This window comes from Apodemus sylvaticus, chromosome 9 (assembly GCF_947179515.1).
Source record: "Apodemus sylvaticus chromosome 9, mApoSyl1.1, whole genome shotgun sequence".
In the NCBI taxonomy this organism is placed as follows: Eukaryota; Metazoa; Chordata; class Mammalia; order Rodentia; family Muridae; genus Apodemus; species Apodemus sylvaticus.
Genome location: NC_067480.1, coordinates 84,869,402 through 85,157,759, shown reverse-complemented (window position 1 = coordinate 85,157,759; position 288,358 = coordinate 84,869,402). Strand labels below are relative to the sequence as shown.

General features: G+C 38.8%; 1 protein-coding gene across 2 annotated transcripts; it reads left to right on the top strand.

Annotated features, from left to right (window-relative positions):
- The first annotated feature begins 55,154 nt into the window (after positions 1 to 55,154).
- On the top strand, positions 55,155 to 262,212 carry Ptchd4 (patched domain containing 4). 2 transcript variants are annotated; one of them, XM_052193210.1, is made up of 3 exons: positions 55,155 to 55,580; positions 116,121 to 116,601; positions 260,579 to 262,212. In XM_052193210.1, exons 1-3 carry the CDS (start codon positions 55,155 to 55,157, stop codon positions 262,210 to 262,212), a joined length of 2,541 nt encoding a protein of 846 aa, XP_052049170.1. The 2 variants fall into 2 exon arrangements, with proteins under 2 accessions (XP_052049170.1, XP_052049169.1); XM_052193209.1 differs by having other exon boundaries at positions 55,155 to 55,754.
- Positions 262,213 to 288,358: the final 26,146 nt, after the last annotated feature.

The window sequence follows — 288,358 nt, the reverse complement described above, 5'->3', positions numbered from 1 at the left end:
TAAAAGTGAACCAGAAGTGACAGGAGAACAGGATGTAACACTTTTACTGAAATAAAAAACAAACAAAAACAATAGTGCTTAGCATACCTTAAGGTACACCGTGATATTTAAGATATAAAGGCAAAAATGGAAACAATAGAAAAATTAATATGAACTTGAAAACATCGGCCTCTTGAGAAATCAGAAGCAAAAACTAAAAGTTAGCTTCTTAAAAGTCCTAATTATAGCTTATCAGGATTGCAATGCAGGAATCTGGGGGCAATCCAAGCACTGAGATGATAACAAGCATGTAGTGGAGAAATATTATGAACTGAAAGAATATCCTGAGGCCAGGAAGATACCCCCAATTGTATGGTAAAGTGCTTTGCATAAGCGTGAAGATCTGAATTCAAATCCCAGCTCTCATGTGAAAGCCAGGAAGAATGCTTAGAATCCAAGAACCTGGGATGGGAGGCAGGTGCGAGAGGCTCTCTGGGGCATGCTGACGAGCTAGCTTATTTAATTGTTGAGCTCTAGGTTCTGTGAGAGACACTGTCCCCCCCCCCAAAAAAAAACCAAGGTGAAAAGTTATTGAAAAAGATATCTTAGTGTCAACCTAAGGCCTACACACACGTGAATGAGTGTGTGCAGGCACCCACATCTATACCCCACCCTACTCTGTCAACATGTACATGTATACAGATGCATACACACACAGTGGATATGTTATTTGTTCTTTATGCACATTTTCAAATGATACCCTTGCAAAAGACATTGCCTGTTGGGCATCTATTACAATACTCATATATATTTTGGTAAGGTTACAGTATAACAAAAAGACCATTTATAGTATATGCCTGGTGGCCACACTGTCCAGAAAAGCAGGGAGGTAATTTTCAGACCTTCATTCTCTCTCCTTTCCTCCATATTGTATCCTCTAGTCTCATCCTGGGGGTTCTCTTCCCTTCCCCTCTGTCCCCGTACAGATCGTCGTCTATAGCCTCTATCACCACTCTATCTTTGAGTCACCGAATTCACACAGGCACTCCTTGGGAACATGCCAGACACACCGGTCAGGGAAAGAGACAGTCAGTCTTCAGATCTTAATTCTCTTTCTGCTCCTCCAGAACTGATCCATCTCCTAGTCTTATCCATAGCTCTATAGCAGTCTACCATCTGTGACCTCCCCACCAGCTCTGTCCCAATTCAGAAGTGCTGGAGTTAAAATGAGTAAGTTACGTAGATCTTGGTGGCATACCCTGATCTCCTCCTGTAGAACTCCTCCGTGCCTCACTTTCTAGCTCATTTTCATCCCTTAAGTATCAGTATCTAATACCAAGAAAGACATTCATTAGAAGCCCACAGAGGCCACCACTGCAGGAACTCAGAAGCGTTCCAGAATACAAAACCACCACACTTTTCTAAGAACCAGAAAAAGCAACATAAACTAAGGAACCATACACGTACCCAACAAAACAAGACCAGAGGTCACCACTTATGACTACAATAATCCCAAACTGACATGACTAAATATCAGCATAAAAATACAAACAAAGCCAGCCAGGAAAATATGTCTCCACTAAAGCCAAGAACTACTATAGCAGACCCTAAGAAATGCAATAGAGCTGAAAAACGACAAGGACTTCAAAATAGGCTCATCAAGGTGTTAGAGGTCCTAAAGAGGAAACAAATAATTTTTTAAGAAATATATGAAAACAAAAATTGGTGAAAGAAATGAAAATAGTTCAAGACTTGAGTGTGGAAGTGAAATCAACAAAGAAAACTGAGAGAAAGCTGGAAATGAAAATTTTAGGAAGTTGAACAGGAATCTCACAGGCAAGATTCACCAACAAAATACAATAGGTAAAAAGGAGGAATATCAGGGATTAAAGACAAGACAGAGAAATACATATTATGGTCAAAACAAACAAGCAAACAAATAAATCTAAAAAATTCAGGCACAGACATCAAAGAAACTGCTATGAAAAGACCAAATCTATGAATAATTAGAAAAGAGGAAGAAAAAAACAGGTCAAAGAAACAGAAAATAATTTCAATAAATCATAGAAGAAAATGTCCCCAATCTAAGGAAGAAAGCACCTATCAATTACAAAAAATAAAAAACCATGCAGAACAAAGGAAGAGGAACAGAGAAGAAATTTCTCATGTCAAATAATAATCAAAGCAAGAAGCATACAGAACAAAGACAGTTTATTAAAAGTGGTAAGGGGAGAAGACCAAATGACATATAAAAGCAGACTATCATTAAGAACAAAACAAACAAACAAACAAATGAAACTACATTTCCAGTGGAGACTTTAAAAGGACCTGGGTAGATGTTCTATAAACTCTAAGAGACCACAGATGCCAGTCCAGATTATTATACCCATCAAAACTTTGAATCACAATGAATCCCTGATTAAATCAAATTTAATGAGAATTTATCCACAAATACAGCCCTATAGAAGGTTCTAGAAGGAAAGCTTAACATGAAGAGGTTAACTACAACCAAGAAAACACAGAATGAATATTGATACATCAGAGAACCAAAAGAGAGAAGGAAGGACCAACACCAAAATAATGGAAATCAATAACCACTGTTCATTAATAAGCCACAATGGCAATAGCTTCAATTCCTGAAAACAAAACAATATAACAGAATAACCGAATGGGTTTGGCTAGAATATCCCTCCTTCTGCTGCACCCAAGAAACACACATTAAAATAAAGGATATATATCACTTCAGGGTAAAAGAATGGAAAAGATATTTCAAGCAAATGAAGCTAGGAAGGAAGCTGGTGTAGCTCCTTATTATTATCTGTCAAAATATACTTTAAACCAAAATGAATCAGAAGGGACAGAGGAGGACACTACATACTCATCAAAGAAAAAAGTTCGCCAAGAGAGTATTGCAGTTTTTAATATCTATGTACCAAACACAAGGACACAAAATTTCATAAAAGAAATACTACCATAGCTGGAAACACATATTGACTCCCACATGCTGATATTCCGTGACTTCAATAACACACTCTTTTTTTTTTTGAAACAGCATTTTTTTATTATCTTTGATACACTTGCTTTATATGGTGAGCTCATTTCTTTTTATTAAATTAATTTATTTTTACACTCTATATTTTAACCCCCCCTACTATTCACCCTCCAACTGTTCCACATACTATACCTCCTTCCTACCCCATCTCCACCTGGATGTCCTCACTTCCCCACCCCACCTGCCCTTTAAACTCCCTGGGGCCTCCAGTCTCTTGAGGATTAGGTGCATCATTTCTGAATGAACACAGACCCAGCAGTCCTCTGCTGTATGTGTGTTGGAGGCCTCATATCAGCTGGTGTATACTGCCTGGTTGGTGATCCAGGGTTTACGAGATCTCAGAAGGCCAGATTAATTGAGATTGCTGGTCCTCCTGCAGGGTCACCCTCCTCCTCATCATCATCTTCTTTCAGTCTTTCCCTAATTCAACCCCAGGGGTCAGCAGCTTCTATCCATTAATTGGGTAAAAATATCTGCATCTGACTCTGTCAGCTGCTTGTTGAGTCTTCCAGAGTGCAGTCATGCTAGGTCCCTTTTTGTGAGTGCTCCATAGCCTTAGTAATACTGTCAGGTTTTCGGACCTCCCCTTGAGCTGGATCCCACTTTGGGCCTGTCACTGGACCTTCTTTTCCTCAGGCTCCTCTCCATTTCCATTCCTGTAGTTATTTCAGACAGGAACAATTATGGGTCAGAGTTTTGACTATAGGATGAACCCCTCTTCATTTGATGCCCTGTCTTCCTGCTGGAGGTGGGCTCTATAAGTTCCCTCTCCCTACTGTCTGGAATTTCATCTAAGTTATCTCCCTTTGAGTCCTGAAGGTCTTTCACTTCCCAGGTCTCTGGTGCATTCTGGAGGGTCCCCCCAACTTCATGTCAATATACGTGTCATCCAGAAACAATTAACCCTCTGATGCTGGAGCTACATGAAACCATAAACCATATGAACCAAATAAGTATTTATAGTACATTTCTCCCAAGCACTAAGGAATACATGTTCTTTTCAGCACCTTATGGAGCTTTCCCCCAAACTGACAAGATAGTTGAACACAGTATGACTTTCAATAGATTCAAGGAAAGTGAATACCCTTCATTCTGTCTAACTTGCACATATTAAAGCTGGACATCAACAACCAAAACGTAAAAACCTTAAAAATTCACAGAAACTGGAAACTCTCTAATGATTTAAAAAGTGGGTCAAGAAAGAAATTTAAACTTTCTAAAATTGAATGAAAATGAAGGTACAACATACCTAAGTTTATGTGGCAAAATGAAGATTGTTCTAAGAGTCACATTCATAACACTAATTATGTATAGATAATAGATAACAGAGATAGATAGGTAGATAGATAGATAGATAGATAGATAGATAGATAGATAGATAGATAGATACAAAGATTAAATATATTAGATAGTTCTAGATATAGATGATATTGGTATAACCATAGACAGTCATAGACATAAACATGGACATAGACACAGAGATAGAGATAGGTAGATATAGATACAGATATATGGAGAAATCTCATACTGGTAACTTAACAGTACACTTGATAGATATGAAACAAAAAGTTGTTGACCAAAAAAATCAAACTCAGAGCTCAAATCAATAAATCAGAAACAACCAAAAACCAGTACTAAGAATCAATGACAGTGAGTTCTTTAAGAAAATCAAGACAACTGATAAACCCTTAGCCAAATTAACTTGAAGACAAAGGGAGAAGATCCAACTTAAGGAAATTAGAAACAAAAAGGTGTAACAACAGACACAAAGGAAATCCAGAGAATCATAAGGGCATACTTCAAAAGCCTGTACTCTGCAAAATTGGAAAATCTAAAGGGAATTGTACAGAGCCATATTGGTGTATCATGCCACTTGGTAGAAACTCGACATTGATCAAGGTGAACTTCCTCTCCCAGCCTTTGTTGAGCAGGAATTCCTGTGCTATTCAGGATCCTGCTTCACCTAGGGTGGAGCACTCAGAGTGAAGGTGAAGTTCACTGTTCCTCCAGGTCTATGAATTCCTGGATTAAGCAGGTGACCTGCCCAGCTGCCTGAGCAGTGGAGCCAAAGAACCACCAGACGACTTCCCTGGAACTGAGCCAGGAGTCTGGGGGGAGGAGCTCACCCACAATCTTAAATTGTCAGACTTCCATTAAACTTGGGGCCTTGATCAGCAATTGGGCTGTCCAGTCCCCAGTAGCTGCAGGCAGCAACAGGGAATGGATAATTGCCTCGATATATACCATGAGTCAAACATAAATGAGGATGAGATAAGCAATTTAAACACGCTGCAGCCCCAGTGAAATGGAAACAATAATTAAAACTCTTCCAACCAAAGATTAAAGCCCAGGGCCAAATGGTTTTAGTGCAGAATTCTACCAGACTTTCAAACAAGGGTTAACCCCAATATACCTCAAATTATGTAAAAAAGAAAAAAAAAGAAAAAAAAAGAAATGGAAGTAGAAGGAACGTTGTCCAGTACATTTTATAAGGCTACCCTGAACCACAAACCACATTAAGACCCAGCAAAGAAAGAAAACTACAGATTCTTTCTCTCGTGAACATGCTTGCAACAATTTCTCTATAAAGTCCTTGCAAACAGAATCCAATAACATATCAAGAAGCTCATCTACTACTACTAAGTAGGCTTTATTTTACCAGTGCAAGGATAGTTCAACATGCATAGATTGTCAAAGTAACCCATCATATAAACAAACTGGAAGAAAGGAAAACCTGTGATCATCTCATCAGATGCAGAGTGACTTTGACACAATCTAATACAGATCATAAAAAAGGTCCTGAAAAGTATGACTACAAAGGACTCCACTTGATCTAAAAGCAAGATCAAGACAAGGTTGTCCATTTTCTCCGTATCTATTCAATATAGCATTTAAGCAAAAAAAAAAAAAATTAGTTTATCTTTTAAAAAATTTTAGTGTGTATAGGTGTGAGTGTGTGAGCATGTGTGCATCTCTCTGTTTGTCTCTGCTTCTCTCTCTCTCTCTCTCTCTCTCTCTCTGTGTGTGTATATGTGTGTGTGTGTGTGTGTGTATGTATGTGCACTGTGTACACTGTTTGCACTGTGTGCATGCAGGTGTCTTCAGAGGCTGAAGAAGATATGATACCCTGTAATTGGACTTACAGGCAGTTGTGATTCATTGGAATTCCAGAAACTGAATCTATTTCTCTTGAAGTCCAGAAAATGCTCTCAACCATTACGCCATCTCTCTAGCACCCAAGCATACTCTTTCTTGCTGTCTTGTGCTAGCTACACAGGTCTCTACACAATCTGGGACTGGACTTCCTGGCTCTGTTGTTATAAATTGCAACCTCTACTTACAGTTTTCTTTTCACAGTATCAATTCAACAGTTCAAGCAATGCCTTGTCACATGTTAATAATCCCTCTTTTTGTTTTGCTTCACTAAAATGCAAATCTCAGAGAACTAGCTATGTAATATTTTTTTTCTTTTTCTATCCTGTGAGATAATGGAAAATTATCAGATTCCATATCAAATATTTTTATTATTTGCAAATAAAATGCTATTGTAAATAAATCATCTAGTAAAAACATTGGGTAGAGTACCAGTAATTAATCTTCATGATATAGAAAGTTACAAAATTAAGAAAAATAAATGTGCCATTTGTCGATAGTAATTTTATCACCCATAATAGTCATGTTTCCACATCACTATCTAGGCTAGTGAAAGTGAAAGTGGCAGAACTGTATCTCTTTAACATGTTCAACACCATGTTACCTATTTTGATCATTAGTTTGTAAGTCACTGTGTAACAGTAACTGAAGGATTTTCATGCATGAGATTTTGAGCTATAGGCTCAATGTTTTTTAGTGTTGCAACTGACCAGATGGTGTTGCCATGGTACCCTTTCTGTCTGAGATGTAGTCAGAGAGTGCATTACATAACACGGGACTGATGTCCCAGTACTCTTAGGTTGGCAGAGGCTACCTAGGATGTTTCAAGAGTTTGTTTTCTGATAAAGCTCTTTTTAGCTGCCTGAATTGTTCAAGAATACATTATACATTTAAGCAATCTTATTATTATGTGCTATTGGTTTAAATATGTAAAAATGACATTAAAATAAAACATGATAAATAGTCATTATGGATAAATGATACTTATATGGATATAACAAACCTTTAAAAATGAACATGTCCTTGCATCTGGAGAGATAGCTCAGCCATTAAGAGTAACGGTTCTCTGAGTTTCTTTTCCAACATTCATATGAAGTGATTCAACACCCCTATAATGCTCTGGTTCCAGAGGATCTACACCCTATTCTAGCCTCCTTGAGCATCAGGACACATACATCGTATATGTCCCATACATACTCATAAACATAGAAAAAAATAAACTCATAAAATCACCCATACATACTCATAAACATAGAAAAAAATCAGTAAATGATAGAAGATATCCATTGTGGAATTGTGTGTATGTGCATAATATACATGTAATATAAATACAAAATAAATATAATAATATATTATATAAAATACATTATTATCATTCATATATTACATAGATACTAATATATCATATACAAGATACAAGCAGTATGCAAAATATATTGCTTCACTTTATTAATAAATGTATTATATTTCACAATTTTTGTATCATTAGTGGTTCTTTCAAAAATATATGAATGAGACAAAAGGATCCTACAAGGAATACAAAGCACTTAGGTATTAACAATTCAAGAACTCAATTACTATAGGTAAGGTTGAAGACAAAGGTAGAGAATGGTTTTAATACTAGAACCCAGTACAAACGTGGCTAAAGGACATTTTCCCAGACCTACCTAGCAGAAGCCTGGACATAGACAGACACAGCAACTTCCAGTGGCATTGTAGCAAGTAATAACAGAGTATAGATACTAGAAATAAATGCCATTCTACAGGTCTGTTAGGATTTTCATAGACTAATTAAAACTGAAATCCAAAGGGAGGGGGATGATATATCTTAGCAGTCATAACTAGACAGGGCACAAATATAGATGGGTGATCACAGATGCATGAACTTTGTGTATTTCGAAGGATCATCATCATTAATAATACCTACCATAGGCTAGGCCAAGAGCGTTCAACAGTTAATGAAATAAACACTCTACCTCCCTAAAACTTATAGCTCTATAGTGGAGGCAAAGCAAGCTAACATTGACAAGATACCTGTTAAATGCTAGGTATTGTGCACAGTGTTTGTATATATTAGTAAACAATTGGATAGCACTAACATTTTTTCATTTTTCTTTTTGTTTATTCTTCTCTCATACAATCCATCCTGACCACATCCTCCCCTCCCTCCAGTCTTTCCAGTCCACCTTGCCTCCACCTTCCCTTTCCCACAGATTGACTTCTCTTCCATTTCCTTTCAGAAAACAGCAGCCCTCTCAGAAATATCAACCAAACACAGCATAAAAAGATGGAAGAAGACTAGACACAACCCTCATATCAAGGCAAACCAAGGCAACCTTGTAGGAGGAACAGGATCCTGAGATCGTCAAAAGGGTCAGAGACACCCCCACTGCTACTGATAAGAGTCCTACAAAACTCCAAGTTTAAAAAAAAAAAAACAACACAGCATACATGCAGAGGTCCTACTACAGACCCATACAGGTTCCATGATTGTTCTCTCTGAGGTCCTATGAACCCTGTTTAGTTGATTCTGTTAGTGGTGTTGTCCTTCTGTCTTTGACCTCTCTGGCTTTTAACCATTCCTGAATGACCAAAATGGGGCAGGAATAAAGGAAAGCAGACTGCAGCATCAAGATGAATATATAAGAGGACAGCGTGCAGAGGAAGACAGGAAATTCTGCTTCACCTGGCCTTCATCTGATGAACTAAGTGTTACAGCAGCACTCAAGGCCCATTAGGGAAAAACAGTTGTGTCTTAGCCAAAATAATGGAATGTACCTCTAAGTCCAGCCAAAGGAATGGAATGTACTTCTGAACAGTGATGTCCCATTGTCTACTTTTGCAAGTTAGCCCAAGGAACCACCTTGATAATGTCAGGTCCACTTTAAGTTGTAATAAAGAAGTAGGTGGGGGATAATTAGTGTTTAACAGATACTGTGTTTTTCCAAACCAGGATTCCACTAAACTCTTCCTCCCCATCCTATCGCTGCCTGCCATCTTGTGTCATTGCCCACCATTCTGTTTCAATTCAAGTGGCATGTTTTTTTTCTTTCTTGTGTTCTCTATTTGCCCCTAGGAAGCTTCTGAGATTGTCAATAAACCTGCCCTGTGGTGCATCTACTAAACTCCAGTAAAGTTGTCTGTCACCTTCCCTTGGAGTCCATTCTTAAATTCTTTTATTGTTCAATTTAATGATCCCAAGAGAGGAACCCAGCTTCCCTGGTATCAAGATTATGTATGAGAAAAGCCTGCAATACATACATGTAGTCAGGATGGTTCTGTGAAAAGTTATTAGGAAGGACCATAGCCTCATGCCCCATTAGCTCTGGGAACTCTGTTCTCTCAGATCACTAGCTCATGCCTACTCTCAGGAGTGCCTTCTGTCTCTTAAGAAACTGTCAATATTTCTATTTGTATGTTTATGCCTTTTTCTTCTCTATCATTTTTAGATACCAATCAAAAGCCTAAGCATGATTTCCTTGACACTCTTGGAGTTCTCATGGCTTCTAAATGGTTCCCATGTTCCTTATCCTAGAGGCAGCCATGACTTCTTTCCTCAATTATTTTTTTATTTATTTTAATGAATGTATTTATGCACTTTATATCTTGGTTGCTGCCCCCTCTCAGCCTCCTCTCACACAATCCTCTCCTGTACCTCCACTGCTTCTCCTCTGAGAGGACAGAGGTCTCCAGGGGTATTCCCAAACCCTAGCACACCAAATATCTAAGGAGGTAAGCATATCCTCTGAGGCCAGACAATGCAGCCCAGTCAGGGGAGCATAGTCCACAGAGAGACAACAGCTTTATAATAGTCCCAGCTCCCATTGTTGTCAGATCTAAAAGAAGACTAAGATGCACATCTGCTACATACCTGCAGTATACTTAGGTCCAGTCTGTGTATGTTTAGCAGTGGTGATATGGAGTCTGAGAAGGCTACCTCCAGTAGCCAGGTAGAAACCCCAGTGGAGGGATAGGAACACTGACACACCCACAAAACTTTCAAAATTTATCCTGTCTACACAAAAAGCAAGGAAGAGGGATGGAGTAGAGACTGATGGCCAAAGACTGGCCCAATTTGAGACACATCCCATGGGCATGCACCAATCCCTGATACTATTAGTGATATTATGTTATGCTTGAAGTCAGTGGTCTAGAATGACTGTCCTCTGAGAGGCTCCACCCAGCAGCTGAAGAAAACAGATGCAGATACCCACAGTCAAACATTGGATGGAGATCGGCAAGACTCTTATGGAAGAGTTGGGGGAAGAATTGAGGGGCCTGAAGGGGAAAGGAACTCCACAAGCTCCCATGACTGCTATTTTATCCACCATTCTTAAATTAGAATAACTCAAAGGAAAATCTCAAATTTTCCTGAGAGCATAAAATTAATTTTGCCCCATTCTTGGATGCTACCAACAATATCAAAATAAAAATTCTTGGGCATCCTTTGTGCAAAGAAATAAGCCTTTATGAACATGAAATGAATGACTAAAGAAGGCATTGCATTGATGTTAACAGAGTCCATTCAAATGAACAATATAGCATCACAGTCCCCAAGGAAACTTTCAGTCTTTCCATACCCCTACAATAACTGCTCTAATCATGGTTTCCCAATAACCAAAGAAAAAATCAACACACACAGTTTTAATTGTTTTTTTCTAATTATTCATGAGCTCATCATTTACAACCACTAGGAACTAACTAGCTGAATTTTCTCTTCAACTATCCATAAGACCACTACTAGTATAACCTAACCTAAGTTTGGCTTGCTGTACTTGAACTAAACAGGATGATGTTTGTCTTGCCTATGAACATGATAATAAAGACATGATTATAGTCAAGTGAATGAAGAACTTCATCATCTGACATAGCCTGTGGAAAGAATGTTGAAGCTCTATTATCTCGAGAAATGTCTATTATGTGTTTCAATTTCGTGAATTACAGTCATGCTATACAGTAATTTATTGTTCCTGCAGATGTATAGTCTGTTTTTCACCAATATGTCCTTCTCTCATGTGACTCTTTCATTTCCTCTGCTTAAGTGACTACTGTTGTATTTCTGTGTATTTAAAAAGGAAATTCACAAACACTGAGATCATACAGTGCTTTTCTTTCAGTGCTCATCTACTCCAGTTGTCATAATGTCTAGTAGTTTAACCAGTGCAATTATGAATGTCAGAAAGTCTCTCTTGTTAAGGGCTAAATTGCATGCTACATTTTCATGACTTATTCATCAGTGATAATTGGATTGAGTCCACAGGGAGACTTAGATCATACAGTAGTCATATTTTTAATTTTTTAGAAACTTGCATACTATTTAGCATCATAGGTGTTCCAGTTTATATTGCCCACAGAGTGTAATAGATCTATATATACTATATAAGATATAATATATAAGAAAGGCATAAGATATAAAATAATATCATAGATATAATGTATAATAGGTATAATAGATATATATTGCCAACTCTTGACTGAGTATTCTCTCTCTTTCTTGCAGATAGATAGATAGATAGATAGATAGATAGATAGATAGATAGATAGATAGATAGACAGATAGATTATACTACCCCATGGTTTATATGTCTATTCTCTGATGGTTAGTGATATAGAGCAGGATCCAATCCAAGAGAAGGAGCAAAGGAGTGAAGCAACTAGGAGACAAAAGAAATGAAGCTATCATATGCCATTACCTACAGCATTACCAGTGAGAGAAAGAAAAAGATTCTGCCCCAAATCAGGTGTGAATTTGATAGTAACTTAAGAGTTAACTGTATTAGCTGCACTGGATCTGCTTGGTAAATTAATATAAATAGGAATTATCCATTCATGACAAACCCAATTTATCCTAGCAGAGTAAAGTAGAAGAAATCGCTCCACTGAACATCTGTGAAGGATGACAAAAGGTCTATCCTATGGATCCTGTTTGTGCACTGTTAGATACACTTGGTCTGAAAGCTTCTGGGAAGGCACCCTGGCATTTCCTGTTACCATGATGTCTTCATCTGTTTGTCCCCATGTAATTCATTGGGTTTTCTTTGTGAGCTTTAAACTGATGCCACCAGAAGAATAATGGTTCCCGACTGTTGCTTGTAGCAAAACGAGCTTTGTGTTTGTGCCACACTGAAATGGGCCTCTCTACAAAATATCTTTTACGTTGTATACTATTTTGTTAGTATTGCCTCAACTGTGGTTTTTCCTTTTTAATTAGCATACATTGATTACATGAAAGAGTACTTACCTTAAAAATAAATTTGTCTAGCATTTTCGATTTGTACTTTTTTTATTATATTCTTTTTATTTGCTTATTTGTATGCATTCATGCATGGCATGTGTGTGGAGGTCATAGGATAATCTGTAGTAACAACTCTTTTCTTCCAATATGTGGATTGAAATAAAGTCATGGGGCTTGGAGGAAATCATGCAGACTCAGTGAGCCATCCTGAAGGCTCCCACTGGTATTTTAAAATTAGTGTCTAATTACTAAGGACGTGTCCCTTGAAAACAGAATTTATGCATTATTTGTGTTAGTTATCTTTATTCTTGTTTTCTCTCTTTTGAATTTTTTAGGCCTTTGTATATCTTTTCTATTTTTCAAAATATTTTATTTATCTATTGTTGCAATGAGTTTGATCTAATGAGCTAGAATACTAAATTACTTTAGGCAATAGACGTGTCATTTACTCTTTTTTTTTTTTTTTTTTTTTTTTTATTTTTAAACATTCGTGTTTGTCTTTACTCTGCAACCCTGTATTTCCTTAAAATGTGGTATTCGTACATATCCTTCCAAGAAAAAACTGTACAGTGCATTCTCTGTGGAAGATACACACTTAGACATACACGCAACTCCAAAGCACATAGTGTTACAACGTGTGGTTTAGGAAAACAAGATAATTTCAAAAAATGAGGGTTTTCTTCTTGTCCAGATTAAGTATTTCTTTTTTTTTTTTTTTTTTTTAATTCGATATAATTTATTTACATTTCAAATGATTTCCCCTTTTCTAGCCCCCCCACTCCCCGAAAGTCCCGCAAGCCCCCTTCTCTTCCCCTGTCCTCCCACCCACCCCTTCCCACTTCCCCGTTCTGGTTTTGCTGAATACTGTTTCACTGAGTCTTTCCAGAACCAGGGGCCACTCCTCCTTTCTTCTTGTACCTCATTTGATGTGTGGATTATGTTTTGGGTATTCCAGTTTTCTAGGTTAATATCCACTTATTAGTGAGTGCATACCATGATTCACCTTTTGAGTCTGGGTTACCTCACTTAGTATGATATTCTCTAGCTCCATCCATTTGCCTAAGAATTTCATGAATTCATTGTTTCTAATGGCTGAATAGTACTCCATTGTGTAGATATACCACATTTTTTGCATCCACTCTTCTGTTGAGGGATACCTGGGTTCTTTCCAGCATCTGGCAATTACAAATAGGGCTGCTATGAACATAGTAGAACATGTATCCTTATTACATGGTGGGGAGTCTTCTGGGTATATGCCCAGGAGTGGTATAGCAGGATCTTCTGGAAGTAAGGTGCCCAGTTTTCGGAGGAACCGCCAGACTGATTTCCAGAGTGGTTGTACCAATTTGCAACCCCACCAGCAGTGGAGGAGTGTTCCTCTTTCTCCACACCCTCTCCAACACCTGCTGTCTCCTGAATTTTTAATCTTAGCCATTCTGACTGGTGTAAGATGAAATCTTAGGGTTGTTTTGATTTGCATTTCCCTAATGACTAATGAAGTTGAGCATTTTTTAAGATGCTTCTCCGCCATCCGAAGTTCTTCAGGTGAGAATTCTTTGTTTAACTCTGTACCCCATTTTTTAATAGGGTTGTTTGGTTTTCTGGAGTCTAACTTCTTGAGTTCTTTATATATATTGGATATTAGCCCTCTATCTGATGTAGGATTGGTGAAGATCTTTTCCCAATTTGTTGGTTGCCGATTTGTCCTCTTGATGGTGTCCTTTGCCTTACAGAAACTTTGTAATTTTATGAGGTCCCATTTGTCAATTCTTGCTCTTAGAGCATACGCTATTGGTGTTCTGTTCAGAAACTTTCTCCCTGTACCGATGTCCTCAAGGGTCTTCCCCAGTTTCTTTTCTATTAGCTTCAGAGTGTCTGGCTTTATGTGGAGGTCCTTGATCCATTTGGATTTGAGCTTAGTACAAGGAGACAAGGATGGATCAATTCGCATTCTTCTGCATGCTGACCTCCAGTTGAACCAGCACCATTTGTTGAAAAGGCTATCTTTTTTCCATTGGATGTTTTCAGCCTCTTTGTCGAGGATCAAGTGGCCATAGGTGTGTGGGTTCATTTCTGGATCTTCAATCCTGTTCCATTGATCCTCCTGTCTGTCACTGTACCAATACCATGCAGTTTTTAACACTATTGCTCTGTAGTATTGCTTGAGGTCAGGGATACTGATTCCCCCAGATTTCCTTTTGTTGCTGAGAATAGTTTTAGCTATCCTGGGTTTTTTGTTGTTCCAGATGAATTTGATAATTGCTCTTTCTAGCTCTGTGAAGAATTGAGTTGGGATTTTGATGGGTATTGCATTGAATCTGTATAGTGCTTTAGGCAAAATGGCCATTTTAACTATATTGATTCTGCCGATCCATGAGCATGGGAGGTTTTCCCATTTTTTGAGGTCTTCTTCCATTTCCTTCTTCAGAGTCTTGAAGTTCTTGTCATACAGATCTTTCACATGTTTGGTAAGAGTCACCCCAAGATACTTTATACTGTTTGTGGCTATTGTGAAGGGGGTCATTTCCCTAATTTCTTTCTCAGCCTGCTTATCCTTTGAGTATAGGAAGGCCACTGATTTGCTTGAGTTGACTTTATAACCTGCCACTTTGCTGAAGTTGTTTATCAGCTGTAGGAGCTCTCTAGTGGAGTTCTTTGGGTCACTTAGGTAGACGATCATGTCGTCTGCAAATAATGATAGTTTGACTTCTTCCTTTCCAATTTGTATCCCTTTGACCTCCTTATGTTGTCGAATTGCCCGAGCTAGTACCTCAAGTACAATATTGAAAAGATAAGGAGAAAGGGGGCAGCCTTGTCTGGTCCCTGATTTCAGTGGGATTGCTTCAAGTTTCTCTCCATTTAGTTTGATGCTGGCTACCGGTTTGCTGTATATTGCTTTTACTATGTTTAGGTATGGGCCTTGAATTCCTGTTCTCTCCAAGACTTTAAGCATGAAGGGATGCTGAATTTTGTCAAATGCTTTTTCAGCATCCAATGAAATGACCATGTGGTTTTGTTCTTTGAGTTTGTTTATGTAGTGGATTGTATTGATGGATTTCCGTATATTGAACCAACCCTGCATTCCTGGGATAAAGCCTACTTGATCATGGTGGATGATCGTTCTGATGTGTTCTTGGATTCGGTTGGCAAGAATTTTATTGAGTATTTTTGCATCGATGTTCATAAGGGAAATTGGTCTGAAGTTCTCTTTCTTTGTTGGATCTTTGTGTGGCTTTGGTATCAGCGTAATTGTGGCTTCGTAGAAGGAATTGGGTAGTGTTCCTTCTGTTTCTATTTTGTGGAATAGTTTGAAGAGTATTGGTGTTAACTCTTCTTTGAAGGTCTGGTAGAATTCTGCACTGAAGCCATCTGGTCCTGTGCTTTTTTTGGTTGGAAGACTTTCTATGACTCCTTCTATTTCTTTAGGCATTATGGGACTGTTTAGATGGTCTAGTTGGTCCTGATTTAATTTTGGTATTTGGTATCTGTCAAGGAAATTGTCCATTTCCTCCAGATTCTCCAGTTGTGTTGAGTATAGGCTCTTGTAGTAGGATCTGATGATTTTTTGGATTTCCTCAGTTTCCGTTGTTATATCTCCCTTTTCATTTCTAAGTTTGTTAATTTGGATACTTTCTCTGTGCCCTTTGGTCATTCTGGCTAAGGGTTTATCTATCTTGTTGATTTTCTCAAAGAACCAGCTCCTGGTATTGTTGATTTTTTGTATGGTTCTCTTTGTTTCTACTTGATTGATTTCGGCCCTGAGTTTGATGATTTCCTGCCTTCTACTCCTCCTGGGCGAAATAGCTTCTTTTTGTTCCAGGGCTTTCAGGTGTGTCATTAAGCTGGTAATGTATGCTCTCTCCATTTTCTTTTTGGAGGCACTCAGGGCTATGAGTTTTCCTCTTAGCACTGCTTTCATTGTGTCCCATAGATTTGGGTATGTTGTGTTTTCATTTTCATTGTGTTCTAAAAAGTCTTTAATTTCTTTCTTTATTTCTTCCTTGACCAAGGTATCATTGAGTAGAGTATTGTTCAGTTTCCACGTGTATGTGGGCTTTCTGTTGTTTCTGTTGCTATTGAAGACCACTTTTACTCCATAGTGATCAGATAGGAGGCATGGGATTAGTTCGATCTTCTTATATTTGTTGAGGTCTGTCTTGTGACCAATTATATGGTCGATTTTGGAGAAGGTACCATGAGGTGCTGAGAAAAAGGTATATTCTTTTGTTTTAGGATAGAATGTTCTATATATATCTGTTAAATCTAATTGGTCCAAAGCTTCAATTAGTTTCATTGTGTCCCTGTTTAGTTTCTGTTTTCCTGATCGGTCCATTGAGGAAAGTGCAGTGTTGAAGTCACCCACAATTATTGTGTTAGGTGCAATGTGTGCTTTTAGTTTTAATAAAGTTTCTTTTACAAAAGAGGGTGCCCTTACATTTGGGGCATAGATGTTCAGGATTGTCAGTTCTTCTTTTTGTATTTTTCCTTTGACCAGCAAGAAGTGTCCCTCAGGGTCTCTTTTGATGACTTTGGGTTGAAAGTCAATTTTATCTGATATTAAAATGGCTACTCCAGCTTGTTTCCTGAGACCATTTGCTTGTAAAATTGTCTTCCAGCCTTTTACTCTAAGGTAGTGTTTGTCTTTGACCCTGAGGTGTGTTTCCTGTAAGCAGCAAAATGTAGGGTCCTGTTTACGTATCCATTCAGTTAGTCTGTGTCTTTTTATTGGGGCATTAAGTCCATTGATGTTAAGAGATATTAAGGAATAGTGATTGTTACTTCCTATCATTTTTGACGTTATTTTTTAAATTTGAATGCTTAACTTCTTTTGGGTTTGATGAAAGGTTACTATCTTGCTTTTTCCAGGGTGAAGTTTCCCTCCTTGTATTGGTGTTGTCCTCCTATTATCCTTTTTAGGGCCGGGTTTGTGGATAGATATTGGGTAAACTTGGTTTTGTCATGAAATATCTTAGTTTCTCCATCTATGGTGATTGAGAGTTTTGCTGGATATAGTAGTTTTGGTTGGCATTTGTGTTCTCTTAGAGTCTGCATGAGATCTGCCCAGGACCTTCTAGCCTTCATAGTCTCAGGTGAAAAGTCTGCTGTGATTCTGATAGGTCTTCCTTTATATGTTACTTGGCCTTTTTCTCTTACTGCCTTTAGTATTCTTTCTTTGTTTAGAACATTTGGTGTTTTGATTATTATGTGACGGGAAGTATTTCTGTTCTGGTCCAGTCTGTTTGGAGTTCTGTAGGCTTCTTGTATATTCATGGGCATCTCTCTCTTTAGGTTAGGGAAGTTTTCTTCCATAATTTTATTGAAGATATTTGCTGGCCCTTTAAGTTGTAAATCTTCACTCTCCTCTATGCCTATAATCCTTAGGTTTGGTCTTCTCATTGTGTCCTGGATTTCCTGGATATTTTGGGTTACAAGCTTTTTGCATTTTGCATTTTCTTTAACTGTTGAGTCCATGGTTTCTATGGAATCTTCAGCATCTGAGATTCTTTCTTCTATCTCTTGTATTCTGTTGTTGATATTTGTATCTCTGTCCCCTGATTTCTTCCCAAGGCTTTCTATCTCCAAAGTTGTCTCCCTTTGAGTTTTCTTAGTTGTTTCTACTTCTGATTTTAGATCCTGGATGGTTTTGCTTAGTTCCTTCACTTGCATGTTTGTGTTTTCCTGTAATTCTTTAAGAGATTTTTGTGTTTTCTCATACATGAGCTCAGCCTGTTGACCAAAGTTCTCCTGTATTTCTTTAAGAGATTTTTGTGTTTCGTCTTTCATGACCTCAGCCTGTTGAGCAAAGTTCTCCTGTATTTCTTTAAGTGTTTTTTGCATTTCCTCCTTGTTGGCTTTTGTATTCTCCTGGATTTCTTTCAATGATTTTTGTGTTTCCCTTGCAAGGGCTTCTACCTTTTGATCCATTGTCTCCTGAATTTCTTTACGTATGACCTTCATGTGTTCCTGTACCAGCATCATGACCAGTGATTTTAAATCCAAATCTTGTTTTACTGGTGTGATGGGGTATCCAGGACATGTTGGTAGAGGAGAATTGGGTTCAGGTGTTGCCATATTGCCTTGATTTCTGTTAGTGACGTTCCTGCGTTTGCCTTTTGCCATCTAGATCTCACTGGTGTTAGTTTATCTTGTCAGTGCTGGACTCACCAGTGCAAGCTGCCCCTTCCCAGTTGGCCTCTGGTGCACAGCTTACCTCCTGCACTGCTTGTAGACAGTGTGCTGCTGCCCAGGCTGTTCAGATCCCAAAGCAGGCACCCGAAGGCTCCCGCTGGGGCCCGCTGGATTCACTGGAGCACACTGACTTCTCCCAGCTGGCCGCCCGGAAGCCCAGCTAGCCACTTGCAGGACTTGGAGATGTAATGCTGCCGCCCAGACTGATCTGGATCCGGAAGCGGAGAGAGTAGAGCTAAGGCCTTCTGCCTGAGGCCTTGCCCCAGATTGTGTCTGTGGAGCAGATGGAGCCCGTGTGCACTCCCAGGGAGTGCCGACGGTGTATGCTACTGTGACCTCCCCTGAGTTCCGCTCACTCCGCTCACTCCGCTGGGCAGCCGATCTGCCAACCGGGCTATCGCACACAAGGTTAGCCTGGCCGCCCAGTCCCTGAGTCCAGGCAAAAGCCTGGGAGGCCAAGGTCCGAGCAAAGTTCCCCTACGGCTTTGACTGTTAATTGGGTTTGCCAGGTGACTAGGATGGCGGGCGTGTGCGCCCGCGCTCCCTGGAAGCGCCGGGAGAGTCTGCTTTGCTAACAATCACCTGGGCGGGTTGACTCACAGATGGCCCACCAAGCCGCCCAGTTCTTGGGGTCAGTCCTGTGCCTTTTGGGGCCTGGACCCCCGCTTTGTTAGCCTTAGGCTATGCCTGTTACAGGTCTGCCCGCCTGAGCTCTCTGTGGGCCTGCAGGCAAAATGGCGGCGGCGCGCTCGCAGGCCTGGGCAAAAAACCTCCTGGTTGGGTTGGCACCCCGATGGCCCCCCGACCCGCCCAGGGCCTGGGTGCAGGCCAGCGCCCGTCGGGCTCAGACCACCGCGGTGTTGGCCTCGGATTATGTTTGTGTACCTCAGTCTGTCCGATTCCTGGAGTACGGAACCAAGATGGATCCTCCTCTCCTGACTGGTGGGAGGCCGAGTTCTGAAGTGGCCTCCGTGCAGGAAAGGCGCCGCACAACTGCAGCTGCTTGCTGTCCGGCTGGTCAGCGAAGGTCAGTGGTCGTGGGCGCAGGGCCTAACTGGTCCCTGTGACGCCTTGGTTCCACTGCTGATGGCCCTTCAGCTGGAGCAGCCACTGCTGCCGCTGCTGCCGCCGCCGCCGCCGCCGCCCCAGATTCGTCATTTACTCTTGACATTCTGCTCATAGACTTTAAATCGGGATTCTCTATTTTTAAGTGAGATATTCACTTAAATTCAAAATATTAGAAAAACATGTGCACATGTTTGTAACTGGTCTGCTGCCAGGAAACAGAACAATGAGAGAAGCACACATGGCATTAGCATTGGCAGAATGTCAGAGCTTAACCAATGGCAAGGAAACTACCTTCTGTCACCAAGCTTAGCTCATTCCCTGCGAAATTATTTTTTCTAACTTTTGCGAATTTTGTCTACTGATGGATTTAGGTTCGTAGTCTTTTGACTACCAATTTTAAGGCGAATCACAGAGACCTTTCCATCTCTCATGGTAATATGATGTGGCAGAAAATAATTCACTTGTCTCTAATTTTGAACATCTTAGGTCAGCAATTGTCTCTTGGAAATTATACTCTTCCCTATTAATAGATAAAGAAGCAAAGCACTCACATGGCTACCATACCTCACTATTTGGGGTCAGATCAATTTCCTTTATGGATTAGGCACTTTAACTTTTAAAACTTATGAAAGAGACACTGAAAGGAAGCTAGTCAGAGTTGGCTTCTGGCAGGAGTTGGGGGGAAGGAAGGACTAAAGTTTCTTTAAGGGGCAGGCCACTAGGAGTTTGACCATGGGCCAGTGAAGCAATACAATTTGGATAATTTCTTCCTCTTCCTCTTCCTTTTCCTCTTCCTCTTCCTTTTCCTCTTCCTCTTCCTCTTCCTCTTCTTCTTCTTCTTCCTCTTCCTCTTTCTCTCCCCTCTTCCTCTCTCCTCTCCCTCTTCCTCTCTCCTCTTCCTCTTCCCCTCCTCTTTCTCCTCATTCTCTTCTTTTTCTTCCTCTTCTTCTCCTCCTTCTCCTCCTCCTTTTCCTTCTCCTCCTCCTCCTCCTCCTCCTCCTTCTTCTTCTTCTCCTTCTTCTCCTTCTCCACCTCTTCCTCCTCCTCCTCTTCCTCCTACTCATCCTCCTCCCCATCGTCCTTCTTCTCCTCCTTCTTCTTGTTTTAGGGTAGGTCAAAATTTTGGGCTGTGGATCTGGGAGGACTGAGAAGTGGATGTAGTCAAGGTATGGTATGTTACATTTCTGAATAGCCAATAAAAATATTATTTTTAAAAGATTAGTAACTTGATAATATATGCACATCGACATTTGCTCATAAGCCATTGTAAGCCAGAGACAAATGCCCCAGAAGTCTCAGCTGTTTTACTTTCCCTCCTCCACATTATTACTTCAGGGTGAATGTTGCAGCTTTTTTCTGATCACATCTAATAATGTTGGTTTTGATTATGTTCTTCTTGGTGTATTTATTTCCAAAAACAGAAATTTTATCTGGATTTAGCTCACTATTGAAAAGCATTTACCTACCCCATACTGTTGAGCCTCATTAACTATGCTAGAGGCAAATATTGCTTGTAGAGGATTCTAATGAGGTTAGGGGTAAAAGATCTACTTATAGTAGGCATTTGTTTGCATACAAAGCATGTTCTTAAATACTCTGGGGTATATGAAGTCTATCTATAATGAACTACATTTTACATTCCAGAGTCTGTAATTACAGCATGGCCTAGAAATTCAAAGAGGCCAAAGATTTTGCTTCAGATATGCTGTGAGATACTGAATGGCTTAGATACAGAGACTCTGTCCTTAGCCTAACATTAAAATTATTTTCCTTAGCTGTAAACCTATAAACACATTGTTATAAGCAGAAAACATGGCTGAACATGAGTTGTTGTTTGGTGCTCTGGGATGGCTAGGACTGTCCTGATGATTTATTCCTACATTTCTACCCCACTGGTTTTCCTTCTTGGTAAGCCTGCTTCTCATATAGACTTCAAGTTATAGTTATCCTGTAGAATGGATACATAGATTGATGTTTCTGTAGAATTGATATCCTGAACACAGGGCATGGATTACAGAAGCAAGCAGCTTCGAGTTACCCCCATGACACAAGAAATACAATCATTTTACCAATTCCAGAAAAATTAGAGATTTTGGAAGTGTGAAGAAGTTCTACAGCATACAGAGTTCCCTTAAATGGCCAGCTTAGCTAACAACTAATCGCATAGAAAGCAGGGATCCCTTTAAGGACTGAAATCCTGTAAGCTGGCAACTACTTACTAAGACCCTGCAGCTCTGAGAGCCCTCTCTAAAGGCAGCCTGGAAATCTGGATCAGGGTTATGTTTGTGGTGCCAACCTCATTACTACCAGGAAGCAAGAAGCTTCTCAAACAAAGGAAGAGAATAAGATTCATACCAATTACAGAAGAAGGAGAAAATAAAATTTTAAAAGCTGTGATGCTTTTTAATAACAAGCAAATTACTTCGGCTCTTGAAATTTTACTCTTTTAAGTCTGAGAGTTTAAAGACTCAGCTTACTCTGATTTGAACCTTCAAAACAGCACAAAGTACAACATCCTATTCTACCGAGAAATTTCAATGGCTCTGTTTTTGTATTAGTTTTTCACTACAATAAGGATAATGTCTAGAGTTAACAAAAATTAGAAACGATTATGTTGGAAAGAACACTTTTTACAGGAGCTAGCAAGCAATATTAGTGCAACCATAGTTTAATTACTCTGTTATAAATATTAATTTCATAATCATGAAACTCCAGTAGTTGCTTACATCCATCTGGCTTCTGTTTTCAGTGAAGCTAATGTGACTCCTGCTACTATGTTCCCAGCCATACTTGGTGTTGGAAAATGTGAAGTTTGTGCTACTTGAAGATATTTTCAGAGGTTGTCCCATATTTGAGGCTGTCATCTTAAATGATCATGGCTACCACAAATAGGGCTTTTGATCATCCTCACTGCTGCTATTAGACCTGATAGATTCAATATAGGATCTCAATGACTAAAGTGACTAAACTAGTCTTTGACTCTTTCTTTTTTTCTATCTTCTTCTGAAGAACAGATTGAAAGATACTTCATCATATTCCTGCTATTGGCTTGTCTATTCTGTTTCTTAGATATCCAGAAACATGATCCATTAGTATTCACAGATAGAATAACTTAACTTGTATAATATAAAACCTTGCTGAGTTTTCCCTATCACAACTAGACTACATCAAGTCCCTTTATTTCTAACAGCTAGCTTCTAATGTCTTCCTCCTAGAGGACCCCTAGAGGGTTATGTCCTATTCTCTGCCAAATGCTTGACATAAAGATGTCAGCAGTAAGTGAAACTTGCTTGAACAAAGCAAGAGAGAGGCCATAGTTAAAGTAGGTTGGAGAGCACCTGTTATGTAACAGTTTTCTCTGAGACTGAAACATTCCATCCTGTAGGGAGGGAAACTCCTAAGAAAAAAACTAAAAATATCTTCAGGAAGTTCCTGAAACTGAGCAGATTCACTATGCCTTTTCCTCCTGGGAGTGAACAACAAGACAAGCTGCAAAATGGATTCTCAGATGAACTTGGTTGCAAAAAAAATGCTGAAATCAAAGCAGGTTTCTAAAAAATGCAAAAAAAACCCAAAACAAAACAAAACAAATGGAATGTCTGGAAGATGCTTAGGCTAATGGAATCACTTGGAAAGCTGACTATAGACTGTGCACTGTGCTAAAAGTTTCAGCTTTTATTTTCTGTTACCCATGCTGGGGAAGGGGTACTTTGATTATCTGGCTGCCTCATAGTAATTTCTGATCCTATAAGTAACCTACACACACACACACACACACACACACACCCTGTAAATAACCACAGTAAAACTCATTAGTTCACCAGTTCTTTAATCTGTAGTGACCTATGTATCTGGCTTGAGTAGATATGTGTTATGTCTCCCCAGGAACAGTCTTGTCACACACAACACCACCTTAAAATATTTCTACTCTTTTATTAGTCTTTTCCCTAATTATTTATTCACTGTAAAGAAGTGAGCCTGATATTTTAATTTTGGTGGAATTTATTTCTATTTTTCATATCTACCACTTATATCTATATAAATGAAGTATATTTAAGATGGACTAATGCTAACTTTTATAGAAGATATCTGTAAGAATTATACTAAAATCATGAAAACATGTTAAGAATTATATTTGTCATCTATTACAGGAACTTCTACCATATTACTAATAAAATTTAGTTTTTAGATCTTAAGTTATCATAAACGAATACTTTTTATAGTTTTCTTAAATATTTAGTTCTTAAAAGTATTCAAGCAACATGGTTTTAATGGAAGCTTTCAATTGTGAAATTGAGTCATTTTCATGATCACAGAGCTCCAAGCAAAATCCTTTTAAATGATCCAGAATTAAAATGTAAATTAGTTTCTAGCTGAAACAAATTGACAGGTGAACATAGAGGGATGCTCTCCATTCCTTTCCTGCCACTGGTGAGGATCAATGAAGACAATCCCTGGTTTTCTAGGATTCTCTGAAACAGCAGATATTTTTAAAATGCAGCAGATATTTACGTTTTTTGCAGTTCTAATTGACAGTAGAAACTGGGAGAAAGGAGCATAACAGTGCACAAACTAAAGTGTCTAAAAACAGGAAACTTTATTCAGAGAATCAGATGATTTGCAGCCCAAGGATTAAGAAGGTCATATGATGAGAGAGCATATGCATTTAACACATATATAATCACAAGGACAAGCAAAATCATGATTTTGCATAGACATATAAACAAATAACAATAGCCGGTTGTGATGAATAATCTAAAGTAATCTTAATCTTTTTCCATTATACCCAATGAATATAGATTTTGTGAGATGCACAAAAGCGTATTCCAAGAACAATTCCATGTTTTTGAAGAAACTTGGGTCACAAAACTCTTGTCTTGTTTTCTTAAAGTATTCTCACAAGCACTCAGAATTCCCCTGGCACAACTTCTTCATTGGACAATGTTCTAACACTAGGTCTCTAGTTTTTTTTTTTTTTATAATTCTGAAGATAAAGACATCTATTTGCCACTTTATTAATTTCAGGGCTTTGGCAAAAGTCAGGTATCTTGATATCCAATTCAATTCTGATTAGCATAGAACCATATGTGTCCAGTATGAAAAATCAGCTGCTTATACACTTTTAAGTTATTTTACATGTATTTAAAAATAATCATCATATCTGATTTTAGAGTATCTACTATATATCAAGTCTATGCTATATATGTTATAATTTTTGTTTTATCAAAACCTCACAAGATCTTACAATTTGAATTATATTAGTATTCCCATTGGACAACAAAGAAATTATTGGAATCAAATAAATCACTTAAAGTTATCATCCTGCAACTCTCATGACTCATGTTAAACTCAGTATATCCTCATATGAACATCCAGGCTGGAACAACACCAACCCAGGAAATTGTGTGGATATGTTGGCTATCTCGGTAGTCTTTGAAAATTTCAAGGTTAATTAAAATTACCATCTGGCTTCATTCGGGGAAAAAACACTTTTTGCATATCAAGGTTTCTATACTATAACTGATCCCCAACTGGAATTTGGCTTCTTTTAGTTTCATTTACTTGTGACCAATTATGATAATTTATGATATTAGATAAAAATAATCTAGATATAATAACTGATTAAATTAGAAACTTCAAAGACTATAATCAAATCTCATTGTTTCATTCCCTCTTGCCCAAGAAATAAATCATTTCCTATTCCAGTGTACCAATATTTTATACGATACCTGCCTTTTAGTCATTATTAGCTATCTGAGTCATATATATTTACAATATTGTAGTTACTACAATATCATGCTTTTGTGCTAATAGGGTTAATGAAAACAAGCCTACTATCTTTAGTAATGAATTCCAAACTTAGAAGCAGGTATTTTGAAAAAAATTTATTACAGTGTTTTGTTATTATTGTTCTATTAATTATTAGTTTATTTTTAGTTTCATAGTTGCCTCACTTAAAATCTTATTATAGGTATTTATGGGTGGATGAATAGTTGGATAATATCAATGTCCCATTTAGGGATGCTTATCCAGAAATTCCTTATTCTCAGCAGTATGACAGGTTGGTGAACCTCTGATCTGACCATTATCCACTGCCAAAAGAAGCTTCTCTACCTAAGGCTGATAGCTATAAGTTGATGTGCCTAATCTAAGTCTTAAGAAGCATATTAAATACAACCAGTTAGGAAAACATCAGTGAGTCTTCCATAGGCCTGAGATTTCCTTACCCATAGACTTTTGACAAGGGTTACAGAACCAGGCATGTTTTCCCTTCCATTGAATGAACTTAAGATCCAATTGTAAGTGGTTGGTTGCTCCTGAAACACTCATGCCACTATTGCATCAGATGGTGAATCTTGTCTGATAAGTCAATACTGTTGAATATTGATACATTTTATCCCCAAGCAGACTGTGTAACACCTCCAACACTGTAAATGTTAGTTGCCCAGATGCTTCCAGCTCTAAGTTTTATTTCTCTGTGCCTTATATTCAAAGAGGGCATTGCAATCAGCAATAAGTTATGCTACACAACAAAGGTAGTAACCACAACTTTCGCTGTTTGGAAATTCTAGGGCAGGTCTCTGTCAAATACGTCATATATTTATTTTCTGATCCATGGTAATATATAAGAAAACTTTTATATTAAGTAAAATATGTAACTGTTAGGTAAATACTTACTGTAAATTTACCTAGATTTATATTGAAAAATCATTTAATAGAGAATAGTATTATGAACTCAATTCTACTTTGGTATCATTTTTAGTTGTATCACTGCAATTTTATTGATTTTAAAAAACAGATATTTTTATTAAAGTAAAGGTTAAAATAGTGGTTTCCAGAGCCTAGAAAGTATGTGGAGGAGGAAAAGAGGGACACAAAATATTTAATAATATAGGGATGCTATTAGATATGAGTTCTATGGTCTCAGACATAGTAAAACAATTATAAAGGAGAACAATTAGGAGAAAAGGAGAATGTATATCTCAGGATAGCTAGTAAAAATGTTTTTAATATTCACAATACAAAGAAATGATAAATATCTGAGATGATCGATAGATCAATTATTTTTCTGATTATTAGTAACCTATTCATATATCAAAATATCACATTGTATGTTATAAATATATTCAGTTATTATCAATCAAAAACAAAAAAATTTAAAATGTCAACCATTTAATGGATCTCTTTTATATTAATTATTAATTATGTATTAGCTTTTACTAAACTGGTATAATATATATCCATGCTAGTTTTACATTCATTATATACTTTATATAAGTAAAGTCCTTATACATCAATTATGTCTAGGTTCCAAAGGTATTCCTATATTGGTATGCTAAAGAGCTTTATATCAAGTTGACACAGATGTAGAAAATTTTGGAAGAGGGAATCCCAATTAAAAAAGTGCCCCCACTAGATTAACCTATAAGCAGGACTATGTGGTCCCTTTTAAAAAAAAAATAGAGGGTAGGTATGGGAAGGCCCAGCTCACTGGAGATGGTGCCTCTGCTGGGCTGGTGGTTCAAGGTACCAAAAGAAAGTGGGTTGAGAAAGTTATAAAAGCAAGTCACTAAACATCAAATCTCCATGGCCTCTGCTTTCATCCTAACTCCAAGTTCCTGTATTGAGTTCCTGCCTTGATTTCCATAGTGACGGAGTGTGACCTGACATTTGTAATGTGGAACAAACCCCCTCCTTTCCTAAGTGTATATTTTGCAGCATAGCAACAGAAACTATCATTCAAACTGACTTCAGATTTATTTCCCTATATTTTGCCTCTCCTCTGAGCAAAATAAGTTTCATGGCACATCCCATACACTGTGTTCTTTTTTTTGCTTGTCTTCTGTACAATTCTTCATTAGTCAACCTCTATCCTCTTGTCACTGTTAAAATACTTCTTTTTCAAGAACCAATGGAAATGCCATCTCTTTGGTCCTCAGATGAGCTCCTCCCCTCTGTTCTCTATCTTATTCTTTTCATGGTACTCTTGTCAGATTCCAGTTATCTCTTATTGATTTGCTTGTCTTCCTCCATATGTATCAATCTATCATCTATCTCAAGCTTCCAGGGAGAAGAGACCGTATCCTATTTACCTTTGAATCCTCAAAACCTTGTACAGTATAAACAAAAGATACTGTAAATATTTTTAGTGACTTCATCTTTTCTAGTATGTGAAATGTAACATATTTTTATTACCATATTGTGGTGAATATGAATTCTAATTCCATGATCAGATATTTAGCATGAACAGATGCATAGCCTTTTCTATTGGACCAATGAACTCTACGCTTCATTGAATTGGAACAGTTATATTTTTGGTAGCCATCATTACAATTTATTTTATCTGTTTGGCATTAAGAAGAGAGACCTATTTTGGAGAGTCAGACATTCTCAAGTGCTATCCAAAGATGCATTTGTCAAAACTAATACATATTTTGCATGCCGTAGATTTAATACTACACATGCTGCCTTCTTTTAAAATCTGTTTCACTGTGGACTATGGTGTGTGTGTGTGTGTGTGTGAGAGAGAGAGAGAGGGGGGGGAGAGGGAGGGAGGGAGGGAAGGAAAGAGGGAAATATTTGGTAAGTTTTAACATTTGTACATGTCAGCAACACATCACGATTTAGTGCAAAGGAAGATTGTTTTGCAATCTTTAGTTTGCTTTTCTACAATTGGCTTTTCTACAGTTTTATATATGTGTTTTCTTTTGAAAGTTGAGGCTTTTGCCTTTGACTCCTTCACTCAGTACAGAATGAAGCAATTATGGATACAACCATGCTATTATGTATCTCACTAAGACTCTCTAAAGTCGCTTCTTGCTACACGCTACTGTGATGTCTAGGAAAGGTCATGTTTACCTTTTATATTTAAGGTTGCTCATAGGATTCTCTATTTACATTTGTGTTATTTTCCTAATAGAGTCTCAGCCTATAAATCAGAATTCTTTCCCTTTGCTGTCTTTTGAAATCTAAACTTCTAGATTTAGTCTTACCTCTTGGGAAGAAATGACTTGAAAAGATAAAACCTGAAATATGTAGAGAAAGAAAGCCGATTTCTGATTGCTCAGTTCCTAACGTGTTCTGATGTTCTGCCCTCGCTGTTCTTACTTGATTACATTCCACAGTACACAGTGAGGTATTTGTCAAGCTTCCTGTCTTCTATTTGATCTCAATACCTCTACATTTTTGGCTGTAATATAACCTCATTTCCCTTTTCTTCTCGTAATTCATCAGCCAGGGAGAAAATTGCTGCAGTCTTCTAAATAAGTTCCCTCAAGCAGATCCTTCCCTTGTTGCTAGCCATGACTCATTCCTTCATTTCCTTGCATTAGGTCTTTATAGGAACCATAACACTGCCACTTAAACATGGAACAAAGAAACTGTGTGATGATTCAGGTAAAACAAATTTTATTTAGGGATGTTCCTTCCCTTTCAACCCATTTTTGTCAAAACCTTTCTTTTTCCCAGATTCCATTTGAATTATTTTCCTTACCTTCTCCAGCCATAGCTTTATAACTTTGAGTTAATATCTTTTTATGTGTGCTCTCACATCAATTCTTGTTGGCCCTATCATTATATAGTATTATTCTATTATTCATACAGTATACAATATATATTGTATAAAATATATACAATAATAAATAGTATATTCAATACATTTTATAAAATATATTCAATATAATAACATATATCATGATACATTCATTAAATTTGTGGTAAAGTATTCTAGGCAAAAGATACTCTTCTGTGGCTTATAAGGACTCAAGTGTTTGAAGATACCTCTAACCTATAAGATGGTCAATTAATTGCATTTCAACATCAGTGCTGCTCTTCCTTTTTATTCAAGGTAGATGTGAAGCTTCCATGGTGAGCTGTCCATCATATAGTCAGAGACTGACAATTTCTTCATTGCCAGTTTCCAACATCTCTCAAAATTTTTAATCCCCAAAACTGACAGATAACAAAGGTATATATGATGAGACTGGATTTAATATTTTAAATTAGAGGAACAGTTATGAGATTACTTGTAAAGGAATCGTGTCTTTATTTCTTCCATGACTTGAAACTAAACAGCAGAGCTGGAGAGATGGCTCAGCGGTTAAGAGCACTGACTGCTCTTCCAGAAGTCCTGAGTTCAATTCCCAGCAAACACATGATGACTCACAACCATCTGTAATGAGCTCTGATGCCCTTTTCTGGTGTGTCTGAAGAGAATGGCATTGTCTTCACATACATCAAATAAATAAATAAATCTTGAATGAAAGAAAGAAAGAAAGAAAGAAAGAGAGAGAGAGAGAAAGAAAGAAAGAAAGTAAGTAAGTAAACAGCATTTGTACTAGGTACTTTTCTGTTACTGTGATAAACCCCAAGACCAAAAACAATTAAAGAAAGAAAGGGTTTATGACTCCAGAGAGGAAGAGTCCACAATGGTGGGGGAGGTATAGCATGGCAATAGGAGGAGGAAACTGGCTGATTTTCATCTATACAAAAAAAAAAAAAAAAGCAGAGAGGGATAATAGAAAGTAGCATGAGGCTATCCATCCTCAAAGCGGCCACCAAGGCCATACTTCCCTGAGCCAGGCTCCACCTCTTGTAGTCTCCACAGCATCCCCAAACAGAGCCAACAACTGGACATCAAGTATGCAAATACAGGAAAAAGTAGGATACATTATTTTATTCAAGCCATAAAAATATCCAACCTTATTGTACCGTTACTTAAAAAAAAATTATTGACATGCCAATTTACAAACTTATTTCTACATGTTACCTCCAAGCATTTATTCAACCTCAAAAAAAAAAAATAATTCATGACTACCCAAGTTAAGGATGACATGAGTAGATTGACAATGCATTTATCCTGCAGGAGAACCTTATACCATTTTGGAGGATTCCATCTGGCCAATGAGTTGGACTACCATTTCACTAAGAATGATTAATTATGCATACCTCCTGTTTTCTAACTAAACCTACATCATATCCCAGTGTCCTAAAGATGGGCTTTGGATCATTGAACTTTTATTTCTGTTAAAAATGTTACCAAATGGATAAAATTCTCTTCTTGGGGGGGTGGGGGAAAGCAAAAATTAACATTTTATATTTACAGCAATTAAAACATAAATCGGTAGCTTAGAATGATTAATCTGACCCAAACTTACACTCCTAAAAAAGTACACTGCTTGAACAAGTCACTTCTCCTTCAAGATTTCAATTTTTCATCCGAGAAAAGAAGGGATTTGAAGCAGATGATGGTTGAAGTTTCTTTTATCTCCAAGACTCCATGAATCTGTGACTTTATAAAATGTGCCTTGCAGGATTTCTGAAAAAAAAATAATGATTTTGAAATAATTTAAGACCTAAGGATGAAAGGTTTTATGCTCATGCCAAAAACTATTTTTATTAAATGAAGCATGCCAGGGAAATCTGTTTTGCCCAGGGACAGCTGCTGTCAGTGGCATTCCCCAGCATAGCCGTGTCCAACACAGTTCCAGAAACAGAGGAACAAGAATACCACCAGGAGGCCAGAAGCCACAGCGAGGGAAGAGCAAAAGCTTTCCTGAGATTCAAGTCCGAGGGCTTACATGTGCACATATACAAACTTGCCCTGGTGTCTGATTAATACCCTTTTACATGCCAGAGTTAAGAAGACACTTATAGCCACGTGCAGTTATGAACTCTTTGCATACCTTCCTGCCTCAGCAAAGAAAACCTATTTGATGCTCCAATTTCAAGTACTTATTTAAACAAAGTGATTGCCTAGCCACTAATTTTTATTTCAAGACTACTTATACATTATTAATCCAATTTTTCTGATATTGCCTCTGTTAATAGCCAATCAAAAAATCACAGTCAATGCATAATTAGCTTGTGACTAAACAGCAAGTCTGTGATTCATAGCCAGTGGTTTTTCAGCCACAGTTTATTGTTTTAATTTTATTTTTACATTATTACCTCTCATTATTTGCTGAATATTTTGAATCATGTAGCTGTTTATTTGACACAAGACCTCAATGTTTTCATTCTAAATGTTAAATGAAGGTTATAACCTAATATATATGTATTAAGATATTATCTGACAATACTGCAAGAGTAGGAATAACTTGTACCTCACCATGATTTTTAGAAGACTTTTACATTTTACATATTTTGTGTGGTTGTGTGTGTGTGTGTATGTGTGTGTGTGTGTGTGTGTGTGTGCACATGTGTGCATGAGAGTGCAGTACACAAGGAGGCCAGATGAGGATACTATATCACCTATAGCTGAAGTTATGGGTGGTTGTATGCAGGCAGATATGAGTGTTGGGAACAGACCTCAAGTCCTCTGGAATAGTATGCATTCTTAACTGTTGCCTTGTCTCACAAGCTCCCTGTTTTTCATTATGTATTGATAATAAAAGAATTATGGTGAGTTAAGTTAAACTTAACTGCAAGCTGGGCGGTGGTGGTGCACGCCTATAATCCCAGCACTCTGGGAGGCAGAGGCAGGCGGATTTCTGAGTTCGAGGCCAGCCTGGTCTACAGAGTGAGTTCCAGGACAGCCAGGGCTACACAAAGAACCCCTGTCTCAAAAAAACCAAATTCAAAAAACAAAAAACAAAAACAAAATACTTAACTGCAGACATTGTTAAGTTTAAGTTTTGAGTATCATGACTGTATTCTATAATCTTGCTTTTATGTCTCATGGTGAAAATAATGCTGCTTTTGGTTTGAGTTTATGGGCCTAAAATTTGTAAAATATATACATATATTTTTATATTAATATATATATTAAAGTTTGAAACACATTCATAAAATAGACAAAAAAATAAATGTTTGGATTTAATAACATGGTTCTTCAAACCTAACCTAAATGATGATAATTTTGCTGGATTTCATCTTGGCATTACAGAGCATCCTCCCAGAAGGAAATGAACAGTTTGTTCTCCTAATATAAACGCTGTCCCAAACTCCCATTTCAGAATTTAAGACAAATAGAAAAAAATGGTTATGTTAGAAATTGATTAGTGTGCGTGGAAACTTTTGAATAAATTAAAATTGTGAAAATGGCCATATTTACATATAGTGAGTACTTTGTCACTGAAAGGACGACTGAACATACTTTTATGACTTTACTTCTGGTACAAGAGAAGCCATCAAAGTCAACACTTAAGCAAGAAACAGATGAAGAGTACAAATAATTCCTTTAAATGATTTTATGGGTTTTCATCCAACCCTTGTACCAGTGCTCATTCTATATTAATGTTATCGTTCATATTTTTGAGTGATTGTTCCCCATGCACTGTGATAACAAGGAATTCTATGTCTATTAGCAACCTTATTTTATCATGGAGTAGATATTTTCCCCTATGGGAATACTTTTCTTGTTAGTAAAGAGAAGTTATAAGCTTTGAAAGAGATAGATTTCAGTTTGGGCACAGGTACTATTTATTAGAACAACAGTGCTGAAAAAAAGACATCAAAAATATTTTCCAAGGGGAGAGATTATGTTATGTGGGGAAGAAAAGGAAAAAGAAAGAATAATGGGATTGTTTATTGTGGAAATAGGAGGACTTTCAGGGCAGAATAGAGGAGGACAGGAAATGGTGAAGCGGTGATGGGGTTTATAAAGCAGTATATTAAGTTACCCATTGCTCGAGGCACATCTGCAGCAGAGGACAGTCATGTTAGACACCAAAAGGGCCAGGAGGAGAGGCCCTTGGTCCTGGAAAGACTTGATGCCATAGTGTAGAGGAATACCAGGACAGGGAAGCAGGGGAAGGTTGATTGGGGAAGGGGAGATAGCTTAGGGGATTTTCTGGGGAGGGGGAACCAGGAAAGGGGACAACATTTGAAATGTAAATAAAAAATATACCTAATTGAAAAAAAAGGAAAAAAAGAAATGTGTGAAAAAGCTGTAACAAAGCACACTACTTTGTATGGTAACTTGAACAATATCAAGGAGATCTACTGGGAAGGGTGCCATCTCACAGAATGAGCAAATCAAGGTGGTATTTTAAAGGGAAGGTGTCTCACAGACAGGAGCTTCCCTGGGAATGACTTGTCCACCAGATAAATACCCACTAATCACTTAAAAATAACAGTTGTCAACTTGTAAATATTAACCTAAAAGATGATAGACAGGGAGACAGAAGGAATTAAGCACATTTCTGAACAAATTTCATATTTTTCCACATTTAAGTTTATTTCTCTTTTTTATTCGATATATTCTTTATTTACATTTAAAGTAATTTTCCCTTTCCTGGATCCCCCCTTCCCGAAAGTCCCATGAAGGCATAAGATGGGGCATAGTATAGACATAAAATTTCAATGTAAGATACTGCAAGTCAGGGTTCCCAAGGTTACTGATTATGGCGACATGTGCTACTACAGCAAGAGTTTTTCCCTGTGTGACAAGAGAACAGAGGGGATGATACGGAAGCAGAGAAAAGAGACAAGAAATGTGGGAAAGAGGGCATGGAAGGAGGTGGGTCTGAGAGCTGAATAAAGAACAAAGAATGCTTGAGAATCTCATAACATGTTACCTTCTAAATGAGATACCGTTGTCCGCACGTCCTCCTGCTCACATGCACAGCCAGTGGGAAGGAGTGATAGTCAGACACTGTCTCCTGGACATGGCCTGGCTCTTGCCCTCATGATAATGCAGCAACTGAAGTGCAGCTGCAGAAGATCAAGTCAGTCACAATCCCAGCAGAGATGGGGAATGGCCCTACTCCTACCTGAAGAGCTATTGGCAGGCAATGGACTCATAGACAGTTTTCTTTAGAGTGTGGTTACAGTAGATCAAGCGTGCTTTAGGGAATGACTCACACCCATTCACATACAACACATGCAGGCAGCACTAAGTAACCATTGTTGTTTTACACATACACACACACACACACACACACACACACACACATACACACAAAGTTGGGAGGAAGGTGAGTTGGGAAAATATGGCAGAAGTTGGAGAAGAGGGAGTGCTGTGGGTATGATCATAATACATTGCAGCATGCAGAAGAATGCGAATTGATCCATTCTTATCTCCTTGTACTAAGCTCAACTCCAAGTGTATCAAGGACCTCCACATAAAACCGGACACACTGAAACTAATAGAAAAGAAACTGGGGAAGACCCTTGAGGACATGGGCACAGGGGAAAAGTTCCTGAACATATAACTTATGCTCTAAGATCAAGAATTGACAAATGGGACCTCATAAAATTACAAAGTTTCTGTAAGGCAAAGGGCACTGTCAAAAGGACAAAGGCAACCAACAGATTGGGAAAAGATCTTCACCAACCCTAAATCCGACAGAGGGCTAATATCCAATATATACAAAGAACTCAAGAAGTTAGACCCCAGACAACCAAAAGAAAAAAATGGGGTACAGAGCTAAAAAAAAAGAATTTTCACCTGAAGAATTTTGGATGACTGAGAAACACCTTAGGAAATATTAAACATCATTAATAATTAGGGAAATACAAATCAAAACAACCCTGAGATTTCACCTCACACCAGTCAGAATGGCTAAGGTTAAAAAGTCAGAAGACAGCAGGTGTTGGCGAGGATGTGGAGAAAGAGGAACACTCCTCCACTGCTGGTGGGATTGTAAGATGGTACAACCACTTTGGAAATCAGTCTGGCGGTTCCTCAGAAAACTGGACATGACACTTCCGGAGGACCCTGTTATACCACCCCTGGGCATATATCCAGAAGACTCCCCAGCATGCAATTAGGACACATACTCCACTATGTTCATAGCAGCCTTATTTATAATAGCCAGAAGCTGGAAAGAACCCAGATGTCCCTCAATGGAGGAATGGATAAAGAAAATGTGGTATTTTACACAATGGAATACTACTCAGCAAATAAAAACAATGAATTCCTGAAATTTTTAGGCAAATGGTTGGAACTGGAAAATATCATCCTAAGTGAGGTAGTCCAATCACAAAAGAATACACATCGAATTCAATCACTGATAAGAGGATATTAATTAGCCCAGAAGCTCTGAATTCTCAAAACACAGTTAGCATATTAAGTGATACCCAAGAAGAGAGAAAGAGAGGGCCCTGGTTCTGAAAAGACTTAATCCAGCTTTGTAGGGGAATACCAGGACAGGGAAATGGGAGGGGTTGATTAGGAAATGGGCAGAGGGAAGAGGGCTTATGAGACTGATGGGGAGGGGGAACCAGAAAAGGGGAAAGCATTCAGAATGTAAACAAAGAATATAGAAAATAAAAAAATACAATGATTACATGTTTTAAATTAACAAAGAAAAATAAATTCCATACGGTTATGTATTATTTTGTTTGCCAACTTGAAAAAAATTCAGAAATATTTTTATCAACTTTTTGTATATCTAATCTTTAAGTGATTGATATTTATGAACAAAATTACATTAAAGAACAAAATCCTATGTAACAGGAATATTCATCAATGGGCTTTGTTAATGAATGGGCAACTTAAGCATTAAGTTGCATGCTAGTTCTCAAAAGACTAATCGTGGAACTGCAATCACATCTATCATGAACATCATTATCAGGTGGTTTTTAAATGACCATACGATTAAATACATTAAAACATGCTGATGCTTTTAGTTCTAATCATTAGACCCTATTAAAACAATTTTAATAATTGTATATGGGCATGGTCAGAGATGGCTCTGTGGCAAATGGAGACAGTCTGACAGCTTTTATCCTATGCTAATTAGTGGTATTCTAGTCTACCACTTAATTAGTGGCCCAAACTTCCTGAAACCTCAAGAGCTAATATTATGCAAATTATGAAATCAACAATATTCAGTGTGTCCTTAAAGCCACGTCTGTGTTCAAAGAAGGTTGCTGTTGGTGGTTCTGCTGCCACGGTATTTAATTACTGCTAGTGTTTGGGGATTTCTGGTGTTGTTGCTGTTAATTTTGCTACACTGTGGCATTGTACCCTTGCATCCTCAATGCCAGCAAGCTTGTGTCACTGTGCCCATCATTCCTATTTCTTTAAACCAGAGATTTGGGCAAAGCATCTGTATTGGGAGAAATGATAAGTAATTTCATCTTTGTGAGATCCCCATTGATCTAAAAGTACAATCTTTTAGTCCCTTGAACATTAAGTGGCATTCTTGGAGGATATACTGGATTTTACAGGTATTTCAGAGCACAGCTTTTAAATGACAAATCACCTTCAATAACTTTGCCTTCACATAAATAAAGCCACTCAAATGTAAGAGTGTTCATTTCATATGCTGACTGTGTTTCATCTTTTCCCCAGCCATGCTTAGCACCAAAGAATAATATTGATCAAACAAATAACAAAACGTCCATTTTTATGAAAGCAAGAAGCATCCCAAATTGCAAGACACATTTATTTCAGACTTTGGGATTTCCATAAAATGTGTTAATTCAAAATTACCATATATTTTTGAGCAACCAAATGTGCTTAGAGATGAAAATTACTCAGTACATCACAGAGGCTCCACCTGCCTAATAGGACACCAGATATGTGACCTCTAAAACTGATAGTTTTCTTTTATATTTTATCAGATCTATGATTATTTCCCTTGTTGGTGATGCTATAATGTAATATGTCCACTCCAAAATTTGACTTTAAAATAAAATGCAATTGTTGGCTGGAATTCCATTTAGGCAGTTAATCAGGCTGTATATGATAAAATGAAGTTTATAGTATGACTGAGAAGTAATCGGTTTATCATGTAAATGGGATGCATGTATTGTATTCCTTATCTGAAATTTAGCTGCTCAAGTTTTAGCATATAGCCATTCTAGTGAGAATGTAGATACATGTATGTAATAATTGACCTTGTCTTGATTGGCTAACACGTAACACCTGGGTTCTGAAATAAACTGTAGTTACCATTATCACTAACAATTCCTTTTGGATAGTGACAGATTTTTCATTTGTCTCATTGGTTTGTGGATTTGGGAATGACATACATCTGAATTCAGATCCAGGCTCTGCCATCTAGTGGCTGTAAGACCTTAAGGAAGTCATTTTTTCAAGCCTCTAGTCATTGCCTAAAAACTTAATGCTAGTTAATAATATTGTGCACCCAGGAATTTTGTAACTATTAAATTAAATATGCTAGTGTATATGGGGTTCTTGGCTCTTAAGATGGCCCCCATAAGCAGTCATTAGTGTGACCAACATCATTAACATTGTTATTGTTTTACTAACATGTGGTCTTATAGACAACTTGATTTATCAAACATATTTTTAATTACTAAGAAATATAGTGTTACTGGTTTGAACATAGGCCAGAGGGTTGTTTTTAAAATAGGAAAAACAAAATATCAGATTCTTGGTGTTTGTATTGCTTAAGGTATTGAATAACCCCAAAAAATAAATAATGAGAGAAGGTCATAAGAGTTAGACTTTAGCTAGTCTCAGGTTAGTCCTATCCTGAACCAATATTGTACGGCACTGTGATGCAAGAAACAGGCACAGGGAGAGGAACAGGAGAGGGTGTTTAATGGAAGAGTTGGCAGATGTTCCATGTCTGCCATTTCAGTGTTGTAAATGTCTTCCTGTGACATAGTCCACTTTGAACAAATGGTGCTATAACATTTAATTTCAGCAATGTAATTTCACCAGTATAGTAGCTAGAGACTTATAATGCAGAAGGAAAACTTCATATTTTTATCTTTTAGCAAACAAGAATTAAACCAGATGTAGAGGCATGTACGTGGGTCGGTGGTCTCACAGGCTCAGGCCAGAGGATCCCTTGAGTCCAAAAGTTCAAAGCAAGCGTAGGTAACAGAGGAAGGCCCTGACTCAGAGACAAACAACTTGATACAAGGGACAAAACAATCTCAGGGCAACAAAAGTTTAAGTCAAATTTTAATGTTTGTGAAAAAAACAAAACCCCAAACCCCTAGACTGTATATAAATACATAAAATTAAGTATGTATATATGATATAATAATACGTGCAAAACTGTCAAGGGCAATCAAAGAGTACGAATGGGGGAAGGGAGACAAAAGCAATATGAGAACAAAGTCTTCTCATAATGCATGATGTACATAAATACATAAATGCTCCACTGAAAGCCCCTACAACATACAGTGAATATACGCCAATAAGAAAGAACAGTGACATTTTTTAAAGCCACAAGGAATGTATGGTGGAAATGATTTATTTCCTTTTACAGGTGTTATATGTTCTCCACAGATGTTCTCTTACCTTATTAGTCTGAAGCTCACTCAAGATTGAAATAAGAAAAGGTAATGGGAAAAACACAAATGCCACTTTTCATTTACATAATCTTGCTGTTCTCTGCTCATAGCAGACACGGAACTTAGTTCATTTGTGTCGGTCTAGAAGATGTCTACATGCCCTTTCCTTTGCACATCCAAATGCACATTCTGCCACGCCATTTCCCACTAAAGAATATAAGGAAAAAAACACTAAATTGGAAAAAATGAGCCGTGTAATTTTATGTAACGTAGAAATAAACCTTCAGCATAGAACCTGCAGAGTAAATTCAGCCACCTAGTTTTGTATAAATTATGAATTAAGGATAAATTTCCTCTTTGTAAGCTGATGAAGGAAAAAAATTACATTATGACATGTGAAAATTGGTGTGAAATTTGAATGTAAATATACATAACAAGATTTATTGGAGCACAAGTATACTAGTGTTTTGCACACTGACCGTAGCTATTAGGGGTCGTGGCGCAGTTGAGAAGTTGTGGCACTGCCCATACTTGGCACTCCTGTTGCTTGGCATCGGTATGTACGTCACAGCAAAGCACCTAAAACAGATATATTACTTTATACGACATCAAACACTGCCACAGCATCTCCCCTGCAACACACAGCTCTGCAACATAGGTTCCATTGTCTGGGCTCGTAACAACCAGAAAGAAGTAAAAGTTGACTACATACCATTATGTTAGGTACAACATGTGGATTAATTCACTGTCAACTTTGAAGGCTAAGTAACTTTTAAAATCAGTGGTACAGAACTGATATTAAAAGAATAAAATGCCAACAGTTCCAAGTTAAGCTACATCACATCTCTGAAAGACAATGATGAGTCTGATCAGGACTGTTGAGGGGACTGTCTCTTCCCAACAGATCCTCAAGGAAATAAAAGGCAGAAATGAGGCCTCAGGGGAACTCCTCAACAGTTCACTCTGTAGCCAACTGAGGTAATCTGCTCCCTGTGTTGACTTGTGAATCACTATGATTATGGCAGTTGAAAACACAAACAGAGGGAGTAATTAAAATTATTAACTTCTAAAATTACTTCTTTTGTTTTCTGAGATTATAATTATATTGCTTCCCCCTTGGCTTTACTCCCTCCAAATACTCCCATATACATTATCTTCTCTTTAAATTCATGGTCTCTTGCTTTCTTTCATTAAATATGTTTTATATTATATATCATATTGTATATTATATATTTATTATATAGTATATAGTGAATAGTACATAGTATAGAATAGAGCATATAGTATAATACATATTTATTACATATAGTATAGAGTATAGAGTATAGAGCATATAGCATATAGTATATAGTTACAATATACAGTATACAGTATGATGTAGTATATTGTATATAGTATATAGCATATAGTATATAGTATACAGTATACAGTATAAAGTATGTAGTATATTGTATTTAGCATATAGTATATAATACAGTACATTGTAATTGTATATTATATTTTTATTATATATTACTTTATATCATATAGCATAAAGTATATTGTATATTATATATTTACTATATAGTATATAGCACATTGTATATTGTATATTATAAATTATATATATCAAACAGGTTGTATTTAGGAAGATATATTAATATCTATATAGCACCTGTGAATTATAAATTGCATATATGTTTTTAATGCTGACCATTTGGTATTGGAAAACCAATTTTAAGAGCTGGAAGATCAGGAGGGGTTGCTGTGAGACTATGTCTCCTAGAAATAGTTAACACTACACAAGTAGTCTCACCAACATTAGTGCCTGAACACGAGCTGAACAAGGATTAGAACAATAGATATGCACACTGGGGGAAAGACAGTGAAGCCTCAACCCTACACAAGGAACATATGCAATGAAGGAGAGTGTGGGTGAGTGGGAGAAATAGTTTTCTCCGGGAAGGAGTACACCAATAATTTTTAACTTCTTGGCTAGAGTAATTTCTCAAAGTGTTGAAAGGAATGGAAGTAGTCACAGTAGTCAGTTTAACAGTGAGAGAAATCACTATGGTGATTTTCCTAGGCTCTTGTGAAGTAAGATGTGACTCACATCAATTTGTTATTTATTGCTTGAGAAGTTTAAGGGACAGTTTGACATGACTGAACCATGGACACTTATCAACGTCTGTGCACAAACCAAAGTAAGTGAGGATGTTTTCAAGAGCAGCTGAGAAAGTCCTAATCCAATACTGCCCAATGAATCATCTAATAGGGAAGTGAAATTATGTTTGCAATGCCAGAGGCTTTGCTGTTTATAAAGTTTACAAAGTTTACAGAGATGTAAGTTGTTTAAAACAGGAATTGTTTGCCCTATTAGTCATCAGCAGTAACTTGGCAGAAAATATGTGAATGTCTGCTGGGTCAGTAATGAGATAATAATGCTGACGGTAAGGTTGAGTCAGTAATGCAGATAGTAAAAAGAATTACGGGCTTAACCATTGGGTGAGGTTGAGACCAGCTCCCAGTCTAAATGGTCTCTCAACACTTATTCTCAACATTTAAAAAACACTAAAAACTTTTGATACTGAGTTTCTGTTATTTTCCTTTTAGATTCAGCATTACTCCTTAATGAGTAGTAAGAAAGACTAATACTTATTTTGAAATATATTTTTGTAATTACTCCCACGAAAAATAACTTTTGCTTTAATCATGGCATAGAAAATGTTATAAATGCCTTGCGCTATCAAAAGTTAAAACAATTATCCAGTCTTCATTTTCATACAAGTTGAAAATGGCTTAAACTAATGTTCTGAATTTCAGCAGAAATGTCTTTGCTGAAATAATGAAATGATGAAAGTGTCTAGGAATTACTGAGTTTCATAATCCAGTTACCCATACAACCAAAATACTTTCACATAAACTTCTATTTAAAATGACTAATATGCATGTTATTTCATGCTCCGAGTCAAATGTCAACACAGTTATCAAATAGACTGTCTTCCAAAAGGCCAATGTGTTGAACAAACTCATATGCTTTACACACTGAGTTTAAACAGTGTGTAAAAGAATATTTCCTAGGTGAGTTAGACAAAACCTAATTCAAGATAAACACTGATGAGCATTTGCTATCAAGTTTGTAATACAGAACACTAAATCTGAGCCTGGGGATATTTTTTAAAGGATCACTGTAACAAATTAGCACAAGCTTGACTATTTTACAGTGTCTTCTTTGAAGACAGTGCGAAATTATGATAGATCATCTAAATATATATGTCAAAGATAAATAATTAAAGGTTTTTGAATGGAGAGTATAAGATGAATAAGAGTCCATGGGAGACAGAAAACATGATCTATAAGACATATAAACAGGAGGGAGGGTACTGGGCCGAGGAAGAATGGTTTAGAGAAGGGAAGGGGGAAATAGGCAAAGAGTGGGGAAAGATAGTCAAGAAAAGCAAAGTATGTATCTAAATACCATGAGACCCATTACTTAATATGATAAAGCCGTGCATGAAGAACTTTGTTTTTTCTGCTACTTAAAAACATATAATACCCTCAGTTTTACCCAGTACACATACTATCTGTGCTCTACACACCAAGATTCTACAAGAAAAACATCTTTATGAAGAAATTCTGAAAGGACACTCAACTATATATTCCAAAAGCTGAAAAATCTGAAAACATGCCCAAGAATACATTGCTTTTTTTTTTTTAACTTTTCTAGGATTCTATGTGTGTGTTTACATTTAGTAACAGTGTTTGTCCATTCTGCAACATTAACAGCAGCAGAAATGTAAAACTAAGCCAAATAGATAATAAGGCCATAGTTGAATGAATGAAAGAAATCCATTTGGCATAAAATTATAAAAGAAAAATGTAAATGATAACTATTTCTAGCATTATTGGTTGTTCACTTGATTATTTCACCATGCATAAATATTATATTGAGACAAGAAATACAATTAAAATTGGTTTTAAAATTGATTGCATTCTGTGGGGACAGTAAAGAAACAATAAAAAGTAATGATAAGTAATGATAGAAACTATGAATAGAGCTCTAGAAACATTGTTCAGAAATGAGAAGCAGTCTTCACACACAAAGGAAGCCCAAATTCTTTAACTTTACCTCACCTTTACAATGTTCATCCTTCAGAAGTAGAAAGCTTTTCATTTGTTGAGGAAAATTATAATTGTTCAATAACTCTTTGAGAACTGTGCTGGATGAACTTGGCCTCCAACCTCTTCATAGTCTCGTACTGACGCATTGCTTCAGAATCTTCCTTTGTTAAGCCTTACCTTGAATTTACATGACAGAGATAATGAATTTTGGTTGGATATCAAAAATCACCAAGAAAGGAACCAGTTACGAGAAGTATATAGGAATGATAAGTCATTACTACAACAAGGGTTACAGCTGGTGAAGAAGGAGGAGGGAGCTGCAAACAGAGTGGAGAACACACGTGTGAACACAGACTGGGACAGGGACCATATCATGGACCACACAGACTAAACATTCAAAGTAAAAGGACTATGTACTTCTGTCATGTTTCTTAGATTTGTCTAGTTGTATGTTCTTAGAGGAGACCGAATGTTATGTTATGTTATTGTATCTTACTCTTACCTGACATTTTACCCAGATCTGAAGATTTATTTTGAGTAGGCATTGGCTTCATTAAGCCCAACCCAATGTGCTATGTGGGTCCTTACTGCCTATCACCATGGAGGCTATGAGCAGAGATAGGAACTGAATCTTTATGTGCCACTTGACACTTAGAGGGATAACAATCTAAGAAGAGAAGATATCAAGCTAATGCCTTAAAAACTATCTCCCATCTCATCTGCAGCCAAATAATTACATAGAGAGAAGGCAGAGGGGAAAAGGCAGACAACCACTTTGGAGCTTAGATTTAGTCCTGCGTTTCTGGTTAGGTGGTCCACAGTGTTTCTGAGAGTGGTGATGTCTGTGTCTCTCTTGTTATCGCCTTTGCACTAATCCATCATTGAGTGATGTGTGGTCTTACGCACTTCTTGAAGTCTTGAGTCTATTTACATTCACCTGGTGTCAACCTTGTACCACTGCAAGGGCATCTGTATTGGGTAGTAGTGAACTCAAGACAAGTGAACTATTAACAGCATGTGTGGTGAGGAGTCAATAACATATAACATATGTGTAGGTGTGTGTGCAGATTTCTTTTTTTCAATATAGAGTACAAATGTGTTTGATAAAATATAATCCCTCCTTTTTCCTGTCTTATGTGGAGAGTAGGCATATATTACTTTTGTACAATAAAGACTGTACAATAACAATATGTAGTAGAATCAAATGGAAAGGTACTCAGAAAACAGTCACAAGTTTTCAGGGCTATGATATTTCATGCAGAAAGATGGTTGAACTGCAGGAGTACTATGTATGGGCTTAAGTAATAATATCACTAGTTATAGGAAACAAAATAAATAATAAAATGGTGAAAAATCTGTTTAAATTAGTACAACAAATTTTAAGTCAGTTCAGCAAAAAAGAGATCCTTTCCCAAAGATGACTTTGACAGAAAGAAATTTCATTACAATCTTTGTATGTGAGTATTGATTGTATTCATGTCAACAAAATAACTAAATATCCTTTCTTAGCTTATGAATTTTCTGGGTTTTGTATACTTACATATGAACAGTTATGTGAAGTTCATTAAAAAAAATGTTTCCACTTGAGTATGAATTGACACTGCCTGCATTGCATTTCCTAACTGAAAGAGTAGCTCTCTTCCAAAGGTCAACACCGAATTCCTCTGTTTGATTGGCAGGCTGAAGGCCAAATGTTTGAATGTCAAACTTTGTGTGAGTTTGTCTGTTGTCTAAAATAATTTAATTTACACTATTTCTGAAGAGATCCCTTTTCTCCAGTAAGAAAACTCTATCTGAAGCAAAGACACAGATTTTGTACAGGATTGCTTGAACCAGGAATCAAAGTTTTCCATTTCTTCTATTTCTGTGTTCTAAAACGGAAAAAAATCATCAAAAATGGCAGGGTAAAAATCAGATTGGGCAGTGGAAAGTTTGTTGTATTGAATAGTGTTTGCCCTGTTTCCCGAAGACCCAAGTTTGAATTTGAGAACTCACATAGGGCAGCTCATAGCCACCTCAAACTACAGCTCTAGGGAATCTCATGCCCTCATCTGACCATCATAGAGTGCTGCACAACATGGCAGCAAATGGGCACACACACACAAACACACACACACACAAATGCACAAACTACATATACACATACGTATACACACAAAATATTTCAAATTAATTATATTAAAAACCAGTTTAGAGGAGTTGGAAGGAAAATAGGGAGAGAGAAATTACATAATCAAATATGCATATATAACAAGATATTTATGCATGTATACCAAGGTATTTATGCATATGTAATTTTTAAAATCTGAACCTGAAACTGGTTCTTTCATCATTAATAGTGAATTTCATCCTTTTAACAATATGTAGTAAAATCAAATGGAAAGGTACTCAGAAAACAGTCACAAGTTTTCAGGGCTATGATATTTCATGCATAAAGAGGGTTGAACTGCAGGAGTACTATGTATGGGCTTAAGTAACAATATCATTAGTTATAGGGAACAAAATAAATAATAAAATGGTGAAAAATCTGAACTGTTTTCATAATAATTGCATGCTTTTATTTCAGTAGTATCAGTGTTCAAATGCTCTTCCCCACTGAATTAGAGTCATCTATCTATGCCACCTCCTCTCCTCAAGTCCCCCTTTCAATGTTTATACCTCTCCTTCTTTCCTTCCGAATGAAGGAACTTATAGCCAATGTTCTCCTACTGCCTGTCTCTTCACAGTGATATGAATATGAATGTTGATATTTGATAAGGTACTAATGGAATTTGTACATGAAGATTCACAAGAAACTCATCTAGAAGGAGGAAATATCTCTCTGGACATGGTGAGCACCACTAATAGCCTAGTTTGCTATAAACAGTATAACTTTATCTACATATTAGTTTAAGTTTATGAAAAACTATGTATAATTTTGTTGGCAGTATGTCAAAAATGTACCCATGATTTCATCTAGTAAAATAAAATATATTATAGGGTAATTTGAATAGAATTCTATTAGACAGAATTCCAAGGAAGGAAAATGAGTTCTATCATAAAGTTAGAAAGGAGAGGAAGGGAGAAAAATATTGAAAATAAATTATTTTGAGTCTGAAGTCAAATGACTTGTATTTCACTAGGATTTAACAATGTAAAATAAAAATAAGTTCAAGATACATTTTAGTATGGGACCACCTCCTTCCTAACTTAAAAACTGCCTATTTAAGTAGCTGAAAACCTATTGTGGAGGCAGTAGCATGGAACCTTTGTGGGTTGATCCAGGAAGCCTCCACACTGTAATGTAATTTGGCAGGGAGAATTTAATCTTCAGCCTAGCTATTCTTCTGAGTCTATATTTCAGGTATTTTTCCAGCCTTTATCAATTTTCAGAGCAATGTCAAAGTTTGTATTCTGCAATCTAGGATGCCCTCAGCCCTTGCTATCATACAAATGCACAAGTCACCAGGAAGGAAAAAAGGTAGGCTGAGATTTAAGTGGGACCAACAGTTACAGTTTGTTAACATCTGGGAAATTAACAAATTAGTGCAATAACTCAAACTCCAATGTGTCATGAAGTCAAAGCTAGAGGAAAGTTTACGAGCACCTAGCTCAAGCCCATTGCTTTACCCTAGTTTACAGATATGAGACTGGAGTCTACTTACATGGAGTGGTTGAGCCAAAGTGATGCAGCCGTGACACAGGTCTGGATGCTGATCCTTAAGGTAAAACTACATTTTCATTGACTTGTATCTTTTACAGAACGTTATTCACTTTCTACCTTAGGAAAATAGTAGTTTAGGGGACAAGAAGATGAGTCAATATAGTAAGAGTTGGTTGCGGCATGTGTGATAACCTGAGTTCTAAATACCAGTTACCCTACCAGAGAGAGACAGAGAGACAGAGAGACAAAGAGAAAAAGAGACAGAGAGACAAAGAGAGACAGAGTGAGACAAACAGGGAGAGAAGAAAAGGGGTACAAAGGGGAGAAGGGGAGGGGAAGAGAGTGGAAGAGAGAGAGGGAGAGGGAGGCCCCAGAAGCTCACTGCTCATTCAGTCTATCCCAGTCAGGTTCAGTAAGAGATTGTGTCTCAAAAAATTAGGGTAATGGCCAGCTAAAGAACGCATTAGGCACTGACTTCTAGACTGCACACACACACACACACACACACACACACACACACAGTTTTGTAAAAATATTTATGCTCATAACTCCTGAGTCAGCTTCTTATTTCCTCCTTTTAAAATATCTAGTTAATCAGGGCGGTGGTGGCACACGCCTGTAATCCCAGCACTTACCAGGCAGAGGCAGGCGGATTTCTGAGTTCGAGACCAGCCTGGTCTACAGAGTGAGTTCCAGGACAGCCAGGGCTACACAGAGAAACCCTGTCTCAAAAAAACCACACAAAAATCTAGTTGAATAGTTGATATTAGAATGAAGATGATGTTTTCCAGTTTCACCCATTTGCCTAAGAATTTCATGAATTCACTGTTTTTAATAGCTAAGTAGTATTCCATTGTGTAAATAAACCACATTTTCTTTATCCATTAATCCACTGAGGAGCATCTGGGTTCTTTCCAACTTCTGGCTATTATAAGTAGGGCTGCTATGAACATAGTGGAGCATGTGACATTATTACATGCTGGAGAATCCTCTAGGTATATGCCCAGGAGTGGTAGAGCAGGGTCCTCTGGTAATATTATGTCCAATTTTCTGAGGAACTGCCAAACTGATTTCTAGAGTTGTACCAGCTTGCAATCCCACCAGCAGTGGAGAAGTGTTCCTCTTTCTCCACATCCTCACCAGCACCTGCTGTCTCCTGAGTTTTTGATCTTAGCCATTCTGACTGGTATGAGATATCATCCTGAGTGAGGAAACCCAATCACATAAGAACACACATGGTATGCACTTACTGATAAGTGGATATTAGCCCAGAAGCTTGGAATACCCAAGGTGCAATTCACAGATCAAGTGAAGCTCAAGAAGGAAGACTACAGTATGGAGACTCTGGTCCTTCTTAGAAGGGGGAGCAAAATACCCTCAGAAAAAGATGCAGAGACAAAGTGTGGAGCAGAGTCTGAGGGAAAGACCATCCAGAAACTGCCCCTCCTAGGGATCCATCCCATATACAGTTACAAAACCCAGATACTGTTGTGGATGCCCACAAGTGCTTGCTGACTGGAGCTTGATAAAGCTGTTACCTGGGAGGCTCTGCTAGTGCATGACAAATATAGAGGGGGAAATCTCAGGCAGACATTGAACTGAGCACAGGGTCCCCAATGTGGGAGCTAGAGAAAGGACCCAAGGAGCTGAAAGGGTTTGCAGCACCATAGGAGGAACAAGAAGATGAGCCACCCAGTACTCCCAGACCTCCCAGGGACAAAACCATCAACCAAAGAGTACACATGGAGTTACCCATGACTGCAGACACATAGGCAGAAGAAAATGGCCTTGGTGGACATCAAAGGGAGGAGAGGCCCTTGGTCCTGGGAAGGCTCAATGCCGCAGTATAGAGGAATACCAGGACAGGGAAGTGAGATTGAGGAACATGGGGAGGGGAGATGGGCTATGGGATTTTCAGAGGGAAAACCAGGAAAGGGGACAACATTTGAAATGTAAATAAAGAATATATTTAATAAAATTTTTAAAAAAAGAGTGAAGATGATGTTTAGTTCAGATGTTAAGAATATACATGATCTCCCAGGATCTGCCTGTATTCAGAAACCCCATCTCTGGTATTACAGACATTTGTAGCCATACTCATATTTTGTGCGAGAAGTGTTCATTTGAACTCAGGTCTACAGCTTATGTTCTTACCCACTGAGCTTTCTTCCCAGCTTCAAATCCTATCCAAATTTCAATAAAGACAAGATATTTGCAGAGACTCCTTCTATCAAAAAGTTATATCTCACATGTTTTCCAAGAGAATAATGTTTTATATCATTTATATCATTTAAATACATAGACTTTCTATCCTATTATAAAACTTTGCAAAAATGACAGAAAGGAAATTCAAATGAATCAATCCTTCCATTTTATTCAACTTGGAAAACAGGATGCCCTAAAACAAATATGCTTTTTGCAGAAAAAATCTGCTCAGAGTTTACTGTTAGATGCTAAATACCCAAACATTCACATCATGCCATGCTTCTTCCTAGAGAAATATTGTTCTAAAGCAAAACACACCCAAGATAAACTTCATGTGTGACAGCAAGCTAAGGGATGGAGCTGGCCCCATTCCCAGCCCTGTAAGAGTCCAGGTTGGCCTAAGCCAATTACAGTGCCATCATTTCTTACCAGTGATTCATTTAGACATCGGTGTGGGAAATAAGGCTTGCGAGGAAGTCCACTGGGAGTCTTCTGGGAAAATCTTCTTTACTCTGTGAAGAGCTGTACAGGCTGAAGCAGTTTCTCCTTCCTCTGAATCTTGTTTTGTCTGCATGTCTTGCTGGTAAGCAAACACTAGCTCAAGATGCCAGCTCAGAATGAGCAAGAGGATCTGGATTCCTAACAGTGCCTTTGAATTATCGAAGCAACTAATTCTGTAACTGCCATTCTTTATGAGCCCTTGTAATCAGCCATCTCCTTGTGTATGTGAGATGAGAGATGTCCTTATTAATTGAGCCAGCTGCAGCTAGAGACATCCGAAATGCTGAAGATCAGAATTGTCTCATAGATCTAGATATAGATAGATATAGATAATCATATATCACATATATGTCCCTTACATGTGTCATATATATGTTGCAGAGGTTTGGGGGTGTGGGTGTGGTTGTGGGTGTGGCTGTGTGTGTGGTGTAGGTCTCTCGGATATAACAAACCCCAACAGTGGGTGATAATAATCTTAGAAACAGACATTCCTTGGAACCACCACCAAAGACTAGAATTCATGAAGCTCACAGCCAGCTGGATGCTGGTTAAACAATTCCTGGGTGAAAATGTTATAAAGGGGTCAAGTGCTAGTCGAAGTACACAGCAGGGGAGTTGGGGAGGACAAAGCAAGAGAACATAGAAAGATGTTAAGAGACTTTGCTACCTGGCCCTTATATTCATTGCCTGTTTTGGGATCCATAGCTACACTGTATCAGAAAATCTCCCAGAGGAGATGAAGTGCTAGTCTGAGCAATGTACCAAAAGAGATACTTCCCACTCTACCCAAGTCATCACACCTCCCTGATGTGCTCCTCCTGGTTTATATCCCTTTCATCTGCTTGGCTATGAAATGACCTTGAACATCACTAGTTGAGAGTAAACATAGAAGCACACAGCCAACCAAAAATATCCGCAGCAAATATTAACTTCCAGCACCATATAAATCTCTGCTTTGTAACTGAGGAGGTTTGGAGGCTTCTTCTAATTGCTACTGTTACAGGATTAGCTCAGCAGACCTGCAGCATTCTGGTGAGTGTTCATCCTGAGTAACTGGGTTAATGGGATTCAGGTTTACAAAGAAGGAAAAGTGAGCATCTGAGAATCAGAGTATCTCACCTAGAACAACCAGGAAGTGGGTTTAGGAAATATTCTGTGTCCCCTGGCGGCCTTTCCACAAAGAAACCACCACATAGATTTCAAATTGGCTCTAAGTCTTGAAAACTGATATTGACCAACACATTAAAAAATGAAAGCTGTGTGAATTAAACATTATTGATTGTTGTTTTGTTACTAATATGGCCCTAAATACAATTGCTTTTAGCTTCTTCCTAAGACTAATTTTTAAGCCATGCTTGTAAGAATTATCATGTGACTGACATCCACTGATGTTTTGGTGAAGATCAGCTTTGTATAGGTTGATCATTTGTGACATTCTTCTGTCTTAGCATACAATTTGTCTTTCTAATAAGTCCCTAGTAGTTTTTAATGTTAAGTTCTCAAAAGTATCAAAATTAGGAAAAACTAGGCTCTTTCTTCTTGTAAACATTTTTTACTAGTAAGAATTGATACATTTTATCATATTTTTTAAAGAGCAGTTTGAAAATCACCTCAAAAGCCAGGCTTTTTTTTTTACTGTGTAATTCAGGTCACAAATTAGCAAGAAACACAACTTCAGTGGTCTGTTTGGCACTATATTTTGGCAGGACGCATCAATGTAAACCCTTTTATGTTAATATAAATGATTAATTTAACATAGTAACAAAGAACATGTGTGTACGATGTGTATATACATATATCCAGCTCTGTCTACTGAGAGAGGCTAAAAAGAATGATCATCCGAAAGCAAACAGCCAAACCTTTGTTTCTGATATGATTCTTAAGACAACAGAAGCAAAAACAAAAACCATCAAGACCTCTAGAAAAGGTTGCTAATTTTAGGACCAGTTATGAAAAGACATAAGGTTAGGCTGGAACACCTTGTGAAATTATGAATGCTTTTCTGAAAGAGAGAAAAAGGGTCCCCATATGAATAAGGTATGTCAAGTGGATATGGGAGCAAAGGGGGCATCTCAAAGTGTGGTCAAGAGCCAACCTCAGAATAATTGAACTAATCAAACTGTTTACAATTGTAATGCAAAGTATAAAGAAATATCTATGGGTTTATATTGAGGCAAATAGAAGAGTAATATAAAATAGACCTGTATCCTACACAGAATTTCAAAGGATTTGCAGACCCAATTCCAAGGCAGAAGGAAGCAGAACTAGCTCTCTAGTCCTCTAATGTAGATGCATGTAGGAATTCCCTTCTTAAAAATATAGTATGGAATATGATTAGTTTCACAATGAAGAAAGCTAATAAACATTGCTTCAGGTCAGGCAAGCAGTTGGGTTCACATTAAGAGTCACGTTGGCAGAGCACACCCTTGACATGATGCGAAACTGGCATTTCACCACTATGTTCTTCTTTCATTAAACTCCAACTCTTCTTGAGAAAAACACCTCTTAATTCCCATTAGGGAAAATTTCTAGAAGGACCCCATAAATTCTCCTCAAAACTTTCCAAGACATCAATCAAAAGCAAGACACCATTACAACTGAAAGAGGCCAAGGGATACATCACCACTAAACACAGTGTGAATTTGCAGGCAGGATCCTGGGACAGAAGAGAAACATGAGCTAGAAATTGAGGAGATCTGAATAAGTGCTTATTCAATTAATAGTGAATCGAAGTTGGTTCAGTAACTATATCAAATATGCTGTACTAATATATTAATCATGGAAGAAGTCATACAATGGTTAGATTCAATGTCCTGTACTTTCTAGAACTTTCTACAAAGTGTCTAAAATTGAGCCATTTTAGTTTTGTCACTCTCAGTCTGATCATCAAATTATAAATAGAGTTATTTTAATGCCACTTTTATCTTTCATCTGTGCATGTGCCTTTTCAGGTGACTTCACACTGGATGTAATTTTCACTTAACAGTGGGGGACTGTATGCCCATGAATTATAATTCGATATGATGTGTATCTATAAGTCATTCATTTTAGCAAACCAATATACTTTATATTTTTAGTCAGTTATATACTGTAACCTTTTCCACCCTGATTATGATAGATCTATTAGGCACAGAAATTAAGGAAGTGCAAAGAGAAATCTGGGATGAAATAATTGTGGCACACTTGTGTATTGTGAGGTGTGACATGGATGTCTACTGCTGAGAACAGTATGCTTCACCAAAACATAAAATACCCAGATACCAGTCCCAGCCTTCGTGATTATTCTCCGAGTCACCTGGAAATCCCCTAATCTCCTTACTCTCTTGGGTCCTTGTCTACAAAATGGAATAGGGAACTTATTCAACAGAGCCCATTTCCAAATCTTACTATGGTACTTTTAAGACAGTTTCTTAGAAAATTTCATACAAAGAATATGACCAAGTATATTTAATATAATAAAGCTACTGAAGAAAATTGTTGATATTTAATACATATTATTTAAGATGTGTTTCTGAGTGAATATGCCTGTGTGTTTATTCATGCGTGTGCACCTGGTACCTGTGGAGGTCGGAAGAGGGTAATGGCTTCTATGGAACCAGAATTAAGGATGGTTGCGAGCCACCAGATGGGTGCTGGAAACCAAACCCAGGTCTTCTGCAATGTCAATTTCTCTTAGCCCCTGAGCTATCTCTCCAACCCTGCTATAAGGCCCAAAGTATTGGATCCTGCGGCACCAAAGGAACACATTTTAAATATTATAATCTGATAGTTGAAAACCAAAAAAGGCTTCCCACTGAAGGAGAAAATGTGTGCGCAAGCACATGGAATTCAGCTGAACACAGGTGGCGGTCTAACAGTAGAATGACCTTCCTAGAAAGTTAGAAAGGCCTTAGATGTAAAGAAGGTCATAGCTTGGACTGCCTGCTGAGCCACCAAGGATAATTCAGAAGCTATTTCCCTATAGAGATATCAAGATAATCTTTAGTTTTATAAAACTGGAATCTTTATGTAATCTTTTTTTACACAATCCTATAGATCCTGGTCCATAAATGGTATCTTTACTCCTTAACTAGGCATTTTTTTTTATTTGCTGCCTTAGCTGAGAGATCACTCCTAATAAAGAAAAATAAATGAATAAATAAAGTATCTCCTTAGAAGATGAGCCTGTTAGCTGTTTGTGTGCTGGGATGTGCACCCCTCTAAGCATCTAATGGAAAATGGGTCCCTGGTTGTTACTAAAAAAAAAATGAGCACAACGCATCCATTGAGACTCTGTCTTCTTTATGGAAGTCATTCTGAACTGGGAAAATCAGTTCACAATCTAATTGCACAATTTGTTCTCAGGATTTCTTCGTCTTCTTTGTGTTTACTTTGTTGTGTATTTTTCCCACACAGGAAATTATGAATACCCCAGCAAGTTTAAAATTACACATGCATGTTTGAAATTGATCTGGTCTGCTGGTGGGAGGTCCTGGCCTGCACACTTCAGGGCATGTGGGAGTTTTCTTTCTCTATGATGGACACTGAATTGGTTTTTCTGCAAGATCTGCAGGATGTTGCCCCCTTCCCACCTACCCCCCCCCCTTTCTTTAGGTGAAACTGTCCACTGAGTCTGGCAGACACTTCAGGACATATAGTTTAGGCTAATTTTCTTCTGTCAGACAGGGATGGGGAAGGAGTTGTGCAGGGAGGGGGGAAGAGAGCAGGAAGGTAGGGGAAGATACAGAGAGAGGAGGCAGAAGCCAGTGTTAGGTCCTGATTCCTCAGAGAACACGTGTGTAACACTTAGGAAGTAGCCACACTTCCTGGCACACATGCGAACACACACTCACACACACACACACACACACACACACACACCAAATGTTTCCTTCCCAAAGTCCAGAGCAAGAAAGGGATCTGGAGAGCCCCAGCAGCCAGCATAGCCTGGGGTCTCTGTCAGGCCTCACCTCAGGGGACCAGTGGGTGGCCAGACAGCCTGGAAAGTGTTGCAAGGAAAGCCCTTGCATGCTTTGTGGAGTGTTAAAAGTGCAGCATCATCCTCTCTGCTCCTTTTTCTTTGGCCAAAAAACAGATTTCGAGGGCATGGGGCATTAAGAGGAGCTTGAAATCTGCCCCCTGGAGGAGGCGTGGAGCCACTCCCTCCTAGGTTCTCATGGCCCCTGCTCCAATGGGCCAGCAGCACCTTCACCCTTTTACGTCTCCCATTCATTCCAGCCGGGAGGACAAGGAAAACAAAACTCTAAAAATAACTGTCAGCATCTTAAAAAGAGAAAAGCTTCGCTGCCACCACCACCACCACCCCCCCTTCTTCCACTCCCGCCCTCTCTCCGCGCCACGGGGCACATGTCTGCTTCTTACAACACCGCGAGGCACATGGTCCCAGTTAGACACCGAACCCCATCGAGACCGAGAGGAAATCCACATCTGTGGGACGCTCCACACAGAGCCGTCACCTCCAGCGAGGGAGGCCGGGGGACTGCAGCAGCGACATGAAAAAGGGCTAGAGCGAGGGGACGCGGCTCATGCGGTGAGAGGCAGCGCGTGGCCAGCTAGGGCGCGGGGAGGCCGGGGACGCCGGGGGAGGAGGGTGGCCCGCCACTCCCCGCAGCGCCCGCCGTCCGGCCCCCACGCGCGCTCCCGAGACTTGCCGGCCTTGCTGCAACTTGCTGCAGTGTTTGAAAGAGTAGTAAGAGCGCATGGAGGTGGGGCCCGGGGAAGACCGGGCGGAGCGGTTGCGGGGTGTGCGCGGGGAGGGGGCGGGGAGGAGGCGGCGGCAGAGGGGGGGGGACGGAAGGGGGGTTGATCCCTGGAGGGAATGGGATGGGGGAGAGAGGGGTAGCCCCAGCGCTTACACATGTCACATGTGCTTTTTAAGACGGCCGGGAGCGCCTGCGAGCTGGATCTGGTGGAGGATGCTGCGGCAGGTGCTTCGCAGAGGGCTCCAGTCATTCTGCCACAGGCTGGGCTTATGCGTGAGCCGGCACCCGGTCTTTTTCCTCACCGTGCCGGCAGTCCTGACCATCACCTTCGGCCTCAGCGCGCTCAACCGCTTCCAGACCGAGGGCGACCTGGAGCGCCTGGTTGCTCCCAGCCACAGCCTGGCCAAGATCGAGCGCAGCCTAGCCAGCAGCCTTTTCCCCCTGGACCAGTCCAAAAGCCAGCTCTATTCGGACTTACACACCCCTGGGAGGTATGGCAGGGTGATCCTCCTCTCCCCACCCGGGGACAATATTTTGCTCCAGGCTGAGGGGATTCTGCAGACCCACCGAGCCGTGATGGAAATGAAGGTGAACCACAAGGGCTATAATTATACTTTTTCCCATCTGTGTGTGTTGAGAAATCAGGATAAGAAATGCGTGCTGGATGATATTATTTCAGTGCTAGAGGATCTCAGGCAGGCTGCCGTCTCCAATAAGACAACAGCCAGGGTGCAAGTAAGGTATCCCAACACTAAATTAAAGGTATGCTCCTCCTGCATGCTTCAGCCACTTAAAAGAGGCGGCACTTCATTTCTTGCCCTAAACAAGCAAAGAAAATGCAGAGGTCTCATCCTTAAGACTCAGAAGCTAAGGCTTCTTTCATTTCGGGAGGGGTGGAATGGAAATGATGGGAAACCGAGCAAAGAAAATGGGCAATGAATAGTATAACTAGATAAGAAGAAATTCAAAGGCAAATCAAATGCCAAAAACAAAAGAAAAAGAAAAACAAAAGTTTCTGAGACCCTGCAGTTACATCTTTGTTCAGGGTTAATAAATCAGTGGATGGAAGGGGGAGGGGGTTCTGAACAACTGGGGTATTTCTTTTCATAACGGGGTTCAATGTATTTCTTATTACTGATTACACATCCACTTGGTATCATCTCCACCTTTTTGCATCTTCAGCCTGGTTTGATTCTTGACTGGGATGGTCATGGAATTTTGCTGCTCTATGGTTATGCCTGTGGGATATGAATGTGTCAGGGATTCCAGGAACTCGGTGTGTGTGTGTGTGTGTGTGTGTGTGTGTGTGTGTGTGTGTGTGTGTGTGTGATGTTTGCATAGCAAAGGTAGTGGGGGTTTTCTATGAATCCAAACAGGGATATGTGTTTAATGGATACTTGACTTAACTTAGTACGCCCTTCCTTTCCCATAAAATATCCCAAACCCAAAGAAGATTGGTTATAGCTGCCAAGTAACCAAAAGGAAGGGGGAAAGTCCACAATCAGCAGAAAGTACAAGGCATTTCAACAGTACATGGAGTTTGCTGTTTGGACTCTCAAGTAAAAATGTGACACTCAGTGAGATTCCTAAACTCATTCTACACTGCCAGGTCTGAAATGGTGCAGCCAGTGAGGCATGCAGTCTGCAGGTGACTGAAGTCTCAGGAACAAACGTGACTTCCAAAAGACACACTGCACCATTTGTGCACTTGACGCTGTGTGTGCTCAGAAGCTATGCCTCCGAGAACTCTCCAGACAGGTGTTTCTCAAGAAGTAAATTTTGTGTGTCCTCCCTTAGAACAGAACAAGAAAGGCCACCATAGAATATCAAAATGCACATTTATTGATTTAACAGCTCACCAGTATATAAAAGTCCAAATAACTTCTTCAGGACTTTTAAGAGACATATCTCATTTCCTGACATAAGTGACAATATTTGAGTTTGGTACTTTGGTTACAGTGATTCAGGTGTTGGCCTTGTTCTTAGCCAGTGAGCTGCCCTCTGAGGTTTAGGGAAAGCAGACAGATGCGTCATTAGCTTGACCTGAGTGGGGGGCTTGCCTGCTGTGTATGCACTGATGAAGCGTGTTGGGTATCTGTGGTTGGGCAGCATGTTTTCCATCTTCCCAGTCCTTTGCCATCACCATTACCGCTTGCTAAGGAAAGGGTGTGGTGGAGAGGTGGTCTTTTCTCCCCTGAAGTTCTAACCCAGTTCTTCCCGGGGTCAATCACGTACAGAAAGATTTGCAGCTGTGTGGTACTCAGTTTGTTTTACCAAGTGAGTCAAGGTTGCAGGTCATTAATGTGCATCATTATAGTCAGATCTCAATAGCTTTTATTCAGCTGTACTCTCCAAGAGGAAGAGCACCCTCCAATCAGCAACTATGGACATTTTGTTTGTGGGGCAATATCATCTTGACATTCGTAATACAAATCTCTGTGGTATACTCCTTTGATTGACCTAATAGTTATTAGCTGTGCCCGTATGATGTGCTGGGTAGTCTTCCAGGCATGAAGGACTCAACATCAGGATAAATGCTCTTACAGTCAGTTTCAAGGTAGGAGATGTCAGCATTTTCATTCACCAAGACAAGGGTAATCAATCTATGTGCAGGAGCCCCACAACTCCTGTACATGTTGAGTGCATGCTTGAACTGACACCATGCTGGCCCCTAACACATCTTCCACCTACACCTCCTGACTGACTGGTTGGTTGATGGACAATTAGGCAGGACTCTGAGTAATCATAAGGAATGACGTAATTCAACGCAAAGTTTGCTGAGTAATAGAATTAGTCTGCTACCCATAGAAGGAACAGAGCTGTTACATATGGACTGACGTTCTTATTTATCAATATTCCATCATGAGTTTTTCCTCAAATGTGCTGGTTTGGATCTAACTTCACGGTTTCAGTGGTGGTGGGTCTTTAAGCCATATTGGGGTTTCTGTGAACAACAAACCCTCTCAGAGCTAGACATAATCTCGCAGGTGCTCGTGCAGTATAAAATACAATTTTAAAAGTACCACAGAAACCTAGAATTCTGCCACAGAGACTCTGGGCATCTCAGGTACAGAACTTTCTCGCAAATAACAAAATGAGATGGACTTCTCTTTTGTTTGGGTGTTGTTTTCAAATAACTTTAGTTCATGCATGGCAATGTCTGTCAGAGTATATCTCTGTAATGTTGGTACTCAAATTTTTTATCAAGATTGTTGTTAAAGATGAGAGGGGAAATTTCATACGTAGATTTTAGCTCTTTAATTAATTTTATTCTGCTCTATTTAACCAGTATCCCCACTTCTGTCCAATATGAAAAACTTCTGTACTGGGACAGTCCAACCGAGGAGAATCACAAGTTAAAGATAATAGCAAAATAGATAGCATTACTGAACAGTGTGAATTGGGACTGTCAATGACTTAGCTTGAGAGGAGCACTATGTGGGCCTGAGAGACGCATGATGTCAGGGAGAAGTGTTTAAAGACCCCAGTTAGGGTGGTCAAGGTACTAAAACAGCTGGCTCGTCCTGAACCCAGCATGGCTTAGATCTGGTCAACATAATAATCCCGATGATGTGATCCAGACAAACTGGGGTCACATAAAATTGGCTAAAATGGAAAAATCCACCTAGGAGATTAAACATACCCAATGTGAGAAAAGTACGGCTTGGCCCAGAATGCTACTGAGGTAATCACATTGATTCAGGCTTTTTCAAAACCTATGCATACAAAGTTGCAAAGTCGGAAACACACTCTGCCTTTTTATTATACATTTTATAATCTTTACTTTGTATTGATCTTTATGGAATAATCTCAAAAGATTACAAGGGTCGTCTTATTTCTTTCATGCAATCCTTTTCTCTTCTCCCAATGTTGATACATCTATAAAGGCAATATTTACCACAAATAACTATTGGCTATTTTCCTAAACAACTGATGCATTCATTCAATGTCACAAAATTACTATTAATCTTTGTAGCATATCTTCAAAATATCTATTTTGAAGATATCTACTTTTTAAATATTTCTCTAAAGTGCTTTTACCTCAATAGTTGAAATACTCTTATCTTTAAAAGTCTCTCTCTCTCTCTCTCTCTCTCTCTCTCTCTCTCTCTCTCTCACACACACACACACACACACACACACACATGTATATATGAGCAGATGCAACAGCTAATCTATTACATTAGGTAATGTAGAACAATGTGGCCAGACTGAGTTTTTAAGTAAAATTCTTACATATTTTAAAACCATTCTGTTTTTTTTTAAATGAAATGGATACTCACAATCTGTATTTAAGAGCTGTTTTAGATTTTAATAAATGTTTCAGTTATCGTGTAGGTACCTTGGGTGGCTACAGATAATGTTTCCCTGCTTCTCGGATAAGTCATTATAATTTCACTTTTTAACCTGTGGAAGTGGCAATTCTCACATAGCACAAATTCCTGACCATAGAAGCAGATGCAGTACAGACAAAGCAGGTAAAGTGGTCGTCAAACCCAGCTACTTCCCCACACTTAGAAAGGAGTCACACAGGTTGGATGTCTCTGAAGCACACCTTTCCCTTTATGTTACACTAACTTCCACACATCTGGACACATTTTAAAACCAGCATTACATCTGTATATCACATTTATAAATAGCAGCAAGATAGGCACACTTGATCGTTAACAGAAGACAGAGCTTCTTAAGTACAATGTCCATTTTTGGAAGATATTATAATTAATTGTATCATTCTGATCACTGTGGAAGAGGAACTACTGGAAAAGCTGTGGTCAGCATTTTTGAATTCTACCCTTAATTCATTCTCAGGTCATATATACATGTATGTATATATATATATATATATATATATATTCATAAATTTTCATATATTCTGATTTAAGTTTACCTTTCTAATTCTGTCTTTCAATGGTAGAAAAATTGCAACCATATTAAACATTATGTTTGTCTGGGAAAGGTTTCCAGTTGTTATCTTCACAGCGTATCATTTACTTTATATGCATTTATAAATGGCACTCCCATTTCACAGGGAAAGACAAAGCTGCTCCAATGATTTCTTCTAGCTCTTCAAACTAGTATATATGTTCAGGGTCAGAATTATACCTTAGTCTGGCTGGCTGGCTCCAAAGCCTAAATACAACATGTTATTGGTCTTCCCATCCTCTGTTCTCGTATTGTACTCTAGAATAATTAATATTGGCTGTTCTTACAAAAGAAGGAGCAGGAGCAGGAGGACCAAGAGGAGGAGGACCAGGAGGAGGAGGACCAGTAGGAGGAGGACCAGGAGGAGGAGAAGTGGCAGACTTTTAGAGTCATTTTTATACCATGTCCCTTGCAGGCTAGGAATGGCTGGCACATAAAAAGATGGTAGAGTGAGACTCCAGTCAGGGCAAACACCTGCTATCTACCTAACATGGCAGCTGCCACAAGTTTAGCAAATTCCTCATTGGCACATGACTTCGACTTTGCTATCCTTTTCTCTCAGTGCAGAACAAAGAGAGTTTGGCTCTAGGATCAGCTAAAAGTGAGAAAGCTGAAAGCAAGGTTTGGGGCCCAGGTCTTAGGTGTCAAGGAAGCTTCGGCTTGCCCTGCCACTAAGGGTGTGAGGGAGAAGTACTGGTGAGAGAGCATGTCCTACTTCAATGCATTTCAAACAGAAATATTTCAGGAGAGGCCTGGGTTCCGGTGTCAATTCTTTAAAAGACCAGTTAGGGACTGACTGATCTCACCATCCATTTAGGTGTCAGCACTTTTTATATGGGAAATTGAGAGAGCCAGGTCAAGAAATGGCAGGAATTCTTGTCAGCCAGCAAAGTTCTCTTATTGGTGTCAAGCAACATTCCTACGCATAGCGCATAGCGTGTGTTATCTCAATGGATTTACAGTAGATTTGAATGATGCTATTGAAAAACACTGACCCTGGGTCCCTGACCAAATTACTGTGCATGAATCCTAGCTACCATACCAAAAATGTATTTGTTCACTAATCCATGCATACACAGATTATGCTCAAAGTATTGGAGCCCGCCTCTTGCTCATTGGCTGCACTAAAGACCTACTTTAAATCAAATTAAATTATGCTTCTACATACTTCTTCATGCTGCTGTTTTTAATCCATTGTGCTTTTTCAGGAATAAGTTTAATAAGCATGCAAAATATTAGATTTCATTATTGCATTTCGAGAAAAATTGGTTTACTTAGATGTTTCTCTCTGCTTTGCTCCCCTGTGCCCCATTTACCCACTTGTGCTCTTACACCACAAGCAGTCGCCTTCCTACTCTGCCACACATGCCTGCTGTACTCCTCTCCCTCAAGGACCGCTCTCAGTCCCCTGTCTAGTTTCATAGTCTGTAATAATATATTTGCACCCTCTTATAAAATTGTCATGTAAGAGGAATACAATTCCTGTCTTTCTGAGTCTGAGTCACATTGCTTAATACAGTATTTTAAAGGAAGATTATTTAACAAGCAGTTGCTCTTCTACAACCTTTTCTGCATTTTCTTACTTTCAACTGGTCTGAAGAGGCATTCCTTGAGGTTTCAGGGCACCAAAGGCTAGTAATAGAAGTGAGGTTGGAAGTCAGGGTGATCTGAAGGATGTGTATGAAGAGATGTGCCTCTCATTCCCTTAAGAAGCCTCCCTTCCCCTTTCTACTACTTTAAGGCATATGATAATGTGCTTCCTTTCATCATTTCAACTTTAAAAGTTTTTATTACAGCTAGTCTTTAAAATACATTTGAGTAGCATCTGGCATTTTTAACCCTCTGGCTACTGCATCAGGTTAGGACACATTGCATTTATTTCCATTTTAGAATTGATCAGCATATGATGAGGACTATTGTAGTTGTGTTCAGACATTTATGGGTGTGTTCAATATTAACATTTTTGAAGATGACATCTGAAAATGGTAAATGTCTAGGTCCCCCCACCCCTACCCCAAATCATGAATTACACTTCCATTTCTTTTCTGTATGTACTTTGAAATTGGAGATCTTAGACCCAAGGTGGGCCTCAATAGTTCTAATTCACAACTGTCAAGTATTTATTTCAGAAAAATATTATTAACAAAAAATAAGGTAGTGGAGGAAAACATCAAGGAAACATGTGGCAGGTTATTGGGTAACTGTTCTATCTTGAAAAACCCTCGCCTCCATTGGGTGTGCTTGGGCCAGTCACTTGATGAAGTGTGAAGCTGATGACCGTCATTCAGCCACCCCTGAAAACGCTGGAATTAGATTTAACCCTTTTCAGAAGGAGCGTTTTGCAAGCTCGTTTGCAGCTGAATGCTGAGCTCCTGTCTGCTTTGTACATTAGCAGCATCAGAGACCGCCACCCAAGGGAACCGAAAAGCGATACATAAAATCACAGCAGAATGTGCTGTTAATGGGGTATGGTAATCTGTGAGCTTTCAGGTGGGATTATTATGAGTTCCTCAACAAAATCAAGACTCATTTTTCTGATGTGCTGAGAAATCCAGGACCCTGAAAGGTTCTTAATGAGCAGAACTCAAAAAAAAGAAGTGCTTAGATAAAGGATATGGATTGGAACAGCCAGGTCTCCTCTCAGGAGCTCCCTGCACAGGAAGAGGTCTCACCTATGATCCTCTGACTCGTCCCTGCTGCCACAAAAGCTGCAGGCAGAGTGAGCTCTCTGAGTTCAGAAGTTGTAGATTTACCCAAGCACTGATGGAGAACCATCGGGTGTAACCCTACTTACTACACACTGGCAGGCTTTTACTTTCACTATTCCCTAAACCACGTGGGTTATCTATTTATGTAGCACCTACACTGTGTTAGCTATTTAAGTATTCTAGAGATTATCTAAAGCATATAAATAAAAAGGACGGATAAGAAAATACTCAGGAAGATGTGGGTATGTTCTGTAAATACAGAGTGCCATTTTACACAAGGAACTTGAGAAAACGGATTTCTGCAATGGCCAGGGATTCTGTGTTTATTTAAGGCTTTCGGTCCTGGAAAGCCAGAAATGTGTTTCAAACATTCTCAAAGTTTCAGAACGCCCCTGATGAAGATCTGGGTATTTTGGGCAGGTGTTTAGAATTAGAATTAGTCCTTAGATGTTTAGAATTTAGCATCAAACTTTATGCTAACCTTCGAGTAACAGGATCTTTCAATGGCTTAGAGAATAATCTCGCTTGATTCTGATAGTTCGTACTAAACACACTGATGTGGGTGAGCTATGTATTATATCATGTGGATAAAATCCAAAGCTATTCAAATATACGTTCACTCAGGTAAATACTGTGTCTGCCCAGTGTCGGGCACTGGGTTGCCCACTGTGAGTTTAGCAGGAAGTCAACCAGATGTGGTCTTAGCTGCCTGAGAGAGACAGCATTACACATATAGTTCATAATTACAGATTACCATGGGTGAAAAATACATGACACTGTAAACGTAGGTATCAAGTCCTGTGGCGTTAAAAACTGCTTTCTGAAGAAATGGCTGCGAGCTAAACTGCGAACTGTAACGGAGTTCACATGAAAAGGGTAGCGTAGATGGTAGAGACAAATACTTGATTGGGAAATCATAGCACTCTACAAACACTGAATAAAAACCACCTCCATGGCTGGAAGTTACAAAGTAACAACTAAGATGGTGTTAGGGACATATTTATAATTTCTTGAGATGGGTTTGTGGACCCCAAGAGTATCTAGGTATACGTCCCAATTCTACCTTCATTAAAATTATGACTTGAGGTCCATTTTAGCCTGTTTATAACATAGCAGTTATAAACTCAGTTTCCACATACTAACCCATGCGTCTTGGTATTAAATATATAAACTGAGTTGGGAGTACCTTTATGAGTGTCTCAGAAAGTATAGATGTCACCTGGGGCTATTGTAAAAGATGTATCTTCTGCATCAGAGATCGGGAACAAGTTGAGATTGCATGTTTAGCAAGTTCCCAGAGATGCTAATGCTTCTCTTCTAAGAAGCACAATTCAGAGAAGAAGAGGCATAGTGGACTTCCAGAGGAAAGTTCTGGGTCCACTGTAAACTCTTAGCAAGCACCATCCTTATCCTGAAGGCAGGTAGAGTTTGCTAACTGACTTTCTCAGGAAGCAATTTTCAAAAGAAATAACCCTCTTGGTTTCTTCTCTAAAAGTTTACAGTAGCTCTCTCTGACTGTAGGCCTCGCTATTGCCCTAGGAAGTGAAGGGTGACAGAGCGTTCCTGTGCCTTTCGCTCTGCAGATCTGGAGCTCATCATTCTGAATGTGACCTTTGACTGAGAATGAGAAAGCTAGGAAAGGAGCATGTCAGACCTAAGCTGTTGTGGGCACCTAGGTCTGAAAACACCTTGGGGCACCATTCTTAGGACATTTCAGCAGAGCTAGCCTCAGCCACACTGCCAGTTTCTGTCTCCTGCAATATTATGGCTCTTTGCACCATAAAGCCTCATTTTGCTGTATAGTTTTCATATTATGATTTTTGCTACGTTCTCTTTCATTCTTCTTTTGGTATTCTCATCCATCCAAAGAGCTGCTGTAGTCATTCATACGTGTGACTTTTATCATGGTCTTGTCATTTTGCCACTTACCCAAACTCTGACTTTGATGAAACTCTGAAGCTGAGGCTCAAACCCTAAAAGTATCAGGATATTTTTTTACAGCTTATAAAAGTACTGTGTATTGGCCTTATCTCCCGAGGTAATGGGCTATTCACCCAGGAGTGTCCAGGACACTGTGGCCTTAAAACTCTCCTCTAGAGTCTATATGAGATCACCAAGGTTGCGGACCAACATCTCCTTCTCAAGCTTCTTTTCCTCTTCATATTCATGGCCGCCACCTTTGCTCTTCATTGCCTTTTGACTGTTGTACTTCTGTCTCAGCTTTTATGTTCCTGACTTCACAGACAATCTAGCCTGTGTAACGTGGTTCTATGCCACTCAAAAAAATGTATTTTCACTTAAGCAACACACAAGAGAGTCTGCTATAAAAGAAACTACCATCTCCTGGCTATGCCTACTGAGAACTCTCTGTAGTGACACTTCCAGCCTCACTTGTAGTATCATATCATATTGAATCATACGGCAGCAAGAAAGCAAAGCGATCCAACTTCTCTGTTTTTCTTACTTCACTCAAACTGTTTCTTTTGACTGGACTGTCTTACTTTCACAGGGTTAAAATTCTACATGCCTCTGAAATGCTAAGTCCCTTGCCATCTACCCGCCCCCACCCCCTCCCATGGACCATTGCTAGGATATTTAGATGCATAAAGCACGTTTATGTACTTTTGGGAGTTCTCATCTCTGTCTAATTTGCATTATGGCTTTAAAGTGACTCTGTATGTGCCTAGTGCACTAATAGGGTTAGGAAACCTCTTTATATAAATTAATTTGCCTGGAAGGATCTAGTGAAATGGAAGTTCCCACGGTAAGCCCTGAGGGAAGGTTATACTAAAACAGGAAGAAAGCTCATTCCAGTCAAGCTAACATCCTGCAGCTATGAGCAAGTTCTAAAGAGAAAAGATTCTACCTAAAGATCATTGAAAATGACCTTCTTGAGTGATTGCAAGATACACAAAGAGCAAACAGCATAGTTTTAGATTTAGGAAAGCGAAGAGTGTGTGTGTGTGTGTGTGTGTGAGAGAGAGAGAGAGAGAGAGAGAGAGAGAGAGAGAGAGAGAGAGACTTTCTCATCCACCTATGTGGCTTCAACTCCAGAAAGACTGGAAAGAATAATACATGGATATAACATTAGATAGAGTTTCCAAATTTAGCAAATAAAAACGCACAAAGATGTATTAAATTTTAGAGAAAAACCTAATAGACACTTAGGGTAAGTGCCATGCTGGTTGAATTTGTAGAACCATGTTTGGGGTACTGGGTTGCCAGGACCAACTCTTTCTTCAGCAGGAGCTGAAGTTCCTGTTATGAAAACAGAAGCAGGCCCTGCTTTTCTTTATTCCTGGCATTGTAAGAGAGTAGGCCACTCTGAACCTTCCCATTGGTTCAGATAAAGAACTGATTTATCTTCTCCTTTTCTTTTCTTTGTTTGTGTTTTGTTTTTGTTTTTTTGCCAGCCCCATTTTTATTGGTGATCACCATCCAGGGAACTAGAAAGGAAAATGTAGCTGGAAATAAATGAAAAATATTCCAAAAAACTCCAGAAATGCACATAGAAAACTCTGAAAAGACCAAAGTCCTATTCAGTTGGAAAGTGAGCAATCGAATTTTAAGTCACTTTTAATATGGCCTCAGAAAACCCATTACATTTATTATTCTACTAATTCTCAGAGATTCTACTGAGTGAAAATCCCACTTAGCCAAAATACCTCTTTATCACATGTTTTAACTATGAGAAGATGAAAATGATTTAAAAGAAAGATTGGCTAGTGGGAAATATATGACAGGCATATAGAGAGAGAATCTGGAGGCTAGAAATATTCAGTGCCCACAAGCCTACATTTTAACTAGAGGCTGGGTACCCAGCCTATGAATGAAACCTTTTACCAAAACAACGATGATTCATGCTCTGAGCATCTTAACATTAGTAATAAGTACATGTACCATTTAAAATGAGTCTTCCTTTCCTTGGGACTGAAAATGTCTTAAGGTTAGAAGTCATATCTTGCTCATATGTGTAGCTTCTACGCATTATTGAAAGACAGTCTTACATGTATATAAGAAATATTTCATACAATAAAGTAAAAAGGAGATTCTCGTTGACTATGGATTTGGATCCCTGGAACTGTTTAATAGTCTTTATCATCCTTTGCAGTACTATCCTAACATTCAATGCACAGCCTCTCAGGCACTCATTGCTCATGGCAAAAGCCCAGCTTCTCATTTCTCTCCCACCAGGACTTGCCTTCCCATACAATGAGAATGTATGTAAATGCATGAAAACTATATAAATGTACAGTATGATCTTCATAGCCCACGGGCTTGGATAGATGAAGCACAGACTGCATAACAGGTCACAAGGACAGAGGCTATAGGAACCGTAAGAAGGTAACAAGGACAGAGGAAGTAGCCTTGGGGACAGACACCTTGTTAGAGCTCCCTGGGCGCCGGAGAAAAGGTCAGCATCTGAACTAGTTTCATGACCCCCTTTCATAGATAGTACACCCTCTCTCAGGGAGTGGCACAAAAAGCTAAAATTAGCAACCTGACACTTGTTTTCATCTCATTCTTTCAACCACTTTTTATTATTTTAAAGGGTATTTTCTAAGGAAGTGGATTTCTTCTAGGTTGTGAAACTAGACACCACATTCTCTAAAAAATATCTTGTCAGAGTGTCTTGTTTCTAAATGATATTTAAGTTTTATACTCTCAGAGCTAGTTTCCTTTCTGCATTGATGTTATTTTTCTATCAGGCAAGCCCCTGGTAGAATAGTTTAGTAATTAATAGCTACTCTGTTAGGTGATAATCACTTCCTAACTTTTCCTGGGCTCAGTACCTTGACTGTTTACTGAAGGCCTTAAAGTTGTTAGAATTCCTTAGTAATCTAACAATGTACTTTAAAGAAGCAATTGCTTTTATTGAGCCAAGCCTTTGTCTTCACCAATTAAAATAGGGAACCAATTAAAAATTGAATCCTTCTCCTAAATTTTTTTGTTTGCTTGTTTGTGTGAATTGGAGTCTTATAGTCCAGCCTAGCCTGCAACTGATTATGGTATAGAGAATGGCCTTGAACTTTCAATTTTCCTCTTTCCATGAGTGTAGTAACCATTGTCATGCACCACCACACCCACACTCCCAGAGTAGTATCTAAAATACTGAAGGAAAAAAAAATCAAGCAAAGTTAGGTTCGATTCCATCTTTAACATTGTGTACATTTGAATGTGTTACTCAACATCTTTGTCCTTCCTTCCTTCTGTGTAAAAAACAAAATTAATCTTCACTAATACCCACCCTTCTGTTGAACTCCTAACACCTAGCACTTTCTTCATCAGCTTTAACATTTTTAATTAATTATTTTATTTATTTACATCGCAAAGGTTGCCTCCCTCCTGGTCCCCACTCCTAAGAGTTCTTCACTCCATCTTCCCTAAGCCACCAACCAAAGAGTATCACTGGCTAATCTGAGGCCTCCTCTGGCACATATATGGCAGAGGACATCTTTAATGTTTTATTAACATAAACTTGAAATGACAATATCACGGGAATGTAAGGGAGCCAAATGAAAAGCCATTCACCATCCCATTCGCCATCCCATTCACCAAGCCAATTTCTAAAAATCGAGTTTTAGCAATACAATATAGTTGTTATAATGTGGACACCTGTTTGATCCTATTTATTTCCATAGTTATGTAAAGGTATTTGTACTATTGTCTTATTAATTGCGCAAATGTTCAGTTGGCAGTACTAATACTCGCTGTAGAACACGTCTGTGTCTCTCTCTCTTTTTTTTTTCATCCTTAACAGGCATAAGAAAGAAAGCAACACATTCTGGCTCATTGTTAGGAGCCCCAGATATAGATCACTTTCTATATGACTTAGAAAGCTGCTTTTGTAAGTGTAACTTTTGTGAACGTGAAATATAAATATAGGTCAATGGACTCTAGGGTAGCATTATCTCAGAAGAAACCTTTGATGGAAATTTGGAGGACCTAAGTTATTCATAAGCCAGCTTGAAATGCTATACAGTCTTAAGGACCACATCCATGATTAAGCCTCTAAGAGGACCTTGTGGTCCTCTTATCAAACCAAGAGTTAGTTTTCACTACCTGGGTGAAACTCAATAATTCTCCAGAGAAACACTTCAGACACTCTTCAGTAACCCAATGCCTATAGCCTTTCCCTGGGTCCATTAAGTAAGAATCTATGGAGAAAGGGCTGACACTGGTTTTCTCATAAATACTGAAATGATTCTAGCAGACAACCAGATTGGGAAACTTAGACCTAACCAAGACTCTGACGTTTTGTCCAGCTCCTTAGCAGACAAAGTGAGAGAACAAGAAGCATTAGTGAGCTGGGCAGTGGTGATGCACACCATTATACTCAGCACTCGGGGTGGGGGTGGGGTCGGGGAAGCAAGCAGACCTCTGTGAGCTTGAGGCCAGCCTGATGAACAAGAGTACCCAGACAGCCTGAAGACAGCCTCAAGAAATTCTGTCTTGAAAAGCTAAAAGTAGGGTGAAGGGGAAGAAGCATTAGTGAGGGTCCGTGATACTCCTGCAGAAACTAAGCTTTATGTCAATCTTGGGGTTTCAAAAAGGGGAATGAATTCCCTGAACATAGTGGTACCCCTTCGCTTCTAGGTAAGCTGCCTGCAGAGGATCTGTGTGTCTAATGGAGGTGACTTTATCCTCTTCTGTACTTACCTAATCTGAAAGTGCCTGAAAAACACAGGACATCTTAATCAAATCTCTTATGCACCAAAGATGTCCTGACTTGCTTATCGCCGGGAAATTAGATCATTTGTACTATTAAAGACATGCTTACTTAATAGATTTATACAAGGAGATTAAATTTTTTCAATTGGTAAGAAATATTTATTTTTTCACATTTTTATTAAATATATTATTTATTTACATTTCAAATGTTGTTCCCTTTCCTGGTTCTCCCCTCCCCCAAAAATCCCATAAGCCATCTCTCCTTCCCCAATCAACCCTCTCCCTGCTTCCCTGTCCTGGTATTCCTCTACACTATGGCATCAAGTCTTTCCAGGACCAAGGGTCTCTCCTCCCTTTGGTGTCTAACAAGGCCATCCTCTGATGCCTATGCATCTGGAGACATGGGTAACACAATGTAGAATATCTGGTTGAAGATTTTGTCCCTCGGAGCTCTGGGAGTACTGCGTGGCTCATATCGTTGTTCCTCCTATGGGGCTGCAAATCCCTTCGGTTCCTTGGGTCCTTTCTCTAACTCCTCCATTGGGGACCCTGTCCTCAGTTCAATGGCTGGTTGAGAGTGTCCACCTCTGTGTTTCTCATGCAGTAGCAGAGCCAAGGAGATTAATTTTTAAAAACTGTGGTTATATGGTAAATATGTACTACCATGGTGGTATATGCAAGTATGATAACTCTTGAAGTTCATGGCAATAATAATACCATAACTTGAAGCAAACCTTTGGCTTTTATTTAATTGCTATTAGCTCCCCAACTTAAATCAAGATCATCTAAGCCATACAGAGCCTGAGGTGACTAGGGTCTGCCACTTAGAAACAAATCTACAAATACTGTCCGCTCTCAACCAGTGCTTTCGCCACTATGATAGGAGATAAAGAACTATCTGTCCAGTGAAAGGTTAGATGAATTGTCTCTTAGCATTTTTAATTTCCACTTTGAGTACAGGACGCTTCATAGTACGAATTTAAATGGGACAAGAGTGAAGCTCAGTTGGGAACACACTTAGCTAATAAGCACAAAGTCCTGGGGATCATCCCCAGCACCACACAAGCATGCTTGTGTGTGTCTATAACTCTAGCACTTGGGAGTAAGGGTGGGAGGAGCAGAAATTCAAAGTCACCCTATATACATAGCAAGGAATAGTGATGCATGTATGTACTTTACAAGCTCCAACAATGCATGTATGTGCATAGCGAACCTGGAGTATATGAGACCCTGTTTCAAAGTAGAAGAAAAAAAAAGAAGTGGCTCCAATTTCTATTTAAACAGGATTTAGTAGAAAATCTTCAACAAATTTACACATCTTTCCTTTTCCCTCCTTACCTGTGACAATAATCATAGAATTCTTACCTCAGTGCCCTTCTGGTTTGAAATGTGTAGCAAATGCATGAATGTGTCCTGGCTTCTCCAGGAGGCGTCACCGGAAGGCTCGTGGTTGCACGTCAACCCATCTTAAAACAGCATCACCAGGATACCTAATTAAAGAAGAAGTATGTTCATTAAACTGTAATGAATATTTAAAGTACTTCCACTACATAGCAATCTAAGTGCTTTCTTTGAGTCACTACAAAGCCTTTCCATTAGCTTTCCAAAGGACTCACAAATCACAACCTCCCTCCCTTATTATTTTTAAATGAGAGTTCTAAATCACTTGATACAGGAGGGATCGGATGCTTAGCCAGAAAAGCTGAGCAGTGTGGGGTGCAAGGCAGGTGTTGGGCATGGCAGACCTTAACGTTAAAGTACCTTATTTTTGACAAAAATGACAAAACTCACTTAATGAATCTGGATCCAAATCCATACTATATTTTGTAGAAATATACATATCCTTTTCTCTGGGCTACACTTTCAGAATATTAAGTAGCTAGGATTGCTTGAAAAAACATTGGCATCATAGTTTTTCAACTATGTGTAAAAGTCCTTCACTATTGTCTCACTAGCATGTATCTCTCTACGAGGAAATTATTCATCATATTTATTTAAAGCAAGGATTTCTAATTATTCTTTCTCCAGTAGAGAGAAGGACCGTGATCATAACCATATTGTTTTCCTAGAATAATGGCTTTATTGTTTGATGATATGCACCCCCATACTGTCCTCTCTCATTCTACAGTCTCTCCCTTTTCTCACCTCCATATAGTTAATAAGGAGTTTTTATTCCTACTGTCCTTTGTCTAAACTCCACATATGAGCGAAAGCATGTGATGCTTGTCTTTGCGAGTTTGGTTTACATCCCATGATGAAATGGTCTCTGGAGAGATCTGCTTTTCTGCAAACGATGCATTTCTTTCTTGAACGATCTTCTACTTGTTGGAACTTGTGATTGTATTTTCTCATCACTCTCCTGTGTGCCGGGAGATTCTATTACACGGGGTCCTCAGCCTTAGCCTCTTGCTCACCTTAATTTCGGCACTTCAAGGAGGAAGCTTTTAAGTTCGGCACAATGCTGAGTCGACTAAGGCTTAAACGCGTGTGGTATTTTGTCCTTATAAGGCAATCAGATATTTCCCCCTGCTCTGAACTTTCCTGCCACTGCGTTTGTTTCAATGAATAGCCTTTCTGACTAGAGATTTATTCTATGCTTACACTGTTAGACATTCTGTATTCCATGCTAGAGTCTGGCTATAACTGTAAGTTATAGGCTTTTTTCCAGAAATACACAGTCTAGTCAGGAAAATGCTAAATGGGAGTTTAGCAACTCAGCTCAGGAGCTCCAGTGTAAGAGCCTAATCCAGAATGATCTGGAATGCTGAGTAAAACAGGTCCGAGGTTAATCCAGAATAATCCAGAACTCTGAGAAACATAGAGCTGATGCATCTTGAATTTCAACTTCCTCAAGAGCTTTATAGTCAAATTGGTTTTTATGAAAGGGTATAGCTGGTGGGAATAATCACTCTGAGAGGCTTTTTTTCCATTGGAAATTAATGTTTTCCTTTCAAAAATGCATTCATTAAAATTGAGGTCAGTGGAAATCTGTTCCCTGTAAACAAGAAAATATTTTGCTGTCATCAGTCTCTCTGGTTATGAAGTCAGCATAAAAATCTCAATAATTTTAAAGATATAAAGATGAATACAAAATAGAAAGTTCTTAGGGATATACGAAGATGAAAAGCACAAAGGATATTAGTCATGCACGGGACATGGCTAGAAGATTGTTTCTGAAGCTGTCTGTGAGCTCCCCCAAATCACCCAAACTTTGCACTTTCTCCCACATTATGGGGAAATCCCTTAACTCTCTAAATTGAAACATGGATGCAATATGTCTTTCATAAATTATGAAGCATTTGTGATGGGGGTAGAGAAACCACAAAGCTTCAAGTTTGAGCATTTTTAAAAAGGACGGAGCATAAGGCATATATTTTTAGCATAATACCTGGTTCCAAAACCATTTCCAAATGTCCACTTGAATGGTAAAATCATCATTTTATCCCCACTCAAAAAAAAAAGAATCATTTCCATACTTTTAATAAAAGGTCACTTTAAGCCTTTTTAAAAAAATATGGCTAATAATTTTCTACCAAAAATATCACATCTTACTAACTGAAAGTATTTGCAATGTATTTTTCAGAGAATTAATGTTTACAAATCATAAGGCTCTGTGCATCTGTATTAAAAACACAAATGAAAACAAATGTGCAGATGCTCATATAGATTGCTTGTATGCAATGTTCTGAGTACTCCATTAAATAACCAGTCATCACAGGTAGGAAACACAGACATTCTTACTTGACTGTGATATGACTCAGTTCTATTTTTAACAAGTCTCTGGAATTCAGTTCACTGTTACAGATAAATACTTGCATGCTTTAATGCAAGCACAGTGAGACTATAGGTAGTGAGTCTCTTTCATTGAATACTTTAAAGGCAGAAATATCCATTAAGTCATGTATGATGCAGGCCCACATTACACCTTTACTGTGGAATGGCAGTATATGGTCCTGTGGGCCAAATACTCTATGTTATTTGTTTCATGCCCTCTTCTAGATAAGTACGCAACTTAGTTTTCTCTAATCACCATATTCTTATTTTTAATAATGGGAAACTATGGCACAAAGAGTTAAGTAATTTATCAAGGTCTATTCAAAGTGGATGGAGCCAGGAATGTTATTTACTCTTGTCATTTCTAGACTTGGGTCAGGATATCAGTCTCTCAGTTTTTCTATGGGCTGCTCGCACCAACTCTAGATATCTCGAATGGTTTTGTAGGAAACTCAAATTAGAAACTGAAAAGTATTCACCAGATCATTAAACTCTCTCACCCCTAGAACTAATAAAACTATGTTCCCTATAGCCCCTTTTCCAGAAGTAATTTAATCAGTTTTATTAAGTGAAATTTATGTGCACCCTATTTAATTGATCGAATTTCCATCACTTTACTTGGAATACTCGTCCACAGAACTAATAAACCTGACTAATAACAGGGCACTTCATTATTATAAAACCATTTCTCTTTATTATGATATTTTATTGTTCCTCTTTCCATTAACAATATAGAAAGACCTTAAATAATTCTTTTTTATTCTAACAAGTCAGGCTGATGTCTCACTCTATGAAAGCCAGAAATCAGAGTCCACCGTGACTTTGTAGTATTAAAAATTAGCCATTAAAAACAAGAGTGTATTTGATGTAGCTTTGTGAACACTTCTTTGTGTCACTCAGAGATATTGGAAACCACATCTGGAGGTGTCCATCATTTTTGAAGGTATGCTGACTAACAGTTATGGAGTTTTTCCTTTGTGCAGGGTAATAATGGGTTGTGTGCTGCTAAGCCAATATGACACCCAAACAGCAAGGAATTTACAGTCTAATTTACCCATCTGTCACATAGATACAATGGCTCTAAAATACAATAATTGCCCAATGAGGGAAGCAGACATTGCTGTACTATCTATAGTGTCTACTGCTATAGAGAGGTTAGTGGGCAAGGATCATTTTACTATTCCCGAAGGCCTTTAGGATGAAGGGGGATTTGAACTGGTTCCAAAATCAAGAGAGAAAAGTCAAAGGAAACCATGTTGGTCGGGGAGCAATCCTTACAGCATCCTTTGGGGCGGGGGTAAGGCAGTGTTTTCATCTTTGGTAGACACAACAGGAGGCTGATTTTATTTTGTGAAACTATGGTCAGTGAATGAGCGAACCATAGAAAGCTTTCAAGTAGATGTTTGCCTCAAGAACTTCAGGTGTGCCTCTATTTAAGTCATCTCTAATACTGTGTGAACTCTTTATTCAGGTTAGGGTTGCCTAGCCTTTATTGATTTTTAGAACCAGAAAAGTCTCCCTCTGAGGGAAATCTAGCAGGGTCTCTGGTTCTTCCCATTAGATGCTGATAGTATTTCCTTTCTGCCCCAACTTGGAACAAGCTAAAACCAATCAGAAGAGTCTGCCAAATGTTCTCTGAGGTGTGAAATAGCCCCCTGCTGAGCCCTTCCATTCTCATCCTTTGAACTCTGAGGGAATCCATTCCCACAGATCCTGCTCCTTCCACAAAACAGACCATCAGGAAAGTGTTTCTGGTCCCTAATTTAAATCTCTCATTTTCCCTGTATGGTCAGTCATCTTTGTCAGTGGTCTCAGAGGGTATTGCCTACCAGGAGGCCAGACACCAATCTCTGCAGAATTTCTAGCATGTCCAGTGAAAATAATGGAAAAATACTCAAGTATGTCTTTTTCACTGAGAAAACCTCTCTAGGTTTGACCACTTGTCAACATTGTACTCCTGTTGAGATTGAAAACTGATTTCAATTGTAAATCCTGCTGGTTGTGGGAGGCTCAGCACCAGGAAGGCAGCAAAGGCTTCCTGGATGGTAAATAATTCATCTTGCTTACTTTGGAGAGTCAGAAACACTGACTCTTGATGCTAAATCCACAAGGTAATATTGTAAACCTGGACACCGGCAGTAAGAATGGAAAGGTGTACTAAATCACAGAGGCCTTCCCACAGCCTAGAAGAAGCCATAAAAAGAACACTATTTACCAACTTGATTTTCCCCAGTTTGGTAGCATGGACAAGGCAGGTGGTCCTGGAGAGTCTCATAAAAGCCAGCTAAGCAGAAGACATCCTTCATACACGTTTTAGATGTTGTCAGACTTGTGTCACTTGTGCATGCGGTTCATTTTTTTTTCAAATGAAATATTTTGACCTCTCTAAAAACCACTTTTCCCCGGGAACCAGAAGGTGAGCATGGAAGAGGCAACAACCATCTGTCCAAGTGTAGTCTGTAGGAAACACAACATTTGATTGGCTGCTTGATGACAGATATTTCTCCTTGGAGTTTCTGTTTTAACATTTGGCTTTTTATTGCATAATCCATCTCAGTCCAAATCATCTTTCTATCTCTTTCAAGCTTGTCTAGGTTATCATGTGATTCTGTAAACTCCAGTTTCACTGACAGCTTGCTTTTGATGTTCATTATCAGATTTTTAGGTAACTAGTAATCTTAGACTATCTATTTTTACACATTGAAAAGAGGTTCTGTTGTCATCAGAATGGCCATTTTCCCTAATGAGTTATCTCCTCCACACATGACAAGATCCTTATGTCCTTATGTGTACTGATATATGTATACTCCTGTCTCAGTCTCCTAGGGGTTCTATAATAAAGTCAGAAGAGAGTCAGAAGAGGGAGAGAGAGTGGTTTAAATAAGCACAATTTATCTCATACAATTCTGGGCATTGACAAGTCCAAGATCAAGGTAATGTGAGATGCTTGTCTCTTGATGACCCATTTTTTGTTTCACTCTGTCTTTCTGTCTCTGTCTCTGTGTCTATCTCCCTCTGTATCTCCTTCTCTCTCTCTCTCTCTCTCTCTCTCTCTCTCTCTCTCTTTCTCTCTCTCTGTTTCTCTCTCTCTCTCTCTCTCCCTCTCTCTCTCCTTACATAGTGGAAGGGGTAAAAATCCACCCAATGTGATCTAATCCCCTCCCAGGGAGCCACCTCTACAAACATCACATGGTTATTAGAATGTCAATATAGTCTTGGGGAGAGCAAAACATTTAGTCTACTGTAGCTCAGTCTAAGCAAGGTCCACTGCTTGTCTGTTGCTAGTGGCAACCTTCCATCCTAAGTAAGCTTAGAAAACACGTATATTTTGTGGCCAACGTATTTGAACAGGTTATTCTATATGATACAACAACCAAGCAAACATTTCTGTTAGCCAGGCTTTTCATGTTTGTGTTTAGCTCTACTGGGAATAAATGTAGAAAACAAAGCACAACTCTATACGATCAAGTCAATCTGCTATCAAGGCAATTCAAGCTCTATGTGATAATTAAGTTTTTTACCTGGTGGATTTTTGCCCCTTCTCTGAACATCTATGTGGATACATCTACAAAAAAATCTAAATTCTCACTTGAAAACTATCTAGGTGTAGTTTATACAAATACAGTCTGTCAGAAATAAAAATAAAATAGAATTAAAGGCACTGTAGTCAGAAAGAGGGAGCATTCAAGCAAACAAAATCTTCAATTTCAGTTCAATTGTTAAACTCTTTTTTCAATTAGAAGAACAAAGAATGAAAAGAATCCCGGTTATGGGACCCATGAGCCATGCAGCTCAATATTCAGGCTCTGATAATGAATCCCTGACACTGCAAGCAATCTTCAGCTTCTGGTATTGGTGCTCCGGGGGGTTTATGAGGATCCACACAATTCTCTCCTTTAGAAGTCAGGGATATAATCTGAGGAGGTATATATTCTCAAATACACAGCTGTCTCAAGCACACCCCAAAGAAGAACATTTAATCAAGTTTATTATGCTTCCTCTGGAAACATCTTTGAATTTTATTTCATTTGAAAATTTGACAGGTTGTATCATCGTACACCAGATATTGCCTTGCATATGTTATGTGTAACTGATAAGTTCTAGGACTTTCAAATGTCAGAACAATTGAGAAATGTATGATAAATTTAGAAATACACAATGGAATAAAAATAGAAATTTCTGGAGAAGACTGAAATAAATGTCCCTAGAGAAAATGTAGTCACAACAGTTAAACATACAACAATATTGAGCATTACAGCTAAAAAATAAAAGGTTAAAAGAATCACCCATGCTATTAATTGCATATATGTTTGATTGATTTCAAGTGAAATCAAGAGTTCAGAAAATATTTAACACTTTTTTAAGCTTTTACTTTTTATTGGATATTTTCTTTTCTTTTATTATTAGATATTTTCTTTACTTATATTTCAAATGTTATCTCCTTTCCTGGTTTCCCCTCTAAAAACCACCTATTCCATTCATCCTCCCACTGCTCACCAACCCACCCACTCCAACTTTCTTGTCCTGGCAATCCCCTATACCAGGGCATCAAACCTTCTCAGGACCAAGGGCCTCTCTTCCCTTTGATGTCCAACAAGGCTATCCTCTGCTACATATGCAACTGGAGACATGGGTCCCTTCATGTGTACTCTTTGGTTGGTAGTTTATTCCCTAGGAGCTCTGAGGGGTCTGGTTGGTTCATGTTGTTCCTCCTATGGGGCTGCAAACCCCTTTAGCTCTTTGTGTTTTTCTCTAGCTCCTCCATTGGGGACCCTGTGTTCAGTCCATTGGTTGGCTGAGAGCATCCACTTCTTATTGGTCAAACACTGGCAGAGTCTCTCAGGAGACAAAATTCAGGTCAAAGGAGACTGGGAGCACAACCCCAATTTTGTAGGAATGAAGCTTCCAAACAAAGTTCTTCTCACCTTGAGAAAATTTGTTCTGTAAAGAAGGGCTGCAGAGATAGTACCATGACCTAGAGCAATGGCTGCTCTTCTAGAGAACCCATGTTCAGTTCCTAGCACTCACACAGAAGCTCATAACTGTGTAACTTCAATTACATGGAGTTCAGTGCCTTCTGCTGACCTCTAGGAGCACTGTACCCACAGGGTGCACAGACACATATGCAGGTAAAACACTCTCACACAGAAGATAGATAAATAAATAAATAAATAAATAAATAAATAAATAGTCTGCAGAGAATCCGCTCCAAAAGAAAACATGAGGGAATTAAGATTTAAAACCAGATAAATATCTGGGAGGTAGTGACTCAAGAAGACAAAATGAAAAGTGCATCATCAGAAAGAAAAGATAGCTTATGGAATTCTAAAATAAGCTAGTTCAAAGAAGGTCGACTTTAGGATTGTTTTCTGATTTATTTTTTCTAGTAATAGATTTGTTTCAGAAAACTTTTTTAAGTTGGAAAGTGACTACACACTATTTTTTAAATGTATTATTCAAACAAATTGTGAGTTCATGAAACTCAATCAGAAGATATCAACCAGTAAGGATATAGATTGTTGTTGTTGTTGTTGTTGTTGTCATTGTTGTTTGAAATGAGGTCTTACTATGTAGTCTTGGACTATCTGGTATTTACTCACTATCTAATAGACTAGCTTCAAACTTGAAGCATGTGCTACAATAGCAAGCATACACTAATATGCCTAACTCTACAGATAACACCATTGTCTAGACTTTAAACATCTTAGTAAAGATGTTTAAGACATTCATCCAATATACACTGTAAATGTGCTTTTTTAATGAGATTTCAGTCCACTATGATAAACACTGTGGCCAAAATTAACTTATGGAACAAAGGATTTGTTTTATTTTAGAGTCTACAGCACATCATGAAAACAAGTCAGGGCAGGAACTCAAGGTAGAAACACAGAAGCAGGAGCCAAGCAGAGACTGCTCTTAATGGCTTGAAGCCCCTGGCTTATTCAGCCTGATTTTCTAGACAGCCCAGCTATACTGATCCAAACATAGTACTCACTATCCACAGTGGGCTGAGCCCTCCCACACTCCCACATCATGATTAATCAATGTAATACCTCATGGCCTTGCATACAGGCAATCAATCTGGTGAGTGCATTCTCTTTGGTGAGTCTCCCTCCTTCCATGTGACTCTGGCAAAAATCTAACCAACACAAACCCTGAAGAAAACTAAAACGCAGTTGATCAAACCTCCACTCTTCAAGCTTCAGTAATTAATGGGCAAAATGTTCATCTGTGGAATCACACTCACCAAAGATTGCATTTTGACCTTTTGATGGGGGCTAAAATACCAAGAAACTAGATCCATCCTTGAAGAGTGTATCCCCAGTGACCTACTACTGAAAACCCACTGATGCTTTAGAATTAATTCAACTTAAATATTTAAATGGGGTCACTTCTTCTGGGTAAGAGGGGGGAATGAATTCAAAGTGGTAAGGTAATGGCCTAAAGAAAACTGTTGTTAGTAAAATTTACCACCCCTCAAAAAAGGCATTTTTAGAAATATAACAAACACCTGTCTCCTCTAGATGATTTGGATGCAGGGCTGACTAGAGCCAGGGAGTGAAATCTTTGGAATCTTCCTCTTCTTATATGATGGATACAGGGATAGTATGCAGAGCTGACAACTTATAACAACTAGTAACACAGTGGCTAAGATGGTAAGGACATATTAAAAGGTCAAGGGAAATGCAGTCCATCTATTAGACATAGCATATATCCTGTAATGTGTGGAGTTGTGTAGTTTTTTAAAGATTTAACGTGGGAACATGAAGATACAAAATTTGTTCGCAAACTGTTTAAAGCCACAACTTTTTCTTCTTGCAATACTATTGCTCCGAAGCCCATTGACATGTTAGGTAACACAATTTCATTTGAGCAGATATTGTAGGTATATCACAAAGTTTGTAGTACATACAAAGGAATCTGTAAGCAAATAAGCAAGGCTGTGTCCTGGTAAGTCTTTAATTTTATAAATGGAGGTGGGGCTGATTTTATAGATAGGCTATAATTTGTTGACACTTGCTTTATATTTTTAAAAGAAGAAAATAAGTAGGGTTTTTGAAATGTTGACTGATTCTTTTTAAAAAAAAAAACAAGAGTATAAAATTTCTATTGCTTCTGATGAATAATTCTTAAATACTTCTACTGGGTGTCATATATCACCATCCATAAATTTGGTTTCTGTGTCTATCTAGGTTTTCTTCCTATTCTCAGAATGCACACTCTATAACTAAACCTCAGCAAAGGTTTAAAATCCCGACAGAAACCCAACCTTCGTAGGGCTGATCACTTTGTATTGGCTAATAAGCCATCATGTGTAGGTGAGCTATGGTTGCTCATTCCTGGGAGAAGCTAATTCTCCCATTCTCAGCAGCCAAGCTGGTGACAATACTAATCAAATGACAAGAAGTTAATAATTTGAAAAAAAGGAAGGGCATAGGATGAGGCTGGAGAGAAAAATGTGAATTAGGAAGGTGATGTAACTATATTTTATTTACAAATGTAAAAAAAAATAATTTTAAAAGAAAATCTATATTCTACAAAAATGACAAATTCAGGCTGTAATTCCATATATGTGTCCAGTTGAGAAATCATTTGTGCACCATAATAGGTTAGTATGAAGAGGAACACTTCATAATGACATGAAAATACCCTCATGGTGATGTGTTGAAACTTTGTGGAAGAAAATGTCAACTTTTTCCTTCTTTGTATATAAAAGGTTTTTTTCTTTCAACTGTGTAGGGATATAAGCACCAAAATTAAGACATAAAATTTTATAAAATACTAGCATTCAGCTATCATGGGGAAAATAATGTACAAGAGTTTTACTGGTCGGTGAAGAAAAACAGGGACTCTACACGATTCCCTTCACAAACCCCTTCTGCTTTACACCACACATCTTGTTTGTTGAAGCCAGTTTTACTGTGGATTTTTTTATCTAGTGTGTAAGCCTAAGAAGTTTGTTCCTGCCTTTGGGTCAAGTGGCCTATCTCCCTTAGAACTTATTGAGTCCTATAAAGCTACTACTCTCCCCATAAGCTTCATTCCCAACAACCCCCTAATAGAAGACAGACAGACTCAACTTTATAAATAGTCAACATCTGTAAGCATGTTTTTATTTATGAATATTGTTATGAGCTAGGCATCTATCTCGGGTGACATTTCTTAGAGTCCCTGTCCATGGAACAACAATCACATGTGTTTGAACTAAGAGTGGTGATATTCTTAGATTTGAGATCTTCTCCCCATCTTGCTATTCAGATGAACACCTTGTGGCAAGCCCATAGTGTAAGCTGCTCCATTAACGACATAAACTATGACTAAGGACATACATATACAGAGAGGGTGTGCGTGAGTTGTTGCTTGGGAATCAGATGAGTGAGAAAGTAGACTGTTAATGCTCCAAGTCCTCATCTTGAGTGTGGAAGCTAAACAGTGCCATCTGTCATAGTAAAATGAAAAATTAAATAGTTGTATGTAGCAAGGGTGATATTTATTGTATGGGTTTTCCTCTCAGGTCAGCATTAAGACACTGATAATATCGTGACTGTAAAAAAATAAAAATAAAAAAAAAAGAACTGTTCACTCCAGGAAATTTAAATTTAGCATAAGTACTATGGGAAGCTATAGTATGAACACAGAGAAGTTTGGAAGAGCCTCTGTGTCCATCTGTGTTAAAGCTCCATTCATACCTTCCTAGCAATGGATATCTTCAATATCCATTGATCTCTGGATGATTTCTAGTAAGACTGTGTTTCTCTCACCCTACTTCAGTATTTGCTTCCCTGTAGTATCAACTTAGTCACTGACTTAGAGTTTATATAACAGTGATAAAACATATAACCTGTGGCAGGAAGGGTGTGTTTCATCTTACCACTTATCATTCAGAGAAGTTAGGGCAGGAATTCAAGATAGAATCCTGGAAACAAGAACTAAAGCAGAAGCCATGGAGGGATGCTGCTAATTGCCTTGCTCTTTCATGGTTTGCTCGACCTGCTTTCATATAGCACCCAGGACAACCAGCCCATGGATGGCACTACACACACACACACACACACACACACACACACACACACACACATGGGGATCTGGGCTCTCCCATATCAATCAAACAATCATCAATTAAGAAAATCTACTACAGGCTTGCCTATAGGCTTCCCAAAATATAAAGGAGACATTTTCTCAGGAGAGCCTTCATCTTCTGAAATGACTCTAACTTGCATCAAGTTGATGTAAAACTAGCCAAGACACCTTCTGCCCTGTATAATGTAGAAAACCAAAAACGTGTTTGGCATGCCTGCTGAGGAGCTATACCCACAACCACTGATCCATTATTCTAGCCTTCTGCGTGGCTCTACTTCTTTCTGGCTACTGATTTAAGGTTAAAAAAAAAAGCCAATGAGAAAAGTCAGGCATCTGATTGAAGTGATGAATTTTCTTGTCAGTTGTTTCTAATTAAGCACTTTGTTGATGGATATATTTATTAAGTTCCCACAGTATCAGCTGTCACCCAATGTTTTGAATTAAGTAAGACCTAGAAAATACAGAATATGTTTGTATGTCAGCAAAGGAGGAAACTGAAGTGCAGTTTCTGGATAGAATGTCTCCAAAGATCAGTCCAGCAAGCACCCTCTAGTAAAACAAATTGGGTCACAGAATTGGTTAGAAAGGGCAGGGGCGTGACTGTGGTTCATTTCTCTGTCCAGGGTGCTGAGATGTTATTCTGTAGCATCTTTCAGCCTGTCTAATGGGCTCACTTTAGGAGAGTTGAGGGTGGGGATACCAATTTCTAACCACAAGCTTGATTTTACATTTCTGTTCATTTTGCACAGAAGGTACACTGTACTATTCTGTACTCTGTCGCATACATCCTATTGCTGTAGTATCATTTGGAAGTAACAACGATTTCAGAGAGTTGTTTCTCAAAAGGCACAAAACAAGGAAGGAGGAAATTAGCATAACTTTGACTCCCTATTTATGAACTACTCCCTTGTGGACTCTGCATGGTGAAGGTATAATGGAGACATTGCTATTCTCATGTAGACATCCACTATTTGGAGTTCATGATTCATACTTCAATTTCAAATTCAGATATCTTTTCTGGATACTTCATAAGATTAAGAAAAGCACAAGCTTTTCATTAGAAATAAGTTCTTCTCCCATCACAGAATCACAAATGATTGATATGATGATCAAAAATGCTAAGGACATTTTAAAGCACAGAGGTAAATTATATGCAGCTTCGGCTGTCATTAGTCTATGATAAAGATGAAGAGAGTATCAGTAAAACAACTTAATAGCGAGTGTTCTGAGAGCAGTAAGCTGATGTGGATACTTGTATAGATCTCTTATGTTTAAATCTGTGCTGGAGAGAGATTTTAGCATATCTAAAGTGGGTGTGCAGCATATCCTTTGATAGCCTTACCACAGTTTTCTTATTTAGCTGACACTTGGAAAGACTTAGATTTCAAGATGTTTGAAGTGAATTCTCTAATAAAACCTAAGAGTTAATGTCCTATACTGCTGATAGGTGTATTGGTCACATTTCTTGTTTCTGTGACAAAATAGCAGACTTTAGGAAGGAGTCACTGCAACTTCTGGGAGGAAGTGGGCTATTATGCTCATAGGTTGGGAGCACAGTCTATCATGGTAAATCATGTGGGCAGCAAGAGTTGAGGCCGCTGTATCTACAGCCAGCAAGCAGGGAAAGGTGCCCAGCTTGCTTTCTCCCTTTACTCAATCTGGGATCCAGCTGATGGAAATGGTGCTGCTCACATTCAAAGCGAGTCCTCTCTGCCCTGGTAATGCTTTCTTGAAACATCCTCACGTTCACATACAGAAGTTTATTGTCATAGCGATTTTAACTCTAGCCAAGATGACAAGAAAATTAATGACTCATCAAGGAAGAGCTTACTCAATCTCACAGTCAGTCGTTCAGAAAAATCCAAGCAGGAACACAGGTAGGACACTAGAGATAGCTTGCTCCTCATGGTTAGCTCAGCCTACTTTCTCACAGTATCCAGAAACACCAGCCAAGGGGTGGCAAGGCTTGCAGTAGGTTGAGGTCTCCCATATTACTTATAAATCAAGAAAATGCTTAGTAGGCATTTATACATAATATATATGTATGTATGTATGTGTATGTATGTGTATATATATGTATATATATATACATATATATGTATATATATATTATATACCACAAAACATCAACAATACCTTCTTGGTATATAAATTTGATATTATCTGTAAATATCAGGTTTTCTGAGAATCTGCATGCTCAATGTTTTTGTGCCGCCTAGTTTTATGTCAACTGGGAATAAACTAGATTCACTTGGGAAGAGAGAATGTCAACTGAGAAAATGGATGTCCTCTATAAATCAGCCTTTCCAAAAAGAACCCCAGTTCCCCAGAAAGTATAAGCAACAATCATTAAGCTGGACTTCATGAAGTTGCGAAGCTTCTATGCGATGAAAGAAATATTTAGATGACTGAAAAGGCAGCCTACAGAATGGGGGTAAAAAAAATCTTTACCAGCTAGCTATTCACCTAACAGGGGATTAGTGTCTGGAATATACAAAATATTCAAAAAAATAAATGCCAAGAAAACAAACACCCAAACTGATAAGTGGGTTAAGTAACTTAACTGAGAATTCTCAGGAGAAGAAATACAAATGGCTAACACATACTTTTGAAGAAGTTCGGCATCCTTAACCATGAGAAAATGTAAATTAAAAATACCTTCAGATTTAATCTGCCATAGTCAGAATGGCTAAGATTAAGAAATCAAAGGGCAATAAATGCTGGTAAGGATGTGGGGGAAAGGGCACACTCATGTACTGTGGGTAAGAGTGCAAACAGCCACTATGGAAATCAATGTGAAACTTCCTCCAAAAACTAGAAATACATCTATCATATGCCTCAACTCTATCAGTCCTAGGAATACACCCAAGAACTCTACATTCTACTACAGAAACACAAGCTCACCCACATTAATAGCTACTCTGTTCACAATACCTAGAGTATGAAAATAGCCTAAATGTCCATTAACTTGTGGGCAGGTAATAAAAATATGGTACAATAGAATTTTATTCAGCTATAAAGAAAATTAAATATGAAATCTGCAGTTAAATAGATGGAACTGAAAAACATTATAGTGACTAAGAAAACCCAGACCAGAAAGCCAAATACCCCATGTTCTCAATCATATATGGGTCCTAATGTTAAATCCTTAGGTTTTGGTGTTTAATATGGAGTGCTTATAAAATGTAGAGAATTAGAAAGGAACAACTGGGGTAGAGAGGGAGACACATATAACGGGAAGAAGTAAAATATGAGTGATGGAAAGGGGGAAAGTGAGCATGAAGGAGACCTTAGACATAGGGCAGGAATAACTAACACTAAGGGTGTGGTAAATGATAGGGGCAGAAGGTACAGGCAAAATGTCCCAATGACTGTTTTTGCTCCCTTGCATTGGAAATATGATTACAAAATGCCTTTTCAAAGTAATTTTTAAAGCAGAGAGAGGGAAAGAGAGAGACAGAGAGAAACAAAGACAGAGAGAGACCCCTGTAAACACCAAGCCACACCAGTAGCTCAGCATCCATCTGCATTTGTCACACTGTGACACATTTCCTTCTTTCCTTTTTTAAGCTATACTTTTTTCTTTCTTTTATATTCGATATATTCTTTATTTACATTTCAAATGCTGTCCCCTTTCCTTGATCCCCCCTCCCTGAAAGTCCCATAAGCCCTCTTCCCTCACTCTGTTCCCCCATCCACCCCTTCCCACTTCCCTGTTCTGGTATTGCCCTATACTGCTGCACTGAGCCTTTCCAGAACCAGGGGCCACTCCTTCCTTCTTCTTGGACATCATTTGATATGTGGATTTTGTCTTGGGTATTCGAAGCTTCTAGGCTAATATCTGCTTATCAATGAGTAAATAACTTGAGTGTTCTTTTGAGACTGGGTTACCTCACTTAGTATGATGTTTTCCAGCTCCATCCATTTGTCTAATTTCATGAATTCATTGTTTCTAATGGCTGAATAGTACTCCATTGTGTATATATACCACATTTTTTGTATTCATTCCTCCGTTGAAGGACATCTGGGTTCTTTCCAGCTTCTGGCTGTTATAAATAGGGCTGCTATGAACATAGTGGATCATGTATCCTTACTACATGCTGGGGAATCTTCTGGGTATATGCCCAGGAATGGTATAGCAGAGTCCTCTGGAAGTGTTATGCCCAGTTTTCTGAGGAACCGCCAGACTGATTTCCAGAGTGGTTCTACCAGCTTGCAATCCTACCAGCAGTGGAGGAATGTTCCTCTTTTTCCACATCCTCACCAGTGCCTGTTTTCTCCTGAATTTTTGATCTTAGCCATTCTGACTGGTGTGAGGTGAAATCTCAGAGTTGTTTTGATTTGTATTCCCCTGATGACTAATGATGTTGAACATTTCTTAAGGTGCTTCTCTGCCATCTGAAGTTCTTCAGGTGAAAATTCTTTGTTTAGCTCTGTACCCCATTTTTTAATAGGGTTACTTGGTTTTCTGTGGTCTAACTTCTTGAGTTCTTTGTATATATTGGATATTAGCCCTCTGTCAGATGTAGGGTTGGTGGAGATCTTTTCCCAATTTGTTGGTTGCCGTTTTGTCCTTTTGACAGTGTCCTTTCCTTCTTTCTAATAGTGATAATGAACTATGCCTGGCATGATAATCTTTCTCTTGTTTTCCTTTATGCCTTTTTCCTACTAATCATATATCTCTAAATAATATGATCGCATCCATGCATTCTTGATCAATTGCATAAATGGGGCTCTATGATAATTCCCCCTGGCTGTGTCAGTGACTCAACTATGTGTTTGAGTCTACTGTGTCTTTTTGTTTAACTTGAACTGACACTTCTTCTTTGCTACAGTACTTTTGGCATTGAGTTATAACTTTACAACTTATTCTTTCTAATGTTTATTAGAAAGAATAAGTTGTAAAGTTATAACTCATGTTCTTTATTCTTTGGATATTTATCTCATCCCTCCTCACTGCACCCCCTCTGCTTGTGTGTGCTTGAGAGTGTGTCTGTCTGTTTTTGTTTCTATATCTTCTACCTAACTTTCTTATGCTGTATAACAGAGGAGAACCTGTCTAAGGGTAGCATTAGTAGTAACCTGTGCCTTTCTACATCAATTACCAACAAAGACCATGCCCCCAGCATGCCTGTAGGACAATCTGATCTGGCCACTTTTTTAAGTTCCTTCTTCCCAGGTGACTGAAGGCTATATCAACTTGATAATAAAAAACAACCAGGACAGTTGGTTTCCCAGGTTATGTTCTTGTGTGAAGAATGAAAGCTCTGTCACTCTCCTTAAGAGCCTTTTTTTAGGTGTGGCTTGAAGAAGCCCAGACATGCTTGGCTCTCCATAATTCTATTGCATATCAACTTTCTCATTTAAAAGGAAAGCAAAGTAAAAATCACAACTCATTTATGTTTATTTCTCACTTTAAGTTATTAAACAACCTTTCCCTGATACTCCAAAGTCAAAATGTAATCAAATCTTTATAGACCTATGTAAGAAACTCATTTTTATTTTTTTTTATAATGCTGAAAATATACCTTATTATCTCCAAGATTCTGATATGCTGTTCATTCTCTGTGGGGTCATTAATATCACTCTGGATAAGTCAGTGTTTCTTCAGGGTCTTTTAGATTATGTATGGGCAATTAATCCAGATTAGAATATGTCTATAATTTGCCGGGCGGTGGTGGCACATGCCTGTAATCCCAACACTCTGGGAGGCAGAGGCAGGCAAATCTCCAAGTCCAAGGCCAGCCTGGTCTACAGAGTGAGTTCCAGGACAGCCAGGGCTACACAGAGAAACCCTGTCTCGAAAAAAAAAAACCAAACAAACAAACAAACAAACAAATAAATAAATAAATAAAATAAGAAGGTCTGCGTGTCTTTAAAAAAAAAGAATATGTCTATAATTTAAAGTCACTGTTTAGCAATGATTTTATCACCTTCTGATCTATTTCCGCTTCAGTTCATATATTCTTCACCTGTCATAGTGTTTATGTGTTCATGCATATATGGGAGTGCATAAATGTGCTTACTTGTGTGTGAACATGTGTGTTGAGGCCAGAGGTCAACCTCAGGTATCATCATTAAGAACTATTCATCGTATTTCTTGAGACAGGTTCTCCCATTATCCTAGAATTTGCCAGGTAAGCTGGGGTAGCTGGGCAATGAGCTCAGATATCTGCTGTTTCTTTTTCCTCAGCTCTTGGACCATAAATATGTGCCATCAGACCTGTCCTTTTATATGTGTTCTGGGTAGGGGGATCATTGAATGTAGGTCCTCATGCTTACATGGTAAGAACACTACAAGCTGAACTACTCTCTGTCCTCACATCTTTATCATTATTGCAAGAGGGAAGAGATAAAAGACCTAAACCACACTCGTCATCTCTAGTTTTGCATTTGCTCAGTCACCAGGAGTTATACTGCTAGTCAAACAACTGAGATAATTGCATCTCTAATTTGATCCAAGCAAGGAATAAACAACACACACAAAAAAAAAAAATCTGAGCAACAAAGAGCAATTTATAATACTTTCAGCACAAGGCCGTTTGTTTAAAGCTTAGCCTTTGAGCATTATTCTCATAGATCCATACTTTTCTTTAAATGTCTGTTGTTTTGTCCTTTGGATTTTTGCTGTTGTTGTTGTTAAGTGTCAAGATCACTGAAGACTCTGTGGGCCAACAGGTTCTAAGGTTATCCTGCTCTCTCTCCCTCAGTGGAACTGCTTGTGTTTGCACAGTGTGAACAATGTTCTCAGGACATTTCTAAACTTTGGCCTTCTGTTTTCGGTCATACAATTTCATGACAACATGTTCTTTTTAAATGTCCTAAATTTTCCTTCCTAATGTCACAGTGTCTTGTCTAAGCCCAAGCTTGAAGAAAATGAGTTTTGTTTTGTTTTGTTTTGTTTTAAAAAAAACAGGTGAAGACAGCTATCTGTATACACTTTGTTTATGAATGAAAAGAACCCTGGCTTCTGGAGTCTTGCTCTGTATTTAAGAGGCCCCCAGATTCATTCACTACCTATTTTCACCCACCTGGCTGTCATACGTCCATTTCCTTTTGCTCTGTCAAAATGCCCTGACGAAGTTGCTTAGAGGAGTATGGATTTACTTTGTATCAAAATTCCAGGTAACAGTCTAACTGCAAGAAAGGCAAGGTAAGAATCTGAACCAACTAATCACATCCAGGGGCAAGAGGAGAGAGAAATGAATCCAGTCACATCTATTCATCAATTCACGTCCTCTACTCTTTCCATAGTCCTGGACCCAATCCCAAATATTGTTTATAATGGACTGGATCTTCTGACCTTAATTAATGTAATCAAGACAATCCCCTACAGGAATGATCACGGGCTAACCTGATCTAAACCATCTCTCCATAAATGTTCTTCAGGATGTCAAGCTGACAATTCCACCTTGTGTCAAGTTGACAGTTAAAACCATCATGCTGCCATAACCCTCAGTGTCTTTAGGTAATCTCTTCCTCCTTCCATTTGTGTTGTTTTCATTACCTTGCCTTAGCCATCTCTTTCATCACATGTGAAGTTTTAATGTCTCAGGAGCCAAAAACCAATTATTGTGTCATGTTTTTTGTATCAATTTTGACCTTTTAGCATTAAGATGACATTGCAAGAATTGGAGAGAGATATCCTAGGGCAGTGATCCTCAGACTCAAATGTGCATCTGCTAATGACACAATTATTCAGTAACACTGCTGAAGAATGCTAAGGCAGACTGTTTCAGGCAGCATGCTATGAACAGGTACTGGGACACTAGCTAGTGCAATGGTGAACAATAATGGAAGAAAGATTGAAATCAATTCCAAGTATTACATAGAAAATTGAGATTTTAAAAGCCAAGGGGTAAGAGAAAAGATTTTTGGATAAAAATCACACATAGGGAATGTCAGGCCTAACTACACTGATCTGGTCAGATTCTTGACTATCAGACATCACCAAAATAGAAGGTGGAGAATGGGAAGCCCAGCTAGATATTCAGGATGATCATATGTTGAGAAGAGGGCATTCTGGATCCATTGACTTTAACATATTCTTCAAAATTTGCATACAGGACATGTGCAAAACTCTAACAATTGTATGTATTAGCACAGATGACCAAAAATCACTGTCTGCTTTTACCAGTTTCTCAGATCAGAAATTGGAATACAGTTTTGCCCAGGAGAGGATCTCTGCCACCTCAAACTCATCTGACAGGGTAATAAATCAGTTCTCACTGAATTTCATCCCCTTAATTTCTATTCAGAGAATTGAAAGTTAGTGAATTTAATATTGTATTAGGTTCCCAGGTCATATTAAAGCTGTTAATCCAGTGAACACACTTTGTTATGCAGTGTATTAAGTACAGGATTTTGATCATGCTAGACAAGCCTTCTGCCACTGAGCTATACTCTATCCTAAAGGGTACTGTCTAAAGACCACTACATTAGAAATATCTGCATTGTATGAAATATTCACATTCCCAGTTCATAGTGAGTCCATCCTCAAACATTTCTATTGTAAATGAAGGAGTTTAAACTTTTGCTGTGGATTTGTATAGCATCATCATGCAAGCAAAAGTTTTTATGGCCTACGTATAAACCATAATAACTGAATGCATTTCTCTGTAACACGATGAAGATTTTATTCATCTACCACAGAGATAAGATAGGAAAACAATGTGACATAAGGGAGAACATCAAATAGTTTACATTTTGTACTTGAAATGCATGTAGGGTCATAGAACATTCTGGTGAAAGAGTTAGAATTTCATAAGAAATCCATCTCCTTTTTTTTCCAACTGATCTATAAATGCAAATTCCTTGTAAAACCAAAGGGTCCTGAAGAGAACAGTGCTTGGTTTTTCCTCTTAAGGAAGCTCACTCTCATATACCAGATACCATCAACCAGAATTCTATTATTATGCACTATTCAAGACATTTCATCTCTTAATCATCATGTGAAGAGTGAGGTAGTTAAGAAATAAATGCAACACTTTCATCAACTGTAAAGAGAATTGGTTCTGATGAGGGATGTTGCCTGTGACAATCAGGCCTGAAGTAATGGAGATGTTGACAGATGCAGAAAAGTTGCAGTGTGATTCAGGCATAGATGAACAAAACTGTACAAAAAGAGAAAGGCTGTAACTCTGAGAACACCAGTGCTCCTACTTCAACGCTCTCTCTGTTGTATTTCTGAAATGTTTCTGTGTAAGACTTCCAAGTTGTATTTAAATATTAATACTCTAAATCCACAGGATTCTAAAACACAAGAGTATTTCAATATTTCCCTACCAATCATCTGTGTTTCATGGCAGTATTAAGCAAATTGTTCTTATATAACCTTCGCTTGTCCATAGAAAGAAGCATGCAGTAGTAATCTGTTGTGTGTAGTTTTACTCTACTGCCTTTTGCTTCGGGAGGTGACCCAGCTTCCCTTAATTCTGCTTATAGAAGACACACACACACACTCAGTTTGTTCCTTTACAACTTGTCTTCTTGGCACAATTGCTGGGCATTATCATCTTGTGCCTGGAAAAGCATGCCCTTACTAATTTATTATCTCCATCTCTCCACCCACTCTAACCTTCAGTGTCTAGTCCCACCTAGCCCCTGCCAAACATCCATGGCCACCCACCTGTAGCAGCCAGGACCAGACATCACATGGTTGCTGTATTCTTCTTCCTCTAAAGCAAGGCAGAGAACTCCGCCCTCCTTCTTTGTGCCTCCTTTTCCTCCTGGGACCCAGAAGTCCAGCCTGTACCTTCTGCACAGCAATTGGCCCCTGGCTTTCTTTACTGACAAATCAAGAACCAGTTGGGGAACAGGACCTTAGCATCAGAACCGCCCCCCCCTTCAGTAATCTTTATTAATCTTTACATCTAGGCTCTCATTTTGATCTGTCATGATAAAATCCCATATCCCAGCTTTGACAACCACCATGTAGTTACCTGGCAAAGACTATCCTTACTCATCTCTCTTTATCTACACTTACCATCATTTTGTGCGCCAGTTTGTATGAAATAAATACACACCAGTCATGTAATTGAAATGGCAAATAACACAGCTACTTTTAGTCATAACTACAACATTCTCAAATGCTTTCAGCATTTCCTTAAAATGTTAGTACCTGTTATGCTTCAAAGCACACATCATGTCTGACTTTTCAAAACCTGTCTATTTAATGGGTAGCCACTTCCAATAAAATAGAGTCTCCTGTAGGCAATCTTAATCATGGGGAAGATGCATTATTCAAGCTAATCATTCATGTCCAGCGATATTGTTAACAGTGATCTCTCAGGGGATATTGTTAACACACTTGTTAAAATTTTCAGAACATCATCCTAAGTGAGGTAACCCAGTCTCAAAAGAACACTCATGGTATTCATTCACTGATAAGCAGATATTAGCCTAGAAGCTTGGAATACCCAAGACACAATCCACATATCAAATGATGTCCAAGAAGAAGGAAGGAGTGGCCCCTGGTTCTGGAAAGGCTCAGTGCAGCAGTGTAGAGGAATACCAGAACAGGGAAGTGGGAAAGGGTGGATGGGGGAACAGGCGGAGGAAAGAGGGCTTATGGGACTTTTGTGGAGGGGGGATCCAGGAAAGGTGAAATCATTTGAAATATAAATAAAGAATATATCAAATAAAAAAATTTTCAGGGACAAGTAAGAAATGAAGGCAAAACTACAGCTGTCAGTACAACGATGTACTTCAGAGAAGGCATGTAAATATGTGTGAAGTCATTCTAATTATCAGTTTGATTTAAAATATTAATTACATGGACTCCATCTGTCTTCTGGAAACCTTCATTGATGCAATCTGTAAACAAGCGCAGGTCTGGGAGGTACATTGTGGTGGGCAGTAGGAGTCCACACCACCCACAGTAAATCCAAAGAAAATGATGGAAGCCTGCACCATTTGATAAAGAGGAATGGCCTGTGTGGTGTTCCTGGAGACATTTGTTGCTTTGATTGGATGGAGGCAGATACTCACATAGCTGATCTTGAAAGTCGGGAATACAAGACAGCACTGTGCTGCAAAGATGACCACACAGGGTAGAAAGAACACAAAATATTGCATTCCTACTCCCCAAAGACCCTAGTGCTGCCCCAGCTTTCTCAGATATCTCCACACTAAAGATAGCGGATCCCCTGGATGATAGCATTCTAGACCCACCAGTTCAGGTTTGTGGGATTTGCATAAAAATGGAAGTTTTTGTAATGTGCCTTCTGAGACAGACTTTACAGCAGATTTCAAACATTGAAATTCCATACGCTAATTGGAAAGCTAACTCACTTCTTTATGGACTGGACACGTACCTTTTCTACTCAGAAATCATACAACACACAAAGAAAATACTTTCAGCCAATGAGTCATCTCTGTTTAATAGATAACTCTTGATGGAATATTCTATGGTAAACAATTATTTAAAATACAATATCAATCCTTTATTCTGCTTTCAGAGCCTTCCCAGTAAAGAGAGAGACAAAAATCTTCAAAATGGCATATAATAAATAGAAATGACACAGAAACAGCCTGAAACTTCAGAGGATGCATTTCTTTCAGTTCAAGTTTGCAAAAACTGTAGGTTATTTCTAACTTTTTTGACTATCCCCACACAGGAAATTCTCTTGCAAAAAAAGCAAAAGAAATGACTTATATCATTGTGTTTTGTAAAAGTGCGAGAGCATTAATGCTCATATTGATCCAACTTGATAATCTGTTTTATTCTCATCAGCAAATGTATTAAGTTGTCAAATCTTTCTCCACACAATATGCTATTGTTTTGTAAACAGGAGCTCATTTTTTTTACATTAGTTCCTTAGACTTAATTTTACTTCTGTTTATTCAAATTGTTTTCATGTCATGAAGTTCAGATTTTGGAAGTATTCCCTCTCACCACAAACACACATGCACACATGTACACACATGGTGAAAGATCCAGAGACAGAGAGATTTCTGATTCTCATTGGAAATCTACCAAAGACGCAAAATGGCCCTGAATAAACAAGCTGCCCATTTGCAAGGAATTCTTACACATTCTACACCTAATCTAACACCATTCTTTTTTCAACAATAGCTCCATCTTTCGAGATTCATTACCATGAAAAAAATCTGTGAAATCACTTCTACCAATATTCTTTATATTGTGCAGAGGAGAATATGCTATTTTGGAATATTCATTTCCTTTTAACTACTTTTTACTATCTAATATAACCTTTTCAGTATCTGTTGTTACTATATACTGAGCACGGGACTGTGAGAAGCCCTTTCTTCTGTAAAGAATAGTCCAGTTAAGGACAGAAATACATCCTTCTAATGAAATGTAAATTTCTCATTAAAAGGCAACTCCTTTCTCTCAAAAGGTTGTACAGGTTACAACTTAAACTTGACTGGTGGAAATTCCTTTTGAAGAGCCCTGAAAGAATGTTCCAATTGGAGACAATGTAGGATCCAAGTTATTTTCATTTTAATGAATTAGAAAATGTGAGTGCATTTTCTAGATCAGAGCCAAGAAAATATTATTCTGAGATACCTCATCACATGTCAGTCAATGAGCTAACATCAATATCCATTTCCTCTTTGTTTAATCTCTTTCCCCATCCTTTGCTTAGTATATTTATGGATGAAATAGTTCACTAATGGAGACTCTCTATGAGCCAATGCTAAGTTGCAACGTTATTTTGTTATGAATTTTCTCAGTATTATGTGCCTTATTCATGTGGATTAGAGTCTTCTCACAGTACCCTTGGATAAATACACTTTCAGATTCTGATATGTCCTTAGTTTTTACTTTTAAAAAAATTCACTTAGGGCAGGTACAGTGATGAATGCTAGTAAGGCTAAGACTCAGGAGGCTGTGGAAAGAGGAACCCAAATTTAAGCTCATGTGAGCTACACTGTGAGACTTACCTCAGGAGCAAAGTAAAATGTTGGGCTTGGGATGTAGCTCAGTGACAGTGTACCTGTCAACCATATGTGAGGGGTTAAATACCAAACATTTATAAAAATAAAATAATTATTCATAATGCCTATTAAAGACAGAAAGACACATTTAAGGGGTCTGTTACAATAGGCATAAGGACCACTGCAATGGCATTTTGTAGTGATGAAGGGAGGTTAAATTAGCTATACATAGGATGAAGAAAATGTGGGTTTATGTCTCTAATCAGGATGCAGGTAGGTGGGTGGGTGAAAGATTATTAGGAGAAAAATTAGGGAGTCATGGGTATTATGCCTTAACCAAACTAACAGCATATATGCTGACAAGACAGTGATCAGACATTCCCCAGGGATGATGCCGGATGAAGAACCCAATCACATTCTGAGAGTCGGGTGTTCTAGTTAATCTTGCTAAAATAGAATGTATAAGGAAATGTACAGAAGGCCCCAAAAGAAGATCCAAGATGGGAATAAAGTATGTTAAAGACAAGAATTTGTGTTAGTTTCCACCCTTTCTAATTTACTTACTTTTTGTTTTTAAGGACCAAATGACTCATCAGCCAACTCAAAGATAAAAAACGCAAAAGCCCACTGTTCTGAATGTCCGAGTCCAGAGGTGGTTAGTTGAGATATGGAGATTCTCAGCTTGAAGCACTGTGAGCATATTGAGCAAGAAGAACTAGTGATGTGTCTTAGCTAATTTTTAATTGCTGTATAGAGACACCATGACCAAGGCAACTTGCTGATTTAAAAAAAAAAATCCTTTAATTGAGGATTTGCTTTGCAGTTTCAGAGTTTGAGTCTATAACCACAGTGATGAGCATGCTAGCAGTAGGGCAGGCATGGTGCTGGAACAATTTACAAGTTGAGACAACAATCATGAGTCAGACACACACACACACAAACACACACACACAGAGAGAGAGAGAGAGAAAGAGAGAGAGAGACAGAGACAGAGACAGAGACAGAGAGAGAGATGGGGGGAGACTGGGACTGGCATGGGTTTTCAAAACCTCCAAACCCATCCCCACTGACACACCTCAACCAACAAGGCCACACTTCCTAATCCTTCCCAAACAGTTCCACCAACCTTGGACCAAGCATTCAAATACATAAACTTATATGGCTGTTGTCATTCAAATACACCACACAGGGATAACCTGAGACATTCTCTGGTTTGTAGTTTGATGATGTCATTGGTCATTCTGGTAAATGTCTTTCACATACCATACAGCAGCAGATGTGAAAGCTATCTGTACATGACTTTTTATGATAGTGCACTTGGTTTTGATATCAAGTCGCCCAATTTCAGCTTGTGGGACTTCAAAACTGGGAAGTTCTAAGTTTGTTGTTTTTAGCCCCAAGTTAAGAATATGTTAGAAAAATGGAAACTTTTTAAAAAATTATATCAAGATAGGAAACTAGAATTTAAACTTGCTCCAGAAATGGGTGAGCAAAACCTTAAGGAGCGAAATGAACAGTACTATGATTATTTACTGACAAGAATCTGCTATAATTTATTACTGAAGCCACCAGATTAACTTGGTCATTCAGGCTTATACTTCCAGGTGCTTAGAAGACTGAGGCTTGAGGGATAACAGAGCCCAGGATGCTTAGGAGGCTACAGGCAAAGTCCAAAGCCTGAGAAGGCAAACAAGTGATATTCTGTCTCAAAAGGCAAAACACAAGAAAGTAGGGGGAGTAAAGAAAGACAGAAAGAAAGTAGTGCTGGGGGAACAGACAGAAGAGGAGTATAGGGAGAACAAAGACAGACAGACAAGAGTGAAACTCTGGAAAGTTGACCCTAGTTCTTTCAATTGTCTGGTCAGTTCTGATTTTGAACTTTGATTTTCAAATATGGCATTTTATTAAAGCCTTGGCTAATATAAACAGTTTCCAATTGTCTTCTGTTAGAAGAATATGTAATTATTTAATTAATGAATAGCTATCTTTCTATGAAAGCAAAAGCACCCACATGGAGCTTCCTAATTCTGTAGGGACCAGGTTTTAACTTTATTCACAAATATATTCTTAACCAAATGGTCTTGACCAAATTATACAAAAGTTAAGGACAAAAAAAAGGTTGTTTTGGGTTGGTTGGGTTCCTGTGTGCATCTGTGTTTGTTTGTTTGTTTCCTAGAATGTAAAGCATCCAAGAAACAGCCACCCCTCAAGCAATGTAGGTGCCCAAGCTTTAATCCACATGGTCAGGAAGGATTAACTGTTACGCTTGAATCTCAGCAAACATGTTTATGAATCCCTCAGTTATTCTTGTATTGCTGGTAATTCTAACAAGTCTGCTCATTTTACAGTTCTGAGATCCTTCCTTTTCAGATTACATGTCAGAGTATTTCCCATGAGTCTCTTATGGCTCAGAGTTCTTGCCAGGGCATCCGGAGCAGAAACAAACAAACAAACAACACTCTGTAGGCAGAGACTTAAAATGGTGGAGAACAGAGCGCATATAAGTAAGACATTTATTTATTTACGTGGAATGCAATGTCGGAAATAATAGCTAGAAATATAATTGATTAAACGATACAGACTATATCAAATTTCCATCCCCTGAGTAACTACCGGGTTTCCGAGAAATAGATGCGAGACCGTTCAACTTCTTCTTTTTTTGTAGGATACTAAGAGTTGAAGCGGGTGCTCACACATCCTAAGCAAGGGCTCTACCTACTGAGCTACATTTCAGCCCTGTTTTATTTGTCCCTCTTGTTTCTCACACATTCAATTAGCCACCAAATTCTATCCATTGGACTTCTTAAATATCCCTTTACTAACTCATTTTCTCATTTGCCTCTTGGTATTTGCCTAAGTTGGGGCTTACCTCTCAAGTAGGATATCTACTATGAGAAACTCATCCGTTTTCTTATTATTACTATTACTGCAAAAATCTCAACATGTTCTTATGGAGACATCTATATGTACATTGCAGACCGCTGTTCATGCTGCTTCTGAGAGAACTTCTTACACATATATCTCATTAGACGAGTAAAAATTTTCAGTGGCAGACATTACTTAGTATGGTGCAAGAAGCACCAGTGGCTGATGAAAGGCATGAAGGATCTCACTGCTGGTCAATATCAAGAGACCTGCATGCCATTCCGTCCTTTAGGAGCCACACTTAGTGTTCCAATGTAAGCAGGTCTGATGAGATCCAGGCAGCTGCCAGCTCCAGTTCTGGGGGAGTGTTGTTTGGGGTACATGCTATCACTGGTATTTTTAACAATGCATTGACACAGCAATAAGAATTCAAAAGGCCTCCCCCTAAATACCTGCTTATGTAACTAATTACAGTGGCTTCAACTAGGCCTGAGCTTTCAGTCAAAGCAAACACCCACTTACAGAGTGAAAGTACCCCTGTGTAAATGAAGAATGTTAGACTGTTTTCTTTATATAATCCCTCTGAAGAGGAAAGCCTCTCACTCTATTCCTAAGGGTGACATTGTCACCTTGAATTGTCTGAGTTCTTGCAATATCTAAGGGAATTACTTACCCTGTACTCAGAGTAACAGATAATGTTTAGGAACGATGGGCCACACCACACCTTTGCCTGTCAAAGAGCTTTGCTGTAGCACCTGCTTTGAAAAAGCACTTCTTCATCTGATGTGTTGAGAAAAAAAGTCTTTTGTATTTGCAGTTCTAACAGTGTATTTTCCGGCACGCCCACTGTACTCTAGGCATGTCATTCCAGTTAGTATATCTACTAATAATGGACATGAGGCCGCACATTGAATTCATACAATGCAGTGCACACTCTGTTCTTGGCATTCAAATACTCAGTGTCTGTATCATGTCACAGAATATAAGAGAAAGCATTTAATATATACAGCAATGAAATCTTATGCTGAAACATGTTAAAGTTTGCTGCGAAGTATCGTGATGAAATGTATTCTTCTGAATAATCCAGTACAGTTCAAATCATGGAGTTTCAATGACAAGGTGAAACATTCTGATTACTTCTTGACTTTAGCATACTGTGCCTTATATATAAAATTAAAAGTAAGTAATTTTTTGAGATAGGAGCGCTCAACATCAGTGGTTCTCAACCTGTGGGTCACAACCCTTTTATGAGTTGAATGTCCCTTTCACAGGAATCACATATCAGATATCCTGCATATAAGATACTTAGATTGTGATTTGTTACAGTAGCAAAATTACAGTTATGGAGTAACAACAAAAATAATGTTATGGTTGGGGATTACCACAACATGAGGAACTGTATTAAAGGGTTACAGCATTAAGAAGGCTGAGAACCGCTGTTCTTATATAGTCCTGGATGCTCTAGAACTTACTATGCAGACCAGGCCAGCCTTGAATTCACTATGATACCCTGCCTCAATTAAAATCCCCTGCTTTGATTAAAAGTGTGTGCCTTACCATGCCTGGCAAGGTAGATAGGTAGGTAGATGATAGATAGATAGATAGATAGATAGATAGATAGAAAATGATAGATAATAAATAGATGAGAGAGAGAGAGAGAGAGAGAGAGAGAGAGAGAGAGAGAGAGAGAGAGAGAGATGAAATCATGAGAAGCTCCTTTGTGCCTCAGCTAATGCTTTTAGTTAGAGGACTGTTTGTTACAGGACCCTCCAGTAGGGGAGGCTTTTAGTTACAGGACCCTCCAGTAGGAAGACTTACCTATAGAATCCTGTAGTGGTGAGAAGGGGAACTTTAAATTACAGGACCCTCTGGTGGGGGGACTTTTTTATAACTGTGGAGTCAGGTTTGGATTTTTCCATCCTGCCCTCTGGCTTCCAGAGCCTACCTCAGACCGCAGACACTGCCTCCCTGTGGAACTTGTCACACCCTGAAGTCCCATCTGCTTAGCACCTGGAAGAAAGCAGATGGCCACCCTGACAGGTAGATCTGAAGTTAAGTCCCAAGAGATCCTGGGAAGGAGGGGAAACTCCTCAGCTCTCGGAGCTCAGTCACATCGGCTCAGATAAGAAATAGTCTTCCAGGTTTGAGAAAGCCCCTGTCAAGGTGGTCACCCAAAGTACATTACAGGGACATTTGAGCTGCCTTCTTTGTGTTTCTCTTTTAAAAAAAAATATCTGAAGCATACTGTCTGTCCCACAAACTTATACTAACCTAGAAGCAAGCTCTGTGTGGTATGAAAACGACATCTCCAGGACAACATCAGGAAAGGCCTGAATTTTTTATACCCCCTTTGGCTGAATAGACTCTCCTTAAAGAACCCTGGGAACATTTATTGTTTATATTACAAGTTGGAGCTGATGGAAGGATTTTGGTGTCAAGGGCCAAGGTCTGTTTTAATTTATTTTATTAAGACCAGTAAATCATTCAACCACCAGTTTCTAGTTAGGCAGTAACTGTTGATAGAGCTTTTATAAAATAACACACAGGTTGCCAGCCCTCTTCAAATATCATACGTGACTATGATAAGGAACCTTGTGAACCCTATAACCAGCTTACAGATGAGGAAGTACCAGTGCATGGGAATGAAGTTGGAAAAGCCAGAGGAGGAAGAAAGCTTGGGCAAATGAGGATTTTAGACAATGCTCAGATTTTAATGAATTTTAAAACCTATCACTATTTCTGGTGACTGCCTGGAAGACCAAAGTGGCCAGCCTTCACCATTACAAGCAGGTCTGGGTACCTCTATGATATGCAGTGGTGCCCTCCTTCTGAGGAACAGGGAAGAGAGCTTTATCCATTTCATATCCACTTTATAAAAGCAGGTTTGGAAGAATTTTTTCATTAGTTAATTTATTTATTTATTCACTTTACATCCCAGTCACAGCCCCTTTTCTTCCCTGCCCTCGCCATACACATGATCTGTCCTTCCATTCCCCTTCCTCTTCACCTTTGACAATGAGGAAATACCCCTTGGATACCAACCTAAACTAGCACCTCAAGTTAATGCAGGACTAAATATGCCATCAAGAACTTTTTTTTTCCATCAAGAACTCTTTATGCTCAAGTTTTGTCCTTCAAAAAAGAACAGTGATGATTTGTGAAAGAGAAGTATTGATTGTCAAATTATGAGAATTTAAGCCATTGGAACTTAAAGCAAACAGAGAGAGGCTTCACTGATCAAAGTATTGGTGCCATCCCCTGAGTGTTGGGGTTTTTCATCAGGAAGACACATTGAGGAGGGATATTTTTGTGCACCTAGAAAGAAAAGTAGTGCAGGTGTGTGTAGTGAGGCCAATAAAACCCCCAGAGCTACAGTGCAAGTTGGGCTGCTCAATATCTGTCTTGTTTTGGTTATTACTTTCACAAGACCTGATTTCACTTTGATGCAACTGCCTAGCTTAGTATTTCCACATATTACATAGAAATCTAAATAAATTCAGTATTAAAGCTTTAGGGTTATCCAACCGCTTATGCTTCTCTCCATCTGTTACAAACACTTGAATTTTTAAACCTAAAATATTTTCTAAGTAACTGCCTAGATATATAATCAATAGAAACGATATAATTTGTGAATATTATTAAGGATATAAAGCAAAGCAAAAAGGAGGGAATGTTTCATGAACTTTTTTCATTTGAACATGAAACTTTATCATTCCTCACTAAAGCTAGTAAGCTGTATAATTTAATGTATTTCTGACCTAGCTCCCAATGTCCAAAACACTTAGCTTGGTTTACTACATCAGATAAGTGACTACTAATTTTAGTGTTAACCACAAATAAAAACATCCAGAAAGACATTTGATTTACCTGGGAGGAAATAAAACAGAGTACTTCTTTCTTAACTCTTTAATAAGTTTTGGTTAATCTTTTGCAATGAAGCAAAATATCATTTTTTTAAACGCACATGCTCTTCACTTTAGTGGTTTTGCCTTTTTAAATATTTTGATGTTTTCTTTGTAATGTTTACTTTCCTAAGGCATCAAGACATTCCTCTTTTGGATAACATTTAAGACTGCTTTCAAAATATACCTCACCAACCCACGAAATGTTAACACAGTTGCAAAGCTAAGCCATTACAGTCTCATTCCCTGTGCTGAGAAAAATATTATTTAGCTCCCACATGGAGCTGCAAGATAAGAGAATACTTTCCTCCTTGCCTTTATCAAATGACATTCAATTATTTTCATAATTGAGGCAGGAAATGTTGGTCATAGTAATGATCAATTGTAAGGATTTCATTAGGATGCGTATCACAGACTAAATTTTCAAAGCATGCCTGTCCTCTGGGGGATTACAAAGAAAAGGTAACTCTGTGGGAATAAATTGGACTTGAGCAAGTGTTGTGCCCTTTCACACCCTTTCTCTAGCATTTTGCTGACAGAGCTCAATAATTATCCCTCATTGTGTATCTAAGGGAGCTGACTTTCAGATAGTAGAAGAATATATTCAAAGGGGAAGGTAAGAACACAGGGAGGAAGGTTCTGAGCTAGTTACAGAGAGAGGACAAAGAGAGGGAGGAAAAGGAGAAAAGATAAGTAAGTGACAAGCAGAGGAAGAGATAAGAAGTGCGCTGAGGGAAAAACAATAGAACACTGAGGTCTGAATCGCATCGGTGAAGACCCAGGAGTGGTAGTCAACCACAGCCGTGAGGAAGGCTGTACTTTTTGACTCCAAGTTCTCTTACACATTGTTTATTACTTTGACCTAAGGAAAGGTACAGTCTGTACTCCCTATTTCCATTAAACTCAGACTTAAACTTTAGTAGAGATATATATTAAGTATCCAAAAAGGTCTCATTGGGTGTATATTTGACACATTTGAAAATGAAGTGGAAATGAAACTTAGAAATCTGCATTGTCTTTCCAAAATGCTAACGTTGCTTCTAGATTACATAAACCTATGTCATATTGGATAGTAATCTTATTTAATTTCATAATTCTGGAGTCTTATAACTATTGAGATAATCCGAGAATATATATATATATGCCATATTTCATTTCACAGCATGCTTTATATGTAGGAACTGCTCAAAAGATAAGTATCATTAGACCAAAGGAATAAAAAATAAAAGTGAAGAGCCTCGGAGGATCATAACTCAAACTCATTATAAAGGTGACATTGAGCCATCAAATTCATGAGAGTTTTCTTTGTTGAGAAAACACTCTTTAGCCAAGAGCAAGGGCAGTTCAGGTCAGAAATTAAGTTTATTAAGATTTGCTATACCCTTAATACTAGGAGTCTATGATATTTACTTGTAGCTTTAAACAGCTTGCATTACTAAGACCTCAGTAGGCATACTCACATAGCCCATAGAAGAAGCTCATGTATCCCGGTGAATTCATTGCTTATAACTTGGTCCTAAGGATGAGGGAGTACTGAGGTTCAGTCATCCCATCTCCTCCTCTCCCATTGTCTTCTACATGAAACTTGATGTGTCCCACACACTTTATCCTTCTCAATCCAGTCTACCCCTTGGCTCTGCTTCAATGACTCATTTGTCTCTGTTACTTTTATGGATGACTTGAGAGGGGTTACGAATGAAATAAAAGTGACCTGGAAATCTGTACCACTTGGTACAGCCAGTGCTTCTCTTTAGAATGCTGATATGTGTGTGCACACTTTAAATGAGTCCTACTGAATGTTTGTGATTTTGCAGCAGTCATACTTACTTGGGTTCTTTAACTCTCTTTTCTGTACTGCAATGTTCCTTATGTTTTATTGTTTTGTGATCATATTTAAGGGCTCTATGCATTTTACAACGGTGTGAACACTTCTAAGAAAGAAAATGCATTTTCCTTCTATTTGTCTTTATCTTGGTTTTATACCCAATAATCTACCTTCTGAGACACTTAATACAGACAATTAATATGTTTAATGTGTTATAGTGGAGGGAAATCTATATAATTTCCAACAACTCCTACACCTCTAAGTGGCAAAAATTTTCTAAAACGCCCTTAACACTCCATAAGGGGTTCTTTGGAAAAAACACAGGTGTGGAGACATTTATTTTCAGAATACTGTGTATTCCAGAAGATGTTTAAAAATATCTTTCCAAGGCTCACAAATGTTAGGTAATGTGCTTTAGAGGAAGCTGTGAGGAAGATAAAATGTGCATATATACAGATGCATGGTATGTATGCCATCTTTCCTTCCCAATACACAACCCATCTCTGAGGTACTCCAGAAGTTCAGGCTTTTTATATTACAATCAAAGAAAGCTTTGGAGGGAAGAACTGCCTTATTCACTATCAATTCCAATCTCAATGTTACCTCAGCCCCCCCCCCCCCATTGCAAATTGCAGTCATTCTGGAAGTTCCAGAAATACAATGTACTTACACTCCTGTGCAGGCCTTATGCACGCTGTTGCTCTCTGTGTGCAAAAGCCAGGAAGAATCTCATTGTTACTCGGGCTTCACAGTTTTGCTCAAATGCCACCTTCTCTGAAAAGCCTACTACCTCATAAACCATGTGATTCTCTCTTAACATTCCCTAAGCACTTTATGTTAACTGATATCATAGGTAGGTAGAGAGATGATTGATGATGGATTGTATAGATAAATAGACAGATGATAGATAAAGGCATACATGATAAATAGATGATGATGATGATAGATAGATAGATAGATAGATAGATAGATAGATAGATACCCCTACCTACTTATCACACCTACCTCATTCTTCTATTCCAGCACATAACCACAGTATCTGAAGTAGCTAACTGTACTATTCACCATTCTGTCCTGGGCCCACTGGATATCTGAATAAACAGTTTGCTTTATCATCTGTTGCTACCCACGTGTACCCAATGATACCCAAATGTGTTCACTACACTCATGTCTAATGTAAATGTCTTCAATGCTTGACTTTGTCTGCTTTTCCTAACTTTCCTATTGCTTAGACAATGCTTTTTATTTAAACTTTTTTATATAAAAAATATAACAACAGCACTGTACCCACTTTCCTTTCCTCCCTCCAGTTCTTCTTATGTTTCCCCTTGCTTCCTTTCACATCCATGAACTCTTTTTCTTTAACTGATACACACACACACACACACACACACACACACATATACACACATACATATGCACACATAATACATGCATTCATACATATGTTTACACACACATTTAACACATACAAATATGTATGCATACACACACATACAGAATACTTACTAAGCCCATTTAATGAGTTGTTTGTATGTGTATATAACCATTGCTGACCACTTGGTGTTGGATAATCAATTAGGAGGCTCCTCCCTTTGGAAAAGAAGTTCTCCTACCTTCAGAATTCCTTAATTACTTGTAGCTCTATGTTTCAGCATGGGGCCCCATGAGATTGCCCCATTCTGTTAGCATGTCTGTTGGTGTTTTCCTTGTTCATGTCTTATTCGGGAAGCCATATTGTTGAGGTATCATGGGTGACTATTCCCTGTCATTTCTAATAGTCACAGTCTCACAGCTGACTTCTTGATACTTTGATTCTTATGATCTTTCTGCCCCACCCCTGCCTTTCTGTGATATTTTCTAAGTCTTATGTGTAGAAGCCGTATTATAATTGTATTTATCTAAATGGGTAACCTGTGACCAACTATACTCTGAATTTTGACCAATTATGGTTTTCAGGGTTGGTCTTTGGTTTTTGCAAAGCAAAACTTCTTTGATGGATGCGGGAGATACACTAATCTGGAATTAAGGGAGTATTTAGAGTGCAATTAGGAATTACGCTAACCTCATAAAGTGGAGGGTATAAGTTCACCTCTAAGACCTATGAGCACCCTAGACTTGAGTAGTTGAGTAGATTTCTAGTACCAGGCATGCTTTCTCTCCTGTTAAGAGAGTATTAAATCCAATTAGACAATTATTGGTTATCACCATGACATTAGTGCCACTATCGAGCCATCAGGAATACCTTGTCATACTGGTCAATAGCATGATTCAGACTAAGTAGGACTATTTGTTGATTCCCTCTCTTATACAGTAACTTCTGGAGATATAAATGTTAGTCCTTGCAAGGCTTTGAGAGAAGGTGAAGCTCAGACCATTTATCTAAAGTGCATAGTGTTTTCAGCAACAGGGTCTTATCTTTATTCCGTGTGCAGAATATTCTTAACTCTACACTGAGGTTTTCCCCTGTAAGCTGTCAGTATGCCCTGTTTTTCAACTCAGGTGCTGATAGCCTAAGTGTCGCATTCATCATAAGGCCTGTGGTTATAAATAGGGCCTTTGAAAGGAAAAGATTCTTAATTCAAAGAAAGGTTATGATGGTGAGACTTTCAATACTTCTACCAAAAGAAGTAGCTTGGCATAGGGATTTGTAGAATAAAATAAATAATAAGAATAAATAAATTCTTCTAGTATTTATTTAACTGGCAGCCAATTTTCTTGCTGCAGGTCAGCACTACAGCATTGTACTGTTTGATGTCAAATACTTGACTTTGAGTAGTCATTACAATTCCCTTGTGAACAACTTACCTAAAAACAACAATATCACTTTTAATGGAAAATTGAGTGATAAGTTCACTAATATGAGCTATAGAGAAACAACATACTAATTTTCACAGCTTTATGGGTAAAGTTGGGATTTTTCTCCTTGGGTTCTTAATTTCCTTGATAAAGGATTTATAAACGGGTTTGAAAAGCAATTTCATTAGAGTTTGAAAAGCAGAGTTGGGATGATGCAAATATGGCAATTTCCAGGAGAAGAATCATGAAGAGAGGAAGAGAGACAATAAGAAGATTTAGTTATGGAACAGCAAACAAGAAGGACCATATTTCAATGGCAGGATAGGGAACTTCTAGAGACAAGGGAGTCAGAAAGCCAAGAGTGTCTCAAGAGCATGATCAGGCTTTGGCCAATATCCAAAAGAAAAAGAGAGAGTAAAAGCAAAAGAATAACACAGAAAAGCTCAGATGCCCAAGTGCTGGTAATGGAAGGATACAGTGACCACATGGGGTAAGGGTGTTCCAGGAAAGATAAGCACATTATCTCACTAAAGGGATAATTATTCTTCCCACTATCCTAGCATGGATTTAGATAAATTGGATTTCCCAAGGGGTGGTGTCTTGCAAGTCCCGGTAATTGACAGGCCCAGCTGGAAAAACTGTTAAGGCAGGAGACAGTGGTGGGTAATGTTTTAATCTTTGGGACATGTTTCTATCCAGAACATGATATATGCTTGCTTATATTCTTTTGATCAGCAGAAAATAGCTTTTCCTCAATGAGACTCAACAGAGCTCTGATACTCATCATCGGCTGCCTTTAAGGTTGCTATAGAGTTTACCCTGAAAGGAAATAGTCCTTAAAAGTGCAGCAGTACAGGGCAATACCAAAACAGGGAAGTGGGAAAGGAGGATGGGAGAACATGGGGAGGGATGCGGGTTTATGGGACTTTTGGGGAACCAGGAAAGGGGAAATCATTGGAAATGTAAATAAAAAATATATTGAATTTTAAAAAGTGGGTGGAAATTTGAAAATAGTCATCAATTTCCAGTATGAAAATACAAAGCTGCCGGGCGGTGGTGGCGCATGCCGGTAATCCCAGCACTCTGGGGGAGGCAGAGGCAGGCAGATTTCTGAGTTCAAGGCCAGCCTGGTCTACAGAGTGAGTTTGAGGACAGCCAGGGCTATACAAAGAAAACCTGTCTCGAAAAACCAAATCCAAAAAAAAAAAAAAAGAAAAGAAAAGAAAAGACAAAGCTGCAGTTCCAAAGCTGTTCATCAGAAGGAATTTGCATCTAGACTAGAATTTTAATCACACATTGACTTTGGTAGTGGTGTTTAGGAGAAGAATGGTGACGTATCAGAGATGGGGCTTGGGATATAACTCAGTGATAGTACACTTGCCTAGCATATGTAAAACCTTAAGTCCAAGAATCACTATACACACATACACATACACATACACACATACATACACACACATGCAAGCTCTTCTGACACCTCAACTCTTCACCAGAAACCGAACTAAAATGAAATTTAGCTTTTGGCCCAGGACAAAAACAGAACTGATCTTGGGCTCCTCTCCTCCTTATATCTGTCTCCTGTACTTACCAATATAACTCACATTAAATACAGGTGATAACTCTATTTCTATTCAGTTTATAAATCTATGGGAACATTTTTCACAAACAGGAAAAATTCAACATGTGTATGCTATTGTGTATTAAACACACAAATATGGTAGAGGTGATTTGATGAGGATCTGAAGAACAAATGACTTTAACAATCTAAGAAGTTTATTAGTTCCATTTGTGTTACTGGAGATTTATATCCCACAGAAAGGACAAATTTCTTTCTGTTGCTATTTAAGGCATCTCTCTAGAGATTACTTGAGAGAAAATAAAGGAGTGACTTTGATCAGATTTAGAAAGAGATTAACAACCTCTTGTTGCTATGGAAATGAGCACAGATTGTGTTGTTCTCCCATTCTTCCTATATTTATTTTATCACAATAAGGCAGACTGATCTAGTTTGTTTTGTAGTGTCTGATGGCTTCACCACTGAGAAGTCACCACTGAGGTTTCTGTTGCTGTGATAAACATCATGAGCAAAAGCAACTTGGGAAGATTATTTCAGCTTCAGTTGTAGGCCATCATTAAAACCTGTCAGGGCCAAATCAGGACGCTGGAGGCAGGAGCTAATGCAGAGGTTATTGGAGGAGTGCTATTTGCTGACGTGCTCAGCTGCTTCCTTATAAATCCCTTTCTTATGAAACCACTAGTCCAGGACTGGCATTACTGACCAGTTATCTGGGTCATCCCACATCCATAAATATCAAGAAAAGGACCTATAGATTTGCATACAAGAAAACACGCCAATCTATCAGATAGCATTTTTCTCAATTGAGGTTCATCTTCCCAAATGACCTTAGCTTGTGTCAAGTTGAGGGAGGAAAAACAAAAATAAAACTGGAACATTATTTAACGAAGAGTATATCAGAACTTCAGAGACAATGTAAGCCAAACTTTTTGCCTCACCTGAAGGAGAGAGAGAGGTCAGAGAATCCAATCAGCAGCTCCTGTCTTACTGTAGCAAAAGCAGAAATTAAATCCCTAAGACTTGATCCGTGCCTGTGTTCTTGACAGCACATTTCAGACACCTGCTGGGAGGCGGAAATAATTTTAAATGACTAAGTGAATAAACAGTATTATGTAAATACCCTATGTGTTGCATATTAATAAGCACAATCCCAAGCCCTGTCTGAGCTCTCATCATATCTTATATTAACATATTTGACCCTCACAAGACCTCAACATTCTTATTTTTATGAGCTATAGAAAAATGTGACCTCACAAGACCTTAAAATTTGTATTTTACGAGTGATAGTTATCCCTGAAACCATAGTCTTCGATTGTCATTTTAAGCACTAACAAATCTTATGCCCGGGAACTTAAAGCACACATACTCCTTGTCAGGGTTGTGACAGGGACCCTAAGCATCACAGGTGGTCTCTGGAGTCTTTTCATATAACCACTATCTTACACATTCTCTCTTCTGAGTACATTTAATAATTATCCAAAAATATGCACATGTGTTATGAATATAAGTGCTGGAGCCAGAAACAAGAATGAAGCCACTGGCGGTGCACCTGACATGTAGCCGTGCATCCTTAGTCTACTTGTTTACTCTCTTTTCGACTCATCTTCTCATCGATGCCTTGAAGTCATATCCGTAGAGCTGGTCCTCATAGCCTAGTGGGAGTCCCCTAGGACAACATGAATCAAGATCTTAAGTCTCTGTCAGTTGAATTAAATCAGTCCTACCAAGCTTGGTTCCCTGACAATGCTGGCACACTCTCTTAAAATTATTTTATGTCCTGGTTGGCTAACCTTCTTGTTTTGTTTCAGCAGCACAGAAACCCTATGTTTAATTATTTTTTTAACTTCCCTCTCTGAAAAACAATACAAAATACTACATTTTCTCAACTTAAAGTATGACAAAAGGAATCACAGCTATTCCCTCTTAGGGGCATTTTAATGCTTTAGAGACCTCATCTAGAAAATGTTTTTTTTTTTATTATTCTTTAATCAAATGCCTTGTAGGAAGTTGTTTTCTCATTATTTGCTTATCGCTTCCAAATATGAAACTGTGCGATGGAAAACCAAAATAAATAATGGTTTCATTTAATCCTATCTTGTATTTACATTTTTACAAGGAGAAATGAAAAAAGAATATGTTAGGAAACAAATACAGAGGTATTATTCAAACAAATAAACAAAATATCATTCTTTCCTAAAATGCCACTAGCTCCTTCATATGAGGAAAATTTTCCTTTCAGCAATAAAACGCAGTTGACCACCTAAAGGTTTATAATATCCTTACAGAATCTGTGTCATTGAAAATTAATGCAGTCTGTATTACAATTGCCTTGGCCAGGAGCTGTACTGACAAATTATTTCACAGTCACAAAATTATCTGAATGTTACCTAGCATCTAATGAAGCAAATGCCTGGTTTGCTTCCTTATAATTTCAAAGCACTAGTGAGTAAATTTTGGCCTGCACAGTTGTCTACAACATGAATATCTCCACATTATCTTATCTGTGTGAGAAAATATTCTCTGTTTTTAACTCTGAGTTTAATTTCCTCTTCACTGTAGAGGTGTGGACTGGCTGGAAGTGATTTAGGGGCTACAAAGTAGTAGGTTTCAATGCAAGCTAAGGGATCCAGGGATATTACTGCATTGCTGTCATCAAACAGACTCTGATAGCTCCCAGACCGTGTTGTGACCGGTAATTTTATTGATTCACCTTGCAACAATTTACCTACTGGAGACAACCTAAACTGGCATTTTCCTTATGCTGCACTCAGATTCTGAAATGCTGCAGAATTTCCTAACTGACAGTTTTGCGTCAGAGTCATCCTGACCCCAAACTCTTTTTCTGTAGTGCATGAGTATTAGAATTCAAAAAAAAAGTACATTAAGTCTTTCACCAGAATAAACCAACCAATGTTTTCATACTCAATTACCAACCTATGCCTTCAATGAGACAATTTGGAAGGAGCCCCCTGCCACTGTCTCTCTAAGCTAACATCTCACCCCTCCCTTCTGTTCTTTGAGCATCCTATGTCCTCTGTACATGCAGATTCTTCTCCTTCAATGGCTGTCTTGCACTCACTGAGGTGCCCTGTCTGTTGACTAGTGAATTATTGTCCTGCATGTGCCTCAAGCACAATGAAAGCTGCTGGGGAAATGATACAGGAAACGATAGTGATTGAAATGTGGATAATAAAGGGGGACAACATTTGAAACATAAATAAATAAAATAACCAATTAAAGAAAGGAAAAAATAAAAGGGATAATATTTCAAATTGTCGGATTTTAGCAAAGTATTCTCTAAAATGCAATATGATTACTAATTTACACCTGGAGTTCTGTTCCCTCAGTTAAGAAATTTTACTCAGAGAACAGGCTTGTTTGAAGCTCTAGGAAGTTATTAGTAAGCAAACCAGGAAAGGTCCTAGCTCTCAGCTATTTTCTGTTCTCACTGAAGAAACAGAAAAGGAGCAATAGAATGACTATATACAATCATCTCAAATAGAAATCTTTAGCAGGAAGTTCATAAAATAGGACAGTGCAAAGGTCTGAAATGGTCAGGCTTTGGGCAACAGGGTGTCCAATTAGGATTATATAATTTATATCATTTTTATAGCTAAGACCTCCATAACTGGAAGTAGTTTTGGTTTTAAGAAGAGTATAGGAAAATATTCAAAGCAAGGAGTACACCAGACACAAGCATCATGAGGTGAAAATTAACTTGATCTGTTCAAGGAGGAAGAGAAGCACGGAGAAGAGAGAAGGGGGAAAGAGACAGGAGAACAGTAGGCAAGGTCAGAAGACACTTCTATATGTCCTACACATTGCTCTGCAGGCTTGGTAAAGAGCCCCTGTAGCAGTGCAAACCAGTGGAGGTGGTTAGGCATAGAAATGGTGCGGTATCCTTTGCAATTGGACGAGTACACTCTGGCTGTAATACAGAGAGAGAAGATAGAGGAACAGCAGAATCTGAGCATGGTATAGCCAGAAACCTGACATTATCTTGTGCTGTTGACACAGCAGCTGAACTCAGACTAGCTCAGAAATAGAGCAGCACTGAAATCAGCATGTTACCATTATTCTGCCATTTAAACATTTAAGACATATCTCTATGGTAACATAAGAGTGATTTCTATACCCACGGAAACTTCAAATTTTGTATGAGAAAGTACTGTGTTAAATGAAGAGGCTGACTCAAATTACAGGCAATACTTTATCTGGCAGGGTGCCATACATGACGAGAAAGAAGTTGGAAAGGGGAACTATGGGTGAAATAAAGTTTTGATACATGAGTCAAGGCTTTCTCTGCTCTGACTCTGGGAAGGTCTAGAAAGGATTAGACTTGGTATCTGAGGATCTCAGTGGGAACTAATAGGTAGGCCTTTTCTACATGTCTGGATTCATTTATCTAGCAAATAAAACTGATCTACTTATGACTAATTAGATCTTAACCCAGTGCTGAAACAACCAACCCATCGCTCTAGTAGTTGTAAGAACATCATTTCTGAAATTCGATTCTCTTCAAACTCTTCATGTAAGTAGCTTTTTTTTTTTTGTAGAGCAAGAAAGCTGAAAACTTAACTTCTATATGCTATAACAATCACTCCAGATATTAATATCTTCTCCTATTAAAGATAAGAAAGCTGATGACAACACAGATAGTGAACTAGGTAGAAGTTTTCCCTAACTAGAATGAGTTTTATGCTACAACTCAAGTCAAACGATCTTCTGAGCAATTCTTTGCATTAACCTTACTGAATGTATTACCACTCCAAGGAAGTCCTCTACAAGACATAAATATTTGCTACATTCAATCTTAGTTTCTCCTACTTATAAGTATCTAATGATTGATTAGTTTGATAAAAGAAACTCTTTGCTACTTTTCTTCGATAGTAGAATGTTCTCATGTTCATAATATGTTTGATAAGTTTCTAAGGACTACAGTGGGATAGGTTGGCTGAGCCACCTGCTTGGGCATGTTGTAACCATTGAATGGAATTTTGATGCAAGATGTGAAAACATCTCATTTATATTGTGCAGGTACATAGATTTAAACATGGACCAGAAATTCATTCTTATTTACTTAAATACAATGGAGAGGAGAAGATACAATGAAGATGTATCTTTTATAAAGTATCTTTTTAAAAATGGAAATTAGGCAAGTTCAGAAGGAAGATTAGCAGCTGGTTAAACTAAAAAAACTGGGCTATTTAAAAATATTCATATCTTTAAATTTTTGACTTTTGTCCAGTCATACAATGAGCACCTCCCTTGTCCACTATAATCATCAAGTGAGACCTGAGAAACACATAACTTTCTTGCTGCTGCTAAAGTTTCCCAGAGGTTTCTTTAATGATGGAAATGAGCTAAGGCACACATAGCAGCACATCCTTAAAATGAAACAGAGTTTTGGAGATAAGGGCTCTTTCAGATGATCAGACACACAAATTTAAATAAAGACAGAATTTAAGAAAAAAAATGAACCTAAACATTATGTCAAATTTTATATAAAAATACACCAAATAAAATAAGCCATTTTTGTTTTTTGTTTTTTATTTTATTTTTTTTATTTACTGAAAAAGGAAGTAAAGGGAAGTAAAAACACTTTACGATAAAATTAAAGATTTTATAGTGGTCAAATACAAACTAAATTAACATCACTCAGCTCTGGGGCATAATTTACATCTTTTTCAAGGCATGCCAACCCTCTTTGCAAGATCCAAAGTGTTTAAATAAGGATTAAACTTGTAACTTGATTTTTTTTAACTGATTATTTTATGGAAATGGGTGATTTCCCTGCATGTAAGCTTGTGCACCAAGCAAGTGTCTGGTGCCCATAGAGACCAGATTAGAAGTCAGATCCCCTGGAACTAGGGTTACAGATGGTCGTAAGCTGCCTTCTGAGTTCTAGAAATTGAACCAGGGTCCTCTGGAAGAACAGCCAGTGCTCTTAACCACTGAACCCTCTCACCAGCCCCAGTTTGGTTTTATTAAAAACAACAACAACAAAAAAGAAAAAGCATAATTACAAAGATCCCACAGAAGCTGTTGATGCACCAAGGGAGACCCTCAAATTCAATTGTTGTTAAGAAGTAAGTTGATCATTTGGGTTTGTTCTAGTTTCTTAACATATTATAGTTATCATGTAGGGACAGGTACACAGAGTGATGGTGATATTGTTCCTTTTCAATATTTGATCATTCTTCAAGTAACATCTCTATTCTCTGAACATCTAACCTTTTCATGTTTGCAATACATGCTAGGGTTACTTTTGTACATGTTAAAAGTAAAATGCAAGTAAGTGATTCATGTCTAGGTTTCTATCTCATGAGCAAGCTAGAGGCCCAGCAGTTCCCTGCAATCTCTTATGATCAGCACGCTGGTCAGTGTGTTGCTCCTGCTCGTTGGAGAGAAATGTTCTCTGCTAAGAATGAACCCTTGTAAGATTAACTCTTTGACTCCATTCAAAAACTTACAGCATGAACTAACATTATTGCTTGCATCTTTTTTATTAGATATATTCTTTATTTACATTTCAAATGTTGTCCCCTTTCCTAGTCCCCCCCAAAAGTAATCCTAACCCATTCCCTTTCCCCCTGTTCATCAATCCACCTACCACCGCTTCCCTCTCCTGGCATTCATCTTACCTGCTATCAGCAGCATATTTTCAACCCTATAAGTCATTCTGGAGCCTGCTTTTGGGCTTAACATTCTATCAACTATAATCATTGAGGTATGGAGATGCTGTGGCAACAATCTATTTAATCTATTTGGAAATTTCCAAATAGATTAAAATTGTGCAATGGCCATAAGGGAACCCAGTTCTTCTGGGTGAGAAGTTCACTGGGTGAGAAGAACTGGTAATTCTGTGTCCATCCACATGAGCTTGAAGGAGAAATGACCACTTTGCTTGCCCCAATCCTAGAATGATGATCTTATGCACAGTCCCTCAAGTACAACTGTGAAACTGACATACCATTTGGTGACACTACCTGAAATTCTTACAGCTTCATTTGGGAATTTATCTCCAGGAAAAGATGAGTCTGAGACAGAGTCAGGTGTGTGTTGGGGGATTATACAGGCCCAGCAAGTACCTGTATCACATGTAGGAAGTCTTTTCATACCACACTAACTGTTGCAAAGGTGTTTATCCTACTCAGAAGTACTCTTTTAACCTCAGTAGTATAAGGAAGTAAGGGTCTTCTTATCTGTATGTTGGTGTGTATCTTAATTCTGGAATTCTTAGCATATTTATATGTAGGGTGATTATTTTAATTTTTGAAGCTTGAAGACTAATTTCTTAGAATTTAAAAGGAAAACATCTGAGGTAGGGAAACTATAAAGCCCTAAAACTGCTGGAGAAGGAGACTGGAGAAGAGAAGGAAGAAAAAAAGGCATGCCATTGAAACCAGAACACAGGCCAGGCACATGGTGGACACACAGGCACATGGCAGGGAAAGGAGCTTTAGAGAAAGTAATACACTCCAAAGAATCAGGAAAAAGGCTTACCTAGGTTCTGACCAGAACCGGAAAAGGGCAAAAGGCAGAAAAGGGGAAAAGAATACACACTGTCTTCCTGACTCATGCCACAGGAAGGGTGGGAACCAGCAGACCCTCATGATCTCTCACAAGGACAAGGCTGGGTCCAGGATCCCTAGGGAGGGAAAGTGCAGTGTCTTACTGAAGAAAATTTTATTCTATGTCTTTAACATGGCCTAGAGTGAGCCTTGCCATGTTCTCAACTTACAGCTAAATGTCGATCATAAGCTTGATCTGCCATTAAGGAATGTGACTACATTCTATAGAATAAAACGTTAGGAAAGAGAACATTTGGAAATCCAAATTTATGAGCCATTTTCCTATGCTTGTGGCAACTCCGATATAGCTTTGTAACACTATCCCCATCGTCTTTATTCCTGGTCGTCATGCAGGGTCTCCCATGTAGCTCCCAGAATTTGAGACTAAAAGCCTGACTTTCCTCTCCACCCACATCATTTCCACAATCACCAGCCTCCCTTGTGCTTCTTCACGTAGAATAAGAAACTGTCCCTTGGAATGTGCATCCTTCTGGTAACTGAAGTCTCCCCTCTTTCTGTTTTCAAGGATGGGAGGAACAGTTTTATTGGACACCAACTGGGCGGGGTAGTGGAAGTGCCAAACAGCAAAGACCAGCGGGTCAAGTCAGCCAGAGCCATTCAAATCACCTACTACCTCCAGACCTATGGTTCTGCCACTCAAGACCTCATAGGGGAGAAGTGGGAGAATGAGTTCTGTAAACTTATGAGGAAGCTCCAGGATGAGCACCAAGACCTCCAGCTGTACTCTCTGGCATCTTTTAGCCTCTGGAGAGACTTTCATAAGACCAGCATCCTGACCAGAAGCAAGGTCCTGGTGAGCCTTGTGCTGATTCTGACCACGGCCACCCTCTCCAGCTCCATGAAGGACTGCTTGCGCAGTAAGCCCTTCCTGGGCCTCCTGGGGGTGCTCACAGTATGCATTTCCATCGCCACTGCAGCCGGGATCTTCTTCATCACTGATGGGAAGTACAACTCCACCCTTCTGGGAATCCCTTTCTTCGCCATGGGTAACTATCCATCCTTGTGGTAATCGGATTCTTGCCGTTTTGGGGCAAGGTAGTATATTTCTTGGCTTCTCAGGTGGATATGTTTTAGTTTTGCTTTGGTGTGTCTGTGTGTGATTGTGTTTTATTTTTCTTGGAGGTTTGTGTTTGTTTTACATTTTTGAGGCTTTCAAAGGACATTATAGAATAATCAAATCATCCTTCTTTTTAAGCTAAGGAAGTCAAAAGTCTTTAGATTACACAATATGGAAATTCTTTACTCAGTTTCTTCATTGCTGATGGATTGGAAGTATCTGATATAAAACTAAGAAGAGTTGGTGCTTATTGTAAACATAATTTTGTGCTCTTCAATCAAATCCATCCTCTGGGATAGTAACAGGATTGTTAGTGAGTATGGTGAATGAATAGTCTAAGAGCAACTGATACGTCACAATCTCAAATATCTTCTAAGGTAAACACAAGCTCAGTTAATAGCTTTGCACAGAACTTACTCTATAATTTTACCTGTGCAAAAATAAATTTAAAAAATTTTAAAAACTGCCTAATGCCACTGAGATGTATTATCCAATTTACATGTTTAGCTCTGATGGAAATATCACACTTAAGATTATGAATTTTCTCCCAGCAAGACATAAATGATGTCCTAACTACTAAAAATGATGTATGTATGCATGTATATATGCATGTATGTATGTGGTGTATATGGATGGATATTTACTGTGAACAAACATAAGCGAGGTCTCAGTGACAGAGTGGACATGTCTTATTGATAAAGAGAAATGATGGTAATATTGTGGAATGTGTAACAATTCATAAACTGAACCTCCAGGTGCTGAACTGACATGAGCAAGGTATTCCTAAGCTATAAAGAATGACTTTTGGTGGACTAGCCTAAAGTCAGTTGTAAATAAGTTCCACTTTGCAAATGTTAAATATGCAGACATGTATACAGAATGTTTTTCTACATGACTCAAGCACCTATTTCTTTTTTTTTACCTTCACAAGCATGTCTGTATTAAGAATCCAACGTCCTTATATGAATGAGCTAGCACCTCTACCGAAACCTATAATTCTTGCATAAAATACCAATAGAAAGTCTTCAAATGATTGTTTTAACATAATATAATATAATTAAAAAATAATAGTTGAAAGTAAATGTTCAACAAATCTGTATAAGCTTTAGTAGGTAATGTGCGAAAGCTCTGTGAATTCGACAATGGTAAGGAAGCCACCTTTGGCTTCCTGCAATTCAGTCTTAAATTTTTTGCATAGAATCACAAATGTATATCTGTTAGCTAATAAAAATAACCTTTCCAAAAATATGTAAAATATCTTATCATTAGTGATAAAGATGAGTCTGAGACTGGATCATTTATACATTTTATTCTTTTATAAATATTCAAGTCTCTTCTTGACTTGAAAGCTGACACAAGATTTCTAAATATCACACAATAACACAAGTAAAACAAGGCTTTCTCAAACCTAATCAAAACCAGTAGCACCTTAATTACGGGATAGAAAGATATTTTTCAAGAAAAGAAAGGATTATACATTCAGTACAAATAAGGTTAAAAAATAAAAATACCTCTACTGATGCTAGATTGTAATGTCAGCTCTACAAGGGCAGAGTGGTGTTTATATTCCTAACAGCAAGAACACCAAAAACCATACTGCTGGAAAAGTCCAGACCTGTAGCATACACATTGTGCCTTACTGCTAATCTTTGTAATCACAAATCAACCATGGACACTGAGGACATGGACTGTAAAAAGACAGGTCAGGGGTATTTATGGTGCTGCTGCAGCTCTGAGAGGATTGTGTCCACTGTTCTCAGAAGGTAAAGCAGTGAAAGACACACAAGCATGTGTTTAAAAATTCTCCTTCTTCAAGATTCTGTTTTCAGCCTGGTTTTCTGCTTTTGTTGTATGTTATTCTGAGTACTCGGGAGCATCTATTTGTTCTGGTTCTTCATATTAAGATGAAGAATTGGGGCTATTTATATCTACAGCATTATTCATTTCATCATTCAGAGAATGTAGGTTTTTGCCATCCCTTTTAAAACTGCAAGGTTTATATTAACCTGCAACTTCTAAACAGAGAGAGAGAGAGGCAGAGAGACGGACAGAGACAGAGAGAGGCTGACTGACTAATGGTTAGGAAAACCACATAGTTTGCATATAGTGCATCAAACAAGCAAAGCTATAAGTCACAGAAAACACATTGTTGTCAAGGTTTCAAAGTAGAATGTGATGTTAAGTATAAGTAAATACTGTTTGTCAAATATATATTTGCCTGGGGCGTGCACAACATTGGTTGATGCAAACCCTTCAGTGAATCATCGTTCATGAATGTACAGACTCTAAAATAAATAGTATATTGGAGGAATCTCAACCAACATTTCTTATTTTAATAGATATATTCTTTATTTACATTTCAAATGTTGTCCCCTTTCCTGGTTTCCTTACCACCTCCAAAATCCCCTAACCCATCCCCTCTCCTCCTGCTCAGCAATCAACCCTCTCCTGCTCTCCTGTCCAGACATTCCCCTACACTGGGGCATAGAGCCTTCTCAAGCCCAAGGGCCTCTCCTCCCTTTGATGGCCAACAAGGCCATCCTCTGCTATATATACATCTGGAGCCATGGGTCCCTCCATGTGTACTTTAGTTCATGGTTTAGTTCCTGGCAGCTCTGGTGGTACTGGTTGGTTCATATTGTTCCTCCTATGAGGCTGCAAAACCCTTCAGCTCCTTGGGTCCTTTCTCTAGATCCTCCATTGGGGAGCCTGTGCTCAATTCAGTGGTTGGCTGAGAGTGTTCCCCTCTGTATTTGTCCTGCACTGGCAGAGCCTCCCAGGTGACAGCGATACCAGGCTCCATTTCTTGTAAACCTCTACTTCTGTCCTAGTCTACTTTCTTTTGCTGTGATAAAGCATGAACCAAAGCAACCTGGGGAGGAAAGTTTTTATTTGGCTCACACTCTCACAACATAATCCATCATTAGAGAAGTCAAGGCAGAAACCTGGAAGCAGGAACTGAAGCAGAGACCATGGAGAAGTGTTGCTTATTCCCTTGCTCTCTAGACTAACATTCAGCTACCTTGCTTACACTCCAGGACCACATGACTAAGGATATACCCAACCACAGACTGGACCCTCCTACATCAATCATTAACCTAAAAATACCTGCCTACACACCAATCTGATGGAGGAATGCTCTTAATTGAGGGTCCATCTTTCCCAATGACAATTGTGTCCATTGACAAAATAGAAAGCAAGCAAACAAGCAAAAAACCATTTATCTATTTTATATAGATTTATAATTTATTCTATTTTACATAGAGAAAAATTGGCTATGGACAATTTTTCTATCTTCCTGGAAAGATTTTGTGTGCCAATATTCAAAACCCTTCACCCTCATCAAAGTTGATTCCCAAAGTTGTATATCTAAATTATGGACTCTGTTCTATAAATTAAAGAGGCACATATCTGGCATACCTTTAATCTTGTGTCTTTCTTCTGTATTCCTTATGTATTTTTGATTCATTTGATGGCCCTAGTGTCATTTCAGAGTCACATAAAATGTATCTAAATATCCTTCCTTTTTAAAGGCAGTTTCTGTTCTTATTCTTTTTTCTGAGGCTCCCTTGAGCAAAGAGTTGTTTGGCAGGTTACATGTTCCATATTTGGGTTTAGAGAATGTGACTATAGGTACAAAGTCTCTTAACACTCAACAAATCCAGATTTAGAATGCATTTTTTAACTGGCTGAAATGATTCAAGCCTAATACTCTTTCTCTATTCAACAATAAGCCAGTGAGGATTCCACCAGATAAAATTAAAACTCAGTGTTGGGCCGGGTGTGGTGGCACACGCCTGTAATCCCAGCACTTGGGAGGCAGAAGCAGGTGGATTTCTGAGTTTGAGGCTAGCCTGATCTACAGAGTGAGTTCCAGGACAGCCAGGGCTACACAGAGAAACCCTGTCTCGGAAAACAAAAACAAAAACAAAAACAAAAACAAAAACAAAAACAAAATACCAAACCAAAACAAAACAAACCAAAACAAAAAACCCAAAACCTCAGTGTTGACCTTATCAGTTTAAAGGTTTTCATTTGCTTACAATGCATTCTCTCTTTATGGATAGGAGAATTTGGCCTAATAACACAAAAATGTCCCAAGCTAGCCCATGTTCTGTCTTACTGTTTATTCATAGACAATTGCCAGGGTATACATACCTTTGGTTCACTATTAATTTTCTGCTCATTCAGAGTTTGAGTCTAACATTAGTCATCTTCACAGACTGGTCACATACAGAGAACTTAGTGTTTTCAGGTGGGCTCAAGGTTTACAGATAGAAGCTTGTATGTGTCTTGAAGGCAGCCTTGTTGGTTGTTATTTACTGAGTACTATACAACTCAAGGTATTTAGAATTATAGTCTCAAAAGCTTTGAACCAAAGTAAATCCACTTCTTACCTCAGTGAATTTTAGACATATGTCCAAGAGTAAGGGAAGATGGGACAAGAAAATGAAGAAGGGGGAGCTAGAGAAAGGACCCAAGGAGATGAAGGTGTTTGCAGCCCTATAAGAGGAACAATAATATGTACCAACGAGTAACCCCAGAGCTCCCAGGGACAAACCAAAGAGTACACCAACCAAAGAGTACAGATGGAGGGACCCATGACTCCAGCTACATATGTTGCCTTTTCAAGGATGGCCTTTTCAGACATCAGTGAGAGAAGAGGCCATTGGTCCTATGAAGGCTCAATGCCCCAGTGTTGGGGAATGCCAGGACAGGAAAGTAGGAGTGTTGAGCAGGGCGAGGGGGAATGAGATAGGGGAATTTTGGAGGAGAAACAAGGAAAGGGGATAACATTTGAAATGTAAATAAAGCAAATATCTAATAAAAGAGAAAAAAGAAATGTAAACATTGCTATATTGTTGAGAAATAAAGCAAAATATAAATGTGGAATGGCATTCAGGGTAAAGAGCATTGGTGGTCAGTGAGGAGACAAATGTTGGAGAAGGGCCAGAAATGGTACAGAGGGATTCTATGAGGCAGTGAACAGCTAATACTTCAAATTTTAATTAGAGAAGATAGAATACTATGTGAAGCATTCTGAGTGAATCAAAAGAATGTGTTCTGAGAGTTGTGTAAGTCAGTCTGTAGTAGAGCAACAAGGAGGTGATAAGGTTATCACAGAGCCAGTCTTGCAATACAGGGATGCTAAACATAGTGGCAGTGGAAAAAAAATGGATTAAACTCAGAATATGTACCTAAAAGTCAAAATGGCAGGATTTGCTGAAGGACTGGGTGTGCTCTATAGGAGAAAGGGGTGCCAAGGGTACCTCCAAGGTTTGCAGAGTGACTTATGAATAGATTGCAGCTCCCATGGACTGTGCTTAGATGGTCTTGGCAGAAATGAGTCACGTGCTGAGGGGAAAGTAGTCAAAAGTTTAGGTTTGCATCTGCTAAGCCAAAGCCATCCATTAGGCATCCAACTTCGGAAATGTAGATTGGACTAGGTGTGTAAGATTGTGTGGAAACCAGGCTTAGAGGTTGGATCTGTTGGAGTTGTCTTTGAATTAATAAGATTAAATAGTGTGAAAATCTGCTAAGTTCAACTAGAAAGATGATCATAGATGAAAATGAATGTCTTTGGCTCAGTCCTGGAGCACTCCCATACTTTCAGACAGGAAGATGGGATGATCCAGAAAAGGAACAATAAAACTGACTAGACAATGGAAAAGGGCTGCAAACCAGAAAGAAGAGTGGCCTGGAGTCAAGTAATGATGTTTGTGAAGGAGCGGGACACCAATCATATAAGGGATTGTAACGCCTATATCCACTGAGAAGTGGCCTTTCGTTCATCAATCTGAAGGCCAGGCCTGGATGACTTTGACAAGAACTGCTTTGAGGAATGTTGTGGGTGAGAAGGTCATTTAAAGATGGTCAGTTGGGGGGGGGGGGTAAGAGGGAAAAAAGTAAATACAAGGAGTAAGAATATTTCAAGCAATCTTGGTATCATTTGTTTTCATTGGAAAGTAAAGACATTAACGTATGTTGGGACACGGTCAAAAGACAGAAAACTTCATAGTGAAAGTATAGAAAAACAGAAATTAGAAAAAGAATGGAATTAAGCAGAGAAGGTTCTACATCTGGAGCACAGGAGCATCACTAGCTTTATATAAAACTATAGCCAAAATAGAAGAACTCATAGCTAGCTTGTATAGAGAAATATCAGGAAGAACACAGGGAAAGATCTGCAGATGCTTGTCTGAGGAATGAGTGGCAGCTTATATGTGGAAGTTTTTTTCTGTGGCTTCAACTTTGTCAGTAAACTATTATGGAAGTCAGCAGCTGAGAATAACCATTGGAAAAGGGTATTTTTAAAATAAAAGAAATGTGAAACAGTCACTTAGAAATATTCAGGCTGAATTTTAAGTTATGGAAATCACTAGGGAATGCTAGGAACCCATTCACATTAGTGTTTTTCATTTTAGTAAGCTAATTAGTGAGTGAGTATACTGAACTTGTTAAGCCCCCAGACACACATATAGCTGGAGAAAGAAGTTGAATTTGATCAGAAAAATGTAAAGCATAAAACCTTGTAATACTGTGGCATTATATTGTCATCTGCAAAATTCATGCTTGAGAAAAGCAGTTGGGTTACAAAATAATTAATAATAATGATAATAATAATAATAATAACAGTAGTAGTAGCAGCAGCAGCAGTAGTAGTAGTAAGTCAATGTTTACAATTTTTTGTTGGGTCACACTCATAGCAGGCTATCTTGGAACACGTACACACTTTGAACAGAGTTTGGCTAAAGCAGTGTTGATCTTGTTCACATGACTGGTACCAAATCTTTGATATCTGAAGGACAATTTCATTTTGAACTGTTGAACTGAGTATCTAAATATGTTCTTACCAGTATAATGTTAGACTTCTTACATGAGGTCAAGGAACTCCTAGAAAATGCATTTAAAGAAAGCTACTCAGAAGGCACAAGTCTAGTCTGCATACTGAATTTGTCATATTCTCTGGCTGCATCCAATTACTAGGTCCAGGCAGGGTTCAAGAATGAGACAGTAGGGCTCCATGTGTTGAGGAGATCCTTGGTAGAATAACATTTCCCAGAGGGTATGTGGAACAGGAGTTACTATTCTGGCCATCTTTGGGAAATGTGGAACAAGAAACACAAAGCAGAATCTAGAAATGGTTGATGCAAAGGTTTTTCAGAATAGATCATTTTGAAATTATTGGCTAAATTATTAGCAAACCATTACCAAAAAATTAGAAACAGTCCCTGGGATCTGTAAATAATTCCAAACATACTACAGGTGATTTTCACAATATGTAATATGCACTTCAAAACTGTCTTGTTTTCAGAAAAGACAAAGGAAAAAACATCTGTGACCACTCATGAGGATGAAGGAAGATACTTGTAAAATACTCTCAGTCCTAGTAGCACAGAAGCAGAGGAGAAAGAGTAGAAACTTCTTCAGAAAACAATTCTTAGAAGCAGTGTATATACACAAGGAACATCCAGTTTTCATTAAAGCAAACCTCTGGAGATATCTGGATAAGGGGGATCTTGGTGATGGAAGTATGTCTTCATGAACACTCTGAAAAATGGGAGTAATGGGAAAACGAACAGAGCAGAAAATAAGTAGTACTGTAAGGGAATGTGACTCCAAGGAGAGAACTGAGGCTTCTGTGCCATATTCAGTATTCAGTGAGGAGAGGAGAGATGTATGGCAGGAGAAGTAATGGCCCTAAAACAACTTCCTAGCTAATAAAATTAAAAGATCTTCAAGCTTCAGAAATCTCTCCACCCTTTGTCCCTTTTCCTTTGCGTTCTTCCACATTCTCCTCCTTCTTCCTTTCCCTCGATTTCTTCCCCTTCTCCACCTTCTCTTTCCCACTATCCCCTCCTTTTCTCATCTCCTCTTCCTCATCGTCCCCCTTTTCCTTGTTTTTCAACTTCTTCCTCTTCTTCCATTTCATCATCCCTCCTTCCTTCCCTTCTCCCTTCTTTCTCCTTCTTTGTTTTCCAGCTTTCTATATCCTAAGAGACATTTTCCATACATAGCTTTTGTAGTCAGTGTTTTCCTGTCCACTCTGTGCAAGATCAAGAATATTTCCTATATCCTCCTGCCTCAGTGTTCTTAGAATTCATTATTGTCTAAATACATACTGTTTAGCTTTTCTTTATTGATTTCCCCTCACCAGATTGCAAATTCCTGCAAAATATGCATTTACCTTGTTTCATTCTGTTACTAAGTATAATGACAAACAGCATCTGATGTAGAAGAGACTTGATAAACATACATAGAATCAATGATCAAATGGCCTGTCACTGTTTTCAAATAGGTTGTGATGTATAGAGAATAATTAAACCAATATAATGTGTCATGGACAGCATTTATATTTCATTGAGAAGAAAAGATAATAGAAATGGATGGGAAATGTAAAAAACTTGCTACCTATGGTGCTTCTGTGACATATTTTTCTTCAGTTTCATATGCCTGTGTACAAAAGATCATGATGTAAAATGAATTTCGTAACATGGGCTACTGTCAATATTGTCGTAAAAGACAGCGTAGTCCTTGGGGAAAATAATTTTGGAAAAGGAGGCAGCTGGAATAACTCATCAGAGGTGCAAGTAGCATCTGATCTTGTTGGGAGTAGACTTAAGAGAGGAGTCTTTTAACTTTGTCATGCTTATGTCACATGTTACATGGCATCTTAGAATATTCCCTCTGGGGAATGCAACTGTGACTACTTGACATCATTACCATAGTCTAAAATACCCACAGTGGGATTTATGGACACTGAGTGGCCATGGTCTTGTCTCAACATGAGGAGGATCCTGAGAAAGGGGAAAATGGGGGTGATACTGATTCAATAATGACTCAAAGTCAGTAGTGAGTCTATGGTCAGTTCAAGAGCTCTTTCTTTACCAGAAGATTCTCAGCATTCTTACTCTTTACCTTTCTTTTTATTTATGCCTCCTTTTCATTCTTTTGCCTTCGATTGACCACAGAGCCTGAACCAAGTCTTTTATTTACTAAAGTTACATCATCAAAGCTTTGAACATTGTTAAGTTTTTTAGAAATCCTTAAATTTACATATATTTTGTGAATTCAGGATCATTAGTCCAAACCCTTCTTCCTTAAAACAGAAACTAAAGACAAGGCAAAAGCACATCTCCTTAGAGTTTTACCCAGTCTATTCATGGGTAGCTCAGCACAGCTCTTCCAGTTTCCTGGTACAGCAGACAGCAGTCTTTAGTAATTGCTTTCTTGTAAGAGCAGAAAGGTGACAGACTACTAAGGTTAAAATAATTTCCTACAAAGTTTTAAAACTTATGCAAGTAAAGCAGCTAGCTTTCTCTAACATCTCTCTAGGCATTGTAATCTCCAATCCTTCAAGTAGCTAGGAGAGCAAAGTACTAACTTTTTATATGCTTAAGTATCATCTTTTAATTCTCTAATCTTTGTTTCCTTATCCAAGCATTTCTATGGCCTCATGTACTTACTCTCTTTAGATATCATTTGTTTCTAGGTCATATACAAGCCTTCCTCCTATAGACAAATCCATCTATCACTTGCTTTCCCATAGATTCCTCCTTCTTTTCCTATCTGTGCCTTTACTCCTCGAGACCACTTTAACTCTCTATCTTTGATGTCCCCAAGCACACCCTGGCTAATAATGAAGCAGCCATTAGATTGCCGAGTACAAGTATCTCCTCATAATTCAAGTTCAAGGCCAAGTCTAGCAATGAACTATTTCTTCAAAGGGCTATGTAGCTTTTATGGACTCTGGTTATGTTATCTAGATCCTTTCCCATGGCCCTAAAGGCTGAGCAGAAGGCCTGTTCCTCATCCTCCACAGCCCCATGACCTCCTCTATTCCTCATTTCTGAGAACTGCACCTGTTTCATTTATTATGGACTGATTAGCTCTCAGTAAGGGGGAAGTATATTCCCCAGAGAGATTGAACATAAAACACATAGATGAGACAGCAGATCAGCTTCAGGGCAACAGCAACCATCAGCAAATGTGGTGATCAATGCCCTGGTAATGTTCCAGGAGCAGGAACTGTGTCACACCTCCCCTTATACAGCCGTGCTGGAACATCATTGACTTATCGATGTTTTTTTTCTTTTTTAACTCTTAGCTTTCTCAGAATAAGATGTCAAAGGTTTTGTTTGTTTCTTGAATTAGATGGCATACTATGTTCTACATGCTATTATTTAATTTTAATTTCCTTACATTGTTCTCTGTTCTTTTCCAGCGGTGGCATGGGCCCCACAAGTCCATTTTAATAAGTAAAGACACTATCATCGTTTTCTTTCTATTTGCTATAATGAGATACATTGATGAATGCCAACTTTTGGGGAAAAGGGTTTATTTTAGTTATTTAGTTCACAATTCCAGGTTGTTGTCCATCATTGAAGGAAAGTCACGGCAGTAGGAACTTGAGACTGCTAGTCATGTCATATTCACGTTGGATAGTAGAACGAGATGAGTGCAAACTTGCTTACTTGCTTGCTTATGTTATGCTCAGCTCAATTTATGATACAAGACCCCCACCTACCACCTAAGGATTGGTGCCACCCACGGTGAACTGGGCGTTCCTCATTAACGAGCCTTCATGTCAACCCAACGTAGATAATCTCTCATTAAGACTTTCTTCCCAACTGATTCTAGGTTGTGTCAGGTTGACAGATAAAGCTACCGATCACATTCACTTACTTATTTTGTTACACCCTTTGAAAGGATAAGATCTTAGTATAACGAGTCATTGGAGGTTACATCAAATATTGAAGGTAGCATTGAATATTATGTGCCCTTAGTGTATTCTATTATCCAAAATTAATTACACTTATAGGCTGACTCCTGATTCCTTAAGGTTTTATACACTCTATAGCAGTGGTTTCTCAATCTTCCTAAGCTATGACCCTTTATGTTCCTCATTTTGTGGAGAACTCTAACCATAAAATTAGCTACTATTTTATAACTATTACGAATCATAATGTAAATAACTGATATTCAGGGTCTCTGCTATATGAGCCCTGTGAAAGGATCATTTGACACCCCCCCCAAGGAGTCATGACCCACAGGTTGACAACCACTGCTCTGAATACATCCTCACTTTTTACATAAGAACAAAGAATACTGCTAAATAACACAATTGTACTCAGAGTAAAAACCATATAGACCAGTTCTGAAGAAGTTAATTTGAGGCCAGTTAATATTTTAGGTTAGACTATTATTATTTATTATTAATATTAATATCAATATATTTTAGACATGTCTCTTTTTATCATATTTTATTTATTTGATGTATTCTTTATTTACATTTCAAATGATTTCCCCTTTTCTTTTTTTTACATTAAAATAATTTATTTATTTATTTTTTTATTTGATATATTTTTTATTTACATTTCAAATGATTTCCCCTTTTCTAGCCCCCCACTCCCCGAAAGTCCCGTAAGCCCCCTTCTCTCCCCCTGCCCTCCCACCCACCCCTTCCCACTTCCCCGTTCTGGTTTTGCCGAATACTGCTTCATTGAGTCTTTCCAGAACAAGGGGCCACTCTTCCTTTCTTCTTGTACCTCATTTGATGTGTGGATTATGTTTTGGGTATTCCAGTTTTCTAGGTTAATATCCACTTATTAGTGAGTGCATACCATGATTCACCTTTTGAGTCAGGGTTACCTCACTTAGTATGATGTTCTCTAGCTCCATCCATTTGCCTAAGAATTTCATGAATTCATTGTTTCTAATGGCTGAATAGTACTCCATTGTGTAAATATACCACATTTTTTGCATCCATTCCTCTGTTGAGGGATACCTGGGTTGTTTCCAGCTTCTGGCTACTACAAATAGGGCTACTATGAACATAGTGGAGCATGTGTCCTTATTACATGCTGGGGAATCCTCTGGGTATATGCCCAGGAGTGGTATAACAGGGTCCTCAGGAAGTGTCATGCCCAGTTTTCTGAGGAACCTCCAGACTGATTTCCAAAGTGGTTGCACCATCTTACAATCCCACCAGCAGTGGAGGAGTGTTCCTCTTTCTCCACATCCTCGCCAGCACCTGCTGTCTTCTGAGTTTTTGACCAAAGCCACTCTGTCTGGTGTGAGGTGAAATCTCAGGGTTGTTTTGATTTGCATTTCCCTAATGATTAATGATGCTGAACATTTCTTAAGGTGTTTCTCAGCCCTCCGAAGTTCTTCATGTGAAAATTCTTTGTTTAGCTCCATACCCCACTTTTTAATGGGGTTATTTGGTTCTCTGGGTTCTACCTTCTTGAGTTCTTTATATATATTAGATATTAGCCCTCTGTCAGATTTATGGTTGTTGAAGATCCTTTCCCAATCTGTTGGTTGACGTTTTGTCCTTTTGACAGTGTCCTTTGCCTTACAGAAACTTTGTAGTTTTATGAGGTCCCATTTGTCAATTCTTGATCTTAGAGCATAAGCTATTGGTGTTCTATTCAGGAACTTTTCCCCTGTGCCCATGTCCTCAAGGGTCTTCCCCAGTTTCTTTTCTATTAATTTCAGTGTGTCAAGTTTTATGTGGAGGTCCTTGATCCATTTGGAGTTGAGCTTAGTACAAGGAGATAAGGATGGATCGATTCGCACTCTTCTGCATGCTGACCTCCAATTGAACCAGCACCATTTGTTGAAAAGACTATCTTTTTTCCACTGGATGCTTTCAGTTCCTTTGTCGAAGATCAAGTGACCATAGGTTCATTTCTGGGTCTTCAATCCTATTCCATTGATCCGCTTGCCTGACATTGTACCAATACCATGCAGTTTTTATCACTATTGCTCTGTAGTAAAGTTTGAGGTCTGGGATACTGAATCCCCCTGAAGTTCTTTTACTGTTGAGAAAGTTGAGGATAGTTTTAGCTATCCTGGGTTTTTTGATATTCCAGATGAACTTGAGCATTGCTCTTTCTAGATCTATGAAGAACTGGGTTGGGATTTTGATGGGGATTGCATTGAATCTGTAGATTGCCTTTGGCAAGATGGCCATTTTAACTATATTAATCCTGCCAATCATGATCATGGAAAATTTTTCCATTTTCTGAGATCTTCTTCGATTCCCTTCTTCAGAGATCTGGAGTTCTTGTCATATAGGTCTTTCACTTGTTTGGTTAGAGACACACCAAGATACTTTATGCTGTTTGTGGCTATTGTGAAGGGTGTCATTTCTCTAATTTCTTTCTCAGTCTGCTTATCCTTTGAGTATATAAAGGCTACTGATTTGCTTGAGTTGATTTTGTAGCCAGCGACTTTGCTGAAGTTGTTTAACAGCTATAGGAGTTCTCTAGTAGAGTTTTTTGGGTCACTTAAGTATACTATCATATCATCTGCAAATAGTGATAGTTTGACTTATTCCTTTCCAATTTGTATCCCTTTGACCTCCTTATGTTGTCTAATTGCTCTAGCCAAGACTTCAAGAACTATATTGAAAGGATATGGAGAGAGGGGGCAGCCTTGTCTAGTCCCTGATTTTAGTGGGATTGCTTCAAGTTTCTCTCCATTTAGTTTGATGTTGGCTACCGATTTGCTGTATATTGCTTTTACTATGTTTAGATATGGGCCTTGAATTCCTGTCCTTTCCAAGACTTTTAGCATGAAAGGATGCTGAATTTTGTCAAGTGCTTTTTTAGCATCTAATGAAATGATCATGTGGTTTTTTTCTTTGAGTTTGTTTATGTAGTGGATTGCATTGATGGATTTCCTTATATTGAACCATCCCTGCATCCCTGGGATGAAGCCTACTTGATCCTGGTGGATGATTGTTTTGATGTGTTCTTGGATTCAGTGGGCAAGAATTTTATTGAGTATTTTTGCATCGGTATTCATAAGGGAAATTGGCCTGAAGTTCTCTTTCTTAGTTGGATCTTTGTGTGGTTTTGGTATCAGCATAATTGTGGCTTCGTAGAAGGAATTGGGTAGTGTTCCTTCTGTTTCTGTTTGGTGTAATAGTTTGAAGAGTATTGGTTTTAAGTCTTCTTTGAAGGTCTGATAGAATTCTGCACTGAAACCATCTGGTCCTGTGCTTTTTTTGGTTGGGAGACATTCTATGACCCCTTCTATTTCTTTAGGGGTTATGGGTCTGTTTAGATGATCTATTTGATCCTGGTTTAATTTTGGTATTTGGTATCTGTCTAAGAAATTGTCCATTTCCTCCAGATTCTCCAGTTGTGTTGAGTACAGGCTTTTGTATTAGGATCTGATGATTTTTTGAATTTCCTCAGTTTCTGTTGTAACATCTCACTTTTCATTTCTAATTTTGTTAATTCGGATACTTTCTCTGTTCCCTTTGGTTAGTCTGGCTAAGGGTTTATCTATCTTGTTGATTTTTTCAAAAAACCAGCTCCTGGTTTTGTTGATTCATTGTATGGTTCTCTTAGTTTATTATTATTTATTATTAATATTAATATTAATATTAATATCAATATATTTTAGACATGTCTCTTTTTAATCATTTATTTATTTATTTATTTTAAACTCCAGATTTTATTCTCCTCTTGGTCTACCCTCTGACTGTTCCCCATCCCATACCTTCTCCCCTCGACCCTGTATCCACGAGGATGTCCCACTCCCTGCCCCCCAACCCACCAGAACTCTAAACTCTCTGAGGCCTCCAGTCTCTTGAGGGTTAGGTGCATCTTCTCTGACAAAACCCAGACCTGGCAGTCTTCTGCTGTATATGTGTTGGGGTCCTCATATCAGCTGGTGTATGCTGCCTCCTTGGTGGTCCAGTGTCTGAGAGATCTCGGAAGTCCAGGTTCATTGAGACTCCTAGTCCTCCTCCTACAGGGCTGCCCTCCTCCTCAGCTTCTTCCAGCTTTCCCCTAATTCAACCACAGGTGTCAGAAGCTTCTGTCCATTGATTGGGTACAAATATCTGCATCTGACTCTTTCAGCTGCTTATTGAGTCTTTTGGAGGGCAGTCATGATAGGTCCCTTTTTTTTTGAGTGCTCCATAACCTCGGTAATAGTGTTAGGATTTAGGGTCTCCCCTTGAGCTGGATCCCACTTTAGCCTATCGCTTGTCCTTCTTTTCCTCAGGCTCCTCTCCATTTCCATCCCTGCTGTTTTTTCAGACAGAAACCATAAAGGGTCAGAGTTTAGACTATGGGATGGCAACCCCATCCCTCACTTGAAATAGAAATAGGTGCAAATATTCCTGTCACTGCCCAACTGGTGGTGCTTCTATTTTTAGTTATTGGATTTGATGGGCAAATCAAGATTGGATAGTGAGTAGATATAGAAATTAGTAGAAATTGTAGAATGATGGATGTGCCAGAGAGTTTCAAGTCTCCCTGTTTGGACATCAGAGCAGTCCTCAAATACCCATCCATCAAACATAGCTTCAACAATCCTCATTAATTATAGTTGACTTGGATGTCAAGACACAATGTTCCAAAAAAAAGTATTTCTGACAAGGGGCAGCTGTAATTGCCAAGCAGAACGTGAGTTTCTGCAGAGATGCGTCAGAGTACTTGCTGCCATTCACACTCTGGAAATGGTGAGCTGAGAATACAGTAAAGCTTACGTCATTGATTTTTCCAATGAAAAAATAAAGCCTTTAGCAGGTAAAATTTACTCTAAAAGTAAAGTTTTGTTACCTATATAAAATCAAGTCTTAAGCCAGAGTTTTCACGTCCTTTCATCTAATACAAGAAAAATTTGACACTTAAAAAAAAGTATACTTTATGTTAATTTGGGAGCCTGAAGGGCTTCCTCCTAAAAATTGAGGCACCTTTGGACAGTGATTCCACCTAATTTTATGAAACATTTTGACTTGTATATGTGTCAAATATCTGTGTATCAGATTTGTTGATTCCTTGATACATTTACCTTTTTAATTCTCTTTGACTCTCTGTCTCTGTCTCTGTCTCTGTCTCTTTCTCTCATGTGTATGTGTCTGTCAGTCTGTCTCTCTGTCTGTCTCTATCTGTATCTGTGTCTCTGTATAAGCATGTCTGTGTCTGTGTGTGCCTGTGTATACACATTCCTTATGTAAATGTGGCACATCTATACCAATGTGTCCTTGTGAATGTGGCACATCTGTACCAATGTGTTCTTGTGAATGTGGCACATCTGTACTAATGTGTTCTTGGGTGGTCCTTGTCTTCCACTTTGTTTGAAACAGAGTCTTTGTCCTTTGGGTTGGGTTGGTGTTGTCCACTCTGCGTGCCAAGCTTACTGGCCTGCTAGCTTCCAGGGATTCTACTGCTCCTCTATTACATCATTCCTCAGGAACAAAAAAACTATAGACTACTACACTGCTATTTTAAGTGGGTCCCAGGGGTTCAATCCCAGAACTTTCTGCTTACACAAGAAGTGTTTTACCATTACTGAGCCATCCTCCAGCCCTTTTCATTTAAAAACTCTTTTATTGTATAGTCAGTATACATGATGTAATGCCAAATGAGGACCTTTTAATACAAGTACATATAGTACATCAGCTGAGTTCCCTTCCATGCTCTCCATTCTTCCCTCATCCCCTATCCCCAATCCCCATATCCCATATCCCATCTGCCATCCCTCATTCTATTCTTTATTCCTAGATTCTTTTTCCCCCTGAGGATTTTTCATCTAGACTAAGACAAAACTCCAATATTCAAGTCTTGCCTATAGACCTGGCTAACTAGATATCACCATCTATCCTTAGAGGCTAAATCTGAGTATAACTCTCAGTTTAGATTATGAAGAAGATGCTGTTATTTCTCTTTGCCATGACTGACCTGGCCTATCTGGAAATAAGCATAGCTGCAGGAGAGTGATTCATCCAGAAACTCATCCCATTTGAAATCAAAATCCATATCAATAGCATAGTTAACAACATAAATCAGCATAAAATGATCATCTGTGTCGCATTAGACTAATAGCCAAAGATGTCCTTTCAGATGACAGAATGAAAAGATTAGATATATTAGAGAGTGGCAAAAATGAAGGATATGAAAGTGTTTTTTACCAGAAAAAACAGATTAATATTAGAGTAAGCTACCTTTAGTAACAAAAAGGTGGGGTTTGGGAGAAACAAGACAAATGACTCAGTTTATGGGATAAAAGTAAATATGAATGCAAAATGGGAGACAGGGAGCACAGAAGGGCTCTGCCCCTGTTTGATTTAGAGACTGCAATGGCTAAGTGTGGTGAGGACTCATTACAACAGTTGAACCAAATTGGTGGATGTATCCTTGTCTTAGTTAGGGCTTTACTGTTGTGAACAGACACCATGACCATTGCAAGTTTTATAAAAGACAACATTTAATTGGAGCTGGTTTACAGGCTCAGAGGTTCAGTCAATTGTCCTCAAGGCAGAAGCATGAAAACATCCAGGCAGATATGGTGTAGGAGGAGCTGAGAGTTCTACATCTTCATCTGAAGGCTGCTAGTGGAAGACTGACTTCCAGGCAACTAGGATGAGGGTCTTAAGCCCACACCCACAGTGACACACCTACTCCAACAAGGCCACATCTCCTAATAGGGTCACTCTCTCGGCCAATCATATACGAACCATCACAATCCTTTAAACTTCTATTATATCTCCCCTCGGTTCCTCTCTGGGCTCAGAGGACATTCTGAATTTGTGAATTGTAATGTTGTTATAATGCTTGGGTTATAATTGGTGTCCTTAACAATTAACTTCTGTTTTTAATGTATAATTTATTATGATTGAAGATTTTATCTGTGAGTAATTAATTTATTTATGCCATTTCCCACCCAACATTCTCCCCCTCCAACATTTTTCATTCCTCCATTCTCTCTCTGTCTCTCTCTCTCTTTCTCTCTGTCTCTCTCTCTCAATTTCATTATTTCTGCTTTATTATTGTAACACACACACATATATATACACAACCTCCTGGGTCGAAAAGTCCATCTAATGCTTACAGATGACTGGTTGAATTACCAGTCAGCAGCCTCATCCCTAAAGACAACTGGTCCTCCTTCTCTCAGCAGCTATTAATTGTCTGTAGCTACTGAAGGAGAGGTGAGGCCTTTTGAGATGTCCCCCATCTAGGCAAATCACACTGTCATCATGCAGGTCTTGTTTGAGTAACTTTTATTAAGATTTCATGGGTTTAGCACCCTGTCATATATAGATGTCACAATCTCAAATCTCGTGTACTGATCCTCTGCCACTTACACACCTGCCACACCCTCCTCCATGAGGTCCCTTAGCCACTCCCTCTTCCATAAGGATAAGTGCATCAGTTGGGGCGAGACACCCCATCACCAATTTTTCTCTGCTAATTTTTTCCAGTGGTAGACTTCTGTAATGGTCTTTGTCTGCAGCAAAGATACACTTCTTTTTTATAAGGGCTGACAGTTATGCTTACCTGTGTTTAGGAGGCAGTTGGGAATGACATTTGGTTTAAGAAAGTTGGCAGTCGTAGGTTCTCCTTTGGAGTGCATGATTCCACCAGTCACAGGGAATTGAGGTTCCAGTACCAGGCACAAATGGGCCTTAAGTCCAATTAGGTAGCTCTTCTTGGTTACCGCTGTGAGTAATTACTTCATGAACAACTATTTTATTTTTATACTAATTCACAGGTGTGGGCTGCTTTAGACAGGGATGTAAATACAAGAATGAAATTGGAAACTCAATCAAAATTTTTAATTTTGTCAAAAAGGATTTCAAAGTGATGAGACGATTCTAGATTCTAAAGATGAGAGTTTTGTTTAATAACTTTTTTATCTTTGTCTGCTGCTTTTTTGGTAACTGAAAAGTGGCTGTTCTTTAATTTGCTTAGATGAACTAATGACTGGCATTTCTATCCAATAAAGAAGTGAAGCCATTGAGCCTTTTCTGTGCTCTGTGGTGGGTCACAGGTCAGAACTGATATCTCGCCATTCTTCTCCCAGATTCCTCTCTCTCTACAGCTGTTCTCCAAGAGTTTTTGAGGGTTCTGAGGGTTCTGGAAAGAGCAAAGATAGCAGGACTCCTAATCCCTGCCTTTTGGTTCTGATAATGTTCTCCACATGGTCTCATTTCTGCAAACATTCTGTTTAAGGGAAAGTGATTGCAGATTTACTTTTCTTTGGAGACTACCACCATACAGGGTGATAGTTCTCACAAAATAAGAAAGACAGGGGATGGAAAAGAGAGAAATAGGAGGGAAGAAAAAAGGAAATGGAAGTGGAAAGGAAGGATGAGAAAAGAAAGGAGAAAGCTACACATACACACACAAACACACACCCACAACATACACACATACACACACACACACACACACACACACACATGACCGTGATTTTTCCCCCATTGTATGCTGACTCCTTTATAAAAGAACCAACTGTGGACACTTAAATGTACTTCTAGCCACAGTGATTGTCTTCTAGTTGACATACTTTCTGTTGTCTTCTTTGTGTGTTTTTACAGATGTGATGTTTATTTCACAGATCTAACTTCTCTCTTATACACAAATTAGCTTCATTTAAAGGCTTGCAGGAGACAAGGGCTCATGATTTCCAAGAAAGATGAAGTGAGAGAGTGCCAAGAGATTTGATTATGACATAATCTTCAGTTCTACTCTTGCCTAGTGTCTGTCTTACAGATCAGGATAGTGATGCAGTGGCAAAATTGTCAGTGTTATAAGACCATTCGCCAAGTTGACAAGAGATAGAAATGTTAGCCAGAACTTATGCTCCAGTAATCCCTCTAAACATTGGGCAACATATAACTCCTAACAAGGCTTTCATTTTGCTCACAGTGTATAAACTACTAGCTATTACTCAGAAGGCTTTGTCATGCCATAAACCACAGCAAGGGGACATCTTTTTTTTTTTCCTTTAGATATTTTCTTTAGCTACATTTCAAATGTTTTCCCCTTTCCTGGTTTCCCCTCCAAAAAGCCCCTATCCCATTCCCCCACCCCTGCTCACTAACCCACCCACTCCCGCCTCCCCGCCCTGGCATTCCTCTACACTGGGGCATTGAGCCTTCACAGGACCAAGGTCCTCTCCTCTCATTGATGTCAGACAAGGCCATCTTATGCTACATATGCATCTGGAGTCATGGATCCCTCCCCGTGTATTCTTGTATTCTTTGGTTGGTTGTTTAGTCCCTGGGAGCTCTGGGTACACCGGTTGGTTCATATTGTTATTCCTCCTGTGCTCAGTCCAGTGGCTGAGAGAATCCACCTCTGTATTTGTCAGGCACTGGGAGAGCCTCTCAGGAGACAGCTATATCAGGCTCACAAGGGGACATCTTATAAATATCCTGGGTCTCAAAAAATACTGTCAAAATCTCTTCTTTGTTGCCTCCCAGTTTTGTCCTTATTCCTCCTGGGAAATCTCTCTCCATGCTGGAGAACTGTCTACCTTGGCTGGATTCTGCCAGTCTATAGGCACCGCCCCTCAATGCTGCTCATCATTGTCTAACTGAATCAGTAGAGCTTGCTAGGAACTAGAGTTTCTGTTGAGACTGGGAGACAATCTTTCTTTAACTATACTGATCAAATGTGTTCAGTCTTTAATGTGAGACCCCTTCTCCATTTCAGAAGGCCTGGGGTTCTTCCCCATAATGGAGTTCTTCCTCTCCCCATAACCTCCCAGTGACAGTTTTCTCTGACTTATGTTAGTTCAGTGAGTTTATTGCTTTAGCCACTCTAATTGTGAATGCTATCCTGAAAAAAGAAAAACCGAATACCCAAAATCATAGCACGTGTTGTGAATCTTGCTAACTCCCTCCGACCCTATTTCAACACTGTTAGCAAGAGCTGTAATTACACCGCTCAGCCCCGCTGTGTTCTAATAGCTGCCTGGCCCAGGGACAGTGGTTCATCCAAGGAGGCTAATGAGTTCTGTTTGCCTCTGTATAGTTTCTAACTTCAAGTACCTTTCCATTCACTGCTATGACCAAATGAAAACTTTTATGTCCCCATGCACAGGCTGTTTTCTGTCTAATAATATTCTCTTTTTTTCTAGAAATTCCTGGTACATTTTATTTATTCTAATTTTCAGGGCTCCTTCTTTATGGCTTTATATAAGAAAAAAAAAAACCTCCAACTCTGAAATGGCTATTGGTTTCCTTTTCTGCTTTCTCTGCCTGCTTGTTTACGTGTCTATTTCTATCTCTCCTGCTGAGTTCCAAAGCCTACATTAAGGGATAGAGACTATTTTTGTATCCCCAGCCAGGAGGAGAGGGCTGAGCATTCTGTGGGAGGTAGTTTAAAGTTATGCTGTAGTGCCTCAGTGGAGAGCTGTTCGCCATTTGACCCCCTATGTATCCTGGGCCTCACCCTGGAGTTCCCAGAACAGTAGTGTTGGTTCTTTCTAAAATATCACGCCATAGTTTCTATCTTTTATTTTTCCCGATCCTTGCTCTAGAATAGTCATTTACTTCCAGGCACTGTATGACCGACCCTCCCTCCTTCAGGCTCTGGCTTTTCTTTTGGTTTGGTCAATAACACATACAAGAGATAGGCAACGAGAGTCAAAGAGCCCTCTGTCCAACTCCTGCCTGCCTTGCTGCAACCCTATTTTGTTGACACTGACTCTGCAGAGGAAGGCAGACTCTACCTTATCCTCTCGCTGACCCTTGTGCACACTGTTCAGAGCATTTATTCCATAGGACTTACTACTCTTAATAACTTCTTCTTCTTCTTGATAGTATTAAGATGCCAACATTCTTCATTTCTTCTGTTTTTCCATTGACGCTGACCATATCTACATAAATAGTTCCTTGATATGCAATGATATAATCAGACCATCTAAAGGATTTTCTATATCCTGGCAAGCCATTGCAAAATTTGCCTGGTTATGGTAGAGGATAGGTATTAGCCCAGGATACCCCAAGACCAAGTTCTCAGCACAATGGGGACATAGGAATAAGAGACAAAGACAGAAAATAGAGGACAAGGGAAAGGGGGTATGGATGCTTGGGGAGGGGGAGGGTGGCAAAGGACTGTCTCTGGATAGAGAGGAGACAGATGTGGCTCATAGGAAAATGGCAGTTTATAAAGATGGGGGAAAACCCCATGTTAGGATGAGGTGTTCAATTTTAATCAGGCATGTGAATTAAGTGAGGCAAAGGGGTCTCTTGATTGCTGAACTTCAATACTTTGATAGCCGGACCTTGGTAGTCAGTCTGAGGAGGAGGATGTGGGCAAATAAGTGAATAGACCTTGGGGGATGACTTTAAGAATGCAATGTAATGGTTTTTAGCATGGCAGGAGGAATGGGGGAGAAGGGCAAAACCTGGAAGAGCCATGTTGGCCATGCACGCGCTGACTAGGGTCCCGTTAAGTATTCTATTCTATTTGAAGTATTTCTGAGAAGCCCATACACTTACGTAAGCTGTTGTCAACCAAGTGTCAAAGGCAATGGATGCCACTCACTACCAAATCACATCCTGACCATTAGCAGCCTGGCAGTGACTATTGTCCAGCGCGTTAGCACTTGTCCGTCTCAAGTTCACAACCCCCCTTAATTCATGACTCAGTGCATCTCCTTTCAGAGACCACATCACTTCACCCACGTTCACAGTTCCTGGGATAAGCTTTCCCTAATAACTTGAGATTTCCATGACACAGCTTCCGTGCAGACTTTTTTTTTAATTTTTAAATCTTGTCTCTGATATTGTGATAAGTGTGTTCTTTGAGGGGAAAGTATGAAAAATTTAAAAAAAATTTAATCTGCTTGTGTTTTTATCATCAATCTTGGTAAAAGTTGAGGCAATCTTTAATAGCAATTTTCTTCCCTAAGAAGTAAGGATGGGGGTGATCCCTCAGAGAACACTGGGTCCTGGGGGGTCACTTTTAGAACGTGGTGACTATTTTCTTCCTTATAGCTAGTTTAAGCTAAAAGTAGAAGGATATAAAAATGTTGCCTTTAAAGTCAGAGTTTCCTGTTATATATAAAAGAAGCCGCCTGTCCTTGTTTTGTGTCATGATTCCTGTACTTCCGCAGATTAAAAATAGCGCTGGCAAGCTCTCGCTCCTGGCCCTCAGCTCTGGAGGCTTCTCTCTAATGTGTTGTCCACCCTCACCCTGAGGCCGCTCAGTGTTGCTGCTTTCCAAGTATTTCTTCCTTGTTGAGTATCTGAGCCCCACTCTACACAAAGCCACTCATTCTCGAGGTTAACACAAACCCTTCCACCAGCCCTTGCATTCCCACTAACGCTGTCTTCTGTTCCTAGAGGGAAGGCTTTAATTTTTAATTTTCTTCTTTAATTATCTTATTTTAGAGATTATAATTACATCACTTTCCCTCTTCCTGTTTCTCCACCCAAAATAGTCCCATATATCCTTCTATGCTCTCTTTCAAAGTCATGGTCTCTTTTTGCAATAATTGCTGTTACATACAAACATGTATTCCTAAATATGTAAGTGCATCCTGCTAAGGCTGTATAATGTTATTTGTTAGTATTGTATTTTTTAATTTGCTTTTACCTTATTTAAAAAAAAAAATTAGTGCGCTTTTGTTGTAGGAAGATGGAGAAGCACCACATGAAACAGTAGTCAATGATTACAGCCTTTGCCCATGTCAGTTGGTACTTAGATAAATAGACAAATATAAAGAAATGCAAAACAAAGCTGAGATGAGTCTTCATATGGACTATTTTTATGCTGATTTTCCATTTAATGAGACATCAAGAATTTCTATGCATGTAGAAAATGTACAAAATCTTTATCCATTCTATCTGTGCTGATACTAATATGTCAATGCACGTGAGACTCCCACTTGTTGGAATAAATAGGATATTATGAGTGCTATAGCAGCCTCTTGAGGGTCATTCTAGGCTCTGTCTGCTCCCTACAATCATTGGTGTGCTGGCTTTTACAATGGCCACCTTCGGCTTTTTCCTATCTTCACTACCTATCTTCTTTATTATATATACATAGCTTTATGGTATTATCTCTGTTGTATATTCTGGCACCTTCCATAATAGGTGAATTATAGAATCGGCCTAAGTTTTCATTGTAGCAGGAATTTGTTAATTTGCTCTAAACTCCTTAGAGGGTGCCTGTGCACTCCTCACTACCAGACCAAATGTTTTGGATTCAAGAATGAAAATCATACACATGCAGCCTAATTTTTAATATCACCTAAGCAGCTCAATGGCAATGCCATCTTCCGCATTGCTAATGCCTTCCCTCTAATATTTCTGAATTATTACTTACTAAAATCTATATTCCAAATATGCTACAGCAATCCCAGTCAGGGGTGTGGCCTCTGGAACCGCTCTTCCCCAGTTCTTGCATGATTGTATGCTTTCTCTCCTGCAGCTCTTAGGGTTGATCCTGTGCTTCCCCAGCATTGCGATTCTAAAAACTCCTTCCTGTCTTCCCTTGCCCAAGAAATCTGAAGTCCTACCTGCCCAGCCATTGGCCACCCCTATTAGAGCGGACTGGAGTCGGGGACCTGTGATATCTTGCATGCAGACATGCAAATTCCTGTGTAATTTGGGAATGCAATTAATATAATATAAGTAATAAACCTAATCCATAACAGTTTATTACCTGATGAATGTTTTCCCTCTTCATGGTGAATAGACTATGTTATCAGTTTCAAGTCGCTCTATGTTTATCATATCACTAGACCCCCAAAGTTTTGTTTTTAATTTAGAGATCACAGTACACATTTTAGTGCTCACCCTCAAGTTATCTAAACCTATGGGGATTTTTTTGAAAACTTCATGTATAAGTAAGTACTCACATCATTTTTCCTCCTTTCTCTCTTTCCCTCCCCCACTCCTCCTCAAACATGGCCTCTTGTTCATAAATACCATCTGTATGGTATATATCATATTTTATCAACATGAAAATGTTTATATTAAATGCAAATGGTATCTGTAAATACAGCCTGATGATTTCATTTAGTGAAATCATAAGTGCACATAAGTGTATGTGTTTAGGGTTTACCACTCAGGATTGGATAGCCTATCATTGGGCTCATCTCTGGAGGAGACTCATTCCCTCTCCTTTAGTAGCCCTTAATTATCTATAGCTCTTTATCCATAATCACGGCATGATGCAATTTCTTCTATCCGTGTTGGTATGTCAATTAGTGGTGTCATTTTTCAGGTCTTATTTAAGCAACCATATTGTTGAGATTTCATGGTTCACCTTCCCTGTCATATATAGAAACATGATCTCATAGCAGACAAACTAGCCTTATGCCCCTTTGTGGTGTTTATGCACCATCTCCAGTGATGTTTTCTGGGCTTGAGTGTAGTTGTATGTGAATCCATTGGGTGTGGGTGCCATTGTGTGCCTCTTTGTATTGAGAGGGGGAATCTCTGAATTTTGATCCGTTGTTGCTTTCTGTAATGGTCCCTGTCTGCTGCAGAAAGAAACTTCTGTGATGACACTTGAGAGCTACATCCACCTGAGAGAAGGGGGGTTATTTGTAATGCAGTTAGAATCTATATTGGTTTAAGAAAGTAGCAGTAGGAGAGTCTCATCTGTGGCTTCACCAGAAATGATTAGTGATATGGCAGTGCTGGATATGAAAGCCCACCTACTGAGCTCTGCTTACGTTGGAGTAGATGGCTGTCTCTCAACCCTGGATATGATTGCCACCAATGCACCTTCAGAATCTCTTGTTATTGTTGTGGTTCATAGATGTCACAAAGCTGGATAGGACTGTTAATAACTTTACTCCCATCACAGCTTCTGATAATGAAAGAGATAATTCTCAGAGTAGTGGCTTCCAGGTCAATGCAAGCTTGATCCCTCTAAGTCCTCTTTCTGAAGTGTAGAGTATCTTCAATAATATCGTCTTACCCTTGACTTCTGAGAGGCAACAAAGGGTTATGCCAATACTTTGTATTGAGAGGGGAAATCTCTTAGATTCCTCTGACAAACAAACAACTCTAAAGGAGATTTCTTATGCCTGCCATTGGCTGTTTTGTTATTCTATACCTCTTTGGTGGAATAGTATCACCCCAAGTGGCATAACTAATTATGTATATTAATTCAAATACATTATATTAATTCATATATAACTATAACTCATATATAACTCATAATATACATTATATAGCTCAATTAATATGCAACATTAATATATAATTAATATATAACATATATTTATATAGGTGTATTATACATACATGTATTTTTCAGTAAGAACAAAATAATAATTCTCTATGATTTTTTCTAACATCTTTAGTGTTATTTATCCCTCCTCTCTCCTCTCTGTATCCTCCCTCTAAACAACTTTCTTTTCAAGAGCACAATGACTTAATTTACTCTGTGGTAGAATCAGATGAACCCAGATCTATAGAAATCACATATTGCTCCACTAGGGAAAAGAAACCCAGTGAGTTCATGGCAGTAAAACATACAGTACCTTGTAAAGCAATTACAAATGTGTAGGAACAGTAACATATTAATCCACTCAAACCAGTGTGTCAGGCTCAGGGCTGCTAACCGATATGAATAACATAGTCTCACAGGACAGTACGGGATGGTAGGGATCTGTTTGCAGACGAATCTAAGTACTGTCTAAAAAAGAGCATCCAGATTTTCCTTCTTTTTTTTTATTTTATTTTTTTTTATTTTTTTTTATTCGATATAATTTATTTACATTTCAAATGATTTCCCCTTTTCTAGCCCCCCCCACTCCCCGAAAGTCCCATAAGCCCCCTTCTCTTCCCCTGTCCTCCCTCCCACCCCTTCCCAGTTCCCCGTTCTGGTTTTGCCGAATACTGTTTCACTGAGTCTTTCCAGAACCAGGGACCACTCCTCCTTTCTTCTTGTATCTCATTTGATGTGTGGATTATGTTTTGGGTATTCCAGTTTTCTGGGTTAATAACCACTTATTAGTGAGTGCATACCATGATTCACCTTTTGAGTCTGGGTTACCTCACTTAGTATGATGTTCTCTAGCTCCATCCATTTGCCTAAGAATTTCATGAATTCATTGTTTCTAATGGCTGAATAGTACTCCATTGTGTAGATATACCACATTTTTTGCATCCACTCTTCTGTTGAGGGATACCTGGGTTCTTTCCAGCATCTGGCAATTAAACACAACTCAAATCAGACACTTCAGCAAGCCAGATTTTGTGTCCAGGGAATCAGAACACTAACAAGGTACCAAGGATGAATACTTTACATGCATTAATCAAATTATTTCTCACAAAAATAATACATGAAAATAATTAAGAATTCAGACAATATATCAAAAAAGTTAATGACTACAGAAGGATTTAACAAATGAAAGGATGGGGCAGCTGGATGTCAATTACATAGCTCTGGTTCCATCTACATTATCTGTGCACAGCACATTGTCTCATCGCATCATTAAAAGTAGCTAATTACTTAGAATGATTAAAGTTGACTGATAAACACAGCTTTACCCATCTGCCACATACTTTCAAATCTCAGATATAGCTCAGGTTTCAAAACAGAAAATGATAACATAATTTGTATTAACAGTATTATGTGTTAATAGTAAGCTACACTAGTATATCGAGATACATACAATCACTAAGTTCAACATATGCTGAAATTTACCATGATGTCAGATTTCTTTCTTTAAGAAATAATTTAGGGGGCTGGAGACATGACTCAGCAATTAAGAGCACTTTCTGCTCCTGGAAAGACATGGATACAGTTCCCATCACCTATGCCAGGTGCTTATAACCTCCTGTAACTTCAGCTTCAAGAGATCCACTACTCTTTTCAGACCTTTGGGATGCACACACACATGCTGGGCATATATCTATGCAGGCAAAAACACTTATACACATGAAAATAAAATGTAAAAAAATAAAGGAAATAAGATAAATGCTGAAAATTTCACAAGCTAAAAGGAAAAAAAACCTCTTCTCAGCATGAGATGACAATACCACAAGTTTTCATTTTAATATACACTCTATGGGTATGGCATCTACAAAAGCGACATCTTCTAAATGAAAACTTTGCCACTAAAACAGCCTTTGTTTCTTTAAATTAAAAATGAAAACTATGGCACAGTAACGGAAACTCATCTGAGGATGGAAACCAGTATAAATAGCTATATCAGCATGATCTTCATTTAATTAAAATGAGTTTTTTCACCTTCCACCAAAAGATTTATTCAAGTGGGAAAATTAAATATGGATATTTATGCTATGAACTGTTCTTTTTATTATTTTTAACTAACCATGTTAAAATATTTTAAGACTAAATAAATGGCTTTCATATAGTGACTTGTTATCTATTCATATGCTTTACTATGGCAAATAGTTTATTACCACCTAGAAATACTAGACCACCATATCTCATTACTACATAAATTTCCATCTATGTCTTAACATCTGTCTTCATATCATTTATAGACTTTAGCATGTTCTTTCCTTTGTGCTATGATAACCTTTTCAGTATTTACAGTATTTATTTATGACATTGAGATCCAATCCTCAGCACAGTGACTTTTTCAGTCCCAGCAGCTAAAAGGAACAATAAGAGAGCTAACCAAATAGGAGGCTGGAGGAGTCTGACTCTAGCAAGTTGGCTTCTTGAGATAACTCCAAAGACTCACAGGCAGTGATGCATTATTCTTGTTGAACAAAAATCATTTCTTTGAGTAAATGAGGGCTGGAGAGAGAGCTCTTGGTAAAGCATTTACTATGCAAGCATGAAGATTTGTGTTGTCCCTAGCACTCACTAAAAACATTCAGTGTAATACACACACTTGTTTTTTCTATATTCTTTGTTTACATTACGACTTCTAATCTCACTGCAATAGCACCAAAGTTTCCTCCAGCTTTCTGGCCAATCAGTCTAGCAAAACTAGTGACCTCCAGGTCACTGATACCTACTTTATAAAACAAGGTGAATAGTGATTTAGGAAGATACTCAAGGGGGTGGGGGAATGGGGGTTGAAGAGAGAGTGTATGCACACAAAGTGAGAAATTGAGAGAGAGAGAGAGAGAGAGAGAGAGAGAGAGAGAGACTTTGTATTATATAAGGAAGAGCCTTTGAGGGAGGGGGGAAGCCTAGCTCCTGCTGGAAAGTTCAGGATAGAGGGCTAAGCAAGCCACCGTGCCCAGAAAGAGAGTGGGAGAACCTGGAGGCTAGGTCTGCCCAACCACTCAGGCACTTCAACCACTTGTCCCTAGGTTTTGTGGATAATAAACAAATAAGGGTGACATGATCTTCTCTGGTTACTTCCTGCTGATACCGGGGAGTTGTTATTGGAGTCTCAAAAAGCTGGAATGTCGGCCAAGTTCAGAAAGAGCAGGCTGTTTCACTGGCTGGATGTTCAGACTCTGCAGGACCATCTGGGGCTAGGAGAGGGCAGGCCCAGTTAAAGCAGTCTTTTAGGATGGACCAGCTGGGGCTAGCTGTTTTGGAGGAGTCCTGGATACAGATTTTGAGGAAACACCTGGATATGGCAGGATGTTGGAACAGATTTTGGACAGAAGATAAAGTTGAGGACTTTAGGGAGAAAGGTTTTTTGGGGGATATACATTTGGAACTTTTAGGCCCATGATCTTGATAGTTGGTGGACTCCCAAAACCAGGGAAAAGGGGAAGAATCCCACCCTTTGTAATAGCCAATAGGTGAGGAACCTCAGACTGTTGATTGACAGGTACTTATCTGGAGTTTGACTCATGAAAGTTGAATTCAAGTCTATTCCTTGAAGCTTTCAAGAATCCTTTTGCAAAAAAAGAGAAAAATTTTAGACATGTTAGCATCATGATTATTTGTAATCTGTTCTAAAACTCAACATAATAAGGAAGGCAATAGATCCAGATGTTTTGTGTCATAGCAAAAGCTTCAGAAAGTATTTTGAGTTAAAAACATGAATACTCTTTAACGCAAGCTCAAGAAAGACAGAAGCCTTTTATGGAGAAGAAGGGGCAAAAGATCACTTAATTCTTATTTTCTGTAAACTACAAACTGTTAAAGAGGAGCATATTTCCTCTATCCAGAAGACTAAACGTGCCGGGTGGTAGTGGCACACACCTGTAATCCCAGCACTCTGGGAGGCAGAGGCAGGAGGATTTCTGAGTTCAAGGCCAGCCTGGTCTACAGAGTGAGTTCCAGGACAGCCAGGGCTATACAGAGAAACCCTGTCTCAAAAAAACCAAATCCAAAATCCAGAAGACTAAATGTATATAAATTTGGCACAATGAGAAGCACATTTAGGTCTATACTTAAAGGAAACTGAAAATCTTGAGCTTGTGACTATGACAATAGTACATTTTATAGTGAAAGGCTTTGCCAGAGTTAGACTGACAATTTATCAGAGCTAATCAATTTATTAACCCATTGATTAATTTTAAAACTCTGAACTTTGAAGTCTGAATTACAATAGTAGAATAGCGAAGGAAAGGAATCTGAAACATTTTTATATGCCTTAAATCACTTTCTTATCACCATTAAAGTGACACATACTCCAACATTCATAAACTTCCTTTACCAACCTTAAAACACCTTCTTGGATCCTAAATCGTTCTCTTAAATCCTCACAGAGGGCATAAATACAGAGAGAAAGAGAGAGTGAGAGAGGGAGAGTGTATGTGTACAAAATGTCTGCATTATATAGGGAAGAAACTCTGGAGGGAGGGGAGGACATGCCCTTGGGCAGGAAAGTTTAGGGTAGGGAGCTAGGTATGCCAGCCATACTCTACAACAGGTAGGAACTAAGGAATGCTGGGAGAACCTAGAGAACAGGTGCACTTTAATACACTTAACAGGCACCTAAACCACTTGTCAGTGTCGCAACCCTAACAAGGAGTATCTGCTATGCTGGATTAAAATGAATAAGAGTGAAAAAATCAACTCTTATCCATATCCTTGGATTTAGATCTGGCTGGAGATTTCCTGACAGCTAAATTCTATAATTATGAGAAGTGTACAAGTCATCGTTTTTAACAGAGGAATGAGATATAGGGACCAAGCCATACCTTCCAAGTGTTTAGAAACTTGGATGGAAAGGGAAGTAGTTCTCACTAACAAATGTGATCCAAGGGCAGCCTCCTGAAATCATGATGACTCCCTACTTCTGAAAGCTGTGTGTATGGAAGTGTACAATCAGGAGAGACACACAAGTGGGTCAGACCAAATTCAAGATGAGGGTAAGCTTGAATTTCCCCCTAAAAACATCCTCCTGATTTTAGCAAATAGTCATTGGAGACAAAACTGCATCTGTATAATAAGCAAAGAAATGATAGAACACAAAAAATAAGAAGCTAATGCAAGCAACATGCAAGTAATAAAACTCTACCAAGAGAGCTGTCTGCCCCAGGAAAGAGAAAATGCCAAAGCCTACTTCAGAAATGATACAAACACCATGACCCCAAAAGTACATAAATAGAAAGAATAGAAACAGAGAAAATTAGGGGACCTGGAGAGATTACAAAAAGAAAGCTGTCTTTCCTTTTGTACACAGAAGAACGAGAAGAAATATGACATTATCAGGAAAATGAGCTACTTCAGAAGCAATAAAACATAATATAAGCTTGAGTAGAAATACATTCAGAAATAGGATAACTGACAAGAAAATCACACGAGAAAGGCAAAATAGGAAAGGAACTGAAGAAGTGATGTCAGGACAGAGACACATTGGCACAACAAAATGTGGTTCTGAAGACAGGAAGAAAACAGGCAATCTAAGTGCCACCCCAACCCTAAGTTTCTTACAGGCATTAGGAATAAAGATATGAGATTTACCTGAGACATCTCAGAATGGAGCACATGTGACTGTCTCCTAAATAGGAAACACTTTTTTTTTTAAGTGCCTCTATAAAAAGAAGAATTAAAATAAAACTCCAATGAGAAGCTACAGTAAAACTGCCTTAGACACAGAACCAAAAGTCACCAGGACTGAGATTCAGAACAGAATGTTGTTGTTATGCCTATTAAAGGTATGAATGAATGTGTGTGTGTGTCTGTATGTGCACACACATGGGTGCACACATATGTATGCATACATTTGTATCTATGCATATACAAATATATACATACACATGCACAAATAACTAGCAAAATTGAGAAGAAAGAAGCATGGAAACCTATATACTTTTCATTGTGTTATGGGACAAAATAGATAGGTATTAATTAACATCAAAATATGAAGTTAAAATGATATTCTGTTCTTTCAGGTTTTTATGTTTATCATTTTTACTTTTAGTTTTCACTTAGAACCTTTGTAATCTTAAGTTGAATTATATGCAAATTTTAGTAATCTGTTTTAAGCAACTTTATTTAAAGATGATAACATTCTGCTATTACTGAGGGAATTTAGTAATCAGCATTGACAAGAGACAAATGCATTCAAAACACCATTTGGAAAAGTCATGTTTCCAAATTCACTTTCTTTAGGAGAATCTCTTAGTGAAAGAACAGGGTTGGGGCTTTAAGCAAGATGAGCTGTTGTGGAGAAAACAAGTTTAAGGGTCAGAGAACAGGACTAAAACTGAGGGGACATAATGCATTGACCTCTCTAGATACCAGCAAGAGACATCTTTTCCACAATACGATAAACCCTGTAACATGTGGACATATTTACAAAACATAATTTTGTTTGTTTTGGAATAGTAGTGTGTGTGTGTGTGTGTGTGTGTGTGTGTGTGTCGGGGTGGATGTGGATATGAGTGTGGGGTAAATATATTTAAGACTGAAAGTCATAGATTTAGCTTTGCTCTACATGCAGACCCTAGGAATGTTCTTGTCTGGTGTAATATTCCTGTATATAAAAATAGAAGCATTTTCATTTCTGACTTAATATTTCCGTATATAAAAACAGAATTATTTCCCTTTTATGTGTTTGGGTATTTAAATATTATTGAGAGTTTTGCTTTAACAGGAAACAATAATGTTTTATTCAGATTTATGTAAATGAGCTTTTAAATTCCATTTATTTATTTATTTATTTATTTATTTATTTATTTATTTGCACTCCAGATTTGATTTCCCCTCCCCGATCCACTCTCTGACTGTTCCACACCCCATACCGCTTCACCACCACCCAAGCCCTACCTTACCTAACCTCTAAACTCCCTGGGTCCTCCAGTCTCTTGAGGGTTAGGTGCATCATACCTGATTGAACACAAACCCAGCAGGCCTCTGTGTATATGTGTTGGGGTCCTCATATTAGTTGGTATATGCTGCATGGTTGATGGTTCAGTGTTTGAGACATCTTGAGAGTCCAGGTTAATTGCGACTGCTGGTCCTCCTACAGGGTCACCTCAGCTTCTTTCAGTCTTTCCCTAATTCAACCATAGGGACCAGATGCTTCTGTCTTTTGGTTGGGTGCATCTGACTCTTTCTTGTTGGGTCTTTCAGAGTGCAGTCATGCTAGGTCCCTTTTTGTGAGCACTCCATAGCCTCAGTAATAGTGTCAGGCCTTGGGACCTCCCCTTGAGCTGGATCCCACTTTGGGCCTGTCCCTGGACCTTCTTTTCCTCAGGTTCCTCTCCATTCCATTTCAAAAAGGAACTCTCCATTTGTAAGGCAAAGGACAGAGTCAATAAGACAAATCAGCAACCTACAGATTGGGAAAAAAATATTCACTAGCCCCACACCCTATAGAGGGCTAATACTCAAAAAGATAATGACCAAAAAATCAAAAAACCCAATCCAAAAATAGGGTATATAACTAAACCAAGAATCCACAACAGAGGAATCTTTCAAATAGGAACAATCATGGGTGAGATTTTTGACTGTGGCACGGCAACCCCCTCCCTCATTTGATGCCCGATCTTCCTGCTAGAGGTAGACTCTGTAAGTTCCCTACTTATACTGTCATGCATTTCATCTAATGCATTTCATCATGCATTTGAATCCTGAGAGTCTCTCACTTCCCAGGTCTCAAGTGTATTCTAGAGGGTCCCCAAAACCTCCTACCTCCTGAGGTTACCTGTTTTCATTCTTTCTGCTGGCCCTCAGGGCTTCAGTCCTTTTCCCTCACCCAATACCATATCAGTTCCCCTTCCCCCATACCCTACCCGTGTCCACTTCCCCATGCAGGTCCCTCCCTCCCTCCCCAGTGCATCCTCACTTGGGACCCTCACCTTGTTGACCTTTTTGAGTTCTGTGGACTGTATCCTGGATATTCTGTATTTTGGGGGGGCTAATATCCACTTATTAGTGAGTACATACCATGCATGTCCTTTTGAATCTGAGTTACCTCACTCAGGATGATATTTTCAGTTCCATCCATTTGCCTGCAAAACTCAGGATGTCCTCATTCATAATAGCTGAGTAGTATTCCAGTGTGTAAATGAACCACATTTTCTGTATTCATTCTTCTGTCATGGGACATCTGGGTTGTTTCCAGCTTCTGGCTATCATAAATATGGCTACTATGAACATAGTGTAACATGTGTCCCTGTGGCATGGTGGGCATCTTTTGGGTATATTTCCAAGAGTGGTATTTCTGAGTCTTCAGGTAGATCTGTTTCCAATATTCTGAGGAACCTCCAGACCTATTTCCAGAGTGGTTGTACCAGTCTGCAATCCCACCAGCAGTGGAGGAGTGTTCCTCTTTCTTCACATCCTCACCCACATGTGTTGTCACCTGAGGTTTTGATCTTAACCATTCTGATTGGTGTATGGTAGAATCTCAGGATTATTTTGATTTGCATTTCTCTCATCACTAAGGCCTCTGAACATTTCTTTAGGTGCTTCTCAGCTATTCAGTATTCCTCTGTTGTAGATTGTCAGTTTAGTCACATATCCCATCTTTTGATGGGGTTGTTTGGTTTTTTGGTGGTTAGCTTCTTGAGTATTATTAACCCTCTATAGGATGTGGAGCTAGTGAATATTTTTTCCCAATCTGTAGGCTGCTAATTTTTCTTATGTCCTTTGCCTTACAGAAGCTTTCCAGTTTTATGAGGTCTCATTCATCAATTCTTGATCATAGAGCATGAGCCATTGGAGTTCTGTTTAGGAAATTTCCCCCTGTGCCAATGAGTTCAAGGTTCTTTCCCACTTTCTCGTCTATTAGATGCAGTGTATCTGGCTTTATGTTGAGGTCCTTGATCCACTTGGACTTGAGCTTTGTGCAAGTTGACAAATATGAGTCTATTTGCATGTTTCTACATAGAGACAGCCAGTTAGCCAAGCACCGTTTAGTAGAAATACAAACTTTTCCTTTTTTTGTAACTTACCTGTTTGTATTCTTTCCTATTTATATTGGGTTTGTTCTTTTATTATGAAGTTGCAATAATCTCATTATATAAGCTAAACATCTCTGAATGTATTGGTGAAGTGATATTTTAACAGACTACCAGCCACATGGGAGAATTCATTTCCCATTTCACATGTGGAAGTGGAGATCTGTGAAGGCCATAAGGAGTTCATGCTTTGCTCCAGGGAAGGTAGAATTGTACCTTTGGCCTTACTCATGAGAAGGAAATAAAAGTAAACTTGTTTCCTAGCTGACCTTTGCTTAAGGAAGGCTTCCCAGGAGTTTATCTCCATTCACAACCTGAGCAAAGGACGTCGAAATGATGTCTCAGGAAGCACTTACCCATAGGAAATACTCAAAGGACTTTTGGAGTGATGTGCTCTATAACAGTCTGTAAATGACATTGCCAAACAGAAGGCCAGGCCAGGTGAAGCACCATAGTCTCACAATGCCCTAAAAGCAGCAATCAAATGAAGAGAGTTTGGAAGACTTCCTTTAAGACCAGTTTTGGCAGCTTTGCCCATCTCTCCTGACATTTGCTTTGTGTGCAAATGGCCTGAGATGTGCAAAGAACAGTTCATTAATCTCGCTCAAGACAACTTCTGGTTTAACTAAAGGATGAGATGAGTAACACAATTAGGAACAGGCACATATGGGTGCAGTAGTGAGGCTTGCTTAGATACATGCATGAGGATACCCTACATGGGGTGAAGCACTAAAGACACATTCGCTAAACAAAAGTGATAGCTCCAAATTCAGGTTGGATAAATAGCTAGGAAATTACCAGGAGATGATAATCCCGTGGAGCAAACATACTATAAATACAAATGTTAAGAAACCAGGAAGGAAAACAAGCATTTGTATAAACACCTGTCCAGATCAGGAAGAAGCTTTAGCGTTAGAAGCCTTAATGGAAAACATTTCCCAAGCGGATTAGTCATTCATTTAATCAATAACTATATAATTAGCCCACAATCTGGAACAAAATGTGGACAGTTCCAGTGGGCGCATGATGGAAACAAGCTATACCCAACAACTTTAAGAAATGGAGCATAGAATAAAGGCCATGGTGCAATAAGAGTTGTAGCTTTGTTTGTTTGCTTGATTGCTTGCTTTGTGTCTGTGTGTGTAGGATGAACTAATATTTTTTATCTTTTTTATCATTTGATAATTCCATATGCATATATAACATGTTTTGATCAAATCCATCCCTATTATCTCTCCCCTAATTCTTCCCCTTTCCTTCTCACTACTTTCTCCTCTGAACTTCATGTGCTTGTTTTATAAATCCACTGAGTCCACTTAGTATGGCTGTATGTACACAGAAGTAGAACCATCTATAGGAGCATGGTTAGCCTCTCAGGGACCACATCCTGAAGAAAAGTAACTCTCTCCCACAGCAGCCTTCAGTTCCAAGATCTCCTCAGTTGCAGTTGGAGTTTCATGAACCCATACATGCTAGGATTTTGGCTGACTTGATATTCTACTGGTTTTCTGCATTCAGTCCCAGCCAGCTCGTGCGTATATTGGCTCATCGTTGCCAGCAAATTCTCTTTAGACAACTATTACCTTTGCCTTTTTTTTTTTTTTACTAACTTCATTTTGGAAGAGGAACTACAAAGATTGTTAGAAGAGAATTTTACAAGTCTTCCTTAGCAAGGATTGTAAGAAGTGATGACCTCCTTGACAAGATGAACCAATTCTCTTCATTTTAAACTATTGAGTGCACAATATCTGGAATGGTATCTAATGACTTTAATTTTTTTTTCTTTTTTCTTTTCTTTTTTTAAAATTGGATATTTTCTTTACATTTCAAATGTTTTCCCTTTCCAGTTCTCCCCTTCAGAAACCCATTATCCCATGCCCCTCCCACTGCCTCTATGAGGGTGATGCCCTACCCACCCACCCACTCCTGTCTTCCTGCCCTGGCATTCACCTATACTGGGGCATCGAACACCCTCAGACCCAAGGGATTCTCCTCCCACTGATGTCCAATAATGCCATCCTCTGCCACATGTGCATCCAGATCCATAGGTCCCTTCATGTGTATTCTTTAGTTTGTGGTCTGGTCTCTGGGAGTTCTGGGGGGGTCTGAGCAGTTGACACTGCTGCTCTCTCCATGGGGCTGCAAACCCCCTCACCTCCTTCAGTCCCTCTCCAACTCCTCAATCAGGGACCCTGTGCTTAGTCCAATGGCTGGCTGGAAGCATTCCTATCTGTATTTGTCAGGCTCTGTCAGAGCCTCTCAGGACACAACCATATCAGGCTCCCATCAGCCAGTCCTTCCTGGAATCCATAATAGTTTCCAGGTTTGTGACTGTATGTGGGATGGATCCCCAGGTGTGGCAGTCTGTGGATGGCCTTTCCTTTGGTCTCTGCTCCATACTTTGTCTCCATATTTCCTCCTGTGAATATTTAGTTCCCCCTTCTAAGAAGCACTGAAGCGTCCACTCTTTGGTTTCTTCCTGTTGGACTTCATATGGCCCGTGAATTGAATCTTGGTTATTCCCAACTTTTGGGCTAATATCCACTTATCAGTGAGTGCAAACCTTGTGTGTTCTTTTGCGACTGAGTTACCTGACTCAGGATGATATTTTCTAGACCCATCCATTTGCCTGGTACTATTTTAAATAAATAGGGAGAGAGTGGCAGCCTTGTCTGGTCTGTGATTTTAGTGGGTTTGCTTCAAGTTTCTCTCCATTTAGTTTGATGTTGGCTACTGGTTTGCTGTATATTGCTTTTACTATGTTTAGTTATGAGTCTTGAATTCTTGATCTTTCCAAGACTTTTAACATGAAGAGATGTTGAATTTTGTCAAATGCTTTTTCAGTATCTAATGAAATGATAATGTATTTTTTTCTTTGAGTTTGTTTATGTAGTGGACTACATTGATGGATTTCCTTATATTGAACCATCCCTGCATCACGGGGATGAAGCCTTCTTGATCATGGTGAATCATCATTTGATGTATTCTTGGATTCAGTTTGTGAGAATTTTATTGAGTATTTTTGCATCAATATTCATAAGGGAAATAGGTCAGAATTCTCTTTCTTCGTTGGATCTTTGTGTGGTTTTATTCAGATTACTGTTCCCATGCCATTTTAAAAGTGGAACCATGATTAGGGTTCCCTCTTGCTTAATGTGTTCCTCTCAGGTTTGTAATGACCTTTCTTTTATGTTCTTATCACTGATCCGTCTCAATTTATGTTATGCAGACTCCATTTTTCCCTGTCTGTGAAACACAGGTTCTCCAGGTTACCCTAAATCTGCTGGACTGTCCTCATCCTGATAGTGTCACTTAGGTAACACCCTGAGGACCCTCAGTCTTGTGATGGTGGTCCTGCATACAAATCCCATGTCTTCTTGTTTAGATGACATTTATTATTCAAGAAGCAAGATGTCTGTTCATTTTAAAACTTTTTTAAGGGTAGCTTGGCTGAACAACAGTCAAAACATTCCCCTTCCCACCTCAGGACTGGAGAGAAGCTTTAGTGATTAAGATCAAGTACTATTCTTGCAGAGGACCCAGCACCCAGAAAGGACAACTCACTACACAACTCCAAGGGAATCCAATAGCTCTTGCCTCTTTAAGCATCTGTACTCAAATGCATATACCCGTACACAAACATAGAGAGGTATTAAAATAACAAAAATTTTAAATCTTTCTGCAGAACAGAAAGACTATTATTTCTTAAATATGGGCATTTTTGTGTCTTCGTGTCTGCTTCAGGGTCCAAGCCATTTGACTCTGTAGATTTTACATGTCCCTTTATCTCTCAAGAGCCCTGTTTCCCTGAATGGATGCCAGCATTTTTATTTTAATATTTTTTTTTGAGTTTTATGTGAGCACACAGGATGCTGTTTGAACTTGGAGGACACAAATATTCTTACAAAGGGCCTTCTTTTAATTTCAGCAAGCATACTTTAATTTCCTTACCTGATCTGAGTTCAGGGATTTGATCTCTTTGCTTGGCTTCCTTATGCGTTCCAGTAATATTTCCAAAGATTCCCTGTTCTTATCTATGTCACACCTTCTTCATGCTTTGATGATGGGGGTTTCAAACATCAAGACTTTCTTCAAATCTCCTGTGACTGCCTGTGTGCCAGACTTTTGGATACCATTTCCCAAGTTCTGAGAACAAACCTAAGTTCAGGTAGCGGGCCTCACAGTAGAGTCATCTGGTTGATATTGTTGTACCTCTTGAGTCAGTCAGTTTCTCTAGGGCACTGCTATTTGAGCCTGAGTTTGGGATTGGAAACTTCAATGCTTTGGGTCACTTGATAGTTTGTTAAAACAAAACTTGAGTCAGGACTCATAGCTGAAAATCTGCACATACAGTTTTTATGTGCTGCTAGTGTGGCACGTCCTGAGGTACAGGTTAAGAAGTTCTTGTCGTGAAAACATCCTTCCCCTTATGCCCTCACTTACTGCTGTTTCCCCTACTTTACATATTCCTCTTTGCTAGCAATTCAGCCAGTAGCATCACTCCAATTTCTCTGTCTATAGATTTAATATAATAAAATAATTTCTGTGGTTTTGTTGAGGCTCCACTGGGAGAACAACATAAATATAGGGGCTGCTGTCCTTGAAATCAGTCTCCTTTCTTACATTTCGCTGTCTTCCCTTGGTTTCCTTAAGCTGTAAGAAAACCAACTCACAGGAAGCAGACATCACTGTGGGCACATGGGAGCCCTTCCCTCTTCCAGCACTGAACCCACTGTTTGACACAGTGCTCTTCTCTTGAGGGAGCAGCATGAGCAACTGAAGGTTTTAGAAAGCAGTTTGGGATGATTTTCCCACTTTCCTTTGCTTTGGTCTCTACTTGACAGTATTTTATTCCTAATGCATTGTTTGGACTGCAAAATTGTTCCTATTCCATTGAAGAAAAGTTCTTTGTCATTAATTTGTTCTTAATATTGCTAATTTCAAAGGAGATTAGAGTAGAAAATTGCATTGTGCCAACTTTAATTGGAGATTCCCATTCTAAGGATTTTAAGTTTACAGAATTTTTATTTATACTGGCTTGAAGTAAAATGATAATTACCCATTTGGAAATTCCTCAGGATCTCTAAAAAAAGAAATCCCCTAGTGCCTATATAATACTATTTAATTTCTTTTTCTATTTTTTGAAATTTCATGCTAGTGACATTCAATATATATTTAATGTAATTGCCTTAGGATTCAAGTCTACTAGCTTTTTCATTTAAATTTTTGATAATGTCATGTAGGAATGCTGTATTTACATCATTTCCACATTCCTCTCTTCCCTCTTCCAGTTGTCCTCCATGTCCTCCCCAAGTCCCTCTCAAATTCATGACCACTTCTTCTTTAATTATTATAGTTACATATGGGCTTGTCTTTACATAATCAGTCTATCCCATGAATCCACTAGTGTGATTCATATGTACATGCTCTGAGCTGAGTAGGACTGCTTAACCAATCAGGAAGCTAAGCCCTCATTGCAGAAAAAAAAAACTGATTATTTGTCTCTCAGAAACCACTAATTGCCTATAGCTCTTCACATATGGTAAGACCTTGTAAAATTTCCCCATACTCAAGTTTATTAATTATTGATTTTTAACAGAATTTTTGTTGGCATACATCTATGACAAGTAGTGACTGTATTGTTTCTTTTCTATTGTTTTGAGACAATGATCTCACTCTAATGCATACTGGCCTAGCAATTGTTCAATTATTCAAGCTGGCCTTGAACTCAGAGGCCTCAGCTACTCCAGCACCTGGGTTAGTAGTATGAGCAATCATATCTGGCTCAATTTAATAGAAAAGGGCAAAAGGCTAACTCCTCAGGATAGGTCACTAATCACCTAAGAATTTTGTTTGGAAATTTTCTGGTGGATGCCTGTATATCTTAGATATCCAAGGGTATAATCTGAACCATTGAATTTAAAACTGGATTTTATTTTGTCATTAGCACTCACAGAGACCAAGGCCAGTTTAGTAGGCGTCACTGTGAACAGGTCACCAATATGAAAGTGAAAAGGGAAAACAGGACCACATGAAAAGGCAGCCTCTGTACTCCTTTATTTTTATTTGCATAAATTTCACTCATAGTTCTTTGTCTATGTTATTTTCCTCATGATACAATGAAATTCTAAAATCCTGTTTATCGATTTGAAGTATAACTCAGACCATGAGAAATGAGCATGTCTGGATGGTTGTTAAGTTTATGCATATATTCTTGATCAATATTTAAATCAGTAAGCTAATATTAAAGCAAGACATCCCCTGCTTTTAAGATTCACATGAGGGGCTGAATGGCTCAGTGGTGTCAGGAACGCACTGTTCTTTCAGATGAGTGCTTCATCCTCGTCCCCCAAGCTGAACAGCTCAATCACTGCCTATGCCTCTGATTCTACTGGGAACTTATTGCTACTCTGTGTTATTTTGCTTTCTACTGCTATGATTTAAAAACAAAACCAATAAACAAACAAAAACTCTGACCAAAAACAACTTGGAAAGGAAAGGGTTTTATTCAGCTTACACAAACAGATCACAGTCCATCACTGAGAGAAGTCAAGGCAGGAACTCAGGCAGGGCAGAAAGCTAGGCAGAAAGCTAGAGACAGGAACTGAAACAGAGACTATGAAAAATGCTCCTTACTGGCTTACTCTCTAAGCTACATTTCTAAGCTACATTACATAAGTACATTCAGCTACATTTCTTTTTCTAAACTTGTTTTAGATGTATTTATTTAATGTGTGTGAATGTTGTGTTCATGTGTATATTTTTGCATCACATGCAAATCAAGTGTCAGAAAGCATCAGATCCCCTGGAAGTGGAGTTACAGATGGTTGTAAGCCATCGTGTGGATTCTAAAATCTCAGCTTTCTGAAGATCAACAAGTGTTTTAACCACTGAGTCAATTCCAACCCCTCAGCTACTTATCTTTTACCTCCTAGGAGCACCTGCTGAGGAACAGCTTCACCACAGTGGAGTAGCACCACCCACAGTGGGCTAGCACCGCCCACAGTGGAATAAACAAGGTTATCAAAGCCCACATGTGTATCTGCTCTTGCTGTGCTACAGCAGATGGAGAATCCTCCATGCTTCAAACCACCTACTTTGGTTCATAAATTCAAGTAAAGATGTCACTCTCTTATGTGCTATGCTATATTGCTAACCAAAGTCAGAATACTGTTCATTGACTCTTTGGTGGAATCATTAAGCAAGAAAACTACCCCCACAGACTTTCCTACAGGCTACTCTTACGTAGACATTTTTACAGGTGAGCCCCCCCTTTTTCTAGCTCCCTCAAGCTTGCATCAAATTGACAAAAACTAACCACACACTTTAACCTCCACAAATACCTGTACTTATATACACAAACCGCAACCTCACCCACAAATGCACACTCATAACTAAAATCAATAAAAATAAATCTTAAAAAAACTGACTAGGCAGCTAGGTAGTAGTGGTGTACCCCTTTAATCCCTGCACTTGGGAGGGAGAGGCAGGTGTATCTCTGAGTTCAAGGGCAACCAGTTCCCAGACAGCCAGGGCTACAAAATGAAACCCTGCCTCAAAGAATCAAAGAACAAGTAAAATAAAATAAAAAACAAAAACAAAAACAAAAAATTCAACAAATAATTTTTAAAATGGCATAAAGTGTTTATTTTCTCACATCTTTTTAAAGGTAAAAGTTGTCTCATAAATAAAAGTACCAGAGTTATAATCAATAAGTCGAAACCTGTATAGCCACAAACGATGCCTTTACTTTGCAAATGATTTTCACAGCAAGTGGAATCTACATTCAAATGTGTTCTGACAGGTTTCAATTAAATATCACTCTAATCTAACACATGCTCAGAATACTGAGAGTTGCTTACTAAAGCACCCAGATTGATAAACATTACTCAAAAGCCCTTTTTTATTTAAAATACATTTAGCGATTAATGCACCATTAGGAAAACCGGAGCAGCAATGAGAGGAAATTGTTTACCAGTGAATGACTGACAGGAGTACATTTATAAACAACATTTAGTCACTGGTACCAGCCCTCCGGAAAATATTTCGTTGAAACAAAAAGAGAGATTGTGAGCGTGTTGTTGATAATTCTTTACAAGGCTGCCCCGACACAGCACTAACATACTGCACGGGAAATGAAATGCGATTTTGATTGAACTTGGAGTAGAGTGTGTTCTGCTAATTACAGAAAAGTTACTGCTGCTCTCAAGCAATCAAATAAACTGTTTGGTGGAGTGCAGAGCTTATGGTGTTGACATAACTATGGCATGATTAAACCACTCGGTTATCTCTTTCCAAGATAAAACTGCTTTGTATAAAAGCGCTATTGTGGGTTTTAATTTCTGGGTCCCGAAAGTTAAATGATTTGTGTATATTTCAGATGCTCTGAACTGTCTATCAATATTCCTTCTCCAACATAAACAAATTAAAACGCTCCAAGAAGTGGGATACAGTGTTATCTTTAGTCCATGATAAGCACTTCTATGTCCACCATGAATCCCTGGCCCTTAAGTAGCTGGAGTGTATCAGACCCATTTGGTTAGATCTGACCAATGCATTTAAGCAAGTGTGATTAATGTGCTACTTATAGACAAAGCTACGGGAGGCCAAGACGGACTGCTGCCCTACTATGCCACAGCAGACATGGAGTCTACCATAACTAAAGGCATCTTCCTTTGATTATTTATTCTTCAAATAAGACATATAAGGTTTATCCCCTTCACATGCTTGCAAGTATGCTATATGGTATTTCAAGCCAAAGGCATGATATTGTACAACAAATATCTACAACCTATTATCTCAACCTATTCTGTCTTTCATGGATGAAACTATATCTACCAAGCGGCAAAAATCTATGCCCCTCTGGCCCATATTTCTAGTTCCTCACTGCATTCATCTATTTTGTCTGTAAGTTTGACTATTTTAGATGCCTGTCAGAAGAATCCTGCATAATTTCCTTTGGTAACTTTGGTTTTACCTAAAGGAGGTCTCCAGGTTCATCCATGAAGTCAAATATGTAAGCAATCCATAGTTGTGTTTCAAGGACAAATAGTATCCAATTGCCTATGTACACCGGGTTTATACATCTATTCACAGATAATTAGATTTCTGTCCCCACTTGACACCTAAAAATAAAGCTGATATGAACAGGGAAGTGGTATCTCTTGAATACTAATCTTCTTTTATGTTAGTGCAAAGCTAAGATTGCCAAATAAAATGAAAGTTCTACTTCTATGTTTTCCATAAGAGCATATGAGCAGCTGTACCATGTTCCTTAAGGATTTTATATTCCCACCAATAGTTTACAGTGCCTCATGTTCTTCACATTCCCATGAACACAGTTGTATTATCTACCTTCATGCACGGTGAATGCTTTTACAGTGTCATCGTTGTCGTCGTATTTCCTTGCCTGACTCATTAGTAGTCATTCTCCTACTTCAGAACTTTGGAATTCACAGCACTTCTTAAACTACTACAGTCTAATACCCACAGGGGAGCGTACACTATTTCACATACAGTCTAACTTGACACAAAATGCTCTACTTTTGGCAATCTTGGCCTTGTCATTGTGTTGTTCTTGCACTTTACTTGTTAAGAGCCCTACTTCATGTTATCATTTTTCATAAACAGCCAATTAACTTTGAAAAGTATTAATGCACTGAAAAAACTCTTCAATATTTGTCCATATAACTGCTATTCCTCAATCCTGTTTCTAATCTTATATTTCATTCAGTTGTCATTTTTTCTTCTGCTCAAAGACCTGTTCTAGTTTCACTGTATTGCTGTGACAAAAAGTACTTTGATCAAATCAACTTAGGAAGGAAAGCGTTTATTTTAGATTGTACATCCTAGTCACAGTATATCATTGAGGGAAGTCAGGCAGAAACTCAATCAGAACTGCAGCAGAAACTATAGAGGATTGTTACTGGTTCTGTCATTGTCTCAGTTGGATTTCTTATACACCCAAGCACAACTTCCTAGGAATGAATCTACCCACAGTGGGCGTAGCCTTCCCACTTATCAATGTGACGATTTCTTACAGAGACTGGCCTCAAGTCAATCTGATCTGGGAAATTATTTAACTGATGTTCCCTCTTCCTAGGTTATTTAAATTGACAATAAAATCTAACCAGTTCACCTTCTCCTAACATCTTCTGTAAAATGTTTATGTACACTTTTATTTCTGTTAATTTTTTTTCAGCCACAGAATGCTAGAATGGCTAGAATCTTTTTTTGTTTTTCCTCAAGTGGGTCAATGATTTTTTCACTGTCTTTTCATTTTCCTAATAAATTATTGTCTGTCATTTTAATTTTTCCTTCTGTTTAAAATAAACCCCAATTTCTTGTATAGCTCTTAATATTTTCTTTGTTACTAGTTCTAACTAATTTAACAACAGTGTACCTTTGTGTAGTTTTCTTCATGGTTCCTGCATTTGCGTATGTTGAAACATTTGGTTCATAACTTACAATTTTTGTCAAATTTTGGCCATTGTGTCTTAAAATGCTTTTCCTCTTTGCTTTTCCATTCTGGAACCCTAATAGCATAGTGAGTGTGTGTGTGTGTGTGTGTGTGTGTGTGTGTGTGTGTGTGTGTGTGTGTTCAACTGCCTCACTACTCATTGACAATGACAAACATGTGATTGTTAACTAATATGAGCACTGAACATCTACTACATTTTAACTTTATTTTTAATTTCGGTTAAGATAGTCTCTCCTTGCATAGCTCAGGTTGACTTTGATCTCTTGAAGCTCAATCTCCTGGAAGTTGAGATAACAGAAAGATACCATCATTTCCAACAGGGTTTAGCTCATTACGGAATGCATTTCTCCACTTCCTTTCTTTTCTGGTAATATTTTAGTAGATGCTAAAGGTTATCTTAGTGTTGCTAAAATTGTTGCAGAGATTTATCTGAAGATGAATTTACTTATTTGCCAGAATTCTATCATTCTTTGAATTTTGCATTAATATTGTTAGGTGAAATCAGACCCAATGCCTGAAGACCACACACACTTCAGGATAACTATGAACATTGCCCAACACATTTGTCGTTAACATCATACTGTCAAAAATCTCAAAGGACAGTCCAACCCCATTAGAATTCACCATTTCTCACTGTGATGTACGACCTTTGTTTCCCAGCATGATTGGTGGTTAACAGACATTATCCATGAGCCTCAAACACAGGCTCAGTTCCCTCTATTCCTTTTGAAAGCTCCCTATCCCCTAATTAAAGGTGACTTCCTTACATGTATTTGTTAATACCCTGTAGACTCTCAGATTCTATTCTGAACAGTTATTTAAATCCTCCAGTATTTAATTTGCAAACACTAGCCAGCATGACACCCCCATACTCTAAGAAACCCCTCAATTCAAGGAGTATGCACAACTTTGCCTGGGTTTTTCCCATCTGTACTGTGTATGGTAGTATGCTGCAAATAATAGGATTCACATCTCTTGCCATCAAGAATCATTCATTATCTAGCATTTTCTGATGTCACGTCACTGAGAACAATTTTTCTAATGTTTTTCCAGTGTGAAGGTTGTTTCCTGGTGGGGTCTGTTTCAGATGAAGAGGAGAATGGGAAATGTGGTTCTTGTTACTGTCTCAGACAGACATAGAAGTCTAAATCACTGCAAGCTTTAGATTTGTTACTATAGTATAAGCCACTTCACCCTGATTAATGTATACCTAGTATATCTACCTATAGTCAAAATACCACAAAGTATCTTAAGAAAAACATTAATTTATACCCTGTAGTTTCTCAGCTTGTTACAGAAAGAGAATAGATTTTCCATTAAAAATCAGAGAAAAAAATATCTAAAATATAATTATTTCATATGGTATGATTTTTGAATGAACATCATTGTGGAATTGCTTCTTTTCAGCCCATAATGGGCAGATCTGCTCAGAACTGATGTGCTCAGATCTAGTTTTAAATCTAAATGGAGGCACAATAATAATATATACCAACCTGTACGCCCCAGAGCTCCCAGGGACTAAACCACCAACCAAGGAGAGCACATGGAGGGACCCATGGCTCCAGTGAAATATATTGCAGAGGATGGCCTTTTCAGAGATCAATGAGAGGAGAGGCCATTGGTCCTGTGAAGGCCTGATGCTCCAGTGTAGAGGAATGCCAGGTGAAGAAAGTGGGGGAGGGGTTTGTAAGCAAGGGAATGGAAGACAGGACTGGGGGTTTTGGAAGGGGATACTAGGAAATGGGGAAGCATTTGAAATGTAAATAAAGCAAATAACTAATTAAAAAAAAAGAAGGACCAAAGTATCCACTTTGGTCTTCCTTGTTCTTAGAGCAAGTTGAGAGCTACCATTTTCATGTTGGGACTCATATGTGAATGGATCCTATTAAAGAGCAACCAGTGCTTTTAAAAAAACAAAACAAAACAAAAAAAAAAAACAAAGCAAAACAAAAAAAAAAGAAACTAGTAAAATTCAAATTACCTTTGGATCAAGTTTCAAGCTCATAGCCCAAGTGTGAAAATCAAGGGAAGACACTCTCACATGTTGGGCAAATTGTTGAGACTCTGGCCAGGGCGAGCAGCCAGAGCACCTCCCCTTCCCATGGAGCATGGGCCTTTCCACAGCATGACAGCTTGGCCAAATGCAACCCGAGAGGGAGAAAGCCAGATGGAATCTGTAGTACATTTTCTAATAATCTGGCATAAAGTATTGCACACGGTTGCTTCTTCTATATCTTTTTGTTATTGCTTAGTTGTTTGGTTAGTTGTTATTCTATTTTGTTATTTGTTTATTTAGGGTTTTTGTTGGTTTGGTTGGTTTGGTTGGTTTGGTTTGGTTATTTGGTTTGGTATGGGCTAGGGTTTTTGAGGCAGGGTTTCTATCTGTAGCCCAGTCTGCCAGTCTATCCTGGAACTTGCTCTATAGACCAGGCTGGCCTCAGACTCAGAGATATGCCTACCCCGGCTTCCAAAGTGAGTGCTGGTTAAAGGTGTACACCACTCCACCCAGCTATCCATTTTGTATTTTGAAGCCATCACAATAGCCCATCCAAAGTCAAGAAGAGAAGACACGGTCTACATGTTAGGAAAAGGAGTAGTGAAGTTCTAGAAAAAAGTGTAAAGACATTGTGAACATGGCAATTTTGGGGAAATTCAATTGACCACATTAATACTGATAGTACTAACGATTTTTCAAATACTTAGAAATGCCATGTATTAAAGTTGCAGTACCAATACAAATGTTCCCTCCTCTGGAGATGTCTGCCTCTTTTTAGTATCCAAGACAGTTTGAATACCCTTGGATCAGAGAGTGGCACTATGTGGAAGTGTGTCACTGTGGACATGGGCTTTAAGACCTTTGTCCTAGCTGCCTGGAAGTCAGTCTTCCCCTAGCAGCCTTCAGATGAAGATGTAGAACTCTCAGCTCCTCCTGCACCATGCCTGCCTGGATGCTGCCATGTTCCTGCCTTGAGGATAATGGGCTGAACCTTTGAACCTGTTAACCAGTCCCAATTAAATGTTGTCCTTCTAAGAGTTGCCTTCGTCATGGTGTCACTTCACAACACTGAACTCCTAAGATAGTATCCTTCTTGTTATTCAAAGCAACCTCTTTCACAGGACACAGATTCTCTGAAAGTATGATTTGCACCTTAGTTGTTCATATGGTTTCAAGGCCATAGCAATAAGTTTGCACAGAATAAGCTACCATCTCCACAACATGATTGAAAAGTTGGAATCATTCCAACTGAAAACACATAAAGTAAAAGCTGTGTTTTCCCAACTAATTCCAATTCAAGAGTAATCTTCTAAGTACTAAGTTTTTTATTATAAAATAAAATAGATTATGTCAAAATTGAAAGCATTATTTTGTTGAACTCTAGATTTTCTTAAATGTTGAATTAGGATGTAAATTTGTACACAGCATTTTGGGGAAATACACATTCAAAAGGTGCCGTGAAGCTGAGCTCATAGAGCTTCCTGGATTCCCAGCTTTTGCATTTCATTTTGTCAGACAGCATTCAAAATTAAATGAAGGTTCCATCTTGGAACAGATACGTTTATGTAACTAGTAAGCAAAGCAGCCAGTGTTTTCCTAGGAAATTATTTTAGTTATAAGTCACATCAGGACAGTACCCAATTCTTTCAATGGAATACATAAAAATCACTGTGGATAAAATAATCATGGCCTTGATTATTATCAGCAATTTCTTTTATGTCCTCTGTTTTGTCCTCTGTTTTCTAATTGTAATGCCTCATGGACTAGTTTAATTTTAATACAAATCAACATAGTACAGTCTTTGTATTCATGCTAGAGTCTTTCCTTTAATAATGTCTTGAGCATCTAGTGCAATAGGAAATCCTGTCTCTAGAGGATGCCTTAATGAAGGGGTGGATTCATTTTACCCTAACCAGGATAAGAAATATAAACTCTGAAGTGTAAAATAGTTGTTTCTTTGCTAAAAGTTCATTCCAACTCAAGATGAATCCAGCACTTGTTTGTAGTTATATCTTTCAGTAAAGTTTTATCTGAAAAGTAGAGTTGTTAGCTTTTGGCAAGTACCCTGGCCTTTATGAATTGCTAGTTTACAGAACAAGACTGCACCAATAGATTAGAAGGCAAACACATGGACATAGTCTCACAATCACTCTATCTGTCTGTCTATTTGTTTGTTTTACTTGTTTTGCATGCAGTTATTGAAGTTGCTACAAACTCAAAAGCATCATTTTCTATAAATTGAAGTCATTCTGGGGAGTCCTTTTTCTGGAATGTATACTTTAAGTCTATCATTTAAGACACACCAATTTTATCATTAAAAGTATTGTATGCTCTCTTTACAGTAATATATGAAGTGAACCTGTGAGACTTAGTTTTAAAGTTCTGTGTGCTTGTGTGTCATTTTCACCCTTTTATTTTTGTCCTCCAACTCCTCCTGGGTAGGCCCCACTATTCTCTTCCACATTTATGACCATTTTTATTTTTATGAAACACACACATACACTTGTGTGTATATGTGTGCAAATATATGTGGATATATGTATAGATACAATCTCAGTCAATATAATGTAACTTGAATGTATATGATTTCTAAGCATCTATATGTGCCAGGTATTTTATAGACACTATAAATAAAAGGAGAGGGCATCTCCTGGAGAAATAAAGCTTTCATATTGATGGACTCACAGCAAATAATTACAGTGAGATTGGATCCCTAAGTCAAGAAGAGATCAATAAGACACTGTTGCAGGATTGCAGGATAGGAGACAATTAATTGTCCTTTGTTGGAACTTCACTGTGGAATCTTACATTCTAACAAATATGGAATATTAATGTACCTATAAATGTGGGTAGGGAGATGGTAGCTGATCCAGTAAAGTGCATTGGAATCTAATTTCTATCTCCAAATCCTGTGTTAAAATGTTGACTGCGATGGTCTGGGCTTGTGCTCCCAGCACGAGGGAAGGAAAGGTAGGTGGATCTCTGAAGATCATTTGCCAGCCAGCTTAGCCTAGTTGTTGAATTACAGGCTACTGAGAAGTCTTCTCTCCAAAAAGAAAGAGAGAGAGAGAGAGAGAGAGAGAGAGAGAAGAAAGGTGAGGGAAGGAGGGAAGGGAGGGAGTGAGGGAGCAAGGGAGGGAGGGAAGAAGAGAGGGAGGGAGGAAGGGAGGAGGGAGGAAGGGAGGGAGGGATGGAGGAAGGAAGGAAGAAAGATTAATTGGTTCTAGGTGTGGTGGGGTGGTTTGAATATGCTTGGCCCAGGGAGTGACACTTTAGGAGGGATGGCCCTTTAGAATAGGTGTGGCCTTGTTGGAGGAAGTATATCACCGTCAGGGTGGGCAATGAGACCCTTCCCCTAAACATGTGAAAGACAGTTTTCTCTTAGCACCCTTCAGATGAAGATGTAGAACTCTCAGCTCCTCCTGCACCATGCCTGCCTGGACACTGTCATACTCCCGCCTTAATGATAATGAACTGAACTTCTGAACCTGTAAGCTAGCCCAAATTATGTGTTATCCTTAGAAGAGTTTCCTTGGGCATAGTTGTCTGTTCACAACTGTAAAAACCCTAAGATACTAGGTTAAACTCTGTTGCCCCACACACACCCTGCCCCACAAACAAGTACACACAGATACACATAGGTGAACACACAATTGTTTTGTCAATGAACTAAAAATATATCACTTAACCACCACAACCACTCAGCTTTATCAGCCCATTCTTAGAAAATTTTCTGTCTAGTTCATTCCAATCTTTTTCAATCCATGCTCATGATTAACCTCTGAGACGTATCTTACCTCACTCTTCAGTAATGAGACTATAGCATAACAGACATCTCCCTTTGTCCCTATTCTAAACATCTTTCATTGACATTCAGTGCCATTTTCCAGCTAGGAACTTTTTGATAGCATTACATGTTGGTATTTGCTTTTTTGTATGCTATGTAAAATTTCAGACTCCTTCCCCCATTTTCATCTTGTGCATCTTTCCCAAGATTGCTATAATGTGCAGGTTCGTCATCAATTGTCCTTAGCGTTTATCATCACAAGACTTTACTATTCCTCAGTTTCCTGACAGACTAGAAACTGATGAAGTATTCTACCAGGATATAAATTAATATCTCTAGAGAGATGAAGGAAAATCCAGATTATATCAAAAGGGAAAAAATTACCCTTCCTTGTTTGGCATAGGACTACTTTTAGTTACTCAATAAATAATTCCTGAGTGTGAAAACTCTATCATAATTTATATAATTTAGCCCCAAACAAAAGTTGGGGGACTAGCAGCTTCTTAATAAAATATTGAATATTTTTTTATCAGAAATAAATGCAAGAATTTTTCTAATGATAAAAACTTAGGCAGCTCCACATGGATATGACTCTGACTTTGCATATGTTCTCAGTGCTAGTCATGAGTGAGTGTTGAGACTACCAAGCAAATTAAGAAGACATCACTATCTTGTGGATGCGAGAAATGGAAAACAGCATTCCATTCGTAAAGTGAGTCCAGACTTAACCTCACAATCAACGGTGCTATTACTCAGCCAGCTGAAAAGCAGCTTTAGGTATATATTGAAATACCACCGAAGGGCCAAAGGAGACTTCATGAAAAGGCAATAAAAAAATTGTTTTCCTTCATTATTAATATTCCAAGCTGCATGAGATCTCGGTGAGCAATCTGTTTTGTTTTATTGCTCATGCCCCAACAATCTCAGGATACAAAAATCCAGAATCTATTCAAACTTTTCACTGATCCCTCAAAACTTATTTCTAATGATTCTCCTCTCTTTCTACTTTCCATACCTTTGGGATATTTCCCCTTGAAAAGATATTATCTCTTAGCCTTTCTAGTAAAAATCAATCTAGCTCACTGTAGTTTTCCCAGAGAGCTTTCTCCTCTAACCCTTTGATCCAGGAAACATATTAAAAAGTGTCCAAAAGAAAAGTGAGGACAACACAGAAAAAAATATTAAAACAAGTTAAAGAGGGGGGAAGGTAGAAAGAAAAAGGAGACACCGGATCTAGCACACATGCTGCTGCACCAACGTATTTTTCTCCTATGATGGAGTAACTAAGACTGATATGGAACCTAAAACTAGTGTCCAGTACTGGTCATAAAAACTCAAATGCTGTGCATTGTAGCTCTCTGAATGATATACATGCAATTCTTTCTTTTTAAATTGAACGTTTATTAGATATTTTCTTTATTTACATTTCAGATGCTATCCCCTTTCCTGGTTTCCCCTCCAAAAACCCCCTAACCCATCCCCCTCCCCCTGCTCACCAACCCACCAATTCCTGCTTCCCAGTACTGACATTCCCCTATACTGGGGCATCGAGCCTTCCAGGACCTCCCTTTGATGTCCAATAAGGCTATCCTCAGCTACATATTCAGCTGCAGCCATGGGTCCGTCCATGTGTATGCTTTAGTTGGTGGATTAGTCCCTGGTAGTTCTGGAGGTACTGGTTGGTTCATATTGTCATTGCTCCTATGAGATTGCAAGCTCCTTCAGCTCCTTCAGTCCTTTCTCTATCTTCTCAATTGGGAAACTTGTGCTCAGCCCAATGGTTGGCTGAGAGCATCCACCTCTGTTTTTGTCAGGTATTGGCACAGCCTCTCAGGAGACAGCAATATCAGGCTCCTGTCAGCAAGTACTTGTTGGCATCCACAATAATATCTGGATTTGTTGACTGTATGTGGGATGGTTCCCCAGGTGGGGCAGTCTCTGGATGACCTTTCCTTCAGTCTCTGCTCCACACTTTGTCTCTGTATCTCCCCCATGGGTATTTTGTTCCCCCTTCTAAGAAGGACCAAAGTATCCATAGTTTAGTCTTCCTTCATCTTGAGCGTCGTTTGGTCTGTGAATTGGATCTTGGATATTCTGAGTTTCTGGGCTAATATCCACTTATCAGTGAGGACATACCACGTGTTATTTACCTCACTCAGGATAATATTTTCTAGCTCCATCCATTTGCCTAAGAATTTCATGAATTCATTGATTTTAATAGCTAAGTAGCATTCCATTGTGTAAATGTACCACATTTTCTGTATCCGTTCCTCTGTTGAGGGACATCTGGGTTGTTTCCAGCTTCTGGCTATTATAAATATGGCTGCTGTTAACACAGTGGAGCATGTGTGCATGTTACATGTTGGAGAATCTTCTGGGTATATGCCCAGGAGTGGTACAGCAGGCTCCTTCGGTAGTATTAAGCCCAATTTTCTGAGGAACCACCAAACTGATTTCCAGAGTGGTTGTACCAACTTGCAATCCTACTAGCAGTGGAGGAGTGTTCCTCTTTATCCACATCCTCACTAGTACCTGCTGTCACCTGAGTTTTTGATCTTAGCCATTTCTGACTGGTGGAAGGTGGTCTCAGGTTTGTTTTGATTTGCATTACCGTGGTGATACTAATGATGTTGAACATTTCTTTAGGTCCTTCTCAGCCATTTGGTATTCCTTAGTTGAGAATTCTTTGTTTAGATCTGTACCCCATTCTTTATAGGGTTCTTTGTTTCTTTGGAGTCTAACTTCTTGAGTTCTTTGTATATATTTGATATTAGCCCTCTATCAGATGAAGGGTTGGTAAAGATCTTTTCCCAATTTGTTGGTTGCCATTTTGTCCTATTTTGCCTTCCAATGTTACTCAGTATCCTCTGCCTTACAGAAGCTTTATAATTTTATGAGGCCCCTTTTGTCAGTTCTTTATTTAGAGCATAAGCTATTGATTGGTGTTCTGTTCAGGACACCTGTGCCCATGTGCTTGAGGCTCTTCCCCACTTTCATTTGTATTCGTTTCAGTGTATCTGGTTTTATGTGGAGGCCCTTGATCCACTTGGACTTCAACTTTGTCCAAGTAGATAAGAATGGATCAATTTGCATTCTTCTGCATGCTAACTGCCAGTTGAAGCAGCACCATTTGTTGAAAAGGCTAGCTTTTCTCTACTGGATGGTTGTAGATCCTTTGCCAAAAATCAAGTGACCATAGGTATGTGGGTTCATTTCTGGGTCTTCAATTCTATTCCATTGATCTACCTGCCTGTCCAGTACTGGTCATACAAACTCAAATGGTATGTATTGTAGCTCTCTGAATGATATACATGCAATTCCATAAAAACACCACAATGATGTAAAACAACAACCAGAATCCTTGACTTTCTGTCATCAGCAGCCCTGTAAGTCTAGGGACAATGGTCACTACAAACTAGACTTTGATTTCCCTGTGGTCCAGCCACTTTTAGCTCTTGCTTGAAAAATAGAACAGAGGATATTGTGCCTGACTTCATCCCCGTGCAATGTCACACTATATTATTCACTCCCATTTTTATCAGAACTTCTTGGAATTTTCTCTTTTCAACTTAGTTTGATTGGAAGTTTGCTCTGTCATTCCACCGACAATATTGACAAGGTCAACAATGAGCCCCACCTTGCCAGATCCAATCAACTGATTTGTTGAGCATTTCATTATTTATTTACTTTTGGGACCCACAGTCTTCTGAGTATTTTCCACCAACCCAGACTGCTACTTCCCATTATGCTCTTCTTGTTTTTCTTCATCTTCGCAGCTGTTAAAAAACAGACCTTCCTCTTCCTCCTCCTCAGTTCGTATATGACATCTAGTCATTTATAGTCCATGTATATCATGACATCTCCCACACTTAGAACTTAGCTCCTTACCTCCATTCATAGACATAAACAGACAAGACACATCTATGTAACAAAATATGTTTTGAACCACTTGTCATCTCTATTTCTTCTTGCTGGTAATACTTCTGTCATTATTCACTTGTAAGCCTAGATACATAAGGCACAAACTAATGTCTCGAATCTTTTCCCACCCATCTTTGCTTCTCCATGTGGAAGCCAGTGATCGTGAAACTGTTGATTCATAATATGTTGTAACATTCCACCTTCAAGCTCTTTGGAGGCTTGTCAATATCATTATCGCCACTGTAGGTTATTTACTGCATTGGTTAAGATCTATCTGGAAAAAAGACTGTTCAGTCTGCACTTTGAGGTAGATTTAGATGAAAGGGATGTTGGCAGAATGTGTGAAATGACAACTGATCAACAACCAGGGCCATTAGCTGGGCTGACCAAAGCACTCCTGACTCTGTGTGGTCAAAGGAAGGAGCTGAGAATGGGTAGGGGAGACCGCATAGAAAGCAAAATTCCTGTTACCTGTCAGGAATTGTGGCATTGGGTAAAGGGCACAGTCATCCATACTGACTTCCCAAACACAGTCAGTACAGTAATTTCCCAGACACCTTCTCCCTTCCACAGACTCACTGTTTGTGGCTCTTTATGTCCTGCCAGGGAACTGGTGGATGCAAACACATCAGTGAACCTTCTGGGCAAAGAGCAGGTGGAGGCAGCTGGAGGGCACACAGAGAGTATAGAAGGCACTGATAGAGGCTGGAAAGTCTCCCCTACATGATCGTGTCTGTTACTACCCTCACCTTACTGTGTCCCAGCCACATAGACTTTCAAGGTTCTTATCAAATCTTAATGCTAACCACAAGGTCTCTGCACTCTATTCACACTTCTCTTTATTTTCAACCTTAATCTCCCTTCCCATAATTCCAATCTTCTGCCTGGTCCTGCCTTGACAATTTATCTAAATGAGCCAGAAGTCAACCCATCCACAAAAACTATTGTCCTCAACTTTTGACATTGTCATACATTTTTTGTCATCTTAGAAACATAATGTTATTGCTCTGGTCACCTATAGCACCTTGCTGATTCTCTTATCTGTTTTCTTAAATAGGATTTGAATTTTTCAAGAATTCAGGGGCATAATTACCTTTCTGTGAAGCCATCATAGGGGACAAGCCCAGCCATTTCACACAGGAGCACACCTTGCTGGGAGATGCCTGGGGTTGCAGTGTCAGGGAACACATCAGAGAGAAACTAGATTACACATAAGAGACCAGTTAGGCACATGCAGAACCTCAGGCAAAGACACAACTGGTGAGAGAAAGAACAACTCCAAAAGCACTTGAGTAATGTAAATCAAAGGCACCTGTATGCCAACACTTACAAGGGTATTTGAAGTTACAAAGCCCAGAAGACACAGATGACATTTTGAAATCAGAAGGAGTTGACAAAGGCATAAAGTGAACCAAGATTTAAATTGATAGTTGAACAACAGACAGTAGAATAGAATTATCTTTAGGGCACCGAGGATGAACTGCTAACATGAACTTAAGTAGCCAACAAGGAGGAAGAAAGGTCTCTCTTATATGGATAAAATAATGTTTTTTTCAGACTAAATGGGTTTAATAAAAATAAAACATAGCTGGTGAATAATAATCAAAAGAAGAAAGTGATTTCCAATGTATTATATTTACTAATTAAAACAGATGTGTGAAAACTACACAAACATTGAAAAGTAATAAACATTGACTATATAAAACAATAACAAATGTATTGCCGAACTCAAGATATCAAGACTGAACTAAAAGTCTTGCAAGTTTTGACCTATAAATGGGAAGTATCATTAGTATAAAATCTTCATTAATTGAAGAGAAAGTAGATTATTGATAAATTTTAGATACTTTTGAATTAAACATACAAATTAACATTCCTAAAATAGTCCTTAATAGATGTTTGCATATAATTTTTTAACTACTGAAAAATATTTGAGGAAAACAAGGCCAAAATACAATTAAAATTTTAAAAGAAAAGACAAATTCTATGTACCAAGTAAGAGCATACAAATATTTAATGTAGTTAAGTAACCACAATGTAGATATTGTGAACCATCCATGTAAATCTGTCTGATAGTATCATTGTAAAATATAGTTATAGGAGTTAGAGAGATAGCTCAGTGACTAAGAGTGCTTTGCTGCTCTTGCAGGGGACTGGTGTTCAGTTCCTAGAACTCAAAGGAGACCTCACAACTATTTGCAACTTCAGTTTCAGTGGATCTGAATCTTCTGGCCTCTGAGGGCATCTACACAGACATGGTATACACATATATCATCAAACATGCATATTAAGGGAGAGAAAAAGAGAGTAATCTATACCATTATAAGACACTGTATTAGTTAGGGTTTCTGATGATGAAAAGAGACACCATGACCAAGGCAACTCTTATAAAGGACAACATTTAATTAGGGTTAGCTTACTGGTTCTGATATTTAGTCCTTTATCGTCATGGTAGGAAGTATGGCAGTATCCAGACAGGCATGGTGCTGCAGAAGCTAAGAGTTTGACATCTTGTTCAGAAGGCAGCTAGGAGAAGACTGGCTTTTAGGAAGCTAGGTGGAAGCCCACACCTGCTACAACAAGGCCACCACATCTAATAGTGCTACTGTCTGGGCTAAGCGTGTTCAAACTACTTTACACACTGAACACAAGGATAGGGAAAGATGATTGTAAGATGATAAAAACTGCACATCAGCAGATGACACCCATACCAAAGTGCATAATGCTACACTGATATCAGGGAGGGATGACAACATCCAATAAGGAAGTTTTGTTAGTGAAGATGGGTGTTCTCACCCCCTGACTAAGGACCTCTGTCCATCAGAAAGGTCGGTGTTCTGGTGTATGCTTTTTCTGGGCATTCAAATAAAACCTGGAGATGCATTTTTTTTCCTTGCTGACTCAAATGCTTACTGAAACTCAACAGTCAGAGGAAGAAAAATAGGAAAAGGATTGTTTCCCTCCTCCTTCCCCTGTAGGGCATGTTCTATTAACAAAATGTGTGCCTCCTATTGAAAAACTGAGTAATGTCTGAGAGGAAAGATAAACAGCATTAAACTCTAGTTTGCTAGGGAATTAGGATGCCTGCTTTGTATTATCTAATTCTTGTGGATCTGAACTTTTAGATCTAAGTGGATACCTAACATTAGTGACACTTTTTCCTTTTCTCAAGTGTGACAAGAACAATAGGAAGAAAATTTCTGTCCTAGAAGCTGTAATGGTACATCCCAGTGTGTGCTTGTGTGTGTATATGTGTGTGCGTTCATGTGTGTGTGTGTTCATGTGTGTTGTGTGTGTGTGTATGTGTGTCCTATCCTATTTACTTTTGTTATTCTTACTTGAAATCCTTAAGATTGTAAAAGACGACTCAACATACTTAATGGTTATTACAACCTAGAAAAATATTTTGTGGGAGAAAGACTCACTAAATCCCACCCTAAGATAATAGCTTATCCACAATTGATGGCTCCTGAGGGCACAGTGACTTTTCTTTAAAAGTGCAGTCCCTGACTAGCTAGCTTTGTTCCAGTAGATGATCCCGATGTACATATAAGCAGTACTAAGTGGACTGAGTACATTTTGAAAACATCACATAGTGTTTAAAGGAAGAGAATGAATGATTGACTTAATTAAAACACATTGCACACACGTATAAAATTCTCAACTATTTTTATTCTTTTGAATTCATCAACCAAACAGTTCTGTCTGTCCCTTTCAAGGAAGCTATTCTGAGGCAACCAGTAGGTGCCAGGGATGCCGCTATTGTTTGGGATGTGCTGGCAGCTCCTCAGTTGGAATCCCTTTGCATTCTCAACTATGCTATTTTGAACATCTTTGAGGGTGGAAATGCTCTATCCCTTGAGAGTGTGCCTGGTTTTATATGAGCAGTACTGAGTCATTCAGAGCCAGAGCCCATGAACTAGAGGAATGGACAAAGTTATATAACAGTTTGCTGCTCTTCAGAGGAGGTGGGCTGTTAGACAGAGGACCTGGACTAGGGAGCTTCCTAGCCTGAAAAAGAAGAAACTGGAGACTACAGTTATAAATATTCTGATGTGATTGCTAGATTGGAGCATCAAAACAACTTCGAACTGCCTACAGTCCTGAAATGTGAAGTATTACAATTAGTATCTAGCCGTCTAAGAATTCCAATAGAACTATACATCTTCATAGTATATTTTATTTTTATTGATTTTTTAAATTAGCTTATTTTGACTGATATACAATATTGATCACTATCTACTACTCAAGCCAGGGTCTATATATCCATTTCCTCTAAGGTTTATCATTTCTCTATGGTACAAAGCATTCAAAAGCTCTTTTTCTGAATACAAAATAAATTAACCTCTGAACATAGCCTAGAATACCAGAAATTGTTATTTAAATCTATTCAAAACTAAATACCTGGAATGACACGCCCACACACACTCATCCCTTTATCTGCCTACTCTTCCAAGTCACCAGTAACAACCATTCACTTCCCAGTGCTTGTGACATTAGCTTTGCAGAGTTGACATAAGAATGGAAGCATGCAGCCTTTCTGTGCCTTCCTTATTTCATTTCCTGTCATAATCTACAGCCCCATGTTATTGTGAGTGGCAGGATTTCATTCTTTTCAAATGGTGAGGTACTATTGTATTAAGTTAATATGCCACATTTTCTAGTTAATGGATATCTATGGTGTCCATATTCTTTTGTTAATGGACATCTATGGTGTGTCCATCTCTGGACCCCAATATATGACTACTATATGTATACAAGACTTAAATTCATATCATATATTAACCAACACTTAAAATTGTTCAATAGTACCCTACATCAACCATTGTACTATACACTTTATAAATATTAATTCTGTAGATTGGATACTATCCCTGAGGTAGGTTCTGGTTTTAACTTTACATATGAGCAAAGTGAAGACATGTAACCTCTCCAAGGTCAAACAGTCTCTAAAGTCAAATATCCTAATTTATTAGGCTAACTTGACTTACCTCCCACTCAGTTCAGACTCCCAAGCACTTGAGAACTTTTAGCATGTGTTTTTGCAACTTTAGATTTGCCTTTGATAGACCAGCCTTTTACAAGGTGGGTTCTGGTAGCAACCTATGACCCCCAGGCCATTTCTTTCTACCAAATCTTTGTGTGCCCATGGTTTCTGTCAACTAGAATAGGCATGTTAAGATAAAATTCATTTGGATTTAGAAATTAGAAGCTTGAAACCATTAGGAGGACAAAAGAATGGTCACCATTGGGGATCAATAAGTAAGGAAAACAAACAAGCTTCACCCAGATATCCCACTTTAAATTGCTCTCCTGTCATTGTGAATATGCATGCATCTCTTTAGGAAACAGCACAATTTTTTTTCTGTCATTCTCCTCACGCTTCGAATCTCATAGCTGAACATCATTGGAAGACTAAGTCGTCAAACCTGTTAGCAAGGATTCTGGGAAATGCAGTTCCTGTGTACAGCCATGGTACTGCAAGAAAGAAGAGGCTAAATGGCTAACAGTGGAGTATGCTAAGAGTTGGGCAAGGTTTACTCCAAAACAATGTCTGTTTTTATGGCTGTGTCTGCAGGCCAGATAATAGAAGACATGTAATTCTTAGACAAATGGATGGAGCTGGAGAACATCATACTAAGTGATGTAACCCAATCTCAAAAGGTCACTCATGGTATGCACTCACTGATAAGCAGATATTAGCCTAGAAACTTGGAATACCCAAGACACAGTTAACATATCAAATGATGCCCAAGAAGAAGGAAGGAGTGGCCCCTGGTTCCAGAAAGGCTCAGTGCAGCAGTGTAGGGCAATACCAGAACAGGGAAGTGGGAAGGGGTGGGGAGGGAAGAGGGCTTATGGGACTTTTGGGGAGTGGGAAGTCGGGGAAGGGGAAATCATTTGAAATGTAAATAAAGAATATATCAAATAAAAAATAAAAAAATTTAAAAAATTTAAAATAATGAGCAAAAAAAAAAAAGAAGAAGAAGAAGACATGTATATTACAATCAGTGTCAGAGTGTCAAGGTTTATTAGTGGTTTATCTTCTGTGGATCAGCCCTGGAAAAGATGCTATAGATTTTAGCCCTGAAACCTTTCCCATACTGCAGTACTGATTTGCCTGCTAATGTGGAGTGACCTACTCCTTCCTTCTTTGGATAGACACGGGATCATGTGAGTCCTGAAACTAAACAGGTGTAAGCAGGAAAAAGACATCAGCGTCTACATACACTGTTTCCTCTTTAGCTTTTTCGCCTAATGTCTTTACTTTGAAGCTACATCTTCTAAATGTCCAAACAAATGAGCACAATAAAGTAGTCAAGAAAAAATGCCGATTTCACTCACTTTTAAAGGCTTTAGAAGTAAAAGCTTTAAGTATTTATGGCTTTAATTTTAGGCTGAGATGCAGTATGGTGACCTAGAAAGGCTAATGCTTTGTGATATAAAGCCTGAAAAATATTCAGTTGAACAACTCTGGGGAACTCCCTTTGGAAATTAAAGGAAAATCATTTGTTAAATTGCTTCTCTCTTTCTTTATGATTCTTTTTAGAAAGTCATCCAGTAGGAGGAAATGCATGAGTAATGGGGAGCCCAAGCTGGCTGAACCTAATGCTTTTTCTAAATTATAGAACAGAACACTGGGAACATATGGGTAATTTAAACTCCATATTCAGGTCAGTTACTATCACTACATGGTCAGTGAAACTACAATGACATTCAAGATGCAGTAGAAATACCTCCAAGATTCCATCCTGTGGTGGTGTTTAGTATGCTCTCCATGGTCATGTCTGAATTTAAGATTAAAGGGCAATAGAAAATCTATGAACAAATCAATTTCTGCTATTCAATAAGGTCCCTTTAGAGAAAATATTTATAATCACAATTTCCAATTCCAGGGCATATGACATGATGGGCAGTCGTGAGGCACCTGACATAGATGCTGGGCTCAAATTTGGCAAGAGCTCTATACATTCTTAACCACCAATCTATCTGTCCATCCCACATGATGTTTCTTGATTGTTTTTAACACATCAGACTTAGAAGCTTTTACACTAATGATTCCCTCTGCCTATAGTATTATTCTGTTGATTCAGTCACCTCTGTAAACCTGCTTGGACCATCTCTGTATTAAAACAGGAGGTTAACCTTATTATCATTAGCCTTATTAGATCACTGCACTTTATTCCAATCTATTGTTAAGTTATGATTATTTCCATGGCCGTTGGCATGTTGTTACATATTCTATATCACTTTGGTTCCTTGTGTTGGTTGTTATTTGTTTTTAACATAATCTGCAAGGTAATCAGGGTCTTTGTCTAATTAATGTGTCTCATACTCAGCATAGTGCACAGTGCATAACACTACATTTTTAATGAATGGTGAATGTTTGGAATGAATGGAATACCTGGGCCTACTTAGAAAACTTGACTGGGGCTATGAAAAAGACTCTCAGATGAAACACCCAAAGGCTTGTTTTGAAATTCTGAATTTGCCATTACTGTCTGTCTTTAGACCAGTCTCTAAAGCTTTTCTTTGTCATATTCTGTGTTTCTCAAGGGACAATCAGGCTCTTTATACAGAGTTTATTTTTAATCGTGTCTGAGGAAGCCTTTAAAAGATGAAACGTTTATAATCCTGGCACCACATAATTCATCATAAACTGAAAACTGTTGTTGGTGTTTGTGTGGTTCATTGGTTGGTTTTGGAGACACGCTTTCTCTATTATGTAGTTACGGCTGATTTGAACTTACTACGTAGACTGTCCTCAAACTCACAAACCTTGACCTGCTTTCACCTCCAAAGTGCTGACATTAAAGGCGGGTGTCATCATTCTCAGCTCAAGCACTTTAATATTAAATAAAGGAGTCCTCAGCTAGGCATAGTGGAGCATCTGCAATGCCAGCTCCTAGGATATCAAGGTGGAAGGAGTACCATGAGTTCCAGGCCAGCCTAGAAAACATAAGTCCATGTCTAAAAATCTAATTAATTTATTAAATGTAAAAAAAAACCAAGTGAATTCACAAGCATTATAACTAGGCTTATCTAAAATGCGTACAAAAGCCAGGGGAAATAGTCTGTCCACAAGTACTATGAGAAATACCTTCAAAATCTAATTCAAAATCTTCTTGTCTTCTACTGTTTCCTATGCACTGTTCTCTCCAGCTCACCTTGGATGACCTTCTTAAATAAAGCCAACCAGGTCAGTTCCATGCTTCAAATACCTTAGGGACTTTTCCCTCACTCAGCTTCTCATAAAGATCATAAATTCATTATGAGGTCTCATAAAGACCTCAGCTTATCAGCGTAGCAGATAGGGACCAAGATCAATCTTCTCTTTTGACAACTCCCTGCCTGTTGTGCCAACATTTCTAGCTGTGTCTCTAGTTCCCCAAAAAATGTTCTTAACTTAGGGGTTTTGATTTACTGTTTCCTCTAAGTGAAATGTGTTCCCTATCATAATTGCATGCCTCAGTGTCCCTGGCCTTCCTGTTTAAATGTCCCCTGTCAAGTTATGTAGTAGAATAGGTTTCTCCTTCCCACACCAGTAGCACACTCTAACATCTTCGTCTTCATTGTCTTTCTTCCTTCCCACACACTTATCACCCCCTAATGTAATACTTCCTATCTATATTCATTAATTACTGGCCTCAGACCTTAGCAGTAAACAATATCAATTAGAGCTAAAACTCATCCTTCACTGTTGCTGTCTGTGTCATAGCATCTAAAATGTCACCTGGAATCTAATTAGCAACTGAAATATTTGTCAAATACATGAATGCATGAAAAGAGCTGAAGAACAGATACTAATGAACTTGTTTGAAGCCATAGCTACTGAGCTAGGTTTTGCAAGTGCATGGATTCTAATTAACTCCTAACAATGCTGTCCCAGCGTTTAGGTTCTCCCATGATGTGGTTCAGTATGTACTGAAGAGACTGTGTAAGTTAGCCATGGTATGATCTAAACCAGAGCTGACAGAAAGCACAATGTGAGTCACAGGGTGCTACTCCTCTAGAGTCCATGCAGGCATCTGAGCAATGAAATGCCTTGTGGCATATTCTCATGCTTTAAAAGACTCCAAGATATTAATTCCTTCTCTGAGTCGTGCTCACCATGAAAGCTCTCCAAATACAATATAAAGCTAAAAAGAAGCAGTACAGAGACCAGATAGTTCCCAGCTGATTTGGTAGTTTCATTTGTTTTTAACCTATGAATGGACATAGACATTTGGTATGTGAAACTATATAAAGGAATATTAGCTTATTTTTCTCATGAAATTCTTTTTTGAAAATCTGATTTTTTTTGATCTGTGACTAAACAACTTACGGGAAATGAAATACTCAATCAAAAATATCAAACAAATGATATATTTTCAGTTGAATTTGCTTTGCTATTGTGAATATAACCTTATTTAATTTTATACATCAGTGGAATGAAACATTCAACAATTCAATAATGTAATACATATCCCATAACTGAAAGGGCTTCATAAGATCCTGTAACTTTGAAATTTTATTTAAACTCCCTCTCTCCTCGAAGTTGACACAGGTTTTACCATCAAATCTGAATAATATCCCTCACCAGGAGCTGGAGATAACAGAATCAGAGTGGGTAAGGAAGTGAATGAATGGATAAATTTAGAATTCTGCAGGGAAAGGCTTCTGAAGCTCTACACTGGCACTTAAATTCAATACCAAACACTTATTTAAAGAGTTTTTGAAAGATATTTAAGAAGAATTTTTAAAAGGGAATCAAAGAACCTGCTCGGTTAACATAACTCTGTGTTAATCATGTACATCATGTAAATATGTGCCTGCGTGTGTTTGTGTGTGTGTGGTGTATATAAACATGAAGTCACTAATTTTATATATGTAATGTATGTGCTGGATATCAAATTTAACATTATTGATTTAATATCTAGAAAGCTTATACAAATAGAATGCAGTGCCTTTAGGAGAAACTTGGTAATATGGATAGGTGCATGATATACATTAATGTTTTAAGTGGGGAAATGATCTTGCTGCTTTACAAAGAACGTGTAAAGATAGCATCTTATACGTTTGCAAATATCAGTCAGCTAACCAGTTGGCACACACATAAGTCATTTGGATTTTGGTGTCTTATAACCAAAATAAATGGCTAGCAGTTTAGAAAAATGGTGTAAAAGCTTGTGGTTTAAAATTGAGAAGAAAGAAGATAAAATTGTATTTGTCATTTTAGATAAAGCATTTTTAGATAATCAATGAAGACTGGCTTCAATGCGTTGTCCAAAGAATAAATTTATGTCAACTTCTCTAATAATAAACCATGGTTTCTCAGGACCGTACTTATGACTCAGGTCAACTTGTGTCTTCCCTGCCTACATAGCAAGTCAAAACTTAACTACAGAGAGGTTTAATTGAATCTAGACTGTCTAAAGTGTCTATTAACCATTTGCTGCATTTCCCATTTTTCTGGTTCCTTATTAAGAGTCAGGATCAGGATAAAGTACATTCAGCATACAATACTCACTTTGAAAACAACCCAGATTAAAATTATCTAAGGCAGCCCTTTTAAAAAAATCATTGTGAATCCCAAAATTCTCTTGAGATCATGTTTAATTACACACCAGAGGACTACAAATAAGATCTAAAAAATAAGAATAATATATTTCCATGCTTGTTCTTTGAAAAATGCAATCGAAGTTGTTTACAACATCTCTGGAGTACATGGGAAGGAAACACCTTCACTTTTCTGTGTATTTAGTTGGACTCCTGAATTATCACTGCACAGATCAATCTCACCTGGCTTATTATCACAACATATGATTCCTCCTTTGCTCAGTCATGGAGTTTCAGCAGGTGAGGCTCTTGTCAGGAAGGATGATATCAATCTCTTGCTTTCTGGCCATAATGAGATTGTGAAGAACATAAGGAAGAAATGTTAACTGTCTTATGGCCTGAAACATGCATAGAGAGTGTATCATGGATGGTAAATACATTGATTACTAGTGAAAACTTTGTTCCACTATAATATTCTGTAGTTTCATATACATCAATTTAATCCTCACAGTAAACTTGTATGTTGGATGATGATGTTGCTTCTACTTTATAGATAAAACCAGAGAGATGAGCTAACCTGTCAAATGACACACAGCCAGGAAAAGGGTTAAAATGCTTCAAATTCAAGCAGTTTGCCCACAGAGCCCAGGTTCTTTGTTTGTTTGGCTGGTTACGTTGGTTTTTTGTTGTTGTTGTTGCTGCTGTTTTTTGTTAATGCAAAAATATATAGCCATATTTTATTTATTTTTAAGTCATTTTTTATTATTCATTTACACCCCAATATCAACCCATCTTTCTTCCCAGTATGCCCTCACACAGGTCCACCTTCCTCTTCTCTTTTGAGATGGGGAAGCCCCACTCCGGGTGGCACCCCCTCACACTAACCCTCCTCAGTGCCCGCCTCCTAGGATGAGTTCCCCAAGCCTTTGAAAGGTCTAGCATTTCATCGAGTGCTTCTGGCTTGCTCTTTACCTCTATTTTCTTCCTGATACATACACTATCAGTATACTGAGTTCCTCCATTCGGCCTTTCTACGATACTGTTTCTGCCTTGCTGTGGCATTAAAAGCAGTAAATTGAGCTGACCACACAGACTGAAATCCATGAAACCATGAGCCAAAGTAAGCCATTGCTCTTGCAATATTTTTTTAAGTCAGGCATGAAAGTGAGTGCCCTGTCCCTGAGAAAAACTTTCAAAAGCATACACCAAACCAATTACAACTATCGCTAACAAGTCCTACAAAGTTTGAAAAGTTTATTTACTTGATTACATGTGCTCCCAATATGGCTGTTTAAGGCTGGAATGTTTGTGCAGTGAATAGTAAATATTAGATAGTGTTTGGGTTCCATCAACAAGCTTTTCTGGATCAAGAAATTATATATAGTTGCTCATCTCAACATGTTACAGTCCTGAGGTCAGCAACTCTAGCTTCCCCTCTTCCCAAGAAGCCCAGGGGCCTTGTGATTCCCTTTTGAAACTAAAGGGGAAGAAACTGAGATTCAAGCTTAACAAGTCCATCTGGCCTTAAATCGAGTAAAATGCAGATACTCTTAAAACTGCGAAGTAGAAGGGATTCTGGAAATGGGAAGAAAGGCAGGAAAATCTCTTCTCTAATTTTCTAACAAACTGATTAGTCCTAAACAAATCAGGTCATATCTCAGGCAACTGAATTTTATAATTTAAGCAAATTATCTCTGAAATGTTTGACCTAGCACCCAAACCCCAGTATTGGACATGTACTGGGAATAAGAAGAAAATATTCCTAAGAGGAATAAGGGTTACAACATGACTAATCCATTCAGTCATCTTTTGTAGAGCCTTGCTGTGGCACTAGGATTTGGAGAGACAATGGATAAATAAGAAGGGGATTTTATTCTTCGAGTTCCTCCGAGGAACATTACAGTGAATGGCTGTTTTACCAGAAAAGTTGAATCAGAGGGAAAGATACTAATCTCCGTTCTCATGTACTAGACATTTGGTGCCTTCAAACATGTGAGTAAGGAGATGTTGATAGTCTATAGATGATGAGGACTAGAAACACCAAAGAAAATCTAGAAATTGGCTTAGAAATGTTCAGTTTAAGATTTGCAATCAGGGACTGAAAAGGTAGTTCAGTGACTAAAGTTCTTGCTATATCATCATGAAGACATGAGATCAGATGCCCATGACTATTGTAAATAGCCAAGCATGATAGCAAACATCCTTACTTTCTAAACTGGGGGCACAATGACATGCAGATCCAAGATTGTCTAGCCAGCCAGTTAGGCAAATCAGTTAATACAGGTTCAATGATAGACTCTGTCTCCAAAATAAAGTAGAGCAAGAAAGACATAGGTGTCTGCAGAGCCTCCACATGCACAAAGAGGCAAGTGTGCATGCCACTTTCAGATATGGACAAACTTGAAAAACTAAAGAATCATGCAAACACACACTCAACACACACACACACACATACAAACATGCAAATTGCTATCATGGCAGTGAAGGAAAGTATCTGATAGTAAGAGACCATTGACTACAAAGGAAAATGTGGACCTAGAACAAAGACCCCAGGATAGAAATAGAGAAAGGACATTCAAAAAGCCAACTAAGATTGATTGTATGAGAGAGAAAAGGAAGCTGGGAGAGAATGTAATGGAAGCCAATGATGTGTGTCAGGAGTGACCTGGCTTCATTTTAGCTGGAAATATGTTACAATTAACTATATAAGTATGCACACAGAGATAATGTTAATTATAAAATTACCAAGATAGCATTAATTTTATAGTAACATAATATATATGAGAGATGCATACATACATAAATTTTTATATTATAAATGTTATATTTTATATATTAAAAAGGAGTAGTTTCTATGCTGCGTGGAGATGGGAATTGTATTAGGTTTCTCTAGAGTCACAGAACTTATGGGTAGTCTCTATATAGTAAGGGAATTTGTTGATGACTTACAGTCTGTAGTCCAACTCCCCAACAATGGTCAGCAGCAGCTGTGAATGGAAGTCCAAGGATCTAGCAATTGCTCACTCCCACAAGGCAAGCAGGCAAGGAAGAGTGAGCAAATCTTTCTTCTTCCAATGTCCTTAGGTAGGTCTCCAGCAGAAGGTGTGACCAGTTTAAAGGTATGGGCCACCATGCCTGGATCTGGGACTTGCTTTGTCTCAGATGACCTTGAACTCAGAGATCTCTGTATCTTAATCTTCTGGGATTCATAGCCATTATGCCTCAAGATCTTCAAGCCATGTTCCAGTTCAGAAACTTTTATCTCCCAGCCTCCAGATAAGGATCACAGATGAGCCTTCCAATTCTGGATTGTAATTCATTCCAGATATGATCAAGATGACAACCACAAATAGCCACTCCAAGAGTCTATATGTCAGACATCTTTATATGGAGTTCTAGACTGTCCAGTGTGTACACAAGAATCTTTTCAGTGAATGCTCCACTGGGCCTTTAGATCTCAGTTTCCTCGAATTATGATACTATCTGTTTTTTAATCTCCTTTACAAAACATTTGAGAAGACTCATGGCATAATATCTGGAACATTTTCCTAGCCCCAAACCCATGAGAGTTATTATTATCCTTCTGTTGATGCTCCAGCATTATACTATTAGAAGCTAAAGCTGAAGGAAGAATATATTAGTTTATTCAAAGAACACACAGCCTAAATGAGCATGAAGATCTATTTTCCTTTTGAAACTTGTTCACACTTGAAAAATATGTTCTAAATCTGCAGAGTAGCTTAAAAATCAAGTAAAGGATATGTTTCATAACTTCTCAAACAGTAATGGCTGTATAATTACTAGGTTTCTCCTCTGAAATCACTACCAGAAGTGTGCTTTATTCATGTGTTTAGCTCTTAGTCTTTCAACCACCATTCAAGGTGCTTGACCTTGGCTGTACATTCTTGATGCTTCGTTTTCTCATGTAGAAATTCTTCCAAAAATAGACAACATTCAGCCAGGCGGTAGTAGTGCACACCTTTAATCCCAGCACTTGGGAGGCAGAGGCAGGTGGATTTCTGAGTTTGAGGCCAGCCTGGTCTACAGAGTGAGTTGCAGGTCAGCCAGGACTACACAGAGAAACCCTATCTCAAAAAAAAAAAAAAAAAAAAAAAAAAAAAAAAAAAAAAAGACAACATTGCCAAAAGTGCCATGCTCCTGTTTATGTCCCATTGTACTCTAATGACTTTTGCGTGTACTGTGATAATTTAAAATTAAATTTAAAAATACCACTTACCACTCATGCAGGAACAGTGGGACTGGTTAGAGCAAGACTGGCAACCATTTCAAGACATGAATGTAACACTTCCTTGCTTGTGATGAACAGAGAATGCAAGGCAGGGCATTCACATCCCTTACTTAATGACCTCAGGAGTTGGCTAGTGAACTGTCTATACACAGCCAGTGTCAAATAAATCAAAACACACTTCATAAATGACATGAAGTAAGAATGTTTGTCTAGATATTCCACATTGTACATCTTCTCTCTCTCTCTCTCTCTCTCTCTCTCTCTCTCTCTCTCTCTCTCTCTCTGCCTCTCCCCCCCCCACCCCTTGTCAGTCTGTCAATTAACAAGAATTCCCCAGAGCAAGCTTATCAGGTCCTTAGAGCACACTCTTTTTCAGAGTCTTGTTCTCATCCCCAGCTCTTGTTTCCAGTCCTTTATCACTTACTGCTTAAGAAGAGCATCCTGCCTTTTGCCGGCCCCAAATCTTCCCAGCATCCACATGGAAAGATCCCATAAGCACAGTTTTACAATGATGAACCAAAATAAATTATGACCAAAGTGAGTTCACAATGAATCTTGACTCACTGTAAATCCTCTAGTAAATCTCTATCCTTGTATCCCTATTCTCTCTCTCTCTCTCTCTCAAGGTCAACATCATTTCCCAGGTAAAAACAAATAGTAAATGTCATGAATCAGTAGAGCAGATCCTGAAATCAGTAAATCAGTAGAGACCCATTAGAAGACCAAGTGAAACTTGCCTTGGAGATTACCAGTGAGACTAGATAGCTATTAAGGTCTAAAATTTGCTTGTACAGAGGGAAGAATATGATGTCTTCTCAGGAACTCAATCCACCTTCCATAGAGGAGACATTGCCTTGTCCATGACTCTATATCATGTCTCTTCCCAAGACCCCTTCTTCCTCACACCTAACCAGATGCCCATCTCCTGCTTCTGACTCTCAGCATTCTATATCATAGATATGACCACACTAAGGCAAGCATATTTTTTATTATTTTCTGTATTCTTTGTTTACATTCCAAATGATATTCCCTTTCCCTGTTCCCCCTCCCCATAAGTCCCATAAGCCTACTTCCCTCTGCCCGTTCCCCAATCAGCTCCCTCCCACTTCTCTGTCCTGGTATTCCCTATAATGCTGCATCAAGCCTTTCCAGGACCAGGACCCTCTCGTTCCTTCTTCTTGGGAATGATTTGATATGTGAGTTGTGTCTTGGGTATTCAGAGCTTCTGGTATAATATCCACTTATCAGTGACTGCATTCCATGTGTGTTTTTTTGGGAATGAGTTACGTCACTTAGGATGATATTTTCCAGTTCCAACCATTTGCCTAACAATTTCATGAATTCATTGTTTTTAATTGCTGAGTAGTATTCCATTGTGTAAATATACCACATTTTCTGTATCCATTACTCCTTTGAGGGACATCTGGGTTCTTTCAAGCTTCTAGCTATTATAAGTAAGGCTGCTATGAACATAGTGGAACATGTGTCCTTATTGCAGGCCGGGGAATCCTCTGGGTATATGCCCAGGAGTGGTATGGCAGGGTCCTCCAGAAGTGTCATGCCCAAATTTCTGAGGAAACATAAGGCAAGCATATTTAACATGTTATTCAATATACATTTTTAGATCCAAATTCCTTTCTCTGATAATAGGAAATGCTATTCATGACACACTATTTCCTATATGCCCACTGTAAGAAAGTTAAGGAGATTTCCTATAAATAGTACTTTTGTTACTCACTAAAAACCCTATAAAAAGCACCTCCTTTGATACATTTATTTGAGCATTTCTCCCCCCCCCCATAGGGGACTCAACAAGGGGAAAGATTGTAGCTCTTTTCTGTAAGGAATTGACAGTTTTAGGACAGCTACTAAGCCCCCCACATGATACCATTCAATATTGCTGGTTATCTCTGCTAATATGCTTCATTAAACAGAGAGGAGGAAATGGGTGTCATTATATTCAGAGGGAAAATCAAAATCCATTTACTTTTGCCTGAGTTCCTCAACTAGTGGAATCCGGTATAGAATATGCCCTGAGTTACCCAGCTTATTGCTGTTCTGTTTCTAAATATTTACATATTTTTTTAAATATTGAACCTAAAATAGTCAGTACAGAAATGCATAACCAAAATTTAGTGTACTTGTATCTTATACAAACTTTCTCTGGCAAATGCCTAAAAATAAACTTTAGAACATCTGATAAATATTTCATTGACTACATTAGCTCCTATTTGGGGCTGATAGCTAAAGGATGAAAAAGAAACATTCCTAGAGTGGTTCTAGTAATGTGAACATGTTTGTGCTCAAATGTTAAGCTGGTGCCAAAGCAGCACCTGGAAGACAGCTTTCAGTGGGTGTCTGTGTACTGTCAAAGCATACATAGCTCTCACAAACGCTTCATTGGTGTGCAAAATTTAAAAATTAAAGTATTTGCTTTAATGTACTAACCCATGGGGATATGTGCCCAGGATATCCAGAAATGAGACAGCCCTTATGCACACAGTTGCTTTAAGTTTTGTGAATTTCCATGTTGCAGAGAGACACATTTTGATCACCTGCTATTTTACCCTAATCCTCCCACTAATTTATTCTCCCTCTTTTCTTTCTGAAAAAAAAAATCAAAAACAAAATCAAGAACAAAAAAACAAAAACCTTATCATTTTCAGACAGCTGACTTAAGGTTGACCCAGGTTCAAACAGAGGTCACAGTTTAGTCAAAATGAGTTCCATATGAAGACCTCATAGAACATCTCTTACTTTAGAGAGAGTGTGGTGTGCTTTGCATAAATAAGAGTAAGAGTTGCAGGTGAGCTGAGGAGACAGCTTGAGATTGATTCCTTCTGCCAACCCTAGCCGGCTGGGCAGGGAGGAGAGCAGCCCACAGTGTTATGAAAAGCAAACACCAGAGTATATGACACGCAACCTCAAGCAAATATGTGGCACAGAACAGGACTATCACATGACCTACACTAACATACAGTTAGTACATGCTGTGAGTGTGTCCACAGATTATCCACACAATGACATCAGAGCATGGCAGACTCTGTTTCCAGGCAATGATACAAAGCACTCGTGGCAGCCTCGAGTTCTTCTCTGGAAATTCACAATTTCCCACATGTGGACATCTATGCAACCACAGTGTCATGAGTTAGAACACAAAGGCAATAGAGAGGAGATTTCTTTTTTTAATTTGTGTTTTTAACTACTACTGGATAAAAGGGCCAACTCAGTGTGCTTGCAACATTGAGGAGGAAGAATTATCAAGTACTACTGCAGAAGTATCCTTTTTGGTCTATCTGACACACCTTCCTCTTATGACTTCATTAACTATGACTGTATAAAATTAAAAATAGGAGGCGGCGGCGGCGGCGGCGGCGGCAGCGGCAGCAGTGGCTGCTCCAGCTGAAGGGCCATCAGCAGTGGAACCAAGGCGTCACAGGGACCAGTTAGGCCCTGCGCCCACGACCACTGACCTTCGCTGACCAGCCGGACAGCAAGCAGCTGCAGTTGTGCGGCGCCTTTCCTGCACGGAGGCCACTTCAGAACTCGGCCTCCCACCAGTCAGGAGAGGAGCATCCATCTTGGTTCCGTACTCCAGGAATCGGACAGACTGAGGTACACAAACATAATCCGAGGTCAACACCGTGGTGGTCTGAGCCCGACGGGCGTTGGCCTACACCCAGGCCCTGGGCGGGTTGGGGGGCCATCGGGGTGCCAACCCAACCAGGAGGTTTTTTGCCCAGGCCTGCGAGCGCGCCGCCGCCATTTTGCCTGCAGGACGACAGAGAGCTCAGGCGGGCAGACCTGTAACAGGCATAGCCTAAGGCTAACAAAGCCGGGGTCCAGGCCCCAAAAGGCACAGGACTGACCCCAAGAACTGGGCGGCTTGGTGGGCCATCTGTGAGTCAACCCGCCCAGGTGATTGTTAGCAAAGCAGACTCTCCTGGCGCTTTCAGGGAGCGCGGGCGCGCACGCCCGCCATCCTAGTCACCTGGCAGACCCAATTAACAGTCATAGCCCTAGGGGAACTTTGCTCGGACCTTGGCCTCCCAGGCTTTTGCCTGGACTCAGGGACTGGGCGGCCAGGCTAACCTTGTGTGCAACAGCCCTGTTGGCAGATCGGCTGCCCAGAGGAGTGAGCGGAACACAGGGGAGGTCACAGTAGCATACACCGTCGGCACTCCCTGGGAGTGCACACGGGCTCCATCTGCTCCACAGACACAATCTGGGGCAAGGCCTCAGGCAGAAGCCCTTAGCTCTACTCTCTCCGCTTCCGGATCCAGATCAGTCTGGGCGGCAGCATTACATCTCCAAGTCCTGCAAGTGGCTAGCTGGGCTTCCGGGCGGCCAGCTGGGAGAAGTCAGTGTGCTCCAGTGAATCCAGCGGGCCCCAGCGGGAGCCTTCGGGTGCCTGCTTTGGGATCGGAACAGCCTGGGCAGCAGCACACTGTCTACAAGCAGTGCAGGAGGTAAGCTGTGCACCAGAGGCCAACTGGGAAGGGGCAGCTTGCACTGGTGAGTCCAGCACTGACAAGATAAACTAACACCAGTGAGATCTAGATGGCAAAAGGCAAACGCAGGAACGTCACTAACAGAAATCAAGGCAATATGGCAACATCTGAACCCAATTCTCCTCTACCAACATGTCCTGGATACCCCATCACACCAGTAAAACAAGATTTGGATTTAAAATCACTGGTCATGATGCTGGTACAGGAACACATGAAGGTCATACATAAAGAAATTCAGGAGAAAATGGATCAAAAGTTAGAAGCCCTTGCAAGGGAAACACAAAAATCATTGAAAGAAATCCAGGAGAATACAAAAGCCAACAAGGAGGAAATGCAAAAAACACTTAAAGAAATACAGGAGAACTTTGCTCAACAGGCTGAGGTCATGAAAGACGAAACACAAAAATCTCTTAAAGAAATACAGGAGAACTTTGGTCAACAGGCTGAGCTCATGAAAGAGGAAACACAAAAATCTCTTAAAGAATTACAGGAAAACACAAACTTGCAAGTGAAGGAGCTAAGCAAAACCATCCAGGATCTAAAATCAGAAGTAGAAACAACTAAGAAAACTCAAAGGGAGACAACTTTGGAGATAGAAAGCCTTGGGAAGAAATCAGGGGACAGAGATACAAATATCAACAACAGAATACAAGAGATAGAAGAAAGAATCTCAGATGCTGAAGATTCCATAGAAACCATGGACTCAACAGTTAAAGAAAATGCAAAATGCAAAAAGCTTGTAACCCAAAATATCCAGGAAATCCAGGACACAATGAGAAGACCAAACCTAAGGATTATAGGCATAGATGAGAGTGAAGATTTACAACTTAAAGGGCCAGCAAATATCTTCAATAAAATTATGGAAGAAAACTTCCCTAACCTAAAGAGAGAGATGCCCATGAATATACAAGAAGCCTACAGAACTCCAAACAGACTTGACCAGAACAGATATACTTCCCGTCACATAATAATCAAAACACCAAATGTTCTAAACAAAGAAAGAATACTAAAGGCAGTAAGAGAAAAAGGCCAAGTAACATATAAAGGAAGACCTATCAGAATCACAGCAGACTTTTCACCTGAGACTATGAAGGCTAGAAGGTCCTGGGCAGATCTCATGCAGACTCTAAGAGAACACAAATGCCAACCAAAACTACTATATCCAGCAAAACTCTCAATCACCATAGATGGAGAAACTAAGATATTTCATGACAAAACCAAGTTTACCCAATATCTATCCACAAACCCGGCCCTAAAAAGGATAATAGGAGGACAACACCAATACAAGGAGGGAAACTTCACCCTGGAAAAAGCAAGATAGTAACCTTTCATCAAACCCAAAAGAAGTTAAGCATTCAAATTTAAAAAATAACGTCAAAAATGATAGGAAGTAACAATCACTATTCCTTAATATCTCTTAACATCAATGGACTTAATGCCCCAATAAAAAGACACAGACTAACTGAATGGATACGTAAACAGGACCCTACATTTTGCTGCTTACAGGAAACACACCTCAGGGTCAAAGACAAACACTACCTTAGAGTAAAAGGCTGGAAGACAATTTTACAAGCAAATGGTCTCAGGAAACAAGCTGGAGTAGCCATTTTAATATCAGATAAAATTGACTTTCAACCCAAAGTCATCAAAAGAGACCCTGAGGGACACTTCTTGCTGGTCAAAGGAAAAATACAAAAAGAAGAACTGTCAATCCTGAACATCTATGCCCCAAATGCAAGGGCACCCTCTTTCGTAAAAGAAACTTTATTAAAACTAAAAGCACACATTGCACCTAACACAATAATTGTGGGTGACTTCAACACTGCACTTTCCCCAATGGACTGATCAGGAAAACAGAAACTAAACAGGGACACAATGAAACTAATTGAAGCTTTGGACCAATTAGATTTAACAGATATATATAGAACATTCTATCCTAAAACAAAAGAATATACCTTTTTCTCAGCACCTCATGGTACCTTCTCCAAAATCGACCATATAATTGGTCACAAGACAGACCTCAACAAATATAAGAAGATCGAACTAATCCCATGCCTCCTATCTGATCACTATGGAGTAAAAGTGGTCTTCAATAGCAACAGAAACAACAGAAAGCCCACATACACGTGGAAACTGAACAATACTCTACTCAATGATACCTTGGTCAAGGAAGAAATAAAGAAAGAAATTAAAGACTTTTTAGAACACAATGAAAATGAAAACACAACATACCCAAATCTATGGGACACAATGAAAGCAGTGCTAAGAGGAAAACTCATAGCCCTGAGTGCCTCCAAAAAGAAAATGGAGAGAGCATACATTACCAGCTTAATGACACACCTGAAAGCCCTGGAACAAAAAGAAGCTATTTCGCCCAGGAGGAGTAGAAGGCAGGAAATCATCAAACTCAGGGCCGAAATCAATCAAGTAGAAACAAAGAGAACCATACAAAAAATCAACAATACCAGGAGCTGGTTCTTTGAGAAAATCAACAAGATAGATAAACCCTTAGCCAGAATGACCAAAGGGCACAGAGAAAGTATCCAAATTAACAAACTTAGAAATGAAAAGGGAGATATAACAACGGAAACTGAGGAAATCCAAAAAATCATCAGATCCTACTACAAGAGCCTATACTCAACACAACTGGAGAATCTGGAGGAAATGGACAATTTCCTTGACAGATACCAAATACCAAAATTAAATCAGGACCAACTAGACCATCTAAACAGTCCCATAATGCCTAAAGAAATAGAAGGAGTCATAGAAAGTCTTCCAACCAAAAAAAGCACAGGACCAGATGGCTTCAGTGCAGAATTCTACCAGACCTTCAAAGAAGAGTTAACACCAATACTCTTCAAACTATTCCACAAAATAGAAACAGAAGGAACACTACCCAATTCCTTCTACGAAGCCACAATTACGCTGATACCAAAGCCACAAAAAGATCCAACAAAGAAAGAGAACTTCAGACCAATTTCCCTTATGAACATCGATGCAAAAATACTCAATAAAATTCTTGCCAACCGAATCCAAGAACACATCAAAACGATCATCCACCATGATCAAGTAGGCTTTATCCCGGGAATGCAGGGTTGGTTCAATATACGGAAATCCATCAATACAATCCACTACATAAACAAACTCAAAGAACAAAACCACATGGTCATTTCATTGGATGCTGAAAAAGCATTTGACAAAATTCAGCATCCCTTCATGCTTAAAGTCTTGGAGAGAACAGGAATTCAAGGCCCATACCTAAACATAGTAAAAGCAATATACAGCAAACCGGTAGCCAGCATCAAACTAAATGGAGAGAAACTTGAAGCAATCCCACTGAAATCAGGGACCAGACAAGGCTGCCCCCTTTCTCCTTATCTTTTCAATATTGTACTTGAGGTACTAGCTCGGGCAATTCGACAACATAAGGAGGTCAAAGGGATACAAATTGGAAAGGAGGAAGTCAAACTATCATTATTTGCAGACGACATGATCGTCTACCTAAGTGACCCAAAGAACTCCACTAGAGAGCTCCTACAGCTGATAAACAACTTCAGCAAAGTGGCAGGTTATAAAGTCAACTCAAGCAAATCAGTGGCCTTCCTATACTCAAAGGATAAGCAGGCTGAGAAAGAAATTAGGGAAATGACCCCCTTCACAATAGCCACAAACAGTATAAAGTATCTTGGGGTGACTCTTACCAAACATGTGAAAGATCTGTATGACAAGAACTTCAAGACTCTGAAGAAGGAAATGGAAGAAGACCTCAAAAAATGGGAAAACCTCCCATGCTCATGGATCGGTAGAATCAATATAGTTAAAATGGCCATTTTGCCTAAAGCACTATACAGATTCAATGCAATACCCATCAAAATCCCAACTCAATTCTTCACAGAGTTAGAAAGAGCAATTATCAAATTCATCTGGAACAACAAAAAACCCAGGATAGCTAAAACTATTCTCAGCAACAAAAGGAAATCTGGGGGAATCAGTATCCCTGACCTCAAGCAATACTACAGAGCAATAGTGTTAAAAACTGCATGGTATTGGTACAGTGACAGGCAGGAGGATCAATGGAACAGGATTGAAGATCCAGAAATGAACCCACACACCTATGGCCACTTGATCCTCGACAAAGAGGCTGAAAACATCCAATGGAAAAAAGATAGCCTTTTCAACAAATGGTGCTGGTTCAACTGGAGGTCAGCATGCAGAAGAATGCGAATTGATCCATCCTTGTCTCCTTGTACTAAGCTCAAATCCAAATGGATCAAGGACCTCCACATAAAGCCAGACACTCTGAAGCTAACAGAAAAAAAACTGGGGAAGACCCTTGAGGACATCGGTACAGGGAGAAAGTTTCTGAACAGAACACCAATAGCGTATGCTCTAAGAGCAAGAATTGACAAATGGGACCTCATAAAATTACAAAGTTTCTGTAAGGCAAAGGACACCATCAAGAGGACAGATCGGCAACCAACAAATTGGGAAAAGATCTTCACCAATCCTACATCAGATAGAGGGCTAATATCCAATATATATAAAGAACTCAAGAAGTTAGACTCCAGAAAACCAAACAACCCTATTAAAAAATGGGGTACAGAGTTAAACAAAGAATTCTCACCTGAAGAACTTCGGATGGCGGAGAAGCATCTTAAAAAATGCTCAACTTCATTAGTCATTAGGGAAATGCAAATCAAAACAACCCTAAGATTTCATCTTACACCAGTCAGAATGGCTAAGATTAAAAATTCAGGAGACAGCAGGTGTTGGAGAGGGTGTGGAGAAAGAGGAACACTCCTCCACTGCTGGTGGGGTTGCAAATTGGTACAACCACTCTGGAAATCAGTCTGGCGGTTCCTCCGAAAACTGGGCACCTTACTTCCAGAAGATCCTGCTATACCACTCCTGGGCATATACCCAGAAGACTCCCCACCATGTAATAAGAATACATGTTCTACTATGTTCATAGCAGCCCCATTTGTAATTGCCAGATGCTGGAAAGAACCCAGGTATCCCTCAACAGAAGAGTGGATGCAAAAAATGTGGTATATCTACACAATGGAGTACTATTCAGCCATTAGAAACAATGAATTCATGAAATTCTTAGGCAAATGGATGGAGCTAGAGAATATCATACTAAGTGAGGTAACCCAGACTCAAAAGGTGAATCATGGTATGCACTCACTAATAAGTGGATATTAACCTAGAAAACTGGAATACCCAAAACATAATCCACACATCAAATGAGGTACAAGAAGAAAGGAGGAGTGGCCCCTGGTTCTGGAAAGACTCAGTGAAACAGTATTCAGCAAAACCAGAACGGGGAAGTGGGAAGGGGTGGGTGGGAGGACAGGGGAAGAGAAGGGGGCATGCGGGACTTTCGGGGAGTGGGGGGGCTAGAAGAGGGGAAATCATTTGAAATGTAAATAAATTATATCGAATAATAAAAAAAAAGAGTATAAAAAAATATCAATTGAAATATAAAAAAAAAATTAAAAATAATAACTTTCCACCTGGGTGTAGGAAGGATTTGACATTCAGTAATCAATTTTAATATTTATAAGTAGACCTTCTCTCTTCTGCTAAATATTCTTCAAGAGATTAAGTCCTACATTCTAAAGAACATTTTCATTGTCGAAAGTGAACTGTCTTTTCTGTGTTGATTACATTCCCTACCAAAGTTTTTATTTTGTACTGATTTTAAGAAAATGTTCAGACCAATTTCCCTTATGAACACTGATGCAAAAATACCAGGATAACTAAAACTATTCTCAAAAAAAGAAGAAATTCTGGGGGAATCAGTATCCCTGACCTCAAGCAATACTACAGAGCAATAATGTTAAAAACTGCATGGTATTGGTACAGTGACAGGCAGGAGGATCAATGGAACAGGATTGAAGATCCAAAAATGAACCCACACACCTATGGCCATTTGATCCTCGACAAAGGGGCTGAAAACATCCAATGGAAAAAAAAAGATAGCCTTTTCAACAAATAGTGCTGGTTCAACTGGAGGTCAGCATGCAGAAGAATGTGAATTGATCCATCCTTGTCTCCTTGTACTAAGCTCAAATCCAAATGGATCAAGGACCTCCACATAAAGCCAGACACTCTGAAGCTAATAGAAAAGAAATTGGGGAAGACCCTTGAGGACATCAGTACAGGGGGAAAGTTTCTGAACATATCACCAATAGCATATGCTCTAAGATCAGGAATTGACAAATGGGACCTCATAAAATTACAAAGTTTCTGTAAAGCAAAGGACACCATAAAAAGGACAAATCAACAACCAACAAATTGGGAAAAGATCTTCACCAATCCTACATCAGATAGAAGGCTAATATCCAGTGTATACAAAGAACTCAAGAAGTTAGACCCCAGAGAACCAAATAACCCTATTAAAAAGTGGATTACAGAGTTAAACACAGAATTTTTACCTGAAGAACTTCAGATGGCAGAGAAGCATCTCAGAAGAAATGCTCAACTTCATTAGTCATTAGGGAAATGCAAATCAAAACAATCCTGAGATTTCACCTTACACCAGTCAGAATGGCTAAGATTAAAAATTCAGGAGACAGCAGATGTTGGCCAGGATGTAGAGAAAGAGGAACACTCCTCCACTGCTGGTGGGGTTGCAAATTGGTACAACCACTCTGGAAAGCAGTCTGGCAGTTCCTCAGAAAACTGGGCACCTCACTTCTGAAAGATCCTGCTATACCACTCCTGGGCATATACCCAGAGGATTCCCCAGCATGTAATAAGAATACATGCTCCACTATGTTCATAGCAGCCCTATTTATAATAGCCAGAAGCTGAAAAGAACCCAGGTATCCCTCAACAGAAGAATGGATGCAAAAAAATGTGGTATATCTATACAATGGAGTACTATTCAGCCATTAGAAACAATGAATTCATGAAATTCTTAGGCAAACGGATGGAGCTAGAGAACATCATACTAAGTGAGGTAACCCTGACTCAAAAGGTGAATCATGGTATGCACTCACTAATAAGTGGATATTAACCTGGAAAACTGGAATACCCAAAACATAATCCACACATCAAATGAGATACAAGAAGAAAGCAGGAGTGGTCCCTGGTTCTGGAAAGACTCAGTGAAACAGTATTTGGCAAAACCAGAACGGGGAACTGGGAAGGGGTGGGAGGGAGGACAGGGGAAGAGAAGGGGGCTTACGGGACTTTTGGGGAGTGGGGGGCCAGAAAAGGGGAAATCATTTGAAATGTAAATAAAAAATATATCGAATAAATAAAAAAAAAGAAAAGAAAAAAAAAAAAACAAATTTTAAACATTGACTTTTCATTTGTTACCCAGTAATATTACTGGGAGGGGGAATCTGGCCAACATGGAGAGCATCATGTAGAGCAAGCTAGAGCTTGTGGGAACAGAGTCAAGAACATACATGTGCCTTGTCATTTCAGCACCTTTCCCAAAGGTCAAAGGAACTGCCATTTCTGATGTGCTATCCCCTAGTCTCTCCTATTTGCCCTGTGTAATGAGATAATGAAAAGGGAGCAGCCGCATACATATATGTAAATAAATAAAATATCTAATTTTAAAAAAGATTCATAATTTAATGATTAAAATATCTAATTTTAAAAAAGGATTCATAATTACAGTGAATCCAGGATGTGAGTAGCTGAACTTCTGTCTTCAGAGAAGTCCCTGGAAATGAGTCTTCCAGCACCTTGAGAATCTCTGGTCCCCAATGAAGCTGAGGTAGGTGTAGCTTCTGCCTGAGGAGGTGACTCCAATCCCAAAGGACACTCTGGGTGGGCTATTGAGAAGAAATTCACATCTCACAAAAATAAACTCTGAATGAAAAAAAATGAGTGTTTCAAAAATTCTCTAACTATGTAGATAACAAATAAAAGGCAATGATATTAATAATAATCACGTTTAAGGTCAAACATTGTGTGAGTGTATATGTATATGCCAGTCTACACATATATATGCTATAGCACCCTATGGAATATTCTTTACAGTTACATTTGCAATATTGAGGTCAGAACATCTTTCAAGTGTCCTTTGCAAACAAGGGTGAACTGAGCTCCAGCACCTTTGTAGACAGTGGTATTTTGTGTTCATTAGGCTTGACAGGATGAGGAAAATGCATGGGAGCTTCCAAGGCTGATTCCCAGCAACCTTTCCTGCCAGCCCCCAGGTAAAGCTGCAGCCTCTGCACAACAGAGTGCTCATTAGTTTGCAATGCTCCAACCATCAATCCCCAGAAACTCTTCTCTTCTAAGCTGAAGAATGATGAGAGGAGGAGGAGGAGGAGGAGGAGGAGGAGGAGGAGGAGGAGGAGAAGAAGAAGGAGAAGGAGAAGAAGAAGAAGAAGAAGAAGAAGAAGAAGAAGAAGAAGAAGGAGGAGGAGGAGGAGGAGGAGGAGGAGGAGGAGGAGGAGGAGGAGGAGGAGGAGGAGGAGGAGGAGGAGGAGGAGGAGGAGGAGGAGGAGGAGGAGGAGGAGGAGGAGGAGGAGGAGGAGGAGGAGGAGGAGGAGGAGGAGGAGGAGGAGGAGGAGGAGGGAAGGAAGTCATGTGCAACTGGAGGGAGCAAGTTGGGAGACAAGCACTAATCAATTGTCTGATCAGAATGAGAGAATGACCAGCACATGCAAATGTACAGGGAAAGGGAGAATGGCTAAAAACAAGTCAATGCAGACAGCCAGAGACTCTCCAAATCCCCACTGACTATCTGATAGTCCCCGCAGGCCATGCATTCAGAGATGTGAGACAGGTATGAAATGAAGAAGCTGTGATATTTCTGGCCTTCTGTAGGGGTGCAGGTCTCTCTAAAGGAAACCTGCAGAGAGAGGAGGAACAGACACTTCACTTCAGCAGCATGGGTGGTGAGCATATATTAAGGAGCTTTCATGGCCAAGAATTCCAAGAATCACCAGGAAAAATCCCTTAACTACCAATGGAAATATGGACAGTCATCACAACAAACAGTATATTCATAAATGTGAAGTAGGAGATAGAGTCCTCTTCATGCAAATATTTGTGGGTGCCTTCTTTTTCCCTGACATTTTTCTGTGTACTACAATGTATCAGACACCACATAATGTCTGTTTTCACTCAGCTTTAATGGCCAGAAGAAGACATCCCTACTACTAAGAAAGAAGCAAGTAGAGAAAAAGACAGGGGGAGGGATAGAGACAGAAACAGAGAGATAGGAAGACAGAGATGGAAAGGAAGAAGGAGAGCAAGACAGAGAAAGTGTAGAAGGATGGATAAATCAATGGATGGATGGATGGATGGATGGATGGATGGATGGATGGATGGATGGATGGGTGGGAAATCCTATTTATAAACATAATGGTAACCCCACTATACCACTCCTGGGCATATACCCAAAGGATTCCCCAGCATGTAATAAGAATACATGCTCTACTATGTTCATAGCAGCCCTATTTATAATAACCAGAACCTGGAAAGAACTCAGATATCCCTCAACAGAGGAATGGATACAGAAAATGTGGGATATATACACAATGGAGTACTATTCAGCCATTAGAAACAATGAATTCATGAAATTCTTAGACAAATGGATGGAGCTGGAGAACATCATCCTAAGTGAGGTAACCCAGTCTCAAAAGAACACTCATGATATGCACTCACTGATAAGAGGATATTAGCCTAGAAGCTTGGAATACCCAAGGCATAATCCACATATCAAAAGATGTCTAAGAAGAATGAAGGAGTGGCCCCTGGTTCTGGAAAGGCTCAGTGCAGCAGTGTAGGGGAATACCAGGACAGGGAAGTGGGAAGGGGTGGATTGGGGAACAGGGAAAGGGAAGAGGGCTTATGGGACTATCGGGGAGGGGGATCCAGGAAAGGGGAAATCGTTTGAAATGTAAATAAAGAATATATCAAATAAAAATAAACATAATGGCAAAAAATCAAGCTAAAACAAGGGGCATAACACTGATGCTAAATACTATTTCACACAAAGAGGTCTAGGAAGTCTCTGAGGAGACATTTGAACAGATATTTGAATGGATTGTATAAAAAGGCAAAGGGGAACAATCCCTTAGCCTCAAAAAGTTGTATTTGTGTTCTTTGCTTGAACACATATTGCCATTTTCTTTCAGGTAAGGTGCGGAAGAGCCCACTGGAAATTCCTTAGTAACCTAAGAGAGAATTCTCCTGAGCTATCAGTCATAGAGTGCATATTATGTGATATATACTGTATAACATAAAGCACCTGTCTTATTTCTTATAATCTGCACATGGTTGTAAGGGAGACATCATGGTCTGTACTCTTTGCACACATGATGTGAATGCATACATACAGGAAATATACCTATACACCACCTAAAATCAAAAAATATAAAAAGGGAAAACTGTATTTCTTAAAGCACACCTGGGAGTCTATCAAATATCTTCTTAAAATGTAAATATGCAAGACTGTTTTAAAGCTTGTTTCTACAATGAGCATACTTAACTAGTGGCTATGAATTTGATTAATTTTCCAAGTTATTATGTTCATCTGCTCAATCCTACATCCCTGTCCAGCACCAGTTCATTCAAGTTGGGACTTAAGAGAAGATTATAAACTTTATATAATAAGTATCAAATATGCACAAGGCCTATAAGTATCAGATATGCATAAGGGCATATCAGTAATGATTATATTAATTCAGCTTTCCTTCATGATAAGAAATGCCTGAAAGAATAAGTGAAATATTTGAAAATATTTGAAATAAATGAAATTTCTGAAAATACTAAAGGAAAAAGGTTTGTATTGTCTAATAGTTTCCAACATGTCAGTGCATAACCACTCTAATGGTTCTTAGGTCTTTAGTAAAGTAAATCTTTTATCAATGAGAGCTTGGAGATAAAGAGGCTAGTTATCTCACGGATTCAGGCAGCTGCAGGAGAGACCAAGACAGACAGAGAGAGAGACAGACATTCAGATCATCTAAGGTCAAAATGTGCCCTGTAGAAAGGTATATGTTCACCAAGTCCTCCCCAATAACCCATTAAGGACCTATCAATGTATTCATCAGAGCAAATAATACTCTGATGAATTACCTTGTATGATCTATTACCTTTTAAAGATGCCACCTCTGAACTAGTGTTCCTGGGATGAAGCTTTTAAACACATGAGCTTTGAGGGAGCAATTAAAAATTAAACTGTAATATTTATAATAAGATTTGGCTATGTGTAACAGATAGCTGCAAATTAACAACTCCATTGAGGTCAACATCTATTCCTCTCTCACACCAAGTTTTAGGTGGGGAGATAGGGTGTCCTCTGACATCTGGAAAGCAGTGTGTTTACAGACAGGCAACCACAGAGATGTGCTTTTCTTATGGCTCAGATGTAGAGCCAGCCATCACACTCATGTTTTAAACAGAAAATTAGAATGAGACCATGTCACAGCCAGTTAAATAAAGTTATCAAAATCTGTTGAATTATTTTTTTTCAGCTAATGTAACAACAAATAGTAGTAGAATCTCATCTTGCTCTAAGATTTGGAAATGCTACCATAGTCCATGTGGTCTTAAATATAGGTAAGATTAGGGATCCTAAAAAAAGGAAAATGCATTTGTAGATGAAAAAAATCTAAATTAAAGCAGACTCAGTTTTGTCTTACCTTATTAATACACCCCACAAAGAAAAATGCTAACTTGCCTAATAACATAATAAACACCAATTTTGTCTTGGGGTACTGGGACTAGAGTGTGGTCTCAAAGTAGCATGGTTTAAATCTAGTATATGCCTGTTATGAGGTAACAATAACATTTTCTTTAAATGTTATGTGATATTTAGTTTGGCTGGTTCGTTTTTTACTACTATCTCTGTTTAGCGTTTCTGGCAGACAATTTTAGACTTTGTCTCAGTCTCCTAAGCCAGCAGTGTGGTAAATGGAATCACCCTTCAGTGATCATCTATCCTCCCTTCCTCTTCCTATATCTCAAGGACAATCAGCTAAAACTATTTAGCTGTACTTAGCAGGTCCCTGTCTTCTTGTCTTTCCTTTTCTTTGAATCTTGGGTGGTAGCCATCATTCTGTAAGGAATCCAGTTTTAGCTAAAGGCCAGTGTCTCAATCTGTAGGCTAATTCTTCTCAGTGGCTAACTTGCTTGTCTTGGCTCATGTCATTCTAATTTTTTTCTAATATGATTCAGTGTAGAAATCTTTATAAATATTATTTCCCAAACTAAGGAATTTCTAAGGGTATGCACAATTTATTTCTGTGGACAAGGTTTTTTCAAAATGTTTTGTTGCTATTTATTTATGCATCTCTCTCTCTCTCTCTCTCTCTCTCTCTCTCTCTCTCTCTCTCTCTCTCTCTCTCTCTCCTCTGTGTGTGTGTGTGTGTGTGTGTGTGTGTGTGTGTGTGTGTGTGTGTGTGTGAAAGCAAATGCATGAGAGTGTTGGGTATTTTTCTTCTATCACATTTTGCTTATTTCTTTGAGGCATATTCTCTCCATGTACCTGGGGCTCATGGCTTCTCACCTGTCTTGAAAGCCAGAAACCCAGAAACTCCCTGCCTCTGCCACTATCAGAGCTTGGGTTACAAGTGTTTGCAGGATATATTGTTTCTTCCATGAGTTCTGGCATCTAAACTCTGACCTTCATGACTGTGTAGCAAATGTTCTTAACCACTGAGACATCTTTCCTGATGTAATGACTGTTTTTATTCCACTTGACACAAGATAGATTCATCAGAGAGGAGGAAGCCTCAACTTAAAAATACCTCCATCAGATGCTGTTATAAAGCAAGTTTTTAATTAGTGATCTAGGCACTCTTCCATGGCCTCTATTTCAGTTCCTACCTCCAGGTTTCTGCTCTGCTTGAGTTCCTGTGCCCACTACATTTGGTAATAAAGTCTTGTCTGGAATTGTGAGCAAGATAAACTCTCCCCAGGTTGCTCTGTCCATGATCTTTCATCACAGCAATAGTAAACCTAACACAACTTGACAGAAGGAGTGGGGTGTTGCTATTACAGACCTGGCCATGTTGTTTTAGGTCGGATTGTAGAAATACATTGGAACCTTGGGCTAGAAAAGTCATTGAGTGTTGAGAACTCAGTGAGCAATTCTGCTAGCTTGGAAAATAACAATGTTAAGAACAGTGCAGATGATGTTGGCCTAGCTTATGAAGTTTCCAAGGGAAGCAAAGACAGTACCAAATCCTTTCTTTTTGTGAAATTTCTGTGGTTCTGGTTATCTGTGACTGATGAATCAGATGTGACTAACAAAATACCAGAATTATTAAAGTGAAAACTTAACTTTACTGTGATATTTGGGGCTGGTCAGTTAGAGCTGAGAGATTAGTGGTGGGTAAGAAAAAAAAAAAACACATCGCTAAGGTAAAATATTCTGGAAAGTATTTTCTGAGAGTTAGCACAAAGAATCTGTGTTCTATACTTGGCCAAGTTTGTACCTTGTGCTGGCAGCTGAACTTGGCAGAACATGAGTCACCCAGATGGATCTGGTTTTGAAAGGGTGAAGGGGTCATGGAGAGCAGCTGAGATTTAATGCTGTGTGGCAGGGCTGGAGTCCCTGAAGAGAGCCCAGGAGTGGCTACTGGTATAAGGGAAAGCCAGTTATACAAGGGAACCCAGCAATTTTGGAGATGCCTGTGCTAAAGGGTGTCCACTAAGAACAGCAGAAGCAATGGAATGAAGCTAGCTGCAACCTAGAAAACAAGATGTGTGTACTTTGGAGGGCAGAGCTGGAGGAGAGACCCAAGGCCTTTGGAGGAGCACAAAAGACAGTGAGTGAATCTGAGATATTGGACTTTAAGTTATGCATTTGCTTTGTTCATAATATGACTTGCCCTGATTCTTCCTTCTTAAAGAAAGTATTAATTTTGATTTTTATAGGATCTCACATCTGAAATACTTGGAACTTTTTTTTAATGGGATTTTTAAAGATACTAGATATTTTAAAGGGACTAAAATGTTTTTTTTTTGTCTTTTTTTTTTTATTTGATATAATTTATTTACATTTCAAATGATTTCCCCTTTTCTAGCCCCCCCCCACTCCCCCAAAAGTCCCGTAAGCCCCCTTCTCTTCCCCTGTCCTCCCTCCCACCCCTTCCCAGTTCCCCGTTCTGGTTTTGCCAAATACTGTTTCACTGAGTCTTTCCAGAACCAGGGACCACTCCTGCTTTCTTCTTGTATCTCATTTGATGTGTGGATTATGTTTTGGGTATTCCAGTTTTCTAGGTTAATAACCACTTATTAGTGAGTGCATACCATGATTCACCTTTTGAGTCTGGGTTACCTCACTTAGTATGATGTTCTCTAGCTCCATCGATTTGCCTAAGAATTTCATGAATTCATTGTTTCTAATGGCTGAATAGTACTCCATTGTGTAGATATACCACATTTTTTGTATCCACTCTTCTGTTGAGGGATACCTGGGTTCTTTCCAGCATCTGGCAATTATAAATAGGGCTGCTATGAACATAGTAGAGCATGTATCCTTATTACATGGTGGGGAATCCTCTGGGTATATGCCCAGGAGTGGTATAGCAGGATCTTCTGGAAGTGAGGTGCCCAGTTTTCTGAGGAACCGCCAGACTGATTTCCAGAGTGGTTGTACCAATTTGCAACCCCACCAGCAGTGGAGGAGTGTTCCTCTTTCTCCACACCCTCTCCAACACCTGCTGTCTCCTGAATTTTTAATCTTAGCCATTCTGACTGGTGTAAGATGAAATCTTAGGGTTGTTTTGATTTGCATTTCCCTAATGACTAATGAAGTGGAGCATTTTTTAAGATGCTTCTCCGCCATCCGAAGTTCTTCAGGTGAGAATTCTTTGTTTAACTCTGTACCCCATTTTTTAATAGGGTTGTTCGGTTTTCTGGAGTCTAACTTCTTGAGTTCTTTATATATATTGGATATTAGCCCTCTATCTGATGTAGGATTGGTGAAGATCTTTTCCCAATTTGTTGGTTGCCGATCTGTCCTCTTGATGGTGTCCTTTGCCTTACAGAAACTCTGTAACCTTATGAGGTCCCATTTGTCAATTCTTGCTCTTAGAGCATACGCTATTGGTGTTCTGTTCAGAAACTTTCTCCCTGTACCGATGTCCTCAAGGGTCTTCCCCAGTTTCTTTTCTATTAGCTTCAGAGTGTCTGGCTTTATGTGGAGGTCCTTGATCCATTTGGATTTGAGCTTAGTACAAGGAGACAAGGATGGATCAATTCGCATTCTTCTGCATGCTGACCTCCAGTTGAACCAGCACCATTTGTTGAAAAGGCTATCTTTTTTCCATTGGATGTTTTCAGCCTCTTTGTCGAGGATCAAGTGGCCATAGGTGTGTGGGTTCATTTCTGGATCTTCAATCCTGTTCCATTGATCCTCCTGCCTGTCACTGTACCAATACCATGCAGTTTTTAACACTATTGCTCTGTAGTATTGCTTGAGGTCAGGGATACTGATTCCCCCAGATTTTCTTTTGTTGCTGAGAATAGTTTTAGCTATCCTGGGTTTTTTGTTGTTCCAGATGAATTTGATAATTGCTCTTTCTAACTCTGTGAAGAATTGAGTTGGGATTTTGATGGGTATTGCATTGAATCTGTATAGTGCTTTAGGCAAAATGGCCATTTTAACTATATTGATTCTACCGATCCATGAGCATGGGAGGTTTTCCCATTTTTTGAGGTCTTCTTCCATTTCCTTCTTCAGAGTCTTGAAGTTCTTGCCATACAGATCTTTCGCATGTTTGGTAAGAGTCACCCCAAGATACTTTATACTGTTTGTGGCTATTGTGAAGGGGGTCATTTCCCTAATTTCTTTCTCAGCCTGCTTATCCTTTGAGTATAGGAAGGCCACTGATTTGCTTGAGTTGATTTTGTAACCTGCCACTTTGCTGAAGTTGTTTATCAGCTGTAGGAGCTCTCTAGTGGAGTTCTTTGGGTCACTTAGGTAGACGATCATGTCGTCTGCAAATAATGATAGTTTGACTTCCTCCTTTCCAATTTGTATCCCTTTGACCTCCTTATGTTGTCGAATTGCCCGAGCTAGTACCTCAAGTACAATATTGAAAAGATAAGGAGAAAGGGGGCAGCCTTGTCTGGTCCCTGATTTCAGTGGGATTGCTTCAAGTTTCTCTCCGTTTAGTTTGATGCTGGCTACCGGTTTGCTGTATATTGCTTTTACTATGTTTAGGTATGGGCCTTGAATTCCTGTTCTCTCCAAGACTTTAAGCATGAAAGGATGCTGAATTTTGTCAAATGCTTTTTCAGCATCCAATGAAATGACCATGTGGTTTTGTTCTTTGAGTTTGTTTATGTAGTGGATTGTATTGATGGATTTCCGTATATTGAACCAACCCTGCATTCCCGGGATAAAGCCTACTTGATCATGGTGGATGATCGTTTTGATGTGTTCTTGGATTCGGTTGGCAAGAATTTTGTTGAGTATTTTTGCATCGATGTTCATAAGGGAAATTGGTCTGAAGTTCTCTTTCTTTGTTGGATCTTTGTGTGGCTTTGGTATCAGCGTAATTGTGGCTTCGTAGAAGGAATTGGGTAGTGTTCCTTCTGTTTCTATTTTGTGGAATAGTTTGAAGAGTATTGGTGTTAACTCTTCTTTGAAGGTCTGGTAGAATTCTGCACTGAAACCATCTGGTCCTGTGCTTTTTTTGGTTGGAAGACTTTCTATGACTCCTTCTATTTCTTTAGGCTTTATGGGACTGTTTAGATGGTCTAGTTGGTCCTGATTTAATTTTGGTATTTGGTATCTGTCAAGGAAATTGTCCATTTCCTCCAGATTCTCCAGTTGTGTTGAGTACAGGCTCTTGTAGTAGGATCTGATGATTTTTTGGATTTCCTCAGTTTCCGTTGTTATGTCTCCCTTTTCATTTCTAAGTTTGTTAATTTGGATACTTTCTCTGTGCCCTTTGGTCAGTCTGGCTAAGGGTTTATCTATCTTGTTGATTTTCTCAAAGAACCAGCTCCTAGTTTTGTTGATTTTTTGTATGGTTCTCTTTGTTTCTACTTGATTGATTTCGGCCCTGAGTTTGATGATTTCCTGCCTTCTACTCCTCCTGGGTGAAATAGCTTCTTTTTGTTCTAGGGCTTTCAGGTGTGTCATTAAGTTGGTAATGTATGCTCTCTCCATTTTCTTTTTGGAGGCACTCAGGGCTATGAGTTTTCCTCTTAGCACTGCTTTCATTGTGTCCCATAGATTTGGGTATGTTGTGTTTTCATTTTCATTGTGTTCTAAAAAGTCTTTAATTTCTTTCTTTATTTCTTCCTTGACCAAGGTGTCATTGAGTAGAGTATTGTTCAATTTCCACGTGTATGTGGGTTTTCTGTTGTTTCTGTTGCTATTGAAGACCACTTTTATTCCATAGTGATCAGATAGGAGGCATGGGATTAGTTCTATCTTTTTATATTTGTTGAGGTCTGTCTTGTGACCAATTATATGGTCGATTTCGGAGAAGGTACCATGAGGTGCTGAAAAAAAGGTATATTCTTTTGTTTTAGGATAGAATGTTCTATATATATCAGTTAAATCTAATTGGTCCAAAGCTTCAATTAGTTTCATTGTGTCCTTGTTTAGTTTCTGTTTTCCTGATCGGTCCATTGAGGAAAGTGCAGTGTTGAAGTCACCCACAATTATTGTGTTAGGTGCAATGTGTGCTTTGAGTTTTAATAAAGTTTCTTTTATGAAAGAGGGTGCCCTTGCATTTGGAGCATAGATGTTCAGGATTGAGAGTTCTTCTTGTTGTATTTTTCCTTTGACCAGCAAGAAGTGTCCCTCAGAGTCTCTTTTGATGACTTTGGGTTGAAAGTCAATTTTATCTGATATTAAAATGGCTACTCCAGCTTGTTTCCTGAGACCATTTGCTTGTAAAATTGTCTTCCAGCCTTTTACTCTAAGGTAGTGTTTGTCTTTGACCCTGAGGTGTGTTTCCTGTAAGCAGCAAAATGTAGGGTCCTGTTTACGTATCCAGTCAGTTAGTCTGTGTCTTTTTATTGGGGCATTGAGTCCATTGATGTTAAGAGATATTAAGGAATAGTGATTGTTACTTCCTATCATTTTTGACGTTATTTTTTAAATTTGATTGCTTAACTTCTTTTGGGTTTGATGAAAGGTTACTATCTTGCTTTTTTCAGGGTGGAGTTTCCCTCCTTGTATTGGTGTTGTCCTCCTATTATCCTTTTTAGGGCTGGGTTTGTGGATAGATATTGGGTGAACTTGGTTTTGTCGTGAAATATCTTAGTTTCTCCATCTATGGTGATTGAGAGTTTTGCTGGATATAGTAGTTTTGGTTGGCATTTGTGTTCTCTTAGAGTCTGCATGAGATCTGCCCAGGACCTTCTAGCCTTCATAGTCTCAGGTGAAAAGTCTGCTGTGATTCTGATAGGTCTTCCTTTATATGTTACTTGGCCTTTTTCTCTTACTGCCTTTAGTATTCTTTCTTTGTTTAGAACATTTGGTGTTTTGATTATTATGTGACGGGAAGTATTTCTGTTCTGGTCCAGTCTGTTTGGAGTTCTGTAGGCTTCTTGTATATTCATGGGCATCTCTCTCTTTAGGTTAGGGAAGTTTTCTTCCATAATTTTATTGAAGATATTTGCTGGCCCTTTAAGTTGTAAATCTTCACTCTCATCTATGCCTATAATCCTTAGGTTTGGTCTTCTCATTGTGTCCTGGATTTCCTGGATATTTTGGGTTACAAGCTTTTTGCACTTTGCATTTTCTTTAACTGTTGAGTCCATGGTTTCTATGGAATCTTCAGCATCTGAGATTCTTTCTTCTATCTCTTGTATTCTGTTGTTGATATTTGCATCTCTGTCCCCTGATTTCTTCCCAAGGCTTTCTATCTCCAAAGTTGTCTCCCTTTGAGTTTTCTTAGTTGTTTCTACTTCTGATTTTAGATCCTGGATGGTTTTGCTTAGCTCCTTCCCTTGCATGTTTGTGTTTTCCTGTAATTCTTTAAGAGATTTTTGTGTTTCCTCTTTCATGAGCTCAGCCTGTTGACCAAAGTTCTCCTGTATTTCTTTAAGAGATTTTTGTATTTCGTCTTTCATGACCTCAGCCTGTTGAGCAAAGTTCTCCTGTATTTCTTTAAGTGTTTTTTGCATTTCCTCCTTGTTGGCTTTTGTATTCTCCTGGATTTCTTTCAATGATTTTTGTGTTTCCCTTGCAAGGGCTTCTAACTTTTGATCCATTTTCTCCTGAATGTCCTTCATGTGTTCCTGTACCAGCATCATGACCAGTGATTTTAAATCCAAATCTTGTTTTACTGGTGTGATGGGGTATCCAGGACTTGCTGGTAGAGGAGAATTTGGTTCAGATGTTGCCATATTGCCTTGATTTCTGTTAGTGACGTTTCTGCGTTTGCCTTTTGCCATCTAGCTCTCACTGGTGTTACTTGGTCTTGTCAGTGCTGGACTCACCAGTGCAAGCTGCCCCTTCCCCGTTGGCCTCTGGTGCACAGCTTACACTCTGCACTGCCTGTAGACAGGGTGCTGTTGTCCAGGCTGTTCAGATCCCGAAGCAGGCACCTGAAGGCTCCCGCTGGGGCCCGCAGGATTTATTGGAGCACACCGACTTCTCCCAGCTGGCCGCCCGGAAGCCCCCACTAGCCTCTTGAGGGACCTGGAGATGTGGCGGCCACCCAGGCTGATCTGAAGCGGAGAGAGTTGAGCTGGGGGCTTCTGCCTGAGGCCTTGCCCCAGATTGTGTCTGTGGACCAGGTGGAACCCGTGTGCACCCCCAGGGAGCTCCGAAGGTGAATGTTGCTGTGACCTCCCCTGTGCTCCGCTCACTCCGCTGGGCAGCCGATTTCCCCAACCGGGCTGGCGCACACTAGGTTAGCCTTGTCGCCCGGGCCCTGAGTCCAGGCAAACGCCTGGGAGGCCAAGGTCCGAGCAAAGTTCCCCTAGGGCTATGTCTGTTATTTGGGTCCGCCAGGTGACCCGGATGGCGGGCGTGCGCGTCCGCGCTCCCCGAAAGCACCGGGAGAGTCTGTTGTGCTAATAACCTCCTGGGCGGGTTGACACACAGATGGCCCACCAAGCCGCCCAGTTCTTGGGGTCAGTCCTGTGCCTTTTGGGGCCTAGACCCCCGTTTTGTTAGCCTCAGGCTACGCTTGTTAGCAGTCTCTGCCCTCCCGAGCACTCTGGCTCCTGTAGGCAAAATGGCGGCGCGTGCACTGGCCGGGGCAAAAAAAAAAAAAAACTCCTGGCTGGGTTGGTGCCCCGATGGCCACTCGAACAGCCCAGGGCCTGGGTGCAGGCCAACGCCCGTCTGGCTCAGACCCCTGCGGTGTTGGGCCTAGGATTATGTTTGTGTACCTCAGTCTGACCGATCTCTGGAGCCCGGGATCAAGATGGCGGTGAGTCTCTCCTGACTGGCGGGCAGCCGAGTTCTGAAGTGGCTTCCGTGCAGCGAAAGGCTCCGCAGAACCGCAGTTGCTTGCTGCCCGGCTGGTCAGCGAAGGTCAGTGGTCGTGGGCGCAGGGCCTAACTGGACCCTGTGTCGCCTTGGTTCCACCGCTGATGGCCCTTCAGCTGGAGCAGCCACTGCTACCGCCGCCGCCGCCGCCGCCGCCGACCTCTTCGACTAAAATGTTTTAATGTGTAAAAACTGTGGGAGTTTTAAAGTTATTAATGTTTTATATTGTGGTCTTAATGTTCCATCTTGGTGAACAATGAGAAAATAAAGGTTCTTTTTTAAAAGTTCTGTGTTTCTATCTTAAGGTGACAAGCAGTCAGTTGTAGTGGCTGGTTTTTGTGTCAACTTGACATAAGCTACAGTCATCAGAGAGGAGGGAGCTTCAGTTGAGAAGACATCTCCATAAGATCTGGCTATAAGACATTTTCTTAATTAGTGATTAATGGAGGGAATGCCCAGTCCATTTTAGGTGGTATATCCTTGAGCAACTGATTCCAAGTTCTATAAGAAAAATAGGCTGAGCAAGTCATGAGAAACAAGCCAGTAAGCAGCTCCCCTCCATGGCTTCTGCATCAGCTCCGACTCCTGGTTTCTGCCCTGTATGAGTTCCTGTCCTCACTGCTGTTAATGGTGAACCGTTGTGTGGAACTGTGAGTGAAATAAACCCTCCCCTCTTCCCAGGTTGCTTTTGGTCATGGTGTTTCGTCACAGAATAGTAACCCTAACTAAGACACCATCCCTGGAGGAAGCTTTTAAATGAAATCATTGACTGGCTCTAGAATATTTGTAGGATAATGACTTTCAATTTGTAACTTAAGCCTATCCTCCTCCAAAGAACAGATTCATGCTTACATCCTTTCCATTTCAATGGTTAATTAAGAGGCTCAGAATTGGCCACTGAGAAAATACAATGATTAATTCCTCTCACATAGTGTACTTGCTTTTTCTTTGCCTTCAATCACAATATCATCTTTACAGTTAAAGAAATTGCAGACCACATGAAAGATTGGGGGGAAATTGCAAAGTTGTTTTTCGTTCCCCATATTGCTATCTCCATTCTACCCATAAGTAAGTCTGATTGCTACAGTCAAATCTTAACTCAGATCCTATAACTTTATGTAACCTGTGTTCTCTTGAACCTGAGCCCCTAGACTTGTTTAGAATACAATACCAGTTATCTGTATGAGTAGAGTTAGGAAATAGCCAAACAAACGGTCAAATTTCTACTTCTTACGATGTGTCATAGAAAGATCTCCATAGACTCATGGGTTTAAACACTTAGTCCCAAGATAGTGGCACTAGTTTGGCATGTTTTAGACCTCTTAGAAAGTAGAATCTAGGAGGAGTGGGTTTCTCAGTGGAGGAGAGTTCTCTCTCTCTCTCTCTCTCTCTCTCTCTCTCTCTCTCTCTCTCTCTCTTTGTGTGTGCATGTGTCTGTCTGTCTGTCTGTCTGTCTCTCTGTGTCTCTCTGTGTCTCCCTCTCTGTTTCTCTCTGTCTGTCTCTCTCTCTCTCTCTCTCTCTCTCTCTCTCTGTCTCTCTCTCTCTCTCTCTCTGTCTCTCTCTCTCTCTCTCTCTCTGTCTCCTGAGAGATGAGCAACCTCTTATCATGTCACATTCTTAAGTTACTGTTGATCTACCAACCACCATGGAACTGCCTAGATGGTGACTCTAGTTGATGGATCATAAGTCCTCACAGCATACACCAAAATAAACTACTCTTCCCTCATTTTCTTCAAGATATTTGATCACAGTGAGGAGAAAAGTAGCAAGTAGAGACAATACCAAGAAGTGGTAGTATTGCTGTGTACAACTTGACTTTGTATTCAGTAGACCTCTGGGGCTGGATTGGGAAGGAATGTAGAAGAATTTGAAACCCCTGACCATAACATTTCAAGACTACTCTAAGCAGAGCTCTGAAGGAGCATAAAAGACCAGAATGACAAAAGAAATACAGATAGTGGCAGCCAAGCTCAAAATTGACATTGCTCAAGAGTTGAACCATTCATGTTATATGCTAAGCAGTGAATCTCACACCATTCTACCTTTGCACTAATGAGGTTGAATTTAAGAAAAATTGATGAATTTGTTGGACGGGAGAAGTTTCAAAGCAGAGCAGCATTCAGGCATCAGCATAGTTATTGTTCACTGAATTTACCAAGTTCACAGTGAGAAAGCATAAATGACATTTAAAAAAAAAGACTACTGTGTTTGGTAAAGAAGTGAGTGTGAACAGAGTGTAGTTGGTGAGGTAAGGAGCTGGATACCAGAAAAAAACTGAGGAAAGGCCTGGTATAAACAGTATGATTACTGAAGTGGCTAACATCATTAAAGGAAACCTGTTCTCTAGGGTAGAACAATAAAACAGGTAGTCTGAGAGGAAGACCTCACACACCAAAGGATCAAGTCTGTAAAAATATAAATTATCATAAAAGGAGAGATTCTGAACTCAGAAAGCCACCATTCAAATTCTTGATGGAAATGAGGGAAGAGTAGTTTATTTTGGTGTATGATGTGAAGGCTTATAGTCCATTAACTAGAGTCACCATCTAGGCAGTTCTATGGTGGTTGGTGGATCAACAGTAGAGTAGCTGAAGGATGTGACATGGTAAGAGGTTGCTCATATATGTGTGTGTGTATATATATATATATGTATATATATATATATATATATATATATATATATATATATATATATATATATGAAGTCAATTCTCAGATCGCTGAACTATTACTCAATCGTGTATGTTTAAATTGCAAAATATTAACAGCAGGCAGTTTGCATGTTTTGTTTACTGTAAAATATATCAGTAGGAAGTAGATATAAGCATAAAATAGCAATTTTTGAATATATATATATACATATTTCAGTTGGATATGTGTTGGGGCTAAGCTGTTATAAAAATAGTATTTACTGAATAAATATAAGTAAAGTTTAAATACTTCTGGTATAAGCAGCCTAGATTTAAGAAGTTCAGGGTTGTTACCCTGCCTTCACAGTATCAAAATCCAAGATCGCTTCTACCTTGTTGCTCTCCTGCTCCTTGGGTCCCTCTAATATGAAGTTCTATGACTCACATTCTATCCATGTTCTGGAGAGAAGGTCAAAGAAAATCAAACGTAACCTTTTCAGTACTCACACCTAATTATAAAACAGGACAAAATATATAAGCCATTGAGCCAAGATAAAAACTTGACTTCTGCTATTTACTAAGAGGGAATTACTAAAAGAAAGATAACAGTTCCTCGAATAAGATTCAAGTGATTTTTTTTCTCCCTTGAAATGTAAATAAAGAATATATCAATTTTCAGCTGGGAATTTTAAATGGGAATAATATCTTTTTTTAACTCGATATATTCTTTATTTACATTTCAAATGATTTCCCCTTTTCTGGCCCCCCATTCCCCAAAAGTCCCATAAGCCCCCTTCCCTCCCTCTATTCTCCCACCCACCCCTTCCCACTTCCCTGTTCTGGTTTTGCCTTATACTGTTACACTGAGTCTTTCCAGAACCAGGGGTGACTCCTCCGTTCTTCTTGTACCTCATTTGATGTGTGGATTATGTTTTGGGTATTCCAGTTTTCCAGGCTAATATCCACTTATTAGTGAGTGCATACCATGATTGATCTTTTAAGACTGGATTACCTCACTTAGTATGATGTTCTCCAACTCCATCCATTTGCCTAAGAATTTCATGAATTCATTGTTTCTAATGGCTGAATAGTACTCCATTGTGTATATATACCACATTTTTTGCATCCATTCTTCTGTTGAGGTATACCTGGGTTCTTTCCAGCTTCTGGCTATTATAAATAGGGCTGCTAGGAACATAGTGGAGCATGTATCCTTATTACATGCTGGGGAATCCTCTGGGTATATGCCCAGGAGTGGTATAGCAGGATCTTTTGGAAGTGAGGTGCCCAGTTTTCTGAGGAACTGCCAGACTGATTTCCAGAGTGGTTGTACCAATTTGCAACCCCACCAGCAGTGGAGGAGTGTTCCTCTTTCTCCACATCCTTGTCAACACCTGCTGTCTCCTGAATTTTTAATCTTAGTCATTCTGACTGGTGTAAGGGAAGAATATCTTTTATGAAACAAAAGCTTGAACCTGCACTGTGGAGTGACTCCTCTTATGATGTCAGATCTAAATGTAGCTACCACTGACCAACAATAAATATCGTACAAATACTACAGCATTACCTTACTCCCAGTCCCTTTTCATGAAGTTATCAAGAATATCCTTGTACTAATGGTTTAGGGCAATGGATGTCCTAATTTTTATTCAATCTTTGATATTTTGTTTTTACACAGTATTTTCCCTCAAGCTGACCTGGACTGTTTCTTTACTTTTTTTTAAATTTGATATATTCTTTATTTACATTTCAAGTGAGTTTCCCTTTCCTATATCCCCCCTCATCAAAAGTCCCATAAGCCCTCTTCCCATTCAAGACAGGGTTTCTCTGTATAGCCCTGGCTGTCCTGGAACTCACTCTGTAGACCAGGCTGGCTTTGAACCCCGAAATCTGCCTGCCTCTGCCTCCCAGAGTGCTGGGATTACAGGTATGCACCTCCACTGCCCAGTGGATTGTTTCTAATGTAGAATGAGAAACTCATTGCAAAGAACTATCAATGTCAGGTTCATACATCAAAATGTGAATCAATTCTTCATTCTTGCTTTACTATGGGGATTTTTATCAATGGTCTTCCTGTTGCTTTCACCAGTTTCTTTTTTCTTTTTTCTTTTCCTTAAAATGTAATAACAAGTGCAAATAAAGAAACTAAAGAGTATCTTTCTGATACATGTATGAAGTATCTCCGTTCTAAATGCCCATAAATGTCCTTTTCATCTTCTACTGGAGAGCAGGTCCTAGCTTGCTTTCTACAGCTCTGATAACCAATATTATTAAGTAGAGACCATGGAGGAGTGCTGCTTACTGAATTGTTCCTCATGACTTGCTTGGGCTAGTTTTCTATACGATATAGAACTTCCTGCCCAAGAATGACACTGCCAATAGTAGGGTAAGCCCTCCCGCAAAAGTCAGTCTGATGAAATTTTGTCTCCCCAGACATGTCTCCAAGCCTGACCATCTTCAAGAAACTAAAATGGAATTCTCTTTTAGACTTCCAAGATGCTACATAGAAAGCACACATACTGTGTACCCACATTTAAACATGTGGACCTTTGAACATTCTTTTTCCAGCAAATGTCTCACTTTGTGTTTGACAAAATTTATAACAGAATGAAGATGATAGAGTCAATATTGTCTAAAAGAATGGTGATATGTTAAGGAAGATAAATTAAAAGATTTCAGGCCTAGCATGATGGGGTTTATGGTTTCCTCTGCTATTGTGCACCTGACTACTTACTGTGTGCATGATCTATGTATGTAAGAGTCATTCAAGATTTTTCCATGTATCTGACTTTTGCTACCTGGACTCAGGATAATCTTACTAAAAGAAAGACAACAGTTCCTCAAATAAGATTCAAGTGATTTTTTTCTACCTTTAGAATTTTAAATGGGAAGAATATCTTTTATGAAACAAAAGCCTGAACCTGCACTGTGGAGTGACGCCTCTTGTAATGTCAGATCTAAATGTAGCTACCACTGACCAACAACAAATATCGCGCAAGTACTACAGCATTACCTTACTCCCAGTCCCTTTTCATGAAGTTATCAAGAATATCCTTGTACTAATGGTTTAAGGCAATGGATGTCCTAAATGGATGTCTTTCTTTTAGTAGGATTATTGATGACACATTAGATTTCAAATTAGAGCCAAAATATGACTCTGAGAAATGTATTTAACCTCTCTGTGTTATAAGAATTTGGCTAGAATTTGATGTTATTGTTTAAAATGACACCACAGACAATATTAGTTTAAATTGGGTCACTGAAAATGTATTTTGTGTACAGTAAATCTTGTTTTGTATTATGGCTTTAGATCATAGAAGAAATCTCAACCAGATGAAAAGAAAACAGTGGGACTTTATTCAGGGATTAGTTTTGAACAACTGAGGCTTTTGTGCTAAAATATTTATGGAGTTCCAATCAAGGGCAATATAAATACAAAGGGATTTTATTGTCTTTCCAATTGTTGTCTCCAATGTAAGCATTTTCAATTGGGACAAATTTATCATTTCTGTTCAGTTTCAGACAGTATAATAGTCATTTTCACTATAAATCCTCAATCTTCTATCCTATTAGCCACCATCAAATTGACTTATTAAACAAGGAAATAGACTTATTACTATGCTCCTAACCTTCTAGAGAGAGGAAGGCAAGAAGAGGTGAGTGGAAGATTTTCCAGGGGGTTCCTATTTTTGTTCTCTATAATACCAAATGGAAAAGAACAATTAGAAGAGACATATCTCCTTAAATGCCACCTGTGGGTGGTGGAGAGGAAAGCTTTTTCTTGCTCCGACTCAAAATAGACCCACCTACTAGCTAGAGACATCCACAGTGTCCACATGGAAGTTGAGGGTGGTTTGTGAGGATTCCTCCAAAGAGGGTCAACAGTCTATCCCTCCAGCCTTACCAGCATATGGTGTTGTAGTTTGAATCTGAAGTGCCCCTGACAGACTTATGTTTTGAATGTTTGCTCACCAGCTGGCAACACTATTTTGAGAGGCTATGGAACCTTCAGGAGGTAGGGCCCAGCTGGCAAAAGTAGGTCACTTACAGATGAGGCCCTAGTCTCACCCTCACTCTCTGATCTGCTACTATGTGAGGAACTTTTGCCACATGCTCACAAATCATGTGCTCTATTATTCTGTCCCCCTCATAATGAACTAAAATCTTGCAAAACTTTAAACTAAAATAAAACTTTCTTCCCAGGGCTGCTATGGTATTTTGAATAGGTCTGGCCCCTATAGACTCATGTGTTTGAATGCTTGACCCACTATAAGGGGTGACACTATTAGAAGGTGTGGTCTTGTTAGAGTAGGTGTGGCTTATTGGAGGAAGTATGTCACTGGGGGGAAGGCTTTGAGGTCTCCTATGCTCAAGCTCTGCCCAGTGTAGAATTGGAGCCTCCTCCTTGCTGCCTTCAGATCAAGATGTAGAACTCTTGGCTCTTCTAGCTCAATGAATGCCTGCAGGCTGCCATGATGATAATGAAGCAAATCTCTGAAGCTGTAAAATAGCCCTAATTAAATGTTGTCGTGGTTATAGTGTCTCTTCACAGCAATGGGAACCCTAAGACACCTGGAAAGATGGCTCAGCAGTTAAGAACACTTGCTGTTCTTGCAAAAGAGTGAAGTTTAGTTCCATAACCCATGTTGTTAATTCAAAACTGCGTACAGGTTCCAGTGGATCCAACATCCTCTCTTGGCCTCAAAGGGCACACACACACACACACACACACACACACACACACACATGTATACAGGCATGCATATTTATAAAATATAAACCTTTCAAAATGTAAATAACTAAAATGTCCCCTACCTTAAACTGCTTCTGCTAGATATTGTGGTTACCCAAAATACAAGTCACTCATACCTCTGCTTTTCTGAGTTGAGTATAACCTTGTCTGGTATGGTTTTGCCTTAACAGTTTGTGTTCCATTAATCTCTTTGTTCTTTCAGGAGAAAGGCACAACCTGCTAGGCTCTTCTTCTGACTGCTCAAAGAACTCAGTGTTTTAATTGGGTTTCTGTTGCTGTGATAAAAACACCAATATCTAAATGCAACTTAGTGGGGAGTGGGTTATATTATCTTATACTTCCACATCACAATTTATTACCCAGGGTTGTGAAGGCAGGAACCCAAAATAAGAACCAGAGGTAAAAAATGAGGTGGAGACCAGTGATGAATGCTGCCCCCTGGCTTGGTACTGATGATGACTTTCTTACAGCACCCAGGACCACCATCCCAGGGATGGTACCTCTCATAGTAAGACAGGCTCTCCTGCATCAATCGCCGATTAACAAAATGCTCTAGAAACTTGCCCACAGGTAAATTTGATGATATTTTCTCTTCCCCAAAGATTGTGTCTAGGTTGTGTCAATTTGATCTGAATCTAGCCAGCACACACAAGAACCCAGAGGAGGATGCTTGCACCCACACTATGCTTTTGTCCCTTGTGAGTTTGGTTCTGCCAGATGCATCAGCTACCTGGAGCTTGGCTAAAGCTTACACTGAACTATTTATTTACACTCAAACTAACACTAGCATATATCCTCATCATACTTTTTCATGCTCACCATACACTTGAATAAACCTAAGATTCTGTAGCTTAGGAACTTTGCAGGTTCATATATGGGATGAGAGCATCAACAGGTACCTGACTCCAAAATTACTCACCTTCTTTGCTGTAGTTACACACTCAATGGTTTCTTTCAGACTGTTACTATTCTTTTGCTAGTCAGGTAATCTCCTGGTGCTTTGTGCTTCTTTCCCTGAATAAAGGACAAACCTAGGGCTACAGGGAAAGCCCAGTTGGTGTTGTATTCAACACAGTAATTATAAACGCCAAGCCTGTGATTGACGATCAAATTATTTACACATAGCACTATGATTCCATATTTTTGATGCAGTTTTCTTATATGCAAGATCTGTTTTGATTTGGATACCAGTCTCTTCTGCCAACTCAGAAGCTTTTGTAAATGCCCACGCTTTGACTTCAGAACTGAAGAAACTGTCACTGCTCCAGGAAAGCTGCCTAGGACTTTCAAAGCCAGTGCATATTTCTCCACCCACACTCAGTTGACCTCCATAAAAATATTTTCTCCACTTTGGCATATGCTTAAATTCTGACTAGACTTCAATATTGGTAGCTCTTACAGTATAAGCCTTATTATGAATCAACATACTCAGTAGTGTACAGAATGCTGATAGACTAAACATATCAAATGTATCATGTTCTTCAATAAGTAAAGATCAGCCTCTGAAATTCATATTGACAAGAGATCTTGAGGCTGGGGAACCCCATTTCTGCCTTTACTTTTTAAGCAGAGAGATACTAAAGCATCTGTGAGATATAATTATATTTCTTTTCTGTGGAATAGCCATTATAGAGCTTTTTAATATAGTTAATCTCCACCTGAGGCAAATGTATTTTTGTCTCAAATTTAAATTGAATTCTAATAAAATCCCAAGCCATATATTTTGGAAATTTTAACAAATTTGATGAATATAAACAGAAAAATGAAAGTTATCTTTATTTGAGTTTTATTGCTGTGAAGAAACGCCATAACCAAAGCAACTTTTTAAAAGGCAAGCATTTAATTAGTGCCTTAGAGTTTCAAAGGTTCAGCCCATTATCATCATGGTAGGAACCATGGAATCTTGCAGGCTCACCTGGTGCTGAGGGAGCCAAGAGTTCTACATCTTGATCCAGAGGCAGCCAGAAGGAGACTCTCATTTGCAGGCAGCCAGGAGGAGGGAGGCTCTCTTCTGTGTTGGGAAGAGCCTGAGCATCAAAGCCTCAAAGCCCACACCACAGTGACACATTGCCTCCAAATAGACCAACGCACACAAAGCCACACCTCTTACTAGTGACACTCCCTACCACAAAACTTAAGATAAACACTGTGTCATACCCACATCTTCAGCAGACTGATCTTTTTTTTTATTTTTATTTACATTGCAAATGATTTTCCCCTTTTCTGGGTCCCCACTCCCAGCAAATCCCATAAGCCCTCTTCCGTCCCCCTATTCTTCCATCTACCCCTTCCCACTTCCCTGTTCTGGAATTCCCCTATACTCTTGCACTGAGTCTTTCCAGAACCAGGGCCCACTCCTCCATTCTTTTGGACATCATTTAATTTGTGGATTATGTCCTGGGTATTCAAAGTTTCTAGGCTAATATCCACTTATCAGTGAGTCCATACCATGATTGATCTTTTGAGACTGGGTTACCTCACTTAGTATGATGTTCTCCAGCTCCATCCATTTGTCTAAGAATTTCATGAATTCATTATTTCTAATGGCTGAATAGTACTCCATTGTATAAATATACCACATTTTTTGTATCCATTCCTCCGTTGAAGGACATCTAGGCTCTTTCCAGCTTCTGGCTACTACAAATAGGGCTGCTATGAACATAGTGGAGCATGTGTCCTTATTGCATGCTGAAGAATCCTCTGGATATATGCCCAGTAGTGGTATAACAGGGTCCTCAGGAAGTGACATGCCCAGTTTTCCAGCAGACTGATCTTAAGGAAGTCTTTTCTTCTTTTAATTCTGTGTTGTGTGTGTGTGTTTGTATACCTGTGGGTTTGTGTACATGTGTGCGCACATGCACTTGGAGACCAGAGTTATTGTGCATCTTATTTCGTCACCTTAGAATTTGAGACATATTGTCTCCCTGAACCTGAGTCTTACCACACTGGCTAGCCAGAAAGCTTCAGGAAGCCTTGTCTCTACCTCCTCAACTCTGGAATTACAGGTGTATGCTGCCCCTGGCTTCTGTGTGGGTACTGGCGACCAATACCCAGGTCATCATGCTTACATTACAAACATATTGTGTACTAAACTGTCTTCCTAGAGCCCTTCTTTTTCTATTTTGTTGCCTTCTGAGAATTCTCCAGAGAAACAGAACCAAACCAATGTGAAAGATTATATATGCATTCACTATATAAACATTAAAAAAATCTATTAGGATAGCTACATAACAGATAAGTTCTTATTATATAGAATTATTCTGTTCGATTGTAGAGCTGAGTGAGAAGTCTCTAATATGTGTTCAACAAATTGTAGATCCAGAAAAACTAGTCTGAGTGTAGTTCTACCTTGACATTTAGACAGAGAGCAAATTCAATCTTATTTTAAGCTTTTCCTATTTGGGGCTCAACCAAATTGAGTGAGTCCCAACTATACTGAAGGCAGCATACTCAGTCTGATGATTTAATTTCATTCTGAAACACTCAAGAGAAAGTGTAACAATTAACTGGGTACACTGTGGCCCAGTTATATTGACATACAGAATTATTCATCACAAGATACTAAGAAAATATTTTACATGTCCACTGAAAGAAACAGAATACACTGTTGGGAGTAAGTAAAATAAATCTGTCATCCAGAAGATATTCTATGGACATAATATCCAGCATTCAGATATGTGAATATATTTACTGTATTGTCTAAATATCTCCCTTATTATTCATATTTTGATATGGTATAGATAGAACTTTAGACAGGAACAAACGTATGCACGCATTATGGGCAGTGATGGAAAATCAGCGGTATGTGAGCACTTGTGAACAAGAATATTGAGAAACAGAACAGTGGTGTAGATAAAGGGCATTTCAATATGGAGTCAGGAAGCAGCTGGCATCAGAATTTCCATCGTATTCAACAAAATGCAAGTCTAAGAGTTACAACTCAATCTATCATAAAGTTAGAATGCAGAACTTCTATAATTCCAATCCTCCTCAAGCATGCCATGGTTTAAAAATACCTACTAATGATCTTTCCTCTATAATAATTCTAAAAAGCTGTACAGTTAAAATAGAGTTATTGGCACTTAGTGACTGCTGAGCTACTCTCCTTCAAAGCCATGGCTGTGGATGGCTATGCACTCACGAGTAATTGCAGAGAGTTACTAATAGCAGTTTTTAAAGGACATGAAGTTGGCAGCAGGAAGGCATGAGGAGAAGTGGAGGAGTTGGAAGGAGGAAGAAGTGGGTGGATATGATCAATGTGCATTGTATAAATGCAAAACGACTTTCAATGAATAAAAAAAACTATTATTAACTCAGAGGAAATTGCAAAAAAGATGGGGCAAAAACATTGTAAGAGCCAGGGGAATGGCTCTTACATTTTAAGAATATGGTTTCCCGAACAAGACCAGCTTAATGACAATAGCAATGACCATGTCAGTGTGGACAGACGATAGTTCACATTGTCTTACCTCTAGATGAAGAGCTACAGGTATTCACTGGCTGCTGAAAAATGAGAATCGGTTCTGTCTGTGGAAGAGCTCCCATATCCCTTATCCAATACCAAGGGGTCACCCCTGGGATATGTATAGAGGGAAAATGCCAAATGGATTCAATAGGCTGGACATAATTGTTTGTGTGTGTGTGTGTGTGTGTGTGTGTGTGGTGTACATGCAATGGGAGTAATTAAAGAAGATCATAAATTTGGAGAGAGAGAGAGATATATAGGTTAGAGAGGAGTGAAAAATAGGAATAATGAGCTGTACTGTTCTTGTATCAAGTCCTCAAAATGTCAGATTAAAATTTGGTTTTAAGGAAGAATGAAAGTGACCAGTGGGCTGAAGAAGGAACCCAAAGACCAAATTATATAAAATTTTAAAAACAAAAAAAAAATGTTAATGGTAAGGAAAGAACTTAGGTTCTCTTGCTTCTATACATTAGACCCACTACTCACAGTAACTTGCTTTTGAAAAGAATCTTCTTCCCTTTTATCTATACCAATCTGGACAGATTCCCACGGTCTTCATCACAGTGCTGGGGATCAAGTACCCTTGTCATCTGATCCAGTACCAGCTCACCACCCAAGTCCAATGCCTTCACTCTCCATTCCCTGTGTAGAGTGGGAAAGGGTGTAACAGAAAAGAACAGAGCATTGCTTTGGTTCAGAGACATGAAAATGGGATGGCTGCTGCATTAGAGGAATGAGTAAGGTATTTTCTTGGTAGAGAAGAGACAAGAAACAGTACCTCACTGGGAAGTAGCATAAAAGGAACTCAGGGAACATATGCCACCAGGGTCGTCCATTAATGAAAAATCTACTCGAGCTAAATAGGAGGAAGGTAACCTGTAGTCCCAGAGAAGAGCTGAATTAATTATTGCATATTGGAGAAATGTGTGTGTGTGTGTGTTGACTCTGAAATTTAGATCACTGTTGGGGGAAAAACACGTTGTTTGGGGGGAAATTTTACAGGACAGAGATTTTCAAACTTATGCCAACAGATGATAAAATACAAGACTTTAAATACAGCCAAAGACTGTTCCCTAAAATTCTGATAGAGAGCTAATATCCAAAATATATAAAGAACTCAAGAAACTAATCACCAAAAACCCAAACAACCCAATTAAAAAAAATGGGGTATAGAACTAAACTGAGATTTCACAACTGAGGGATCTAGAATGACTGAGAAGCACCTAAAGAAATGCTCAAAGTCTTTAGTGATCAGAGAAATGCAAATCAAGACAACCCTGAGATTCCAGCTTACACTAGTCAGTATGGCTAAGATCAAAACCACAGGTGACAATACATGTTGGAGAGGATGTGGAGAAACAGGAACACTCCTACATTGCTAGTGGGATTGCAAACTGATACAACCACTCTGGAAATCAATCTGGAGGTTCCTTAGAAAATTGGAAATGAAACTACTTGAAGACCAAGCTACATCACTCCTGGGGATATACCCAAAAGATGCTCCACCATGCCACAGGAGCACATGTTCCACTATATTCATAGCAGTCTTATTTGTCATAGCCAAAAGCTGGAAACAGTCCAGATGTCCCACGACAAAAGAATGGATACAGAAAATGTGGCTCATTTACACAATGGAATACTACTCAGCTCTTAAGGACAAGGACATCCTGAGGTTTACAGGCAAATGGATGGAACTAAAAAATATCATCCTGAGTGAGGTAACTCAGACCCAAAAGGACAAGCATAGTATGGTCTCAGTAATAAGTGAGAGTATCCAAGATACAGTCCACAGAACTCAAAACAGTCAACAAGCTGAAGTACCCAAGTGAGAACACTTGGGAGGGAGAAAAAGGCAATCACAAATGGGGAGGGAGGGAGGGACCTTGGAGGGAAAGTGGACAGGGGGAAGTGAGTGGGGGAAGAGGGGAACATTATCTGGTATTGGGTGATGGAAAAGGACTGAAGCCTTGAGAGTCAGCAGAAAGAATGGATACAGGAGATTGGGGGACCCTCCAGAATGCTCCAGAGACCTGGAAGGTGAGAGACTCTCAGTACTCAAAGGGAGGAACCTTAGATGAAATGCCTGACAGTAGGGAGAGGGAACTTATAGAGCCCACCTCCAGCAGGAAGACAGGGCATCAAATGAAGGAGGTGGGCATCCCACAGTCACAACTCTGACCTATAATTGTGCCTCTCTAAAAGAATTACAGGGATGCAAATGGAGAAGAGCCTGAGGAAAAGAAGGTCCAGAGACAGACCCAAAGTGGGATCCAGCTCAAGGGGAGGTCCCAAGTCCTGACACTATTTGATACACCCCTAACTGCAGAAACTTGTAACTCCATTTGAAACGCTTCCAATACCTATCATCTCTTAACTCAATCAATATATCTCAACATGGAATTTAATACTAGGAATCACGTTTAAAATATAGTAGGAGCTAAGAGATAAGAGGCAGAGGAAAGTCCAGAGGAACTCAAAGTGTGAACGTTGGTACCAAGAGGATAGAGGCTGTGTCTCTGCTGGGCAGAAGGCATAGTCTTATACTTGCTATTATGGTTTTGTATTTGGAAGCGTGACTCAAGGTAATGTCACGGCTAATGTTCATACAATTGTCAAGCCCATAGCCACTAGTATGTTACAAAACTCCACCCAAATTGTCAAGGAAGAAGAAAGGCACTTCTTCCCATTTTATAGCTCTCCATTCTTAATCTGTTTTATGCCTTCTCCCATGGAACATAGTCTGGAGCCAAGTGCATGATGACATCAAAAAAATAGAGCTTCAAGACTGTCACCTTCAAACAATACACAGCCAGGTGCAAAGGAATGGAGACTGAGAGAAAAAACAAATGACAAATATTCAATCTCGGGATACGATATAGAAATTAGCCTTCTGGAAACTCATCAAAATAGGAGTAGAAAGAGGCAAAATACAAATTAACAAGAAAGTCTTTATTCATGCTAGATCTAATGGCAGCAAATACGGGGATGTTGGGATAGTAATTTTACATTGATAAAGACCTACAGACATTTAGTCAGCCTGGGTTCACATGTAAACTTTGTCTGTTCCATAATGATTGTTATAAATACTTATTTAAAAAGAAAGGAAGGAAGAAAGGGAGGAAGGAAGGGAGGAAGGAAGGAAGGAAGGAAGGAAGGAAGGAAGGAAGGAAGGAAGGAAGGAAGGAAGGAAGGAAGGAAGGAAGGAAAGAAAGGAAGGAAGGAAGGAAGGAAGGAAGGAAGGAAGGAAGGAAGGAAGGAAGGAAGAGAGAGAGAAAGAGAGAAAGAAAGAAAGAGAGAGAGAGAAAGAGAAAGAAAGAGAGAAAGAGAAAGAGAAAGAAAGAGAGAAAGAGAAAGAAAGCAAGCAGGAACTAGAGAGATGACTCAGCCATTAAGAGCACTGGCTGCTCTTCCAAAAAAAACAGGATTCAATTCCCAATACCCATGTGGCAGTCCATAATTGTCTATAACTCCAATTTCAGGGAGACTGATATCTTCTTCTGGCCTCCCTGGGCACCAACACACATATGGTGGTACACAAACATATATGCAAACAAAAAACCCTATGTACTTAAAATAAATGTAAAAGACCAAAGAACAAGAACAATGATATTAAATTAATAATGATGATGATGATGAATAAATAACTACTGAAATTCAAAGATGCTATCAAAGTCTTACTAAAACCTTATTTAATCTGCATGGAAAGCATATCACTTAGGTACTACTGATGAACACTCATTTACAGAGGGGAAGTAATGAAGCACAGATAAAAATGCCTTGCACAGGAAAGACGATGAGGAAGAACTATTTGTAGGACTCAGCTAGGACAACAGCAAGCTGAGCTTTTACCAAACATGAATTGTTGATGTAAGGCTAAAAAAGTAAAAGCTAATGCTGGTTACGCAGAGAGGCAGATTCTCTAAGATGTCTAAGAGATTTCTTTTCTAGTTTCCCCATGTGGGAGGCATTGGCTGTATATTACTAACACACTGCATCTGAAGCAAACAAAATACTTAAATACCTGCCTGAGATTTTACAGCATGCATGGCTTTGTAGAGTCCATTATCTCTAAATAAGGTTTGTTTATTCTTTCTGGTCTTTAAACTGTCTTACAACACAGGGTTCGTTTCTATTTCAATTCATTTCCAGAAATCCTTTGACCATCATTATTAAAGTAGCATTGAGACTGTATATTACTGTGAACAAGTCATTCTAAACATAAATAATGGTTTTAATTTCGGTACCTATACATTCACTCCCACTGTATACTGGGCACCCTGCTAGGTGTTCCATTTTTAATTTGTGCAGTACTTTTGAGAGGGAGGCTTTGAGTTGAAGGAACCACTGTGTCTTTTCTATGCACATGACTATTATTATGTTATTATTCACATGTTGTAATCTTCTCAAACAGATCGTTAGCCACCTGCAGTTTCAGATTTTAGATTCACTCTTATGGAAAAAAACGGGGTTATTAAAATATTTATTTGTCTCCACATTGAAGTCAGTGAAAAAGATTAATCTGAAGTGCTTGAATTTAGGCTCATGGCAAAATTAGATCTGACCAAGTAAAAACATTTGCATTTCTTCAAGAGAATAGAGGCAGAAGCCAGGGTGAGATCACCATAGCATGAGTTATATGAGTTGTGTAATTTCATTTTTTTCTTTTGTTTTATTGGATATTTTCTCAAATATCCTCTTTCCTAGGTACCCCCAATTCCCAGAAGTCCTCTAGCCCATGCCCTCTTCCTCTGCTTCCAAGAGAGTGATTCCCTACCCACCCACCCACTCCCAGCAACCCGCCCTGGAATTCCTCTACACTGGGGTATAATGCCTTCCCAGGACCAAGGGCCTCTCCTCACATTGATGCCCAATAAAGGCCATCCTCTGCTACATATGCAGCTGGAGCCATGGGTTCCTCCATGTGTATTCTGTGGTTGGTGGTTTAGTCCCTGGGAGCTCTAGGGAGTCTGGCTGGTTGATATAGTTGTTTTTCCTATGAGGTTACAAACCCCTTCAGCTCCTTTAGTCCTTTCTCTAACTCTTCCATTGGGGACCCTGTGTTCAGTCCAATGGTTGGCTGTGAGCATCATCTGCCTCTGTATTTGTCAGGTTCTGGCAGGGTCTCTCAGGAGACAGCTATATCAGGCTCCTGTTAGCAAGAGCTTGTTGGTATCCACAATAGTGTCTGGGTTTGGTGACTGTATATGTGATGGGTCCCCAGGTGGGGCAGTCTCTGGATGGCCATTCCGTCAGTCTCTGCTAAATATTTTGTCTCTGTATGTTCCCCACCCCCTTGAGTATTTTGTTTCCCCTTCTGTGAAGAACCGAAGCATCCACACTTTGGTCTTCCTTCTTCTGGAACTTTATGTGGTCTGTGAATTGTATCTTGTGTATTCCAAGCTTTTGGGCTAATATCCACTTATCAGTGAGTGCATACCATGTGTGTTCTTTTGTGACTGGGCTACCTCACTCAGGGTGATATTTTCTAGTTCCATCCATTTGCCTGTGAATTCTATGAACTCATTGTTTTTACAGCTGAGTAGTACTTCATTGTATAAATGTACCACATTTTCTGTATCAATTCCTCTGTTGCAATCCCACCAACAATGGAGGAGTATTCCTCTTCCTCCACATTCACCTCAGTTTTTGATCTTAGCCATTCTGACTGGTGTGAGGTGGAATTTCAGCATTGTTTTAATTTGCATTTCCCTGATGACTAAGGATGTTGAACATTTCTTTGGGTGCTTCTTAGCCATTCGATATTACTCAGTTGAGAATTCTTGGTTTAGCTCTGTACCCCATTTTTAATAGAGTTATTTGGTTCTCTGGAATCTAACTTCTTAAGTTCTTTGTATGTATTGGATATTAGGCCTCTATTGGATGTAGAGTTAGTAAATATCTTTTCCCAATCTGTTGATTGCCATTTTGTCTTATTGACTGTGTCCTTTGTCTTACAGAAGCTTTGCAATTTTATGAGGTCCCATTTGTTTAATTTTGATCTTAGAGCATAAGCTATTGGTGTTCGTTTCAGGAAAATTTCTCCTGTGCCCATGTGTTCAAGGCTCTTCCCCACTTTCTCTTCTTTTAGTTTCAGTGTTTCTGGTTTTATGTGGAGATCCAAGAGTAAGATTCCAGCCTAAGAATGGCACTATCTACCACAGGCTGGGCCCTTCCACATGACTCACTGAGAAAATGCCCTACAACTGGATCTTATCCAGGCATTTCCTCAACTGAGGCACCTTCCTCTGTGATGACTCTAGTTTGTGTCAAGTATACTGACTATCCTATTTAAAAATCCTCTAAGCTGGGTTTATAGGGTATGTTCAGTCTAGCTCAATGGCAGAGTTCACACCTAGCTTGTAGGAGGCCTTAGACTCTGTCCCTGGCACTACAGAAACAAAATACTTAGGAGTTGCATTTTGGAATGTTTTTTCCCTCTTGATTCTTTCTCTACCGGCCATATTGATAAAGAGGGCAGAAAATCAAATTGCACAGCTGAAAAAAAAGATGTGCTTTCTGCCCAAGTACATGTACAGAAATTGTGTATGGGGGAATTTTGCTTAAATGTTATGGGTATTTGTGAATGTACTGACAAGACCTCGTGCCCTGAGCTACAAGGATGCCAAAAAAAAAATTCTTTTTAGTGAATCCCAGGAGCAAAAGTTCATTGTAGTGTTAATTGAAATGCAAGCAATGAATATGTTTCTTCTGTGGCAATTTGAAACAAAGGAAAACAACTGTTTTTCTTTGGTATTCTCAAGTGTGCAGAGGTTACTTATGAGCAAATGAAACTGGCTCAAAACATAGTTACAATTCCCATCAGAAGAAACAGGAATACAAAGAAAGATTAGGATATGGATTTACTTCTGTGGAATCAAAAAACCAAGAATAAGAACAATTAATTTAAAATTTTTACCTTTTTTGAAAAGCATATTCTTTTATTGAAAAGGGAATTAAAAACATTTTATGATAAAATTGAAGATTTACATGGAAAATATCTGTAATAAAATAGAAGAGATATATAGAAAAATACCTTAAAATTGACAATTTTCATGGAAAATTGAAGAGTAAAATGGTAGACATAAACAACACTGCTAAGTTAATTGAAAAAGAAAGTAGAAACATCTTATGATAGAACTGAAGATTTACTTGGGAAATATTTCTGATACAATTGTAGAAAATGTAGAAAAACATTTTAAGATTGAAGATTATCATAGAAAATTTTATGTAGATATAATAATGGTAGGCATAAAAGTATTCCCAAGTTGATTGAAAGTGGAATTATAAATATTTTCTGATAAAGTTGAAGATTTACATGGAAAATATTTCTGATAAAATAGAAGAAATATATAGAAAACATGTTAAAATTGAAGATTATCATGAAAAATGATGCAGATAAAATGGTAGGCATAAAACATTACTAAATTAATTGAAAGAGGAATTAAAAACATTTTCTGATAAAATTGAAGATTTACATATAAAATATTTCTGTTAGTCTATGTTCTTTGGGGGTGGGATCGAGTCTATTGATGTTGAGATATTAAGTGATATAGTGATTGTTGCTTTCTGTTATTTTTGATGTTATTTTTATGTTTGTGTGGTTATCTTCCTTTGTTTCTGTTGAAGATTACTTTCTTGGTTTTTCTAGGGTGTAGTTGCTGTCCTTGTGTTGGCATTTTCCATCTATTATCCTTTGTAGGATTGGATTTGTGGGAAGATATTGGGTAAATTTGGTGTTATCATGGAATATCTTGTTTTCTATGGTAATTCAGAGTTTTGCTGGGCTGGCATTTGTGTTCTCCTTTGTGTTCTCTTAGGGTCTGTATGAGGTCTGCCCAGGATCTTCTAGCTTTCATCATGTCTAGTAAAAAGTCTGGTGTAATTCTGATAGGTCTGCCTTTCTAAGTTACTAGCCCTTTTTTCCCTTACTTCTTTTAATATTCTTTGTTTAGTGAATTTTGTGTTTTGATTATTATGTAATGGCAGTTATTTCTGTTATGGTCCAATCCGTTTGGAGTTCTGAAGGTTCTTGTATGTTCATGGGCATCTCTTTCTTTAGGTTAGGGAAGTTTTCTCCTATAATTTTGTTGAAGATATTTATTGGACCTTTAAATTGTAAATCTTTGCTCTCTTCTATACCTATAATCCTTAGGTTTGGTCTTCTTATTGTATCCTAGATTTCCTGGATATTTTCAGTTATAAGCTTTTTTACATTTTGTACTTTCTTTGACTGTTGAGTCAATGTTTTCTATGGTATCTTCAGCACCTGAGATTCTTCCTTTTATCTCTTGTATTCTGTTGTTGATGCTCACATCTATGACTCTTGATTTCTTTCCAAGGTTTCCTATCTCCAGAGTTGTCTCCCTTTGTGATTTCTTCATTGTTTCTACTTCCACTTTTAGATCCTGGATGGTTTTGTTCAGTTCCTTCACTTGTTTGTTTGTGTTTTTCTGTAATTCTTTAAGGGATTTTTGTGTTTCCTCTTTAAGGGCTTCTACCTGTTGACCCATGTTCTCCTGTATTTCTTTAAGGGAGTTATTTATGTCCCTCTTGAAGTCCTCTATCAGCATCATGAGATGCGATTTTAAATGGAACTCTTGCTTTTCCAGTGTGTTGGGGTATCTGGGACTTGCTGTGGTGGGAGAACTGGGTTCCGATGTTGCCAAGTAGCCTTGCTTTCTGTTGGTAGGATTCTTGCATTTGTCTTTTGCCATCTAGTTATGTTTGGTGTTGGTTGGCTCTTGATGTCTCTGGCTGGAGCTTGTCCTTCCTGTGGGCCTGTAAGCCTGTGCCCACACTCCTTGGAGACCAACTCTCTTCTGGCAGGGTCTGTACACAGAAGGCTGTGGAGTCTCCTGGCTCCCTGGTGCAAATGGCAGCCAGAACACTTCTGTTCCAGCTGCTTCACTGATCATTTGCCCTGTGCACTCACTGTTCCCCTCCAGAGAGAAGGTGGATACCTCACCTCCAGGCTCAGAATTGAAAGCATTTCTCTCCTGGTGAACCATGCAAAGAAGTCTCTGGAGGTTCCTAGTGCCCAGGTGCAAATGGTGGCCAGAAGACTTCTATCCCAGCTGCTCTACTGATCATTAGCACTGTGTGCTCCTAGCTCTTCCCCTCCAGAGAGAAGCAAAAATTTTACTTTTTTAAAGGCTGTTTTCAAATAGGCTGCTTTGAAAGAGAAAGGAAAACACTGGCCAATCAATCTTCAGGATGAACTGTTCACTAATATCTCCCACTTTTTGTTTTGAGATTAATTTTATTTTTTGTGTATATGTGTGTTTAGGTGTGTATAGGTGTGCATAAGTGTGTATAGGTGTGTATAGATGCATGCGCGCACACTCACATGCACACACAGAAGCAAAAGCATAATGCAACGCAGCTGCCAGTGGAAGTCAGGAGACAGCATCCGATCTCTTGCAGCTAACCTTAAGGAAGCGTAAGCCACCTAATGTGAGGGCTGGGAAGACCAAACTTCCTTAGCAAGAGCAGAAAATGTTATGGACCACCGAGCCCTCTCTGCAGCCCTAGCCACGGCATTATCAACCTGAGCTTCACCTACAAGTTTCAGAAGCCTTTCTTTCAGGACACCTTTGCCATGCGAGCTCATATGCTGTCATGTTACCTCTAAATGACCCACAATGCTTTGTGCATTACAACAAAAGCCTGTCCCTAGATTAACGTGTCTTTAAAACATTTTAAACGCTTCTGTCTTTCTTAACTAGATATCTTCCTCTAACTAGACTGCAAACCTCTCAAAGTGGAAATAACCCTTTCTGTCTTAGCATTCAGTACTCAGAACATGAGTCGTACTGAGTTCATGCCTGTTCAACTTGATGTTTAAAAATGTATTCATCAAGCATGTAAATGAAAGGGTTGCACTTTCACAGTGCATAAAGGTAGAACTTCTGTGCACCCTAGTGGGATAAGGATGCTGAGGACAGTCATTCTGTGCTTGTTCTTGTTCTAAAGTCATTGAGTCCTACATGTTATCACCGCCCTAAGTTGCAGGTGTTGGTCAGGTTAAAAAAAAAAAAAAAAAAAACAGCACCTACTCTAACTTCAGATGCTCCTTGTTCAAGTTGCCTCATTGTTGTCATCATTGTCATCATCACTATCATCATTGTAGTCATCATTGTCATCGTTGTAGTCAACATTGTCATCATCGTTGTCATTGTTGTTGTCATTGTTGTTGTTATTGTTGTATATGCACACAAGTGAGCACATTTGCCATGAGTGATGGGGTAGAGGTTCAAAGACAACTCTGTGATGTCAGTTCTCTCCTGCCACTTATGTGTGTTCTCACTATTGAACTCACATCACCAAGCAGACCTTCAGCCCCTAAGCCATCTCACTGCCTTCCTCATACTGATGTCAACCCTTAAGGTAATTTATCTCCACTTAGTTCTTAAAGAACAGAGAAAGATTTAAAACTGCAGTAGGAAGATGAAGAGAAAGAAGACAAATTTGGGAAACTCAGATCAGAAGAAAAAGTAAAAGTTTAGTAAAAGTAAAAAAAAAAAAAAAAGTCGACTGGATACAGAATATGACATGGTCATCACCATCTTTGAAATACCAAGATTCCTTTATGCTGAGTGTCCTTCAGGCCTCTCTCCCTGCACTTACCTGCTGCACATCTGCCACGAAGCCTCTGTCTCTTTCTTCCACCTGACTCCTCTCATGGGAAAGCTAAATTGGCTTAAATCATGTGGGAGTATTATAAATACTGTTTAGTGATGAGAATAAATTGGTTCAAATCACATAGGTACTTCACTAAGTGCTGGCTGATGAGGAAGTTTGGATGTGCTGTAATTTATAAACAAAATGAAGGAGGTTATCTGGAACGTAGAGTTTCTGTCTTTCAGATCTTTAAAGTGAAGGAGAAAACTCTTTAAATTTTTTACTTTTATTTCCCTGAACATATATGATATGCTTGCCAGCATATGTCTGTCTATACACCACATACATCCATGGTGCCCAGAGAGGCCAGAAGAGGGTATCAGATCTATTGGAGTAACAGATGGTTGTGAGTCACCATATGGGTGCTGAGAATGGACCCCAGGTCTTCTGAAATAGCAGCCTTCACTCTTAACCACTCAACCCTCTCTCAATCCTGAGGAAAAGACTTTTAAATGATTTTCTGGGACTAATATTAGCAGAATACCAAAACCAAAGACACAGCAGAAATGAAAACTATGGCTCAATATCATGTATGCAAAAAGCTAAAAAGCCGCGCCAAAGTACCAGCCAAGAAAAACCAGCAACATATAGAACTATTATACATTATGACAAAGGAGGTTTATAATATACATAAAAGTATCTAGTGTGGGTTATGGTAACATCTAAATTAATCTGTATGCCATGTCAATAGAATAACGGGCCAAATACTCATGACCTTCTCCACACAAGGACTAAAGGCATCTGGGCATTTCAGCTACCATTTATAATTTTAATATGAAATGAAGTAACTAAACCACACATTACAAAGAAAAGGGAACTTCTAGGCCAATGAGATGACTCAGCAAGAAACTTTCCCCTTCCATGACTGTGGAAGGGGAAAACCAACGCCCACAAATTTTTCTCTCTCCTCCACATGAGTGCCCTGGCAAGGATGTCTCTCTGTCTGTCTCTGTCTCTATGTATCTATCTTTCCTCAGTGGATAGATGGATGGATGGATAGATAGATAGACAGACAGACAGATAGACAGATAAATAATTGTAATCAAGGGTTTAGAGAGAGCATCCATAATTCAATAAAAGGCATCTATATGAAAACCAGAGGCACTCTGACTACTCCCTAAATGTCAGGGCCAGAGCATGGATAGGTGTGATCACAGCTACTAGCCACGGGCTTTTTAAATTGTTTTCTACACATGAACCTTTTCTTACACAGCCTAGGCCCATCAGCCTAAGGGTGGTATCACATAGAGTGGACTGGCCATGCCTATAACAAATAGCAGTTAAAAAAATAAAAGATTTCACCACAGACAAGTCAGATGGGAGTTCTTCAGCAGAGGTTCCCTCTTCCCAGGTGTGTCAACTTAATAAACATGATTAGCCATCACACCTTTACACATACACCTAATTACAAAATAAGCTAAACATTTAAAAAAGAATGTCGTAAACTATGCTCATTGAAATGTGACAGTACTGGCACAAAGACAGATATATAAATTCATGGAATTGAATGAAGATTCTAATAAGTGCTTACATTTATTGTCAATTGGTTTTTTAATTTATTTTTCATTGTTCCTTTTATTTTTTAAAAGATTTATTTTTTTTATTCGATATAATTTATTTACATTTCAAATGATTTCCCTTTTTCTAGCCCCCCCCCCACTCCCCGAAAGTCCCGTAAGCCCCCTTCTCTTCCCCTGTCCTCCCTCCCACCCCTTCCCAGTTCCCCGTTCTGGTTTTGCCAAATACTGTTTCACTGAGTCTTTCCAGAACCAGGGACCACTCCTCCTTTCTTCTTGTATCTCATTTGATGTGTGGATTATGTTTTGGGTATTCCAGTTTTCTAGGTTAATAACCACTTATTAGTGAGTGCATACCATGATTCACCTTTTGAGTCTGGGTTACCTCACTTAGTATGATGTTCTCTAGCTCCATCCATTTGCCTAAGAATTTCATGAATTCATTGTTTCTAATGGCTGAATAGTACTCCATTGTGTAGATATACCACATTTTTTGCATCCACTCTTCTGTTGAGGGATACCTGGGTTCTTTCCAGCATCTGGCAATTATAAATAGGGCTGCTATGAACATAGTAGAGCATGTATCCTTATTACATGGTGGGGAATCCTCTGGGTATATGCCCAGGAGTGGTATAGCAGGATCTTCTGGAAGTGAGGTGCCCAGTTTTCGGAGGAACCGCCAGACTGATTTCCAGAGTGGTTGTACCAATTTGCAACCCCACCAGCAGTGGAGGAGTGTTCCTCTTTCTCCACACCCTCTCCAACACCTGCTGTCTCCTGAATTTTTAATCTTAGCCATTCTGACTGGTGTAAGATGAAATCTTAGGGTTGTTTTGATTTGCATTTCCCTAATGACTAATGAAGTTGAGCATTTTTTAAGATGCTTCTCCGCCATCCGAAGTTCTTCAGGTGAGAATTCTTTGTTTAACTCTGTACCCCATTTTTTAATAGGGTTGTTTGGTTTTCTGGAGTCTAACTTCTTGAGTTCTTTATATATATTGGATATTAGCCCTCTATCTGATGTAGGATTGGTGAAGATCTTTTCCCAATTTGTTGGTTGCCGATCTGTCCTCTTGATGGTGTCCTTTGCCTTACAGAAACTCTGTAACCTTATGAGGTCCCATTTGTCAATTCTTGCTCTTAGAGCATACGCTATTGGTGTTCTGTTCAGAAACTTTCTCCCTGTACCGATGTCCTCAAGGGTCTTCCCCATTTTCTTTTCTATTAGCTTCAGAGTGTCTGGCTTTATGTGGAGGTCCTTGATCCATTTGGATTTGAGCTTAGTACAAGGAGACAAGGATGGATCAATTCGCATTCTTAAAGTCTTGGAGAGAACAGGAATTCAAGGCCCATACCTAAACATAGTAAAAGCAATATACAGCAAACTGGTAGCCAGCATCAAACTAAATGGAGAGAAACTTGAAGCAATCCCACTGAAATCAGGGACCAGACAAGGCTGCCCCCTTTCTCCTTATCTTTTCAATATTGTACTTGAGGTACTAGCTCAGGCAATTCGACAACATAAGGAGGTCAAAGGGATACAAATTGGAAAGGAGGAAGTCAAACTATCATTATTTGCAGACGACATGATAGTCTACCTAAGTGACCCAAAAAACTCCACTAGAGAGCTCCTACAGCTGATAAACAACTTCAGCAAAGTGGCAGGTTATAAAATCAACTCAAGCAAATCAGTGGCCTTCCTATACTCAAAGGATAAGCAGGCTGAGAAAGAAATTAGGGAAATGACCCCCTTCACAATAGCCACAAACAGTATAAAGTATCTTGGGGTGACTCTTACCAAACATGCGAAAGATCTGTATGACAAGAACTTCAAGACTCTGAAGAAGGAAATGGAAGAAGACCTCAAAAAATGGGAAAACCTCCCATGCTCATGGATCGGTAGAATCAATATAGTTAAAATGGCCATTTTGCCAAAAGCAATATACAGATTCAATGCAATACCCATCAAAATCCCAACTCAATTCTTCACAGAGTTAGAAAGAGCAATTATCAAATTCATCTGGAACAACAAAAAACCCAGGATAGCTAAAACTATTCTCAGCAACAAAAGAAAATCTGGGGGAATCAGTATCCCTGACCTCAAGCAATACTACAGAGCAATAGTGTTAAAAACTGCATGGTATTGGTACAGTGACAGGCAGGAGGATCAATGGAACAGGATTGAAGATCCAGAAATGAACCCACACACCTATGGCCACTTGATCCTCGACAAAGAGGCTGAAAACATCCAATGGAAAAAAGATAGCCTTTTCAACAAATGGTGCTGGTTCAACTGGAGGTCAGCATGCAGAAGAATGCGAAAAGATTTATTTATTTATTACGTATAAGTACACTGTAGCTGTCTTCAGACACCCCAGAAGAGGGCATCAGATCCAATTACAGATGGTTGTGAGCCTCCATGTGGTTGCTGGGATTTGAATTCAGGAGCTTTGGAAGAGCAGTCAGTGCTCTTAACCACTGAACCATCTCTCCAGCCCTGTCAATTGTTTTTTTATAAAAACAAAAAGAAAAATGAAAAGAAAGAAAAGAAAATGAAAAATGAAAGAAAGAAAAAACATAGATAATTCAATTTGGGAGAGTAACCCTTCAACCAGTGTGTCTGAGACAACTGGATATGCACATGCAGAAAAACTAAATTGGCCCCCTTGCTCCTTTGATGTCTAAAAATTATCAAAATAAAAATAGATTATAGAGGATGCTGTTGCACACCTGTAATCCCAACCACTGGGAGACAAAGGCAAGAGTACTGAAAAATCAAGTGAAGCCTGTTTTATATAGTGAATTCCAGACTTCCCAGGGCTGTGTAGTGAAACCCTGACTCAAAACCCAAAAATCTATTATAAACATATATGTAAGAACTTATACCTTGAAACCAGTGGAGCAGAGTAAAAGCAACTCATAGGGACTTTAGCTGGACAAAGTGTTCTTAGATCATACAAAAATGAAAAGGCAGGCAAATTGGACTTGTTAAAGTCAAAAATTCTTATATTTCAACAAATGTGAGAACTTATTTACAGAGAACATATATGAATATAGGATATGTTTTAATTCAAATGGATTTTATAGCTCAATGATAGAGTATTTATTTAATATGTACAATGTCCTGGATTTAATTTCCACCAGATAGAGACAGACAGACAGCAATGCCTCTAGGTTATAATAATAATAATAATAATAATAATAATAATAATAACACATTGAAAATAGCAAATAAATTTAATCTACTTTCCATATTACCAAATTTAAATTTACCCATAAAACACTATCAGCACTACACTCCACAAATACTCCTTTTCTACCTGATGCATCAGCAATGCTCCTGGGTACTAGGGGGATAGCACAAATCACGACATAGTCTCAGCTTACCTGCTGTTTATAGTTATGGATAGAATATTATGTGAGTGTCGTCTGAGTTACTTCGAAGTAAGAAATAAGGGACCTGAGAAGGTACCAAACCCCAACATCTGAAGGATGCACATGTGGCAAAACAGTTTAAACACACACAAACATGCAGTTGCAAGCAAATATTCAGGGTGCCCGATTTCTGCTCTAAATATGGAGGAGTATTCCAAATTTCCAACATTACTAGGGCATGACATATGATTTGGAAGACATGCTCATGTAAAGGATGCACATGCTCATGAGGGGATGGTTGAATGTATTCTCAGATGGTACCATAGTAAGATTCATATAGTAAGTTCTTTTTTTTTCATTTTGTATTGTTTATTTTATTTTTTTTAACACTTGAAATGTAATCCCCCTTCCTGGTTTCTCATTCTCTGGTTCCTCTGAGAGGTGAGCTATTTTATTGAATATTCTCATGCCAACACTCATAAAGAATCTCAGAAAGTCTTGAAGAGAAAATATTATAATCTGCTGATGCTACATTTGGAGGCCCTGTGTTGTTTCCAATCAATCTAAAGTGAAAACATGGACATGATATGTAATATTCTGTAATTGTTGAAAGTCCTGGAGTTTGCATATAATCCTCAATAGTGGGAATCTTTAGACCATTTTCCTAAGCTTTGCTATGGTCACATGGCTAATTTTGTCCTTCCCTGTGGTCCAGTTTGCTGTCTTGTAGTAGCTTCCTGGGAAGGTTGTCATCTGACTCTTTTTTATTACTGTTTGTTTGTTTGTTTGTTTGTTTAATGAATCTCCACCTAATAGAAATTTATGGGACACTGTCCACAAGGATTTTCAAATCAGAAAGAAGAAACATTTGTCACAGGGCATCTAGGAGAAGTTGACATGAAATAAATACACTTGAAATATATTGTACGCATTATGTAAGTCTCAAAAATAAATAAAAATACTATATTTTTAAGAAAGTTCACTCTGGGGCTTAATAAATATTCTGACATGTGAGTATAATTAACTATGATATCTGTGGATATGTTCAAGAATGAATGTATTAGTACCCTGTGAACATGTAACTAAGAGTTCCCAGTGAATACTTGCCAGCCAATAAAATGCCAGATAGCATGAGTTGAAGAGCTGTTTACAATATACTAAGGTCTATAACAAAACTATTATATAGCTTTTCTTAATTGTTCTTAACAGTACTGAAATAGGTGTCTGGACCTGTTTCTGCACATGATGAAGCCACACATAGTACATTCTTTTTGAAGGTCAACATCAAGTTAGGAAGAAAGACAAATATGACTAGAATCTGGGTTTAAATGCTCTAATTTGAACTTGATACCCCTTTACTACACTGCTTTAGGCCCCCACTCTTTACTTCCTCTCTCTACCTTTGGGAATTAACATCAAATGTTTTCTTGCATGTCTTCAGCCTATAATCTCATATTGCCATAAAGCCAACATAAGGGGTAGACTTACCTGCAGACCATAGTGGCATACTTGAGAAAACTGCACTGATAAAAGTGCCTGATCCACTGACAATGAAGCTTGTACTTGGCAGAGACACACGCAGATGCCAGTACTCCATCACTTCTGAAGGGACCCACTGGAAGGCTACACTCTAGGACTAAAGCTGGTTTGCTTTGTGAGCCAAACAATAGCCCCGAGTCTGGAAGGCTCCCTTGCAGCTAGCTCCCTGCCAGAGGAGACCAGCTCTATGGACTTCTCCTCAACAGCAGCACACATGGATATACCTCAATTAGTTGAATGCAGCGAATGAAAATCCATTGTTTATCATTATTTTCTCCACAACTAACTTCTAGAGTTGTGGAGACAAAAACAAACAAAAAATTTAAACAATCTAAACCTACTTCAGGCCTGGTTCAAATTCAGCCTTCTTTCTTTGAAAATTAGAGCTCCCTATGTTCTGATGTGTCTGCTGGTAAACTAATGTTTCAATAAAGCATAGCTAAGCAGCAGACTGGAAAAAGACAGACCTCAAGAATCTGGCAGGCCAAAAGCCTTTCCATTGAGAAGGAAGCCTGGTGTACTTGAGGTACTAGCTCGGGCAATTCGACAACATAAGATAGGGATAGCTAAACTATTCTCAGCAACAAAAGAAAATCTGGGGGAATCAGTATCCCTGACCTCAAGCAATACTACAGAGCAATAGTGTTAAAAACTGCATGGTATTGGTACAGTGACAGGCAGGAGGATCAATGGAACAGGATTGAAGATCCAGAAATGAACCCACACACCTATGGCCACTTGATCCTCGACAAAGAGGCTGAAAACATCCAATGGAAAAAAGATAGCCTTTTCAACAAATGGTGCTGGTTCAACTGGAGGTCAGCATGCAGAAGAATGCGAATTGATCCATCCTTGTCTCCTTGTACTAAGCTCAAATCCAAATGGATCAAGGACCTCCACATAAAGCCAGACACTCTGAAGCTAATAGAAAAGAAACTGGGGAAGACCCTTGAGGACATCGGTACAGGGAGAAAGTTTCTGAACAGAACACCAATAGCGTATGCTCTAAGAGCAAGAATTGACAAATGGGACCTCATAAGGTTACAGAGTTTCTGTAAGGCAAAGGACACCGTCAAGAGGACAGATCGGCAACCAACAAATTGGGAAAAGATCTTCACCAATCCTACATCAGATAGAGGGCTAATATCCAATATATATAAAGAACTCAAGAAGTTAGACTCCAGAAAACCGAACAACCCTATTAAAAAATGGGGTACAGAGTTAAACAAAGAATTCTCACCTGAAGAACTTCGGATGGCGGAGAAGCATCTTAAAAAATGCTCCACTTCATTAGTCATTAGGGAAATGCAAATCAAAACAACCCTAAGATTTCATCTTACACCAGTCAGAATGGCTAAGATTAAAAATTCAGGAGACAGCAGGTGTTGGAGAGGGTGCGGAGAAAGAGGAACACTCCTCCACTGCTGGTGGGGTTGCAAATTGGTACAACCACTCTGGAAAGCAGTCTGGCGGTTCCTCCGAAAACTGGGCACCTCACTTCCAGAAGATCCTGCTATACCACTCCTGGGCATATACCCAGAGGATTCCCCACCATGTAATAAGGATACATGCTCTACTATGTTCATAGCAGCCCTATTTATAATTGCCAGATGCTGGAAAGAACCCAGGTATCCCTCAACAGAAGAGTGGATACAAAAAATGTGGTATATCTACACAATGGAGTACTATTCAGCCATTAGAAACAATGAATTCATGAAATTCTTAGGCAAATGGATGGAGCTAGAGAACATCATACTAAGTGAGGTAACCCAGACTCAAAAGGTGAATCATGGTATGCACTCACTAATAAGTGGTTATTAACCTAGAAAACTGGAATACCCAAAACATAATCCACACATCAAATGAGATACAAGAAGAAAGCAGGAGTGGTCCCTGGTTCTGGAAAGACTCAGTGAAACAGTATTTGGCAAAACCAGAACGGGGAACTGGGAAGGGGTGGGAGGGAGGACAGGGGAAGAGAAGGGGGCTTACGGGACTTTCGGGGAGTGGGGGGGGGGGGGCTAGAAAAGGGGAAATCATTTGAAATGTAAATAAATTATATCAAATAAAAAAAAAAAAGACAAAAAAAAAAAAAAAAAAAGAGAAGGAAGCCTGGATGTTGCAGAATATTTGATCACACTGTGAAGCCCAAGATTCTGTTACTGAAAATACCTTTTTCTAGTTGTGGTGCGGCTCATCCCTTAGCAAAATCCTTTAATCACTCTAGCTAGAATACAGACATACCTTTAGTACACACCTCCAACACCTAACAACAAAGGTAAAGTAAACTTGTAGAAGGAAGCAGCCAATTTGAAAGTGAGGCCTAATTGAGTGGCAGACAAAGTGACATGTCAGAGAAAGATTTAAAAGTATAGAATATGCCCAACTCTCATGAGAAAAGAGAGGAAAGAGAAGTTACTTAAGAAAGCACAGAGAGAGAAAGAAGAAAGCAGTTTTACCAGTACAGTCGTATAGAGAGAGGTTGCAGAGAAAGAGAAAAAGTTAGACACAGGTGTAGACAGAATAAGCCAGACAGTAAGAAGGAGCCAGAAGACCAGAACATATTGTCTAAGTTAGTATGAGGCCAAGCAGAATAATTCAGGAGAAGCTGAGAGAAGCCATATTGACACAGTCAGCTTGAAGAGGAGTTCAATCCAGAAGAGACGAGTTGACTAGTGAGCCAGAGTTCAGAAAGTTCGGCAGTAATTCTCAGAGGCCTACTTAAGAATGAAAACATTCTAGGCCTACTTAAGATTGTATGAAGACTAGAAACTTTAAAGACTACTCCTAAGTTAGCAGATAAAGGCACTAAGCCTCTGAGATGACAATTACCCAGTCAAATAAAAGTTACATTTACACTTGGCTGAGATGCATGTAGAGGCTCCCACAACTCTATACCTTTATTAACAACAGTTAACATTTATGAGACTAGCTATGTGCCAGGTATTTCTACTAACTGAGTTGTATGTTAGATTCATTCTCAACACATCAATGTTTCTAAAGTTACTGCTCTTCTCTTTCTCTGAAGTTTGGAAAGGGAACCACAAAATAGCCTATATGCCTAAGACCACACATTTGATAGACAGTGAGGGAATTTAAATGGATGAAACCAGGTGGTAAACCCCCAAATTGTATTACCTCCTGATTACTGATGCATAAAAATGATGACTCCTCAATAAATTGGTTAATAAGTAGTAACAGCTACAACACCTACACTCTAGGAAATCTCCTAGGGGCATTGAAACCAATATTAACATCAACTCTTACATTTTTCCAGAGTAGGAAACTGAAGGATTGAGGTGTGAAAGTAACTCTCCCCAATTACATATAGTGACAAAGTCAGGGTCATATCTTTTGATTCACTACACAGGTATCCTTTTCCTTTTTAGGGATGCATGCAAAAGGAGAGAATATGGGTGTAGTGTACTTTATAAAGACCTTCTCCAATAAAGTTAATTCATCCATAAAAGCAAAAACCAAAAGGGAAGTTCTGGTTCATTAATTTAATGACTGTTCAAAAGACCGGAGCCATGTCAGGCATTAGCTTCCTGGTTAAATGAATCTCCATGGCATTAGACCATTCTTTTCAGAGGAGATTGCAACTGTGCACTCTCTCTCCACTGGGGAGAAATAGGAAGAAAGGAAAGGAGGAAGGGAGGGAAGGAGAGAGGGAGGGAGGGAGGGAGGGAGGGAGGGAGGGAGGGAGGGAGGGAGAGGGAGGGAAGGAAGGAAGGAAGGAAGGAAGAAAAGAAGGAAGGAAGGAAGGAAGGAAGCAAGGAAGGAAGGAAGGAAGGAAGGAAGGAAAGGAGGTAGGGACAGAAGGAAGGGAAGGGAGGGAAGGACGGAAGGGAAGGAAGGGAGGGAGAGACGGAAGGGAAGGAAGGGAGGGATGGAAGGAAGGAAGGAAGGAGGAAGGAAGGAAAGAAAGAAGGAAAGAAAGAAAGAAGGAAGAAAGGAAAGAGGGAGGGAGGGATAGAGAGAGGGAGGGAGGAAGCCAGCCCGCCCTCCGAAATATCCCGAAAACACTTAGCCTCTGCAGCATCATGTTTTTATGGAACATCCATGTGCAACTCTGAAATTTTTCTTTCTTGGATAATATATCACAGGAACTGAAATGGGTGCATAATTTAAATTTGCCAAGTAAGATGCCTTTCATTTCAAATACATTTTCTAATTATTAAATCAGACATTTTTTAAGTACTCTGTAGCTCTTGGTGTTACAGGAATCCTAAGTCATCATCAATTTTTCTCTTTATATGATAAAAGATCCCCAAAGCCAGCAATTAATGAACTGTTAAATTCAGACATATGAATGTGATACAATTTTCAAATGGGACAAATAGCAGTTATTAAACTTCAAAGTGATGGCATTTTCCTGTGTCGGTTTAGTGGGAGGCACTCAGGAAGTAACCTTCAAATGAATAACTTAGATATTTTAATCAATTTCTGTACTTTAAATGTCATTAGCTCAATAAATGCTAACATTGCTTTAATTTGTCATTTCTCTGTTGCTTTTTTTTATTTCCTACTGAAAATGATCCTTTACTTAGGGTCTTAGTTTTTTAAAATGCATGTTTGTGTTTAGCCTGCAAACTACCAATGTGTCCCTCTTAGCCACTATATGATTTTGAGTTTTCTGTCCCACTTTCAGTTCCTCTGTCAACTGTCCTCTTTTCCATAAAGCATTGAGTCATTAGTTCCAGTTGACTCCCAGTGTCCATCCATAATAACTCCTCTCAGAAGATCTTCCTTCTTCTCATAGGCTCTCTTTTCAACGAGAACAAAACTAAAACATTACTTCCCAGGGCAAGCACTGCCTCTTCCAAATGGTATGGTTTGCATATGTTAATCTCCTAGGCTTGCCTCTCTCCTAATGTTCCTGGTTATAACTCCTACACTCAAAGAAACCAGCCTAGTATATTTTATTTCCACAAAATAAAATTCATGACAAAGTATCAATGTTCTCAAGCCAAAGACCACCAAATATATTGGATAATTTTGCAAATCTAGGTTGATCGGGTGATGCAGTGAGTGGCTTCACATCACTGAGTCGTGAGAGCTTTTGAGAAACAAGGTATTTGATTAGATTCACTTCATTATTTTTGCAAGCATTATAGGATTTGAGAGTACTTGAAGGAATTTGCTACTATGGAGAAGAAGAGAAAGTCTCTACTCTTATCTTGATAGTTCTTATACCTAGAGGTGAAGAATGGCAGAGCTAAGCTGTGGTTAGGAATGAAGCACAATCACTCCCCTTCCTAGGGGTCATTTGGACATTTTCTACTTTGGAAATACTGTCTTATTCATATTCATCTCTGATCATAGAGGAGATTTACTTCAGCTCAGTCTAACAAGTCATACAGTAGCCATCCATACCTGGTACTGCTTTGTAACATTATGGTCAAGAGGACAACACTAAACTCAGTTTTAAGCACCAGACTAGCTCATGGGAAGATCAACTAACACATCAGAACACACTAGCCAGGCCTTCTATTTTGCACTCATAAAAACAATGTATAGTCATTTTGTAGAACTTGGGAGATACAGAGGAATGGAGAAGAAAAGAAAAATTCCACAACATGTTTCCTAAGCAGGGAGAATGGAGTCTTCGTGGAAACTGTTTCCAGAAAGAATGAACGCTAAAGAGATAGTTCCAGAGCTCCCAGCCAGCTTAGCTGGGACAGTACATAACCAAGTACATAATCAAGACAGAAAAAAGAAGTCAGCATGGCATTCCAGCTCCAAAGAGTTTGAACATTCCTGATGGCAAGCATCAGGACCAGCATCAGCACTAGCATCAGCACTGTTGTGCCAGGAAACATCTGTGAACCCTAATAAAATGACCAAGGAGTCAAATCCGATTCAATAGCATTAGGGTCTCTTTATTCAAGCTAGGGCCACCTCTGACTTTCTCTTAATATGTATCTCCTAGATCTAGGGAGGTGACCTGTGGTTGGCAAAGTAGAAAACTGTTAGAAGGATAATAGTCCAAATTTCTCCACGGCCTCCAAGAGGTTCTGGATCTCCTCTAGGCATTTTTGATTGGTTTCTGCTGCCACCAGGAGGTCATTTATAAACTCTTGAAGATACGTTATCTTGAGGTTTTAGCAAGATAGAATGTTAAGCTCTATTATCAACAGGTCACCTTGGGCATCTTTGTAAGTTCATGGTTTGAATAAGCCTTCCCCAACCCCCTTGGAGCATTCTCCGGCCCAGTGGTCCTCCATCTTATAATAAGCACATTGGTTCTTTTCTAAACAGTGAGTTCTTGGTCCTTAGGGTCTCCCTTACTTCTTTTTGTAGAAGCCAATTGTTTCAGACATCTCCTACACAGGTAGGCCACTGGCCCAGCGCCAGGACCTGAGTAAGCACAATAGTTTCTAGAAGCCATTTGTTTCAGACATCTCCGGTTTGGCCATGGATGCCAAGGATCTTTGCCTTGGTCATGAGTTTGTTGCCTCCACTCTTTCACATGTCTTTGCTGAACTTTCTCTTCTATTAAACATTTTTCTGCTATTATCATTAAGTCTCTCAAACCATTTTCTCTTAACCTCTCAACCCTCTGGACTTTTTTCTTGATATCTGGTGCTGCCTGATTGATAAAAGCTAGAACTAATGCTGCTTTCACTTTGGAATGTCTCTATAACCCTTTCTAAGAAAGCTGTGGGATTTTCTTTATTTCTCTGACTAATATCTTATTTATCTTTGGCCTAATTGGTAGGCTGTCTTAGAGATGTTTTGAGACCCACCAACAAAGATTGGCGGTAAAACTTAGAGTTCCTCTTTATCTTTAGTGGTGTTGAAGTCCCAATCTGGGTAGGTGGGAGCCATTACAATGTGTAAGTATGTGGTAGACAGATGAACAGTTTGAACATTAGGAAAAGAGATGGAACTGGAAACTCAAGAGTGGAGATACAGCCTAAGTGTGAGTAGCCACCCCTACCACCTAAGGTCTCAGCCTGTGCTGCCACTAAGGAGCATGTATGGGCCATGGACATGCAGTAACAGAGGTCTTGTCAATATCCATGGCGCATATTACCATTAAAGACTACATGGATGGCCCTGGTCTGGGCAGCCACTTAGAACCACAAACATAGATGTTCAAGGGTTGTTAAGAGCTGTCCCTGCCCTTCAATAGCTTCAGCACTTGGAAGAGCAGACTCTGCACCTCACCTGTGCAGCCCAGGTAATATGGTCCTCATGGTAGGGATATGGGTGAGCAGGCCTCAAGGACATGAGACCAGGAAAGCTGGCCCAGCCCTTCATTGCCTGCAGAGTGGACCCTGTACCTCAACTGGCCAAAGCACAGTATAGCTTTGGGCTGCTGTTGGGGCAGGTGAGCCAGCCCTGAGGGCATGAGAATGGAAAAGCTGCTCCTACCCCTTGCTGACCAATACTATGGTGACTGAGCTTGGTAGTGCTAGAGAGCTTGCTCTGGTCGTGTAGGTGCAGGAGAGCTAGAAGGTTTACCAACTCAGCTACCACCCAGGCCCAGATCCATACCTTTGAGTTGGCACAACCCCAAAATCTAACTCTTCTATGAACTGCTAGAACATGGGAATGGGCCAGTTCTGCAGGTCCAAAGCTTCAGGATCTTTATGACACAGGACAACAACAGGATATCCAAGAGGAGTCTTTATGAGTATCTAGTATTTATGATGTAGCAGAAGCCAGAGGCTTTGAGCCAGACCAATGACTCATTGCAATAAACATTTGTAAGTAAAGATGTGGGGACAAAAAAGGTATACTGTTGGACACACTGTGATACACTACAGCTTCCATGATGAGATGTTCTTTATGCTTTGTTTTGTTTTGTTGATTTATTTATTTTATTGTGGGGTGGGGATGGGGAGGTTATAAGGGCAGAGAGCTATAGCTAGACTTTTGGCTAGACTTTTTAGGGGTTCCCTTTTCTACCACACTACTCCACCCTTGATCTTTCCAACCCCCCAGTACTTCATAGGAGAGAAAGAATATGTAGTACCAAGGAAGTGTTTGGGAACACTGAAAGACCAGTCAGAAGCTGATCTGATGGAATCACACCAGGGTCTTGATTCAAGCTAGCTTTGGCTTAAATCACTGATGGCCCTGCAGGATGGTTCTGGTAGAGAAAAGGCCCAAATACTCATCAGAACAAGGCTTAATAGAAAGTGGCAAGTGAGGGGTGAGTGTTTGTAGCATCTAATTTGGATGCTACTGTGGCCTTTGGATAATTGACTGGTGCTGGGAGCCAAACCATAAACTTAACATCTGCTTTATTCTTAACTGGTGATTGTTAGGCTTGTAACCTGAAGGTGCAGATTTGTTGGGAATTAACCTGGAAACTGGTGCTAAATGCTAAATATGTTTGGGGGAGAATAACCTAGAGACACAAGGCTTGTTGGGGGTAACTTGAGAACTGAAGCTCAGATTTCATTAGGGGGGTAACTTGGAAACTGAATGTAGGTACTGGCCTGTTAGTTTGCTTGGGTTTAACCTTAGTTAAGGTTTTCTAAAATGGAGTCTAAACCCAAAAAGTGTGGTCTCTCAGATTGACAGCAACAGCAGGAGGAGCAGCAGCAGCCACGGTCACTCTAGGTGCTCTCACATTTACATACCTTCTGAAGAGGACCCAGAATTCCAAATGCACACTTACAGAGACAATTTTCAACTGGCAAAATCATGCCCCTCCTAGAGCATGAGTCAAATCATAGTCTGCTGCTGTGGACAGTCTGAAGTCCCATATCCCACACATGGGATTACAACAAAAACACATTTCCATAACATTCATATGTCTTTAAAGAAACCAAAATTCTCACTGTAGAGAGTAGATATGAATAGATGGGGAGACACAAGTGGGATTGGGGAACATGACAGGAAACTCACAAAGAATCAATAAAAAGGTTTTTAAAAGGGAGAAATAGAACCACCAATTAAAGAAAAGAATGAGTTAATGTTGTCCCACATAATATCTACTAAGTGAAATATAACTCAAAATGGTCATGAATTATCTACATTTTCTCAGCTGCTTGGCTATTTTAGTGGAGTTTTATCATTTCATTCATCTTTCATTGATGTTACAATTCTAACCTCAATAGAAAATAAAATATTATTTTTCTACATATGCTTAGAGGTGAATTGTTACAAGCTTAATTATTGAAAGGGTAGCTCTCGTAGTTAAGTTTCCTATTGTTGTGATAAAATGCCATGATCAAAGCAACTTTGAGAGGAAAGGGTTTATAGCATCCTACAAGTCTCAGACCGTACTCCATCACTGACAGAAGTCAGGGTTATCACGCCTCAAGGCAGGAACCTGGAGGCAGTAACTGAAGCAGGATCCATGGAGTAACCCAGTTTACTGGGTAGCTCCCCATGGGTTGCTTGCCCTGCTTTCTTTTGTCATCTAGGGCTTTGAGCCCAAAGGTGGCACTTCTCCCCTGTGAACTGAGCCCATCACAGCAATTATTTTTATTATTAATCAAGACAGTACTTCATCATAGCCAGTCAATGGAAAACTTTTCTCTCCTCTTCTCAGTTAGGTTTAAGTTTGTATCAAATTGACAAAAAAAGTCAGAAGCCAACCAATGCAGAAATAACTACTAAGGAAGAGGGCTAAACTTTGTTTAAAGCATATTAAAGTAAGTTATATTATTTTCAACCTCTGGTTTCATGTCTCCGATGTAGGTATGATGTTCTCATGCCCTACTGAGAGGTAAATATGTTCAAGAAAGAAGGAAGTTCAACATACTGATCTTTCCAAGGAAAATGTGCTTTGCAAATGTGTACTAACATAATTCAAAATAATTATAGTTAAAGTCTGCCAATATTAGCTAAAATTTATTTTGACATTATTAATAATTTGCAAACAAACTGACCTCTGATGAGAGAAAAATAATCAGTTTTATGCACATGTATTGTCTTAGTTGTGTTTCCTGTTAATCTGATAAACACCCAGGCAAAAGCAACTTTAAGAAGAAACAGGGTTTGAACTTAGGACCTTCGGAAGAGCAGTTAGTATTCTTAACTGCTGAGCCACCTCTCCAGCCCCTGGATGAGCTCTTAATATCCAGAGGACAGTCATTTGAAGGAACTTTTCTTAACTTAGCCTTTTCTTAACTTGAGTTTTACTTGCATAAATAATTGTAAAATTTAAGAATTAGCAGTATCTAAAAAAGGAACAATTTCAAGCAATTGTAAACCATAAGATATATATATATATACATATACATATATATTGGTTATCAGTTTACAAATTAATAGCTTGATTTTTAACATTTTAAAAATAGTGACTACAGCACCCAATTCAATTGTCTGCGCTGAAGCAGGGGGAAACTCAAAAGAATAAACATGTGATCAAATTACATGAGCTTCACTCCCATAGAAGAGCTGTTTATAAATACAGTAGATGTGTTCTTTATGGGATGCATGTATAAATCTATAGGAAATATAAAGGCATTCATGGAAGCAAATTTTAACAACTTATCTTTTGTATAACAATTATCAATTTTGCCTAAAAGGTTTGTCATGCAATAGACCAAGTATCAATACTCTTCAATGACCAACGTGATTGCCATTTGAAGCAAGGAACAAATGTTTCATCAAGTTCTTAAGACATTCTTTTCAAAATACTTTCGTGATTTTATCTTACAACACTTTATTAACACACCAATAGCTTTATAGTAGGATGTTAAAACTTTACTTAGAGATGAAAAAGGGTGAGTCTACATTAATCCTCTCTTTTCCAAGGAATTACTGTGAACACATAAACAACTGATTACAGTAGCCTTTTCTACTATCTGTAAAGTTCACTGGTTAATTTGCATCTACCTTGAGAACAGAGGTTTACGCCCTCCTATGGTAAGCTTAGAGCAATCTCTTAACCAATAAATGTTTTACAATTATCAGGATGAAAAGCAAAAAAAAAACAACCTTTTAAATCCATAATAATTTTGTATGGAGTAGGCAGGCCAGATTTTAATGCCTTCATAAATTCTACATAGCCTTATTAACCTAAATCCCAGCAACCACATGGTGGCTCACAACCATCTAAAATGAGATCTGATAACCTCTTCTGGTGTGTCTGAAGACAACTATAGTGTACTTATATATAATAAACTAATAAATCTTTAAAAAAGAACTCATCCTAGATTGCCTGGACAAGACCCCTCAAGACATCACCATAAGAGATTTGTATCCCAGGCAGACTATAGGCCTTACATAGGAACAATTGGCCATACAACCATATTCTTTACATCATCAAAATAGCAATGGCTTGAGAATAATTTTACAATTTTAAAAAATGTGCACATCAAATTGTAAAGGCTTGTTCTTGGTGTCCTTAATTTCTACCTGTACCACATAATGGTGTTAATTCTAGAAGAATTAAACAATTATTACAAATGAATGGTACTCATTTCTGATTTTATAAAATTAAAATATGTGCATGTGACTAATGATACATTTTCATGCTTTCTAGTTGCAACTGCTCTAACAGGAAAAGCAACTAAAAATGCTACATTTATTTTCTATGCAGCATAGTCATTGTCTACATTTATTGTCTATGTTTAATGCTCCAACATTACAAGCATCAAACATTTGAGATGTTTTGACAACAATTTAACAACAATTTAATTCTTTATAATTCCCAAGGACGAGGTATTGTGGAACTTTAAAACAATATAGTCTTTAACAAAAACAAAAAAGGTGGGAAATTATATCCCCATGCATTTTATTTAAATCATGCTTTTATATTTTTAAGAAAATTTTAAAATTTGGATCCCAAGAAACTCCTTGTTGAGTGTCGATAGCATCCTACAACTAGGCATACTCATGCCTAGGTGAGATGGAAGAATACACTTGCTGGCATATGGCATCATCCTGATCAGTTATTTAATATGGGAAAGAAAGCATGTTTGGTTTTTTTTCCACAGAATGCTGCAGAAGCATGCTAGCTAAGATAATGCTGACCTGAGTGCCCTGACAATGGTAACAGGAAAGCTGTATTGGGTGTATGTTCTCGACCCACCTTTACTTGCCTATGTCCCAGATTAGATAAACTGCCTTGCTTCAAGCTTTTAGACCTTGTGGGACAGAGAACATGGAGACTGTTAAAACTGACTTAGAAAAATTAATCTAAAAGAGGAGTTATAATGACTCTTCTCTTTCCTTTAATGTGATCCAATCAGTTATTCAATCACGGACTGGTCTAGAAATAAATCTAATATTGAAGATTCCAGTTATGAAGATGGTTAATAAACTTCATCAGCTAGCTTATCTGGAGTTTACCTCAAAAAATAGTCTCTCTGTTGATTCTCAAAGCCACTTCCCCAACACTGGGAAGTTGGGCTTTGTGTTTGAAAGTCACTAATTTGCAACTGAATTGGATACCTGGGATCAACCAAAGACAAATTAATCCTGTTTTGCTTCTAACTTTTGACCTTGTATTTTAAGCAGACTGGTTGTCTCCACCCATGCTCACCTGGATTGAAAACTGGCCTGTCTGTTATGGTGGTCTATCAGCCAGCTTTGTTTTATTGCCTGTGAACATTACAGGACCTTGGTATTCTGAAAGAAGCTTGAAGGTACTGGAGGAAGTGAGTCAGGCTTTAAGTAGAAGCAAGAGGGAAGTAGACTTGATTATTGCTGGTATAGCAGCTTTCATTACATTGATAGCTAGCACCTCTGCAATTTCCTTAACACAAGAAGTTAAGACAGCAAATTTTGTTAATCATTTAGCAAAAAAATGTTACTAATATTCTGAGTATTAAAGAAGATTTAGGTTTTTGCAGCAACAGATTGATGCTCTTTATGATACCATTCAAATTATTGGAGAGCAGGTAAGAGTTTAAAAGTAAGAAGTTATCTCAAATACCATGCTAAATACCAATAGATTTGTGTTACTTCTAAAGTTCACAATGAATAGTCACTATAATCAGGAAAAGGTTCAAAGACACTTGCAGGGTGTTTGGCAAAAAATCGACTCCCTGGCATCAAAACCTATACAAGTATATTATCATCGACTCGACTTAGCAGACCGAGGTCTTGATGAGCCCACTGTAAGTGGACCTCCTTCAGGAGCTACATAAAACTCAGATCTATGTATGTCTGCTTACGAGTGGGCAAGGGCACCAGTGGGAGGTGCAAGGCAAAGCACTGCAAGGGGAGGACCATGTTTTCTGCCTCTGAGTCCCCTGTGAAGCAAACCTGGTTGCACAGAGGTTGCTGTCTAAACGCATTCTTTAGAATAACAACCAACAAGGAAGCCTAGACCTGCTGCTCCACAAAAGACACCATAAAGTATTTAGGAAGAGAAGGTCAGTGCTTCCTCTCCCTGATTAATGCCCACTGTCCTTTGACAAATGACTGTCCACTTGATTGTTACCTTCTCATCTTAAAACTAATAAAAAGGGAGGAATTGTGCCCTCCCCCCAGCCTCTGAGCAGGAATTTCAGACTTCAATGCTAGCCACTATTTCCCACCTATGGTGGAGCTCTAGCCCATTGTTCTTCAATGACCTGCAGTTTCCTGAGAGGCACTAGCCACGAGCTGTGCAACCTAACCCGTTCTGCAGATGAGTTTCCAGCCTTTGGGGGAAAGGTTTCCCCCCAGTCTTTATATTTGGACCCCCCCCCATTAAAACTTTGAGCCTTGAGCAGGAAAAATAGAACAAACAGGGTTGTTGGTCTACAATTCCAACTTACACTCAGCCCATCATTGTGTGAAGTCAAGGCAGAAACGTGAAGGTCTTAGTCAGATTATACCCACAGTCAAGAGTAGAGGGAGAATAAGTGCATGCTTGCTTGTGCTTACCTCACTTTGTCCCCTCATACAGCACAGGACCCCAAGCCCAAGGAGTGTTGCCACCCATAGTGGGAAGGTTCTTCTACATCAATTGACATAATGAGAATAATCCCTCACAGGCCAACTTGACATAGACAATCCTTCTTGAGACTTTCTTACCAGGTGAAGATCATATCAAGCTGACAATTCTTTCTCTCTCTCTCTCTCTCTCTCTCTCTCTCTCTCTCTCTCTCTCTCTCTCTCTCTCTCTCTCTCTCCCTCTCCCCTCCCCTCCCTCTCTTCTCCCTCTCCCCCTCCACCTCCTCCTCCCTCTCCCCTCTCCCCTCTCCCCACTCTTCCCCTCCCCCTCCCACTCTCCCTGTCTCCTCCTTCTTCCTCTCCTTCTCTCCCTCTCCCTATTTCCCTCTCCCTCTCTCCTGCTTTCTCTCTCTGTGTATCTGTCTCCTGGCTCTCTGTGTATCTGACTCCTGTCTCTCTCATTCTCTGTCTCTGCCTCTGGCTCCCACTCTCTCTGTATGTGTATGTATCTGTCTCCTGTCTCTCTGTCCCTCTCTCATTCTTTGTCTCTGTCTCTGCCCCTCCCTCTTCTCACACACACACACACATATCACACAATGTGTGTTTTCTAATAGTCATGATCTTCATTGAAGTTGTCTCTAAAATTAATTGTGGCCTTAGGTAAATACAATGGTTTTACTGGGAAAGTAAGACAGACCTACTTCTACTCAGGACTAGAGTAACAAAAAATAATTATTTAAAGTTCAGGCCATCATGTAATGAGGCAAGTCACACTTATATTTTACCCATATATTTTTGTCTGAGATTATAGTGCCTTGGTCTTTAGGGTGACATTTGAAATGTGAGGACTTTCAAAGCAAGGGTAGAATGATAAGAAATAAGAAATAATTACAAAAGCAGAAAATGAAGTTGAAAGTTTTTAAAGAAATGTTGTAGTACCAAAGTACAAAGTAAGAGACTAGTAGAGAGCAAGAAACAAAACACACCAGGGTTAAACCAATGGGATGTCCATGGTTAACAGACCTGCTTGACAGGTCAACAGGTAAGCAAGAATAAATAATCTCAAATCCTTATTTCACTTTTGTAAGACCCCAGTTCTATGTAGATGAATAGGTTACAGAGATAAAGATGTAAAAATAGATAAAACAAAGTTATGATGCAAAAATAAATATTCTAAATTGTTAATAAAGTTTTTTTGTTGTGGGGTACAAAATACATTATAAACCATTATTGTGTCTTTAGAATTTTTCACTGGAAATGTATCCTATTTTATGAACTGGAAAGGATGATTAATAAAAAGGTATGTGTGTGCATACTTTTCTTTCAGTAATTCTCAATGTAAACCAGCAATTCTCAATCAAGGGCAGTTTTGCTTCTAGAGAGTATTTTATCAATGTCTGGAGAAATTATTACTGTGACTCTGAGTATACTATTGAGAACGGATGGGTACAGGAATAGGACTATATTCCCTGCAGTGTTTATGACAGTACCTAAAACAAAGTATTACCCAGACAGAAGTGTTAATAGTTTCAGAATTAGTAAGTCCTGACATTAAACAAACAATGGCCTTACAAAGTACTCACGTCTCCATGTAATAAGTTCTATTAACATTATTTAATACTTTCTTGAAATTTTTATGTTTTGTCATATTACCTCTCAGCCCCCTACCTCTTCCCAGATTCACACCCCTTCTCTTCCTACCCAACTGTGTGCTTTTCCCCCATCAAGGCCAATATGCATGCACCATCCAAATATTGTTGAGTATGTGGTCTTCCTTTGGAGCACAGTCCACTCATCAAGGGCTATACTCTTGATTATACAACTGACTCTCTTTTAGAAGCAAACAATTGCCAATAGCTCCTCAGGTAGGCACAGACATGCATATCCAACTCCCCTCTACATTCTAGGATTTGGCCAAACTTGGGCTTCCACAGGTCTTGTGCATGCTATGAGTTCATATGTGCAGCTGCCTGTTGATTTAAACAATTTATTTTTAAACATGAAAACTGAATGGGTTCTTAAATTGTCTTAAAGGTAATATACACATATGCATACACATACCTTTCTGATAACACGTTCTACATAATACATATACATATACACACATACATGTATGTACATATACGTATACCTATACCCATACCCATACCCATACCCATACCTATACCTATACCTTACCTATACCTATACATATACATCATATACATATATGTGTGAGTATGTGTGGGGGGGTGTTTCTCTAAGGGTCCAATGTATTCAGGCCATTTCCATATATTATATTTTTTCAAGGATTTACACTAGGAGTAGTATCTACCCCCCATATCACTTTGCATTATTCTCTTCTAGAGTGTGTTCCATCTTTGTTTTTACAGAAACATCAATGGTTTCATCATAGTGACACTTTATTTGCATGTATAGTTTTATGGTTTCCTACTTATAAAACAGATATTGAGAAGCTGTGATGCCCCTCTGACCATCATGTATATCAAATGGCCTGCGCCAACTTACATTTTCAGAACGATTGTTTGTTGTTTGCCTTTACATCACATGTGTTGGCTTATTTAAAAGCCCTAGGTAGATGTATCTTGGATTCTATAGAATTAAACAGTCTGCATTTCTTCAGGATAAAATTTATACTAGTATAATAATATACATTACTTTTTAGAATTTATGATATAAATATGTTTGAGGGCTTATCTATAGTCAAGAATTCAGTTATCATTTGGTAAGAGCTAAATGGGCTACTCAGTGGGTAGAGTTCCTGTCTAACACTAATGAGGCACTAAGTTTGATTCTCAGATCTAAATAGTGGTTCATGTGGCAAGTTACTACACTGTAGAAGTGGTAATAGGAAAGGCCATTCTTGGCCATATAGAGAGTTGTGGGCAGCATTTGCTATAAAGACCTAGTCTCAAAAATAGAAGATGTTAATGGGAATGTTCTTTAATGATCTAATATATTCTGTATAAAAATAATGTTTTTCAGACTCAAAGTCACATACAATTCATTTCCCAACTTTAAAGAATATGCACCCTACCCAGAATAGAATTTACCATGAGAAACTTTTATTTCATGGCAAATTGATTTGTGGCTGAGGACTGAAATAAGAGAATAATTAGTCAGATAAAATTCCAGGAAATGGAAAAGTGTCAGTATAACTGGGACCTTCAGATATGGCTCTGAGACAAAGAGGACTGGGCTGATTAGTGAACAGACTGATGAACACAGGAAACAATGAGAGATGTGGAAAATGGGATGAACAAAACTGAGAAGAGCTTGATCAGGGCCATATTTGTGAAGCCATGAACAAGCAGGTGTGGCTGGGGCAGCCAAATAATGTGAACTGCTAAGAAGTAGCCAAATTGTGTGAGAATCAGAAGAGTGAGTTACATATAAATACCTGTAAAATACCTACACAATGCTTATGAATAAAATAAAGTGTGCTTTGCCCAGAGATCATGTTTTCATTGTCTAATACATTTAAAATGAATACATAAACCTAACAGAATCATCATCTCTGTGCTACACATAGAGACTTTTGTACTACATAAAGCAAAACCCTGTCCTACATAGGCTACCTAATGCTCCATTAAAATGACCATTAGCAAAGGCAAGCCAAATTTAGCCTCAGCACTCTGGCTTTTCCCTCCCTAGTGACTACAAAGAAAACTAATGTCCTCATTTCCAAAGAGAGGTGCTCTAATTAAAGTCTTATTTCAGTGACCCTAACCACTATCATAATAGATTATGTTGTCAAGAGAGTAAGGAAAACTTCCTCTTGGTCAATGAGTCTTACAGAAGACATGAATGAACAACTATTGTTCGTTTCATTAAGTTTTTTCAATAACACCAGTGTTCAGCTTATAATTAAATGTGTGAAGTAATAGATAATTGTCTCCAAAAATATTTTTAAGTCTATGTTTTATGCATCTGCAGTTTTCATAACCCTTTCTACTTGTTAGGGTAGCATCTTTCCTGACAGGAGACTCAGAAAAGACATCAAAGGCTTTATATTTGAGATAAGAACTCTATTGCTTAATTCCCTTTAGTAGTAACTAATAATTAATAACAGTTCCCCAAAGAGAGCCAATGTTCTTTGAAAATCAAAGAATGACATCATATCTACTTAAATTTATACATGCTAATCATTAAATAAATTCATGAAAGATGACTCATTAGCTTGCCATTTTAAAGGTTGTACGTGCTCAGTCTGCCACAAAGCACCACTATTTGGGGAAGAGAGTCAAACTACATCTAACAAACTCACGTACGGCTTGAGCAGGTAACCTATAGCTCTTCCAGGTAAACTCATGAGGCCATTGAGAATAAAACAAATTTTGGTTTTCCAATTGGCCCCTTGGGCGATTTCCAGTTGCACTCAAGTTTCTGGCACTGCACCATTAAAAAAAAAAAAAAACTAATTGGAAAATAAGTCTCAAAAAAAAAAAAGGGATGGAAGGAAAGGAATACTTAGGATCAAGTCACAAAGTCTACCACCAATACAAGCCAGAAGTACTTAGAAAAGACTATAACAATTGAATTGTGTACGGAGCTCTTAATTGACTCTAGTGTCTAGGTAACATACAAGGTCCCCCTTGTACAGAGTTTTATGAACTAGGCTATTCTGTTAATAGAACAGCCTAAAATGTTATTGTTATCTAATGCATCTCTTAGAGAACAACCCAAGCACAGCTTTTATCTACTTATAGGAATGGTTCGTGTCTGGGAGGGCTATGCCTACAACACAAAAAAATTATCTATGAAGATTTCCACCCACTCACGAAGTGAACAGTTCATATATTCTCAGTGATGATTGGCAGATCAAATTCAAGGAAGTGGAGGAAAAGTTACAAATATAGTCTAATATCTTCGCTTTCTTCTTTTGGAGTAAGGAAGTGATTCTTTCTTAAAACCTATTAGCTTCTTGAAAATAACAAGACAGAACTGAGAGCATATACTATATTTTCAAGTAATATTTGTTGACTAAATCCTTTGCCTATTCACCCTTATATACAATATACATACATATAACACATATATTTAAAAGGATGCACAAAAAAATGTTAGAAAACAGAATTATTCATCCACATACATAAAACAAAGGCTTTTGTTTGGTTACTATGGAAACTAAAGCTTCAAAAAAAATCAAGAGGAAGTCTGCGTGATCTCTAGGTGATCTCTAGACCTGGAGATATTTTATGTGACTTACGAAATCATTTTTCACTTGCATCCAGCAAAACTCCTGGGGCTGAAAAGATTGCTCTGCAGTTAAAAGAACATTATACTCTTGCAGAAGACTTGTTTAAGTCCCAGGGCCCACATGACGTGGCTCACACCCACCTGTAACTCCCGTTCCAGGACATACTATGTCTCTGTTCACCGTGAACACACAGGCACACACATAATTTTTAACTGACATTTCCATTTGAATTCTTAAGAGCAGTCTCAGAAGATGACTCAGTGGGTGAAGTGCTTGATGCTCAAACAAGAATATCCTCAGATCCTACTTAAATACCAGAGGGGATACCAGTGCACCTATGGTCTAGCCTCGGAAGGTAGAGGCAGGATCCCTAGGATAGACAGGCTAGTGAGACATGCCTTACTTGTGAGCCCTGGGTTCAATGAAGAGATCCTACCTTGAAATAATAAGGTTGAAAACTATCAAAGAGGATCCCTGACCTCGTCCTTAAACTTCAGTGTGTATCTGCATCCACCCATGCACTGGCCCATGCACCCACAACAAGAGAAAAACAACCTAAAGAAACCATACAGACCATGCTATCACAACTATCTAACAATCATCAACTATTTAATATTATCTTGTAATTCTAGAAATCAACACATGGATTCATTTAAAAGGATGGTGAATGAGTTAGCTGCACATGCGCATTACTATATAAGATGCAGGTGACAGCATCTACTCTTGACTGCTGATGGTTAATTTAGGAAGGTTGTGCATGTGGGAGAAAATATCATGTGGATGCTGCATTAGGTTTACAATTTTCAAGTAAAATGATAGCTAATAAGTATTATATTTCACATAGAGTATCAATAAATCCAGTCTTTACTTGAGTATGAACAAGAATCAAATATTTACTCTGACTTGCTAATGAGCGAAACACACTACTTTGAAAAACAGAATATGAACATTTAGTGCCAATAATCTACATGAAATCCATTTGAAAAATAGAAGGAAATAAAAGCAACTATTCTTTTTTTTTTTCTCTTAACATTAGGTCATGGAACAAAAGGAGTATTTGAGCTTCTGTCTGGATGGCGGAGAACCAAAGAGAATTTACCCTTCAAAGACAGGGTAGCAGACGCCTATTCTGATGTGATGGTCACCTACACCATGACCAGTTCCCTGTACTTTATCACATTTGGTATGGGTGCCAGCCCCTTCACAAACATAGAGGCAGTGAAGATCTTCTGTCAGAATATGTGTGTCTCTATTCTATTGAACTACTTCTACATTTTCTCTTTCTTTGGCTCTTGCCTGGTCTTTGCTGGACAACTGGAGCAAAATCGATACCACAGCATCTTTTGCTGTAAAATCCCTTCTGCCGAATACCTGGACCGCAAGCCTATGTGGTTCCAGACAGTAATGAGTGATGGGCACCAACAGACATCCCATCATGAGACAAACCCCTACCAGCACCATTTCATTCAGCACTTCCTCCGAGAACATTACAATGAGTGGATTACCAATATCTATGTGAAGCCATTTGTGGTCATCCTGTATCTCATTTACGCCTCGTTCTCCTTCATGGGGTGCTTGCAGATCAGTGATGGAGCCAGCATCATCAACCTACTAGCCAGTGACTCCCCGAGTGTTTCCTATGCCATGGTTCAACAAAAGTATTTCAGCAACTATAGCCCTGTAATAGGATTCTACGTCTATGAACCCCTGGAGTACTGGAACAGCAGTGTCCAAGAGGACCTGCAGAGACTCTGTAGTGGGTTCACTGCAGTGTCCTGGGTAGAACAGTATTATCAGTTTCTGAAAACGAGCAACATCAGTGCCAATAACAAGACCGACTTCATCAGTGTCCTACAAAGCTCGTTTTTAAAAAAGCCAGAATTCCAACACTTTCGGAATGATATCATTTTCTCCAGAGCTGGGGATGAAAACAACATCATTGCTTCTCGCTTATATCTGGTGGCCAGGACTAGCAGGGACAAGCAGAAGGAAGTCATAGAAGTTCTGGACAAGTTGAGGCCTCTGTCTCTCTCAAAGAGCATCCGGTTCATCGTCTTTAACCCTTCCTTTGTTTTCACAGACCATTACAGTTTGTCAGTCACCGTGCCTGTTCTAATTGCAGGCTTTGGGGTTCTCCTGGTGTTAATCCTGACTTTCTTCCTAGTGATCCATCCTCTGGGAAACTTCTGGATAATTCTTAGCGTCACCTCAATTGAGTTGGGCGTTCTGGGCTTAATGACGTTGTGGAATGTCGACATGGATTGCATTTCTATCTTGTGCCTTATCTACACCTTAAATTTTGCCATTGACCACTGTGCACCACTGCTTTACACATTTGTATTAGCAACTGAGCACACCAGAACACAATGTATAAAAAGCTCCCTGCAAGAGCATGGGACAGCCATTTTGCAAAACATTACTTCTTTTCTTATTGGGTTGGTCCCCCTCCTCTTTGTGCCTTCAAACCTGACCTTCACACTGTTCAAATGCTTGCTGCTGACTGGGGGTTGCACGTTTCTCCACTGTTTCGTTATCTTACCTGTGTTCCTAACCTTTTTTCCTCCTTCCAAAAAGCACCACAAGAAAAAGAAACGGGCCAAACGAAAGGAGAGAGAGGAAATTGAATGCATAGAAATCCAAGAGAACCCTGATCATGTCACCACAGTCTGAGGGTGGAAACTTTTTTTTTTCCAGTGTTGCACAAACGATGCAGAGCTAGTAAAGCTCAGACCTCAGCTGCTTGGGCTGGCCAGGGGTAACAAGGCAAGTCAGATCAAGAGTGCATTATTTATGACACATCCACGGGTCTGCTTCTTTCTGTGGAAGAGATAATAAAAGGAGGTGAAGTCCTTTACAACCTTGTGCTCCATGAGAGATAAATTTCCAGACATTGATTTTATTAGAGCTTTTCTGAGAAATGGATGGATTGGTGTGTTAAGATAGAAGGCTGAAAGATCTAAAGATTCTTAGAAGAAATGGAGAAGAGAGAATAGCTGGTCTCCAGATAGAGGGAAAGACAGACAAAATGTCTAATTTGTCATGTCATTTCATGTTTGCTTTTGGAACAGGTCAATCAGATGAAACCTATGCACATGGGAAGTACATATTTAATCCTGTCTAAACCAAAGGATTGGACTGCCTGATCCACTTTGTGTGTACATATAAGTATACATATACTTATATTTGTCCTTAGTGTGCATTGGTGTTTGGGTGAAAGAAGGTGTCCATTTGTAGATAGGCTGGCCGTTCTCTAAAAGTCAAATCACCTTTAGCCAAATTTATAACCTCATTAGGAATGATACAAAATATATAATTGGCCACTTGAAATCAACTCAGCTGTCTAGATAACAAGATTATTATCAACTGTGTGATAACAAAATAGACAGAAATCTGAATCCATTAAATTCTATATATGTTGTTGGTCACTGAGATCCTACTTTTGGGTTGACTTCACAAAAACCCCAAAAGGTATTTGAGTTAATTAGCATGTGAACAAATGTTTAAAATCTGAAGTAGTTGAGATAGCTTGCCATTAGCTTTTAACATTTCTGTGTAGTTGGAAGGCCAGCATGGCTACTTTTGGGTATCTCACCCACCTGAAAAATGAGCACTTTAAGCACATTGTTTTTGCATACATATGTAAGGGTACACAGTGTAAGTGAGAGATGGAAAGAAATAATGAAATACCTTTTCATAGTTAAGCATTCTTGTGTTAGATGGTGAAAATACACTGCTGTGTTGCCCATAGCAATTAACACAGGAAAGAGAAAATGTCTGGAAAAGTTATCAAGTAAAATGAGCCATCTACCATTCACCATGTCAGCATCAAATAGTCCATAGAATAAGAAAAACTTGCCAATTCTATAGACTCTAGTGTGTTCCTTGGAGTAAGTTTGGGAGCATTAACCCAGACCGTGATCACTATGATGGTGGTCACCATAACCCCTGCAGCATCATTTTGTAGCTTCTTGGAGTATCATTGTCTTCATTAACTAGAACATAAGCTCCTATAGCAAGCACAGCTCTCTGCAGGTGCCATACTAACTATGTGCAACTGCGCCTGGACTCCTTACATTAAAAAAAAATAGTACTGAGGCAAATATTTTTATTGAGTACGTGTTTAAAATGTGCCCCAAGCAGACACTCAGTCTGCTGGGTGCTTTCAAGGACTAAGGCTGCTATTCATGTTGGAGAACATTTGTAGAAAATTCCTTTTCCATGCCAAATAGGGAACCTAAGGAATAATTTATTTCTGGGTAGAATAAAACAAATGCCTAATGATTACACATCCTGCTAACAAGTTCTTTTTCCTGAGGAATGTTTATATTTCCCACCAATTTGGGTTGTATAATTTAAATGCATTAACAATTCTATTGGCTTTAAAAAAGCAAAACACAACTAGAACTCTTAGAAAATTCCATTCCTGTTTCAGTTTTAGGAAATGATGCTGATAGACAATACTGCTCTTCTAAATGATTCAAAATTTTAATGGATGTCATTAAATGAAACTTCGGTTTTTTCAATGGCATTTGTTTTATGCTACCTTAAGGCTGCTGTGTTTCAACGTCTCCCCTGATGTGGGTACACTAGCTAAAGAATTAAGGAGGGACCATGACTTCCCATAACCACACTTGATGTTTTCACTATATCTCTAAAGGCATGTCACAGGTAACACCAGCCTTTCATCTCAAGAAGTTTTGTGCTAGAGAGAACAGATGTTTGGACAGTTGACCTCCAGACCATGATCTCATATTTGAAGTTGAATTTTCTGAACAGTTTTTGCAGTTGGAGAACAGAATTCCTCTTTCAAAGTTACTCATCGTTTATGAAGATTTCTATCACTCACACTTGATTGTAAAGACAGCCATTGAGAAGCTGAGGATTCCATGTTGATCCATATCTGTCCATATTCAGTGAAACTCTATTTTTTTCACTGATTTTTTTATTTAAAGATAACTTGAGTTTATAATTGCCATAGACCATTTCAGATACAAAAAATAAACAACAAAAAAGGATTGACAAGCTAATTGGCAAGTGTGCAAATTGCCAAATACATAGAAGTACCACTGCATAGTGTGCCAAAGCACCAATTTTGATCTCTCCCAAAGCACTTGGATAGGGAAAGACTTATGTATTGAGTATTGTCTTCAAGGATAAGACTTGTAGGACAAACAGGAATTTCTCATTGTCCAACTGTCTAGAGAGGTGGCATTTTTGACGAGATGTTATCTTCTCCAGAACACGTGATTCTAAGGATGTGTAGCAATAATTTTCTGAAACTCCATGTTCTGGAAGAGTTAATAGAATGCCAAAAATGCCTTGTTTTGGTCTTAGGAAGCAATGTAAGCCCAGAAAGATTTCACCAAGCATCACACAAACCTTCCAACCTCACTTTGAAGCAGATATTTCCAAGATTTCCTTTACTGAGGACCAAATACTAAAATATGAGATCATGATTTGCAGGTAACCCTCCAAGCTCAGCCTTTTCTGATTATTTGTGTGCTCCATCCTAGTTTTTCAAGTTTTTGCTTGCTTCGTCCATTGGGAAGTATTGATGGTGTTCAAGTTAGGACTTTATCTACTATCAAACAGGAGGCCATTCAAACCCTAGAAGAAATCAGTAGGGAATTTTTTAGAATTGTGGAGTATTTTATTTACTATAATGTGTTTTCCCCTTGAAATGGGAGATTTTTAAAAACTTGTGAACCCCATACCTTGTCTTCTTTTAACTGGACTATGTCCCCCATCAGAATGTGAAACAGAGAATGTCATTCTCCTCAGTGAGGAACTCACCTAAATTACCAGCCAAGATTTGTCTAAAAGTTCCATGGGCTAACCTACATCATTTCAAGTGTGTTGAAAAAATGTATAGTTACATGTTTTCTGGTGGGTTCTTTCAGTGACCATGAACCTCTTTGAAGGCTGTGCATGAGTACTCTATGACAGCTATTCTTGACTAAGTTTGTATCACATAAATGTCCTTCTTCCAGTTGATTTCTATTCATTCCACAGAAATAAAATTTACATGTTTTATCTTGTATTGTGAAAGAAAGAAGTGTGATACCAGTGACTCCTACGATGCTATAATAGCCATTCTTGTATGTTGATCTTGAGTATGTTATGTCCATCCTGTAATTATCCATTGCACTTTACCATAACAAGCTAATCCTTCTAGACTTGTGATTTGAGCTGGGGATTAACTATCGCCATTCAGAATTGTGTGTATTTTTATATGTTGGCTGTAAATATTGTCATTACAGTCAAATATTTTTATGACCAAATATTTATAAATGCATGGCACAATGCACGCATGATTACTAGTATGTAGATTATTAAAGACACTATTTTCAGGGTTATTACACTTTTTATTAAAATTCTCATATTCTCTATCATAAACGCCTCATGGAGTTTTAGTTGCAAAAGCCTAAAGTCCATATAAAACTTTATGCTAAGGAAAGCAATCAGAAAATCGCTTTCTCATAGTGTCAACAACAGCCACCTACTCTAAGATGGCCATTGAGAAAATCCAGGGGCTAAGCCGGCTCTCTGGGTAAAGCACCAGGCAGAATCTGCATTAGACAGTGAGTAAATATGCCCTGGGTGTGCTAAGGCATGCCAGAAGTTACAGTACCTTAAAAATGGACCTGTTATGTTGTCTCCTGAGACTGGAGAATTCTATGATTTACTCATGCTTTCCAGAGGTAAAAAGTCTATGTTCAGCCTGTGTTCAGTTTTGTTGCTGTTTGTTGAGGACTCTCTGCAAATTTTTTCAAAGGTGATCCCGAAAGCTTTCATTTATCTCAAAGGAACTTCAAGATCACTTTCATTCTCTTTAAAAACAACAAACTTCTTTGTCAGGAACAAGAAAACCAAAATAACAGTTATGACCAAGTTCTACAGCATCAAGTCAAAACATCAAGGCTGAATTAGTATGCCCTTGAAGTCTCCTCATCTCAAATTTAAATACAAAACTATGAATCATCTCTGTGGCACTGGCCCTTATGCCAACCTTTTCCCACAATGATCTGCAAATACGCTGCACAGAAAGTAATTACTTTTTTTTTTTACAGCTTTCCCTTTAATATGATTGCAGTGAACAAACCAAAAGCAGCAAAGCCTCTCTTTACAGGACATTGAGCACATAGGTGCTGCACAGGAATGTAGCCATACATTCGTTTCTGTAGCGGATGACCAATGTTCATCGATGTTGTAGATCGGAGGGCAGGAGGTACTGCTCTGTGCTCCAAATGTTTTGGGGTTTTGTTAGATGACATTGGATGAGATTGGAAGCTGCCAAGACAGATAAGGCTCCATCTAAGAAAAGATGTCAGTGTGTAGGTGTGGTAGTAAGAGTGAGTGATATCAGTAAAGTCCTTACACACTAGACTTTATAGGCTAGAAAAGAGCACAGAGAATCGATTGGTGCCTCAAAACTAGAGGTTCTATCTGCTAGCAAACCTAGCTACATGCAAATATTTCTATCTCACTTGAAGATCGTATTTCTTGTTTATAAGATTCAGACTCTGGGCCTGCTTCTGGATTTCTAAGCATGATCCATTTTGTGAGTTAAAGTGAGAAGCTGAAGACTTTAAATAAACACCCAGGAAAGTATTCATTTTCAGGATGCTGCAATACATATAATGCTTTTAGACATTTTTATGTACTTAATGAAGGCCAATGTCTGTTGCTGATAGAAAAGTCATTTACTCTTCTTATAAAGAGGAAAACAATTCAAAGAGAGAAATACATGCAACCAGTATTTGCAGTATATATAGCTATTGTATGGACCATATCTTAGTTCATCTACATCCTTAAAGGAGTTGTTGGGATAAAATGAGCTTAGTCTACACTGGGAGCCTCTGTCACCAAGGTATTTTTAATTCAGTAAAGTATTTATAAATAAGATCATTGACAGTTTTGCACTTTTATACACTATAGGACTCCAGTCTGTTTTCTCACTGAGTTGAATTTTCCCAAAGAAAGCTCTCATAGGTCACACCAATTATAAAATCCTAGAAATCAAGGGACAGCTTGATGACGTGGGAGTAAGAGCAACTCACAGGCTCTCGGTGACCCTTGCACCGTTTCTTGGGTTCCTGTTCCAGCCAAGCTGGGGTTGGCATTAGTCATTCATAATTGTGCTTCAGTTTCCTTTCATGGTTCATGGTATGCCTGATATGGTTTCCTTCCCCTTTGTTTTTACAGTTACAAAAACCACTACATTCTCTCCAGGGCTCTTTCAAACCAGTGGAGAAGTAAGAGTTTTAATGTTTTGGGAAGATTTCATTGAAGAGTTTCCTGGAAAGTATTAGGAGTGACCACCATGAATAAAAGATAAGTGGGGCTGTTGCAATTGTGTCACTTTCCAGTTCCGAATAGATTTAGCTTGGATTCTTGGAAGAGATTGCTCATGGCACACTGTGAGAAACATTCCATTATCTAAATGTGAGAAAGGAGCAGAATCTCCCAGTGGAAATGGAAATCACTTTCATCACCAAAGTCAATGGATTGTGGAGTCTTTATTTGCAGTCATACTGAGAGACCTTGAAAAAGAAAAGAACAGGCAGTTGTGGTTTTACAAGTCTTAGCATCCATGTCTATATAGAATCAGGGTATCCCTTGATCTTTCCTCCTCCAACATGAACATCAGTTACTGAAAACATTTGTCTTTCTGCTCACCAGTGTGAATATTCCAGTATATCTGCAAAGCTTATGCAGCAAGCTTATCATGTGGTCCCATTAATTATGCATATCCTTTCAGCAATAGACTTCCTTGCACTTAAGTAGAAAAATCTGTCACTGTTTGAAAAGGACAGAGCTCTTTCTAAGCTACCTCCCAGGGATATTTAAAGATAAAATGCCATACAACCTTTGACTAAATGGTAATAAACTATTATTTATTGCCCTTTTATTTAGTAAATTCATGCCCAGATAGTTCTAAAATGGAGACCCCTGTGTGTAGTTTTATCGGTGTGTGCCATTTACTATAAATATTCACCAATGCAGCATCCCTTGGGAAAGTTGTTCGGTTATTTCTTCATGGAAATCCCAGAGAATGAAAATTACTAAAGAAAGAGAATTAGTTCAGAAACAGTATTGCCTAAGATTAACTTAGGGACAGTGGCTCATCAGCAAGATGTGTCATCGAATAATCTATGACTAACTTCAATGAAAAGCCCATGTGTCCTTCTTTTCAGAGGATGGAAAAAACATCAATTTGTCTTTACTTAACATTAAGCAGATACGAAACAATAAAGATACTAGAACTACATCCTAAGTCTCCCCCCACTGGAAATCCACTGTTTTTCCCTCCACTAGGATTCTGAACCACTGACTGCTTCAAATCAGTGAGGAGAAGACTGTTAAGAAATGATCACTGTCCCCTCAGAAGTCAATAAACCATGGGCATGACCATAGAAACTGAGTGCTTTATTTCCTTTCCTTTCCCAAAAGAAGCGCCCAGAGGTTCCCAGTCCTGGCACAGTGAGATGCTAATCTCTATAGCAAAATCAAGAAGAAAGATATGTATGAAATTATAAAGTCCTGGCATTCTAACAATACAAACCCCATATCAAAATATCATTACCAGTTGCCTTTACCTCTAAGAATAGCTTTTTGATATAATATTTCTTTTACATTTAGGCTCTCTGCATTCTTTTTGTGAGACTATCACTCCCAAGTTACAAAAAAAGGATTAAAGACCTCTGTTCCAGAATTTTCCACATAGGGCTCTAACTCTAAAGCTTATCAACAGAAACTTAAAGGAAAAAATGTACCAAAAAGTGTGACTTAAGTTATATTTCATGGGCAAAATGTATTCTCCCAAATAACTGACTGCTGAAATACACACCTTAGGTCTTACTGAGAATCAAATATTCTTTTTTTTTTTAATTTTTTTATTCGATATAATTTATTTACATTTCAAATGATTTCCCCTTTTCTAGCCCCCCACTCCCCAAAAGTCCCTCAAGCCCCCTTCTCTCCCCCTGTCCTCCCACCCACCCCTTCCCACTTCCCCGTTCTGGTTTTGCCGAATACTGCTTCACTGAGTCTTTCCAGAACCAGGGGCCACTCCTCCTTTCTTCTTGTACCTCATTTGATGTGTGGATTATGTTTTGGGTATTCCCGTTTTCTAGGTTAATATCCACTTATTAGTGAGTGCATACCATGATTCACCTTTTGAGTCTGGGTTACCTCACTTAGTATGATGTTCTCCAACTCCATCCATTTGCCTAGGAATTTCATGAATTCATTGTTTCTAATGGCTGAATAGTACTCCATTGTGTAGATATACCACATTTTTTGCATCCACTCTTCTGTTGAGGGATACCTGGGTTCTTTCCAGCATCTGGCAATTATAAATAGGGCTGCTATGAACATAGTAGAGCATGTATCCTTATTACATGGTGGGGAATCCTCTGGGTATATGCCCAGGAGTGGTATAGCAGGATCTTCTGGAAGTGAGGTGCCCAGTTTTCGGAGGAACCGCCAGACTGCTTTCCAGAATGGTTGTACCAATTTGCAACCCCACCAGCAGTGGAGGAGTGTTCCTCTTTCTCCACACCCTCTCCAACACCTGCTGTCTCCTGAATTTTTAATCTATTCTAATAGATATTATTAACATGGCTTTAAAAAGTCATTTCAGTGTTTTTTAATTTTCCAAAACTTGATTCATACCCTGTGTGTGTGTGTGTGTTTGTGTATACTTCCATTCTCAGTAAACAAAATTAAATAATTCGAAAATGAATTTTTTTATAACTATCACAGGAATAAATTAATGTGATTCTCCTAATTTAATGGCTTTCATACCTCCATGGATAGAAATTGTACAACAAATATTTATCTTATTATTATTTTCAGGTTTTACATGTATATCTATACAATCATTTTAGAAAATTTCTCAGGATCATATGACTTAAGGAACCTATTCCTGAGGTCTAAAGATAAACATCTTCAGGAAAATAATAAAGAAGTCTTCACTACTTGTAAAAATTCTTCAAGCTTACTCTAACTGTAGGACCGCTAGAGAAAGATTTATGGAGTTACTATTTTCACCTTTGATTTCAACAAATAACTACTTTCCCTGTCTGTAGCAAGGGCAGTTGGTATATTTAAAAAGTCATAGCATATACAAGATACCTGGAAATTTCTAGTGTTAATTGCTCTTGCTGAATTTTTTTAATCATGCCAAATGCTATAAAAGTCAAGTCATTTCTAGACAGACTGCACTGTCCTTCTGCACTTAATACTAAATGACATAATTCCCAAATTACTCATCTAACCTCAGGAGTCCATTGAACTTCCTGTCTTTTAGGGGAAGATTCTCTCATAAGCAAGTGTTAAATTTCCCAAACATAACTCCTCTTGACTTCACAGTGTGATATAACATAACATATGCATTTTAAATGCATATATATAAATACATACATATATGTGTGTGTACATGTGTGTATGTGTGCGTGTGTGTGTGTGTGTGTGTGTGTGCTTTTATTTTGTAATTGTGTTTCATTTTGTTTTGTTGAGGTGGGGATTCATTGTGTAGCACTGACTGGTCTTGAACTCATAGAGATTCCCTGTCTCTGTCTACAAAGCACTGGAATTAGCACACGTAGCCAGAAGTTTTATCCTTACTGGAGATTCGTGTTGTTATTTTTTATTGCTTGTTTATATAATTTGAGATAGAGCCTTTCTATTTGGCACCAGGTGACCTAGAATATGCTCAGATGATTAGTGCATTAGTATTCTAACCTGTGAACCTGTAGCTCATAATTAACCTGACTCTACTTCTTCCTCCTTCCCAAATCCTTGGATTGAATGTGTGTACCATAAATTTTATTTTCTGTTATTATTGTTCTTTAATCTTTTAAGGATATTATTCATTAAAATATAATACTATAATATACATCAACTAGCCCTACATAGTTAAGATAATTCACCATCCAAAGCAAATTAGCATATCTTAGCCATATTACAAGACATTTTTTATAAAATCCGAAGTCCATAAATAGCTCTACAATATGTAAATTAGGAATCTATTACCCAAATAGCCTCAGTCATTGTACTAATTTCAAATCTGAAAAAATGTGTAGCTGGCTCAAATAAATTCTACCTGAAATTTAGTGCATCTGGGCCAATTCTCTCTAAAGTTTATTGGATTGCAGTAAATCCCTGTGGCGACAGAAAGTCTAAAACTGCTCAAATTCATCACTTTCTCGCCATCTGAGAGCACAACAATAAATAAGAGAGCTCAGCATGCGTGCTTAGAAAAGGAGGTTCACCATACCTCACAGGATTCAGCTCCACATCTGGGTGAAAGTACAGGCTGTCGGCAATAACGCCCAAGTCAGTCAAATCAAGACTTTGAATTTTTGAGTTTCCAAGTCTGTTGGGTTCTGGAGATTCCCGTGGCCATGTTATCACGAAGAATACATAGCTAGCTCACATCCACAGGATTTAAGTGCATCAATCACAAAGTTAGAGCACACATCGTAGGCTCTTGGTGCTGAGCCTCTCTGTCTTTGACAACAGCATTTTCATAATTAGAGTCATGTGCCTGAGAAAGTCTTATTTTGGACAACTTCTAATATTTAAAAAAAACACACAAGAAGACTTTTGGGTTTTTTTGATGAAAACGTTTTAATTTATTCATTAGCTGGTTTTTCACCTGTATTTAATATTTGAATTTCTAATTTACTTTCTTTTTCTTTTTGGGTAAAATTACTTTTTCTTGTAACAATGAAAATTTATTTCCTTTGGTCAAGAATAAGTATGTCTGCAAGAGGTAAAGTCAGATTTTAGCAAAATACAAGATGGATATGTGAGCATATTTGCCAGCACACAATTTAGAGAAATTCTGCTCATTGTTACCTTGTGTGGATTAAGCATAAAATTTCCACATGTTTTAGTCTTAGAAGCTGTCACACACAGGACATTCTTCCTAGAGACCAATCAATAATATATATATATATATATATATATATATATATATATATATATATATGTGTGTGTGTGTGTGTGTGTGTGTGTGTGTGTGTGTGTGTGTGTGTGTGTGTGTTATTTTTAAAAGAATCCTGTAGCTTATCACTTGTGACCTAATGTGAAATGTGATTTTTATCTCTCTTTTTAGCAAACTGTCAAGTATCATATGTAGAATATATTATTCTTATTTCTTATTCTCTGGATTATTCTATCATATAGTCAATTATATAGGAATAAGGCTTCAAATAAAGGACACAGTTTTGTGTTTGTTCACATTTCCATTTCTGAGAAGTTAAAACAGCCTCCTAGAGCTTTATAGTGAGATAGTTAAACATAAGTTTTAAAAATCTGGACAAAAATAAAAGAAATATAAAAGTTTTTTTTAATCTGGAAAAAAGATTTGGCTTGGTATCTCCCTATTCACTTATTTTGTAATTTTTGTAAATAAAAGGATTGTAAAAGATTAGAAAAAAACTTGACATACATAAGTCTCTAAGAGGATTCAAGCTCCTATTTATTCCTCATGGCTAGGACTTATTCATTTACTCTGCTCATGACTTCTATCTTATTCATTTACTCAACAAATATTAGGGGTATCTGCATTGACATCTGAAGAAAAAACTCAGATAAATACCAAATTGGCTCTCCCAACTGGGTGGGTAGAAGAAATTTCTTTCCAAGATATTTAAGGGAGCAGAGGAAGAAATCGTGAACATCTATATGAGTAGGAGGCTAACATGTGCAGCCAGAAGAGGGAGATCACAGAGGGTCCACAGGTGGGGACTAGAAACATGTGGTCTGGTGCCACCACCCCTCAGAGTGGGGGCAGGTGCAATGGAAACTGGGAATCTATTGTGAAGATGTTGTACGTGATTGTTAGGATTTAAGAAGGCTGTTTGGAAGAGACACTTCTAGGCTTGAAGTTATGTCCTTACATCTTCATTTCTGTATGTCTGTAGTTTTGTATTTGCTGATACACACAAGTCCAAAACTCAAAACCTCAGCAATATCCCATATGTTTACATTTCTGTTACTTAGTATACAGTGGTGGCAAGAGCCAGTTTATGGCAGGGAGGTTGAGGTCCCAGAAATTATCTGGTCACATCATATGCATTAGATGGCCTTCAAAGTGCAGTCCAGAGAGATGGATCTGGATAAACTAGATCCCAAATCCTCCAGGAAAAGCAACTCAAGTATTACACACAAATTAATCATCTAACAGAGTAGGGATAATGATCCCGACTCTACAGATAACTATGGCCAAGGAGACCATGGCCAGCACTCTATTTCTATGGTACAATGATTTATCTTTTCAATGGGAACATATATAACAGTTGTCTCCACAAAGAAATCAGAATGCAGATGACATGTCATGAGAAATCACTGCACAATTTACTCCTTCATGTGAACAACCTCTTCTAAATGTAAAATTTAAGACTGTGCATTTGGGCTTAAATGTTTCAAATCATATTTACAGTTTTGACTGCATTCATCTATTTATTTTGCATATAGGAGCATACTCATGTCACCGTATGCTATGGAGGTTAGAGGACACTGTTCAGAAATATGTTCTTTCCCTTCATCATGTGCATTCTGGGAACTGAGTTCAGGTCATCAAGCTTGGTTGTAAACACTGTTATCTGCTGAGCCATTACACCTACCCTCAATCATTTCTTAAAATCACTTGCATATGATTCACCTTTACATTGTTTTGAAAATCATGGTGAAATGTAATATATGTACATAATTTTTAAGTGTAGAAATAACTCATTTGAATATTAATAACTTCTTTTTATAGTTGGAAAATATTCGTCATAATAATTGGTATTCTGAGTATGATAGCAACCCAAATTATTTCTTGTTGCTATCATAAATGAAGTTATGAGGAGGACATTTTAACCTTTGTATCTGGGAAAAAAAAAGCCTTTGCCAATTCTGTCAGTTAGAGTTATAGCTTTGGCTGCAGCTGGCATTGGGAATCTATCTTTCAGAATGTTTAAAAAGGGCACTTAGTTTGCATCACTGGGAGAGACAACAGAAGTCACCAAGCAAGTAGTCCGAGGAAAGGGAAGTCAGCAAATACACTGCAAGGGATGATTTGAATACTGTCTGAATTAACACAGCTGATGGTTTCCAAAGTCAGGCGGCAATCAATGTGACCTGGGGAAATGCCTCCAAGTCCTTCATGCCCTGACTGAATGTCAAACCAATGAACCCAGTCACTCTGGTGGAGCTTCAGTCTTTGGACAAGTTCCCTAGTGAGTCCAATATGCAGTTGAGTTCTAAAGCTAGTGGTTTAGACCACAGATCAAAGGCATCGATTCAATAAACATTGATGAAGCAAAGAAATCTTTTTAAGGTCACAAACCAAGAATCATGATACATATCTATAATCCCAGCATTTAGGATTCTGAGTCAGATGACTGCAAATTTCTCAAAATCATTCTGGTGACATAAGCCAGACTGTGTTTAAAAAAAAAAAAAAAGCAAAAATAATGGTTGGTAGTCATTGTTTTAATAGAAATCAAAAATTTAAGTTCCAAAGGGCAGACCCAAAGTTAAAGATAAGATTTCTAGTAGAGGCAGATAGGTGGTCGGACCAGAAAGAATGAAGAAGAAAAAATACTATTAAGCTAAATAAACAAAATATGGGATGGAGAAAATTGAGTACATAGTAGCTTTAGTGTAAAGTATTTTTGTTGGCATAAATCTTTCCAGGGCGCTGAAGGATCCATAACAGTACTATATGAAGTTTGCAAAGGTAAGACATTCCTGTGTGATTTTTCAAAGAATACATACAAAGAAGACATTTATACAAAGAAGCCATCTCTCAATTCAGTCGAGCTGACAGCTAGTATTAACCATCCCAGACCCCAGACATACACTCCAGGCTTCAAAACAAAATTCAATCTTTACCTGTATATGGAACACTAAGTATCAAATGAAACTCACAAAAATATATTAATAGACCTAAGGAGGAATGCTAAGTAAACAAACCCAAGAGCACTAAAAATCTTTCTGCTCTAGCTTCATTAAGAACTGATATCAAGCCGGGCAGTGGTGGTGCACGCCTTTAATCCCAGCACTTGGGAGGCAGAGGCAGGCGGATTTCTGAGATCGAGGCCAGCCTGGTCTACAGAGTGAGTTCCAGGACAGCCAGGACTATACAGAGAAACCCTGTCTCAAAAACAAAAATAAAAACAAAAACAAAAACAAACAAACAAACAAAAAACAAAAAAAAAACTGACATCAAAAGCCTAAAAGTGCTAAATAGTGGAAAAAATGGTCTGCTCTGAAGCACTGTAGCAACAGAAAATATCCCATGTCTCAAATAGATTTGACCACAGAGCATCTTCATAGATTAGTGTCCATGTGTTCAGCAAACATAGCATCATGCTTTATCAGAAAAGCCTGTCTTTGTCACTAGAGTATTGATAAATACATATTAAAAATTCCAAGGAAGAGGTATACCCAGGTCCGTGTGAAAATCAATTATTTCCTAAGTAACATTGCTGCTTTCTAGATATCACCCATACAGAGGAATAAACTGCTTGTGGGAAAATAAGTCATCGGCTTGAGTAATCATAATAGGAGTCTGGGCTTCATCAAAGACAACTCCTATCTGACTTTTCCTTTCTTCCAGTACAAGTTCAGAATGAAGAAAGTAAATAAATAGAAGCCAAGTTAGGCCAGACCAAAGAGGGCTCTGTGTGAACAAAAATTACCAAGTGGCCAAAAATATAAATGGATATTTCATATTTCTGAAAAGCATTATAGCAGTATAATATTCTTCGGAAGTCTTTGTCTCAATGCAGTTGAAGTGGTTATTCCTTTGAGAGCTTTAACAAAGAGAATTGCCTACGAGTGAGACGTGTGTTGAAGTTGCCTTTGGCCAATAAATAAACATTTTAAATCTTCAAATAAAAGCAAGACTTGGAAATTTTAGTTTGTAGATCTCCAAGGGTCAAAGTGGAAATATCAAAAATAATAAAGAATTGTTACAAGGTATGTCAGCAACCCTCTGCAAACGTTCTTGGACTGTTTTGTTCATTTGCTATTGATGCATTATGGCTATAATGCAAATAAAAGAAGTAATGTTCCAGAAGTTATGCCTCCATTTCCTTCAGGGTAGGATGACAAAGTCTGCAGACACATAGCTATAATCACTAAATTAGGATATGCAATGATCAATCATGAAATAATATCAGAAGAATGTGTCTTGTCTATTGATTTCCCAAATTAATGTATGGGTTTTTTGTTTTTTGTTTTTGTTTTTTTTTGTCTAAAGTGCTTGAAATTCCTCAATTTTTTAACTTAGTTGTTCTTTATTTCTCTTAATAGATACATTTATGCATTTATACCATATGACTATGCTGAGCTTAGATTAAGTCTTGGGGGGATGGAGAATTACTCTAGGGTATTGCCTCTACCATTAAGTTGCCTGTGATCTTTTGGAAGATGCTCACAGGGAAACTGGTCACAGTGATAAAACACAAAAGGTGGTTTTTGATAATTTGCCTGACTACATTGTCACCTTTAAAGGAAGTGCTCTTCAGGTGCCTTGAAAAAGATGTTGGAACCACCCAGCATCTGTGGACTTAACTCCAAATGAAGGACTCATGAATAAGGGAAGACATCGCTCAAACCTGCCTCCCACCTTCTCACTTCCCGTCTCTCTTCTTTTAATATTATCCTAAGTATCAGATAAAGATCCCTTAGAGAGTCTCTACTTCCAGAGTGCAGAAAGTACTGGTGTGGTCAACCACACAATGAATTTTAAAGTTCCCTGGCCTGTGCATTCCTTTCCAGTAATATTAGCTTATAGTCAAGCATCCCTTAAATATTTATCAATAGCTTAAATATTAACAAAAGCCATTGTCTCCTTTGGCAACACAGGGATTGTATTCAAATCCTAGCTTGTCAATGGGAGAGAAAAAAAAGAAATACATTTAAAACAGAAAAACATTAGCTTGCATCCACAACAGTAAAATGTAGGTGATTGCTCTCCTCCTGCACAAGGAGGTAAAGAAGTCAGTCTACCCTAAACCATTTCTTCTGGAATTTTTGGAATATGAACACAAGCACACGAAGCTAGCCTGGCATATGGATGAGGAAGATATGCCATCCAATGCTTGGAGTATTCTCTTCCTCCCTCTGAATGAATAATTTATTGGTATTGTACCTGCTGTTTCCAAGTGCACATTAATGATTTATTTCTTGATCTTAAAAACAGATGTTCATAACTAAAGCACAGGTTCTATACGATCATTAAGGAGTCGTCTGATGGTTGGAAGAATTAAAGTGAAAGGGTGGTTTAAACCCTCAAATGTAAAAATGAATAGACATTTTCTGTACAAATTGTACCGGTTTTGTTTTCTGCTCTCGTAGAGAAATTTCTCTTCTTATAAGTGTTCGGTCATGTGAAGCCTGTTTCATTCCCCTTATCATTAGCAAATGTATTGTTAAATTCCAGAGGATTTCTGACTTAGAGCATAGCTTTGTCATTCATTCAGGTTCTTATAGCTTTTTTGTCCTGTGTCTTAGTTAGGAGGATCTTACCAAAACAGCAAGTGCAGATGTTGATGAAGCAGCATTGAATTATTGTTTTAAAATGCATTATTAATCATGCACAGTTTCAGCATCTCAGAATTCCCATGAACAAATGATTACAGGTAACAGTCTTTGGATATGTAATAACATTCATGTCTGTTTTTGCTTGCGCCTTGCTGTCTGCTGAAATTGCTTTTTACATGCTTGAATTTTGAAGCTGAGGTGATTCTGAATTAGCTGAATTGTCTTTCATACATACTGTGTGTCCTACATAAGGAAATTGGATTGTGGAGAGCCGTGAATATGACAGGCTACAATCATTTTCTTCTTGCATCTGACTCTGCATCTAAAACTGGGGGGTGGGGGGGGAGAGTGCCTGCTACCAACCAAGTGTGATTCTACCTGAGAATCTTTCCTCTCCTGTATACATGGGGTTTGCATTCTGGGCTCTCCTTTTCTGTATCTGTTCCAGTCAACAGCTTCTAGGAAACATACAGGAGACTCGGTAGAGAATACTTGATTAAATATATCCGAAAATGGGCTAACCCTGACACCATTCCACTTACAAGCAAAACCAACTGAAATGCTTTGACGAGTGTTTTTGATGGACTTGGGTCTGAGTGATGAGACAATAATCTCCTTAAATGTGCTGTCCTCATTCCTCAAGGTACCAATACCGAATGCACGTCATTGCAGGTTACTCAAAACCCATTATAAATGAAATAAACTTTAGTGGCTTGTAAAGAATGCTTGGCATATATTACCATGTTTAATACCTGTGTATTCAGTCTCAAGCCATTATCATCATGTTATTTGCTTCACAGCTTTATCGTTGCTGCCTCCTTGGTGGAAGGGCAGAACTGTTAACTCATTCAGCGCATTTAACTCTAGAAAGCACTATGCGTTAAGGTGGTATGAAACTAAGCCAGCGTTGCCAAGCAATACTGAAAAACATTGGAATGCAATAAAGGAATGTAGATATTACAGATGACTATTTCATGCTACCTGGATCCTTGTTTATTAATGGGATACACAAGCTATTCTTGAACCTTGCCACTGTCAGACAATATGATGCCAACTCCATCCAAGGCAGAAGTTTTACGAGGCAAGGTATTTTTAAATGATGTGGTGATCTTCGAGGTGGTATTAAAGTTCTATATAGTGAATGCCTATCTATTCTTGCTAGTCTAGAAAGAAAAAACAAAATAAAATAAAAATGTCCTTTTTTTCTGCTGGTCCAAGATTATTTTCATAGACAGAACAGCACACCAGCACTCAGCACAAAACTGGTACAAAACTGTTGGGAGAAAAGAAACCAGTGTCCTTCTGGAATCTTCTGAAGCAACAGTGGCAATGAGTAAAGTTTTTAAGGTGGAATCGGCAAAGTTTTTAAGGTGGAATGCCATTGTGTGAGTTATAGTTACGTTTTCTCTAAAAGATAATTTTGGCCGGACTTAAAACACTCAAGAGTTTCTCTACGCAGCCTCGATCATAAACTTTGCTTCAGCTGTGGCAGCTTCAATTCATTACCACTTAGTGGTAGCACTATTTAAACGTAAATTCCTAATATGAAAAGCTATTGTAAGTATACATGGATTTATATAAAGGTTGATGACTATAATGCTTTTTTTATACTAGAAAAATACATAAAAGGGAAACTCAATCTGATGAATGCTGTTAATTATTTTAACTTTTTTATTAGGTATAAAATGTTCATACAAATATTCTCTCTATAACTTACCAAGATTTATCAGCTTGTATAATTTTTATAATCAGAAGAGTCTGGTTTTCTAATTAAAGTTTTGTCAAAGAAAATGAAATCGTGTGGTCCTTTCCTCCTAAGGAAGCAAGTTACTACAGTGTCAAAAACTACATCCAGGTTTTCTCTACTCTGCATGTGGTTCATGGATGAGATTGCATATAGCCAACACACCTGGATCTGGGGGCTTGTTAAATCCCTACCACTATAGAAACAATGAGAATATATCTCACTACTGTTACAACACACTAAAACCAGAGCCTCCATAAAATTAAATGCTGATTAGAATAAAGACAAAATCATGTTTACTTAAAAGTTACTCTTATCTACTCCCTAAGTGGGCAAAATGCTAACAGCATGTCCCAAACATTTACCAGCTTTCCTCCCAACAATTGTTGAAAAACTCTGCATCTAGCAAACCCATTATTCCACTCCATATCCTAAAAGCAAAAATGTCCATACCAGCGAATTTTCATACCCATGTTTCCTTGTATATTAGTTTCTTGTTGTCTTGCTGAGACAAAGTCCCTGACAAAAGCAATCTAAGAAAGGAAATGCTTATTTCTGCTCAGTGTTGGAAGGTTCATCTTGGCCGTGAAGCATGGTAGGAGGAGCTTAAGGCAGCTGGTTGCATTGTGTCTGTGTGTCAAGAAACAGAGAGCTATGTATTCTGCTTACTCCCTTGTGTCTGTTTTTCTTTAGTCCAGGACCCCTACACAAGAAATGCAGACACATTTAGAGAGGTTTTTGCACCTTTATTAATCCAATCTCGACATTCCATCCCAGATTTGTCCAGATATATTTCCATGGTAATTTTAAATCCTACCAAATTCACACTCAAAATCAACCACCATGGCCAGAAAATATAAGTAAGAATCAGAATGGAATGATGTGCATTAGCAAGGCCGCTGCTGAATCCTTTATGAAATCATTCATTAGTAAGGAAAACATTAGCAGAGTTTTCTTCTCCAAAGAGTCTGCCTTGCGGATGTGCTAGGAACGAGCTGTCTTAAGAAATATGGGAAGACTGACAAGCAAAACAAAAAGAACCCTTAAAACATGGAGTTATAACTGTACTCCCTTGATCTTGAAGGCTTCCCTGTTCCCTACTAGCTTCCTGCCCCAAGTGTTCCAATGAGGCCCTTCGTGCTGTTATAAACAGCAGGACCAAAAGCAACTTCAGAAAGAAAGTCAAGCTGGCTTAAAGGTTATAGCCTGTTATCTAAGGAAACCAGAACAGAAGAGTTCAAGGCTGAAACCTGGAGACTTGAACTAAAGCAGAGGCCATAGAAGAATACTGCTCACTCGCTTGCTCTCCATGGCTTGCTCAGGCTGATTTCCTTCTTTCTTTCTCTCTTTGTTTCTGTCTTTTTCCTTTTCTTTCTCTCTTTCTTTCCTTTTTAAAATACAAAAGTCAACTAACCTGGACCAGTGGGAGCTCCCAGAGGCTAAGCCACCAACCAAAGATCGTAAATGGGCTAGTCTGAGGCTCCTGCACGTATGTGGCAGAGCTTGGTTTCTTGTAGAACTTAAGACTTTCTGCCCAAGTGTGTCACCACCTACAGTATGCAGGCCCTCCCATATCAAACATCAGTTGAGAAAATGCCTCACAAACTAGCCAATGTCCAATGTGAGGAAGGCAATTTCTCATCTAAGGCTCCCACATCCAAAATGACTCTCATTTACATTAAGTTAACAAATACAACCACTGGGCCTCTGGAAAATTTGATACACACTTGACATTGATAATGACAAATGTTCACCTACTCATTACCACTTCAGTAAGAATTACCAAAAAGTAAGAGTTGTTTTTCTTTCTTTTCCTCTGAGGAGAAGGGCATTATTGCCCTAACTGGAATAAAGTACAAAATAAAGTAACTTTCACCTTCTCCAGAATCTAATAAAGTTCAATGACCATTTTTAAGTCAATCAGTTATAAGTATGTACAAGAGAAAGATACAGAACTGAAAGATTAGATGTCATATCAGGCTGCAAAGTAGATTTTATTTTGGTGAACAGGATGGTTGATGAGTGGTTTGTAGGTAGTATCACTATGTAACTCAAACTCACCATCTTTATGTGCAGATTGCAGGTATGCACCACCATGCCCAGATGGGAAGATATTTTAATATTAAAAGAAAACTGAACAAGTTAATATGTACCAATGCCCATGATAACAAAGAGCTAAGCTATCGGCCTCTGCTTTTAATATTGGCTTTTTAAGCCCTTGGACTGTACAAAATTCTTTATACACTAAACAATTCATATTTACAACACCAGCAGGCTAGATGTGAATGTTTGCAGACTAATATTAGGAAACATTGCATCCTAATATTTTAGACTGGATATAATGTCTTTCTTGGAAGTTGGCACAAATAAGCACACTACTATGTGGTAGAAATACAGTTTAAATGGTGAAAGATAAATATATTAATAAAGCGTGGGTAGGGAGATGGATTAGTCTGAGGAGTCTCTATTATGAAGCATGGAGAATTTATTCAAATTCCCAGCCCCCATCAAAAGCTGGACATAGAGACTCACATCTGAAACCACAGTGCTATGTGCAAAGTGAGGTAGAGAGATTTATGAATATCATTGAACAACCAGCCTGGCTGAAGAGATGAGAAGCCCTGTCTCAAAAAATAATGTTGACTGTAATTTAAAAAGGCATCTAAGCCAGACAGTGCTGGTGCATGCCTTTAATCCCAGCACTTGGAAGGCAGAGGCAGGCGGGTTTCTGAGTTTGAGACCAGCCTGATCTACAGAGTGAGTTCCAGGACAGCCGGGGCTACACCGAGAAACCCTGTCTTGAAAAAAAAAGAAAAAGAAAAGAAAAGAAGAGAAAAGAAAAGAAAAGAAGGCATCTAGTATTGGCTGTTTGCCTTCATACACACAAACAGACACACACAAACATGTACACACATCACACATATGAACATGAACATACATCTCACACACACACAAATAGTAAAGGAAAAAAATCAGCGAACATCTAACTCATTGCAAAAGTAACTGCAAGGATTATATTTTAATAAAAAGGTGCATCCAATAGGGAACAGGAAATGAATATATAAGGAATGTGTTCTGACAGTCAAACTTCTAAAAGCATTTTAGATAATGTTCCTGAAAGCTTGCTTGCAAATTCCTCAGGTTCTGCAGATTCCCAGGGCTGGAAAGCTGAGAGCATCAGTAAATGAGCAGAAATGCATATTGCTACAGAGAGGTGTCACCCATATCCCCTAGAGTCAAATATTGTTTTACATCTTCATTGTCAATTCTGAACCACTGAAAAAACTGTAAAATACAACTTATGCTAAAGCAGGCAAAACTCCTAAATCTCAGAGAGAAAAAAAATTTAGAAGTACAGGCTTAAAGAGGCAAGCATGAAAGAACTCAAATAAATTGGGCTGAGAAACACAGAGGGAATTTGTCCAGAAATGTGGGAGAAGAGGAGCCATTGTGAGAAAATCTACAGAGAGGGGCTTGACTAGCAAAGCTAAACAAAGAAATGAGAACGCAAACTGAAGGCACATTTGTAATATTTATAAGAAATAAATAGGTCAATGCTCTTTGGGGTGATTTGAGGCATCAGCCTGATAGATGGGAATAGTTTATATACACCATTGAAATGGAGGAGGTTGGCCACTTCCAATGCCAAAACAATTTGGGACAAATTGTGAGACTCAGTGGTGAAAGAAAAGATTAGATGTGGGTAGATTAATACACATACAGAAATAGACAAAGGCTGGGGAAACTGGAACAGAGACACAGTAGCAATGCGAGTTCAGAGGAACGTAATAGGTCTGAACCAAGGACAGCAAAGTATGTACTGCTTGTTCATTCTCTGTTGGGTTCTTATGCCGATAGGTGCGTGAAGAGGCAGCTGATAGCATTTGCGCAGCCAGAGGATCAAGGTCATTATCCCTCCGACACAAAGACTGCAACCAACAGAGTATACTAAGCAAGGACTCCAAATCTGTCACTGAAGATTCTTTCTTCAAAGACAGAAATTAGAGCAAAGGAGACCCACACCTCTAAACCCAGGAGCCTGCCATTTTTCTGACTTTATTTCCAAAGCCTCACACTCTCTGGAAAGTTTGGAAAAATCACTGGTGTATGCAAGCAGAGAAGCTTTTTTAAGCCTCTAAGACTTAGAGGTTCTCTGGCTTCAAAGTGCTTACACCCTTTAGTGCATTTCCTCATGTTCTGGTAAGCCCATGGCATAAAATTATTTCCATCTCTATTTTGTAACTGTAATTTTTCTATTGTTATGAAACCTAATGTAGTGAATCTGACATGCAGGATATCTGATATGCTACCTTTGTGAAAGGGTCATTGACCCACAAGTTGAGAACCACTTAGAGTCTATTTAGTTAAATGGCAAAAGTTATCCTTGTCTGTATAATGAATGAAAACTATCAACAGCATCTAAACCCCTACCTTTCTCTCTCTGGTCACTATAAGGATGCCTTCTAAAAATCCTGCTAAGGAAATTGCTACACTCAAACCCATATGCCCAGTCAACTTCTCTTCTTTATTGTGCAATATTTATTGCCCAACCCTCTTCCCAATGCTGAAATTCTCTCTCCAAATATTTACCCTCTTTTTGTATGTGTTCAGACACACAGTTTTGCACACATACCAAACTGTTTGTGTCTGTGTGTTGGGTTCTGAAGGTGAGTTTAACGTTCTTCTTCTATCACCTTCTACTATATTTATTGAGGCAAAGTCTCTTCCTGGACCCTGAATTTGGGTTAATCTACCAAAATGGTTTGACCTGGAAACTCCTATCTCTACCTCAAAGTTGCTGAAATTTCAGGCACATTGTCTTGCCTTTACAGGGTTTCTAGGGTTGGGAACTCCAGTCCTCATGCTCAAAAGTCTAGCTCTTTGCTTGCATGCATCTTTTAGCAGAAGCATCGCTTCCTGAAAAAACAACATAGTATCTCCTCAAGTAATTTTTAGAAAGCCTGCCTTGTGATGATCAAAGTTTAGACTTCGGTTCAATTAGAATACATAACATATCCCCAATTTTTTGAACAAGAGGGAGAACCTCTTCTTCTCCCTTAAGGATTCCTCATGAGAAAATAAAATATCTAGCCCTTTTGATCATGCCCATATGACATGATCTGCAGATGCCCCAATACACTGGTCACCCTAAATGAACATAGCCAAGCTCTTCACCAGAATTCTGGAAGCATCCTGCCCAAAACCAGACACAAAGGTTCTGCTGATATCTCACCACCAGTTTCTTGTTCAGAGAGAGGGAGAGGATCACATTACTCATGGAGCCTATGATCACAGGAGCTGTCTCAGCAGCCACGTTTAGACTGTGGGGACTGGCAGGTACCATGATGTCACAAATAGAACATTTTTAAATCTCACTGCCTCTTTGATCATGGTTTGGCTGTTTAGACTTGGAGGACTCAATCCTTGGTCATTTACTGACAGGACTCAGAAAAGAAAAAAAGCCTGGATGCCAATGCTACATTAGTTTCTGGATTCTTGAGGAACCACGGAGGTTCCTCCTTGACAGCTTCTCCGACTCAGGTCTTGTGTGACTCCAAACATCTGAGCCACAACTTCTTTCAGTGTCTACTGCTGAATTAGGAGTGACCCATTCATTTTTTGAGGCAACCTATGCTTGTTGTGTGGCCCTATTGCGCTCTTTCACATCTGGTGAGTCAATTCCTGAGGCAAACAAATACTTCATTTCTAGGCTATACATGGGGATTGCTATGAGACTGATTTTGACTTCGAGGTTTGTTGCGTGTATACAAAGTCACAGCCCATTCGACCAGTTCTCCTTAAAACAACAGTGTGTTCTTTGCTTTCTACTTTTGGAAGGGGCACAGTTATGCATCACAACCACCATATCTGAAACATAAAAGTATATGTTCTAAAGTGTTTATTGCTTGAGACCAGCAATCACATGCCTTCTCCCATTTGAAAAAAAAAAAAAAAAAACTCCTTAGAAGGTTTTGTCCGGTCTAGCATTGGTTTTCTGAGAGATAAATTGATCTTTTGAAAGTCTCAGACCTATGTGTACACTGACTCTATAATTTCAAGCCACAGATATTTGACAAGTTGCCTATATGCTATAATATATATACATACATATGTGTGTGTGTATATATATATATATATATATATATATATATATATATATATATATATATATATATCATGATCAGAATCCTATTCAATAATTATTATAAATTATGAAGCCCGAGCTTATTGCCAGCTTATTTATTATTCCTTCTGTTATATGAAATTTTATCCCTAAATGGTATTTAGCCTTGGGATATATCATCATTACATTTCATAATAGAATATTAAGAAACACTGTGCCCATTTCTAGAACCCTTCATTCTTGACCAAGTCCATTCATGTACCCATACTGAACTACTGTTTAGTCTTTCCTTCAGTTATACATGCTCAGCAATCCTTACCATCTCCCCTGTGGTACTCTCTGAGATAAGCATCAAGATATGAATGTTCTCTGGAAAGTTCTATGTATTTTGATAAAGAAAGACCAACATAATTTTCTAAAGATTTCATGTATGAGTGCTCTATCTGCATGTACACCTGCATGCCAGAAGAGGACATCAGATGGAATTGCAGATGGTTGTGAGCCACCATGTGGTTGTTGGGGATTGAGGCCCCTGGAAGAGCAGACAGTGCTCTTGACCACTGAGCCATCTCTCCAGCCCTACACAACATAATTTTAAAGGTGGTAAATGGACTAGTAAGTTATTTATTTGAAGCCCGTACAAAGTAAAGAGCACAAAGGAAAGAACATTGACATCTCTGTGAGTGGAGCAAGATGTGGGATAAGAAAAATGTCATAAGAGGCATTTGCAGTCTGGTGAGGAAAGAGACCTCTCTGCCCTGTTGGCAATTGTTCCTCATGAAGCCTGACAAAGGGTCAGTCAACTAACTGTTCAGTTCCACAGAGAGACTGAGGCACTGAGTTTTTCTACAGCTTCAGAATTCAAAGGAGAAATTCTCTTTACCCAGAGGCCAAAAAATCATAACTCTTCTGACAGGGAAGGTCTGGGAACTATATTCCAGTCAGGGGTTGGTCAAGACAAATCTCTACTGTATCTGACAGTGATTCCAGCCTAACTGTTACCATCTACTGACTGTCTCCTTGCCCCCAGAGCAAAATCTTTCATAGTAAGCACAGATTCCAATGCGACAAAATCCTGTGCTCTCAAAGGTAGTCTTCCCTGTCTGTGATATAATCTGGTAGGCCATCGCCATCACTCAAAAGACAGAAAACCATTCTCTGGATATCTGCACCCTTGTTCTCTCTCACCTGTGACAACTTTGGGGGTAGAGCTAAGCACATACTTACAGTCTTCAGAGAAATGTTAAAATGTTTTCATTAAAAAATTAGTGAGCATATGACTAGGTTATATTTATAAATGGAGATGATGGTTCTAAGAAGGGATCTAGCTCTGAGAGAGATTGAATAACAAACAGGTTGCTTGTCTCTCCAGCTAGGCCAACCAGCTCAGGGCCCTTCATAGAGTATACAGACATAGCTGATGGTGACTTGTCCTGGTGGCTTACAGACCCAAAAGTAGGATGTAAAGTGACAATAGGTGGTGGTGAGCAGCTCTAGCTAGACCAGATCAAATCACCTTCAGGGATTTCCTCACCAGAGGAGCATTAGAGAAAGCTTACTTCTCTACACATATTCTTGCTTCCAACACATCTCCTCATAGCAGTTTGGATTCTGGGTAAAATAAGCATCAGATCACATTGCAGATGGTTGTGAGCCACCATGTGGTTGTTGGGGATTGAGGCCCCTGGAAGAGCAGACAGTGCTCTTAACCACTGAGCCATCTCTCAAGATTGGCTCTGGGTAAAATAAGCTTCTAAGAAAGCACATTTCTCACCTGAAAGTGCCACCCTCGGGGAGCCACATGGACTGAATCACAGGGAGAGGAGAGATACACACCTGATAGTTCTGGGGCCGCTGCTACTCTGTTCTGCCCACACTTGCTCTTTTGCATGGGATGTATTCTTACTTCCTTGCTTGCCCTAATTACATGCTTGACTGCTTGCTCTACGCCCATCTGGTGTCTGTTTAAGAGCACAAGGACTGAAATGGCGGCTGAGAGGTTTGCTCCTGGAGGAAACTGGAGACCTCACTGTAACAAAGACATAGCTTCATTCTGCCTTAACCTTCCTTACACACCATTACACAGAGGGGGCCCTCATGGCAAATTCTCAGCTCCTTCACAGCTTCTCTCACGAAGAATAATGGTGTGTCCTTATGCCACGCCCCCACCCCCAAAATCTACCTGTTCTCATTCAAGCACAGACCTGAAACTGAATTTTCTCGCTGTAAGGTCCCAAATACCATAGAAGGAAATCCGAGTCAAAATTAACATTAGTGTGTAACACATATTTACTTCCGATAGAGTTGCTATGAAAGTTTGCATTAAAAGTTTTTTTCTCATTTCTCATTGCTGTGAGAATTCAAGGATTATGCATTCATGCCACTGTTCTTATATA

Coding starts and splice junctions, on each gene's coding strand:
- Ptchd4 (XM_052193209.1), top strand. CDS start 55,155: ATGTGCTTTTTAAGACGGCCGGGAGCGCCTGCGAGCTGGATCTGGTGG. Junction 55,755..116,120: donor ATCCCAACACTAAATTAAAG/GTATGCTCCTCC, acceptor TCTGTTTTCAAG/GATGGGAGGAACAGTTTTAT. Junction 116,602..260,578: donor AATCCCTTTCTTCGCCATGG/GTAACTATCCAT, acceptor TCTTAACATTAG/GTCATGGAACAAAAGGAGTA.